Source organism: Lichenostomus cassidix, chromosome 13 (genome assembly GCF_008360975.1).
Source record: "Lichenostomus cassidix isolate B80296 chromosome 13, HeHo_3.0, whole genome shotgun sequence".
In the NCBI taxonomy this organism is placed as follows: domain Eukaryota; kingdom Metazoa; phylum Chordata; class Aves; order Passeriformes; family Meliphagidae; genus Lichenostomus; species Lichenostomus cassidix.
Genome location: NC_139494.1, coordinates 10,889,854 through 11,113,686, shown reverse-complemented (window position 1 = coordinate 11,113,686; position 223,833 = coordinate 10,889,854). Strand labels below are relative to the sequence as shown.

Below are 223,833 nucleotides of genomic sequence, written 5' to 3'. Positions count from 1 at the left end.
TTGTCAGCAAATGCTGTGTATGGATTTGCCTGGTTTAACTGCTTTCGAAATAGTAGCCTGTGTACATCCAGCATGGCGCTCTCCCTGCACACATATGTGTGTTTTATTAACAAACTTAATTAGAATCTGACATTGGTAATGTTACTGACATCGCAGCATTTCCTAACTCTGTTCTTCAATCATCTATTCTAGAAGTAAGAATTACTCCTCGAAGGGCAGGGTCTGTGTCCAGGAGGCAAAGGGTACATTGAAAGTTATATACTGTGTCCTTAGAATCTAAACAGGCATTAGTTACAGGAGGGTGTTTTGTAGGTAAGTTAAGAGTTGTGATGCTCCGTGTAACAGCAAGAAAAGGTCACAACAGCATCTGTGGGTGCTCGGTGCTTATCTGTGAGCAGTTTTCTCTTATTCAAAGGCTCACCAAAGTGGATGGAGCACTTTAGTGAGATAACAGTGCGTTACAGTGCGTGCTGGTGTGCTAGGTAAGGTCTCTAAAACAGTTCGCGGTCCAGACAGACTGTAGCGCAGAAGGTACAAAGCTCCCGGCCGGGTGACACCTCCCGCCGGTCGCACTCTCCAGGGGCGCCGGGCCGGGCTCAGCCGCCGCTCTCCGGCTGGGGGGAGCCCGCTGGAGGGCGCCCGGTCCGCGCCCGCCGCCCCCGCCGCGGGCAGCGCTGCTGCCGGCACCGGAGCGGGACCGGAGCGGGACCGGAGCGGGGCCGCCCCGTCTGCGCAGCACCGCCGGCACCCCCGAGGGGCGCGGGGTCCGCGGGCGGGCGGCGATGGGGCCGGGGCAGCGCTCCCCGCGGGGGGCCGGGCAGCGGGGGTGGGATCTGCTCCGCGTAATCCCCCACGGGGAGCGGCGGCCGCGCTCGGAGCATCCCCCCTTCCCCAGCGCGGGGGGAGGCGGCGGGGGAGCCGCCACCCCCCGCTTCCTCCGTTTAAGACCCGGGCTGGCGGGGCGAGCGCAGGAGAGCGGCCGCTCCGCAGCTCCGGCCCCACGCCCGCGGCGCGCACGGGGCGGCGCTGGATGCGCCGGCGGCGGGAGGCGGGCGGCAGCCGAGCGGGACCCCGCGGAGCGGCGCGGAGCGCGGCGCGATGAGCGCGGGCAGCGGCAGCGGCGCCGCCGGCGCGGCGGGCACCGCCACCTCCGCGCTGTGCCTGCTGCTCTCGCTCACCGCCGTGGCCGTGTGCCTGCTGCTGGGCGCCAAGACGGCGGAGCTGCAGGGCCGGCTGGCCGCGCTGGAGGAGCGGGGCGCCGCCGGCCACGGGCCGCTGCTGGACGCGCTGCAGCCCCGCGTGGAGCAGCTTTTCCGCGAGGTGAGTGAGAGGCGGCGCGGGCGGCTCCGCGCTCGGGACTGCTCGCACCGCGGCGGGCGAAAGGCTCGGGGAACGCGCTCCGGCGCGGGGTTCGCTCCGTGTGTCACCGGCTTCTCCTCCTTTTGGAAAAACTTCCTCCCTTTTACCAGACTTTCACCTTTTTGCTGCCTTTTCCATGAATCAGGCGTAGGGCGAGGCGTGGCAGAGCCCACCTGGTTTGGAAGAGAAAATGCCCCAGGTGAAAGGCTGGTAGTCCGATGTTTGAGGACATGCGACTTTCCCCCTTATTCTATTCACTGACACAGGTAACCCGAGTACTCAAGTAACTATTTATCTTGGGATTTAATGGACCATAATTTCCTTGTTAGAAATTATGAACATGATCCCCGCTATCTGGACTGTCTGTCACAGAGTATTGTGGTCTGGCAGTGCAGACCTGATTTATGGCAGGCAGAGGAGCCCCGCCACTAGTTACTTCACTTTCAGTCCTGGGGTTTTCTGAAATTATTCAATAAATATTTCTGTGCTGAACAATTTCCCCTGCTTGGAGAACTATTATCCACACTGATGTCCTTCTCAGTAACTAAACCAAATTTCTGGGAGAAGTTACACTTTATCCCAGGGTTATCTTTTTCCTGATTCTGATGTTTAGGTTTGGGGCTTTTTACAGGCAAGGGGGACGTGAAGGGCTCCATCACTCATAGGAAATGCTTGAAGATCCCACAGTTGGTTTGCTGGATTTGTATAAACAGTAGTTCATAAAGTTCAGCAAGATTCAACACGGCTTATGGAGCTGCTGAAGGGCACCCCAGAGTGATCCATTCTGACATCTGGGGAAGGTTTTACACTGGGATTTTATTAATGGCCTGACTGGGGTGCAAAACACGGAGCTGCATTAAAATCATGACAGCCATGAAGCCTAAATCATGCAAAAATGTATTTGTATGCAGAGCTCTGTGAAAGCTCTGGGGTTGTGAGCAGGGATGGAGGCAGTGCTGGGGGCATGGACAGGCAATTCCTCATGCTGTGTGTTGCTGTCAGAGCTGGGGTGAGGGTATTGCTGGCACCACAACAGCGTGTCCTTTTGCCTGGAAACTTGGTTGCATTGATGTGCCTCGATAAAAGTGAAATGTTAAAATATTTTTGTGAAAACCCTGAATACCAGACCAGGGGGGGTGCCTGTGAGGCGTAATCACAGACTCTAGTTAATGTCTTTTCTCCAGGCAGGAATTAGCCTGCCAGTTGTGGCAGTGGTTCTGTTCCAATTACTCCAATAAATGTGCTTAGCAATGGAAATGGTTTCTGTGGCACTGCCTAAGATCATGTGCAACCTCTTGCTGAGATTTAGTTAAGTGTGGAAAGCTTGTTTTGTACTGGGAATGCTCAGATGGAGTTTGTACAGGGGAAAATAAAGTAAAACCACATAATTGGGTTTCTAATGGAAGAGTGAGCTTGTTGAAATATTTAGTATGACCGAACTCTTGTCAATACTAAAGCAAACTTTGAATCAAGCAACAAATTTGAGGAATCCATAGTAGTGATTGCACTATTACTTAATGGTCATTTTAAATGAACCTCTTAATTGATGGTAAAGTTTCAGAAAGTGTTTCTTGCCCAAACTGTTACATAAGACCACTCTCTTGTCAAGCAACTCCTGCCCTCTCTGTGCTTGTGAGTTTCTGGAGAGTGAGAGAGTATTTCCATCGTCATGAACATCAACTGATGCCTGGGGTCAGTTTTTTTGTTAAATTCTGTGTTGGTCCTCCTTTGAAGTTTACCACAGTATTTCAGAAGTGAAACCAAAGCTCCATACGCTCTCTGTGCATGACCCAGCATCCTTTGTTCTCTGCCACGACCCAAAAAGCTTTACTCCATGTACCAGTCGAGGGTCTGCTGGCATAATTTATGGCAGAGCTGTGTATAGAGAGCAGCAAATACAACAACACCACACTGGCTCTGTTCCTTTTAATGTTATTTAAATGTTTGGCAAGTAAAAGAGGATAGGAAATAATAAAGGAAGGGTAAGTGTGTAGTTAAGGTAATGAAAGCCAATTTGGACAACTCGGATTTGGTTTCTGGCTCTGTGACAGGCATTCGTGTAACTCTGGAGAAATTGCTGATTTGACTGTGGCAGGACCTTGCCCTCCCCTTGGTTTGTCCCATGATGGGACATGCTGCAGGCTCCTGCTTTGATGCCCTCTGAAACATTGCCAACAGCAGTCCGGACGTGGCAGCATCTCCACTTGCTCTGTGTCAAAAGCCCCAGCTCCGGGTGTGTAGTTTTCACACTGGAGGGAAAATATTAACGGGAGGATTATAGAAACATCCAGTTGTTGTAAACAAAGCTGGACCGTTTTGTTCACAAAGGATTTATTGTCTGCAGTGTCCAGATTAATCAGTTTCATGACAAGAACAATTCAATGGGAGAACAGAGGACTCACTCCAGGATTCAGATCTCCTCTGCTGTTCCCAGTGATGCCTGCTGAACTAAAAGGGTGGGAGAGCTCATTTTCATTTCCTCAAGCATCTTCATAATCCAAATTACTTTAAAAGTAAACAGAGAAAACTTGAGCAACTCTGTAACATTCAGACTGCAGGTGGCTGTCAGAAAAAAATCTTCTTAGATTTTTTTTTGCCACATTTTCTCAAGGAAAGTGCCTGTTTTGCAGAAGGCAGCTGAATCATTCTGGTATTTATACTTCCCTTAGGACAACACCTCTATCAGGTGCTGTGAAACCAGGTTGATACTTTCAGGACCTCAGCCTCACATCCAAGCAGATAGAGGAAGCATAGGGTTTCAACAACAGATAAAACTATTTAATCCTCAAAATAAAAAGAAAATAACCTAATTCACAAGTAGCCTAATTCCTGAATAGTCCCCAGTGTTCAAATGTTTGATCAGGGACTGGGTCATCAGCTGTATGTCAAGTCTTAACACCTTAAACTGAGTAAGTACTTTGAATTTTCTCTCTTTGAAATGTAGGGACTCCAGTTATCAGATTATTGGTTTGCCTTTTGGCAAGTACTTTAGGTAGGACAGGGCATTCCTGGAGGGCTGAGAGAGTGAAGATTGCGGGTGAAGATGAGCTGTTCCCACCCTTGCTGGGCTGTCCCAGGCAGGGACTATGCCTGAGCTAATGTAAGGTACCTGTCATCAGGCTCATTAACTTGGGCTTGGCACTGTCCTAAATGCAGGCACGAACAGTCTCGTTGGCTTAGGGAGCAGGCAGAGTGTGCTCACATCTGCCTGCAATATGCCACGTAGACATTGCTCTAGTTTTGTGAATTTTTATGTGTTCTAGTTGTCCCATGGATGAGTTTTTCGCTTTGGAGATGAAAACACTGGGCTTTGGGTAGGCCTGGGGGTGGGTGAACACTTCAGGCTTCACTGTCCTTCACCTCATCCCTTTCCTAAAGAAACCTCTAACACTCCACAGAGCAAGAATTTTAAGTACAAAATCAACCAAATCAGGTCGCATCTGAACATGGGACTTGTAAAGGAGCTCAGGATGAATGCTGCCAATGGAGCTTGCCTCAAGAGACTTTGGGATGTGCAGGAGGAGTGTCTGCCTGCTCCATGTGAGGGCTGCAGGCTGCCACTTGCTCAGAAACATTTAATATTTATGAGCTACTATAGCATGAGGTATTATCCAAGGAGGCTGACCAGCACAGGATGAAACCATTACCTCTCCCTGGAAGGAAGCTGGATGGCTGGGATGTTGGCATGCATGCACAGTCCGTGTTTAGGTGTAACATACTCTCTAAAGGGCTGTTTTCATTCCCCCTCCAAACAGAAACTCGGCGAAGGACTTGCGAAGCTGCGGACGGCGCGAGAGGCTCCGTCAGACTGCGTGTGCCCCCCAGGTAGGTGCCAACGCCAGAGCACCCTGGAGATGCCTGATCGCTGGACCCTCTCCAGTGAACTCCTCCTCTCCAGCTTGATATGTTCCTTTTCATCCAGGAAAATGGGTTAAGAAGTGCTTTTTCCCGAGCTGAAGCATTCTGTTGTGCTAACTTCTCCCAGTGCCTTGCTTTGGCCTGTTTACAGATGAAGGAGTTTGAGGTTTGGACAAAAGCGACGTTTGGCTATAAGAATAAAAGAGCAAAGAGCTTGACTGGGTTGTGAGCCCTGGGTGTTGGGCCAAAGCAATTTAGAAGTAGTAACAAAATCATTGGGGCTTAATGCAAGTGTGATAATTAAAAGCTGCAGCCTCTCAGCCTTTTTGGAGGGCAGCGACTTCTTTTGCTGTAGGAAAGCTGTCACCGATTGTTTAAATTTCCTCCCAGAGTTTAATGAACTTCTAAAACCGTCAAAACTTCCTGTTCTGCTGTGGAAGTGCATGCTCCTTGGAAACAATAAACAGCTTAGATTAGTTTGTAAAGGAACCTCATTTATAGAAATGCTCTGTGAAGTGCTCTGCTGTCACACTGAACGGCACGAGTGACTTTGAGCTGGAGCACTTTGAGCCTTTCTTTTCTTTTTTTCTTTTCACAAAAGTAGCAAAAGATGGGTGAAAGATGTGCAGTGCTTTGATGCAGGAGAATGTACAGGCATGTTACAAGGACTTCCAAGCAGCAGAGAGTTCCATTCTAGTTTTAAACAAAATAAACAAACTGTAAGTGCTACATGGGGATGGCAGAATAGGCAAAGGGGCAGGGTCAGTTTTTCCTGCCATCCTGGATATGAGCCCTATCAAAACACACAGCATAAGTCCATACTCACAGGACCAAAAAAAAAAAAGGTCTTTTTTTTAAATAATCTCAGAAACATTTCACTAATGATGCTCTTAAACATACTCGCTGCTTTTCCAGTGGAAGGCTCCTGTGGGTTCTCTGTGTTACTCGCTGCCTAGTGACAAAACCCATCAGCTGAGAAACAAATCCTGCATATTTTCAGCTCTTTGCAAGGTGGTCAGATCAGATTTCTCTCTTATGATGCACAGACCCAACTAGTCCACCGACCTCACAGGACTCTGGGGCTGCGTGTTTCTCTGGTCAGGGCAAACAGGGTGCTGCTGGTGTGCTTAAGTGGCCAAGAGGCTTTTCCTTTGCTGTGCGGAAAGCAATTGGGATTGAAGAGGCTCCTTTTGTCCAGGAAAGTCCCAATCCTGTTCTGGGTCACTGGGTTTGCTGGTTGCTGTGTTTGGGAGATGAGGGGAAGAGAGGAAGGGGAAGGTTTTCCCACGTGCTGCTGAAATGCTCGTTACAGTCATTAGTAACAAATGTCAAACTAATTTGTGAGCCCAGGGAAGGAGAAGTGATTGCCTGGAGGGTAGGAAATATCCCATCGGTGGCTGCTCCTGGTCACCACTGCAGGGTGGTGAGCACTGTGCTATGGTGAGGATGTGCTGCTGGGTTGTCCTAAAGCCCTTCAGCTGCTTTTGAACAAATCAAGACATCTTTAGATGTGTTTCACTTTTTTTCCTCTCTCCTGCAAAAGGCTGAATTGCCTTCTTCTCCGTAGTTAAAGAGCTTGGTTTGGAAACATCTGAGAGCTTGTGGCCCTCACTGGCATTCTCTGCTGAGCTATGCCAGGTTGCAAGCTAACAGCTAAACTTCAGTTTGCTTCTGCACTGACAAAGCAGCCCGTAGTGAAAGAATTTCCTGGTGGAGGGGAGGGGAAGATGCTGCCAGCCTCACTCCTGCATCCCACGGGCAGCTGGTGGGTGTCCTGAACACATGGGCTGGGGAGTTTTCCTCTGCCAATAACCCTGCCAAGCTTAAGAATTCTTTCTTATGACTGGATTTTAAGCAATCTGGAAAGCTGCTGGAGAGCCGTGGGTGAGGATGCTGTCTGCACTGTCATGCCAGGATGGTCCCTCCCTCGGTGCCTCTTTGGGAAAACAGGGTCTCGCTGGCCCCAGACCCAGCCGTGGGCAGGGGCAGCAGCAAACATGCTCAGAGCTGACCCTGCCAGCTGGGCTTGTTCTAAACAAGACCCGATTTTTTCTAGAAGTGAGTCAATTTGGGGTTTGTTTGGATTTGAGGGGGTGGGGGGTTGTTTTTAGGGCACTATTTTAATACAATTGACTTGCCACACATTCACAGCAGTGTGGAACAAGATCACTACCATCCCCTTAAAAGTTAAATGAAGGTGAAGTTATTCTGACTGCAGCGAAATCCTAAATCTCTGATTGTAAAACACGCCAAAACCAAACGGGCTTCCCTCCCAGAAGAACCCCAGCCCAAAGTGACCCAATTTGTGCTGTGTGCTCTGCACAAATCTGGCTCTAGGGCACAGCTGGGTTGGCTTGAACGGGGCTTTCTGTGGCTGTGGGGCTGGAGAGGGGCTGGTGGCCGGCAGAGGGGGCCAGGCTGATTCACCAGGGCCACGGAGAGATCGCAATCATCAGGAGAAATCATAGAAGGGATCTTTTAAAATCATCTAGTCCAACTGCCCTGCAGTAAGCAGGGACATCTCCAGCTAGAGCAGGTTTCTCGGAGCCCCATCCAGCCTGACCTTGACAGTAATAACAATTTGGAAAAAAAAAAAGATAGTTAATAGAATATATTTTAAAAAGCTTAAAAAATAACTTTTCTGGCTCTAATGCTGAGCATGCTGCAAAAAGCTGCCTCTGCAGTTGCTCTGAGCATCTGTGTGCTGCTTTGAGTTTTGCTTTATTCATTCAACCAAGGCGATGCGGGGGATGATGACAACAACTTTGTGTCACTTTGAGTCCTTTGTGGTTTGGGCATTTTTGTGGCTGAGGGAGAGGAGAGTATCCTTGGGGGGTTGAGGCAGCTGGACTGAGTGTGGGTCAGGCTCAGGAACGCTGTGACAGGCTGGTGACCCCAGTGTGGGGACGAGCATGGCCTTTGAGTCCCCTCAGCTATCTGGGATAGCTGGGCAGGGCAAGGACAGGCTGTCCCCATATGTTGTCTCACAGGGAAACAGCAGCTTAATACTTGTATTATTGCCATTCCCTAAGCCAGGCCTGTAATACTTCACAGAGAGGCCCCTGAACCCCTCGTGCTCAGGCTCTTTCTCTGGTGGTCTCCTCCAAAGCCTTTGCTGCAGGATGAGATGCAGCAGGTGCAGCAACACTTGTGTAGATGGCATTTGGGACAGCCTTCAGCTGATGGGCACTTGGAGGTGGGTTGAAGGCAAGACTAAAACTTCACGCTTGTAAACACTTTGTTTATCAGTTGTGTGGGCTCTGGCTGCTTTTTCTTTCTTTTTTTTTTTAAGGATTATTTTTCATCTTTCCCACCTTGTGTTTTTAACAGTCTTTTAAAACCTCAGGTGCAAAAGGCTCTTGTTAAAGGAGGTATTTGCCATGCCAAAACTCTTCAAGCTCTGTGAGAACAGGTCCCTCAAGAGCTCATGGTGCTGGATGCACCATGCTGGAGGCTGAGAGCAAATGTTTCCATAAATCCAGTTAAAAAAGGCTTAAAGCAGTCCCAGTCCACAGAGCGTGCCTTGCCCAGCAGCTGATCCTTGCTGAATTGAGGACTGAGGGTGTGAAAAGCTCCAGCTCTGTTGGCTGCTCTTGCACTGCATATTCCAACGTCAGCATTGTGTTTCCATGTGCCTTTTTATTTCATAGTACCTCTGGAGCCTTAACTCCAAATTTCCTGGCTGCTGGATGATGCCTATCCCTGTTTTCATCTTGAATTCACGCTGAGACGGTGTCATGTGCTTTTGAACGTATGGATATATTACAAAACAGCGTTAAATGTTCAGTGTAGTAATCTGATGTTCCAGCTAATATGTGACAAATATTTCCCAATAATGGCTTGGCAGCAGCAGGAGTGCAGTGGTGCTGCAGCCGGCAGGACGGCGGATTGCTCCATTTCTCGGCAATTCAAACCATGTGTATTGGGGCAGCCCAGCATTTCAAACCCTCCCTACCTCTGCAGACTCAGCAGCTCCAGAGGCTCTCTTGCTTAGATTATTCATATAATTTTTGTTTTATTATTATTACTTTTGTAATGTTTACCCTAACTTTATGCCCAGAGATTACTGCTCTCCAGCTCACCCTGGGAGGCTGGTGCAGCACTTTTTGTGGTTTCCAGTGCTTTGAAATATCTGCCTAATTTTTACTGGTGTAAATGTTGCCTTCAAGTGTCACTCGCTATCTGCCTTCTCCCCGTGTTGTCTCCCCAGGTAATTAGCACAACAGAATTTCCCTAATTGCTGGAGATCAAGGGGGAGAGGGCTCTGCTGGCTTTGTAGTCCTGACAAACGGCAGATGTTTTCCAGAGGCCAAATGGGATGCACCAAGCTCTGCTAATGCTGGCTCTTTGTTTTGTGCTCTGCTGTGATACCAGCTCTGTTGTTTATTGCATCTTCAGGGTCTGGGCCTGTAGTGCCACATTTCTGAGTCCTTCAGGATAGTTCAACAGACACTGAAAAATGTAAAATGAAAGCAAGTTGTTTGTTTGTTTGTTTGTTTTTTAATTAGCAGTGATCTCTGCTTTTCTGATTTGCTTTGCGTCTACTGAGCTTAAACCTCTGAGGTATTCCTTCCCTCAAGATACCCTTTTCTGCCTACTGAATCCACTAGAACTCAGTATTTTTCTGTAATTTCTATGATTTATAGTGAGACGAGGATCTTTACAAAATCTTCAAGTTTTAAATGTCTTTTGAATTCTCTTTTGCCTCAGTTTTCCATACCCTGCCAGTCACTTTGCTTCAGCAGAGTTTACTTTCTCCATCTGCCTCTGCCCGCAGGAGGCTGGGACATTGGAATTATGGATTAGTATAAACAGGATTTTTTTATACTAAACTTACAAATGCAATCAGAATTCTCTCCTGCACAGAAAAAGCTGTGCCAGGATTTTAAAAAACGAGCCAGAAGCCAACTGTTAAAGTATCTAAATAACAAAGAACAACTGGCTAGGAAGGACTTTTGACAAATGGTGCCATTTAAATGCACGCACTTACTTTGTTTCACGTGTTTTCAAATGTTACCCCTTCAAAAATCCAATCTGCAGACCTTAGCAACTTTTAGAAAAATGCTCTTTGAGCATAGAAATGACTGCTGGCTACCTTCCATCAGCTCCTTCCTGGCGACCATTCCCCAGTCCCTTTTGGATATTTGTGGAAGGCCCCAAGGACATCTGGAGCTGTGTCTGCATGCCACATGTGCAGGAGCTGCCAGCTCCTTCTCCCAGGAGCTACGTGGGATGGGCACAGCACCCTCCATCACCTTACTGCCACAGAATGGCTGGGTCTCCACCTCATCCTTGGGACCTCAAAGCTTTGGATTCAGGATTCTTAGTTGATGGAAACCTTTAGGTCAGGGGTTGTTTTCTTGAGTGTTTGCAATAAATGGAAATAAATGGAGGAGAGGGAGTCTTGCTTGGTTTGGCATCTCCTCCCAGCCATGTGTTGTGTGCTGCAGGGTGCCAGCCAGCAGTGGGGAAGGAGCCCAGAGTCCCCCTGGAAAGAGGAATGATTTTCTGGAGGTCCTGTGGGTTGCTGTGTGTCCAGAGGGCGTTGCTGGAGTGGTGGCAGCAGCCAGGTGTGTCGTGGGAGTGTAGGGGGGACTCTGCTCACAATTTTGGCACTGCTCTGCACCCCTGCTGAGGAGCTCATGGTGGTGGGAGCAGGAGGTGACAGCCAGGTGTGCAGCCAAGGGGAAGTTTGGGTCTGGGGACTTGGGGACTGCTCTGGGACTGAGCCCCCAGTGTGCTGGCATGTGAGGGAGGGCACATCCTCTGTTCCACACCCATCCCAGCTGTACCCTCCAGATCAGCTGCTGTGTCAGCCAGCAGTGACATTTAACGTCCCACCGAGGTGTCTTTAAATGCTGGATGTGGTTGGGACTTTCTGAGGCAGGAAATAGCACAGCACCAGTGTTATTCCCAGAGCTGACGGCGCCTCTGACACAGAGGCAGAGCATGAGCTAAAAGGCAGTCTGGTCTCAAAACCACTGTCGCAGGGAAATGGGCTGGAGGCATCTTCCAGTGAGGCTCAGGCAGGATTTATCCTGGTGGTGTTTGGTGCAGCCCCAGCATTTGAACACGGAGGCCTGGAGCACTGCACCAGGAACCAGCCCATTTGCCTTTAGACCACTTCAGCAAAAATTAATTAAAACTGGTGACATCAATAGGAGAAGGCTTTGAAAATTTATTTTTTCTAAGTCTGCCAAAGTTATTTTGAGTGTAATGAAAACTACAAAAATAAACCTGATGACCATGTCCTCCGCGAGAGGCTCTGTGTAACTTTATCTTTGTCTCGACATATGAAGTCATTTATCCAGGCACGGATATTTTTTGCTGCCAGCCCCTTCAGCTCTGCCTTTCCAGAGAGAAGGCTCTGGAGCAGATTGGTTCAGTGCTCATGGGAAGTGCTCACCTGGGAAGTTCCTGTTGCTTTCTGGTTGTTTTCCTTCTTTTTTTTGTTCAAAGGATGGGTCAGTGTCACCCATGTGAGCAGTGATTTGGCTGTGAAGAGCTGATTATTGAAAATAGAGTGCTGGCATGGTACCTGCTGTATCTCCGTGCCTCCTCATCGACTCAGTAGTGCTGTCATCTCTGTCCACACTGGATGTGACAGGGTGGGAATGTGTCTCACACCAGCAGGCTTTAGGTTGAATTTATCATTTGTGCAGTGTTGATAGAAGCAGGTTTTAGCACAGAAATTATTTTGGGGACAGTGAGCTACCACTGATGGACTCCTGAAGCAAGAGCCACCTTACTTCTCTGGTATGAGAAGCTCCAGACTGATGTTTCATGAGTTGCATTGCCCAAACACATTCTGCACAGGAAGCACCATTGCCTGTGGCTGGGAGAGTGTAGGTGACAACAGCCAAGACCAAACCTGAGCAGAGGGGCTGTAGAACTGTTTTTAATCTGCTGTGGCTGCACTGGGTGGGTACCACATCATTCACCAACAGGTACTGATAATCAACTTTCCCTCTGGCCTCTCAGGGAGTGCCAGCTGGGCAAACAGCCCCATCTGCCCCACCAGCTTCTTCCCTTGTCTTCCCACTTGAGAAATCCTAAATTACCTATAAACCTGGTGTTACCTTCTGAATTCCATGATCAGAAACACTGCTCTTCCCCTGGTGCTGTATGTTTGCTCCTGTTTTGTTGCTCTAAGACATGGTCATTTGTTTGACTGTGGGGCTGCAGGGGCAGTAGGTGTAGTGCCCTTTAAAGGATCCAAATATAACTCCTGACACTCCAATAAAGGCTGCAGCAGTGAATGGCTGAGTGGCACTTAGTTGCCAGCTGGGGTCAAAACATGAACAAATCAGTAGCTTTTTTTTGTTATTTGGCACACTTCTGGGTAAGACAGTCCCTTTCCACACTTGTTAAATAGAGTTTCCTTAAAGGAAAGTGTTCTGAGCTCCAGCCCCTGAACAGTGATCCCTTTACATTGAAAATTTGCTCATGATTCGACCACCACATCTTCATGTGAGGGAGGAAGGTAAACTGGAGAGTGATACCGATAGCTGGCTGCTGCTGAGAGTCCTAACAGGATTTTAACCAAGTAATTATGTTGCAACAGTTGCTCGCTGAGAAGTGTGGCTTGCCTGGATTACAGAGCCCCGGGTGTGAATCCAAACACCAGCCGCAGGCGTGGATCACTTACCCTTCCACCACCAACCCAAAACTGCACAAGCCAAGCACTGATCATGCCAGCTGGGAGTGTGCTTAAGACTCCAGGTGTTATTTCAGACATAAAAGCAGAGAGATATCAGGAAACTTTTGTCTGTTATCTTTATTGCAGTATCTGTCCGTCTAGATGAGCAGAAATTATTTAACTTTTCAAGTGTGATACCCAGAGCACCCAGACCTTGCTCCACGGGAAGGTGGTGTGACAACAGCAGGTTTGTCCCCACATGTGCAAAGGGACAGGCAGTTCTGACCCTGTGGAATGGGGTACTCCTACACCTTGATTTCATGGAGCCAAGCTGGCTGCAGGAAATCACTGAACAGCTATCTTAAAAGCAGCCAGCATGAAGAATTTGGCCACAGGTTTGTCTGTCCATGGCTGGGGGGAGTCTGGAAACAGCACTGCTGCAGTGGTGTCCCTGGGGGTGCTGGTGGGGTGGCAGGGGGTGCACGGGGTGGCTGTACCTGGCTGGGGTCAGTGCTGGGTGTGCAGGAACCATGGAATGAACTCACCACACCTGTGCACAGGGTACACCAGAGCGAGGGACAGATCCTGCTGCTGACACTGCAAGGAGACACATTCACTCACTGATTTTTTCTCATTGCACCTGTCCCGCCCTGATAAACTAGACTGTAAAAAGGCTGGATTTCTTTCTGCTTTTCTAAATCAGACCCAGCAGGCAGCAATTCCCATCACTGCCTAGCATGACCCCGGGATGATCCCAGCCAGCATCCAGTATAGGGGGAGGCAATGGTCTCTGCAGACTGTGCCTTCCCACCCCAGCACGGTCTGATGGGTATGAGCACTCGGGTTAATGCAGCTTTACAGGATGCCCTCACGTGGTTAATGGCCTAATTAAGCCTCCACCTGTTCTTTGTGTCACCATCAGTCTCTGTTTTATCATGTGGCAGAAGAGCTGCTGGTGCCAAGCTGCCCCCAAGCCCCCAGATTTGGCAGCCTGTGCAGCACAATGTGCTTCTTGGGTTTCATCCCTGCGGCAGAGGGATCCAGCTCAGGGCCTTTTGTGGGAGCAAAGCACAGAGCTGCTGGCAATGCAGGGAATGACAGGACCCCAATGTTCCCCTGCCCACCCAGCGTGTGCTTGATTGCTTTTTAAATGTGATGGTGTAGGGCAAGAAGGAGAAAAGCTTCATGTGCAGGAGAAATTGAGTGTAGCCAAGGGACTGACAGAAGGGGGCTCTGGAGAGCCCTTCACTGCCTCAAATGCTGATTTGGTGGCAGCAATCCACGGTTTTTTCCCACAAATTTGAGTTGGGGATGTGTTTGTGACAGACCTCACATTCATCTTGCACACCATACAGAGTCTTGGTTGGGATGGGGATTTGGGGCTGTGTTGGTTGCATTTGAAGCTGTTGTTCATGTTTCTGGCTCACTTTTAAATTGGGTCTATTTATGTAATTACATATTGAAGGCATTAAGACAACTTGGCTTTCTGCTGAATGGGGGCTGCCCTTGATGGTTTATTTTTTCACAATGATTGCAATCATGGCAAGACATGAAGGCCAAGAAAAGCCAGTCTTTACCTGATTGTGTGACGCAAATTACTTTTTAACCCACCTGAGCAACCCTATGGCAAGAGCCACTGACTTTGGGGCTTTGTTCATCAGAAGGTTCCCTTCAGTGCAAGTTGACTGGGACCATTTATGTCACAACAACTCCACTGGTGAACTTGGCTCCAGCCCATGTGTGATATTTCCTGTACATTGCAAGAAATCCCACGTTTTTCCCTTTGCTTCTGGCTCTTAGTGGCACAACTGTGGATGTTGGCTGTACAAGCAATACATAGAGGCCATTTGCCCCTGGGTGGACCTATTAAACTCTGTGTACCACATAAAAATTTTATCCCTCATGTCCCAGGCTCTTGGGTGGCTTCCCAGCAAGTGTGACATGATGGAGAGAGAAGTATTTACAAAGAAAAATTAAATAGGTTCGGTGATGTTCCCAACCATCTGTGTGTTTGTGGTCAGACTTCTAAAAAAATACTGGTAGAGATGAGATCTGTCAGCGCAGTACATCTGGAAATGTTTCTTTCTGGCTCGAGTTTGTCTGGGTTTTCTCCCCATTTTGTGCTGTCTCTGAGCCGTCCCTGTTCGTGCTATTCCAGTGCACTCAGTGCAGGAGGATCGAGCAGGTTTGTGCTGCTTCACTGCTCAGAGAGATTGAAGAACTTGGAGGAGATGTTGAACAGATTTTTCTTTTTCTTTTTTTTTTTCTTTTTCCCCAGCAGATCTGTCTGGAGGATGAGAACAGTTGGTATTGATATGATCTGCTTCATATTTTGGGAAGCCTTGGCAGTAACTACTACCAAATAATGATGCTTCTGGGGCCCTATTGTGCAAACATTTAAATATGTTCAACCGTGTTGCGCAGAAACCCTGTCAAGAGACTGACACGCCATCCCAGAGGGACTCAAAGGCATGGCTGGTGGCAAAAATGGGCCCTGGTAGGGAACTGGGAATGTATGTTCCCATATCTTTAGAGAAATCCTGGCTTTTTGGCTACAGGCAGCTGCTTGCCTGAAGGCTGCTGGGTATTTATTGGAGATGGATCTGATGGGAAGCTGTTGCTGGGGGCAGTGGTGCCCATCTGAACCACGGGTGCAGGGACTTGTGTTCATTTGCTTCTTTCAATTTTTCTCAAAAGCTTTTTAGTTTGTCCAGCTTGTCCACGTCTTTACTGGGGTAATCACTGTGTGTGGGTCTGCCCATCCCTCATCCTGGGCAGGGAGTGTGGGGGGAAGACAGATTTCCTGACCCCTGCCAGAAGTTGCACATGCTTTTCTTTTTACTCTTTTTATGTTAAAATTTTTTTTACTATATCCATTTTGTAGATCAGGACCCTGTAAAAGTGTTTTATTTTAATCCCAAAGACGTGGTTAAATTCCCCAAGAAGTGCTGTTCAGCTCCACTCAGGAGCTTATGCAGACCAGTTGACTTTAAGGATAAAAGTGCTGCATACGAGCTCCTCGAGGGTTGCTTTAATGTGAATTAAGCCAGACTTTCAGGAGCTCTGCTTCATTTTCAGAGTGACAAGGTTCCCAGTCTTTAAACTCTTTCTTCACACAGACGTGGGGTCAGAGTGCAGCAGTGCCTCACAGCATCCCTGGCGCTCGGCGTGCCCCGGTGAGGGACAGGAGGCTGTGCTGGAGATGATCACACACACAAGCTCTGCACTCTCTGGAGGAGCACAGTACAGCCACCCCCTGCTTTGGTTCCTTTGGTGGCAGTGGCAAAAAGACACATTCAGGCCTTTGATAAAAGCCAGGCTTGGTTGCTTTTACACTCACACACACACACACACAAAACAGAAAAACAGCAGAGAAGGGGAGGCTGTGTTTTGTTAAAGTGGGGACCTGGGATTTAGCAAGGAAAGAAAACCCAGACCCCCACTTCCTTCTGAATTAACAAGGAGATCTGAAGCTGGAAGCACCCCTTCTCCATCCCTCCCACCCTGTCAAGTCAGTGGACATTTCCAACCCTCTCCCTGGGAACATCCTCTTCAGCCCCATGGTGGCATTTATATGGAAGAAAGAGTTTTATAGAAACACCTCTCTCTCTCTCTCTCTGTATATATATATATCCCCCTTCCTATTTATAATCCCATATATATTTATAGTTAGTGCTTGTTAAATGGCAAAGCAAAATGCAATGAAAACCAGCAAGTAACAAACACATTCCTACTCCTTGGTAATTAAATGCTTACCCTCTTTTACTGGGGTTCATTCTGGGCTTTGCTGATTGCAGGTTTTAGCTCCTCTTTGCTCCAGACTGACCCTGACTGCTGGCTCAGTGCCGAGAGCTCATCCCCAGGGAATTTCACTGGTGGGAATGGGTGAAATTAGGTGGCTCCATCCTGGTTTGGTTTAAGATAGTAATTATGTGTTGCTTGAACCCAGAAGTCTGTTGAACTGTTTTGCTTTAAAATTGATTTAATACCTCATTTTGAAAGTTTTGCCTGCTGTGGTTGGGTGTTCCCTATGTCTGTTCCACAGCCATGTGTCTATATTCCATTACTACCCTGAATTCCAGCCCCTCTACAGAGTGAATTTGGGAATTCCCTGAATTCCTGCTGGCAGGAATTCCCCGGTGCAGAGCCACCTAATGAACTGGCAATGTCAAACCTTACACTGATGCCCTGAGGAGTTTGGCCTTTGCCACCAAATGCTGAAAATGTTTCCTTTTTCCGGGGTTGAAACTGCACATTGAAGGCAGAGGGAACACACACATTGAAGTTGTGTCACTCAGGATGTGACAGCTCATCTGAAAGTGTGGTGAGGCCCTGGCAAAGGCTGCCCAGAGAAGCTGTGGCTGTCCAAACCCTGGAAGTGTCCAAGGCCAGGTTGGACAGGGCTTGGAGCAGCCTGGGGTGGTGGAAGGTGTTCCTGCCCATGGCAGCTGGGTGGAGCAAGATGAGCTTTCAGGTCCTTTCCAAGCCAAACCATTCTGTGATTCTACAAAAACTCTTCTTTGCTGAGTGCCCCGAGGGAAGGTGTGGCACTGCAGCTCTGAGGGGCTGAACCCATAACAGTGAACATGAATTGGCAGATTCTTCCCACAGCCACATTCCCTCTGCTCCGCAGAATGACCCTAAAACTGGCCTCTGCCTCACTGCCTGAGGAGCCAGGAAGGATACCAGGAACATCTCTCCCTGTTCTGAATACGTTAGGGAGGGGAACAGAAAAGGCAAAAGGGCTGTTCCCCTCTCCTTTCTGAGGGGAGCATTGCTTGGTTCATGCTCTCTGTCCTTGTGGACACAGCTGGGAAGAATCAGAGCTGCCAAGTGCCTTTAACTGGGCACAGCTGGTGCTCCACCTCACCACAGGTGTGTCTGTGGGGCTCCTCCTCCTATAAAGCCTGGCCCAAGGAGTGCTCTAAGCTTGGTCCCTAAGCCCTTGTGGGGTGTCTTGGCAGTATGGATGGAGCTCCAGGCTGGTGGGATGCAGCTCTGTGCTCTCTGTGGCTGAAGTGAGTCTCATGGGCTTTGTTGTTTCTTGGTTCACTGCAAGTTGCAGCAAACAATTTGGAAGCATGTGTTTGTGCTGGTGTGAGGTGGGATTGCTGGTTGGCCTGGAGGTAAGAGTTATGTGCAGGTGACTTGAAAATATCAGAATTGTTTTTTGAGCTCTAGGGCAGGGATTAAGATGTCCTGGAGTGAAGCAGACAAGCAGAGGTGTGTGTGTATTTCTGCACACGTGTGTGGGAGAGCTTGTGTAAGGTCTGTCTGGGGTGGCTGTGGAGGCAGCCTGGGTGCTCTCTTGAGAAGTCCTTTATGATTTTATTGTTGGAGCTGTGGGGCTCTAGCAGAACATGTTGTGCAGTCTTTGTTTGAGGAGGTGGTGTAATGCTCCAGGGGTCTTTTGGTCTGACCAGGGATACAATGGTATTGTTTTGAACTCTGTTTTAACTCATTTGCCCAGAACTGTAGCTTGACCATGCTGTAATTGGTGAACGTGGGAAATGCCTAACAAATGTGCACCTTAAGGAGAAATTCTGTGCTGAAGGGTGAAGTGGCCCAGCTTCAGGATGTGAAATCACAGGATGCTTCTGAAGGGTCCTAACCTTTCTAGCTGTTATTCTTACTGCTTTTCTTGCATAAAGCACTGCTTTAGCACACAGGCTGTGTAGCTATTCCAGTGCAATCAAAGTTTGGTGGGAGCAGGGTGGCTGCTGGCCCTGAAGGGACACCAGCATGGGGTTGTGTGAGAATGGCAGGTGACATTCTGGGATGTAATCCCAAAAAGGTGACTCCTTGAGATGAAAAGGCTCAGCAGGCAGTGGGGGGAAGGTTAGTAATGATGCTAATTGGCTTCTGTTGGAGGAGTCTTTCCAGTTCAATTTTTTGACGTTATCTTTAGTACTTTTTTCCCTGTGGTGTGTGTGTGTGTTTTTTTATTTTTGTGGAATGCCTGTATTGGGGCAGGGTGGAGACTGACCTTTATGGATGAAGGGAATGTTGTCTTGGGTAGGTGTTACAGAAGGCAAAAGGAGAGGAACCCCAAAATCCCTCAAAGCAAGCCCCAGTTTGAACAGGCATCTTGCCTTGTTCTGGGCAATGACTGCAGATGGTTCTGCTGCGCAGCCCTGCTGAGAAACACGAGCTGGTGGCTCTTGGGGCTGGGGAGTGCTGAGGTCACTGCTGATGGGCCCCAGCTTTTGTGGGGTTGGTGCCAAATTCTGTGTTTAGACCTCAGTGCTTGGTAGAATTTAGCAATAGCCTGGCTCAGTGTGAAATGGGGCTCTGGGTTTGAGCTATTCATCTCTCCTGCTTGGGGCTGTGCCCATGCCAAGGAGTCACCAACAGCCTGGGGAGAGAGGCCAGCTGGGACATGACCTTCAGCTGGGTGGTGGAGGGGACATCTCTCATCAAAGCTACTTGCTGAAGCTGTTTCCACTCAAATTAGGACATCCCAATAGCACCTGGGATGCTGAATAATAATGCCTGTTACAGGCAATTTGTCCTTATCTGATAGCCTGAAGTGCAAAAGCTGGAACAAGGAAGATGAAGGGACACAGGCTCAGCACAGGACCAGAGGGTTTGATTTCCCTCTCCTGGCTGCCAGCATTTTGATGGGGAGCCAGGAATGCTGTGGGCTGTGAAATGTTTTTGTTTCACTTCATCGGGTTGGTGCAGCCAAGTCCTAATCGAGGCTGTCATTTCCAGAGAGGGAAAATAGGAGGTCTGTGTTTGGAACACCTCTGTGGGATTGTTGTAGGGGAAGGGTCCTTCCTGGCAGTTTTAAGAAAACTAAAATTTGCTTCATGCTTGATGGGGTTGTTTTTGTTGTTGTTTTTTGGCTTAGTTTTGTTTTCCTTCTTAAAAAGTTTTTTAAACTTTTTAAAAAAACTTTTAAATAACACTGATTTGCTGGTTAGAGCCTACGTGGTACAAAATGGGACTGAACTGAAGCCTTCCAGGGCTAAGCATCACACACAGCTCTGATCAGCTGGAGAGCTGCAGCCACAACTTGCTCTTTTCAGCTCAGCCAGGTAAAAACACATCACTGATCAACATGACTCACTGCCTGCATCCTTTTTAGGGACTAGCCTAGACTATGAACATCACTAATGTGTTATCATTTAAGTCTCTAATTTCTGTTCACATGCAACTCTTCAGCTCTCATCTGTGAATAATTCATCTGAAATTTGGAATAGCAAACTGACTTTGTTTGCAGATATTCTTGGAGGAGCCCTCCTTGATTTGCTTGTCTTCCTTACCAGTTTATGTATCTTGACATGTCATTTCCTTCGTGGTCTTCTCCCCTCCCAAAATGATTTGCATATGAATAATTAAAAACAAAAGGAGAAATCCCTGTCATAAATGTCTTTCACATTGGGTTAGGCACGATTTTTGGGGAAAGGTGACTGATGTAGCTTGTAATTCAAACATCACAAGCAACCTACCTGTGCATGAAAGGGAACCTGCTCCTCTCAGCTCCTGTCTCTCTCTTCCATCTCATCCTCTGTTGCTAAATGCTCTGCTGCCCTTTATTGAATCCTCTCTCAAAAGACCAGGCAGGAACCATAATGATTAAATTAGGCAGGAATACATATTTTTGAGCAGGTTACTTAAGGACACTGACTTAGCCAAGCTCATCCTCCTCCCTCATTTTTCAGTGCAGCCCCTGCTTGCTAAGCCCTTGCCTTTCCCTGCACTGCCGAGTGAATCCCTGCTGTCTTTGCTGTGTGCAACAACACAACGTAATTTTAAGGTAGCTCTTAAAGGGAATGTAACTTTAAATCCTTGGGTTGCAGTCAGCTCTAGTTCTAGTTTTTGTTGGTCAGTATTTTGGTTATTACTAACAGATTTTTTTTCTTTAGTATGATTGAAAGGTTTTTATTAGGACATAGCGGTTTTTATTAGGCTTGTGTATGGATTGATTTGCCCAATATTCCAAACAGATCATCCAGAAGATGATCATATTTCCTGCAGGTGGTTTAACTGTAGATTCTGTAGTGTTGTGGTACCACTCCTTAAATAGATTGACCTTTCAGTTTCAGTTCTGCTCAATTCTGCCAAAATAATTTCCTCCTTACTCTGGTTCACATTATCAAATTGCAAAGCCATTAGTTCTAGCTCTTGGTAAGGATGCTGCTGTCCAAATCTGGCCTTCACTGAGGCTGAGTGAAACTCGTGATTATTTATTCAGCCTGTGGCGAAGTACTGGGAAAACGAGATACAGGATTGGATTGAAAAAGTCCCATCAGTAAGAAATTAGTATATTTTAAAATTTTTTTTTTGTTTTATTTGAGCTACAGCAATGTGTGCTGCAGAGCTTAAAATGTGGTGCCCACAGAGACAAAAGTAAGGCAGCTTGTGAATCCTCTTTATGAAGCTGCAGTGGTGCTGGCTGTCACTGGTTGCTCCTATGGGGGGCTGGAGGGCATCTACTGTGTCCCTGTCCAGTGTGGGGACAGCAATGATTTGCTTTTCAGGAGGAAAAAAACTGATTGCATTTGGCAGAAATTGAGGTGAGTGAAATAGATGTTTGTTTGGTGCTTTGTTTTTGTTTTTTGGTTTTTTTTTTCCCCAGAGTTACTGGATAAAAACTCTACCTGAAAACTTAGAAGTTTTATTTCAAACATTGATGTAAGAAAACTTTTCTTAAGCTTGAATTCATCACTCCCCTACTCCTTCACATAACACAGCCAAAATGAACAAATGGCCCTGCAGGAACCCAGCCTGCTCTGGTGCTCTGGGTTCTTCTGGCCCTGCAGGTCACTGAGTCACATCACTGGAGCAGAGGTGCTGCTGCTGTGACCTAACATTGCACCTCCTCTGTAGCTCATGGAAGAGCCTGTGGAAACCATGAGCCTGCTGGGATCTGAGGTGTCCCTGTGATTGAATGATATAGTTAAAAAAACCCCAAACATACATACCCACAAAAGAACTCTCCCCCAATCCCACACTTGTGAGTATTTGTTTTCTTGGGCTTTGAGTGCATTATCCTGATTCTGTCAGCATCCTCCTGCAAGTGTGTGATCTGCAAAATGTGGGTGAGAAGCTGCTGCACTGAACAGCTGCACTTGTTTCTTCTGCATAGCAATAGCTCTGATCTAAAATTGTTACTGAGAGTTCAAGAAACAACGTGATCCAAGTGTGAATAACATAGATGTACTTCTCCAGCTGATGTCAGACCCTCAGGCACCAGACTTTTTGTAGGCATTCACCTCCTGAATCCCAATTTCTCACCCAACGGGGTCAGAGATGTGTGCTGGTGGCAGCCTTGGTGGCACTGTGTGTCATGCTGAGGGATGCTCGAGGCATTGCTGCAGATGGGGCTGAGGAAGAAATCTGGGATGGGAAGGGAGCAAAGTGGCAAGAAGAGTTTAAAAGCTGGCTAGATCCTGGTAATAGTTGTAACAGTACATGAAATATTGGCTCACAGTGAACAAGGAGATAGTCTTGGCATAATTCAGCAACAAATGACTCTTAAAAATGTGTGGCTTTTCTTTAGATTTACTCTTAATACACTAAATAATCTCCAGCTTTGACGTTTTAATTGTACACAGCAGATGTGAAAACTTTCCACCAGGTCCTGGCAGGAATCCCAGCAAATTGCTTCAACTAGAAAAGTTTAAGGGGGGGGAAATTGTTTCTTGCACTTGTAAATCCTATTGTTTCAGAATTTATCAGGTAATATTGACCTCTCCAGGCTTTATAAAAAGCAGAATAAAAATATTGCAAGTGATGGTGTGAAGGAGATGTGATGGAGGCACTTCTTGAACACAAAGTAGTGTATTTGGTGCTGAGGAAATAGGAAGCTTTTGACATTTATTTGGTTTTTGTAAGATCAGAGGGAGGCAGAGATCCAGTCACTGGTGCTCAATAGTGGCGTAGATGTTACAGGTTTAGCACTGCTGCTTTGAATTTTATTCAGTGGTGCTTTCTTGCAGGGGACAGACTTTTCCCATCTGTTTATCAAGTAATACTGGGCCTGATTCCTTTTGTATCCACTCCTCTGCCAGGAAAGATCGGAAATATGCATAAAATCAATTATGTAGGGTTTGGGGATGCTTTAGAGTCTGTCTGCTGTAATGGACAAGCTCCTTGAGAGGAGCCAGTGCAGCCCCAGAGCTCTCCTCCTTGTGTCTGGAGCATGTCTGGGGAGCTGGAGGGAGATCCTGCATCTGCTGCTTCCCTTAATCACCTTAATATCACTCAGCTGTGATTACAGGAGTGTGGCATGGCCTTCCCTGGCTCTTGAGGAGATGCTTGTGTTGGGCTGAGCCAAGCAAGATTTTGCCTCTAGTGTGATGCCTTTCAAGTCCTGGGTCAAATCAGTTCAGCAGCTCCTTGGGGGAATTTCAGGCGCCCACAGACTGAGCCTTTGTTGTCCAAGTGTCTCCCCTGTCCCAGTGGAAAATCACTACAGAAAGGCAGAGAACATGGAATCCTTGCAATTGGGCTCAGAGAGGATCCAAACTCATTCAGATGTCTTCCCCTTATCACACAGAGTTTGAACTGATGAATTAAGTCCACAGAAGAGGGGTGGGTGAGCACAGGGGGACCACAGAGGGGCTGTAAATTAAATTCCCATGTGGGAATGTGAATGCAGGAATGAACTGGCGGGGAGGATTGGTGCACACATGGCCACTGCTGTAGGTGAGGCGGTCTGGAGCTGTGAGAGCTCAAGTAATGAAGCAAAGAAATGTTTCTGGGAGTTCAGTGCTGCTGCAGCAGGAAAGGGAACCAGGATAAATAAATTTGAATTGTCACATCTCCAGTGGCATAGCCAGCTCACTCAGGATGGTTCTCCATTGTCATTCCAGCACACTGGAGCTCATCACATCCCTTTGAGGGCCCTTGGGCCAGCAGCACTGTTCATGGAGGCAGAAGCACCAGCAGTGCCCTTTGGGTTGTCTGTCTCTGCTCTACACCATGTGGCTTGCCTTTGATGCCAGTTAAATATTTTTCTAAAATTTGGTGGGTTTTTTATGGCTGCTGGGCTCTTCCACAAAGGTCCAACATATGAAATTACAGCAAAGCATCTCTGGCGCTTTGCTGATGTCTCAGAATTTCATTAGCTTGGAATTGCTGTTAGTGCACTAATTGTATTTCCCCCTACACTTTTTTTCCCTTTTTGCCTGCAGGAAAACGTATGGTTTTTACCAACACTGTTTGTTATTTATCTCTGGCTTCACAGAATGCTTGTGAAGATTGGTCTCCATGAGAATCAATTGCAGATAATTTTCACTGCAAACAGGATCCTACAGTACATACATGTGCAGCTGGGTTGGCTTCTCCTTGGAGCATATGTAATGGTTTCTAGATGGAAAGGAAAGTCTGAGATGAAATAGATCATGACATGACATTTTGAAAGTTTATGAAACAATAAAACACAATAATCATGGTTAAAATTTGATAAATGCGTGGTGGTGTTTTTCTAGCACAGAATACAGTTCTGCAATAAACTCTAATTAATACAGTCTGGGGTAAACAGATTAATTCCTGTTAAAATCAAACTTTCCATGCCCTGAACTGAGACAAGCATGCATTTTAGCAGCCAGTGTCTAAACCAGGGAGTAAAAATATTTCTGTTCCTTTTTTTTTTAATTGTTATTATATTCATTGTATGCCTTGAGCAAGGCCAAAAAAAAAGCAACTCTGAAACTGCCCTGGGTGACATTGGGCTCTGGTTGTGTGTGCACAAACCCATCTCCCTTGCTGTGAAACACTTACAGCTTCATGTCTGTGCTGGATTGTGTGGGTTTATTTTCTCAGGGAAGGAGTGATTTCTTTACCAGTTTGGATACATTTTCCCCAGTGGGCACAATTTTTACCTCAGGCTGAAGCATGTGGAGACTGCAGCAAAGAGCACAAATGTCCTCAGAAAGCAACACCTCAAGTGGGGAAGTGCTGGCATACTTTGAACTGAATTTAATGTTGAATTCAGCTGGGAAGATGTGTACTTGTTTTAGTTAGAATTAATGAACTTGTAGAGTCATCCTCTGGTCAGTGAGGATTTGGGAATCTGAGATGCACTCAGTGTCAGTGTGTGGTGGTGCCTGGATGACGGGACTCCTTTTTTGAGAGCAGGAGAACGTTTGCCTCCCTAAGTTTCCAAAGCTACTTGTATATCAACATAATGATTCCTGGATGACTGCATTTGAAATTAGTGTTGTGGTAGCAAGCCTTTAATTTGTTGAAAAGTGGAACGTGGCCTAAGTTTTTCCAATTTGATAAAACAAACTTCATCCTTGCTGCAGAGGATCTGCACTGAAAATGCACCTTTTCACCTCTATCCAGCTGTGGTTTTCCTAATGTGTTTCTGAAACAGACCTGACTGCCAAGGAAAACATCAACTATTACACTTGCTGGGAAGAGAGGATTAAATTCTGCTTCCTGATGGCTGGATTTCACACAGGTAGTTGAGGTCTAATAAAATTGCATTCTGGTGTTTACAAAAAATGAGAGATTTTTATATTGGCACTGACTTGTGGCTTGGAGAGTGTGTACTTTGGCCCTGATCATGTGGATTCTGTTTCACTGGAGCAGGGATGCCCAACCTCCTACACCTCCAGCACAAGGAGCCTCTCAAAGCCTCTCATGCAGCTCCTGCTTTGGCCTCCAGAGAGGATGCTCTGCTGGGAAATTCATCCAACAGTGTTGGTTTTTAAAATTTAAAAAAAAAAATTAAAATCACTGGTGTGAATGAAAACTGGACAGAACTAGGGTGTATTTTTCTAAGTTTTATACTCACACAGTTTTATTGTGATTACAGAAAGAAGCAATAGCAAATTGTGGCATGTCTTCCATGTGGCAGCAGTGCCTGGCGAGTGACTCTTGGAAAAAGCCAGACCAGAGAGTAGGGTTGGGCATGATGGGGTCTTCCCCCAGTTGAGGAATTTTAGTGGAGCTGAATAATGCCCTGGCTCTGGGGGCTGTGGCACAGCAGCACTGCCTGACGGGCAGCTGACGCCTGCGATGGAAAGCCAAAGGCAAGGTTCCTGCTGGGAGCAGGGATTGGAAATAACGATTTAAATGAATGTTCCTGTGAAGTTCAGCTTACTGAGCTGGCTCTGGGCTGCCTCTGCTCCACAGGCTTCATTAAGAAATTGTCCCAAGAGCATGGGATTTGCTGCAGAGGAATTCCGGGTAGCTGTGAGGTTAAAGAGGAGGGTGTGAATCTTTACATGCAGAAACATCTTTGTTAATGTAGGATATGTGACTCAAAACCTGATAATGTGCCACTGAATGTTCCCTAAGTGAATATATCAGTGACTTGTTTACTGAACTAATTGAGTTTATCACATCCACAGTGTTTATGGCTGTCCCTGGAATCTTTCTGGCAGACATATTAATGTGTTTTCACATACCTTAAATTTGTAAAACCGAATGTTTATTGTCCACTTGAACATAAACAGTTGTGCCAGACTGACTTTTCAAGCTGATGTTTGTAGACACCATGAGCACTTCTGTAAATACCTTCTCTGTTGCAGCACTCCTTATCCTGGACTGATTTCTCTGCCTTTAAAATGCAGTGACTTCCTCTCATGACTCCCTGCACAGAATTGCCTTTGAATGGGGTGTGTGTAATGCACATGTGTGAGCATATAGGTGTGCACAGTCCTACTAAAAAAATAAGAAATATATGCTTTTCCTTCTAGAGAGAGTGATGCTTGAGTCAGGCTGTTTCAAAAATGGGAGAGAATCCACACCTGGGTAGGTGCATAAGATGTGTATTTCAATAGTGAGATAAAGTAGACCTGGATGCCTATGCACTGCATTTACAGGATGTTACATAAAAAATAAAAGAGGGCAGTATGGAAGCAAGACCTACTTGCTGAGTTTGTGTTACCATTAAATAATCCAGTCTGAAATGTTTGGGAATGTTTTAGGAACTGGTATGCATTGGTATTTGTAACTGGGGGGGAAGAGATCAAATGTTAAATATCTGCACAATCAAGTTCCGAGCCCTGGGTGAGCTGTGTGCATGCTCAGCTTTGGGAGGGCACAGTAAGGTCTATGGCCAGGAGGAGTTTGCTGAGTTAGGATCTCTGTGTGTATGATAATCTCCTGAACCACTGAGGCTGAGGAAAAATCAGTTACCTGGGCTGCCGTGGGAACTGCAGAAATGTGCCAAGATGTGTGAGTCTCAAGACCGTTTATGAGCAGTTATCCCCAGGAAGCAACAGGTAGTGAGAGACCCAGTGACTGAATAATTCCTCTGTTTAGGATGGTTTCCAGTTTTCTCTTTCCTCTGAGCACCAGAAGGCCTTCAACTAATTCTGACCTGAGTTAAATGAGTGTTTTAATTAATCTGTGTGTCTGTTGCTTAACCATGAGGAAAATCAGTTTGAAAAAGGTTTGGAGTTGTTTGGAAAACTCTAAATGGTCTGAATAGTTTCAGCCTGAAAACATCCTTGTTCACGTTATCACAGCTCTTATTTCCCCAGCCCTGTTTCTTTTCCTCAGGCAGTGCAGAACTAGAGAGGGAATTTAGAAATTAAATGGGTGACAATACAGGCCTTTTACCTGTTGGGACAAAACACAGCCCTGAATTTCTTGATGATGATGATGTGGGGCTGCACTGGGTCAGATGTTCATCTGTCTGTCCCTGCACATTGTGAGCAGTGCAGAGTTGCTGGAGACTTGTGAATCCACATAATGAGGCTGCAAACCCTCACCACGTGGCAGAACTCCTGCCAGGAGGGTCACACCTCACTCCCGGAGTCCCTTTAGGAGGTTTCACACATTCAGCTGCAAAGCAGGTGGAGTTGTTTTAAATGCATGAGAGCGCCTTTGATCACCAGGAAGGTGAATGTGGTAAAGGTTCCTTCTGTCCCTCAGTGGTCAGTTACTGCAAATTTGAAAAGCAAGTGATTTATCCCTTCAAATACCTCCTCTTCGTGGGGTGAGTTTGAAAAGGAGGGGGGAAGTCTCACCATCACACCATCGTATGCCTTGAACTTGCCCTCCCGAACTGAAATTTCTGCAAGTGTTTAATGGTTATTCTACTTGAGGGACTTTGCCCTGATTGTATGGATGGGACCACTATAAGTCTCCAACCAAAGTCCTTTTTCTCCATATATTTCTGTAATTAACAAAATTACTTTATGCATGAAAAAGGGTTACTCCTTTTGAGTAATTTTTACTGAAGAGCAGATTGTTTAAGTAACTGTTTATGGTGATTAGTTGTGAGTTTCAGACTGAATCAATAGCAGATGTTACTTTCGAATGACCTTTATGAAACGTGGATGTGTTTTCATGCTAGGTTGACTCTTCAGGGTACCCTTGAAGTAAATCAGATGTCTTAAAAAACCCTAACCTGTGCTGTGCCAGAATGCCATGCACTTAGGAAATAAATGACAACTCTGCTGGCCAGAGCACCTTGGGATCTACAAGAAGTGATTTTATGCTCTTGCAGCCAACAAACATCAGGATGTGGTTTTCCTACAGGTTTCCATGCTAATTGAGTTATACATGGAAAAAACATGATACAGAATCAACTTAATTTTCTTAGATAACCTCTGGCCAAGTTTGTTTTTTGGTTGTGGTTTTGTTTGGTTTTTTGGGGTTTTTCTCCTAATGCAGTTATCTCTGTAGTTCATTTTAGAAACTGCTAATTTACAAAATAGGAAGGTTCTATGCATACATTCTAATGTATGCAGTTGCTGCTCATTAACAGATTTATAATTTTTTTGGCAGTGCAATTAGCAGGCATCCATGTAAATGGAAAGAACAGATCTTTATTTAGATTAAAACCTAAAAATCTGTTCTTTGTCAAAAGTATGACTCTGATTTATGTGGTTATTCTTCAGGGTTTTTTTGATGGCCCTGAAAAGCAATGCCAATTTGGCTGCTCTGAAACACAAAATCAGCATCATTTACACCAGAAATATAATGCTGGAGTTGGGTTAGCCTGCCTTGAAAAAAGCATGTTTGAAGGTGGATAATCAGTGAATAAGCATCTCAAAATTCTCCCACTTGGTGTGTAAATACCTTGTGTGTTGGGGACTGGGGTGAGACAGAGCACTCTGAGAGACTTTGTTTTGCTTGCAAGCAGCAGATACAACACTGGGCTCTTCATTTACATGGGAGACCTCTTGGCATGTTGCACTTAATCAGCAGTGACCTGAGTTTCTGGCAGGCTGCAGTGACTTTCACCTTTGTTTGTGCCCCATCCCTGTTCCCCCCTGTGGAGTTCTGTCTCAAATCAGAGAAGAAATTACATTTTGAAATTGATAGTGATTTTTCTGAATTAATTGTTTTGCTTTGTTTTGATTTGATTGCAAGATTTATTTCCAGTTTCAGATACTTACTATCTTCTTTTGAATAATATAAAAGTTTTGGTTGTATCTTTGTTTATACATTGGTTTTTTTCTCCTGTCTATAACGCTTTTGAACAAAAAATGTTCATAATCCTTAGCAGGAGAAGATGTTTCCTGACCAGTACTTTTTTTTTCTGGAAGGAAAATATCCAGACCAACAGTAAAACATGGATAAAATCACAGGTGCACTTCCTCTGGATTGACCCTCTTTTATGATCAGCACTGAACGTATTTGCAGTGTGGTACCAACTGGCTCCCATTTGCAGAGCACATCCATGCCTGGGCATGGTTCACTTCCAGTGAGAAATTCTCCAGACATATTTTTTCCTTGGCTGTGTCATACATTAAAGTGCTCAGCAAAACCCCTCCATAGTATTTGAGGTTAGAGAGCACAGGGGATATCCTCAGATTGCCCATGAGGCACTTAAATCTCAGCTGGGGTGGAGAAAAGGAATAAAGGGAAAATACAGATAAATCCCATAGAATGATTTCTCTGTGAAGGTTTTGGTCTCAGTTTGATGGGCTGGGCTGCTGTGTCTGAATGAAGAAATGCAGAAGCCCTCAGAGCTCACTGGGGTATTTATGAACCTGAAGAGAAAGACAATAGAGTAATTTTAACTGTTACAGAAGCTTTTGGCGAGGTCAGTAATTGAAGTGAATCATCTTGAAGCTCTGGAATTTTTCTGTAGAGTGTGGGTGTGTTTTGAGAGAAGCAAGGTATGCATTGTTATTTCTTCTTTGGTAGCAGTTATTGCAAATCTAATGTTATATATGTAGCACCCAGAAACCTCAATTAAGGACCATTATTATCATCAGCCTGGAAATGAAGTGCCCGGAGGGCTTCTAACTCACCTGACTGTTGCTGAGGCAGATTAAAAAAAAAAAAAGTGTGAGCAATAGTTCCTGATTTTTTTGGTTGTGTGACATAGCAATATAGAAAGCACTTGACAAACTCGTTTCTGACATAAACGGTGGAAGAAGATAATGAGATCTGTCAGCTGCACGTGTGGCTGTTTCACTCCTGTCTGTCCTAAGCATGTACATTTCAGTTGACAGTGTAGTTATGTGTAAGAACAAGATGTTTAAGTGCACTTTTTCCCTGCCAGTCTGGCCCATCCTCTCGGCCTGGGTGGACAGCAGGGAAGGAAATCCATCTGGGTGTTGTTTAGAAGGTGCTGCAGTCCTTGGCTGCCTCTCACCAGAACAGGCATCTTGTGCTGCCCTGGGCAGTCTCCTGGCTGGCTATTCCTTGGTCTCTCACTGTGTACAGTGAATTTATAATGTTAAAATCCCTTTCTAAAAGCTCAGTTTTAGCCCACTGTCTAGAAAGAAATAATGGTGCTACAAGTGGGACTAGGTGAAAAATGGATTTTTAAAGCACAGTGAATTCTGATGTTGTTTCAGTCTCAGTTCCTCTCTGTTCTAGTTGTGAACCATGGAGAAAGTTGTGCTTGCAAGATTTGGAAATCAATGAGATGCACAAAATACATGGTTTGGTTCTCTTAGAGTTTTATATTGAATTTTATACGTAATTGGGAAAAAACAATTGTTGTCACATTTTTCGTGTCACATTTTTCTTTGAAGAAACACAGCAGTGTGACTTTCACATCTATTTGGGGTGACTTGCTGAACCCCTGCCCTGTGATTTAAGGCTTGCTTCACATAATTTAAAGTGAATGCAGGTGTATTTGAGTATTTTGGATTTTTTTAAGAATTGTTTTCTTAAGAATAGATGAAATTAGTTAAGTGGAAGATGGATTTTTTGTGTGTGTGTTTTTTGGTTGGTTGGTTTTTTGGCGGGGTTTTTTTGTTTTTGTTTGGTTTTTTTAGGGGCTCATGTACCATTGGCAGGGTTTTCTCATCCTGTAGGAAGGCTCTAACTTGGCTTCATGATCTTGGGGGACTGGGTGTTCAATCACTTTTTTTTTTCCTTGATATCTGTAGTTCTGCAATTGAGTCAAGCCCCCACATATCCCTTTAAGTATCTCCTCTTCATGCACTTCAGTAAAACTGAGAGATAACAGAGAAGCTTCTAAAGCCTTGCTGATATGAACAATTCAGTTTGCCCAGTTCTAATCGAGAGATACAGGCATAGAAATCATCCCATTCTGGCTTGGCAAAGTCAGAATATTTAGAATTTTAGAATAAATTCTCCAAAATGAGCCACAGGAGGCCATCCTGAACGAGATAGCAGTTCACCCTGCTGTAGTGTTGTGGTAACAGCTGCACCATCCAGATTGTCACACTTGGGCAGAGTGATGAGCATCCCCAAAGTGCTGTTAAATGTTCTTTTATTGGTTTGGTTAAAGCCCTGGTAGTTGTAATAGAGTGACAAAAAACACTTCAAAAGTGAACAATCACTTTATGGCAATAAAATCTGGGAGCAGGCCCACCCCTCTGCCAGGGCACAGGCTGCACGCTTGCTACAGGGCAGGCGCTTTGAAGTGCCTTAAATGAGTCTGTTAAGGAAACTGCAGAATTGTTTGTCACCGCAGGAAAAATCTTGGTTTACTCTTTGAAACGCTATTGTTTCTTCTAAAGAGAACGTTGGATTGTAGAAACATTGGTGGGAAGGGGTTGATGAGGGACTCCTGTCTGGTGCAGAAGGGTTTGATCAACATCCCCCTTGATTTGGGTGCCCAAAGCTGGGTTCAGCCCCCATCTGCAGCTGTGCCAGCCTCAGCAGAGGGGGACAGTGCTGCCTTCAATCCATTACCCACTCAGTGCTATTGAGCAATGCAAACCAATAAATCCATGGTGGATATGGCTCCTCCAGCCAGCCCCACCCCATGCCCCCCTGGGTTGGGATATTGGTTTGTCAGGCTAAGCCTTGCTGTCGAAGGATGTGACATTTAGCAGTCTGCCTTGTAAAATCCATCATTTGTGTTTGGACATCCTCAAATGCCTGTGGGAGAACACGAGGTCACCCATTAGGTTCACAGTTGTGCTTGTACATCTCCAGCTGCTGGCAGGAATTTTTTTTTCCCCTTTTTGCATAACACAAACCGTTGCAGTTCTGTGGACCCCCCAACAGAGCTACTGGCTTTTATATCATGATAAGCCACAGCAGTTTAATTCTCTTGTGAAAAGCATTGTTTCAGTGTATTTAGGCTGACGGAGCATTTATAACTGTTTCATGTGGTCTGATTATGAATTTAATGTGTTGAAAACATAGACTACTTTTTTTCCTGGTAAACACACAACACATGGTGTGGAAGGTGGAAAGATTTTGTCTTCCACGGTCCCACCCTAGTATACAAGGGAAAAACTTAGTCTGGTGCTGGTGATGCCTCTGGAAGTTCACTTTAGGTAGCTGTTCAGAGGTTTCCTTCTCACTGGCTTGTTTTTAAAAGAGCCTTCAGGGAAAAACTGGATGCAGCTTCATGAAACTGCACGCATGAACCCTTAAAATGGAACAAATGGGAAAAGGAGTACCAGTCATTCTATTAAATTTGGGCTTTGAAGTGGATATTTGCTATATGGAAACATACACGTTTTGTCAAGCTGTCATCTCTGCTTTTGTCAAACCCCATGTTCTGTGTCTCTGCCCATTTTCCCCACAGTACCATCTCTGTTTCCCTCTTTCCAGAGGGAAGGTTAGTGTCTTGTGTCACTGGGGTAGGGCACTGTGTAATGGTCACCACTTGCTGCAAATTATGAAATTTCTTATTGAAAATATGCATTTTTGGAAGAGATTAGGATGAGGGAATAAACAGACAGGGAGCCGTGTCTCCAGGAGTTCAGCTTGTGGAAAGATGGCAACTGACCCAGATGAGCTGGAGCACCTTGGCAGAGCTGGGACAGGACACTGACCCTGAGGGCTGATGGGGCTTGGTTTAATGCAATATTGCTGTGATTTACAGCCACATAAACCCACTGTGACTCATTCAAAACCTGTGAATTTTTTGCAGGCGAGGCCACACCTCAAATCCTGTGTTCATTTTTGGGCCCCTTGCCACTGTAAAGACATTGAGGTGCTGGAGTGAGCTGACAGGAAATGGCCTCAAGTTGTTCCAGTAGAGGTTTAGATTGGGCACTAGGAAACATTTCTGCCCTGAAAGGGTTGTCATGCCCAGGGAATGGTGGAGTCCCCATCTCTGGAGGTTCTCCAAAGACGTGGATGTGGAGACCTGGTTTAATGGTGGAATCTGGCAGCGTAGGGGTAACAGTTGGGATCAATGAACTTAGAGGACTTTTCAAAGCTTAATTATAATGGTTCTAAGTATAATTATGAGAAAAGTTGGATCTTCTCTACTGAATCTGTAACCATAACACTAGAAGAATAGCCATGGGAAACACTGGTACTGCTAAGCTAGTCCAAAGTTTTGGTATGTGCTTATGATATTTTATTCACTTAAAAATCACCTTACTAATAAGAAAAAATTTCCGCCAAAACAAACACATCAGCAAATTCCATGGAAGAATTGGTAGGTAATTCAAGAGTCTGGCCTTACTTTTGGTTGTGGAAGCGTAAACCCTAACCCTAGCTAATTACCGCAAAGAACTAGCTGGGTATCCCAGCTCAGAAAGATGCAGGAGCAGCAATGTCAGTGCCCTGCTGCAGTGGCCCCAGAAGGCCCTTTCCAGCCCCACTGTGCCTGGAGCTCCAGGTTCTTTAGATCTTTCCAGCCTGACCCAGGCTCCTGATGGAGCTTGGCTGTGGGGCTGGTCCCCATCAGAAATGTGTGAGAGCAGCAAGGTTGGGGCTTTGCTGCATTTGCCTTTGCAGGCCAGTGTCCCTGGAGCTCCAGGCCCTTTAGATTTCTCAACCCTAACCCTAGTTAATTACCCCAACCTAGTACCTGGGTTCTCCCTGTCAGAAAGATGCCAGAGCAGCAATGTTAGGGCCCTGCTGTGATGGCCCCGGCAGGCCCTTTCCAGCCCCACTGTGCCTGCAGCTCCAGGTTCTTTAGATCTTTCCAGCCTGACCCTGGCCCCTGGTGGAGCTCGGCCCTGGGATGAGGTGCTCACCCCTGTGGCTGGTCCCCATCAGAAAAGTGTGGGAGCAGCAAGGTTGGGGCTTTCCTGTGTTTGCCTTTGCAGGCCCTATGCAGTGCCACAGTGCCTGGAGCTCCAGGCTCTTTAGATTTCTAAACCCTAACCCCAGGTGTAACCATATCCTCAACCTCTTCTAATTGTATCAAAACATTTTAATTAACACAATCTCTGATTTTGTGATTGTTTTGGAAGGTAGCAGGCTTCTGTGGGAAGTGAGCTCTTTTACGCTGCCTGAGCATACCAGATAACAATGTGAATGGGTATTCTCTGAAAAAAGACTTATGATTCACTCAGATTCTGTAAACTTACGTAGGAAAGGCTTTGTCTTCCTAATCCAGAGCTGTAACACATGGTTTTAGTTTTTAATCGATCTCGTTGCCTATGCTGCTCTATCAGCAGAGCATGACATTTTCCATTACTTTAGGCACGAGTTTTAACATGTTTGTTTAACAGATGTACTACTGTGAGTTTTTTCCAGTTTCTAAAAATACAAATATTCTGTTTTCTAGTAGGAGGGGACCAATTACACTCTACTTTTTGCCTTATCGTTCAGTAGTGTGTACACATTCTTTTTCCAAGGAAAACCCAGAGCCTAAGTATCAAGGAAAAAGGCCTAAGTATGAAGTACAAATTGTCACAAGTACAAATTGCTGCTGTTCTGCTGAATATTCCCACTCTGCACACATGGAGAGACTTATGCCCACTTTTGTAATTATGACCTGGTCCCTAGAATCTGCCTTAACCTATATATTACACTTAATTATATCTTTTCTTTTTAAACTTACAAACATCTGAAATAACTCACCATTAGACTTTGCATAGGATTTGAGAGGACTCACCAAATCCAGAGACTGAATGCTGACAGCAGGAATCAATTATGAAACCTAATATGAGATTAAAAGGTTCCTGAGCATATCTGTAATTGAATTGTACAAAATGCCTGATTTGTGCACTGGACACAGTGCACAAGAGACCACAAGCCTAAATGAAGCAAATTATAATTCAATTATATAAATGCTTCCAGAGCAGTTCAAATCCCATCTCTAAGACCACTTAATGTGGAGAAAATGCTTTTGCTCTTTTCTGTTAGGGTATAAAAAATAAACCCTTATCTGAAGGGTGTTCTCTGTACCACTTCTGGCAGCAAACTGGAGTGTGTAGCCACTCTGGCTACAGTGATGATGTTGGTCTCTAGAAGAGAAAGAAAATACATGTTCTGTAGAGAATTACGAGAAAATTATGATAATTTGTAGTGGTGAAAAACAGTCCACTGGAGCTGTCTTGCATGCGCGGCTCAGATATTCTTATTTTCATGAGGCATTTATGAATTCAGTCCCCTTGCAGAGGCTGTCACCAAGTAGGTCCAGGCTGACTTAAGTTTAATTCAATCCAACTTGTGCTTATCTTGGGATATCTCTTTGTTTCTTCCCTTACAATCTATGCATGCTAGAGAGTTTGAGCCTGGTAATGTTTAATTAATTCTCTCAGCTGCTTTGCTTAATTGCAGGAGAAATTTAATCCTCACTAGATGCCCATGTCTACACCTTACAATACGAAAGCAAAACTCCCTAATTTTTAACAGAACTAAGAGCCTAAAATGCTAGAAATTTGTATATCACGAAGATTTCAAGTCACTTCTGCCTCTTTTTTTTTTTCGCATTTTTCCAGAAGGTGATATTGGAGTCAAATATTTCCACCCCTGTAAAAGCAAGGGTATGGCTGTGTTCAAAAATTTGCAGAGAAATTATGGATAAGGTACGAAATAAATTGCGTTGGTGATTGCAGGAGTCCAAAAAGCTTAGTTTATCCAACTAAGGATCAACACTTGTACATTTGGCAAATATCAGGGAAAACAGGAGTTAGATTGTTTGCTTGATTCTCACTGTTTTCTAACAGATTTCTTTTCATATGGATTTTTAAATTTTTTTTTTTTTTTTTTTTTTGTAGCGGGGAATATGAGTGTAGCATTCCATTAGACTTCTGTAGAGCCAGCAGCAGGAATAACTCTGGCAACAGTCAGGTTGTGCTTTCTTGGCCAGACTTCTCAGCTGTTTGGGCATCACTGTTAGTCACTAAAACCCCATTAATAATATAATATTAATAATAATAGGCACCTTGAAAAACTTGGGGGGCTGGGAGGGGTCTGGCTGCCAGGCATGCTGGCAGACTGTAGCCACTCAGTAAATACCACAGGAAATTGCTTAATGAGAGCAGATATAAGAATATCTCTGCCTCTAAAAAATTTTTGGCTTGGCTGCTCCCGGATAATGTGAATTAGGCTGTGTGCTTTGTGAGGCCCAGAGGGCAAAATTGGCATGACTTCCCTGCCTGTATTAGGAAATAATTGCTGCCTAGATAAGGGAGGGCAAGGTTGCCTGTTAATTTTAAGTGGAAGCAGTGAATTGGCTTGCTGGTTACTTCAGTGTATCCTATGGAAAACCCTCTGTTCCTCCATCAGTGGTAGCAAAAAGAAGATTTATGCAGTGGTCTGCCACATCTTATCCTGTCTGGACAAGATGGCTTGGGATGCTCCTGGGGCTTTCCTGGTCCAGAGGACACCTTGTCAGCGATGACCCCAATTGTCCCAGGTGAAAATCACTGAATGAAACCTCTATTTCTGTACAAAAAATTGCTGTGTAAGCAAAGAGCAGGCTCAGAAATAGATCCCATGTGTACATATTTCCTACAAATCCTCAGTGTTGTCCAACAGAGTAGTGATGAACACAAGCAGTCACATTAATCCTTGTGCAGGTTTTGGGTAGCTGGGATTTACCCAACAAGTTTAAATTGCTCTGTCACCTGCAGTCTTTAAGTATTTTCATTAAAAATCCCCTTCTGTAGAATTCTGTTGACTTTTAAGATGTGATGATATAAATACTATTCCACAGATGTGTTCAGAGCAGCAGGCCAGATTTGCCTGTGTCAAAGTCGGGACAGTTGTGCCAGAGATGAGTTGAGCTTGGTGCATTTAAGGCAAATTTCCTGATGTTTGATAGTTCTGGTGTTTGTGGGAGGCACTTCTCAATGTTGAATGTCTTGCTCATTTTAGTTTCCTCTTTGAAAAAGCTGTAGTCTGAAACACTGTGTGATGAATTGCCAAAGTTCACATTTCAAATTACATTCCTTCTGGGCTATATAAAAAAATAAATGAGCATCATGCTGCTTGTGTATTTCTTGTTCACTTTATTATTTTCTGGTTTCAAAAGAAGTGCCTTTTTTTTTATAAACTTGTGAAACAAAATGTGCTTTTTTTCTGAAATAATGCACTTTCAGATTTACTGGAGAGCAAAATTCAGCTCTGGGTTTCCAGTACATCTATTTGGACAGGCTAATGGAGGTATTAAAACACCACAACTCATCCTCCCCCAACTTCAGTTGAAGGTACCATCCATGGAAGCTAATTTAAAAAGTAGATTTAGACCCATCCAAATGCTCCTATAATTACCTTTTCCCTTAAATTCTTTCCGGCTGGATTCTCATCCTTCAAGCAGACAGTTTCTTCCTCAGCCTGTGCCCTCAGCTCTCTGCTTGTCTTCTCTGCCAACAGCTGCATGAATTAGTGAAGCTCTTTGGTTGTCCCCTGACCTGTCATGGCCCATGCACCTTTCTCTTGTTCACTCCAAGGTGATATCAGCAGAGGAGATGCTCTGAGGACTCTCAGACCATGCGAGTTCATTTTGGTCCCCAACCTTGTGTTTCCTCCTGATGCACACTTGTGGGTGGATGGTGGGAAGACCCATGGGATTTAGGTTTATTAATGCATCCTGCACCAATGTGGGCAACACCAGTGTGTTTAAAGTGGTTTAAAGGTACATTTACCAGACATTAATTTTGGTGGTCAAGCTGCAGGAGTCATGCCGTTCTTGAATGCACTCTAACGCCAAATCTCCCAGTTTGCTGTAGCTACCAGCAGCATCTCTACAGAGAGCAGGAGCTGCCCTGGGTGCTGGGGTCTCTAAAAGGCTGGTGGGCAGCAGCTTCCTGCAAAACCTCCCTTTTGGAGTTAAGATCTGCCACGAGCTGAGCTCAATCCTGCGCGCCACAAAAATGTTTCATGGTCCAGCAGGGAAAAACTATAAGCGCCTTCTGGTCTGAAAAAGACTTGCTTCTAAACTGCTCTATTACTCTTGGCCCACTCTTCCACAGAAATAATCCTGTAATAAAACCAGAAAGAAATAGAGCTCTAAGAAATAAAGATACTGCTTTCCTGAATTTCTTATCTTCCCCTCCTGATATGGTCCAACCAGGCAACAGGCTCTATATAAATCCACTAAAGTCAAGCTTTTCTTGTTTCCTTTTAAAGCTCTTCTCACCTTTCTATGCTGAAACTGCCCCAGTTAAACTATTTATGACAATAGGTGCAGATTCATAGGCTTTGTTTTCATAGCTTGAATTTGTTTTCTTTTGAGTATTATGTTTTCTCAGCTCTGCTGAACTGAACATCATCTCTAACCATCAATAAAACTCCCAGAGCAAAACATCATGAATACTTCTTGTTACAGGAATTTCAGTTATTGATTGGGTTGTTTTTTGTTTTGGGTTGGGGGTTTTTTTGTCTAAAATTAAGTATTTTGCTAGCTCCCTTTCAGTGGTTAATTAAAAACCAAAACAAAACAACCCCCAACTCAAAAGCCAAAAGAAATAACAAAACTATGAATGAGCAAATTTAGGAAATGGCCCTAAAATACCTTTTGGCAAACTTTTCCAGGAATGGGCAGCTTGCCATACTTGTCTTTGGAAATGCAGGAAGTTTAATCCTCTAGAGCTGATCAAATTTGCAGAACTTTGAGCTTTTAGCAGCTTGTTTGTTATGGTAAATAACTGGGTTGAAACAAACTGTGTGTCTCCTTGGCCCTTTTTGGGCTTAAAAGAAGCAAATTCATCCAACACAGAATGAATGCTGCTGCTTGGCTGCCCCAGCTGTGTATTGTAGGGCTGCTTTGGGGTGATTTTACAGCTATTTATTGAAATCTTGACTTGTAACTTGTAAGGGTGTGTGGTTTAGTGTGACATAGCAGTAGGGAGGGTTGAGCTGGGTGACTGTGGGTGTGATGGGGTGTGAAGGCACAGGACACAGGTGCTCCCTGCATCAGGATCAGCCCTTGTGGGAGGGGTCTGAGGACTGGGAAGGCGATGGTGGATGGGGTTTGGTTCTTTTTCCCAAAACCCTGCCCTGTGCAGGCTGAGTTCATACAGAGCTGGGTGTTTTGGGGAGGTAAAGGCTGGGATAAGCATCAAGGTTTAGCTCAGTGGTGAGGCTGCACTCTGCATTGGTGGCTTTCATTTAAATAAAAATGTCTGAGTAATTCAACATAGATATTTTTGTTTCTATGGCAGACCACCTATTCCCAGTGCTGGCTCTCTGAAATCTTCCCCACTGCAGCTTCAGTCATTTCAGAGCAGGGAAAGCACTACTTCCTTTTCTTTAGAGCATATGAGGAAGGCAGAAGGGGACAGAAGAATTGTCACTACCTGTGTGGTGAACTTCTTGGTAGAAGAGCTTCCCTTTCTTTCTTTCTTTCTTTCTTTCTTTCTTTCTTTCTTTCTTTCTTTCTTTCTTTTTTTTTTTTTTTAATTATTATTTTCAGAAAAAAAGTAAGCTATAAAAAAATGATGCTGTTGAATGCTGACTTCAGCTGTTAATTTTCTTCCAGAAGGTAATTATTTTATTTTTAAAAAATGGTATTTTTATGTAAGTGAGCAATAGTTCCTCCCAGAGGCCTGTCTGTAGCAGGATAAGAGGATGTGTAAGAAAATGAGGCAAACCAGACCCTGACCTGCTTCTTTTTATCTGGTTGCTGTCAACTCAACTCATCTTGATTGTCAGCTTCTGCATTCCTGAAGTTTACTTGTTTATCTGAGCAGAGGCCAAATCAAACAGCCACAAAATGTGCCTTTAATCTCCAGCGATAAAGAATACCTTGGAGAGGAAATTACATTGTAATGTTGGGAGAAGAGGAATAACTGGAGAGAAATTCATGTGAAAGCATTGCTCTGCTTTCCTTGGAAATATTTTTTTTTTTTCCCATCACATTTTTCTCCCTTAAGGGGCTGGGGAGGGAAGGGGAGCTGTGGGGAATGGCAGGTTCCTGCTTGCTCTTTCGGAAGGAAATTGCAAAATATTCATTACAAAGATAAAATTTGAAAATTAAGAGTTTTTAATTAAGAATTAAGAGTTGTTATTTTGAGACATTAGTTTCTTTCCTAAATGCTTTGATGACATTGCTGTGATAGTGTCTTTCTTTAATAAGAATCTTTCTTTGTCTTTACTTGATATGCTATATGTTAATTATCTTAATATTTTCTTCCATATCTCGAAATCTGGGCTGGGAGTGAATTATTTTGAGTTGTTCTGGCCTCCCTGGGTCTCTGGACTTAGCCCTGATTGTCAGGCCTTTGAGGAAAGGATCGTATTTCATTATGTGTGGACTATCTAGCCCAGAGGTTTCCCCTCTCCCAGTTGGAATTGCAGATGCCCATATGTTCAGAAGTATTCTGGTTTTTAAGTAAAAATAATTGTGAATAACTTTTCCCATGGTTTGTTTCCCCTTCGTTCAACCAGTAGGTCTGCTAAAACCTGGTTTTTGTTTTCTTATTTTCTGGTGCTCATACCTCCGACTTAACGTTGCTTAAAGTTTTACAAGGAAAACTGCCTTTGGGCTTAGACAGTGCGTGGAAAACTTTAGTCCTTTGCAAAATTTGTTTAATAAAGCTATTTTCAGCTGAAAGAGGGGATTAAATTGGAAATGCCATCCAGTCCTAATGCTCTCTGCTGTAACCTCTGCCTGCACACATGTAATACCTCATATCTTTACCATAACCTCCTGCCTTACTGAGTGGCTTATCTCTGTGTGAGATTCCTGCTTAAATATTTTCAGTGAACAAGTTTAAATAAACTGATGGATAATTGCTTTCCCTCATTCCTTATAGTTTTTGGCACTTCTAGACTTTGCAGTCTTTATGAGGCGTTTTACCCTCATGCTTTAAATTGGTAACCTGAGAAGAAAGCTGGTATATGCTTCATTTAAGTGAAATCAGCGTATTTTAATTAAGCCATTTCTCGGGCTGTGATGGGGACTGACAGATGCAGAGCACAGCCAGCCATTGGTAAAGCCAATTATGCAGATCTTTGCTTTGCCAGCCTCTCCTTTGCACTGTACATTAGCCCAGTGTTGATGCTGGTAGTATGTCCCCCAATTCTGACTTGTTTCTGTTTTAGTTTCAGTGAATTTTTCAGTATTTTTGGTCTGTACAGACTAATTGATGCGTTAATCTGGTCTTTTGGGTTCACATGCAGCCTAGAAATCTGAGGAAAGTAGCTGTTCCCTAAAAAAACCCCTCATATTATGTTACCAAGTGCTGTGAACCAAAGCTGGTCTTGGGAACAGACCACAAACCAGCACTGGTGACTCTAATCCCTGGTTTAGGATGGGGTGGAAACTGGTTTCCTGTGCTGTGCTGGGCAGTGCTTTCACTGGGGAGCTTATTGGATGACTAAGAAGATAATTTGGTATTTCAAACCTGTTCAGCTAATTTTGGTTGATATTTCACTCTCCCTGGGAGTTTGCCACATGGAGCCAGAGCTGTGTATCACTGCCCCAAACTTCTGTGGGGGTCTGAGAGGAGAACATTATCCCTCTCCTTGTTGCTTTTGAGTAATAAATTCCCATAGTGACTTATATATTTCATCTCTGATTCCTCAGAGAGAATGAGTTGCATGTTTAGTGGTATTTTGTAGCCAGGAAAGGGAAAGAGACACACAGATTCCCTAATTTGTTGCCTTTGGTATATTTTTGTTGAGTTTTTGGAGGATTGGAAATGAATATGCAGTTGTCCTCTTTAATCTAGATCTTGTGACACATTGCAGATTAAATACCATAACTCAAAGCTTAATGTTGCCTGAACATGACAGTTTCAGCCATAAGAAATCAATCATCTTGCAATACAGCCTTGCAGCACATAAAGTGCCCCAGCAATTACATTCACATGCATTGCTTGGACTCACGTATTTTAAAAAGCTATTTCTGTGCTCTGTTGGAAATGGAGGTATCAGAAAGGAGGAACTGGTTACACCAGTACTTTAACACAAAAAATGTATTAATACTTGATAAGTACAAAGTCCCTCGCATCTGGCTTTGAGATGTGCTTTTGACTGATCAGTATGTGTTAATTTTTTTAAATTAAATTGGGAGTGAAACGTAATTAAATCTAGGGAGATGTACAAGGAAATTATTTTCATTAAAATAGTGAAAAGTAGTCTTGCAAAGTTACTATGATTAGTAATGATATAAAATTATGGCATTTAAGGTACTTGCACTCTGAATGGACTGCCCACACTGGACTTTGTAAATGTTCTTTTTTTTAATCCACAGTGGTGAGAGTTGTCTGTAAACAAGCAGGGAAATAAAAATATAAAAGATTCTCTTCTTACACAAGAATAGTTGAGGATTGAGGACAAAGCCATGTAAAAAGCTGTTTTTCTCAGTCTTGTAGCTCTTTTTTTTTTTTTTTTTGTTTTGGTCAGTAAAAAGACCACAACTGCACTATTGATAGCTCAGAGTGAACATGGAAGAATGGATACTGTTCTCTGGACTGGCACCATCAGTGAAGTTTCCATGATGTCTTCTCAGGCAGAGGGAGGGTTGCAATAAAAACCTGTGGCTATGCTCTCTTGGTACACACTGAGAAAGAGAGGAACCACATCTACAGCTTGAAAAAAAGAAATACAGAAAAGCTTTTTGTGTTCTAGTTCATAGATTATTACAGGATTTAGTACTTTAAGGTCTGAGTCCATGTCTCTTGCCCTGTTGATTAAAAGGCAGTTTTAAAGTGTATGGGTTCAGATGGTGCTATTGCTGCTGTGCTTTCCTAAAGAAATTTTTCTTGTTGAGAAACTTAAAATTTAATAGTTTGAGCAAGTAAATATTTTTGAACTTGACAGCTGTGGTTTTGTCCAAATCTAAAATGACAGTTTACAACTTGATAAGCACAAGTGAAACCATTGTGTCCCTCAACAGCTTCTTTTTCTGCCAAAGTCACTTTGACCCAACCTTTTCTTCTATTTTGGGAATTAGTTGTTGCATCTTTCTGTTTTTAATCAACCTAATTGGTGAGAGAAGAAAATTAAAGAAAAGCTGAGACTGGTACCATTCAATTTGCTGATCCCAATTGTGGTGTACAGTTTGACGTAGGTACTTAGCTGTTGCTACTGGTTGTCTCTGGAGTAGTTCTTTTAATGTTAAAGAGAGGGTTTTATTTGATTGTAAGCACTTTCCAAACCAACTAAAAATGGCATTACACCCCAGTTTCTCTGCCTGGTGGTGATCAGGACTGGATTCGACTGTCATGGCAGGCTGAAACTCTGGCATTTGGCAGAACTTTAAAGGGGGGATGAATGTCCAGCTCATTGCTGGTGGCAAAGGCTTGGGCTGTAATCAAGACCATTAAACACTTCCCTTACTCACTTAGCTGGATGCTTGCCATTAATAATATTTTGGTGCAATACGTGCTGAATTCTGACATGTGGGCAGTGGCTGTGGTGCCATCAGTCACAGAGCCTCTTGGGAGACACAGGCAGTGGTGTTGGGCTGCATTTATATCTCTTTAATCAGATTGGGTGGTGTAAAATCATTTTGGGCAACCAGAAGAGCTCAAGTTCCCAAGAGGGTCCCTGAGGGGGTTCTTCTTGGTCAGCTGTCAGCTTAAATTCACTGCATTTTGTGTTTGTCATTACCAGGACAGCCTAATTACTGCACTGGTGACAGCCAAAGTCTGCTGGAAGAAATAGCAGATGCCAAACCCAGCCTGAGCCGCTGGGCTGACTGTGGCTGCCTGACCAAAGTGGCTTGGCCAGAAAGGAAAAAACCGTGTGGTTAAAACCCTACAGGTCTGTGTTTAGAGCCCACCTGTGAGGTAGTGCATGCTCCATCCCTGGAAATACTCAAGGCCAGGTTGGGTGGGGCTCTGAACAACTTGGTCGAGTGGAAAATGTCCCTGCCCAAGGCAGGGGGTTGGACTAGGTGACCTTTAATAGTCCTTTCCAACCCCAGCCATTCAGTGATTCCATGTCCAGCTTGTGCCTTGGCAACACTGATCAGGGCTTTTTGGTAACAAATGACTTCCACAGAGCTAATTATCACTGTGCTTGCACAGACTTTTTTGAGTGGAGAATTTGTCCTGTGCTCCTGGGGACAGATGTGCTGTGTGGCTCATGAGACACAGGCATATCCACAGTACACCAGGATTGTGTTTGCTGGGCACAGGCAGTGTCTTTCCATTGCTTTAGTAGATATGTTTATGAAAGATAGACCTGCTCCTGAACATTCACATTTCCATTCCGTGGAGAACTTCCCTCTGTAATCCCACAGTCACTGTTGTAGCCATGCTGCTGCTTGTGCCACCAGCTCTTCACTCAAGTGGTTGAATATCCTGACTCCAAAGTGATTTTTCTTTGCAGCCTCAGTGTTTTGGGTTGAACAGTTGATGGGATGTTGAGCAGTCAGTGCTCTGGGTGGCCATAAAGTGCTGTGTCTGTTCTGTGAGAGCAGTGCAATAACACATCCTATAAAGCACGGAAAGAAGGTGTGAGAAATGCAGCTCTGCCAGCTGTAATGCTGAATGAAAGGCTGGAGTGGTTTTAGATTCAGGTTAGCAAATAACTGGTGAGCCAGTATAGCTGCTGTATTTTCACTGCTGGAAATTCCCTCAGAACCTCATGGAATTGCTGAAAAAAAGTATCAGAAATGAGCAAATTCCCCAGGTGTGATGTGGGGCTATGGCAAGGAGATCCTTGAAGAGAAGGAAGATGTTGGGGAGGATTGATTCCACAAAATTTTTCGGGTTTTTTTGTTTGGTTGGTTGGGTTTTTAAAGATAAAAGAAAAAAAAAGCATATGTGTCGCTGTTGAGCCGCTGGCAGAGAAGGAAAACCCAGATTCTCAGCGTAGCATAGAAAAAGGCCCTTTATTATTTGAATCCAACATATATATAGACTTTTCAGAGGTCGCCCAGATTGGTCAGCCAGAAACCTCCCCCTAGGCCTGATTGGCCAGGCCTGAACTGTCCAAATCTCGAGACACTGTTTAAAAGACATCCAAACGTTATCTTTGTTTATAAAACACAACGGTATGTTCTCACGAGAGACCTGTGCTAGCCACACATGAGTTTCAAAGATGCTACAGATGTACAGTACAGATGTGCAGTACAATGTTTTGAGCTATGATAAAGCTTAGAGCTGCAATAGCAAATGTAGTTTTAAGCAAAAGGATTCCTCTGCCACACAGAAGGGGGGCTTCAGTGCCTGCTGACCAGGAGAGTGGCTGAGCTCTGCAGAGTGAGATGGAGAGGAGAGCAAATGGCTGTGGGGGAGAATTAATGGCAGTTGTTTACAGCTCACATCTGAGCTCTCAAGATGAAAGATCAACTTTCCTTGGAGGAAGATGATGCTTACTGCTGGCATCCCTTTCAAGCCTGAGGAGAAGTCAGAGGGCTGATAATTGGACTTTATTCTTATTTTTAACTCAGTGTAGGTGGGTGACAGGTGGCAGTTGGTGTCCCTGGTATCTCTACCTCTCATGGCACTCTGCTTCGTGGGAGACCCAGCTGTATGGCTCAGGACAGCTACAAGAAGACTTTGTGATTTAGAGCAAACTATCCCAAAAATTAAAAGATAAGTCCAATGGCACACAGTGTTCTCAAAGTGTGTAACTTAAAACATTTCTGAAAAGAGTAGCTCTTACTCTTGGACTGCAAGAATAAGAGTTCCTCTTGGAATATGGAGGGCTCATAAAAATCAGAAAAACCTCTGGATTTCCAGAACTGTGGAAATGTGTTCCTGATAAAAACCTGGCTTTGTGCTGCCTGGTATCTCTGTGGAAGCTCCTCTTGTATTTAATAGATTTTCAATGATAGCATCACTCACGGTGGCTTTGCTGTTGTTTAAAATATGACAATTGGAACCATTGGTGATTAGTGAATTTGGAAATTAGATACTTTACCTTATCAGTGGGCTGGAACAAGTGTGAGGCTACCACTCTTACTGGGAAGTGGTTCCCACCTCCACTTTCTGCAGAGGAATGAGTAGTGTTATTTAATAGCCAAAGAAGTATTTTAATAAAAAGAGCAAATATCTCTGTTTGTGATGTGATGGCTGGGTGCAGCTCACAAAAAGGGCATGGACTCACTTTTCCTTTATGGCTGGCTGTGGTGTGTAGCTGGGTCAGCCCAAGACATTTGCAGACCCTTTTTCAGGTGCTCTCAGCCTTTGGAGCAGCTTGGTGCCCTGAGCACCACGGAGACATGGGGGGATGTTTGCTGTTGCTATGTCATGGGAGGACAGAATATGATTGGAAAAAGTTTCCCTTGTGCACTCAGACTGATTGGGAAAATACCTCCAAGTAACAGGAGTTCAAAAATGGTCCATTCTTGCCCTTTCCTAAATGGAGTGGAAAAAAGATGAGAGCAGATGCTGAGCAGTGAGCAAGGAGAATAAGGTAAGCGTGGGTGTTTGGTGTTTATTGTCTTTTCTTCAGCAGCTGCTGGTTCTTCAGGCTGTTTCGCATCCATGCGTGAGACGTGGTTTACTAGTGCTTTTAATTAGGAGATACTTCTAAGCTGAGTGGCCTCAGTTAGTTTACAGGGGATTTCAGAAGTCCATTCTGTTATGTAAACTGAAAATGTCCTTGTTCTCATGAAACACTGCGGCTTTCCTGGAAGTTTGCAGTTCTCATTGATAAATTTTGTATGGGACACTGAGGCAGCAGGAGCCTCTGCTGTTAGTATTTAATGCTTGCTCAAGCTGGGGACAAAGCAGATGCCTCAGCAAATGCTGTTCCACAGCTTTGGGCTGGCATAGCCCTGGCAGGGACTGAGCTGGCTGTTTGTAGGCATGTGGAGGTTGTTTGATTGTAGGGTATCTGTTCTGACCTTGGCTGCAGTTAAAAAATGCCCTATTTTAAAGCACAGCTGGTCTCTTAGAGCTCTGTGTGTTCCAGGTCTTTGTGGGGAGGAAAGGCAAGGAGGAGCATCCTGCTCAGATTTGGTGTGTAGGAAGCTTCCAAGGAGACCTGCTCTGAGGCTTCTGCCAGATTCAAGTTTTATGTGTTTATTTTTCTGCAGATGTGTTTACACATACAAACATGTGTACAGATGTATGGGGTCATGCATGAAGGCACCTCAGCCCTGAGTGCAAGGGAGAGCCTCCAGTCTGGATTCACACTGCAGCAAACTGATGAAAAATAAGCTGTCAACAGAAGATCCCTCTGTCCATGGCAGTGCACTTTGGTGTTGGGGGTCTTTGTGTTGATCTCTGCCCAGGTCCCATGACAGGGAAAAAGGGCTACTCTTGGAGAAATCCTGCTCCTAGATCTATTTAGACACATCATGAAACCTCGGTAACACATTTCCTCAGGCAACACGAACCAGATCTACTCATGTTGCGACCAAAGAGTTTTTGACCCTGTGCTGGCTCTTGTCCCTCTACCATCTCTTCCCCTTTGTTGGCATGAACTGTTAAGGATTCAACCCCACTTTGTTCTCTCACTGTGTCCACAGTAGTCTCTGCTGTGGCTCTGTTCTGGCTCACCCTGCAGTCACACTGGCAGTGGGTCAGCACAGGGCTGGATGGGGCTGGAGTTGGGAGCGAGCAGCAGAGCCTCTTCCAAGGACAGTGCTGGATTAAACCCCTCTCACGATGGTGGCAGTAAGTTAAATAATGTGTTGAAACATCCACAGGGGAAGAAATTGAAACTACTGCATATCCAAGGACTTGTGCCTGGCATTAAACATCGTTCCTGATGAGTTGTACACAGTTTTTTGTGCACATTTTGTTACTGAAGAAATTGTAAATATTTATAACCTACAACTTGGAGAAAACATGCTTGCCAGCACAATGTGCAACTTAAATCTGCATTAAATTGATTGGGATGGGCTTAATCCAAAGCACTGTTACTGGGTTTTTTTCTCCTTAAGTTTGTGTACATTAGTGTAAAATTCTGGGAAAAGCCTCTCTGCACTATGAGGGTGAGAGGATGCTCAAAATTTACTGGCAACTCACATCTGGTTTTGACCTGGTCCCCTGTCTCTCGAATTGGTGGAAGATCTTCCAATTACTTGTAAATCTTATCTTTAAGTTGCTTTTCCTCTGGTCTTTAAATTTTTGGGTCTCTGCCAAGCCCAGCTAGGGCAAGCACAGGACACATCCCACTTCCCCCCTCTCCTTTGCCACTGAAGGATGATGTGTGGGTTGAGGTTACAGAAGCTGCAGAGTCAAAGATCTCAGCCCTTTCTGGGGGACCCTGTGCAGGGTGTCCCCTTGCCCCCTCCCTTTATTTTGTGAGGGAAGTGCCTTCTCTTGTCTATTGATTTGCCTGCAAAGCAAGAGGCTTATTCCCTTTTTTGATGCTGTGAGAGTCAGGGTGTAGCAGGGGCTCTTGCAGGGGGTGCAGCTGGGATGAAATGGGTGTTTCAACTTCTGGCAAATCTGAGCTCTTGGCCTCTGGGCCGTTCCTTGGTGGACCTCCTGTCCTTCCACCAGCGCTGGCATAGAAGAATGTGGTCCTGCTGCAGCCCATGGAGAGCAGCAGTGCTGCTGGGCTCTGCTCTGCCCAGGTGTGTTGGTGTTTCCCCATCCTGCCCTCCATCTGCAATGGTTTTCCAGTGTGAAATGCAGAGCGGTGGCTGTGCTGGTGGGCAGGCAGGGCTTTGGTGTGGATAACATCAGAGCCAAACTGGGTTGTATCTTGTGCTGCTGCACTGCCACCCCATGTTTCTGGCTGGAGGGGGAGCTTGTCCTTCCTTGTACCTCTCTCCTAGGTTGTCTGAACCTTGAAGATTTTCTGTTTAGTTCTGTTTTTTCTTCCACAGTTGTAGGAGGATCAGTCATTCTTATTCATATTCCAATGAAAACAAACCAGAAAATTCCCATATGCTAAATACACTCTCAGCCACCTCTGGCTTAGCTCAGGAAGCCTGCTTGGGCAAAGTTTTGCAGAGGCAAGCAACTGCTTTGTTTTATGAAATCTGCATTTAAAGGCTATGTGTGCCATTTGGTCACCAGCTGACTGAGCTTGAAAACCAAAGGCCTCCTTTGACTTCAGAAGCTTTCAACTCATGTGTGGCACCTACAGAGACTGACTTAGCAGAGAGAAGTTTTCCAGTAATAATAATTTCATTGTAAGAATAAGGGTATGAGTCACATAGGATTGAACACATGGGGAGAATGTCAGCTTTTCAACTACGTGGATTATTTGGAAACTGATGGATGATTTTTCATAACACGCTCATGTTCTCTTGTAGGTAAAAAAGGGGACAGGCCGTTGATTAAAATAGGAGGCATCCACTGTATTGAACTTGAAACTAATTCATTTTGAGTAAATTGCCTTTCCTTCAGCATATCATGAGAAAAATGTGGATCTTCTGAAGACATCCAAAATCATACTTGAGGTATGAAGTTCATATTTGCAAGAGATGAATCACCTGTGTTTGCATTTTGTTTTGCCATTTCTTGCTTATATCAAATCAAACTTGCAATTGCCACAAAGATTTGTAAAACAAGTTGTGATAATACTGTCCCAGGATAACAGGGAGTCCTCAGTTCCCAATCCCAAGCTGGAAGAGGCTGTGCCCTTTGAATGAGTGATGGTTGTTCATAACAGGAGAGTGATGAAGAAGTGAGGCAGCATCTGCCTGCCCTGTACAGTAGTTGAGGCTGGGGAGGCATGAGAGATCAGGGCTCTGGTTTCTTTTTGCTGAACACTGATACCTGTTGTTCATGTGAATGAATTCCTACCTTCCAGTTGATATTTTTTAATGCCTATTTCTTATGTATTTTTGTTAACTGGGAGACATCAAAGCTGTTCTACCCTGGAAAAACAAGAGAGATAGGGAATAGCAATTGTTTCAAATTAGGTTGTAATGATGTGCAGATGTTGAGCTGTGCTTGCTAGAATTTCTTTGAAACTACAGATGGTCTGGTAGTTCAGGGGTAAGAGAAGGGCTGGGAGATTTTTTGGTTTCATTTTCCCTCCTGTGCCATTTGCATGACATGTTAGATTAGGGCTGAATGTAAATGAAGAGCTAATACCCTGCTTGGGTCTCTGGTCTTGCAAAAGCCGCGTGTGTAATTTTGTTAGCGGAGCAGATTTTGTTAAGCAGTTTGGGCTTATGTATAATACATCTCTCTGCTTTCCCTTGGCATTTAGTATTGCTGAGGGCCTGAGGTGAATGGAGCAGAGCAGAGGGGCTCTGAAATATGCAGAGACATCCCAACTATCTAGAAATGCTTTAGACCTTTTCTGTTCTGAAATGTAGGATTGTATTTTAACAGAACTGGTGCAAATGATGTTTTAAATGCACATGGCTTTCTCTGCTCTGTTAAACTTGGTAAAATGTAAAAACTGCCTTCTCCCACTAGATCTTACATTTTACTGCTCTCTGGGGTGAATCTCAATAAATAACTGGGAACCAGATCAAAGGCCCATCTTTAAAAGACTGACTGTTTATAAATGCTCATGTTCTCTAGAAGAGATGATTGTGCACATTGGAGGACAGGGTTTGGTCTGAACAAAACATGCATGATATGTGTAAGGCCTGCTTTAAAATACATAATGTTTTGGTGGCTTTTTTCCTCATCCCAAAGGTGCTGAACTTCAGAGCTTGGCTGAACTCAATGGGGTTTTCAGGCTCTTTAGCACATTTGGAAGCCACACTTATCCATGCTTATTGAGCTAAGTAGGAAGCCACGAGGAGTGTTTTGAAGCTGCTTCCACCCTTGGTGAATAGAGGGATGTGGTTGCTGGTGTCTGTCTCCTGCCCTGCTGGGTGCTCCCAGCAGATTTGTCTCCTCTGGTTACACTGCTGAGCCCCAAAGCTCTCAGTGTCTGCTGTGAAAGAGGGATTTCACCCCAAAGGAGGGCAATGTTCACAGTGTTTGTGCTGTAACACCTTGTGCAGCCCTGTATCTCCACCGTGAATTTCTCCGGTGCTCTTTGCACGTTCGGCGTTAGTGCTCCTGCTAATAAATGTGAAACAAAGCCCTTGCAGTCCCTTTGATGTGGTCTCCTGCCTTTCTTCCTCCTCCATGTAATGTTAAGCCTTTTAAATCTAGATGGATAAATGCACTATCTATGGCTGGAAAAGCACTAACGTAATTAAACCTTCAGCAATGGGGCTCCACTTTGTTAGCTCAGAGTCAGAGCTGTGAAGTAACAAGTGACCTTCAGCATCTCTGTGCCTTCTCCCTGTTCAACAGGGGTCAAGGTAGGTGTGATGTGGCTCATCTGCTGCCCAGAGCCTCCCTGCAGTGTGAAATTGCATTTCTGGTAGTGGGTTAAAGTTGTTGGACTTGGGCTGGCAGTGGGTGTGATTGAGTGAATGAAATGGTTGAGGGAAAGAAATGGGTTTTGTGTAGATATTGAGGCACCTAATGTGATCCCACATTGGGTGATTAGATTCAGCCCACAAACTGGAAGATATCTGACCAGTTAAGGACAGAGGTTCTGCAGCATCATGCAGTCTTTGCTGAGTTTGGCTGGCTCCAAGAGGAACTTTTTGATCCAGTTTGTAGAGTCACAGAATAGTTTGGGATGCAGAGGTACCTTAAAGATCATCTCATTACACCCCCTTTGCCATGGGCAGGGACACCTTCCACTATCCCAAGGCCCATCCAACCTCAGTTTGCCTAAAGTTCTGTTGGTGCAAAGGTGACTTTGGGGAAATGCAAGTCCAAGCAGTCATGTGTACTCTTGATTTTTAATTTGTCTTTAGCTGGTGTTAGTAATTTTTACTAGGTAAAATTCATGGGAGTCTTGCACAGCTCCTCTTTGGAGGGAAGGCAATAGGGAATATCTAATGTTTGAGAAAGTGGTGTCATCTTCAAATGAAGGCCAGCATGTCCTTGGTATGTTGGGTAGGAGTGTCAATTGCCCCAAGCTGTGTAGGGGAAGAGCTGTAAGGATTCCCTGACCCCACCAGTGGGTGCTCAGGGATGGAGTTCTGGGGCCACCTGAGGCATTGGGCCACATGGTGCAGATCTGTGGTGGCTGCTTAGTTAAGGTTTGTCTGGCTTTCTGGAAGAAAAGAGCTCCAGATGCATTGTAGTTTGCAGTGGCCATGTGTTCACCAGCAAGTCAGTAGTTATTAAGCATTTCATATTTATCTCCTCTTTTCCTTTGTGAAATTTTTATGTAGGTTTATGTGATTGCAAAGGAGCAGCATGGTTGTAATCTCAGCTCTGGATAACAGATACTCCCAGATTACAGATTAGGGGTTTTTTTAAGGCCAGAAAGAATTATTAGGGTGGTTAAATCTGTTTGATACCTCCCAGAGCAGGATTTCTTCCAGAAACCAGATTAAAACCTCTCATTTTGGAGAGGTATCTAATCTCCTCTGTAAGACTCCAAGTAGTGGCAAGTCATCCATCACAGGCTGAAATAGTCAAGCAGTGATGGGCCAGCAGCGGGGACTTCAGATTTGGGTTTGGAGGAGCACCCAGGCTTCACATTCTTGCTCAGAGCTTATCTGGCAAACCCAGACCGCTGGAGCCTGCTGGATTCAGCGTGGGAGCTGAAGTGAGCAGCCTTCTTGCTTGTGGGGCTGCACAGGAGCTGCTTTGTCATTTTCTCTGTGTGTATTTGAGTGCAGAGCAATATACCTGGGATTTTGGGAAGGATTGAGCGCAGGTGCTGATGTTTCACACCACGTGTTACAGCTCTACTTGATCCATCCCTTTCCCATGTGCACATCCCAAATAATGGTGAAAGCATGACCAGGAACAAAATGTGCCTGAAAGCATCTTCTGTCCTTTCTTTTGGATTTAATCTGTGCCAGAGACATGTAGGTTTAAATTTTGCTACTTTCTCCATTAATCCATTTGTTACTCTTAAGGAGATGAGGTGAAGAAGCAGATTTACTGAACTGAGTGAATGCATGAGAGTCTCAGCTCGTGTCAGCAGCTGCTTTTGAGTTTCCTGAGTGAGAAGTGAGATGCTGTGGTGACATAACAACCTGTCACCACCACAGTATGTCACAGTGCCTATGGGAGAGTAGTTTGGTAAGGCAGGGAGAGGGACTAAAATGAGAAGAGGAAGGATAAATCCAACAAGCTTGACTTAATGCTTTTCATTGAAAGTTCAATTTACCCATGGAGAAATAGAGCAGTTTAAAGGGGAAAGGCTGCATTGTTCATTGACAGATAAACTGCATCTGTGCTATTTTTTAAATATTAGGTATTTTATAGGGATTTGGAAGATACCTGATTGCAAATAGTAAACTTCAGCCTTCAGTGGGACATGAGTGGCTGTCATTTGAAGACAAGGAAGGCTTACATGGTCTGGAGCTGTATTTGAAACGTGGCAATATTGACAGACAGCTTATATAGACAGTGCAGAGGTTGAAGTTGCAACGTCTACTGACAAGGCTGGGCAAGATTAGAAAAATCAGGTGCTGGTAAAATACAATCATTATGTAGACATTAACTGTTAATGAGGTGTTTTCTGACTGGTGAAAAGCTGGAGAAAGAGGTTTAGTGACACAAGAATCTTTATTCTCTGCTCTTTGCACAAAGAACTTTTCTTCATAGGAATTTCTGTCATTAGGAGCTGACTTTGGGTTGAGTTTCCCTTTTGTATAAAGTTCTCTGAACCTTTTGTAAGTGACTACTAATGATTTCTTCTTTTTTTTTGCCTTTGCTTTTGTTTCAAATAAATCTTTGCGGCAGTGGCCTTTAGAGCCTTTTCTCAGTCTCGCTGGCTGACAGCAGCCCCATGCCTCAGCCTCTTGTTTAGGTTTCTGCTTACTTTGTTCCAGGCACTGGCATGCTGGCATGGAAAATGGTCAAATTTTCAAAAATGCTAAAATCCTGACTGTCTAGTATTGTGGTGAGAGGAACATTCCAGTTACGAATGGCTGCTTCATGCCCTTGCCATCCTGGGAATCAAGAGAGTGCTGGCTCCAGAAAGGATGTCCTGAGATGCAGGTCAGTGCTGGACCTTGGAGAGGTCACTCTCAATGGTGCAGCGGTGGCGTGAGCCTGGACAGTTCATTGTGAAAGAGCCTCACGCTGGGGGTCCTTGTTGGAGCCTCCAGCACAGATTGCAGGGCTGGGATGGACTCACTGTCGTGTTTGCTCTCAATGCAATGCCACTGGGGAGGATTGTGTTGGCTGCCCACAGACATTCCTGGAGCAGGAGTGCCAGCAGGACCCACAGTGTTGTTTTCTCCCCATAACTACTCAGCTCTGGGCTGAGAAGGAACTTTGGGAGAAACAAGTTATGTTTGGCTTGCATGGTCTGGGCTTGGAGTGAAACAGTTTTGTTCTCAAAACACAGCAAGTGAGGATTCTGCACAGCAGAAGTCTTTCTGGAAAAGGCAGTGTGGATGGCATGGATTTCTCTGGTTGTGTCACTGGTGCAAACAGGCAGCAAACTCAGTAAAACTTGGAGAAGCCATACACAAGGTAAAGATCTCACTCAGCGTTATCAGCTCTGGTGGATTGGCAGACTTGTCCTTGCTGACCCTGATGTCTTGAGGGGCTAATCACAAAATCAATTGCAGAGTGAAAACAAGCAGTTAATTTGGAAAGGATGAGACAAGAGTCTCATCAAAGTCCCACAGGGTGTTAGGACTGGAAGTGCCTTGTATCATGTCAGCAGCATTGGCCAGGCAATGTTTCTTGGCCTGTAGCTGGTTATTAAGCTGACTACAACCTACGCAGTGGCTGGTCAGCAGCCTGGGGCTTGCATGACACCCCAGAATTGTTTCTAGCAATTCAAATAATTAACATTTCATTGCAAAATAAACAAACAAACAAAACCCTAAACCATAATGCCAGGAGCTGTAATGATTGTCTCTTTTTTAGGTTTTGTGTAAGTCTTACATGCTAGAGACTTAATCAGGTTGGAGCTTTACCTTTGTTGGGCATACTGAATATAACCTATTTATGTTTTGTTCTGAAATTCTGCAATTCCAGTTGGTGGTGAGGATGAGCTGTAAGCTTTAAATGAAAGAAATAGTTTGTCTTGACCATGAAGCTTATGTGGGGCTTAATGCATCTGTGTGTCTGTAGTGGGTTGGTAGTTGTGTCAGGGGTCTGTCCCTGCTGCTGGCAGAGGTTCAGTGTCCCCAGGAGTGGCACTGTCCATGTTTGTAGCACCCTGCAGTTGTTCCCTGGGACTCTCTGCTGTCCCATCATGGTTCTTTTCCATATCACAGCACTCTCTTCCCATAGTGCTAGAGGAACTCTGCTCTTCAGCCCTCTCTGCCTTCAGGGTGCAGCCCTGTGGTCCCTGGCTGTTTCTCCCTTGGGCTCAGTGCTCCTTTGAAGGCTCACCAGCATGGGACACGTCAGCATTCCATGTGGGGAATTTGGGCAGGTCGGGTGCTGCAGGGCAGAGAAACAGCAACAAGCAATTCTTGTCATAGTTTTAATCTCCATGCCAAGGGTGGAAAAATTATTTTCCTTTTGCCTTCAAGTAAAGATTCCTGTCTCTTCTTCAGCTAGGGTGAGTTTGGTGGTTGTGTGGCATTTCCTGCCCTTCCCTGTGTTTGGGTTAAAGGATGGAAAACTGTTATGATTTTGATGTGACAGAAAAAGGGTCTGATCTGTGCTGGGTATGGGAATGTTCTGCTGCAAAGGAAGCTCTTTATAGCCCTTTGTGGTGACTGTCCATCTTCATCTGGAGTAGGTTGGCATAGGGCACAGATATGAAGTTGGATGTTCAGGCTCCATCTCCCAATGGGAATTATTAAACTGAACCTCACTGCCCCAGCAGTTCTGCTCCACAGCTCAGTAACAGCACTGGATGAAGTGATGTTCTGATGGTGCCTTGCACTTCATGGTGCTGTGGTGCTAAGGAAATGTGCCTTATGTACCTTTTCCTGGAGATAATGTTTAAAGGAATAGAAAAAAGAAATTTAATTTTTCTATTGAACAGAAGGTTAGGAAATGATGGAATGGGTGGTATGTTCGTATTGCCTCCTGGGAGATCGCTGAACTTTTCTGCTGTCCTGTGATGCATTCCCTCCAGTCCCCTGAGATTCCCCTGTGCACCAAACCATAGCTCTTTCCACCAGTGTCTGGGGAGTGGCAGTCATGGCTGTGACTGATTTTCCAAGCTGAGTCTGTGTTTCCCACGACAGTAATTGGTGGGTGATCATTCCCTGCCCTTATCTCAGCCCAGAGCCTTTAGCTGTATCTTGTCCAGCTGAGGAGAGGAGTAATGGAGTGGCTTTGGTGGCCACCCAGGAACCAGCCAGAAACCAGCCCACCACAAGGAGATGTGATGCACAAGGGTTGCAGGACAGAATTCGTATTTATTATGTATTAAAAGAGTATTTGTACACTTGTATTTGAATTTTAACTTGTTGAAGAAGGACTTTGATTTTCAGCCATGGAATTGGTAATCATGCAATTTTAAATTCATGGGCTTTCACCATAGTTCAAGTGCATCTTTGAAATATTTTCAAGTTGTTCAGCCACTGTTGCATTCAGGTCCTCCTTTTCCCAGCCTTGGCCATGGGGATGGGAATCTTCTCTGGTGGAAAGTAGAATTTTTATGCAATGCCTTACTTCCAGGAACTGCTGTCTGTGGGGAAAAATGCGTGTTCTCAAACAAGATTTTGAAAAGCAGCAGTGATTGCTAATGTTGATAAAACTAAAACCCTGTTAGTGTTTGACTGGGACTGTAGAGCTTCTCGTTAGTGGTGACGCCTTTGGTTTGGTCCCCTGGTGCTGCCAGAGCTGAGCAGACATCAGTGGTGGTGCTGTGGCACCAGATGGGGCAAGCACAAGAGATGACTTTCCCCATGCTTTGTGCTCATGGAAAAAACCATAAAACCCCTTTACAGCTTTCTTTTACAGTGTTTAAAGGAGTGGGGCTGGGGTGCCTCATAGCAGTGCAAATACCAGAGATAATGGGGATGTGTGTTTTCCTTTTTAACCATCCAGGACAGCAGGAATCCTCTGTCAAGCTGCCTCGTGTGTTTGTGGGGTTTTCACTTGCAGTGGTACATGTCAGCTGGAATGGAGGATCTTTGAGTGCTCTCCTAATGAACAGGAGAGGGGAAAAGATGTGCACAACCATCCCATACACTTTTTGATGGGGAGAGGGAGTAGGACACGGGTTTTACAAATTGCTACACATCCTTTGTTAGTGTGTGGCTGATGCTGCCCTGGCAGTTTAGTTTTTTACCTCTTCAGTTTTGCCCAAGAACTAACAGACACCAACTCAAAGACCCTCACCATTTTTTTTTTTACATTATATTTTCCTCTGTGAAGCAGCTTCCCAGTGAGCCCAAGCCATGTGCTGGGGGTTCCCAGGCAGCAAGGAGAGGGAGGCCCAGCTTTGGGAATCTCATTTTATTTATTTTTCCCCTGTCCTGCTGCTTTCTCAAGCCAGCAATCTCTGAAGTCAGGGCAGGAAATGAAAGGGCTGAGAGGTCAGGGGTGCCTGGGGAGTGCTAAGGACCTTCCTGCCGAAAGCCTGCGGTGACTCTCCAGACTTGGACACAAAAGCAGAAGGCTGCATACACTTAGAAGTATTTCTAGCTTGATTCTGTTAATAGCCAAGCTAAAAAAATAAATGTGCAGCCCTTCCAGAAGGGGAATATAACTTTGTGTTGAACTGGGTGCTGTATTTGGAGTGCAGAGCTGTGTTTTGTGTAGGAACAGTGTGGCTGCTGCAGGAAATTCTGTGTGATGCTCATTAAAGGTCTACAGGGATTACCTTTGCAGCTGTGTCCTTGTTGCTGTCTTTAATTTGCCCATCAGCTGTCATCGAAAACTGCAAGATGCTGTTGAGAACTTGAGTCTTAAACTTCAGGTGTCCTATTGTAGTTTCCTGGTGAAATTCAGTGTATGAGAGGATATTTTTTAACATATAAATATTCAGGGATTGGGCAGCAGAGATCACAGCATGAGTAGAGAGCTTCTCAAAGGATTCCCAGTTCATCAGGGCATCAATCAGTTAAATGAGATGGTGGACAAAGCAAAGGGGAAGGATGTGCTGTGCCAGGCAAGAGGGGATTGAAAAACAGGAAAGGCTGTTTTTCTGTAGCACCCTGCTCCCGAGTTGGCCTTGCTGATGTGCTGCAGCTGTTTTGCCCCAGGAGGAGCTGAGGCTTCCCTCTCATCCCCACCTCGCAGGGATGTGAGTTTAACAAAATGCTCTGAAGGATGGTCCTCAGGGTTTTTGCTTTTTTAGTGTAAGTATTTGCAAATAGCGATTGTTTATTTTGCACCCCTGCTCCCAAGCTGTGGTGGTGCACCTGCCCTGTGGGTGCTGACAGATTGAAGCTTGGAGAGTTTTACCTTACAAGGATGTTTTCCCAAGTGCTGATGAAGCTTTTTGGCCATGTACTTAGTGATCTTGTGAGAACTCCAGTGAACTACCAGAAAAAAAAACATTTGGAAGTTAATATTTATATTCTTTGCATCACCTCCTCATGGTTTGAAATAATAGGGAATTGGGCATTTCAATTAGAATTTTGGTTAGTTCTCTTGTATGAGTAATAAATTAGGTATCTGCTGTGCAGGTTTCTCTCATGGCTTGAATTATTTAACTTAGTTCCACATATTTTTTGCCTGAAACATCTCAGGCTTCTTTATTTTGCAAGAAGTTTTTTCCTTTCTTTTCCCTTCTGTTATGATTTTTGTATTGTATGACTTTGAAAAAAAAATTGCACGTAGTGTGCTTTTTTGGACATTGCTAATGAGCAGACATTTGTAAGCCATTAGCTAAAGAATTAATAAGAACAGATAAGAACAGTTTTGGCGATTCTGTCAAATTAGACATTTTCTTTATCTTAGTAGAAGACTTTCCAAGTCACAAGCAGATCAGCTGCCAAACTGTCATTGACTTTTTGGAGGAATAAGTTGCATTTCTGCCTTACACAGCATCCTTTTAATGGGATGCACCTTCTTGACCTTTTGTGTTTATGGGATTTTTATTATTTAATGATGATGTTCCAAAGGAGTGGTTAGTAGTCACTGGTATTCCTCCAATATCTCTGAAGATGAGCTCTCCTGTGGCCTTGTACTGAAAGCTTTTTTAAGAAGATTGTGTGTAAACCACTCCACAGTCTTGGTTTTTTTGTTCTTTTGGTTTCTTAAACACAGAATCCCATGTTAGGTTACAACTGATTGTCAGCATTTGTAAAAGCTTATTTCTATTTGTGTAATTTGTATAAATTTGTATTTCGAAACAAATTTATGTGCAGTTTTCAGATGCAGTGCTTTAAAATCATCTCATAGAGCGAACATACATTTAGCATTACCTCAGTTTGTGTTGCAACTCCATAGAAAAACAAATGATCTTTGTCAAAAATAACACAGAGCTGGTGCCAGTGCTTCTATTGCTCAATTCTCACATTTATTTCCAACAAGCACCTTCATGCTTGGGAGCAGCTGCATGTAGGCATCTGCAAAACCATCTCATCATCCCCATCTGCATCCCACTCGTAAATGTCTTAAGGTTTTAAAAAAACAAAGGAAAAGGTTTGGCTGGTAGGATGATTTTACTACATTGAGTATTAAGGGGGTTTGTACTTCTGTCCTGGTTTTGTTGGGCTGTTACTTTGTGAATTGAAAGCTTTTTGGGTAAGGGCTTGCCTTTGCCCTGTGTTTGTGCAGTACTTGCTGTGGGTTTTGTGTTACTGGGGCAGGGTAGCACTGGAGTACCAAAAAATGAGTGCTTCTTATAAGGGTAGAATTTGCCTGGCAGGGCTATAAGCTCCCTGCTTTCCAGAGAGAGTAATGGATTTCCTTTATGGATGGTACTGACATGCTCACTTCCCAAAGCTGTTGAATTGCTTTTCTCCTCTCAAAACATTGCTTTGTTCTGGAAAAACCACCAAAGGAGAACAGGACTTCTCTCCGTTTGTTGCTGGGTTTTGAGGATACGTGCAACACACAACCAGGGCTGAGCTGGAGATAAAGCCATTGGCATAGCTGCTGTGGCTGTTTTTGCTGCTCTGTGATGCCACAGCAGGTCTTGCAGACCCCACTGTTGCTGAAGCTCCTCTCTCTCTTGAGGACACTCATAGTTGAGGAGTGAGTTGTCATTCCTCAAGGGTCAGAGAGGAAACAGTTTGTCTTCTTTGAGTCCAGTGATACTTCCTTTTCATTAATGGATCTCCTGGTGCTGAGCATCAGAATGAGTTTTTAAGAATGAAACGAGCAGTCAGGGCTGTTCTTTGCTTTAGAAGATATTTTAAGTGTTTGTAATATAATCCTTGGTTCGTGGTCTTAGCAGTAGTTTACCAGAGTAGCAAAGAGTCAATGGAGGGGTCAATTACACATGCATGGAGAGGAGGAGTTGGGAGAATAAACACAAGAGAAAAACACTGTGTGTTGCAATAAAAATAAGCAAAGATCTTCTCATGGGCTCTTGAACTCTGTGCTGGGTTTGACGGGCAGCATGAGGTTTGCAGCTGTCATTCTCCAGCCTCTTGATGGGGACAGCTTCGTAACCTGGGAGGTCTTTAAATACAAGCAGCAGATCAAAACCATAGAGGAGAAAATCAAGCTCTGGGCTTGACTCTGCCCATTAGGTTGCGTTCCTCATTTAAACCCACTTTTTTTTCATTTGGAAGCGTGTGAGGGAACTGTGTGCTGCTAGCACCACAACTGTTTCTGCGGTTTGCAGATGTAAATGCAGCACTCAGTGCTAACAACACTAACTAAAAGGCTCTGGCTGTGATTTATGGCTGGTACATATGGCAATGAAACAATATCCCCCCCGTGAGCACGCTGGAATGAGCGGGATGTGTGATGAGTCTGCCCAAGGAACAGGTGGTAACGTATTATTTGGGGGCTCCAAATCTCCTGCACTGTGTATTTTGTATAAGATGAAACCTAATGTTCAGCTGCTGGCTGCCTTTGATGGCCCTGCTGGTTTGCAGAGGAGAAGTGGCTGGTGCTGGGAAGGCACAAGGATTCTGCTTCTGCAGCTGTACTGGCAGTTTTCCTCTCCACAGTCTGAACCAATTTTATCTTGTGCAGCTTTTCAGTAGTAGCTGTTTTGCCCTGCCGACAAGACAGAGAAGGATCAGTGACTGCTCTAATAGTTATCCTTAGGTTTATGTACAGTCCTTTTTTTCTAAAAGGGTTAGTGGATTTTATTACCAGTGTGCAGCAGAAACTTTTTGACTAGTACCATCAAACACCAAAACATTTCTATTCTGCAGCGAACTTCAAAGGGGGAAAAGCAGAACAAAGCTAGGAAGAAGATAAAAACAAACTTGCCAACTATCCAGGATGCTGTAAAGCCTTTATTGATCTCCTTGGAAGATCTTCATAATTCTACCAGACTTTGACTCAAAGTAATAAAATCTTTAAAGGAATCCGTCCAATCATATGTTCTCTCTATCCTTGAATTTCATAAGCAGTGTAAACATGGAATTTTACCAGGCTTTAGTCCCAAGAGGAGGCTCTTACATACACAAATAAGAGCAAGAATATGAGTGCTTTTCCCATTTTTCTTTTCTCCCTTTGCATGTTGTTTACCGTTTAGATTTCATGGACTCGTATATTTTCCTGATTATTATCCAAAAGGAAACCACAGTAATTAGGGAGGTTTTGGTATATACAACATCCTAGTATGTCTCCATAAAAGAAAATTATGATGATTAGACTTAGGGTCAAATAATTGTAAGCCTCCATCTGACAGTCCCTCCCTTGGAGCTGTGCTCTTCATGGCAGCCCTGTAGTAGCACACTGGGAGTGGGGAAGCTCTCAGACTTGTGTCTCCATGATGAATATCACCAGGATGTCAGGGTATTGTTAGTTATTTCAAGATTAGGGAGTCGGGAAAATTGTTTGGGGAGGGTTTAGTTTTAGGGTTTTTTTAAAGAAAAAGGTAGAAACATTTTGAGATGTGTGTTTATTGATACAGGACTCTATTTCCTATTGAGAACATGATCCAACTGCATGATTTAAAGTCTTCTGCAAATATTCCTGTGTTAGGTTTTGGAGCAGGAATGTTGTTGCTCTGAAGTGCACTTTCATGTCCACATTGAGAAATGAGGTCTGTGGACTTGCATTGAAAGTGAGCTGGTTTTAGATCTTGTGATGATAAACTGAAAAATGGAGCTTAGAAATCTTTCTATAGTATGAACCAATGTAATCCTGTGGTGTGAAGCAGTGAAATAGTGTGGGGTATGAAAGAAAGATGAGTGTGCTTTTCTTGGAAATAGGAACGGGAAAGAGACTCAAACTTCTTGGAGAATGTATTGGTTGGATGTAATCCAGTTGTGGACTTTGAAGAAAGTGAGATGTGCCATGATGTGCTTTATTCTCATGATGTTTATGCATCCAGGAGTTAACTTTTGTGTAGACAACTTTTAACGCCCCAAATAATAATCTCATGTGGTTTTTGCAAAGAATTTCTCTGAAATGCATTGGTCTGGTCAATCTTGGCCCTTCCTTTGTCTCTTCCTAACCAGTCTTCCTCCAACTCCTGAAGATACAGCTGTCAAAGTAACTTGAAAGGTGTGGTGGGATGTTTGACTAAGCAGTTTCTATAAAAGCAGGACAAGCCTGCAGGACACATCTGTTCAGAGCTCTCCAGGGAGCTTTCGTTGAGGTTAAAGCTGAACATGTGTTGTGAAGAGCTTGGGTGTGGTTGGGTTGGGGTTTTGCTCCACTCTGTGGGGTTTTTGGGGGTTGTTTTCTAATGACAAGATACATGTGGTGTGTCCATGTTGTAATTACCCAACAGCTGCTGGAGTGCCAGGCGATAAAATGACAGACAAAATGTGGTGCAGAGAAATAAAATAGTCCTGTGTGTGGGAGATGAATGAGTAATTATTGGGAAAGATGAGAGACATCTTGGGCTCACCTACATCTTGAGACGGCATGTGTGCCTCCTCCCTTTTCCAAAAGGAGACAGGGGACCTTCAAAGTGTGCAGAGGAGGGTGAAAAGGGTGATGAAATTCATGGGACAGCAAAGAACCACTGAATAGACAGTTCTTGCATGTTTTTGAGTACCTGCCCAAGAGCAGGAGGAGTCCCCTGGCTGTTTTTGTTGGCATGATTTGGGTTTTTATCCAGGAAAGAGTGCAAATGCAGTTCCTCTCACACAGTTCCTGCAGTTATTTCCTGCCCCTAGGGTAATCACAGGAGCTGATGCAAGTGCCCAGGAGATGATCTTCTCAACCCAGGAAAAGCATTTTCCCTATTCCCCCTGTTGGACATGGGTTAATAATAAAGAGGAGAGTCATCCCACACATGTTCATGTCTCAACTTCTTGCTAATGCTGTCATGTGCGTCAGCAGAACTGCTGACAGCAGAGCCATGTAACACCCTCTTCCCCCAGCCCTGCACCCCTCGTGCAGTGCAGAGTCCTGCTCAGAGCCCTGGCATGCCATAGAAACCACCGTGGAGAAAGCTGGGTTTGTGGGTTTGGCAGCTCCTGTGCTGTGATGGCATGTGAGCATTTGCCCAGGCAAATCAGTGCACGGCTGGGGAGCAGCTTAAAGCAGCACCCTGCTCCCACCAGGTACCTACACAGGTAGGCAGCACTCAAACAGTAGCTGTCCTCTAATAAAAACCTTTTCTCAGTGAATTTTGAGGTGGTTGTTTTGGGTATTCACTGGATTTTCTATTTTCATTTAAATAATCCAGCAGTGCTTTTCTAATTAGAATTAAGCTTTTTTTTTCCCCTGAAATATGGCTATAAGCTGAGTTTCATTTAAGCTATTTTTTGTGTGGCTGTGCCACTCAAAGGAGGTAAATATTAAAGTTCTCCAATTCATTTCACTAGAACTCTGATGGTTTCTGAAGTTGTATGAGGGCTTGTTTGGTTGGTTGATTTTTTTAAAAAACCCTGGTTTTCTCCTAGAGAATAAAAAGGTATCATCTCAAATTCAGTCAGCTGCAGGTGTGATTTCCTGCTCTTAATAAAATATCATGTAGCAGGACAAATGGTTGTCTGTTATGTTGACCCAGGATCTGGTCTTGCTTGTCTGCTTGTGAAGGGAAGTCTTTTTGTATCAAAATAAGGGAAGAATTTCCAAATGTTAGAACCACTGATGTAAGACACCTGGACACATATAAGACATTTAAGGTTTCTGGACTCCTAAAATCATGCTTGTATCTTGGGATCAAAACCCCCCTTGTTTATAAATAGTCCTAGGTCAGTGATTGGCTCAGAATAATTTGCAGTGTGTGTTTTATTGGTGGTGTTCAATAACAACACAATGCCTTTGGTCCTTTTATGAGCTACATTTATCTTTCTAGTTAATGTTGTCCAGTTAAACAGGCAGAGATGGGCAGACACTGAGCTGAATTCATCTGCCTCTTCCCTGGGTCTCAGTCCACAAGGCAGAGCTGGTTAAAAGTCCCTGGTGAGAAGCAGCTCTCCTGGGGACAGGGGACCTCTCTAGACATTGTCATCAACCCTCTGTTTGGGCTGTAAAGGGCTTGGGATGAACAACCCTCATGGAAAACTTTCCTTCAAAGTCAAGGCAGGTGAGAGAAATCCCACTCTCAAATCCTTATCAAACATGCTGGAATAATTTTGCTTTGCTTTGAGGGTTTTTCTCATAATGTGGTGCCAAAAATAGGGAACTATCTTCAATTTACTCAAGAATTTATTTTTTATAACTCCTTTCAGACGGAAACATGTGAACACGTTTCGTAATTTCCTTTACAATTGTGTGCATCCATCTATGCAAATAAACAGGCTGCTTGAATTATTTAATGTTGGAGTGCTTTGAAAATGTAATGTACTGTGTAAATGCAAAGTATCAACGATAGAGTCCTACGATTAATAAGGCCTTTTATTAAATAAATGCCGGTTCTTGCCAAAATTCCAGAGAGACTTGTGGTAGAGCATGTGTACTTAACAGGTCAGAATGTGAAAGTAATAACACACATTCTCAAATAGAAAACACATGTATTTGTTTTTAAACTTGGATATATTATTTTAAATTCTTAATACCCTCACCCTTCTTTGATTAAAGGGCCATAGACTAAGTGGGGTTTTGTAAGAGATTTTCTAACAGATGTTCACTGCTGAGAACATTTCAAACTGAAGACAGAACAGATGAAAATCCGTACAGGAAAATAATATAAAATTGATCTTTAAACATGGAAGTCTGTGGGAAATAATGAGCATAGCTTTCCTTCTCTTAGCAGTTGGTGCTTCAAACTGACTGGGCAGTTGCAGAAATCCATGTACAGCAGTAGCAAGAGGTAAAAATGAAGTGAGGAAAAATGGGAAAACTGGTCTGAGTATTAAATAGTACTCTGATCATATGAAGAAATTAAGCTGTTTGTGTAAATGCCCATGAATGCCACTTAAGTGAGCAGGTATTTGAAGGTATACTGAGGCTTAGGTCTCTGTCCTATCTCAGCTGCATCATCTTAAGTGGAAACATTGCTCAAATTGATGGAGCTTGTGTTATCAAGCACTCCTTTATTAGTGTTAGGCTCAATTCTTGTTTCTGTTCAATTTATCAGGTCTTACTACAAACAGATTAGAAGCAATGGAAGCTTTATCTGACCTGAAAGCCTCAAGATTTGGCCACAAATAACACTGTTTTGTTATACAGATCACTGGGCAAAAATTGAACTAATCAAGGAAATAAATTGCATGGACACTTACAAGTTTGGGCTTTTGAAGAGAGATTACATTTGCTATTCAGCAGGATGTGTTGTGTTAAATTACTCTGTAGTGCTTTGGAGGGAGGGAGGTGGGGCTGTGGGGTGGCTTCAGTGTCCTGAGGTATTTGTTAAGATTCCAAGCGTGATGTGAAAGTGCCAAACAGCCTCCCTCGCTGCCTGCTTCAAAGTGGGTGTTTTGACAATTGCAAAGGAATCTGAGATCAAAATCTGTGGAAGCACAGCTACAGATAACATCAGTAAGCAAACAGAAAAGCATCAGTAAGCAAACATTAAAAATAAAAAGGGAAAACCTCAAACAACAACAAAAAACTAAACAAAAAATGGACCAGACCAAAGAGCCCTAAAAGTAGGGAATGTGTGAACTTCAGTGTTCCAGGCTCCCTTCTCTCTTTGTAGTAAAAAAAAAAAGAAATGAGGAGAGAAGGGTAGAAAACCACTTGGAGGGAGAGCTTTGCTACATTTTCCTGGTTCAAGACTGTGGGGTTTCAGCTCGCTCCTTATCAGGGAGGCAGGGTAGCCAAAAGGGACAGGGCTGGCACAGCTGGCTGCTGTGTGTCCCCAGGGGCACTGCTGGGAGCACTGTCGTTGCAGTGTAGGCTGGAGCAGCATATTGATTTGGAAATCTACTGCAGATGACTGTTTAGGGAACAAATCGATGGGGATAGCTCCTATCTGTTTCGATGGATGCAAGATAATAAGTTTTGCCCGTCTTGAGCTCTTTTCTGCATTGCTGTGTGAGAGCATGAATGGAGCAGCTGGCAGTGTTCATTGTTCTTTAACCATGACAGAGCACAAGGACACTGATATTTTGTGGCAACCCAACTTTTCTCTTTTTTCAAGTTCAGTTTGCATATTTAACTGCTGAGCAGTTGCTAAAAATGGTTAGCAAAGGATACAGGTGTTCTCACTGTACAATGTATCTCTTAATTAGTTTCTAATTTAGCTGCTTTTATTCTTCCTTTTGTTTATCATATGGATTATGTTTATCTATGGATTTAAATAGCAAATTAAGGAGGTTAGAAGAGTTTTGTCTCTGCCAACCTCCTATACTTTTCCAGTTGTCTTTAGACTTAGATTTTACTGTATAGTCTGGTGCAAGTATAAAACTGGGTTCTGATTCTGGAAAACTTTGGCATATCTTCTTTAAAGAAAAATTTGCTCTGCTTATTATCTTGATACTGTGATTCAGTTATATCTCTTTATGTTCTTTTTCCTTCCCCTATTTTTGTTGCTATTAAATATTAATAGGCAATATGTTTGGGGGAAGGCTTTTTCCTGTGCTGAATTTTTGGATCAGCAGAACTGGAGCTCTGTGGTGCAGAACCAGTGCTTCTGCCCATTTTGATATGGGCAGAGTCTGGCTTTGGTTTCCACACAAGAATTTGTTAAAAGCAGGAGGATCATCTTTCATTTCATTTACTGAGGGAAGCATTTTTCACTACAAACCAAGCCTGGAAATAGGAGAATGTCATTTGTGGAGAAGGAAAATTATCAGGTTTGGGATAGAAAGGGCTTTCTGCTTGGGAGGCAGTGGCCCTGCTGCTCACTCGCTGCTGAAAAATGGTGACATCTATCAATCCATCAAAGGGCAGAGCAGTAAGGTAAACACCAGCCCTAAACAGGGACATCTGGCTCCCATAAATTAATTGGCCATTTACACAGTGAGGTCTGTTTGCATGTAAAAGAAGGCCTTCCTGCTAACACTGTCATACGCTTTTGATTCTCCTGGTTCATCCATGAATTAGGACGGCTTGTTTTAGTCAGCTGGGTTTAATTTATTTTACTTTGTCACTCTTGAAATGAAGAGGAACTGGGCGGTCATGAATCATCTGACACTGACACTTTGGCTTTTGATCCTCTGGGATCTTGCTTATATTTTTCTCTTATAATAAGAAACCCAAGAAAAGGGGATGATGAGTCTGTCTGCACGAACGTGAGTTGACTCCTCTTCCCCTGAGAAATCTATTTTCCCCCCCCGCTGCCACTGCTGTTGAGTGTAATTGATGGTGTCATGGGCTGAAGAGGTTTCCTTCTTGCTAAGAATGCTCTGAACAGTCCCCAGATGTGAGAGCAGCCCAGGTTCCCTGGATTGATGTTGGCAATGCCTCGTGAGTTACTAACTGGGCATGACAAGCTCTGAGGTCTGCACTTACTCTGGGGCAATCAGGAAGTTTTAGTTGACCAGACTCTTAAAAACCACGAGGATGGATGGAGGGATGTGGAGATGCTGCTGTTGGGATGGACAGGGCTTTGGAATGCATCCAGTGGAAAGACTGAAGCAAACTCAATCCAGTGTAAGGAATGGATTTATGTTCCTGGGCCTGCGGCCAGGACATGCTGAATGCATCCCAGAAGTGTTGTACTACTTAACATGCCTTTTCCACGGTTAAGAGAAGTTTGCCCTTCAGGGTTGCTCTCCTTGGTTTATCCATTAAGTAATATTGCAGTGGAGGGGGGGAAAGGCTCCTAACATGTTGTTTTAGCTTGAATGAAGTAACCCTTGCTGCCATATGTGGCATTGAGGATTGTCATCCAAATTTTTGAGTCTGTTAAATAGCTGAGGCTTCCTCTCTTCTTCACCCTGAGGTGAAGAACACATGGTCTGGCTTTTCCAGGAGTGCTGTTGAACTGAAATGTTGGGGGTTTTGGGTTTGGGTTGATTGGTTGTTGGTTTTTTTTTTTTTTCAGGCATCTGTCTGCAGTGCTGTGGGTTGGGTGGATGACCCTTTCTGAATTTCTCAAGGAGGAGATAATTGATTTTAATCACTCCTGGCATAGTTGCTGGAACATGTTATCTAGAGGAGAAAAAAAAAAAAGAAAAACCAAAAAGGTATTATAAAGTGGGGGAAAGAGCCATTTAAAGCCTTGTTCTCGTGTTTATATTTGTCTGTGTTTTAATGGCAATTATTATTGGCTTCAGTATCCTCTCCTGTGCATCTTGCACCCCACCACTGTGCTGCATTATTAGATGTCTTGCACGACCCACGTCCCTCCTGCTCCTTTCTGGCTCCAGCTGTCTCAGGGCTAGTCAGCTTTCTAGGGACTGGGACCTTGTGGGGCTTTTTCCTGCAGCAAGAGGCTTTCAGCCAGCCCAGGGAGCTCCAAACACCTCCCCAAACTGCAGCCATGTGAGGGGAAAAGTTCTCTCTCACATAAGGTACCAGGTTAGTTATGGCTGCGCAGGTTAAAATGATGCACCTATAAACCATGTGTTTCTGTCAAACTTATCAATGAATTCAGGTTTGAGTTTCTTTTTTAATTTGTTGTTCAGCAGAGGCAATTGACAGGATAAAAGAATAAGTGCTGCGATATGATTAACAACAAAATGCACCCTGGAGGGGAAGAAGCACTGCTGGAATTTCAGACAAGATGGTCTAGAACTGAGAGGTCTGAGGCGATATACTTTGCTGCTGCTTTTTCCTTTTGAGACTATGCAAAGATGTATTTTTTTTTTTCCCTTCTGTTTGACAATCTCTGCCCCAAGGTACCAGGATTTTAAACACTCAGCTGGGTAGTGGTTTGGCTGAGTAGATGGACTCTCTGCAAACCTGTGAGTCTGGTTGATGTTGGTTTCAGGATCAGGAACATGTGGAGTGCAATGAAAAGAAATCTGCCATTGCATCCAACCAGTGTATCCAGCTTTTCTTGAAAAAGCACTATGAGATTTTTCTTGAGCCAGTCTGTTAAGCCACTTGAGAGAATACTAAGTAAATATGTACAGTTGGATCAGGCAGGCTTTGTACTAAAGAGGGAATTTATTAGAAAGTATTCAGAGAATAATAAACATCACTGAGAATTCCTGGGTCCCTGCCCATGGATTTATGAGTTTATGCTTTAGCTGGATAAATCTCTGTGCCTTAGTTTTCCCATTAGGATGCAGTGTCATCCCCAGCCTCCTTTCCCTGCTCTTATGGAAGTAAAAAATGACATAACCACTGTTCCTGTAAGCCTTCCATCATATGTCACTTCATGGGTTTTCTGACTCCTGTTGGAAGTGGTGTTGATTGATAAGTGGCTGCTACCATCAGGGTGGAGATTTAGGGAGATCCCTGCAGGGTTTGGGATCTCTGTTTGGAGGTGTTCCCCATGCAGTAGCTATTCTGCCTGGATTTGTTTCCCTGAGCTGTAGGTTCTTGTGGTTGCTTTTGAGCACCTGCAGCACTGAGAACAGGGGAGGCACATTTTCAATGCAGGCTTGTGAAAAAGAATTAGTCTGAAAGCACTGGCACTGTTTGAATGCCATCAGAGAAACCAAAGCCTTTTCTTCAGCTTTGTGAATTACCCTGGTTTTAAATGCTGGTTCTGGCACCTTGGTTGTAAAAGTCACTGATTTTTAATATGACTAATTGAGGTCTGCAGCACTGACCCTGGCTACCTCCCAGGAGCTTCTCCTCTCCACCAAGGCTTCCCTGCCGGAATGAAAAGCCACCAACTCTTTTGTACCAAAACAAACCTCTTTCAGTGGATGTTTTCTGAGGAAAAATGTTCTTTCTCCACCTGCCAAATACAGCTCAAGAGGTTGTTTGTGGCTTCCTGACCAGTGACAGTTTGAGGTATGGGGATGTGCCAACCATGGGAAAGTAGGAGCTGTCATAGAGCACCTCACTAGGTGAGGCTTGGAGGAGATTTAAAAAAGAAGGGCATTATGGGAAGCCTGGGTTTGTTTTGTTTTCTTTTTTTTAAGCCAAGATGAAGCTAAGTGGAGATAGGAACTCTTCTCCCTAATTCCCACTAAGCAGAAAAGTTTGTCAGTGTCTGAGCATGCCAGACTTCACACTGTGCTGGTGGTGATGAAAAGTCAGGGGTGAATTCTCTGCTCCTTTCATCTGGTTCAGGTAAAGCCTTCTGTGGTGCAAGGTCACCAGGGTCCAAGCCAGAAACATGTGATGGGACTCCAGGCATGAGATCTCCAGGATCTGGGAGATGCTCCTTGCAGCATGGCCTGTCTGTTTCTCCCCTTCCTCCCTCTCCAGCAAGAAACTGCCCTAAAAACTGCTGCATTTCTGAGGTTTTGATGAAACCTCTTGTTGCCAGGCCACCATGATGGTAAATGGAGCAGTGTGTGATTCAGGGAGTGGTGTTGAAGGAGGCTTTCCTCTTGTTTTCTTCTCAAGGGGGTCCAGGTTGAACCCACTTATCTCCTTTCCTGTGGATTATCAGGAATTTGTTTTTGTGCTCCCAAGCTCTGTCTCTTGGGCTTCATCTGCTTTCCCTAAAATCTAGCAGGCTTTTGAAAGCTGTGAGGCATTGATGACAAAGCACAGGAGAGCTGTATTTGGGTTTTGATGGGAAAGATACAAGCATCAGGATATTTTTTATATTTGGGTTACTTCTGAAGCTGAGACTATTGAAGAGTTTTCATTTATGCTTTCAGAAGTTAATTCCAGAAAGACACACAAAGACCTACATTGTTCTATGTATCAATTCCCTCAGTGTGTTTCTACTCATATTTCATCAATAAAAGAAATGTATTCTGATAATGCTTTTCTAGTGGCATTAAATAATGCATTTTCTTCTGAACAAGTTGAAATTTATCCATAAATTTTAAGTAGGCTCTTTGTTGCTCAGGGTTGGCTTGAATATTTCAACCTCTGTCCAGTGCTGTAAAATGTAACAAGCATTTTGAATGAGTAGTTTGGGGCTATTTTTTTAGTTCAGTGTGGATGGAGTCTTTTAGTACCTCTAATTTAAAGAATCAAATTGATACTGCTTGCATTTCCTAAGCAGAAACTTAGTTTTGATGGATAGCATGCTTTGATAGGAGGAGATTAAAGTATCAAATGCTTACTTTAATGATGTAATGAGATGCAGTTTGCAGATATTCCTTATAATTTAGGATTTGATAAAAGTCTTTCCAGGTTTATAGTACATCCTTATAGTCTCATTTCCCATTATCTTGTTTTGGTAGAGAGGCTATAACTTACTAAATGAGGAGCTGGAGTTTAATTTATTATGGGTAACTCTCCTAAAATCTACTTTTATGTACAGATGGGCTGCAGCACTTTTAAGTGACTGTTGGGCAGAATGATCTATTTATTTTTGTTACTGGTAGATAGAGAAGAATTTTTCCCCAGGGATGTAGTACTGCACAACTGACCTATTGCATTAAATAAATTCTCTGCTTTCCTTTGGAGTAAGCAAACCAGTCTATTCCCAGAGCAATTAGGGATGTGTGCCCCTTCCCCTTGCTGTGATTCATACCACATTGGTACAAAGTCTGTAAACAAACAGAGCTGAATTCTTACCTAACTGTTTTACATGGGAATGGTGTGTGTTGGGCTGGCTGGGGGTGATATGATCCTTTTGAACTGTGCATGAGAATTGCCTTGACACATTAGCCTCGTGGAAAAGGTTTGGGGATGAGCATTGCAGGCTTTGGGGGCTGGAGAGGTGGTCCCAGCCTTGAGGGGTTGTTAAAAAAAAAAAAAAAGTCAAGAAATAACCATGGCATGATGGCTTTGAGGAAGAGACACGGATCATTTCAGTCAGTCTGGAGCTGTCATCACTGGGAAGCTGAGGACAGAAATAAAACACAGCTCCATCTCAATGGCAGTGCTGAGCTGTCTGTTGTACCGTGGTGGCACAGGAATGGGTGAAAATAGAGCAGGATTTGCTCTGTAGCTGAGATGATTAAAGAAGCTCTAACGCTAATTCTCAGCCCTGTTCCAGATTTCCTTTCTAGATTTTACAAACTGCTGTTTGCGGGAAAGCCCAGTTTATCTTGATATCATCTGAGTGCTTGTCATGAGCACAGATGTTGTCGACAGAAACTCCCTAAGAATTGGCACCAGATCTGCTGCTTTGCCTTTTCATTGTGCCTCCATTCCCCTCAGGAACAGACTCAGGCTGCAAGGAGCAGTCTGTCCTTCTGTGTCCAGCACACCTGACTCATCTGCTCCATGTTTCTTTAGGGATGGTTTTCCCCAAACACACTTTTGTTCTCATCACTGGAGTTTTCCTTTGTTTTAATTCCCTTTGACTTCCCACCTTCTGAGACGTATTTAAAGCAAAGGATTATGCAATAGAGACTTGAACAACCTAAGCCCTGTTCCCAACATGTTTTAATGAAGAACAGAAAATGAGAAGGAAGTAAGGCTACTGCCAAACCCTAATGTATGACATAAGTTTCAGAGAACATCACAAACTCGTACATGTAGTCTGAGTCCTCACACTCAGGCTTAGGGTTTTATGGGAAATTCTACCTCTGCATCAGCATTTTTAACGGATGATGTCAGAGCAGTCTAAAGTGGTCATGAAATTGTGCTCCTTTTGCTTCAGATGGTGACAAAATTACTCTTAAAGGGAGAAACTGTTAAACTTGGATCTGAAATTGGGTATAGTTACACGTAATGTCTGTGTTCAGCCTATTAAGGCTTGCCTATGGTCACTGGGAGTATATGTGGAAAAACTCTGGAAAAAAAATATTTGCACCTTGGTTTTGATTACCAAAACCCACCCTCTTTTCTTATAGCTTTAGGTCTTGCTTATATTGCATAGTAGTTACACTTCATAACAAGTTTATAATACACAAAATTGATTTGGCATAAGTACTTTGCTTATAAAAAGAGCACTTCAGCCTGTAAGTATTGGTGTTCCTGAGCCTCAGGGATATTGGTTATTCCAAAACATGAAATGATTTGTCATTCAGTTTTAAACTTATGTACAGAAAGAAAATCCTTTCCTAAATGTATTTTCATGTCTTTTCTGTGAAATGAAAATGTTGCTCCTTGTTCCCAAAAGGGATTCTTTGAAAATGCTTTCATATGCAGAACCCTCTAATAGCTGGGATTTGAAGGTAAGTGTGAGGGAAATCCTCCACAAAAGGTTATGGTTATGAAGCTGGAGATCACAAAAAAGTACTGTGCATTTTTATCTGATGGATCACTGCTGTAGACAAGTCTAAAGCCTCCAATGAAATGTAACAGCATTAAGATGGGGCTTTTGTTGTTGAAAAACCAGGCTTTGATTCCAAAACAGACACCTCCCTGTCCTGTCCCATGCAGGCCAATAGAAATCCCGTCAGAACCACAGAATCTATTTTCTGTGTATCAAAATCTGGTATCATCAGAGTTCTTTAGTTTTATTTCTGTGAGAAAATAAGACTCATGTCTTTGGAGTATTGGAACGACATGGAGTAATTTGCAGTGATTATTTTCAAAATTAATTCTTTATTGTTTTTATAGTAAAGGATGACAGCTTGAAAGAAACTTGTGCCTTGTCCAGGGATAGATGAGTCTTTCTCAGTTGCATGTACAGCCTCGAGTTTTCTGCAATTACTAGAAGCAGCTAAAAGGGCAACTGAGGGAGGAGTAAATTAAGTCCATTCCTTTTGCCTATATCCTTTCATTAGCAGCAGCAGCATTTAATTAAGAACTGCAGAGCCTGACATAGTAACCTGAACTATAGGAAGATATGCCTTGTCCTAAACAAATTAGTATTTACGTATTTAAAAACACTCCTAGGAAAGTGTAAGCACAAAAAGAAATGTCTTGGTGAAGGCTGCAGCATTGTAACCTTGAACAAGGTGCTACTGAAGGGCAGCAGTGAGTAAGCCCAAATCTCCTGGGACATGTCAGCTCTTCTGCCCCATAGGTTAGGCTCAAAATCTTATAATATTCTGAGTTGGAAATGACCCATAAGGATCATGAAGTCCCATTCCTGGCTCACCACAAGATGACCCCAAAAATCATACCATGTGTCTGAGAGTGCTGTCCACAAGCTTCTCGAACTCTGTCAAGTGATTGCTCTTTGTTTCAGACCCCTCCCAAGGGCTTTCTTTATTTCTGTCTCTTTGGAATTCTGATTTTGATGACCTTCTCCTCATATACATTGCTTAAAAGTGATAACTGTGCTGTGCTGAAACATTTCTGAACTGTGCAGGAATTGATTAATCTGAGCGCTGGAATGGTGCCATTGACAGAAGAATATGTGTTGCATGTGTCTGTTTTCATCAGTATAGAAAAATAGTCATTAGTCATTGTTGGTTTTTTTTCAATAAAGATTTTATTTTAAGAGATGTTGAGTATCTCTTGGAGCCAAGGAGAGGTTTTTTCTGAGTCAGCTGAAAAATAAGATCCTAAATACCAGTAGGAGATTTTTCTAATCAGATTTTCTGATCGTATGTGATTGTAGCACGCTAAAATGGAGCTCTATGAAACATAGGCTGTTTCTTGAATTATGGCAATTACAGAGCAGAGAAAGACTTAAGCTAGTGGAAAAATAAATTTATACTTGACAATTTACATACTGATGTCCAGAAACAATAAGATGTACTTGATGTGCAAATAAACAGATTCTCCCCTCTGATGAATTTGAGTGGCATAGCTCCAAGCACAATAGTTTTCCAACGAGAACATTTTCAGGGGAAAAAGCCTGGGTGTACTATTTATTTTCCTTTTCATCCATAGAGAATGTACAATTGGGGGAATTACAAGGGTCTTTCTAGGAACTGTGCCAATAAATGGCCCTTGGTGGTGGTGGTGTCTTTGGCAGCTCACCAGGGAATAATTCTGAATTAGTTTTGAAGGCCCTGTTTCTAAGAAGTCCAGCAGACCAAGGTCAGGGTTGAAACGACCTAGCAAGGCAGGATACAAAAGACATTTTGTATCTGAAACTATGCCTATTTTAGCATTTTAATCTTACTTTGTGTGGAGCTCTGCTGGCTGTGCCCAGGCACCTGTGTGAGCAAGATAGTGCTTGTGTGGGTTGGTGGAAGAGGAGGCAGCAGAAGTCCTTGGCACAATTACTTTTAAGGAAAAAGTGATAGCTCGTGTGGTATTGTTAAAAGATTGTTGGAGAACACTAAATTTTTTGTGGCTTGAATGTCTTGTATATAATATTCTGATTTAAAGAATAAATGGTCTGGTTGAAGAATTAATCGACAGGAAAAGTTGGTTGGCGTAAACTGTGTTTATTTCTTCTTTGGCCATGTAAGTTGTTGGGCACAAAACCACTCCAGGAATGCTCTGCTCCTGACTGTCCAGATAGAGGACGGGAGCTGGAGCAGCAGCCTTGGCTGCTCAGCAGCAGCAGAGCATCCTGAGGGACACTGATGGGTTCCTGGAGGTTTAGCATCTTCTTTTTATCCCTCTGGTTTCTCAGGGTCTAACCCTGTAAAAATGCCCATGGGGAGTAGAGGGCAGGAAGCTGTGGAAGGGAGAGAACCCTACAGTGGGTTTTCGGGGCTCAGCAGGAAGAGCTTCTGGTGGAAAACTACACAAGTTTTGAGTTCTCTATCACTGGGTGTTGGGGGAGGTGATTTCCCCCCCGGCCAAGTTCCATGAAAGGGAAGGAAGGAATAACACAGGTTAAAGCTTTGAATTCATGGCTGAAAAATTGAGTTACTATTTTTATCAGTAAGTTGAAAATGTTTTCAATTCACTACCATCCTCCACTCTGAGTAGATCTGCATTGTATTGCAAAATGTTTCTCTTGCATATGTGGCTTTTTTAATACAGAGGGGATACAATTTACCTAGGTGTGTGCAGATGACTTGCATCCTTACATTAAAAATATGAATACCCTTCCATAAACTAAAACCACTATTTTCCTGCTTTTTTGCTGCTTATTTAGTGGCAAACAGGTGAGAAAGGTGTAATGCAGGTGTGTGTAGGGGAGTGCTGGGCACAGCCACAGCTCCACGTGCTCCATCGTGCAAGGAAACTCCACATTCCTCATGACCCTCCCTGCAGCTGGGGATGCTCCGTGCACATCCTGGGGCTGTGGATCTGCTTGCGTGATCCCAGCCCACGTTTCATGTTTGGGACGACTGTAAATTCTGCAATGTGACAAATATTTTCCTTTTTTTTTAAGAAACAAAAAAAAAACATCTTCCATGGAATACTGTGCTGCTCAAATGCTGAAGTAATTTTGATTTACTGCATAATGAAGTTATATGTGGCTTTGAAATGCTGTGTGCGTAGTTTACCAAGAGGTCCTTCCAGGCTTATTTTAATCTCACCACAAAGTATCACGACTGCAGAATGGCTTGTGTTTGGTCTGTGGTTTTGCAAATAGGCTCTGAGATTGGGGCATGAAAGACAACAACAACGAAAACCTCAGAACTCCGAAACATATCCCCAGCTCTATTTTAGGATCCAGAGCTACAAAGGAGCAGGGAGAAGCAGGAGCCAAGGTCTGCTCTTGGTTACCCTGCTGGAGTAGGAGCTTTTTCAAGCTGTCATCCAACCAAAGCATCTCACAGCAGCAATACCAGCACAAGTAGCGTCTGCAGCTCTGCGTGGTGAAATGGGCTGGGAGCTGACTTGGTTACTGAAAATAGCACGTGGAAATGGCTCTGCTGAGCCTGGGCCAGGTCCTGGTTGGGGACCAGCGCCGCTGTCACCCAAGGAAATGCTTCTTGTCTTGCATGCCGCAGTAATTGCAGCAGCCCTTTTACCACACAGAGTAACCAAGGCTGTATGTGGCCAAATGTTTGTTTTCTAGACAAAAAACATCTGAGAACCTCCAGCCTGCTGCTATGGAAAGAAGGCCAAGGGTATACATTTTGTAGAGAGAGAGGCTTGTTGGCGTGGGCTCTTGGTCCAGTTCTGCCCACAGATGCTCAGTCCTGGGCTGATGTTCAGCTGTGCCAATGTGACTGAAGTTCTTGCACTTGATTTATCCAGGAGAGGTCAGTTCAGAAGTAGCATCTGGTTTTCAGCTGAATTTTACTTGGGTTTTCAAGATGACAAAGGCACGGGGAAGATCACCACAATCTGCCTTGGGTCATGTGGTGAATCAATGGCTTATTTTAATTATCAGGTGATCACAGGCCCTTCTAGTTTGTGGTCCCAGTAGTCATTGCTAGAGCTGTATTAACTTTGTTAAAATACACAAATGTTGTTCACCTTAAGTCAATAATTCCCATATTGTTTGGAAATGCAGAGTCGAATCCAGCTGAATTTCAATGTTGTTGGAGTATTGAAATTATAATTACTAAATTTGATCTCCTTAAAGCACAAAGTGTTTGTGTTTCATGTGTTACATGAAATATTGCCTGGACTGTGAAACCCAATGACCCAAAGGATGAACTTTTCCTTATCTGCTGTACCTAAGGCAAGTTTATCTCAAACACCCTCTGAATGCAGAGCTGACTCTTGCATGGGGGATTTGGTTGCTGTTTTTTTTTTTTTTTTAAATTGATAAAAGCTTATTGTTAGCACTGGGGTATCCTGTGTTGAGAGGCACGCTTTTTGTGGTTTTCCTTTTGGAAGTGTTCCCATGTTGACTGAAAGCACAGACACACTGCAGTCAATTTGGGCCTCTTCAGCTCATGGAGCAGGAGGCTGTGCCATGGTGCTGCCACTTCTCTTGCTGCAGCTCTGGAAAAAGGATCTGAACACCCCAGATATGCAAATAGAATCACAGAATGGTTTGGGTTGGAAGGGGCCATAGAAATTATCCCATTTCAATCCCCCAGCTATGGGCAGGGACACCTTCTGCTAGACCAGGTTCTCCAAGCTCCATCCAACCTGGCCTTGGACACTTGCAGGGATGGGGCAGCCACAACTTCTCTGAACAATTTCTTCCAGTGACTCACCATCTTCACAGTAAACAATTTCTTTCTAGTATCTCACCTAACCCTGCCCTCTCAGTTTGAAGCCCTTTCCTCTTATTCTCTGACTCCAGGCCTGTGTCCAAAGTCCCTCTCCATCTCTCTTGGAATCCCTTTAGGCACTGGATGGGGCTCTAAGGCCTCTCTGCAGCCTTCTGGCTGAACAGCCCCAGTGCTCTCAGCCTGTCCCACAGCAGAGCTGCTCCAGCCTTCTGAGCATCCCCATTACCTGCTCTGGTCTCTCTCTGACTGCTCCATGTCCTTTTTATGTTGGTGGCCTCAGCTGCGGGTGCAGTGCTCCACACTGCTTCAGTGCAACGTGGCAAACAGAGGTGTCTGAGCTCTGTCAGATCTCACAGGAAAGGGGAGTTTTGCCAAGGCAAGCTGTGGATGTTCACCCCAGCTGGGCTGGGACTCTCAGCCAGCCAAAGGGTGCCATTGCAGATGGGGAACCACATCTCATGTAATGTCCAGAAATAAAGTGACCAGTGGCAGGGGGAGAAAACCCAAGCAGTAGTGTTTTCTGCAGCCTGTGGCAGTTTGGGGTCAGGGTGCAGGGCTGTACCTGTCTCTGGTGAGGGTACTGCTGCATGGTAAAGCCAGAGCTGAGCCATGTTTTGCCTCTCCCCCAACTCACAGAATTTAGGTCAGCCACACATGGGTGTTTAGGTTGCTCTGCAGCTGGTTTATTGCTTTCACATGCTGCTTTCATTATACCTTACAGCCTTATTCCTTTCCTTTTTTTTTTTTCTTTCTAGGGAAAGGGAAAAAAAAGATGAACAAATCCAAAACTAAAATTAGTCATTTTAGAGTCCAAGTTTGGTTTTCATTTGTTTTCAGATAGGATGAGTTTGAGTTGGGAGAGGTTTGCTGAGGGGAGGGGACTGCAAAGATGAGTTGTGGGGCTGAGGCATTGCTGTCTCTTCTTCCCTCAAAGTCAGCATAGTCCTTCTGCACTCACACACAAATGTAACACCAAGGTCTTGGTGTTTTGTTCTTGTTTTCCTCCCCTGGTTCTTCTCTCTTGTGGTATTTACATGTTGGAGATGGGTTATGGCCAAGCCACCCTCATCAGCACTCACAAGTGCCTCGATGCTTGGTGCTGGGGTGGCTGATTTCTCATGAGGTTCCTGCTGCTCCATCATCACTTTGTGCTGGAGTGACTGGTGGGACAGACTGCAAGAAAAATTAGAACAAGTCAGATGTGACCCAGCTGTCATCCCCCATTGCCTCTCTGGTGCTGGTGTGTTTTGTGGGGTATTTCTGGTCTTTAGTCACTGGCACGGCTGTCATCGCTGCCCTGCTGGCACTCAGGAGTCACATGCTCTCCAGTCTCCTGGGACTGACATGGAAATGCTGCTGCTCTTGGGTGAGACAGTGATGGTTTGGTGTGTGCCAGGGCTGTTTCTGTGTGTTCCAGCTTGAGCTGCAGCCCTGTCTTTGATGGGGTTCCCACTCCCAGGCACCCTTTCCTGCCACCATGCCACAAACCCTCATCCTGACTCAAAACCAATGCCTTTTATTTTAACCTTCTCACAAAGTTTTTTCTGCAATTAAAAGACTGGCTGTTTCCCAGGGCCAGGCTTCTCCTACATCTCTTCTACTGCTGGGCATGTTGGCCAGACTGATTGACATCTCCTCCCTGGCAGTGGGCTCAGGGCCAGGCACTCATTAACAAGTACTTCAATCTCTATTGAATAATAAAAAAAATACAGTTGTTTCCAGCGTGTTCTGGCCCCCTACCAATCACCTGGAGGTAAAATGCATGGTGCCTATTGCTATTCTTTAATACTGTGCTTCCCCCACTGTTCCTCTCACAGTCTCCATGTGAGGATGGCTCCATCCAGCATCCCCCTGCTGCGCTGGGCTGCACAGGGCACTCTGCCCATGGTTCCTGCTGGGGGATAGCTCTGCTTGAGAGGTTTCACAAAGTTGGGTCTTGGTCCTGCCATGGTCTAAGCAAACCTGCTGGTGGTGCCTAGTAATAAATCTCCCAGATCACCCTAATCTTGCCTCATTCTGGTTTCTCCTGTGCAGGACCATGCCCTCCCACGGTGCCCTTTAGGTGATTTTAAAAGCAGTAAGAAACTGCTTTACTGTTTCTCCTCATGGGAGCTTCTGCGGTGATCCTGTACATATTCCTGATGGGATATTTCTCCTGGCTGCCAACCTGAGCTTTATCTTTTCTATTTTCCTAGGGCTCAGCTAGCAGCATGCACTGGATCATGGCTATCCTCTTTGTGCCTCTTCTTGGTCAGCTTACTAGAAGGCCTTTTTAAGGTTTTATTTAGCTACCTCATTTTTTAATTTTTTTTTTTTTCTGTATGAACACAATATTGTGGTTGTAAAGAAATGAAGAGTAACCCCTTGCCACCCTGGTTTCTGGTGGGAGCACACCAGATTGAGAGAGCTTTCATCATTGTTTTCAGCCTTGTTACGCTGCAACCTTTGTCTAATATATAGAAGTTTTTATTCACATTTTCCTTGTGGAGTTACTGCTTCTCTGATTTCCTTCTGCCTTTGAAGAAGTTGCTAGGAATGATGGTGCTGGTCCTACCTGGCAATAAGCATAGCACAGGGCTGTGATGTGTTAACTTGCGTCCTGTCTGTGATAGAAACTCATCCTGCTGCGCTTTTATGGTGTATCAATTCAAGCATCAGCTATGTTCATATTTTCTTTTAAACCTTGATAAATCTCCTTGTATAAAATCTAATTTGAGATTTATAAGGAGAGATTTAAAACAGGAAAAACATCTGAGTGTAAGCTGAGCAAAAATCCCATTAATGATGTGTTATTGAATTTGACGTCAGTCAAGTGGCTGTAAAACACGTTATAATAGAAGTGTGCTGAGAACAAAATTGCTCACTACTTTTTGGCTCCAGTGATTTAGTTCTTCATTGTGAACATAACTTCATAATATTGGGTTTGTACATATTTTTATAGAATTTTTTTCCTTTTAAGTGCTGTGGAACACCTTACAGGATCCTTACTGATCACTTTTAACCCTTTCAGTAATGTTCCTGATAGAAATTTCAGAACAGGCTGTTGTGTTTGCTGTATGTTGTTTCTGATGATATTTTGAGATATAGAACACATGTCCAAGAGCTGTATGAGTGCCCTTTGGGTGGAAACTGGCTCCACTGTGAGTTTACAAAAATTGATCGTGCCTGGGCAGAAAGAGGAGGGAGAAAACACACAACATATCCTCCTTTCTCCCACCCCCTTTTCTTTGGCATCAAATGAAACGATGTTTCATATGGTAGAGTACACTGTTCCTGATGAGTTTACTGTCTCCATACCACCCAGGATGGGTCTGGTTCTTATTGTGTGTACTTGCACACACAGTGTGGAAAACCAGACTCCTTTGCTGAAAAACAAGGATTTCAAAGCATAGTTAATTGGCAATTATTCACCTATTTATTACCTCAGGGTAGGAGCCTGCAGGTTGGATGTAATTTTCTTCAAGCTGGGTTCATGCAGATTGGGATGGAAAAGGAGATGGTGAATTTTTTTCCTTGTTCAGTGAACAGTCCAGCTAGAGGAACTGAGAGCATTTATATTTGGTTTCTACCCCAAGCCCAGCATGAACAAAGCTTGACAAATTGTTGTCTCTTTTTCTTCTATCTATAAAGTGCAGAAATTCTTTGGCAGCCTCGGGGTATTACTGAAATGTGGGGTGTTAGTTCATGGCTCTGGTCTGACTCCTGTATATGATCCTCCTAAATCAAAGGGAAAGACCTTTGCATGAGGTATCTTCATAAAGAAAGAAATTGCTTCATCCTGAGCCCTGCTGGTTCTACATAAGTGGCAAAGAAGAGCAGAGAAGTCAGGCATTTCACCTCTAGCAAGCTGGAAACTGTGTCATTTGTTAGTGTTTTCCTCCAGGCTCAGAAGCCCAACAATAACAGCTCTAGATTGGCTCTGGTTCAGCCTGAAAGCACTGGCCAAGTTGTGACAGCACATTGCCTCCTCAAAGGCAAGTATGATGGATGTGTGTGGAAAACGACCCAGCTGTGGGCTTGCTTGGCATAGTTCACCAGAAATCACCTAAAGTAAATTCTGTGTTTAAAAAAGAGTAATTTTTTTTCCTCTTGTGCACTTCTGGATGACAGTTTTGAGACTCAGGAGAGGCAGAACAGGTCTGTGATGGACTGGACAGCTTGGTAGGGCTTTTATCTGCCTTTGAATCTAAGATGTTGTAACACTGAAGAGTCAAAGTGTGCTGTAAATAACTGGAATGAGGGAAAGAGCAGCATTTGAGCTTTTTCCTCTGAAGAAACTTTAACTTTTGCTTAGAGCAGCTGACATAGGAACACAATCCTATCTGTGCAAAATATTACAGCTGTGTAATATTCACTTTCAGGGAACTTGTTGCCCAGAAACTCTATTCCAGATAATGCTAAAATTGTTTGAAGGTGTAAGTAACCCATCTGTACCTGAGATTGGCTGTTGTACTTGTGAGAACATGAATCACAGCAGGTATCTGTGGGATTTATAGGGATCTTTTACAATGGGTTTTATTACTAGTTCTAGATTTGTGTTTGGCACAAAGTGCTGGGAGAGTCTCACCATGAGACTTGCAACAATCGGATAAAACATTAATCCCATGTTAAGTGTTTTTTTTCCAGCTAAATTAAAGATTGTTGTGGCATACTTTCAGAAGACAGGGAAGCACCCCTCCATCCTGTTTTCACATTGGGTGATCTCACCCCCCTCCACAGCATGCTGTGAGCTCCAAGGCTGGCCATGATCCCTTGCAAAGCCCATAATAACAGCTCTGTCTGCCCACGCCGCCAGGGAGAGCCGGCGCTGGCACCGCTCGCGTGCGAGGGGAAGCACAACTATGCAGGACAAAACAGCTGAACAGCCCACAGAAACCTTGCAGACGCCAATGCACTTCATCAGCCAATGTTTTCATGAGGATTAGGTCAGGTTGTTTGATAAAGCACATACAAGAGCCATTGTGTGCTATCGCCTGGCACAGCCGGGCTGGTTTGCAGAAGCACTGATGTGCTGATGTGCAGTGAAAGGCAGCTGCAGGGACTCTTCAGATGCCTGAGGATCTGATGACAAGTGTGCTCACTCAGACCCCTCCAATGAAGTCACTCGTGGGCTGTGGTATTCCCTCTGTGGGCAGTGCAGTTGGATGGGGCTGCGTCTGGCAGAAGGACCAGCCACAGCTGATGGGAAACCCTGCAAGGGCTCCAGTGTGGAGTGGAGAAGAAATGAGAGACATGGGCAGAAACCATTAAATAAACACAGATTATGCTTAAGATATTTTTCTTACATTTTGATTTATGGCAGCTGCACAGCTAAATCTACAAAAGTTAATCTTGCCTAATACAAACAGAGTTGTTTATCCTGCAAGAGAAGGTGGTGCTGGGGAAGGGATGGGGTGTGACAGCAGCAGGGGGGACTCCAGGCTGGGAATGTTTCTTGCTTTTCGTGAGCTTGGGGTGTTTGCTCCACTGTTGAGGATGGTGGTGTAAAATATTTGCTGTTTGAAGCATGGAAGCCCTGTCCCAAATCTGTAAGTGCTGCCTTGGGAAGGATGAGGGAGGAAAGAGCTTGATGTGAGCAACACACTCCCTGCTGTAGCTGCTTGTGTTGGGTGCACCCAAGGCTGTTAGTGGCTTTTCATATTAGCCTGGTCAGACATTTTCTGTGGGTTTTAACACCAGTTCCTGGCCCAATACAAGGATTTGTAGGTATGTTGCAAAAGGAAAAACTAAAAATAATTTTCCCTTGCTGCAGATTAAACCAAAAAATTTTGGGTTTTGGTCAGAGCAAAATCAGAGCTTCAGCTGTACATCTCTGATACGTCTCATGTGCTGAACGCCTTCCTCTCGGGCTGAGCAGAGTAAATCCAGACTGACATCTACAAGCAGGTCTCCCAGGGTTGTCCTTTCCCAGCCAGGTGTTTTCAGTGTAGCGGAAATGAGGAGCTGGAGTGTTGGGAAGCAGCTGTAGGAATTAGCTCTCCCAAGCAGTAAATCCATAGCCCTGCTACTTATGAGTACTGCAGGGAGGATTTTCACTCTGCTTTGAGCCACTGGCTTTGCTAGGCAGGGAAATAAAGCTTAGCAGCTCTCTCCATCTGTGGTTTAAACTCTCAAATGAAAAAATAGCTTATTTGAATTTGTGTTTTAATACTGCTCTTAACATACCCTTTCCAAGAACAAAAATCTGCCTCCTTTGAAAATGACACTGGGGTATTGCATCTGCTGCACAAACACAGTAATAAATTCCATGTTTAGGTCTCAGCACAAACCCCTGGGCTGTCGTGTTTTCTTCTTTCCTGTGTTTCAAATATCTGCGTGCTCCACCATGGTGTTTCTAGTCCCACTTAAAAGCTTTAATGGTGTCTCTGGGAGAAATGTGGAATGGTTTTTGCTTTGTAATGAGGTTTAAACCCATGCACACAAATTATTTAGCGTTAAATATTGAAGAGGAAGGTAATACTACTTGAAGAAGGACCAAAACTTGTGCTACAGGGAAAGAGGGAAGGTGTTACTGGTTAAAAAGAAAAGGGTGGAACTTTGATCTTTCCAAACAGTTCCTGATGGTGCAAATCATCAGGGCTACTGAGTTACACACACACATTCCCCAGCCCCGAGTTATGGGGAGTGTGATGGGCGATGTGTGCAGGCAGCTGAGCGGCACAGCCTGTGAAATGAGACCCGAGCTCTGAGAGGCATCTGGAGGCTTGAAAAATCAGATGGGTGAAACTGGACCCCTGGCAGTGTCACACTGAGGCTGCAGGGTCTGGGTAGCACTGCCTCTGCAGCTTCTTGGCTCAGCACTAAACAGCAAAGCAGCCTCTGAAGGGAAAATACTCAGGGGATGCTCATACTGATTTTGAAAGTATTAGTCACTATGAGAAAGGGAGCAACTTCCACACTGAGATAAATGCTATGCAGACGGGAAGTTCTGTGTTGACAGCAGATAATTTTATCTCTTCAGATTACTTTCTAGCTGACTCTTTCAATCACTGCAATGCTCTTTTTAAACTGAGCAGTTACAAACTCCAAATTATTGTTCCTTTATAGGATTCTTCACTCTAATGTGCCATTTCCTAGGGCTTGGAAAGTTTTTTTTCTTTAAACTCAGCAGTAGGAGGCAATAGGGATTTTTGAGAAGAAAGGATTGTGGTGGATCCCCTGATAATAAGGGTTTGCTGCCAGTAACTTGCTGCTTCTGAGCTCCTTTGACTTGGGACAGAAGTTCATTTCTGGTCTGGCTGGGAAACCAGGCAGGTCATTCCCACATGTGTGAGCACTCTTTTTGGGTATGGTGTCTGTCATTGACATGACTGATGGGGAATTTTCTCTATTTCCTGTTAAGAGCAGGTAGAAAACCTCCCCTTCCTTTGGAAGTGGATTTGGGGGAGCACATGGCAGCACAGTGGGCTGGGGGCAATGGTAGGGTCCCATGTGTGGGACATGGAGCTGGAGGTTTGTGGAGATGGGTTCACATCTCACTATGTCATCAGGCACAGAGTGTAGGTTATAATATCTCTGTGAATCCATTACTGTTTGAGGGGAAAAAAAAAAAGATCACATATATGCTCCATTGTGAGAGCTTCACTTCCACAAGGGCATGTGGAGATCCTCATTAGTGTTACAAGTGGTAATTAGTGCTTAAATTCACCACTCACCTGGAGTTGCAATTACCTACCAATGTTGCAGGTGACCTTTCCCTGCTTTTGAGCAACTTGTGCTATAAAGTCTAAACCAGAATATGCTAAAGCAGTATCATTCCCAATCTGTTCTTAATCCTAACCTAGGGCAAGTGAACCTCTGCTGGAAATGGATCTTCAAGTAATTGTGGTAGTTTGGCAAAAGAGGGAGAGCGTGTTAAATCTTGTATTACACAACCTACCATTCTACTTACTGAATCATCTACTACTTCGGTCACTTCTTGGAAGAGAAGCTGCTATTTTTCTTCACTGGATGCTTAGCAGAGGTTCAAATACTCCCAATATTATGGAAACTATTTTTTCCTGTATGACTCCTGGTATTGCACAAGCAGCACCAGTTCGCTCATGAAACTACTCTTATTAGGGCTGTTACCTTGGATAATAATGAATGTTTTGGGTTCCTTGGGTTGTAAATGGATGTTAGTGTAGTTACAGGACTGAATTCCTTGTTTGTTTTTATTTAGGAACAACTGAATCTGTTAAACTTCACTGGTCCCAAAGTACAGGATTAGTACCCAGGTTAAGTACAACATCTTGTAAAGGAAGTTTGGCTTTATGGTGTCATTTGAAACTTGCAAGAGACTGAAAGACTCTTCAAAACTGGCAGTTCAAAACCCAAAGGAAAGCATAACTACAGTGATTTATTCCCACCAGGGCACTGAGATATTTCATGTCTGACCTGTGCACTTATTTTTATTTTACAGACACCAGGGTATCAACCACAATCAATATGTAAGGCTGGAAGAGTGGTAAAAGGCTGAAGGATTAGCTCTTCCTTTCCCCTTTTGAAGCCTTAGAGATTGGAATATTGCAGTGAATGCACAGAAAATAGCATCTTGTAGGACAGTGTGGGGAGTTGGTTAGTCTTTCTAGGGATGAAAGGTCAAAAGCTGGTGTTCAGAGGCACAGGACCAGAGTAAGTGTCCTGCAGACATTCTTAAGAAGCCTCCACAACTTCAAAGCCCAGACAGCTGGGTGTTCGTGCCAGAGGGTCACTTCCTCTATGAATTGCTAAGATGCACTAAGAAACCCTTTGGAGAAATTCATGGTACTGTGCCAAAGGTTTAATACTCATAGGGTCATCTTTGTTGTTTGGTTTGGTTTTTTCCCCTCCTTATAAAAATATTTTGGGAAGAGAAATACTGCTTTTCAGGATCTTGTTTTTACTTGAGTTTTTGCAACCCCTGGTAATACCTTGCAAGTCTTTATTCTTTCATGCAGAGATAACCTTAGATTTGTTTGTTTTATAATCACATCTCATTGGAATGTTTTATTCCCCCTTTGTAATTAAATCTTGCATTTGTTTCTCAGCTCTTTGCTTACCCTGGTGTCCGTGCACAGGAGTGTGTGGTTGGGAACAGCAGGCTGGGAGGAGGGAAGGAAGGGCAGAAATAGGTAATTTTCTCATCTGGCCTCTGCCATGGTTCTGGAATGGGTCTGGGAGGAGCCTTGCCTTGGATGTACCAATATCACAGATATTTGGGTGGGTTTTCCACCGACTTTGCCTTGTGCTCTCTATGCCAGGGACAGCCCAGCCAATGTCACTACCGAAGATATTCCCTGTTTGATTATTGCTTGAACAGCAGCAGCTATTTGAATTTCCAGCCTGGAAGTAAAGAGAATAGAACCTGTTCTTATTTCTCAGTAAGTGGGAGTTGGGAGCAATAAAACCAGGCCTGTTGATTAAGGGCTTCTCTTAGCCCAACTGGCATTTATGACTGCAGACAACAATGGGGTCACTTGTTGAGGGTGCTTATTTTAGACTAACATTTTTGTGGGGATAAATTGTCTTTGTCCCTTCTGCCCCCGCTCAGATGCTTGCTGATAATGTGATTTTAATAGCTGAGATGCCACAGCATGGCCTGTGGAAAGCACTCACCCCTGCTGTTCCTGTGGTACCTGCATTTCTGGAGTGGGAAAAAACAACTTGAAAATACACTGTCACTGAGGAGAAAGCCCAATCCCTCCCATCCCATTCTAACCTTGAAAGTTTTCTGCTTTTGCCAGCTACTGGGCTTGTTTTATGAGTACTACTTAGATCTGATGGAATTCCTTTTAGAAATCTCACATTCATCTGCACTTGTGCAGCTTTCCAAGAACTGTCATGTTGGCTGATTTTTTGAGAGCTGTTCAGATTCAAGCTAGACCAAGCTTGCAGGAGGATATTTTTTTCCTGCAAGAGCTGTGCAAGCAGATTTGAAGATAGTTTAAATTTTAAAAAAAGTTTAAAAAATCCACCTGTCCTTGGAAAAGGGAAAATATAAACCCCTTTGCCAGTAACCTCCTTATTTGGTGTTTTGCTCTTCCCTGTGGTCAAATTTGAAGCAGCAAATGCTTTCTTTGTAGGGCAAACAGTTCCTGATGTGATTTTGGTTAAGTGTCTTGCAGCTCACCAGGGTGCAGCCACTGAAACACATCAAAGAGCTGCAGTGGGTTTCTGTGGGGGGAAAATTGGTTGTCTTCTCTTTTCCCCATTGCAGTGGGTCGATGTGACCTCCCTCACAGGGCCTGTCAGCAGTGAGCCACAGGATCAGCTCTCCAGCCTTTTAGAGGGTGGTGGCATTGCTGTAACCCTGATTGCTGAGATGTTTGCTCTTTGTCTTCCAGAGACTCTTTCAGCACTGCTCAGGTCTGTGTAAGAGCAGAAAAACTGAAGCTGCTGTGCTGCCATGCAGTCTGGGAGAGGATCTGCCCTCCATTGCTTTCTTTAAACTGGAACTTAGCTGAGTTATATGGTTTTCTGAAACTACTTCTAAATTTAAGAGCAGCTCTAGAGTGCACAGCATTTCAGTAGCTTCATGAGAGAGAAATCAAGTGTTTGGGAAATAAGGCAAAACCTTTTGTGTGTGGTGTGGATTCTGTTCTGTCTTAAATGGGCCATTTTAAGTCTGTTGGTGTGATAGAAATAATTTCAAGATTGATGGTAAATCTTGCCCCTGCAGGGAGTATCAGAAGCAGTTAGCATTTTACATACAGTGTAAACAAAAGGATGATCATTAGCCTTAATTAGATTTTTATGGGTTTGTAAGATGACTCATGCCCCCTGGAACTTTTGCACAGCGAGCTAAAGACATGCCAAGGTTTAGAAAAGCGTGATTGCTCTTTGGCTTGTAAAAATACCAAGCTTGGATGTACAGCTGTTGTGTGTCCTTAGTAATAATAAGACAACTATGTTGTAACCTTTACTCATCCCTTCTTCCAGAAAACTTTCCATGGGATTGAGTAAGAGCTGCAGGATATAGTTTGTGGATGCTGGCTGTTAATGTTAGATTGGAAAGCCAGCAGCAAAAATAGCCAAAATCTGATATTTCCTCAATTTTGGGGGATGCCAAAGATAGCAGGCTTCTGAGAGGGCAGAGAATCTCAGTCCAAGCTTCAAAGTGATGAAAAATATCAACTGTAACAGCAAGTCTTGGCCTTTTGGAAGACCTAAACTATATGGTATGTTGTGGTTCAGGAGTAAGACATGCTGTAGGGCACTCCCAAAGATCTTGAAAGAACTGTGGACAAGTTCCCTCTGAAATTCAACAGGTGGCTGACTCCTGGGTGTGCCTTGTGAGTCTGTGTTATCTACCTGTAAGGCTTTTACAGCTTCTCACATCTGTCTGTTGGCACAGAGCACACTGGATTAGATAATTCTTCTGATCTGCAAGTCTGTGGACATGCATTTCTACCTTAAACACCATTCACAGAAGATATCTTCTTGAAGTGCATCTTGCCCTTGAGGTGGTCCCTGAGGCCACTGGCTGTCACTGAGCCCTTCTGGCTCCCTTGGAATCACAAATTCAGTCTGGCACCAAAGCTCCCCAGGAGGAATGTTCTGTGCAGGATTCAGGGACTGTACTGATGTCCCTTCTTCCTGTGCTGATTGTGGTGTTCTGTCATCACTCTCCCTCTGTCATCACAGCTGTGCCTGGGTGAGGCAGTGCTTGACCCTGGGCTGTGACTGCCCAGTGACTGCTGTGTGGGGGTGGAGGGTTTGGGCAGTGTTTTCCCTTGCCAATATATGCACCTCACACCTTGCTCAGCTTCTCATGTCTCTATCCAACACATTAAATTGCATATGCAAGAGAGAGGAAAGTTTTCTTAATGGTTGACAAAATTATTGCATATTTTTTCTGAATAAACCCAGAAAAAGTATCAATAAGGAAACACCATCCTTTAAAATTGCTGCTCCCTCTGGTGTTTTTTTAGCATATGGGGACTGTTTCCTGCACAGTTATGGAATATTGAGATGGTTTAAATGAAGGTGTGCATATCCTCTAAGGACTGGGCACATGGATGTGTGTAAACAGGGAAATAGGCAGACTGGTTTCACAGTGTTATCTTATTATTATAAGGTGCAGGGGCTGCAAAGCACAGAGCTGTGACATGGTGCATGAACTGGCCTAAGAGGCTGAAGTACTGAGTCTGTTCATGCTGAAATCATAGATGCTGCTCACTCAAAAGAAGGAGTCTGATTTACCCCACTGTTAAAGCATATTCATAATACAGCAGCACAAAGCATATTTTATTTAGCCCTGTTGGTAATGCTGCCTGGAACTTTAAACTTGGCAAAGCATCTCCTAAGAGAGCATGGGAAGAAAATGATCCCGTGTTATTTGGTGTGTGGGGGGGAAATACACAATAAAATTGACTAGCATTTGTATGCTTCTAAAACATGTCATTCTGGAAACCCTGAATGAGAAACAGGAGCTTTGAGGTGTACAGGGTCTGAATTTTTGGCCATTTACCTGTCCCTCCTCACCCCTCTGCCCAGTGATTCCAGGCAATGCTGAAAGTTGGGAGCCAGATTCCTGAGAAGGGCTTGTGGCTGTTTGCAAGTTTGCTGCTGACTTCAGGAGTGGCTGCTGTGCTACCTCGATGGAGCCTTTTTTTTATTATTTTTCTTAACATCTGTTGCTCGTTTGTCCATGGCAAGAATTACAATCCCCGAAGGAATTGTTGGCTGATGTATAGATGATGCCAGATGAGGAAAAGCACCGTTTGGCACATTCCAAATGAAGCAGCTCTCCGTGTATGACACTGTCATTTGGAGATGATTTACACAGCCGTGTTTGCCATCAGGATGTCATCTGCCCTCTCTGCACTGTTGAGCTGTAAGGCTTGGATGCAGCCTGACTACTTAAACACACTGCTGTGATTGGAAACACACTGAGGGAAACACAGGCATGCCTTTTGTTGCAAACCGTTTTATTTCAATGGAAAGCAGAAAGAGTGGAGTTGTTTCCCTCCCCCCAGCCCAATGTTGATGTCAGGATTTCAAGCCTGACTGCCTGGATGATGAGAGCCGTGGTATTTCCACAGCACAGAGCCATTGTCAGGTTTCAATGTGTTCCCACTAATGTGGAGGGAGAAAACTTCAGTCTCCTTCCCATCTTGGCCAGATGTTTCCACACATTAGCATGGGTATCGTGAATGTTCTTCCAGCTGCATTTTGTCCTTAGGATGTTTTGTTTTCCATCCTTTCATCTTCATTTTGCATGATGTGAAAATAAGCATGGGCAGGTTGTGATGATTAGTCCAGATCTTGTGCTGGTGTAAATCAACAGAGCTCTGACTTCTGCAAGATGACCAAGTCCATCTCCTCACTGCCTTTTGACCATATGTGTTGCTGTAGGGGGGTTTTGGGTGGATGTGGTGGTGGCTGGACCAGCAGCTCCTCTTCCCTCCAGCCCTCACCTGAGCAGCTCACAGTGATGTTACTCAGGTTCAGTTAAAATGGGTTTTAACTGTTTTAGAAGCAACAAAATCTCTGATGCTTATTTAACATTGTGGAAACAACAAAAGAACATCCAAAAATTCTTATCCTCTGTCCACAAGTTGGGGCAGAATTGAAGCCTGTGTAGTGACACAGCTGTCCTCTCTAGGAGTTGGCTTGTACCACTGAACTCCATCTGAGGACAGTTCTTTACTTTCAGCTGTGTATTTTGTGTGTTTAAAATTGTATAAGTCCAGAAGACAAATATTTCATTCTGTACTTAATTCTAATGGTCTTTCCAAGACGATGAAGTTACTTAATCAGTAATCCTTGCCTAGAAATGCTGCTTTTCCACACCAAAACCTTCCAACTGAGATAAATCCAGTTCTGCAATTTTGTCAGTAAAGTCCCCTTCTCCCAGTGTACATCTGCCCTTGCTGGCTTAATAAAGTGTTTGCTGGAGTGAAGCCTGTAGCTCTGAGAGGGTGGTGTTGGTGACTTTTCTGAATGACAAGAAAATACAGGCAAACGTAACTCAAAGCCAGAATTTTGTCTCTGAGAGTGTGTACTGATTTTAAGCTGAAATTTGGACAGCTTAGAAATCTGTTGAAAACTTTCTGTGTTTAGTCTGTGGAAGCTAAAATCACTATTTTGAAATGGATAAAGCAAAAATTATGTTCTATTCTGCTCTTGGCACTGTATCAACATTTATGTAGCAATGTAAAAGTTTTAAACTGTGAAAGAAATAATCGCCTGCTCTAATCAGCATTTTCAGGGGAAGGCTTATTAAAGCACTGATACATTATCTTAAACTTTTGTGTACTGTTCCTTCCATTTACAAGAACTTGAACTTTCCATAGCTGCTTCGATAAACTTTTCAACAGGGTTCAAAAAACTAACAAACGATCCCATTACACCATACGTTAAAAATCTATTCGTCTTATACTAATGAGTTAGTGGACATGCATAAAATAAAAATATCTGTTCCTTTTACTTTGTTTAAATCGCTACTGTCATGTACTTCAGCTCCAAATGATAACACGTGCTTAAAAAAACAAATACGTTACTGTTTCATGTTATTTTAAAACGTCTCTGACTTTTTCAAGTGATTTATATTGTGTTTGTGATTCAAGCCTGAAAGTATGCTAAGAGGCCCGGGGAGAGAAAAGTTGCTTTAGAATCAGAGTATTTTGCATACTATTACCCCCAGTGAAATAGTGACATACCATAAAGAAATTGGAAAAGATTGCTGGTCTTATCTTTAGCAAGTTTATTTAAAAGACAATATTTTATAAAATAGCAAATCAATTTAGTGAGGAGACTTAGAATATGGGATGCCTGAGTAATCCTTCTGTATTACACCTCATTTGCTTCCCCTCGTGGTTTGTTTTTGAGACATGCAATTGTAATCTCCTGGAAAAATCAGCTGTGTGTTGTTGTAGGCACGTCTCTCAAGCGGAGGCAAATCCTCTGCTTGACAGGCATCTCTGACATTAAACTGCAGTGCAAAAAGAGCACTGACCTTTAGGAAACTCTTCATGGGCACATGCACTGAATGGAAAGGGCTTTAGGTACAAAAAGCCCTTTGGGCTGGAGCTGTAAGGGAGAGAACAAGAAGCTCCTATAGAGATCTCTCTAAATATCCTTTGTTTCTCTCCCTGCTTTCCTCAAGCTGTGTCAGCATCCTGTCAGCATCCTCCTGCTGCAGTAGCTGTGTGTTGATGCATTCTGGTTGCCTTCAATGCTCTGATGGGAGCAGGTTTGGAGACCACTCCAATAGCTGATGTCAGCTAACACTTCAACCAGATATCCAGCAAAAGCTGTGGCTGAAGAGCCAGCCAGTTCCTGTGCTGGAACAGCAGCACATGAGAGGTGTAAATTACCAGAGGAGTTGGGTCTCTGGTACAGCTCAGAGCTGGTGACTGTTTGGTTGCCAAGCTTGTCCCAAGAGATTCTCTGCAGATAACTTGGTGATTCAGCTCCCTCTGTGTCATTCAGAGATGCTCTAGGAAGGTGGGAACTGCTCAGGGGTGATTGAACTCCTGAGAACACTTCCCAGCGAGCAATAACATTTGTTTAATCCTTGCTTTAAATCAGTGAAGCTCTGTTTTAAAACCGCTTTTTTTTGTCTGGACTCATCTGTCCAAAAACTACTCCAGATCCTCTGTTGCTTGCAAAACTCCTAATTTTTAACATCATCTAATTCCTGGTCAGTTTAATATTCTCATGCCAACATTGCTCTATAGTTTAAACAACTTTTTGGGAACAAAACTGGGCGTATCTCCCTTATGCTGTGTTTGTAGATGGCAATCTGTCCCATCTGTCTTGGTTTGTCGAGGCTAAGCCTCTTCTGCTCCCTTGACCAAGGCTGACCCTCCAGTCCTGCTCCTCTCTGGCTCCCACTGGGTAAGGAGTAACAGCAGGAACACAAGTTTCAGCTAAAAGCAACCTTCAGAAGGCAACTCCAGGCCAGACTTCTCTCTGGACCTTAATTGGCTTAGTTTTATTGTTTCCTGATAACAATTTAAAAGGCACATGTGAGAAATGTGAGAAAGCAGTTGTGGATCCAAAGGGCTCTCCTGGAAACAAAGCTGGGGGGTGTGTGCCATGTCCAGCACTGATGAAGATGCTGTGGTGTTTCCATATCCCTCAGGCAGTGATTGTGCTGATGTTAATTTGTAGAGAACAAAAGCAAAGTCAGATGTGTGTTTATTTCTTCAGCTCTTTGCATTTTCGGTGTTATGCAAGATAACTTGGAATAACTCAGTAATTCTGAATTATTTTATTTTGATACCTTCGCAGTTAACAACTCATACTGATGTTTTTTTTAAAAGGAGTAACTTTTTTTGAAATTTGTTTGGTATCTTGAGGAAGATGTGCAAAAATAATTTGAAGCAACCTGTAGACACGTTCTTTCCAGAAAATACCTGTAAACATTAGGTTTATAAGAGTGTTGTGTCTTCCTGAAGACACCTGGGTTTGAAACAGGGTTAGCAAAGTCACATATGGCCCAACTTTAGTTAGCTGATTTCTGTCACAGCAGTGGAAATGCTGCTTATGGATTAAGTCTATTTTTTTATCTATGTGGCTGAAAAACAGCCCATCTTAAGAGCACTGTCTTGAAAAACCAGCTGTGTAAATACTTCAGTACATTTTTCCCTCCTGATTTGTTATTCTTCCCCCACCCCCAGCCCCCTTTGTGATACCAGATTATTCACTTTTCCTTTGGAAAAGGATCTTTGCAGTTTGAAGTTTCCCGGCATCAAACTCCACAGGGGACCTGCACTCTCCTCTGCAGCAGAGCTGAGCCCTCGCCGTCACGTTGGTCAGAATTAAAACTAAATTATGATCCCTGGTATTTCCTTACCAGATGTCACACACAGCAACCAGGGCATGGCAGGCAAGCCCAGCACCTGACCACCCAAATCTCTGGGGTATCATTCCCATTTTCCATAATGAACCTGGGAATTTTACTGTAGGTCTTGCAGATGGAGTTGTCCGAACCTGGGTGTTTGTTTTAGTTTCTATTTTGTTGTTAGCTATACTGGTATCTGTTTTTCAATCTGCTGGAATAATTTGCAGGAAATCAGTGTGACTTTCTCTAAACCAAGATAAGCAGGAAGACTTTGCTTTCCTGTTTTCCAAAGGATTTCATTCTGCAGCTTGAGAAATCCAGTGGGTGATTCTGAGCCTGTAATAAACTCTTGTCAGTAAAGATTTATTCCACTTCAGTTATCATCTCAGAAAGAAGTGTCCATCTAAAAGTGTTCTCCAAAAATGGAGCTGCTCTTCCAGAATGGACCAAATGATCTTGGTTTACCTGGTTTACTCTTCCAGCCATGGGAGAGTGAGTGATGCTCCTGAGGAATTGTTCTGGAGACAAGTCTGGTCCCTGGCAGGTGATTTACTCATGTCCTTTGGTAAGTTTTTTGGGTTGGTTATTTTTGGTTTTGATTGTGGTTTTTTTTTTTTTTTTGTTGGTTGGTTTGGTTTGTTTTTTATATGGACCTGTGTGGACTTAAATTCATGTGTGGACTTTAGAGTTGGAAGTGCTGGGAGCAGCCCTCCTCCCTCACTAGCTCTGGGACATCCATTCTCCTTACAACTCCAGCTCAGATTTTTCTTTATTTGACACCTGATACATGCTAATAAGCTTTGGGTTTGTGGCTTTTGTAGTTTTCCTTTGCAATGTTGTATTACAGTTTCTATTCAGGGATGCCATCAGAGCTGTGCTAATAATACGCCCTGTGGACTATGTGGTTTGTTCTCAACTTCTATTAAATTTTGAATTAGAAAGCCTGCAGGAGCTGGACACTGATAGCCTTATAACAGAGTGATTTCATATAACTGTATCCTAAATGGATAAATCCCTACCCAAACAGCCCCTTCCTATGCAGTACCCTAAAGAATGTGTAGTCTCTCTGATATATAGGTTAATGCTCTGAAATTAAACACAGAAATTCTTGTAGACGGTGGGCCAAAGAATTATATTCACATCTCTCTGCAAGCACTAGCCACTTAATTTACATGCCAGACTTTAAAAGCAGAATCTTTGGTTGGGAAGCACTGATTCCAGGCTGGGCAATTGCCAGCTGTGCACATCTGGCTCAGGGTTTTTTTTTGTGCAAATAGGGCAGCTACTGCTTAGAAAATGCTGGGGTGCAAGGGGAAAGAGTGGGTCTAATGTGAGCTGTAGATGTTCTACCTCAGCATGTGCTGGTTTTAAACATCAGCCTATGTAGGAACTTGAGCAAGGAGGTCTGTGGGGTCAGATTACAGCCACTGAGGTGCTCCCTGTAGCTCTGCTCTCCACCCCAACATGCTGTGCAGGCTGAGTGAGCAGCATGGAAGTCGTTGGGTTGCTACTGAAATACAACTTGGGACTATTTAAGTCTGTGTTGACTTAGAATAGAAAATAAATGCATAAACGGTGTCCAGCTGAGGTTGCAGGGGACTCTTTAAATGGGCTGAAGGAAATTCCTCTGGCCAGAATTTAGAGAAGCTATTCCCAACCACACATGTGAGTTTTCCCATCTGCCACTTACAGGAGATTCATCATCCCATGTATCACTTGCACATTCAATATTCTGCTCAAGGTAGCCACTAAAAAACGTTTTAGAAGGGAAAGAAATCAATTTATTACAGCAGGAAAATGGGACTGAGCCCCACAGCATGGCTTGCTGAAGGCTGGAGAAGGGCAGAGCTGAATGGGGGCAGTTGTGTCCAGCAGGATCACTTGGAAGGTTCCTAGTGATGGGTTTGGACTCCCCTTATTTTAACTTTAGCTTCTTCCCTCCCTTCCACTAACTTTTCATTTCTGTATTGAAGTCGGGAGGGAAGTGAACCTCCAGGCTTGTGTCCAAAGGCAGGATTTGTGTAAGCACTGCTCTGGAGGAGACTCAGGATGTGTTTTTCCTCCTTAGAGTGAAGGAGCTGAGTGACCTGGCCTGTGCTGAGCTCCTCATCCCTGCAGGTTTGCAGGATCTGGATTCCCCTGTATGTCTGCATGGCACAAATTGCTGGGGGTGGTACAACTGCAGCCAAACAAAAAGGTGTTGTTTGGGATTAGGCTGATACTCTTCCATCAATAGTGGTCTGACACACTTTTGCATTACTACCTTGGACCTTTTTCTTATTTATTTTAGTGATCATTAGGCATCTTAGAAGGTTTTCTTCAATAGGTGGATCCTAAGGAGATGGTAGGAAAAATATTCATGTGTTGTTCACATTCTACTTACAAGTAAGGACTGGACATGTTAACTCTTGCCAAAAATAACCAAAACTACTCTGTTTTGGAGATGGATGTCAAGTCTGTATTTGAACTGGCACTCTGCATGCTGTGTCCCCCACTGAGGGACAATATGCCCTCTGATTTTTTTTTTTTTAACGAGTAGAATTTAATTAAGTGGGGTTTTTTTTCAGAAAGACAGTGACTTTTATAATCACAAATGAAATAATAGCCTGTAACCACTATCATTCCCTAAGCATAATTTGCAAAAAATACTTACATCAACTAAGTAAATGTGATCTGAATCAGAAAATTATTCCGAGAGACTGTTTTAGCTTAGCTTTGACCAAATTAATGTCAGTCTGGTTAGTGGCTTGATAATAAACATGCTTCTGCTTTCTGAAGCCACTACTGTATAATCTGATTACAGCTGATGTGGCTGGCAGGCAGCCAGCCCCAGCTTGCAGCAGCCTCCTTCCCCACTGGAATGTTCCAATAAAAAGCACAGAATTTGCTCTGGAAGGCACTGGCCAGTGCAGGATTCCATCCCAGCCAGTGGCTCTGCTCCCCTTGCTCCTGCAAGGTGATGTCTCTGCTTTAAAGGGTTTTTCTCCCTGCAGGGGCAGAGCACAGGGTAGCAGTGATGTGGGATTGTTCTGAAGGTTACCTGAAGCCAAGGTGCTCAGGTTGGAGGTTCTCCTGCCCCAGGTTTGTGTTTCTTGTCCTTCTGGGAAGGGATGCTCCATTGCCAACTGCTGCAGAGGGAATAGAAGATGGTCAATGCAGTGGAGAAACCTGCAGCATTACTAGAATGTGAATTTTTCTTGTGATAAGCTTCTTTGGAAGGGTTTTATTTCTGTTTCTAGAATACAGTTTTACAGGGTTTCTTTTAGTGCTTTACTCCTTTTCTCTGCGAGGTTCTGCAAAGTGAGATGAATACCACAAGAGTGGTTTCCTGGGCAAAGCATCATAAATCTTATCTTCCAGATAAGAATTATTTTACTTCTTGGCAGCTGGATTGTTTTTAGTGCCTAAACATCTTCAAAGACTATAAAAATGGAGACTTGTTATTGTTGTTTCAGAGGCTTTGTCCAAGATGTTTCTCCCTGGATGCTATATATACACACAAGATCTGTTTTTTATATTTTCAAAGCTGCTGGCATGAAGGTTAATGTAGGAAATCAGAAATAACATCTTCTGAAGTGGAATAAACTAGAAATACCTTCACCTGAAGGTAGCCAGTGATAAGTAAAAGAATTTAAAAGAAAAAAAAAAAAAACTTAGTAAAGTTATTCCATGCCACTAATAAAATGAATGAGCTATTTTTGTACATTAGTGACTATGAGCTTTTCTTCCACTGATGGCTTCCCCAACCCTTCTGGAAAAGTTCATGAGAGGTGCAGGGCTGGCCAAGCTCACATGCAGTGAAATTCTCCTGGGGCATTGCCCAAGAGCCAGAGCCAGACTTAAAAAGTGGCAGCTTGTGTGTGGTGGTGGGTGGTGGGTTTGTCAGGGGGCAGCTTTTGTTTGGGGTTTGTTTGGGTTTTTTTTTAGTTAGGGTTGTGGATAATATGGACACAGATGTGTGTTGTTGGTCCAGGCTCAAAATTCTTTGAAACTTTTGTCAGTGCCTTAGAAGTGGAGGTGCCCATGGGTGACAGAAGAGCCTGTGGCTCTCTGCTTGTTCACATGTCCTGCACAGTGTAAAAGTGTCACCTCTTTCAATTCATACAGTCATTTCTATGTGTGCAGGGGGGTGAACTCTATCCCTCTATTATATATTATGTTGGCTAATAGGAAACAACTGTGCTCTGTTTGCTTGCATTCATTACACTAAAATAGATAAAATTTTCATATTCCATCTGAAAGGAATTATACATAGATGATTGACATGCAAAATGGGGGAAGATTGGGATGAAAAAGAAAATTATGTTGACTTTCAAAAGGACTAATTCTAAAATTGCATTTAATTTTGTTTAATGGATTGCTAAGAAAAGCACCTGAAACAATAATTTCACATAAACTGTGAATCATTCCTGGGTTTTTAATAACGGAGAAAGAACAGGAACCTGAAAGAATTTCGGGAAAGATAAACTGACTTGTAAATGGGATATGAAATAAGGTACCTCATTTTCTGACAAGATTCATCTCAAAATTTTTCAAATGTTTTAAGTGTTCTCTGAAGTGCTGCAGATACTGAAATCTGGGGAGTGTGCTGGTGTTCTGATAAGTTGAAACTAAATGGGGAGTCTTTCTGCAGCTTCAGAGAGGCCCTTTACATTTATTTTGTATGATATAGACTACAGTCTGCACCAAAGAGGTCTGGGTTGTGGAGATATTAACTATTTCTCTAACAAGATGAGGCAATCTGCCACCAAATTTAGTGGAAAGTCTCTGCTTTGCCATTCTGTTCTCTGCTTCACATGAGATAGAAGAACTGAAAGCAGCTGCTGTCCAAGGCTTTTCAATTCATCAAGTGATTTGTTGAGATTTCCAATACCCAACTGCAGAAGGGGGGAGACACACAGACCCTTGAAAAATACAGACTTTTGGGTAATTTGTATTTTTTTTGCCAAGAGGACAGTTAATGTTTCAGTAAATTCTTTAATTCTTTCAGTTGAAATGCTTGGTTAGCTAAGAAGAAAATGGAACATTAGAACTCTTCCTTCTTCAATTTTTTTTTTATGCTTCTGAAAAGGTTTTACAGATTTTTTTTTAAAAACTGGAACCTTTATGGGACCATAAATCATGGTTTCATTGTGTTTCTTCTTTTTTGTTTTCATTAATACATATCATGCTAAAAGCAGACAAACAGCTTCAAGGTTAGGAAAAGCAGAGGGGATGCAGGCTGTTCCAGCACCATGAATGTTTTTAGTTTATTTGTTACTCTTGAATTTGAACTTACTTTTCAATAAAACTGGAAAGGAAATGCTATTATTTTCCTTCAAAATGGTGCCAGGAAATGAATTTGCTGTGATTCTGTTTTATCTCTGGGGCTTTTCTGGAGCTTGGGCTCCAAGTCCTGAAGTGTGCTGCTGTCCTGTGCATCATGTCTGCCTCCAGGTCTCACCTCAATCTGTGCTTTCCTGCTTTGCCTAAAGGCAATGCTGGGTCTCACTTATTTCTCAGGGGGTGTTATGGCATGGATGAGTACAGAAAAATGCAGAGACTGGCATATCTTCTTAATCTATAAATTATTTTTTGAGGTGTGATGTGTAAAGCTCCATGTACACATGTGAGTAGGAGCCACTTGTGTGTGCAAGTGCTTGTGCAACAGATCTGCACTGCCCAAACCCATGAGGATTTTAATGTATGATGAGTTTCTGCTCATCATCTAGGCAGTGCTGTGCCTCCACAGTAATTTCTGTGTGCCCAATAGATTGAAAACACTATTTAAAATGGTGATGTGGATGTCTTTCTCCTGTGGACTAAACTACTGTAGCTACAAACTCTGCCTGGAGTAAAGCATAAAACTTCTTGTAACAAAAGATGTGCACGTGTGTGGTGTGTTTGTGTATGCAACTTCTCTTTTGTGTTTCTTTCTTTTCTTTTTATTTCATTTCGCTTAAATAAAAGCACAATCTGGTTTTTTCTGGTTTTCTTTCATTTCCTCCCCAGCAGGCCAGGTCTCTGCAGCACTCCTGCCTGCAGCTCAGCTGTGCAGGATCAATGCAGGAGACCATGGGGGAGGTATCAGACTCTTTTCTATGAAACCAGCACTGAAGAACATAACTGTAATGCACCTGGAGACACAGGCTCCCCTTGCTTTTCTAAAATGCATTTGGCAACTGCAAAGCCAGAGGGTTTCCAGATCAAACACAGGGTGTGTGTTCTTGCTCAGGAGGTACCAGCAGTTCCCCTGCCTGTCCCCAGACCTCATCCTTTTCCACTGGGGCATCTCCACACACTTGCAAAAAGCAAAATTCTTGAATTGAGGCTGGAAGCAATGAAAACAACTTAATTAGCTCCTGGTCTTGACCCTCTTGTCCATTCTGCTCAGTTTCTCCCTGCTCCCTGATGGGATGAAGTTCCAGGCAGTCTGGCTGCTGAATGGCCTTGTGTCTGAGAAGGAATTTCTCTGCATAGAGACTCTGCAAAGGCCAAGTGCTTGGCCCTGGCTGCATTGCTCTCCACCCCAGGCTGACTGAGCTCTGATTTTGCAAGTGCTTTGCTGTAATGATTTGAGAAATCACAGCAATGGAGTTAATGTTATCTACCCTGCTTGGAAGAGAGACCTCCCTGCTGCAGTTAATCCCAAGGACGAGACCACCCTTTTTCTTTTGTTTAAAATCTTCGAGCTGGGAGGTGAATGCAGTGGCATCTTCAGCTCCTGAATCCCTGGCTGTGCTCTCCCAGGGAGTCACATGAGAAGTCAGGACCTGTGGCAATAACTGCATCAGAAATCATGGTGGAGCTGCTGGAAAAGCTCTTCCCCATGACAGGAGTCCCAAGGCACTGGCAGTTTCCTGCATAAATAATCCACTCTCACTTGGTTCTAATGAGAGTTTGGGTTTGCATGTCTTTTAAAATAGAGGAGGAAGGGCTGCTTTCCTCTCCTTTTGCATGGATCACCTGTGAAACAAGGAGCTGTAGCACTTGGGGGTGAAGACTGAGTTTTGGTTCTGGGTTCCTATAGCATCACAGGTGTCCCAATGCTCTGAGCTGAGGCTGTTGCTCTTAGGATACACCTACCAAAAAAAAAAATAAATAAATAAAAAAGCCATCCTTCTTCTGAGCATGGAGTGGAGAGGTTTTGTCATTTTGTGCCTCTTTCTGTCGCTGGAGGTGACTGTGCACATCCCAGTTCCCCGGGTCCTGTTGCTACACATCAGTTGCACGTCAGCGCAAAGGGGAGTGTGGCTGTGCTGGTGGTATTGACTGGAGCTTTTCCACCACTGTGATTTTCCTTTTTTTTCAAGCCAGCTGTTGCTGGGGGGGCTTTGCATGCGTGTCTGCATGTTTTGGAATTGCAGAGGATTTTGGGTTCTGTTTTTTAGCAGACTCATAAAATTCTAGCAGGGTCTTTAACGTGGTGTGTACTCGTAGCACTGCTGCTCCACAGCTGTATGGTTATTGAAATGTTTTATTATTTCAATAACATTTTGAAAGGGATGTTTCCCTCCCAGCTTGAGGGAAGAAAATTTAATCCCCTTTCTGTTGCCTCATGGCCATGGGACTAAAACTGATGTGCTCAGACCTCATCTGAAAAGGGTTCAGTGCCTGTGACTGGTGATTTAGGAAAGGACAGGACATGTGTCTCACAGCAGATATCCTTTGGAAAGGCCAGTTCTGTGGGTCTGTTTTGCTCAATGTGAGATGATACTTGTGAATATAAAAGCTTTCTTACAAGAAATCTTAGAAGATTTGTGCTGCCTGGTTCTGTGCTGATATGTGTGCTAGCAGGAAGTAGCAGCAGGTAATGTATTCATACTACAAAATCTAAGAATAGTTTTCTCCTAGAGGTCTTCTGGCTTATGAAATTATAAATTAGAGATTAATTTGTACCAGCAGATGGAGGGGAAGAAAAAAAGACTGAGCTTCTCTGCCTCCTATTGATCATGAGGATATGCACAAAATCTTTTTTGTTTTCCTTGTCACCTCCTCGTGCTGCTAGCCTTGTCCCAGGCAGGGCTTTCCAGACTCCCTGCTCCCAGCCTGGGCATCTCAGAGCACTGGGATGGTGTCACTTGGGATTTTCTGAGTCATCACAGCATTGGTTGGGCTCTGCTGGTGTTGTGTAAGGAGGGTTTTGCTTTGAAGTCCCTCCTGGCTTATGTTCTGTTGAGCAAACTTGTAGCAGGACCTTGTTTTGTTGCTGTCCCTCTGTGTTGGATTAGTTCATTCCTGGCTTTGTGTGTCAGAGTGGTGGTTGATGGTTGACATTAAGACCAGGTTTTCCTGTGTGCAGCATTTCCTGTTTGATGGGAATGGGCACCAAGGCGAAAGCAAGATCAGTTTTCAGTGGTTTATCCACTATTTTTGTCCTTCTGAAAGGAGGAGTTCCCACATATGTGAGAAGAGTTTGTACCTTGGAGGTTAGGCTGAGAATTTTCTTCGATCCTGTGCTAAAGCTGGATGTTCTGCTTAAATTCGTTTCCAAAGGCAACACATCCTTCTGGATTAATACTTGGTGGTGAGGAGTGTAAGAGGGCTGAGCCAGCAGCCACAGCAAAACAGCCTTGAGCTGCTCAGCCTTTCAGCCCAGCTCTTCAGGTTGGTCCTCAGGGCCTGAGGGGTATCGAAGGAAAATAGAAACTGAGTGCATTTATTGAGTTTTGTACTCTGGAAATGAATTAATTGTCTTAAAACAATAGTAAAGAGGTGGCTCCACCACACTGGTCTCCAGCAGGGTGAGCTAGGCTGGTGAGTTTGGCAGGGAGGGATAGCTGTGCTGCTCTCCAGGACAGAAAGACAAGGACAAGGTGTGTTCCCTGAGGATGGATGGTCCACTGTGTTTGATTTTCAAGTTTTAAGTACAAGTTAAGTATAAAACCTCAGGAACAGCAGAGGGACACTTGTTTACAAAATCTAGTTGAGTGGAAAATCCCTGAATGAGGATGGCTGAGGTGGTGTGAGCCTCAGAACCTTCTCAGTGCCCAGCCAGGACCCACTTAGTGTTCTAGCTCCTGCCCAGCATGGACATAACGAGAGGGAATACTCCCTTTTGTAAGGCTCAGTTGTATGGTGAGCACATGTCCACATTCATGTCTCTCACTGCGGCTAATATGAGCATATTTATCACTATTTAATATTAAGCAGTTGTCATTTGCATTACTCTCGTGCCTCCAAGCTTTGCCAAAAGCTGTGCCCTGTTTTTCCCTGGCTCAGCAGAAGGAGCTGCCAAGGAGTCCATCCCACTGCCCTTGTGCACTGAACCTTTCCCAAACTGCACCAAATAAACCCTTAGCAGAGGCAGGGCTGCTGATAGCATGGAAACGTGCAGTTCTGCAATTATGGAGTGCAGATCGTGGAATAAACTGTTTGAGAGGGCTCCAGAAATGTTCCCTTATCTTTTAGTAACAGATTACAGCTTTGTTTTCTGAAATAGATTCTGAGAGGGATGGTTAAAGAACAGGGTGAATTTAAAAACATATGTGTTACTCCCTTGTCCCCCTCCCAAAAAAAAACCCCAACTCAAACCCACTCAAAAAACAAGCCAAAAAAACCCCCATAAAAACTCCAAGCCCAATAAACAGAACCCCAACCCTCATTAGGTTATTGATGACGCAGAGCACAGACCAAGGTGAGGCTGAAGACTTGCTTTGGTTGATTTTAGGTGTTCCCTTGCTTGATTCCTTCCCTCACTCCACCATCTCCAGCAACACATGAGGAAAAAAATGCCCAAGGTGTGGACTTGATGACAGAATTTGGGTCCTTTTGTTTGGTGCTGAGCATGGGGTTTTGTGAGTGAGCCAAAGGATTAATGAACTAAGTTCTTATAGACACAATGAAAAATGACTTGATTGCCAAGAAACTGTCGTCCTAATGAACTTGGGTAGTCTGTTTGTTGGAGACACCAGAAAATGGAAATGGGCTTGCATAGCTTTATGATATTCAAAAATAGACTTTAACTAGAACATTCTGTATTCTTTCCTGTTTGAGTAAAAACAGGGGCTGATAGAAGTTGAAAGCAGCAGATAAACTGATGTGGAGACACATATGGCTTGAAGCTAGTGTTTGAAAAGCAAGGAAACCATAATCAGTCGAAGGTAAAAAGAAAAATGTTCATAGTAAAGAGCCCTGTTCTCAAGGCATTGCTTCATGTTAGTATGAAGACAAGTTTCGATTAAGTCCAGATAAATTCTTTTTTTTTTAATGTGTACCTCATGCAGAATGGATGTTTGTCACTGTCCGTCCTCGTTACTAGGGAGGAAGGAATGTGGAAGCATGTTGCTGCTCAAGCTTTTGGGGCCTTAATGCCAGAAATCAATTCAATGTGGTCATCTTATGAAAATGCTCTAAGTAGCCCATGTGCTGCTTGGATTTTTTTAGTCAAAATGGATTCGTTTCCTTCAGAATCAGTACTGTAAGATGGGAGAGAAAATTCAGTTTTTTTCTTTGAAGACTGCTTTTTCCAGGGGTGTTCAATGGAACTGGGAAAGGGCTCAATAAAGTATCTTAGATTTGCTGGAGGAGGGAAGACCCATGGTGATGGGTAAATATGTTATTTATCACATCTTCCTTGGTCTTTCCTTCTCCCACAAATCTAAATCATCCAGCACAAAGACTTGGCTAGATCTCTGCTAGTAGGATGTTGTACTGTGGTCACTTGTGGCTCATATCTCTCCTGGGATATTTTTGATATTGCTGAGATCTTTCACATCCACACAGGGAAAAGCAGGATGTCTTCATAAATGTTGTCTGCCTTGGATCCTTTCTGTTTTCAAAGAAAAGAGGGAAAACTTCTTTTACAAAATTGAGAACACTGTCAACTTTAATGCTGTTTTTGACTGGAAAACGCGAATGCCTGTGTTGAATTCTTGGCTCTTAAGTTCAAAACATTCACAGGGAAATATCCCTCCTTTCTGTCTGGTATCTGGGCCTTGATGCTTTGGACAAGGCAATGGTTGTGGTCTCAGTTTCCTGTGACAGAAGTGCCACCTAAAACAATATTGGCCTTTTATGGATGCCTTGAATGTCAGGAGCAGTGCCATGACACTGACAAATCAGCAGAATGATAGTTATTTCACATACAAGAGTGAAAAATAAAAACACTGCGTGGTTTTGGGGTTTTTTCATAAATCGCTGCTCTTAGTTTTCAGCAATCAGATCAGAGTATAAAAAGCAAAGGTAGTTGCAGAAAATTGACTTCAAAGGACTAATTTTCTTGCTTTCAAGTTTTTTTGTGTCCAGAATTTAGTTGGTAGGGAATAGATTAGTTAAATAGCTGATTGTTAAAGTTACCCAGCAATAGAGCATGTAGATGGGTGAACAAGCATTCCAGCTGGTCCCCAGGATCAGAGTTGTCTTTTGAAGTGAAACTCAAAAAACTTGACATTATTTCTGGCCATAACTGCTATTATTAGGTAAACATCTCATGTTTAGGAGTTGCATTCCCTATATGTAAAATATGAATTACAATATTGTGTAAATGTTCTTTGATCTCTTCCCATGACAAGGTCTATGGAAATTCCAAGAATTTGATATTAAATGCTAGATTTAACCTTAGAAAATTGAGTCTGTTATTTATAAATATTTTTTTAATGCAAAATATTTATTTGGCACAGTTAATACTTTCTACTGTGGTCAAATATGAGTGGCTAACAATAAAGCAAGTTCTGTAAGTAGCAGTGATTAAACAGTGAATTAATCTCTGCATTCTACAGTATGTTCTGAGGCAGATTTAAAATGCCATTATCCAAGGAACAATGCAATAATGTGGTCTTGGTGAATGTTCTGGAGTAACTCTGAGGTGGGATTAGGGGTTGAGATTGTACAGCACTGGAAGAGAGAGCTGTCCCAACATGAGAAAGGAATTGAAATGGTAATTCTCCAAGTCAAACAAAGAATTGATTGGTTATTGCTGGTTTAACTGTCATAAAATGTAAGTCAAGAGGGATACTGCAATTCAGGCTTTGGCACCTAATCTTGTCTCATTTGAACTCATGTGCTCCTTGATTCCCTGCCATCAATCTCTTCTTTAGGAACTGCAAGCTGAAGCTAATGGCTTTCATCAGAACAGCAATGAAAATACCATTTACCTATTTAAAATGCTCAGCAGGGAAATACTCAAGAATGATGCCTTGTGCTCCAGGCTATTCATCCAGTTTGATGAAATCTCAATTTTTCGTTATGGCTGTGTGTACGCAGACATTCTGCAAGGCTTTGAGCTGTCCATTTTAGGGTGTGATTAATTTGTGTCCACACCAGACAGCTTGTTGTGCATTAAGCCCTGCCAGCCAACAGATAATTTTTCTAGCATTTAAACCAATTTATGATCTAGCTGACGTGCTCATTGTTTCCCTAAACCTGGCCAGTCAGCACCGTCTCCACCACAGAGCAGGAAATTAATCTTTGCAGTTATTTGACTCCACCAGCTTTACCTGCTGCATGCAATTGTGGAGGAATCTGGCAAACTTTAAGAGCTACATCCTCAAACTGTGTGTGATAGCTTCCAGTATTCCTCCCTTCCCTCTCCTGGGCCATGCCCTGAGGCATCCTCTGCTCTCCCACCCAGCTGGATGGAACCACAACACCCAAAGCCCATGGAGAGGGTTTGGCTGTCATTTGTTCAACCCAGGAGGGAATATCTGAGGTTGCTGACACTCATCCCTTGAGGAGACAGCAAATACATGACTGTGATCTGCAGACTCATCTTCAATTTCCTACTGTTGACTTTATCAGCTTGGGGCTATTAAATATGGGAAATACTTGGAAGGTACCAGTTTAGCTCCTTGGTTGTGTCCCTGGTTTAGGACATGGCCATGCCTGTAATTAGTTTCAAACTTCATCAGAGTGAAGAGAAAAATTGCAAATCATCCAAAATGTGCACTTTTGCCTACCTCTTCATACGGATGCTTTACAAAAGATGGATCTGAAGCTCCTGTGTGGATTATGGTGTGCTGTTGCAGTAGTTGCTCTTTAAAGAGATGAAAAAACAAGTAGGAATTGGGAAGGAAACTCAGTTTAAGTTTTCCTTAAGAAAGAGGGCAGTAAGATTGGCAGAAAACCAGCTCTGTACCCAAACTCCCTTTAAGTTAAACCCCCATTTGCACAGGGAAGGTGGAGCTGAGCCTTGTGTGTAGCCCTAAAGGGTCAAGAGGTGCTGCTCTGCCAAAGCCTCCCTGGGACTCTGATTTCTATATTCCAAATATCTACCTGTGTCCTTGCCCTGGAAGGAGTCCTGGAACTGATACATGGTTTGAGCTAGTGATAATTTTATGACAACTCTTTGCTTAAAATGAAAGTTTGGAATTCAAGTTATTTGGCTTATACTTTGCAAGACTGAGAAAAGGCAGTTTGATTTGTTTTTTTAATTCTCGAGGATTGTGGAGACAGAGCTATCGTGTGGAGAGATTCACAGTAGAAAATGGGATGAATCAAAAAGATGTAGGGAGATAAATTTCAAGCAAACTAAAATTAATTCAGCAATCCCAAGGATTTCTCACTAAGTGACCAGTATTTTGCTGAAATGCCAGCATCGTTTTTCTTTCCAATTTTGTTTTCTCTCTGAGCCATATCTATTGCCTTTGAAGTAGCTACAGCTGAGGCCAGAATTTGTGAATGCTGGGAAACCAGCAGTTCTGAGCAAGGAAAAACCTTTGTAGTCTGCTCACAGGCAGAGCAACAGAGTAGGCAATGTTTTTTTATATTAATATTTTATTTCCAAGCCTCCAGCATTCGACCCTGAGCTTCAGTCTTGTTGCATTAAAATGCGTGGTGCAATCTTAAAAGTCAGCTGGCCATGGAGCAAAGACCTTCCTGGTCAAGGAGACCTGGCAGGGAGAGTGTCCTCCATGCTCCTGTACTGCAAAATGGTTTAGGTTAAAGATAAATTATGGACTAAATTATACTGGCTTTAAGATCCCACCTATTATCTCTTCTGGGAGTTGTGTTGGTTAATTTGAGCCGTGGTTGTTAGGAAATCAAGCCTTGGTTCAAATGTGTGCAGCACTTCCATGGACTGGCTTAGAGGTCTAAAATGAGGAATTGTGAGCATTAAGGGTATAAGCAATATAACTTGTGCTCTTTGGGATTGCCATTGGTGTGTTGTAGCTCCTGAGTGTCCCTAGTTCTTAACCTCCTGGCCACAACTGCTAAACTGGAAAAACCTTTGGATATGACTGATACAATTCTTATTACTATATGATTTTCAGCCAGTGGAACAATAAGAACTAGTGAGTATTGTGAGACATTGAAAAATAAAGATAAAGCCAACATTAAATCTCATATAAGAGAAGCTGGTATTAGGTAGCACAGATCCTGCCATGACAGTGCTGCTGCTGCAAGCACAAGGTGAAAGCCCAGGGATTTAGAGATCATTGCATTTTCCTGCGATCTTTACATGTTCCTTTCCATGAATTTCAAAAGAAAAGACAAAAAAATTCAAATGCAGAAGAGTCTGGATGTCATCTGGAATTTATTTGACCTCTTACATTGACTCTAAAAGAAATCATAAACAAATAAACAAATAAAACCTTTTTTTCTAAGATAAAAAAGACACTTAATTTAATAACTAGATTAAAAAACCATTTGAGACTTAGTGGGAGAGGTTGCGTGTGGCACAAAAAAAAGGAGAACATTCCATTTTAATGGAGATGCTGCCAGTTCTTTCAGTATGAACCCTTTGTCCAGGGCATGAAGCAATTCCTGTTGAGATGAGCACTCCACAGCTGCAGTGACCTGTGCCCCTCAAGTTAGTGAAGCTGGCATTGTTATATGGAGGGTTGGGATGTTTGAATTAGAAAACAGTAATTTTATTTTGGAGGGAGTTAGGAAAGGACATCTTTTTTGACCAGGTAACCCCCATGCCCCACCCTCCAGTACATTAAATCTATGTGATGATCATCAGGGTTTGTTTTTTAATTAATAACTAGTCTTCTCCTCCTTTAAGAAGTTTTATTTAGAGCCAAAAGCACAATTTGAGGCACAGAGGAGCTACTGCTTTTTTCAGTAGGACATTGTCCCAGCTCTCTCCCAATCTCCCCCAACACTACTCCTCCCTCCCAGAAGTCACCACTGTAGATCTCTTGGATAAAATGTGCTGCTAGACATAAAACAAGAAAAATATTTGTTTATTCTATGGCAGACAGCTGTTTAGGATGCTGTGGAGGTCTAAATCCTATAGTAGTTTTGCAGATGTTGTTTGTACGTGACTTTTTCTTGGAAACCATCTGTGTTAGGAAGCACAGAGGGAATCTGTGCATCCCTTGGCAAAAAGAGTTGGGCTCTTTTCCTTCAGCATCTTTGTCCAAGGAGTTGGAAGGAGGAGAGAACAGAGGAGTGTTACCAATGTTAGGTCAAAATGAGGACCCATTTGGAATTGAGCTACAAAAAAGTTTTTCTAGGCATGTACTGGGACACTCAGTGTGTCCAAAGCCCAACTGGGCAGAAAAAATCATCTTTCTACAAAAATGTAGAGCAAACTTCAAGTGACCTGTGTGGAAGTGGTGGATCACATCTAGAAACAGGTCTTGAGTTTTATGCAGAAAAGCTGTTTTGAATGCTCTGTGCTGTGAGGTTGAGAAGGTCTGGTTTGGTGAGATTAACCTGCAAATCTGCAGTGCACCAGGAGGAAAAGGGCCACCCTGGGGTGTGATGGCTGCAGGGCAAAGCAGGTTTCTCTCCAGAGGTAGGGATAAACCTGCACTCACATTCGAGTCCTCACATATTTCTATTAACATAATTCAGCCAACAAAGCATATAGCCAAGGGTGATAGAAATTGAGGAATGTGGACTTTTTCTTGGCAGTTCAAATCTGGCTTGGAAGCATTTCAGGGGAGGATTAAATCTCACTGCTTGGCCAGTCAGGGTTGGGGTAATTGGCAAAGGCAGAGGTTGGGGATGGCTGAAGGGGGGATTAGTGTGGCACCACGGCCAGTCTGGGGCTGCTGAAAATGGGGATGCAGATGAAAATATGTCAAGCATCTTTCATACTGGGCATTTTCAAATGGGTTGTGGTATTTTCAGGAATTTTGAGCCGGCGGAGTGGGGAGGGATGGATGACAGAACTGCTACCTGTGCTCAGCACAGGTTTCTATCTGGGATTAGCTGGGAAGTGAGTGAGTGCTCTAGGCTTGTTTGATCCTGTTTTGTTTGCTTTGTGGGGACTCAAAAACCTGAAGTCTTATGATGAAAAACTAAATTTTGTGCCCTGACATTGTTTGCTTTGTGAAATTATCCACTCTGTCATTAGTTCACCCAATTTTGTGCAAGATGTGCATTGTATGCAAATTAATATGGTTAAACCAATGTCAAACAGGCTTACATTTGAGAACAGTTAATATTTCTCTTGGCAGTCCTGATATCCTTTGTTCCTCATGTGCTGAATTAATTTCTTCTGCTGGCTCTTGCTCTGTGCACATGGCCAGAGAGTCCGAGGGACTTGCTGAAAGGGCTCTGCCTTTCGCTGGACAAGGTGGAAATTCCTTTGTTTTGCGTATCTGAGACACAACAGCTCCTACAAATCTTCCAGAACAAGACAGCAGACCAAAAACACAGAGTAAAATTAAGCAGTTTGTGGTGTGAAGTTCCCACAAGCAAAACACAGCCAGCCTTGGCCCCGTGTTGGGGTTAGTGTGGATTCCCAGCCAGACTGTGCCAGGAGGCTCCGTGCTGGGATGTGGGATGAGTCCAGGCTGGTGGCTCGGTGCTCATGTCCCCTGTGCCACACTGCCATACATTCCCCCAGCAGGGTTTCCACCAAATACAGGGTGTTGTTGCCCTGGCTCCAAATGCAAATTGCAGTTTCTGGATGCGCAGCTCCGAATCTGGATTTCATCCACTGTCAACAGGAGCTAAAACCAGAGACAATGCTGGTCTGTGCTGCACTCAGCACGAGTGTTTGTCACCTCCTTAACTCTGGGCAGGAGCTGCTGCCATGGTGCAGAAGCACTTCAGGAATAAAGTGTCTCTCAGCCATTCCTCAGGTTGTCACAGTGGTTCTGCTTAAAATTTCCATTAAAACAGGTTCAGGTTTGTTTTTCAGGAGTAAATGAAGCCCTCAGGATTTGTGCAAGTTGATTCAGGGGCAGTGTGAGCTGCAGGTTTTTGTGGCCCCATTAAATGAGTTATTTCAATGTATATAAACATAAGGGTATATAAGTATCTGAAAGGAGAGTGTCAGGAGGATGGAGCCAGGCTCTTCTTGGTGGTGCTAAGAAGCAGAATGAGAGGCAATGAGCAGACACTGATGCACAGCAAGGGCCACCTGAACATGAGGAAGAGCTTCAGCGAGCACTGGAACAGGTTGTCTAGAGAGGGTGTGGAGTCTCCCTCATTGGGGATATTCAAGAACTGTCTGAACTTGATCCTGTGCCATGTGCTCTGGGATCACCCTGCTGGGGCAGGAGGGTTGGACCAGGTGAGCCACAGAGGTCCCTTCTCACCTGACCCATTCTGTGATTCCTCAGCCCCATAGGTGCAGCCACATGGAAATTACAAAGCAGCACTAGGTTTGCAGTTGCTTAAAATTGAGACTCTATGGACATAAAAATGCTTATAATTTTCATAATATTGTTCAGGGGAGTCAAGCTCCTGCAGTGTCCTCATGAGCTGCTTCTCTCTCATGGGCTCTCATCACCTCCTCCAATGAGCAAATGCTTTAGAGTCAGGGAATCATAGGATTTTTATGGTTAGGAGAGACCTGTGAGATTGAGTCCAACCATTAACCCATCACTAAACCATGTTCCCAGGTGCCACATTCACACACTTTCTCGACACTTCTAAGGATGGCAATTCCACTGCTTCCCCTGGCAGCTGTTTCAATGCCTGACCACCCTTTCAGTGAAGAAATTATTCTTACTATCTAATCTAAACTTCCCGTGGGGCAACTTGGGGCCAAACTTTGAGGTTTACAATGGCTTAAATGAAGGCACTCACATTTCCCAGGGTATGTCTGCGGAGGAGTCTGTTGGGGAGGACCAGGGAGATGGGGATGCAGGAGCAGCACTGGAGAAGGAAGGACTGCTCCACATATGTGCACAGAGGTTTTGGGCTGAACCCATCCATTATTCTTGTGTTTATTTCTCATTCCATCAACTTAAGTTGTGTTTCTGGCATTTGTTTGTTTCCTTTGAGCAGTTATAGTTATATTAGTGTAAATATTTTCTAGTGATTGTCAAGTGTCCAGTTTACTTTAGTTGGTTGCAATTTCCTGCTGTAGCTTAAAATATTTCCTTTTTGTAAAGGCATAAAATTACCCTTCCCATAAGCATCAAACTCTGCTTTTACAGGCAAAACTCATACCCTTGAAATTTCAAAGGCACCTTTTCATGGTTTGAGAACTGAAAAAAGAGGTGGCATCTACACAACTGAGTCAATTCTCCTTCATGGTTGTAAAATGGTGCCATAAAATCCGAGTGAGTCACTACTGCTAGAGTTAAGTGACCATGGGAAATTTATGGTCATACTTGAGTTGTTGTTTATCCTTTTCTTTTTACCATCCATTTCCTATTGGAACTCATTTTTGTTGTCCTGTAGGTATATCCAATAGCAGTGTCTGGAATGGGAGCCTTGTATGCCTGTCCTCTGCAAAACTGATAAAGTCTCCTGGTTGCTGTAACTGTAATAGCACAATAAATGCTCAGAGTGAACTGTGATGAATATCTGTAATCTGGGACTCTATTTTTCTTTTACTTTTCTGTTTTTCTCCTTGTGAAGGTACTTTCTTCTAACTGCTTTTTGCAGTTTCCCACTCAGTTTGAGGACAAGTGAGAGCTGGCTCCTGCCCTGGGCTGCCCTACTTCTGCAAAATTAATTTTTCATGCGGCAATATGAGCAAAGGCTGGATCTTATTTATTTTACCAAAGTAAAATTTTCAATATGAGAACAATTAATAAATTATTATGGAAAAGATATTCAGCATTTGTTCCCCAACTCCTATAAATAAGGTAATTGCCTTCTCCAGAGGGAACAGAGCTGGCAGTAGTTTCACAGGGAACAGTTGAACTGTTTGACATATTTTAAATGGTTTACCAAGCAAAATCAGTTTTAAAAGGGAAGGGGCTTGTCAGTCAGTCAGCTTGTGTTGGGTTGTTGATGTCCCCCAGTCAGTCAGAGCAAAAACAGCTTTCAGAGGTGGCTGAGGAGCTGCTGGAGGGAGGGGGGAAGCAGCTGCTATAATTTGGGGGGTTTTTTAAACATTCCAGTTTTATACAAGTGACACATAGTTTCTTGGAGGATCTGATTTATTATTATATGGATTCAGGCAGAGTGTTTGCAAAATTTACTCTGCTCTATGGTACTGCAGTAAATGTAAACACATATAATTCAACAGTGCTAGAAGAAAATGAAGGTGGGAAATAATCTTTGTCAGCAGCAGGAGGGCTTTAGAGAGAGCTGGGAAAAGGAGAGAAGTGGCAGAGTTGTGACTGAGAGTAAGGTTTTCCTTTTTGTATCTCCAAGAGGAAGACTATGGGTCACTTTTGAGGAAATAGAGATGAAGGGAGGCTTGTGGCACACTGGGTGGTGCCCAGCACTGGGCTGGCCATGGGGAAAGTGCCCTGATGGGTTCCCTGCCTGGGGACTGACCCCTGCAGCAGCCAGCTCCTCCACTCAGCTGGAACTCGTTTGAGCTCCAAACACAAGCAAGAAGATAAGAAACAGAAACATCAGCAAGAGAGAGGTTTGACAGCCAAGTTGTGCAGAAACCAGATGTCATTCTTCATAGCTTGCTTTCACCCAGGAAACTTGGGTTATTGCACCTCTGTCTCGGGGTGAGGGAACATCTCCCTCCCAGGCAAAAGCTTGGTTTAGGACAAACTGTAGCCCTGGTTTTAGTGGGATTCCTGGCTATGGGTCTGTGCAGCCACTCCCATGTGTGTGGCAGTGATGTACAACACAACTTAAGAACCCCATGAGGTTCCTTTGTGGCTGGAGATGCTTCCTGGGGACACAGGGCTGCCCAGGAGGTCCCTGCTGGGGACAGGACCTCTTGCTCACCAGTTCAGCAGATGTCATTGGTCTGCAACAGGTTAATTTAGGGTCATTTTTTCCCAAAGGCTGTGTGGTGTGAAATACCTGCTGCCCAGGCTGCTGGTGGGGCTGGGATTTGCAGGGAATGCACAGCTGGGGATGGAGCTGACTGGGAGTAGAACTAAGATAATGTGGATACATGGTTGGAAAGCAAAATGTACTTTGGGAATTTACTCTGGCTTTCTGGTTGTTCTAATCATCTGGAAAATCCAAACCCAGAGTGGATTCTCAGACTTTTTAACAATTTGGGAGGTGAGGAGGGGGAATGGGAAATGCCATTTTTTGTTATTCTAAGTTCTTTCTTTCGTTCTACAGAACCATATTTAGTTTCTATAAAACTCTGTTGGATCTATAGGTATTTCTCTTCTTAGGGTGGGAATTTTTGGAATGTTTTCTGAAGCCTACAATGTGTGGAAATGCTGGGATTTGGTTTCAGCTTCAGACTGAGCTTCATGGCTCAGTACTCTCTAAATCCCTCGAAGTCCTGGCCTGCAACACAAAGGGGCTCTGCATTATTCAGCTATGGATGCAGTAAATGCTGAAAGGCTGATTATGAATATTGATGAATAATCACATTACACAACACAGTTCTTGGAGGAGTGAGCCAGATGTCCTAGAAAATTTTCATCTGTTGGGAGAAAAAGCACCATCTGAAGCAGTGGTTTGAAAACACTGTAATCCTGTGACTCCTACCAGCATGCTTTTTCCTTTTTTCCTACTTTCAGTGTTAATTTCCATCTGCTACACTTCAATATGTGGTTAACTGTCCTTTCAAAGGCTTCATTTAACTCCATTTCAGAATTCAGTGGCAATATATCTATATTTGTGCAAGACTCTCAAGGTTTCTTCTTGGAATACTCTTACATCCTCAGGTGAAATTACATCCAGGATATCAATAGTGTAAAAGTGTATCCTGGAATCCAGCAAGCAAAATTGAAAGCAGGATTTGACTTATTGTGTTGCATTTAAAATCCAGGTCTGATTTTGGTTAAAATCTTGGAAAGATCCAGCAATAGGCATCGTATATTAATCAGTGTAAGATGAAGGCCAATCCTGCTGCTTCACTTTGAGGAGAAATCTGCCATTTCTTATTGTCTTTCAAGAACAAGGTAGACTTGGAGAGCTGGCAAAAAGTCTTTGTATAGTACCTAGAGCACATGACTGGGAAAGTAGTGGTCTGGGGGGAAAAAAGGCTTATAAAATGATAAATTGCTTCTATGAAGTCTCACACTAACATATTTGGGAAGTGAAGTCCTACTCATTGATTCTGTTTTGTCCCTTACTGTGCCAGGAGGTCCTGCTGTCCCTCCTGGGTCTGTATGGTCACACCACTGCACTTGTCCTTAACACCAAACCAAAAGAAAGTCAGATGCTTCTTGTCTTTCCCTTTCATATTTTTCTGGCTTGGTTTCCTTCTTCCACCATGTTTTGCACAGTTTTTCTCAAACTTGGACTCTTTAAAATGCAAGTGGAAACTGATGGTCATATCCAAACTTAGTAACATATTGGATAGCTTTGCTCAGAATAATTGCCTCCTTCTTTTCATCTCATCTCAGTGTTTAAAGAGCAGCAATACCTCATCTCTGCTAAACCTTTGAACCTTTCCTGGATATCGTTTGGGGAGTTAAATTGGTGATCCAGCATTTGTTTAGCTGATCTCTAAAAAACACAGATGACAGAATTCAAGTATCCACAGGTAAAAATTTGCACCTTGAGATTGTCAGAAATAATATGAATTTTCCATTTGATCCTCAAGATGCTTTTTGCTACTAAAAAAGAAATATGTTGTACACCTCCCACACTGCTGCCTTTCTGTCCTATTGGTCCTGATATTTTATTTAAAATGGGAAAAAATAGGTTTATCTGTCACATAAAATTTATAGACCTATTGCTTTATAGACAACTGGAACTCTGGAGCTGCAAATGGTCTAAGTACCTCTGAGAGATGCATTTGGGTAATTGGTAATGAATTAAGCATCTGGAAGAAGCAGCTGAGCAAAGTCAGTCACTTCATTACGGCTTTTTGAGCTGTTTGCCAGACTGGTGAGCTCAGATAAACCAGGCTGGTCATCAAATAGGATGCACTGAGTAGGCAAATTACCTGATTAAGCAAATTACAGTGTTCCTTTTGGTAATCTGAGGGTTTAATGTGCACTTGCAGAGCTCCACACTGTACCTGTGTCTCGGAAAGGCATCGGCCGAGGCTTGTGCTTGGGAGCAACTTGTGGTGCAACACGTTGGCCCAGAAGACTTTGGTCTAAAATGAACTTGTTACTGAAACATTTCCCAGATGTGTGAGCAATAAATCATCTCCGCTTTGCACTTCAATAGAAACAGCCATTGCCACTGAATTCTGGGCCAGAGCAGGCTCTGAACACGGCAGAAAGGGCTATAACAGAGCTTGCCTTTGCAAAATTGAGTGTTGGCTCATCCCATTTCACTAATTGCACCTGTTCCCCACCTCCAGCCAACCACCCCCGAGGCATGGCATGTGCCAGAGAAGTGTCAGCAGGCTCTCTGCTATCTTAACTCTGTTTTTATATGTGCTGATACATCTCTTTTTTTAATTCTGATTTTCCTACAGCTGTTTTAAACTCATCTCATTGCTAACCAAAACCTTTAGCATTCACATTCCCAGCCTGGAGTGATTGCTCCTTCAGCCTCTGGTCTCTGCAGCCTGCTCATGCAGGGCTGGGCATGGCCAAAGGGAGGTTTCACATGGCCAGGTATCTTAGGTTGGGGCTGTCTTGCTTTCTGGTGGAAGTTGTAATTAAATTCTGGCATACTTTTATATTTCATGGGGTTGCCCAGAGGCTTGTGCAATGATTGCCTGTACCCAGCCTGAAAGTGCACTTTGATTTTATTCTGGTTTTTTCTTTTTTTTTTCCAATCAGTTCCTTTGTATTAGCCATCCTGTTCCTGCTTGTTAATTGAATTCAGACTTGACATGGATTAGCATTATGGCTGGAAGCCTAATTCTTTAAATGCAGACACAAATGCTGCTCTTAAGTTAGTAATTAATTGCTTTTATTTATTAAAGCTTATAAGTGTGGCCATTTAGGCCTCATCTGGCAATTTTAACTGTGACTGCCTCAGCTTAATTCTGCTGGAAGCTGTGCAATGTAGGTCAGGTACACGGCAGTAAAAGGGATTATATTGTTTTGATCATTCACACTTGCTACAGGAAACACAGTGTTTTTCCTAGGGAGTGAATATGGCTGTAGCATGTGCTGGTCCTGCCTATAGAATGGAAAGTGTATTTTTCATTAAACTTCATGTATTCCTTTGTTGGAAGGATCTCATATGGGTGGGAAAGCAAATTGTTTACACATAGTCTGGTGTTTGCCTAAGGTCAGCAGGGAGAGAAGACATTTTTAATTATATGCTCAGTTAAAAAAAGAAGTAGCTCATTTTAACAAACAACAAGACCCAAACATTTTTAAAGAAATGCTTTTTTTTGCTATTTTTTTCTTCTGCATCTCTTCTGCAAAAAATTTTTCATCACTGATTTCATTGCATTATCAGGACTCAAATGAGAAACACTGCTTATGAGCAAATATAGCATCTGAATGTGGGCCAGGAATTCCTTTTACAGTATAAGCTTTTGTGTGAAATAAAAGCCAAACAGCTGCTCACAACTTAAGTCTGAGTAAGTGATCTAATGCTATTGCTCTGGTCTCAAATTTGAGGCTAAATTGTTTCTTTGCCAAAGACCTTGTGCCAACCTACCTGGTCCCAATTTGTGAGAACAAAGTATATTGTTTCTGCTGCTCTGGACTGGAATCACTTCATTTGCCTTTTTTTTTTTCCTAATATAATTTCAACCCTGACATGGGAAGCTTCCCCAAGGTTAAGAGTAGACTTCTCACCTCCAGTCCTCCAGGAGGTATCTCAAGTAGGAAGGTCCCTCCTTGCAAGGCTGGTCCAACATGATGTGTAGAGATATTTTATTGCACTTGAAGACTCTTTTTGCCTTTTGATTTACTTTGCTCTTTTTTCCCCTCAGATCTTCTCAGTCTTTTTCTTCTACTTTTGCTGTGCTCTTCATCAGCTGCTCTCCAGGCTTTCCCTGCCTGGAAATTCTGCAAAGGAGAGAACTTTTCTAGTTATGAAAGACACAATATCCCACACCGTTAGGCAGAGACTATATCCCTGAAATATACAGTTATGCACTTGCCCTTTCACAAAAGGTTATAATTTCCAAAGAATTTGAGTTGTGCTCTAAATGGACAGCTAGAGCTTAAGTCCCTGTAAGATTTATTGCAAACATATTAGCAGATGGGAGAAGAAAAATCCATAGGCCAAGAAATGTCATGTCCTCTCCCACGATGGTGACAGCCTTAGCTCTACCCAGAGAAATCTCAGGGTGACCCCAGCCTTATTCATCTCAGGGCAAAATGAGATTTACATTCTTGTTCTAAAAATTCCTTATTTTAATAGAAGCTGAAAATGAGGACATTTGAGGCATGTATATTTTGTATTTACAAGTTTGCATTGTTACTGAATTCTTTTCTACTTAAAAGACAGAAGATTTTATTTTCTCTTTTTTTAAATTTTTTTTTCCTTGGGTCAGCAACTCTCTGCTTGCAGATGGTCTGCTTTCTTTTTATGGTATTTAGGGGACATGGTTTAGGGACTTAGCAGTGCTGGGTAAATAGTGGGATTTAATGATCTTAGCTGTCTTTTCCAACCTAAATGAGTCTGATTCTTAGATTAACTGCTGGTTGGATAATTCAGGGCAGAGTGAATTCACACATCAATTTAATTTTGACTGTCTGGGAGGAGGATCACCTGTGTCTATCTTCCATCACTTAACCCTGTTGAAAACAGTGGGAATTTCACTGGATGTTTTATATTGGGTAAAATTATTTTGAAACAGACAACTTTGTTAGTATCTGTAACTTGCAGCTGTTTATTTGTGTGACACTGCTATCATTGTGATCAAATAATGTGATTTTTAGTTTTGTTTTCTACAGCTTTTACCTGTGTTTTACAAGGCTTCATCCACATGGAGGGGATTTTGCTGTTTGCATTTTGCTTGGGTTTTCTGTTTCACTGAGATGTGCTTTTTCCCTGTCTTTTGAAGCATATGGCATCATATAGCCCTGGTCAAGGGTTAATGCAGATAATGGAAGTAGAAACAGCTCCAGAAGCTGACTTCATATTTGCTTGACAGGCTATCCCTGATCTCTCATTTTAAAGATGATGATGCTTGTGGAATAAGGTGTAGAAAACAAGATAGTTCTTACAAAGATGGAGAAAATGCCTTCTGCATGCAGGAGATTTGGGGTGCAGAGAGGGTTACACAGGAGACAAATGTTTCTTTTTGAAGACCACAGGAGGAAGAGTTTAGCAGATTTTTTAGAGATGCTGAAATAGTCACATGTAAGTGCAGTGTTGGATGAGTCTGGAAACAGGAAAACTTTGATTTTTATGTTGAATTTGATTTGTAACATGGAAGCAAATTCTGTTGGTGATACGAGTGTGATGGTTGTGGGAGTGTTCTTAGGATGTGCTTGGCCCCATCCCTTGGATGCTTTATGGTTTGCACATGGCAGCTTGTGCTCCTCTTCTGAGGAAACTGGGAAACAATGAGGGTGGAAAATCCTGCCAGAAGGGGCATTATCCATGGACTATGTCTGCAAGTGTGAGAATAACGTTTAAATAGTTATTTTTTGCTTAAAGTCTCCAATATATACACTTCTCTATAGTTAGTGGGTTCTTCTCTAGATATCATGTTATTCAGCTGCTCTCAAAGTCTTGACTTGCTGGTTTCTCTTCTAATTTTTCATGTATTGAAAATGACAAAGAGTATTTTATTTTATTTTTTTTTCTCTGTGGGATCTTGGCTCTGGAATGGCTAATTCTGATTGCAGATAAGACGCATTAGCTTTGAGTACTTCCGTGCTCCAAAGATGCAATTCATCAAAACCCAAGTACTTTGTGTCAGATCTGAACGTTTCACAAGAGATTTTGTAATCCAGCATGTCAAACTTGTTTAAATGTGAGATTGCAACTGAAAGCTGAAGGAAGAAATAAGTGCTTCGTTGTCTTCCTTACCTTACAGAAGTGTCTTGCAGTTCATAATAAAAAAGAAAATTGTCTTGTTTCTGCAAGAAATACTCAACTACCTCATGCTGTAGAGGTGCTCCTGAGATGTGCATCTGCTCCTTGTGTTGGTAAACAGGTTGGTGTTTCATCAGGCAGATTTAGTGATTCAAGTAGAGCAATTATCATCTTCATCTGCTGAATCAATCTATTGCTGATGACTTCTTGATTCTTCTCAGAGGTGACTTTGTGTCAGAAATTTGGACAGGAAAAAGACCTAGAGAGTGTCTCTTTGCTCATCTGTTCTGGGCAGTGCTGCTTTCAGTTAAGTGCTGAAGGTAATATAAGGATCATGAATTTCAGTCAAATGCAGTGTGAGTTTGGCATCATTTCTTTTCCCCAGCTCTGTCACTACATGGATTTTTCTAGGCTGTATCCATAGAAGAAAATCAGTCTGTGTTCATTTTTCAGATTCACGTGGACACAACTATGTCTGACTTGCCTAACCAGTGAAATGAAGAGATTGTGACCTGAATGTTTTTTTAAATCTTTCTAAGTGTTTTAAGTGTGTAGGAGCATATGGGGACAATGAACAGAGCTGGTCACTGTTCTAGTAAAGAAACATGAAACCAAGTAAGTGTGCGTGTTTGTGCATAGACATTTTCTGAAAGATGTTCAAAGTTCCCATCTCTGTCCAGGACTTGAAGCAGCTGTCTCAGTGCAGATGTGGAAAACTGAAATCTGCCATGAAAACTTTTTTACCTTGCATATAGCAACCCGCACAGCTGCCAAAATATGCATCCTCTTGTTTTAAAAATAGAGAGGGGTATGCTGAAAACATCTGCTCCTGCCCTGCACTGCAGCTGTGCCAGTGTATTATCTGGAAATGGCCTGAGTAAGACCAGCCATAACAAGAGAAGAAAAATCCCATGTTTGATGTGAGTGCAATCGTGGCTTTATTCCAGTCACTTCTTAATTTATATCTCAGATTCAGTTTATCTTCGTGCCCTGATGACTAAACAAAAGAGCTGTATGCACTTGACTGTTTGAAGAAACTGTCTCTGGGTGTGGGAAAAAAAGAAAAAAATAGTTTAGAGGTGGTGGTGGGGAATCCAGACTATGGAGCGAGAGGCAACATCTTGGTTGTTTTAAATGGAGCATAATTAGAGCTTTGGTTTCAGTGGGTGTTCGTGTATAATTTCACACTTTGAGTGAGCTTGAATTTTATTTTTATTTCTTTTGCAATGAGCATCTGCTCAGGATAAGAGGGAACTTCTCTGACTGCAGTTAAAAACCACCTAAATTTCTCCCTGCTCTTGAAACATTTTGTTGTCTCAAGCTACTACACCTTGTGTGCAGGTTTTATGGGTGCTGCTGAATGTTAGATTTGGGGCTTGGATTTTCTCTGCTACATCTTGTTTTTCATTTAAAACTGCACCTCATGCCCTCCTGGATATGCCTCATTTTGGGGATATCCTCCATTTTAGCTTAGCTCTAGGTAAAGAAGAGTTTGAGGCTGTAAACCTTTAGTGCTGAGGTCCTGAGGTGCATTAGTAAAAACATTTTAAAAATTGCCCTTTATTATTCCCATAGAAACAATATTCCAGTTTGGCTCCTGGAGTGATGTTTTTTCCCTGAGGTTGAGCACAGCTCCCCGGTGCATTGTGAGGAAGATGCTTTTGAAGGTCTAAGGAGGAAAACAATTTCTTGCTTCTTTTGTACCTTGAAAGCAACTGGATCACCTGTGGAACTGCAAGGAGCTCTCCCAGCTAACAACTAGAGGTTGCTTTCTGGGTGGTTTTTCCTAGCATAAAACGTAGCCCAGGATTTCAGACAGCTTTTGGGGCACTTGGGCCAAATTTGAAATGAATCTAGATATTACCTTTTTTTTTGTTGTTTTATTTGTACAACTTCTGCAGACTGTAGGTGCTGCATGTTTCCAATCTGCGTCTGGTATTTGCTTTGAGTCTTTGGGTCTGTTGGAATCCGAAGCCAAAAAAGGTTCACACAAAGTGTTGTGACCCAAAACTGTTTAATCTCAGATCTGTTGTCTCGGAGCTGCAGCCTGACTTGAATACCTGATGAGTATCAGCTGAGCAAGCATCGCAGCATCTGACTTCTGCCCATGAACCAGAAACCTTTTCCTCAGGGAACAGGAAAGAAAATTGGCCTTTGTGCAGGAACAGCCAGCTAAGCCAGAGCCACGATTTCCTCGTGCTTGATACCAGACCCCACAGTGCTCTGCTGCAGAGTTCTCCTTCCTTCTAAGTGAAGCCATATGAAAAAAAAAAAATCTGCTTTTTGAGAGTGGCTGAACCAACCAATTTGTTCAAGCCATTCTTCTGGTTGATTCTTTTTTAACTGAAAAAAATGCTGAGCTATTGAAAGCAACTTGAAAAATGCCAAAAGGGAAGAAGGGGAAACAAGTTAAACCATTTGAAGCTCATAAAAGAAGAAAAAAAAAAGAATTTAAGTGCAACCACATGAGTGGTGTAAAATTGGTGTAATACTTAATACCATGTTAGAGCACAATGTGTTGGATATGAGCTCCTCCAGAAAATAGGGCCCTAAAAGTAACCTTAATATTTATGATTGAGAGTTCACAACATGCTTAGCTCACTGCATCAAGCATGCAAGGGGAAAACCCTCTGGTTTAAAGATCTACTAAGATAGGTCTTCACTTCACTTGGCCAAGGTTTTTACTTGAAAAAAACCTTGAAAAAAAAATGCTGTTCCCAACTACGTCTTTGGATCAACATTAAAAAAAAATGTCCCTGAGAGCCTCAGCAGCACATGACTTGAAGGAAGAGATGGACCTAGATTTAGGGAACACATCTGTGTAAATGTTCTCAGGAGAAAAGGGTTATGTGTAGGGGAAGGGCACAAATTGGTGCTGCAAGTTCTTGGGTAAAATGTGCTTCACTGGCATAACATTTAAAAAAATATTGGTATTCAGCGAGATTTTGCTGGACTCTCTTCCTTGCTAACATTTTAAACTCACTTTGTCCTCTACAAACATTGATTTTACTTTATGCCAAACAGTAATTTTCCCAGACAGAAGTTTACTCACCCAGCTGAAGGGATGGGAGGCACCAACACAGCCTCCCAGCCATGGAACATGGGTCAGGAACCAGGCTTGGTTTAACTAGGAGGGGTAAAATGACATTAAACACACACAGTGCCATAGACCTGTTCTCCTGGTGTTGATGGATTATGGTGTTCATTGAGCAGCCCAATTTGCAATGGGTAAATTAGCTCAAAGAAAGGTTATTTACTGTACTGTGGACAAGTACATGGGTTTGGCTTTTCACATTTTATGAGAACTATGAAGTGATGTTGATTTTCATATTTCATTTACTTGCCCACAGTAGATGACATAAGTGGCTGCTGCACAGCAATTGTGAGTGTTTACTGTGAACTTTTTACCTTGTTTCTGAGGAGCTATTCTTTAGGTACATCCATCATCTCTTCCTCATAATATTTTCAAAAAGCAATGTATTTCATTCTCTTTCTTTGTCTTTGGGTTACTAAATCTATCATCTTCCTGGGAAACATAGAGTGTTGTCAGAAATTGCATATTATGCTCTGGATTACGGCTGTTTAGCTTGAACGTGACAAGTTGTTTAAAAATAGACTGTTATGCTTAGTATTCATTCTTCTCTCCAAAACTCTTTCATAACAATGTAAATAAAGGACTCCCAGGACTGATACAGTGGGGCTGGCACAGTTAGAAGAACAGACTCGGCTATTGCCCAATTTACTTTAATGCAACATAAATCTTAATTATATTGAACAAGCATCAGACTGCGAGGTCTTGGGAGAGGGAGTCATTAGGTAACAGTTTACAGGGAACATTTATCTCCAAGCAAATTCCCAGGCCTCCCTGATTTCCTTTGTAGTTTCTTAAAGGGGTTGAAAATGAGAGGCATAAGGTGGATTAGCTTCATGCCCAGTTCATTAAGCAGTATCCAAAGCTGAGCCCCCAGAGTAGGCTAAAAATTGCTAAAAGAATAATTTCCAATTGTGCAGACCACAGACTTTATCACATCTGCAGAGTCTGAGGCTGCAGATGGCATTAATGACTGCTGGGTTGCTCCCACGTGCTGCCCTGTGGGAGCCAGGAGGTCTCAGTCCTGCTCACCCACATCTGCATCACAGGATTGACACTTGAAGCTCTTGTCCAAAGTAAATACTGGGTTTGATATTTTTCCTTTTAATTACCACCAAAATTTTCTCTCCTCAGAGACATTTCCTAACCCAGCTACTGAATGGCAGCAGGGTTCTAAATGTGGTTTCCAAAATGCTACTTTTTTTTTTTTTTCTTGAAACCAAATTGCTTTCAGATAAAAACAGTGAGGAAAACAGATGAGAATGGATTTTTAATTTTTTCCCCTCTGAATTTTGGTTTATCTCATGCTTGCCACATGCAATATCTATCAAATATATTTGTAATTCCAAATGCTGCACCTACTTTACAGATTTCCTGGAAGGCTGGAGGGAAAGGATTTTAAGATCACTAAATGGTTTGGGTTGGATGGGGCCTTTAAATAATATTGAGTCCAATGCCCCTGCAGTGAGCATGGACATCTTCAGTTGGATCAGGTCAGTCAAAGCTCCATCCCATCTGACTTTGAATGTTTCCAGGGATGGGATATCTACCATCTCTCTGGACAGCCTGTGTTGGTGTAGGCAAGAGTCAATTTTTCCCCATGTGGTGTGAAGTATTAGGAAATCCCTTAAACCCAAAAAACCCCAAAACCTGATATTAAGTTCCCTTTTTATACAAAATCTTTGGTTTCTTGCAGGTTTTTCCTGTTCTCAGCTGAATGGCTCCAGCCTAAGCTTTCTGTGAGAGCTCTGTGCATTCAGCCTTGGATATCAACCCTCCTTTAAGCTGCCTAAAACCATCACTACCAACTCATTACTCCCTTGCTTAAATACTTGGCCTCCCTCTCCACACCATCATTAGGACATTTCCTCCTCCCTAAGAAGCACCCTGTGCTTTCTGCCTACCGCCAGCAGCAGATAAAGCAAAATGGTTACTGAGAGAGCCACTTTAACCAACCCAGAGGGGAGCCAGTGGAAAGGCAGGGAAGGATGGAGCAAGGCTGGTGTTTAAAGCACCCCCTGCACCCTGAGGGAAAGTTAAAGCTGCTGGGGTTCAGCTCTGCCTGGGGGTCAGACCCCCAAAATTAGCCAAGAGCGTGGGGCAGGTAGAGAGGCTTTAATTGCTCATTCAGAACTGATCTCCAAGGCTGAAAAAGGTGTTCATCAGAGCTGTGGTTCCTCTCCAAAGCAGCTTGACTTGGGGATGGAGGGAGTAAAACTTTCTCCTGGCTCTAATGTGCTTTCAAGAATTAAGGAGACTGAAAATGTTTATTTGTTGGGTTATATTATCTCTTCCCTTGAGACTTGTGAGCGAGTTGTTTAGGGAGTTGGGAGAGACATTTCTTACCAATCCTTGTGAGGGTCTCTGGGGTTCTGTCTACAGGTTGCCAATCCCATAGCTAGGGAACAAGTGGGATTTGGGGCTCTGGAGCCCCAGTGAAGGCAGGGGTTCTGCTGCAGCTCTCTGGTGGGCTGGGCAGGGGGAGTGCTGGACAGTGTATCCAAACTTCAAAGAGGACAACTCCACGCTGTGGCTGAAATTCTGGAGATGAGTTGCACATTTGAGCACAGAAATGTTTATGCAACAGGAGAAATTGTGATAGGAGTGCAGAAATATTTAATGATCTTTGTTTATCATCCTTTTCCAGCAGAAATGAGAGGGAGCAGTGTTGTTTCACAGATAAAAAACGAGTTCTTGCTTTTTGTTAATGTTGCTGTCACTCAGTAAATGCTCCACCAGAGCTGGCTGACCTGCTGCAGAAGGCTGCAAAAAGGGAATTTTTCTTCCAGCCTGGCTGTGCAGATGTTGTGGGAGAAGTGATGCTCTCAGTTGCCAGGCAGGAATTCCTGACTGCAACACACTGGCATGAAGGACATGGTGTTATAGCTTTGCCAGGGACGTGGATGCTCTACCTGTGCTGGAGCATTGTTCTGCATCTGTGTTTGTCTGAGTGCTCTTTTTTCATTTGTTAAGGGTATTTTGTAATTTTTATCACTTTACTGATCCCTTAGCCTTTGCTGCCTAGTAGGGTAAGAATACAAACAAGCTTTAAGACTGAAACCATAAATGCATGACCAGATCTAGGCTGTGTTAGCAGTCTGTGCAGAAGAAGCTCTGAGCTAGATAATGATTAGTACCAAGAGGTTTGTGTTCCTCACTTTAATACTTCCAATATTGTGATTTGCAAGCCTGTAACAGTCATTTTCAGCATGCAGGGACTGAGCAGCAATGCCACCCACTCAGCAAAGGTTCTTTTCCAGAATTTTGGCTCATATTAGACCTGGGGTTCTCTACTATGTAAGCAATACTAATAACTTCAAAACCTGCTTCCCAGCTTGCCTAGGAGTCTGATCTTATTGTTTTTCACCAAAATTATGTTGTGGGGGAAAAGTGTGGTATTTCAGATGTGCAGCATGCTAATTGTTTTGGTATTTGGGAAAAGGGGGAAGGCATGAGATGGGTTCAAAGGGAAGGACAGGGGTAGATACTCTCCTGAACTTGCTGCCCATGGGCATCACTAACTCTGTGCTCTCTGCTTCCCACAGGGCCCCCGGGGAGGCGAGGGAAGCCTGGCCGGCGAGGAGAGCCTGGTAAGCATCACCCACCCCGATGGCACTCAGGGCCCTGGGGGTGTCACTGGGACCCTCTGGGTAATGGCACCAGTCCATCTTACAGGCTGTGGAACAGGGGATTCCTACATCCTTTGTGCTGGATATGAAGGGTTTTATTAAAAAGAAAAATAAAAAAACAAGCAAACAAAAAACCCCAAAAACAAAAACAAAAAAAACCCCGATCAAACAAAAAAACCAAACAAAAAAACAACAAAAACACCTAAAAAACCCACCACCCCCCTAAACTGTAAAACTCAAAGACAAATAAAAAATTAAAGGAAAAAACCATGCAACCAACCAAAACAAAAAAAAGCCACAAGAAAATCCCACTCAAAACACCCATTGCTGTCACAAGTTTTATCCATCCCTCCATTTCTCCTTGCAAAACTCAGCCCTTTCACTGCCCCATCCAGCACTGGAGAGGCACAGTGAATTACACAGAAATAGGGAATCCCCAGCCATGTGAGATGGGAGGTGTGCACTGGCTGTGCTCTGCACGTGGAAGTGTCCATCCATTGCCTGCCAGCCATAGGGTGGTGATACCTGCATTTGGGATTCAGGGATCACCAACCCTTGGGCACAACCTAATCATCACTGTGCCCTCAGCCTGGGTGAAACCACAGAGCAGCCTTGCTGGGGCTTTTCATTGGAGCTGACTGTAATTCTGTTTCTGTCATTGGGGTGTGTCTAGTGAGGTTTGGCGTTTCTGCCCCGGCTTTGAATATGAAAGGACAGACCCTGTTTCAGCTGGACAGAGGTGCTGTTAGCATTCTGCTGTTGGCTCTGAGTGCTGCTGGAGAAGGGAGAGATGCAGCTGGAATGGCTCTTTCTGAGGAAAACAGACAGGGATGTACCCAGAAAGCCATGCAGGTTTTGGGATTGCCTCAGTGTACCAGAAAGCAGTGTATGAGATTTTAAATCTCACTCTTGGGTTCTTGAACATTGAGAGAATGAACAGGAGCCAGGTGGATTTTCATTTAGTGAGGAGGCTGAATTCTGTTCTCTGTTGCCTCTTGCTATAGAAAATTCACTGTGAATTTTAAAAGGGCCACATAACTTTCGGGTCACCAATATTTTAAACAATTTTTTTTAACTCTGAAGAAAGGAAATTGAGGGGATATGTGCTGCACACCACCAGCAGCAGCACATGAACTGATGGACAAAAAAGGCAGGCAGGCATTTCTCTTCCACTGATGGTATTCCAGAGTGCATTAGGTGTTTTCTGTGATATTTTTGTTCCTGAAGCATCAGGGATTTACTCCTGGCCACGGAATAGGTGCTGATGGGGTGGTGGTGGATCCCAGCCAGCTTTGCTAATTTGTTTCATTTTCCCAGAAGTTGGGGCTGTAGGAATAGCCACCAGAGAGCTTTGATTCTTTTTTTTTGGTTGTTTTTTAAATATCACCTAAGGGCTTTAAGGAGCACAGTGGAATACAGCATTCAAGCAAGGGCAGCTGGAGAGGTCAGCCAATGGAGCTGATTTGATATGCAGGCATTTATGTAAACACTGTGCAAGATGTGTCTCTGGCCCACACAAAAATCTGGGAGGTTGCTCTGAGCCCTTAAATCTCTTCTCCCTGCTTCATGCAAAACTTTGGAAAAGCAGCGTTTGGCCTCGTGCTGTGACACATCTGCAAATGCCACTTGAGCATCCCTCTGATGAAGCAGAAAGCTGCCAGAGAATCAGTGCAGAACCAGCAAGAAGCATTATAAAAGACAAAAAGAAATTTAAAAATTAATTATTGATTAAAAAATTCAAACCTTAGAAACACTTTTTTTGAAATTTCTTTGATTGTGGAGGAGAATAGAGAAGAGTGCAGCTGCCACTCATTGCACACAGCCACACACTTGGGCTGGAAGGGGCACAGCAGTGAAACCCAAGGAATGCAGTGCAGAGCCTGTGGATTGTCCCACTGCAGATAGACACACAGGGAGCAGGCATCCTGCTGTGTATTGCTTTTGGCTGAGCTGCCAGATGTTTGTTTTTCCAGATAACTTGAATATATATTTCTATATTTGTTTGAGAGCCTGACCACACATAAACCAGGTCCTTGTTCCTTCGCTGCAGCTGATAAATGTGAATAAAACTTTGTTTGTGTAGCATGCTGGTGTCCATCCCTGGGGACCCTGCCTGGTTAGAGCTTCACAGCCTCCAGACAAAGGCTGTTGGAGAGCCAGAAGGCTCAGCCCTGCCAAGGGAAGTATTTTTCTCTGGCATTTGTTGAAATGGTCGTGTTGAAAAACCTTTTCAGATTCATAGTGAGACTTCAAATGTATATATCTAAGAAACAAGCAGAGAAACTGTTAAGAGATACTCTTGTCCCTTTTAATCACACCCTCCTCTTGATTTAAACCAAGACTGGATTTTGCTTTTTTCTTCTGCCATGATGGATTCAGATAAATTAATCCAACAGCTCTGTTTCTCTAAACTAAGAATTCATCATCATGAAAACACATTGGGACAACTGCTCTCTTCCACAGATATATGCCATACTATAAAATATTAATTTTTAAACCATTTCTGGAGGATAAAAAATTTACTATTTAAACTGTTTGGAAGTGGGACAAGCCTGGCTGCACATGCTTCAAAAAATTCCTGTTAAACCAGTGAGGTTAAACCAATGGGGTGAACTCCCCCTGTCCCAAGGGCAGGCAGTGGGTCCTGCTGGGACTCTGTCTCTGGGCTTGGTAGTTTATTTTGCTGTAGAGAAGCATAAAGGCAACAAGTTTTATCCCTGGAGGGCAGCGAGGGCTGCACTAAACCCCAGCCTTGCCTTGGGCTTCCCATCTCTGGTGGCAGCTTGAGCTCCCATGGTGGCATTGTCCCCACTGCCATACCTTCCTGACCTCAGACCAAGGATCAAGTACCTGGGGAGTGTTCTTGCCACCCTCAGCCCAGCTGAACAAACCAGGCAGGAATTGAGTCAAAGGGCTCCATCCAACCCATTTTATTTACCTTCTCCATCACCTAGCCCCATGGGAATCCCTGCTGCAGCACCAGAGCTCATGTCCTGGAGCTGCAACTGCAGTGACACTCCTGGGTGCTACTACTGCCAAAGATGCTACTTTTAAAAACCAATTTATCCCACTGTTGCTGCCATGAGGCCAGGAGATTCACTCCAGCAGCCTGCCTGGGGAGCTGTCATTTGGCTGTTGTTCTGGTCCAGCATGTCCCAAGCTCCATCCCATCCTGCCAGCACAGACACAAGGCTCCCAGCACCCTTATTCCTGCACATAAGCATCAGCAGCTTCTTTCCCAGCTGGAAAACAAGCACAGCCTTGAAAAGCCATGTGCACCCACCCATGGGAATGGTGTTTAAAAAGAAAATAGCACATATTAATACAATTTTATATGGGATTTTCAGCCTTCTCTGACTGGGGTGGAAGAAAGGGTTTGCAGCACTTGCTGTCATGGTTGGTCCTGACAGCCAGGCTGCTCATCTCAGATGCAGTTCTTTTTCCTTGCCAAAGGCAAAATCAGGTTTAATGTCATGTTAGCTTATTTTTTCAATGTGATATGTCCCAGTGAGGACACAGTTCAACTGCTGGAGTGAGCGTTTGTGAAATAACACGGATTTTTGCCAGGGATCTGGGAGGTTTTGCTTCCCCTCTTGCTGCCAGCTGGTGCTGTGTGAGTGAGATGGGGTATGGATGCACAGCCCTCCCCGGGCTTTGTGTTTATTTCTTTTAAAGATTGATCTGTGCTGGGGTGTTTTTTAAAGATTGATCCATGCAGGATTTGGGAGTTTAGTTGAAGTGTTGGTTCAAAGTCTTGGCACAACTGGATGGTGGGAGATGATGTCCCTGTCTCTTGTAATATCATTCTGCTTTCTTCCCCTGGCTTGAAGATTGGTCCAAAAACTGATCTGAAGCTCAAAATCCCTCAAGATAAACCAGGAGAAAATCCACATGAAATGTTCCATTTGGGAAATCTCTGCATAAGGCTCTGCTCTGCTCACATGGAGCAAGAGCTGCCTGCAGACATTGACACCCCAAGCTGATGGCTGTGCTGTTGGGTAGCACCTGTGTGCATCAGCTGTGCACAGCTACAGCCCAGGGGATAAACACTGGCTGGTTTAGGCACAAAATCTCCTTTACAGGTGGGCCTGAGAGGGTGGTTTTTTGATGAAGTGTTATTTCATTGGAAAATCCTGACTTGGCATAATTTCTGGGTTTGGCAGAAAAAGTTTTGTTTACAAAATGTTTTCATTTCAAAAGCAGTTTTTGGGGAAATGTGTTGAAATTGTTGAATTGGGATAAAAGTCTTCTGCCAACCACCCATGACTTTTTCTTTCCAAATTTACATTATGCTACGAGTGTTGCCTTAACTTGAACTTCTAAAAAAAATTTAATTCAAAAGGTTGTTTTTGTTTGTTTGGGTGGGCTTTTTTCTTACAACTATTCTCTTTATGCAAATATCCTGATTAGGAACAAAAAAGGATCTAAAGCTTTTTAAAGAGGAAAACAGCAATGTGATTTGTATGCAGAGAAGTGTTATTTCTCTCCCAGCCCTACATGTAGTTAAAATCCCATATTTTACAAATCAAGATTTACACTTTCAAACCATTGACCGTGTGATTGAGTGGCAAGTGTAAATATACAGTTGTTATTCAGTAAGTACCTGTGTGGCTGCATGTGGGTAAATCACACAGGAAATTTTTTTTTTTGGGATTTATTTATTTGGGGATTTTTCCTGTTCCCTGTATTCCTCACTATGAACTGCCTGCAGCAACCTCATACCCAAGGACTCCTTTTTCTGCTGAACTTCAGGAAAAATCTAATCTGTGCCACATTTTCTATCAGTAATGAGTCTTTGCTAGGAGAGCATATTCCCTGTGTGCCCCAGCACTGAGGCATAGAGAGGAGTTAGAGGTCAACACACACTAAAAAATAGTTTTTTCCCAGATTTTGTGATTTCTTATGACTGTAGCAGTTGTCCTCCTCTGTTGTCACCCATGACTCAGTTACTCCCCCTTACAGCATCCTGAATTAATAACTCTGTGTGGATGCATACACATGCTGTGTGTTTAAATACATATAATCATGCATTAATATAGATTCTTTATTATAATTTTTTTGTGTCTTCAAGTGGCCACAGATGCATGTTTGCTACCTTGGGGAAGGGCTATTTGCCCTTTAGAATTGCAACCAAGTCCCCTCTGACTCTTCCAGAGCTGCTGGAAATGCTTGGCTGGTTTTGTTTCCCCTGCTTGGCTCTCTCCTCTCATGGTGGGAGAGCTTGCATGATAAATGATTTGCAGATTTAACAGAAATATCATCTTATCCCAAAACTTCCAAGCTGAAAAAATACTTGGAAATAAATGACAGTGACCTGTCATTTCCCATATGTTTGTGTACTGCTGGGGATGATGCCACTGTGACCCACTAGGGCTTTGGATATACAAAATAACATTAATGTTGGTCAATCAGGAAATCTGGGTCATTAATTTTTAATGAGTTTTGATTTTCACCTCCTGCTAGCACAGCTGTCCATGTTCTTAAGGAATCTTTTGGTGTTTCTAAGTATCTCCATGCCCTTGCAGGCTTGAGTACAAGGTGTTCAGCCCTGGTTACAGCAGCATCATCCCTGGTCAGGGTAAATCAATCACAGGCCAAAATCTGTGCATTTGCAGATTATTAGTGTCTTTCTGCTCTTCCTTTTAAAATCAGCCCCCAAGTTAATTTGTTACAGAGTTTTAAATACACAAAGGTTGTTTCCGACTTTTACTTGTTATAAAAAGAATTTTCAAGTTGTTTTGTTCTTCTTTTCAGCCTCTCAAACTGATCCTCGCTAGTCAAAATTATTAGCAGTAAATTCTGGCAAATTTCTTTGAAAAGAGCATATCTCTTGTGCAATGAGATGGCAGGCCCTGGGTGCAGGATCAGCTTCTTTATTTATTGTTGAATTGCAAAATATCAGACTTTCTTCCATAGGGAACAAGTGTCTTGTGGCTAGGCTGTTGAAAAACATCTTCAGCAAACCAGAAAGTGATGCTGTTCCTAGGAGGAGAAAAGATCAGTTTGATATGTTTAACTTTATGCCTCAAGGAAGATTTCTCTAGCCTCAATTGTCCAACAGCACAGAAAGATTGGTGTAGCAGTGAAAGATGGGGCTGGAGAACATCCAAAGGTGCACATTCAGACCCCCCATTTGACTGATTCTTGGATTTAGGAGGAGGAAACACTTTAAAAGGGATCTTGCCTGCACATGTTGGGGGTGAAAACAGTAGCTGAGAAAAGGAAAGTAGGCAACAAATTCCAAAGAGATTATAATTGGTACATGATTGAAATCCCATATTAAAATAATTTCCTGCCTGCTTCTTGAGACTTAGTCTTGACTTTTCCACAAAAGGGCTTTTGTGGGTAGCCTGGTGAGAGTGAGTTAATAAATCAGGTTTATGATTCTCAGTTAATAAATTGGCATAGAGCCATTGACTTCTGTATTCAGAAGAAATTAAACAAAGGAGAGTCAGCTAAAGCCCCTGTGCTCCTGGCCTGCAGGGAGGTGTGGAGGTTGTCCCTGGCCAGGCTGGGCACTCACTGTGGTTGTGTGTGGCTCTGACCTCTCCAGGTGACAGACAAGGTCACTGGGGTGGTTCTTGGGGCACTGCCAGTCATTTCTTGCTGCCATTCCTCATTCTTAGGCTTTTCTTGTTTGGTTGGGTTTTTTTTAATTCAATTTAGCAATGTTTTTAATTTTAAAACAATTTTTTAAATCCTTGAAAAGGCTTGAAATATGTTTCTTGAATAATATGGTTGAATAACATAAGATGAACAAAGCTTTTTGTTTTTTTCTCCTCCATTTTAAGCTTTCCCACATTTTTTTTCCCCTTTGCTAATTGTGCCTAGTTTCTGGTTTTGATCAGGCAAGAATTAGAGCATGAGGAATTCCCAAAATGGGCTATAGGCTGCCTTGTGAACAGGACTGAAATATGGATTAGGTTCACCTCAGTTTGGGCAAGCAGTGGGAAAACTGCAGGAATTGGTGTGGCTGGTGGGAAACACCCTGCACTGCTGGGGGATATGGGGAGATACTTGTTTTTTTACTGCTGTTCATCTCCACTGTACTGCTCCTCTGGCTTTTGTGAGCTCATCTCCTGCTCCTCTTGCATTACCTGAAGGATAAATAAGGTCCATGGTGAAAATACAGGTTTTTTTCGTAAAAATGGACACATTTTTCTGGCCACGTCTGTCTGCTTTTGCTCTGCAGCTGTAGGTGATGCCCCACCCTGCATGGGGACACTGCCCTGTGAGATGCTCAGGGTCTTGTGGGGAGAGAGGGAACAGAGTCCTACTGTGGAAAAGATGGGAAAAGAGCGAATTTACAGCCCTGTCAGCACTGCTTTGCCAGCAGCACAGGCGAGATTGTCCTGTAACAGGAGGATGTGGATGGTGCTGAGTGTGTCTGGAAAGTCATCACCATGAGAATTGGACTGAAAAGTCCCAAATCAATCTGATGTTGTTTCCTGCAATGTGCTGTTTTGTCAGATTATATTTTTTTTCTTTGTCATTGACACTTTTTTCCTTTGTTTTTCTTTTGTTTTCCAGGACCTGCAGTAAGTATCGTGGATTTTACTGTTGGATCAACAAAGTTAAGGCTTCCCCTTCCCCTGCCTTTCAGTGTCCTTGCAAAAGCACAGCATTTTTTGGTAGAGGTGTGTCTGGAAACAAAATCGGTACCAGATGCTGCTGTATTTCTTTTTCATGATTGTAGACCAATGCTGGGGGGGGGTGGATTTTAAAATGTTTAACTTGCTGCCCTGAGGGACTTCCAGTAATTTTAAACTCAGAAAATATTCAGTAAAAAGGAGTTTTCCCTTTAAAGAGTTCTTTAGTCTGCCTCTATTTAACAGAAAGAGTGCTGTACTAATATTTTAACATGTTAGTGGGTTTATTGGTTCTAAAGCTCTGTCTTGCTTTCCTTATCTTTTGTGTTTCTAGCATTTAATACGGGTTTGGTCACCTCACAAGGGGGGCTAGAGGGAAAACCATAGCTTGCTCGCTTCTTTCTTTGAAGTCTTGGGTAGAATAATGAGCCTTCCTAGCAATGCAACCAGAAAATTTATGGGGAAATAGTTGTTTGAAGGGGTAATAGTTGAAAATGTGTCAACTCCTCCTTTCAAATGTTCAGACGTGCCTTTGGCTGTGTCACCACATCCAAATCTGCTGTTCTCCTGCTGGTTTTGGAGTGAGAATTCATTTTGTTTGTGCCCTCCAAGTTGCTGAGGGATTGTTTAAAAGCTAAACTGTGGGCATTAGGTGCTTCTGGTTTTCTACCTTTCTCCCCCCAAAGGCTGTTTGCAGCCACATTGCCTTGTCTGCCGTTGCACTAACAGAAACATTTCTCCATGGTGCTCTCTTCCTATGGAGCTTCACTAGGTTGAAAAAGACTAATTTTAGGGAAAATAAATTCTAAAGTATTCCTGGGTTAATTAATTTCCAGTTGTGTTTTGGTGACGAGGAGTGCACATGAAGCATGGGGGTTGTCCCAGCACCATGGCTTTGGTTCTCCTGGGATTGGCAGCACTGCCTGTGGGTTTGGTTAGGGATTTTCAGCCCTTTGCATTTTTACTTCTATTTCAAGTTCATTTTTTAATGTAACGACTGAAGACGGGGTTGAGCGAAATGATTATTGGGATTACAAAAAAGAGGATATTGGGATACTACCTATTTAAAAATGCCATTTATACACCTTTAAGGGATACCTGCCCCTTGAGTGAAGTACTTTGGCTTATTTGCCGTGGGTTTGTGGAGCTGTTTGGTGCTCTCAGCCCACCCAGCCGGGTGCAGTGCAGCCTCACGTGTGCTGTCTGCTCACGTTTATCATGGCGATCCAGCATAGGCAACATATGGTGCACTATTAATTTTTCTTTGTCTCTAGTTGGTTTCATTTCCTGGTTCCCACGGCACTATTGAATTGCAAAAGGAGCACAGGGGAGATTTAACACAAACAAGACCTTTTTTTCCTTTCCTCTCCCCTTGCCCTTGTTTGAAAGAGAACTCCTGGTTTAGTTAATTTTTGGTGTGGGTGGGGTTATTTGGTTGTTTGGTTGATTTTGGTTTTTTTTAATCCTGCTTTTTAGCATAAGTAGCATTTGCCAGAGACTTTTTAAGTATAATATAAAATAAGTCCTAGAACCCACAGAACCACAATATTATTTTATTTCAACAGTACTGCATTTATTAGTTTCTTCTGTTTCTTCATTTAGGCCAGAAGGAATTGATTACTTCTTACATGTACAGCATCACACTGCTCTAACTGTATCCTCGATTCTGTTGTTCCCTAGTAGCAGTTGTTCTGGTATTTTGTTCTTTTGGCTGTCATAAGTTAGTTATGCATACAGAATTATTGGAATTTGTGGTACAGGATTTGTGGCTGATGGATGATTGATTGTCCTGTCTGTGAGTAAGGGGTATTCTGCTCAGATATGCTATAAACCCTCTGTTTCGGAGAGTATTAAAATCACATGCTGGGTAGGAAATTTCTACAATTGAAAAATAGACTTACCACAGACTGTAATTAAACATTTACAGTCACAGATATTAGCAAACACATTATGTGTTAGTGTGCTGGCTGGGGAGCTCCCCAGCAAGCGAGGGCAGGGCGTTCCAAGTGTTTCCTATTTATCTCTGTGTGCTCCAGTGCCATAAACATCTCCCTGTACACTTTATCCCCAGACTGTAATTGGTTAAATCGGCTGTTGAAGTAAGTCAGTGTTGTTTCTGATGAATCAGGAGTGCTGCAGGAGGCATTAAAGCTGCAGGGGTGCTTGGGGAAAGGGAGAACCCCTGTGTGTGGTGTGGAGGGACTGCAAGAGCTGTTCCATGCCATGGGGAAAGCCTCACTCTGGCTCTGTACCTTCAGCACACTGACACAAACCTGTGTTTATGGGAGCAGATGCCATTGCTGTACCAGATCCTCACCTCCTTGTGCACCAGCTAACCCTTAACAGCTCCTTCTCCAAAATCTGCCCTGGCTCTGGCTTGCAGCAGGCTCTGCTCTAGCTCAGGGCATGGCAACTGCAGCTCAGGCTGTAAATGCCTCTGGGAACCTCCCGAGGAGAGCACAGAAGGGGAAAAATCCTGAATGGGTTGTGTTTTATTCTGCCCATCCTGCAGGTGTTATTAGGAACTTAAATAGGGTCTTTCCCCGCAGCAGCAGCTGTGCTTTCTGCTTCATTGCAAAGTAAAGCAAAGCTTAGATGTGAGCTGGGAGAGCTGCACCCTGCAAGGAAGTTAATGGATCTGAAAGGGGTAAACCTTCACTGAATCAAGCCCTGGATCAGGAGTTGAAGCCCAGTGATTGCTGTCCTGGCTGCTGGTTCAGCAGCTGCAGCCTCCACCACCTCTCCCCAACCCCCAGGTGTTTCCTTTCCTCTTGGTGCCCTCATGCCAGGGCAGGTTTATGGATCACACCAGGATCTGGCGTGTGCCATACAAATCCATGGCTTCAGGGGCAGCAGGGGCTGGGCACAGGCAGCAGGGCTGGGTGCAAGTTGGCAAAACCCTCGGTAAGTAGCCGAAGCGGGGAGCACGAGATCAAAATCCAGGGGAAAATACACTGTAGGTGTGACTTTTCTGCTGGGAAAGCTGCCCCGAGGGGTTTCCCTGGAGCTTAGTGCCAGGGCTGGCTGCAGAGCTGATGGCCCCATGTCCTGCCTGCTGCTGTGTGATGCCAAGCTGCTCCAGGTGCATTGACTGACTTATCTCCCTTGTTACCCCACAGGGGCAGTCAGGACGCGATGGTTACCCGGTAACTCCACTATTCCTTTTATTTTTATTCTTTTCTAATCTGTGCTCTGTGGTCCTCTCCAGCTTTTCCCATGATGCTTGATTTTCTTTGCCTGTTTTAAGCTTCTTTTTTTCCCCTCTTCTTGCCTCTTTCTTCATTAGCAATAGCTTTGGAGAAAGTTAGCCCTAATTTCAAAAGCCTGAGCAATATTTTCCATTAATGCTTATAGGGATGAAACACTTGGGCCCTTTCCTGGTTCTTGCCTAAGAATTCTCTTGACTGCAAAGTGAATGAAGGCTTTGGGTTTGTCCCACTCAGAGCTGTAAGAGGCCAAATCTGAGGGCACTGGTGAAAGAGCCTCAGGTGTTGCGATAGATCCTCATTTGCTCATATCCAAATTTTTTTCCCTGGAAGAAGACATGTCCTGCTGGATATGCAGGAGGAGGGAGTCCTTGCCCTGGCCACATCCCAAACCTGAGCCCCCAGGCTGGCTCCCCTTATCCTCATCAATGCTCTTGAATAGCCACAGTGCTGCAGTTCCTCAGGGAGCAACTCCCCAGCACACTCTTGGTGTAAGGGGGTGGTAAAAAACTCTATGTAAATTCTCCATGTTCACAGCATGGAGAGTTTCCATCTATGCTCCTGCTTTTTTAATGGGGGCAGTGAGTCCTGCACTGCCTGTTTTTCTGGAAGGGGTTTCTTGGCTGTTCTTAGCCTTCCCCTTCCTGTGGGTGATGCCCTTTTTTTTCCTTTTTTTTTTCCCCATTTTTTTGTCTTTTTTGTCTTTTTTTTTTTTTTCCCTTTTTTTTTTTTTCCTGAATGACTGCATTGGAAAACTCCCTGCTTGTCTCTGCCACCACACACCCTGTCCTGGTTCCCTTTGAGTGCCCAGAAACCATAGAAACAACTATTGAGTTTTATGTGTGTCAGGGAGCTCAAGAGAGGAGGATTGGAAGGGAATTCCAATTTGCAATTTTTTCCCTTCCCCTTGGACCCCTGTGATCCTCCCTGGAGAGGACAGTGCTGTTCCCCAGAAAGGGAAAGGTTGGGTTAATTTTACAGAGCCAGCCAGTGCTGCTGTCACATCCCTGTCGTGAAAGCACGTGGGGCTGCACCAGCTGATGAGGATAGATGGAGTTAATTGTGAGGGGAATGCAGGGAGGCAGTGGGAGATTCCCTCTGGTCCAGGGAAGGGCTTTGTCTCCCTCAGGCGGCACCTGCCAGCAGCAGCCTGGAGATGCTGGAGCCAGGAGCTTGTACAGATGCCTCAGGGATCTGCTGGAAATTAAGGGTTTAATGTATTAGAAGTTAAGATGTGATGTTTCACTCTAATGGGCTGTTTAATGTCAGTTTTAGGGTGGCTTTTTGCCCTTGTGGGCTGTGGCAGACAATGCTGGATCAGCAGTGCCCATGGCAGGTTTGTCCTTTCTCATGTCTCTGCCATGTGGTTTAGTGGCAAAGCTCTGAAAACCACAAACTCTGTGAGGAAATAGGGATTGTTCCCTAGGACAGAGCATCACCCATGGGCAGCCCAGCACCTTGCCTGTCCCAGTTCCTGCAGAGGGATTTTGGTGATGCTCCAGCTCTCCTGGATGGTGTCAGGGACTGGCAGTGACCTCAACTCTGCTGCCATATCTGCCCTGGGAAAATGGCATTAACATTACCTCAAGGCTTTTTCTCCTCTCTCTTACCCCCAGGACCTGCACTCCAGGTGAGCTGTGGGGTTGGTCTTATTCCTGACTTTGAAACTAGAAAACGCTAAATTACTGCATCCACATGGCTTTGGCTGCACTAATTAGCTTTATCCAATAAACAGGTGAGGATAATTGTATTTCTAAAGCAAGATGTATACCTGAAGAAGGAGGAAACTAAACATAAAGCAGGCTTGGGAGTATTATTCAGCAGAAGCATATGGACAGATTTTATTAAATCCAGTTGCATATTCAAATGAATTTAATTATTTAGTTCCCTTCAGGGTGATCAAATAAATTCCAAGCTGTTTCGGGGGGTGGATGTGGTGAAAATGCAGAGGTAGAAGGTGGATATTAATTGGTCTGTGGTGGCACATGCATCCCTTGGCCAGCAGTGCTTTGAGCTGCTCGTTTGTAACTGAGCTGCAAGCAAAGGAAGCTTTAAAGGGATAAAGTGATCCAGAGCTCTGGAAATGGGGCTGAAAGAGAAAACAGCTTCTATAAGATGATTTCAATATTTTTATACTTAACATCGTAAGAGGAGAGGTTTGGGCCTTACAATAAAACTTTATAGCAGAAACAGTTGTTTTTTCTTTATGAAGTTCTGTAGGTTTATTATTATATTTGAAACCCCATAGAGGATTTAGATTCCATTTTTAGCCCTATGGCATATCCTACTAACATTGTCATAATAGCTATGAAGGATGTTGGGATTTGTTGCTTTTCTGCTCTTGTTTGATTTGCCTTTGAAATCCTACTGATCATGGATTACAGCACTTACCTCAGCCTGAATTTCAGTGTGAGGGCTGTATATGGGTCTGTCGTCTCCCCTCTTTCCCCATTTGAACTTGGCTCATTTCAGCCAGATTTGACAGAAGGATAAAGACTTTGTAGACAACAGTTTACCTTTTGATACTGGGGGCAGGCTAAGGGGAAAAGCCTTTCTGATGCCCATGGTGAGGCAGGAGCCCTGCTGCCACACAGCTGCCTTGAGCTCAGGTTTGCACAAGGGCAGCAGAAGAAAAGCAGATGTGCTTCCATCACAATGATGGAAATGTGGTTTTTATTGAGCAGGAGCAGACACTGGGACTGGGATCCCCTGGGATGTGTCCCGAGCTGTGCTTCCTGAGGCAGGGAGCTGTGCTGCCGAGGGCTCCCCTCGACGGGATGTGCTGGCAGTGTGTCAGGGTCATTTGTCCCCGTGAAGCTGGCAGGGGAGGGAGGAGCTGGCTCTGCAGAGGGCTGGGGCAGCAGGGCTGGGGCTGCTTTCATGAGCAGGGCAGGCAGCTGCATCTGGGCAGGAGGAAAAGGAGAAAATGAAGAGCAGATGGGAGAGCCGAACTGCGAGTAGGCTTTGAGCTGACCTTTCAGAGCAGGAGGATCTCTGCATTGCTCAGCTGTTTAATTGGGTATTAGGAAACATTTCTTCACCAAAAGGGTTGTGAAGCATTGGGCTGGACTGCCCAGGGAAGTGGTGGAGTTACTGTCCCTGGAGGGATTTAGAAGATGTGTGGAGGTGGCTCTTGGTTTAGTGGTGGGCTTGGCAGTGCTGGGGTAATGATTGGATTTGATGATCTTACAGGTCATATCCAACCTGAATGATTCTGTGACTCTAAGCAATGGCTGTACAGTGATTTTAGCAGCTTGCCCCATCTCTTTCCCTGCCCCATGCAGGGATGATTCTATACTTGCCTTCAAACTACTCAGTTGTTCTCCTACATGATATATCTCCTCTTTCCCAGTGAGATGCAGCCTTTGTGGTTCACCAGAACCCATTCCTTTCTCTCTCTCCATTTACTGGAGAAGCCTTTTGAAGCCAAAGTCTCTGTTTCTTGAGAGTTTCAACTGCCTCTGCTACTCATCCCTAAAATCAGTCTCAGCTATACTGCTACGTGACATCCCAAATGGAGGGTTGTCACTTCAAGTGGGAAGAAACCAAAAGAAAGAAGTTGATTAATGAGGGGAATTACTTCATGTGCATGTCTTCATTAATAGAAAGCAGAGCAGGGAAGAGGCTTTGCAGAAGAAAAGTATGATATGAAACAGAGTTGTCTCCTATTTTATATGTTTCCCTTAGAATACTAGGATTTATTTTTAGTTGAGCAGGGTGTTACTCATTTTGCTCCTTAAGTGTATAATGTTCACCTTCTGAATTTCCTTAATTACTCATGTGTTTCCTGGAAGAACCCAAGCATCATCCTGCCCATCTCTTGCAGCAGTGGGAACTTTTTGGGAAGGCAGGGAGAAGAAACTTCATGTTCTGCCTGCTCAGCAGTAATGCAGCTGGTTACTCAAAATAATTCAGCATTGAGTGTCCAGCTCTGGGGTCCCCAGCACAGGAAGGACATTGAGGTGTTGGAGTGAATCTAGAGGAGGCCACCAGCATAATCAGAGGGATGGAGCAGCTCTGCTGTGAGGAAAGGCTGAGAGAATTGGGATTTCTCAGCCTGAAAAAGAAAAGGCTTTGGGGCATCCCAATTGCAGCCTTGCAGTACTGAAGGAGCTACAAGAGAGCTGGAGAGAGACTGTTTACAAGGGCCTGGAGTGACAGGACAAGGGAGAATGAGTTCAAATTGATAGAAGGCAGGGTTAGATTAGATATTGGGAAGAAATTATTTATTGTGAGGGTGGTGAGACACTGGAAAAAGTTGACCAGAGAAGCTGTGGCTGCCCCATCCCTGGAAGTGTGCAAGGCCAGGTTGGATGGGGCTTGGAGCAACCTGGGATAGTGGAAGATGTCCCTGACCAGGGCAGAGGAGTTGGACCTGGGTAGTCTGTAAGTTTCCTTCCCACCCAACCCATTCCATGATTCTATCACTAATAGTGTCCTTTGCTAATAACAGGTCACTACACCAATATAATCAATTAATAGACTTAAGGTAAAAGACAATCACAATACAGGCATTGCTCAATGCTGGCATTTCATTTTGGGGAATAATTTGCTCAGTTGGAATTGAAATACCCCTGTACAGGCCATTCTCATGTATTTATAGTCCAAATCACGCTAAGGAGCTGTTGGAGATAAGCAGGTCAGCATCTTCAGAAACTTTTATTTTGGGAGCCTTGGACAGTGAGCTAATATCTTCCTTTGGCTGCAGTGTTGTAAATCCAGAATTATCCACTGAAGTCAGCTGTAATGTATAAGCCAGAAATCAACTGGTAAGGATGGTAAAACTCTGGTTTTAATTAATTTTCAAGACATAAAGTGAAGCCAAATGTGTTTTTCTAGGCTGATGTCTGTGAGAGGGGTTGAAGAAGCACATGCAGAAGGCAAGATGGTTCCCTGACTTATAAAAACCCAGCACAGTGGAGCACTGGAACAGTGACTTTGGTTACAGCTCTAGACCTTGACCATAAACAGTGGAGTTTGGAATTTTCTGCCCTCAGCAATTAAGAATTTCAGTCAGTAGACAACTTAGGGAAAGTCTGTGCAAGCTTTTTGTGTGTGACCCATAAGTGTACTATGAATGCAGACAGGATGATGTGTGGGAAATGAGGAACACATGCCCAAGCCTGCTCCTGATGGCAGCTCCTCCGTGCCATTGTGGTTCCTCTTTTACCAGAAAGCTCCAAGACATGCACTTAACCAGGCATTTGGAAATGGCAACACCATAAAACCAGATGTGGCATTAGCAACAAACTACTTTTACAAGAGAACTGTAGGAGTAACTCAGAATTGAGCTGCCTGATGTCTTGATGAGTTGCCTCCACCTCTGCAATCACCTCTGAGTGCTGCTTGGGTGTCCTCAGGGTGCAGCCAGGAGAGTGGCTGAAGGAGTCCTGTGGGATTGCTCTGTGCCCAAACAGAGCTGCAGGCAGTGTTTTAACTTCTCAGGAGGGCTGCCAGAAATCCCACATGAGGCATGGGTAGCCATGCTACATGGTCAGATCTCATGGGCTGTGTGGATCCCAAATTTTCTTGGTTTTTTGCAGTAGGTAAATGCTTTCCTTGGGTGGTAGCTCATGCATGGACACAGCTGCCTGTACATCTCATGGGTATTTTGGCTGGTTGTGCACTGCTAGACTTAGATATTTTTAAACACTGCGTGGTGTGATGAAGGCTTCTGTTGGTGAGGTATTTCGTTTTCTTAGGCTAATCAAGGTCATAAATGTAATTTAGGGTCCTGTGTTTGTTCTCATGTTTTACTCATAAATTTTCAGACTTCAAGGAGAGTCTCCTGTGCATGAAGCCATTTGCACACATACCTCTCCCAGTAAGAGCCCAAAAGACAGAAGTAACAAACATTCATTTTACAAGGCAAACTTTGTAGTTCCAGTATTTTTCATTTTATTTTAATATCAGTTTTGTGGCCAATTCACGTAATTATTTGCCTAGAGGGAAAACCCTCTTTAAACAGGGAAAGCAGATCCAGCGTGTTTTCCTGCTACATCCATTTGCTGGCTCTCTGATGTGGAAACAACAGTGATTTTGTGAAGACTAGTTCTTCATGGCAGCAGTTTATTTTCCTTTTGATTTAGAGGTAATTCTTCCACAGGGATAATAAAAAGTTGTCTCATGTCCCACCCAGTAGAGGAATTGCAGATGCATTTGTTTATCCTCTGTGCTTCCAGTGGTTCTGGAAAGGGAGAGGAGAGGGTCTGGTGAAGGTGCTGACAGCAATGGCAAGGGGAGAACTTTGCAGCCCAAATTGCACTGGCAGGGCAGAGGTTTGGTTTCTGGCTTCTCGTGCTGCTTTTCCTCTGGTTCCCTGCTTTGAGTGTTGAGTGCAGCTGGTGGATCTGCAGCTCTGTTTCCAGTGCATTCAGGTCCAGCCCTGTGGTGCAGAGGCTTGGTGTCTAGGCAGAGGAAAACTGAGAAAACCAAGAAGTTTTCTCATTAACCACTAAAGAGAGGTGATCCAAACAGAAGCTGTCAACCAGGAATGACACTGATGAGGGAAAAATATAAAGGCAGCAAGTTGCTGAAGTGTTTGCTTGAAATGCCAACATTCTTCCAAAACAATTGCTTACCTACTTAAAAATTGCATCCCCACCTCAGAGGCCATCATCCTCTTTCATTGGTGGACATTAAAAAAAATACATCCAAAGCCCAACTGGACATCAAATGCTTGAAGAAAGCAGTTGCACAGAACACATGGAACTCATTTAAACCTCAGAAATTTGGGGGAAGTCGGGGGACTCTTTTTTCCATAAAAGCACTTTGCTGTTTTGGAAGAAAACTGGTGCAATGTGATGCACAGATGAGCGAGTTCTTGCCTCTGAAATGATGATCTGGCACGTCTGCCCAGGAAGCACAGCACTCTGTGGTGGGAGAAGTGAGCAAACTGGCTCTGTTTTGACATCTCCAAGTGACCTTCCTCAAAAACCCAAGCAGTGCCCTATGCAGCTCCAGCCCAGTGTTTATTTTCCACCCCTTTGGACCAGTCAGCGTTAGATTTCATTCCAGATGTTTTTCCTGAGCATCTTTGTGAAGACATCCAAAACAAAGAGGAAGCTCTGTGCACAGACAGAAGAAGGCACATCTTGTGGTTAAAGAAGAGGCAGCTCCTGCAGGGAAAGAGGTCCCTTATCTCCATTTGAAACCCTGCAGAATGTGGTTGACATGTCTGGAAGACAGCTGGGAGCTGAAGCGCTCTGGTGAGTTCAGGCTAGTGATGCAAAGGAGGGGCTGAACCGGCGGCAGAGCTGCTGCCCCAAAAACTTTCTAAGGATAGGGCTTGGGATTGGTTTTTCTGGTTTTGTGTGTTTGTATGTTTCTTTCCCAAGGATTTCAGAAACACTGGGAGTGTTGGTGCCCTGTGGAAGGAGATGGGCTCTCCCTGGCGAGGCTGGCTCTGCGCGATGCCCGGCAGGGACCAGCCCAGCCTCCGAGGTGGCTGCTCCCTTGCAGAGCCGTCTGGTTTGCATTATGGGCGAAGTTTTTAGCAAATTACTGCTCCTTTCTGCTCTGTTTCCATCAAAGAATGGGCAGAGGCCTCCCAGCAGTCTGTGGACAGATCTTTTCTTTGGAACAGAGCACAGATTTGTGGGGTTTTTTGGTTGCCTTGTTAACACACGCTTGGCTCTTATCAGGCTGCTCTGCATCGTTTACCTGACACCTCTGTTGGGGGATTTATTGCTGGCAGCCTGGGCTGTGGGACACAGTTCCCTCTGAAAAATTTCAGTTTCAGAGGAGCCTTTGAGGGTTTGGTGCTGCTGAGCCCCAGCAGATTCTGTGGGCAATGCCCAGGGTGTGTGCTCAGGTGGCCTTTTTGGAAAGAAATGTGGGAGAGGGTTGAGAGTTGCTGCAGCTGGGGTCTCTCTGGGTGAGGGGAACTCAGCTCATCCCACTGCCCAGAGCAGCCCCATCTTTTGGGATCTCCCACCAGACTGGGGTTGGATGTTACATGCAGGGAGATGAGATTTTGGGGATCCCCTAAATACCCTTCCTCGTAAAAAGAATTGGTGTTTCCTAGCTGAGCAAGGAGAGCCTGGCTCAGTGGCCATGCAGGATGTAGCCTGCATGTGTAAATTGTTTCCAAATGGAAACAATTAGTCTTGCAAACTTTAAAAAGTAATCATGTCTCATCAACGTTGCTGTTTAGTGCTTGTTAGAAAATTGTAGAAGCTGTTTGGTTTTGGTTTTTGGTTTTTTTTTGTAACAATGCAAAAGCTATCATCTAGTAATGGAAAACTGAGTTTCCGGTTTGTAGTCGTGGAGCAAAGGAGAATTTATGTTGGACAGTACTGAAATAGTTTTTTTGCAAACAAAGAAACAGGGAAAATTGTTAGCAAAGGTTTGTTGATAATCATGTTCATGCTTAAAAAATATTTATTTTTAAGTGTAGTGCTGTCCCCTGTGCATCAACCCCATCCCATTGAGTTTGCCTTCCATGCTATAAAACATTAAACGTGAAACTATCACGATATAAATGACCTTAATGCTTCAACATGACAGCTCCTGGTAGGAATGTTTCCAATGTTGTGTCATGCTGCAGACTGACATGACTTTGGGGTCTTACACCAGGGACTCAGAAGTCAGGGCAGATGAGGGAGCAACCTCCCACCCAGGACCTCTCCAGGCTCACAGCAGTGAGTGGTGTGTGCTTGGGTAATTACTTATATCACCAAATTCATGCTCTTCACAAGTTTTTAAATGAAGTAATAAATTTATTTAGCATTATAAATAATAAACAATAAGACCAAATGAATTAAATAATGTATTTAAATGCATTGGAAAGGGTAAATTAATAGTGCAGCAGAGGTGGTATTGGATGGAGTAGAAATTTATTATTTTATAAGGGTTTCTGATCCTTCTGCACTGAGGTCTTCAGGGAGGGCAGAGGGATAGCAGCAGCTGGGCATGAGGAGACATCCCAGAGCAAGTCTCTTGGACTCAGTTTATTCACAGCTAATGCTAGTGATTCTCAGCTGTTGTTTAGAGGACTCACATTCATTTTTTATTTCTCAGTCCCTTTTCTCCCCTTTCCCTTCAACTAGGAAGCTGGGAGCAGCCACAGCAACCTGGCTGCCTTCCTCCACTTTCCTTGTGACAGGCCTGGCAGGACAAGCTTGGCCACAGCTTTTGCCAGAGCTTTCTTCTCACACAAAAATGTGCTGAGGAACCGCATGGCCAGCAGACTCTGTCCTGCCCACGAGGATTTACTGCATGGCTATACGAGGGGATGGCCTCTGTTCCCTGGCTGTGCTGCAGGTGACCCAGGGCCCTTTGCAGGGACACTAAAATATTGCCATGCTCTTTTGTTCATCCCTTAAAATATAAGATTCTACCCGTTTTTGAAACCACAGAGACAGACATGGAGAGGCAGCCCTTTGAATTTGTCAAAATTTGGCTGCAGGGTTCCTTCCGACCCCTGTGCTAATTTTTAGCAGAGCAGGAAACATTAAAAATAACCATGAGAGAAGATTTCACAACTCAGAGGGATTGTCCTCGTAATAATCTCTGGCTTTGTTTTCACTATTTCCCCCCCTTAAAACTCCTTTAGCACTGGTAGAGTGAGGCCATCCCTGCCAGCAGCAGGGAGGGCACTGCAGGGAGGGCAGAGGGCCAGGTAGCCAGGCTGGCACCTCGGCTTGCTCTGAGCCAGAGGTGAGTGATGGACGTGGGAAATGCTCGTTATTTATTTATTTATTTGTTGGAAGAGCTTTTATGTGTGAACCAGAGCTTCCACATCTTCCCTGTTTGGTGAGCTCAAAACTGTTCTCAAGCCTTCAGCTGATCTCAGCAATGGGTGAATCTCACTTTTGGAATGAGAGGTGGCATTTTTGGTGCTGTATCTCAAGGCTTCTGAGCTTCTACTGTGAAACAAAATGAAAAATATATCGGAACTTGTTTTAAAATGTATCTGAATATCCCCCCTTACTCTGAAGTTGAAATGTTGTGTGGCAAAACCAAGGCATGCATCAACACTATATGATGTAGTAAAAAGCTCTGCTCCAGCTTCAACATCTTATCTGACCCATGTCTGCATTCTAGCATCAAGGTGTAACTATATAATATATAATTAATATATACCATAAAATATATATCATTATCTCAATAATGTCCTCAGCCAGGTGATGTCAGGGAGATGCACACTGGCTCCCCATGGATCATTATTCCTACAGGAACACCTGTGCCTGTGTTGCTCTTTGTGAGGGGTGAAACCATCTCTCACCTCTGCTCTGTGTCACCAGCTCTCCCACTAACCCAGCTCCTCCTGCCACAGCAACCTGAGGGCTCCAGACAGATGTTGCAGATGTATTTCTTTTATGAAACTGACAACAACCATTTTTCTTTTCTAATGGGGAGGGTATCCCAAATGGGGTGGGGAGAACTGGTTTGGGCAGGTGCTGAGCACAGCTGGTCCTGACTGGTGTGAGGTCAGAAAATGAGATGTGAGTTGGTTACCAGCAAGGATTCCAACTGTGTTGTCTTCTTTGAAGCACCCATGATGGATGCATTTTGTCCCACTTGGCCAGTGCAGGGATGGTTTTGGCCAGAGCTATGTTTTGGGGGAAGCTGATTGAATTTTCCCTCTACCTTGTCTTAAAGCATCAGGTTTGTCCTAGGCAGAAATTTCATCCCCCCTTGATGCAGTGAGCAGTGGGCTGTGTGAAGTGTGATCACTGTGTGTGTGATTTAGAGCAAAGGACTCTGATCAAGAGTGGGTGAGACGCAAGTGAAATTTCTCCCTGAACAAAAAGCACAGCCTAAAGCCACTGTGATGCTTTCTACTGCTTGGGATGTCCAGAAAACTCTCATTGATTGATTGATTGATTGATTCAGTGGGAGTGATTTTTATCCCTTCAAAGTGATAACTTCCATCAATATGATTTTTGAGTGGGGTAATAGAGGGTTACTTGTTGTTTTCCTGTTCCTTGTTTATCAAATAAATTAGAGATTGCTTCATCTCTAATTAAAATGACATGGAGGAGAATTCAAATAAAAGACAATGACGATCTCAACAGTACTGAGAGTTGCAGACAGTCAAGTCAGGCAGCCCAGATTTCAGATACTCTCTCCTACTCTACCCATGAAATCCCCCGGCTGCTCTTGGGAACCCTGCCTTGCTCACACAGACATTTGGCTGGGCAGGTAGAGCAGAGTGAATTAAATCCCCAGCCCAGACCAACAAGACATTTAAAAGCCTGTGTTAGTCTTGTCCATTCAGTGCTGTGGCTGGCCAAGAGCCCCTTTGGAGCCCTGATGGATATTGTTTCTCTTGAGCATTAAATGCTTTCCCTCAAACATCTTTTGAATAGGCCATTGTTTTTCCTTCTGGATGTCTCTTTGTGGACTGATACAAGAATAGCTAAAAGCTGAAGAACTGGCATTTTATATTTAAACAAAAAAAAAAAAATTCTGGGACTTCTACTCCTCTGAGAAGTTGAATGTGCTGCCAGTTCTCTGCTCAGATCCCACGTCTTGTCCTCTGGAAGTCAGGGACTTGCATCAGGAGCTTCAGACAAATCACCTCAAACAATCATAGTTTCAGGAAGGAAGCTTCATGAACTTGATTCTGTTCCCAGGTTTTAGAATCTAAGTAACAGAGGTGAGATAAAGTATGGGGGAGGTGTCAGGGTAGTTTGATTGTGACCTGCAATTAACACACACTACTGTTTTATTTATATTTTTCATTACCACAGTGTTGCTGTGGTGCACTGATGGTTCCTTATGAGAAAAAAATACACATCAGGTGAAGAATATAATCTGTGTTTGATCACTTCGGATCTCTCATGTGTGTAAAGAAATCCCCATTTATTTTCAAGTGAACTCTTGTACAGGTCCCCGAGCCTTTATAACCCAGGTACTGCTGACCTGCCCAGGGTTCAATCATCTGGGTTTACCTCTTTTTCCTCACAGAGCTGTGCTCCCCAGAGTTTCATATTCCAGGCCCCAGTGGCATAGCCACGATTTATTCCTTATCAAAGGCTGTGAGCTGGAAGGATTCCCTTTTTAATGCAGCCATTGGCCTCCTCTTGCTCCATCTTTATCTCTTTTGCTCGATTTCCCCATCACAGTTGTAAGGTAAACTCAAAAAGACTCCCTCTAATCAGTTCCCTGAGAAATACAGAGAGCTTTGGTGTTTTAGAATTGTGTCATACCATGTCCAAACTCCATCTGCTTTGGCTGTAATGTGGGAGGTGTTTATCCCACCACGCTGGGAGGAGGATGTGCACATTGCCCTGGCTGTGCAGGGCAGGTGGAGCAGGGAGCAGGGCTGATGATCCCAAGGCACAGCTTTGCAGGTGGAGCCCTTGAATGTTCCACAGGCAGTGACAAGAGCAGGGCTGGGGTGGGGTTGGGCTCACCAGAGCAGCAGCTGGCTGTGCTGTGGTGCTGGGCCAGGCTTTGCCACAGGGATGGCCACCAGAGAGAATCCTCACCCCACAGAGCACACGCTGGAAATCTGGGGGTGACTGCAGGTCACTGAGGGCTTTGCTGACTCACAGCCATCGTGCTGTGCCTCCTCAGAAGGGCTGAGCCTTCTTTGGGCTTCAGTGAGGAAAGTTCTTAATTTCGTGGGTGGGAAATGCAGTTTTTCTGGGATTCACAGTAACTCACATGTGTCTTCATTCCCAAGCTCCAGCAGGTGACAGGGCAGCTTTGGCCTCAGAGCACCTGTGCTTCCTCCCTCCACACATCCCTTATCAAAAGCAAGGTTTCCTTTGGCCCAACACACTCACTGGTTTGGTGTTAATTAAGGGCTTAAATGCCAGAAATGCTAGGGGATTAACCATTTTCCATATCAATGCAGCAACCCTAGAAACAGAAGAGCCAGGGAAGAACTGGGATAACCAAGTGCTTTAGCAAAAATAAATGGTTCAGATCCAAGGTCGATGTGAATCGCTCGTGGATCTGCTCAGTTTAACCAAATCAGGCATGTTTTGCTGCTGCTGTTTTTGGCTTTAAAAACCTCAGGGAGTCCCAAGAGAAGTGCCAGAGCAGTGTCACCTTATCCCTGTCACTAATCCTGTCGCTTCCTTTCACACTCTGCAAATGTTTGATGCCTCTTACTGTACCTCTGTGAAACCTTCCTGCTGGATTGCATGGATGAAGGATTAGGTAAATCATAGAATCATAGCCAAAGGTTGTACTTTAAGTAGAGTCTCTTTCAGAGTATGCTTGATATTGCTATATTTGTAAATTAATTTTATTTTTTTACTAATGCTCTCTTTTCCTTCCTTTTCCAGGGGCCTCTTGGCTTGGATGGCAAACCAGTAAGTAGCACTAAGTGCCAAGTATAACATGTCTTTGTTCATGCTGCTCCACAATAAACAGGCAATATCTCAACTATTGCTCATTTATCGCTACATATGTTTAGGAGAGAAAATTCTGCTTGGGAAAATTATTCCATGCAAGTTTGAATTCTGAGCCAGGGCTGTCCAGCACAGCTGGAGGTGAAATTTTCTTTACCTGTCAGTTCATCTCAGCTGCTTCTTCCCCTCTTGCGCCAGCTCAGCAAGCACAGACTGCAGATGGGCATCAGGCCAAATTTGGGGAATAAACTCCAGTAGCACACTCAAAGAGCAAAGTCTGATCTTGGTTGTGTGCTCCTGGCACTACAGAGTGATACCATAAAAATAATTGATCCCAAAGCGGGTTCCATTTTCCTCCAAAGAACCTGAGCTGGGAACTGCTTGAGGGTGCCCAGCATCCGTGCAATGGTTTTTGGAACAGATTGGATTAATTTATGAGCTGTGTTCTTGACTTCATTCTTGCTTGGAAGCCCTTTGGATATTCAGGTGCTTCATTCTTTCCTCTATTTTACAGAAACCCAGACTTTATTTTTATGCTAATTGAATCCTAGCCAGCTCTGATTCCTTCCACTGAATGGTTCCTTCAGAAGGTCACAGCTCCATATTTTGTCTCCAAACACCATTCTCTTCCACCACCTTCACTTCACCCCACATGAAATCTTTTTTAAATTCTGATCCTAAACCAAGAGGGATTTCAAAGTGGGTAGAAATCATTCCATGTTTGCAATTGAAAAGCTACTCCAGAAACTCATTTCTATCCAGTCAGGGAGTGTGTTGTGATAGCTGTACATTGCTGTGGTTGGTTTTTATCCTAACCCTGAGGATAACAAATGTGAATAAAATCTAGAAATAAAGCATTAGACAAGAAAAGAAGGAAGGGCCAGCTCCCAGTCTGGTGCCCAGGGCTTGGCTTTCATCAGCAAAAGCTCCTGCTGGGAGTGCAGTCAGACCCCAGAGAGCAGCCCTGCAGCCCAGGCTGGGGTGCTACTGCCAGGCAGGGGAAATCTCAGTGACAAAGCAAACTTATCACACAGCCAGGCTCAAACCAGAGTGTTCATGATCTCTTCCATGGCAGGAAGGGCCCAGCAGCCTTGCTCAGAGACAAGCAGGGGAGGGAGGCAGTGTGGGGATGCAGATCCTGCTGCCACCAAGCCTCTCTGCTGACCTTCCCCACTGCATCCCACTGGTCCCACTCCAGCACACTCTGAATTGGCACCAAGGTTTGGTGCTGGGAGGCAAAGGCACAGCAGACACATCAAAGTGCTGCTCTCAGGCTCTCTCTGGGCTGCAGTGTCTCTGCCTGCCTGTTACAGACAGCTGCTCAGAGGGAAGATGAATGATGCCTTCAGCAAAGAGGCCAAAGAAAGCAGCCCGTCCTCCTTGTTTATTTCAAACAGATGTATAATTGTTGTAATGATATGCTGAGCATGTGTTTTTTTAGAAGTGATTTAGTACCTCGAGATATCTTTTGCATCTATTTAGAGTCACGTGCTGGAGAGCTGCTGTCACACTGCCTGCCCTGCTCTGGTCCTTCTCCATACTCTGTCCTGGCAGGAGCAGGCAGGACCTCAGGGGTGCTTTTGGGAGAGTGTTGCTCATGTCAAGCACTGCACAACTTAAAATAGTACCATGTATTCCTTAAAATAATAGAGAATGTGGCTTAGGTGTGTGAATTGCTGAACACAATCTCCTTGTTTTTAATATCGTGTGCATTGATGATTCTGCTGTTCCTTAACTTGGATCTTTCTTATGTGTTTCCAGGGACCTCCAGGACCAAAAGGGGAAAAGGTAAAGGCTGCATTAACATGTGGCTTTTAGGGAAGCCATTGTACATCCTGGGTTACCCCAATATCCCAGCAGGGTTTTGTTGGGATGTGGAGAGTGGGTTCTCACATTGCTCTTGGAAAAGCCCCAGGAAGAGGAGGGCAGGAAGACTTGCAGAAAAGTGGGAGGAACAAGTATGGTGTTAAAGCTCACCCATGCTGTAGGGCTCTGGTAACCCCCTAAGGGTCATGAGAGTGCCATGAAACTCTATTCATTCCTCCAAGAGATCTGGGCTCCATCGCTCTGTGTTTGCATGACACCCGTGAAATCAGAGCAGCCAAAGAAGGTCATTACTGAAAGTGAAGTTAATTTTCACATGTGAAGGACATAAGCAGTTGCTAGGGGAGCCTTAGAGTTGGAAACAAACTGCTATTTCTGATTTATTGTCTGATTTATCGCCTGCCAGGGCAGAATCTTTCCCTATTGTGTTGTCTTGAAATCTTCTCCTCCTTCATTTTAGATACATTAAGCAATAGGGCTCTTGCCACTTCCCTTGTGGGCTGTACCCATGTCCAGCTGACCCTGTGCTCAGTCCTTGAGGGCTGGCATTTGAACTCTAACCCTTTCCTGTTTTTCCTGATTTGCAGGGGGAAGCAGGAGACATTGGCCCAAGGGTAAGTAGTGACACATCAGGTTGATTTATTTAAAATTCTGGTTGGGTTTAGTCACTTCTCAAAACAAAGCTTTGTGCAGCCTTGCTGCAAACAATATGGTAACAGTTGTGGAAGTGTTTAATTTTGCCTTTGGAGCTCTTTGTGGCTGTGGTTTTCCTAAATTTGGCCATAAAGAAAAAGGAATTGAAGACCTTTGGCTGTCCCATGAAGGGTTTTACTTCTGTGAAGTTCCTTCTTCTCCCTGATTTCCTCCTCCAGTGTCACAGACAGACTCCATGTCTCTCTTGAAGTTTCTCTTGAGGCTGTGCTCCTTATTTGTTGGGATTGGAGCACCAGGATGTGGGGTAGGACCTGGTGTCCCAAGGAGAGATCCAGCACAGTGCTATGCAGGGTGGAATGTTCCTCCTCCCTTGCTGAACTCCCCACCTGCGAGCAGGATGGCATGTGGGTGATATCCAGGCTGCCTTTGGAAAGAAAGGCTTTAAAGTAACTGTATGTTGAGGGAAAACTCTTGGCTATAGCATGCAGAAATTAACAGTTTTGCAGAAATGGCTCTCGTGGAGCTACATGAAGTTGAGATTTACTGAAGTCATCAAGACAGTTGTCCATGGGACACAAGGGGAATGTGGCCACGTTGGGGACGAGGTGGGAGGTTTCACCACGAGGTGTGGGCTCTGTCACAGAGGTGTTTCTGAGGTGTGGCTGGCTGTGGGTTTTGGGCACCTGCTGGAAACCCCATTGTGGGGATGTGTTGGAATCCTGGTGCACAGGTCCCTGTAGGAGACAGATTTGGAGCTGACACCCCAGAGCTGGCTGGTGGGGTCAGGGGGCATTGCTGGAAACATAACCAGGACACAAGTGGTTAATGTCAGGCAGAGATGCCTCAGAGACATTCGTTCTTCTTTCCCCTGGAGGTTGTAAAATCACTTTATGAAGCTGGTGTCATATTCTGAAGCAGTTCCCAAATGCCTTGGGTGTGTTTGGAATTGTCACCCCGGGGCTCAGAGAGCCCCTAAAATTTTTCAGATCGATTTACAGCTAAGGAGGGGCTCAGAGTAAGGTCTCACTTTGTCTAAGAACCCACCCATGTACTCAGAAGAGGCTTTAAGAGGTGATTCAGCAGCACAGGGACATGAGTTTTCACTCCTTGGCTGGGGCTGTGGATGACTTTGGGGCTGGTGGCTCAGGAGATGCTGCTCAGAGGAGGTGCTGCTCAGGCTCCAAAGGCTCTGTGCTGCTGGATACTGCAGAACTCACCTCCTGCTGCAGGACATGCTCTGGGACAAGCTCTGTCTGGACTTGCAGGTGATAGCTCTCAAGGTAACTCTTGTCCTGTGTTTTCATCTACCAAGAAAAATGTTCTGGCTTTTTGGGTTTGTGGTCTTTTTGGTTTTTTTTTTTGTTTGTTTGTTTGTTTTTTGTTGGTTTTTTTTTTTTTTTTGTCCTGATGTGCACTTGTCCGGATTTTGCTATAGTTTTTGATTTATTTATGACTTTTTGCACAATGGTGAGAAATTTTGCACATTTGAGAGGCTCAAATGGTTTTGAGCCTTTGTGTAAGGCTCAAAAACAATTTGGGAGAGAAAAGAGAAACGAGCCTGGCAGAACCATGCACAAGTAGACCTAAAAACAGGTGCCTGACTTTGAAAATAGCTTCCTTTGTGTCTCCAGACACTCAGGGTTGTGAATAGGAGGCAAAACTTCTTGATACCATCTGGTCCAAATAACTGAATTTAATCTATCTTATTCCTCAAGTTTCAGTGGTGGCTTAGTTTAGCTAATTTTGAAAAATGTGTCAATGCAACTCACTGCCTCAATGGGAAGATAAATAACTAGGATTATATCCAGTGCCTTCTTCCTTGTAAATGTTCACATCCATGGGTGGTGGAGAGGGGATAGAGTGTGTCAGTGACCACTGAAACACTGCCATTAGGAAAGATGGATTTTAAGAGAACAATCCTTGGGGTGGCTGAGGAGGGGCTGTCTGTGGTGGGAAGGAGGTGTTGGCAATTAGGGATTAGCTGCTGAATAAGTTCATCTCTGCACTGCTTCTCTGTTTGCAATAAACACCTGCCGCCATTGTGGATGAAAATAGAGATTATTAAACGTGTGAGTGTGCCTGGTGGGAGATGCTGGAGGGTGATTTTGGAAAGCTGAGGAAGGAGATCACATTGGGTTGTCTTAATCACTGAATGCTCATTCTTGTACCAGCATGAGGGAGAATGCTGTGCTGCCTCACCTGCTCAGGATAGAGAATGAATGTGCCCAAATATACTGACAGAATGCATGCAAGTGTATTTAGAGGGATAAATCAATAAGAGATCCCCTGTGCTCTGGGGAGGATAGAGCTGAAGCAGGATGCTGCCAAGGCTGGGGGTGCTGTGCCCTGATATTTGTGCTTCTCTCTCCCAATCCAATCCATTGCTGCACCCTGGAAAGGACTGGCTTGGTGAGCCTGACTTGCTCCTGAGCCAGCCTGGGCTGACTGCTCTGGATTTATGAACAGAGCTGGGTGATCTTGTTCTCACTGACAGATGGGATGTTCAGACAAACGATGGGGTTGGGGAATCTCAGCACATCTGGATGCACAGATCCTGTGGCAGCAACACAGGGTTTGCTTTCCAGAGGGAGAAAATGAGCCTCAGCTGCTGAGAGAAATGCTCTGCCTGCAGTGGCCACGTGGCATGTGCTTGCCCATGGCCAGTGCTGATGGAGATGGCTCCAGCATCTCCTGCAGCCTGAGCTGCTGGCAACCAAAATGCTGCTGTGGCTGAACCAGCTCTGCAGACACAGTGCAGGCATGAAAGGAACTTTTTCTCTCTTGCTGTCTGCAAAATTATAGCTGCTTGCCAAGCTCACTCTGCAGATGAAACCTCAGCAGAGGAAGCAACCTGCAGGGCTCTCTGTGACAGTCAGCAGACACCTATGGATACTTTCATTTCATTATTTGCTTACTTCGGAGTGTTATGCTGAAATGGCTACATTGAGGACTCTAAAGCTGGAAATTAGCAATGCTCAGGGTTTCTGTGCTGCAATATTCCATTGCTACATGAGGTCAGACCCAATGGCCAGTCAGCCCAGTGCCTTGCAACCAGATGCTTTGGGAAGTGTGGAGCAGAAACATGTTACTCCATCATACTTATCCTCTCTCCTGGAGCCTGGCTCTCTATGGCCTGGATGTTTCTTGAACCAAGGATGAAGACAAGGAAGGTGTCTCTCTATTGAATATCCCTCAGGGCTGTTCACCTTTCATGGGCCCATCTGTAACAGGGGCTGTTTAAAATTAAACATGTGATGGCTGGATTTGGGGGGGATATGGTGTGTTTGGCCCTGGAGCAAATGCAGATTGTTATTTTACATTAAAACAGATAGGGCTGGGCTTGGAATGTGCTTATTTGGATGATGCTCACCAGTCTGAGGGATGAGGAAAAAAATTCAGTTCATGTTTTGCTCTGTGGGCTTTTATGAAAATCCCACTTTATGCTCTTGTGTATTTTTATGCACATAATGAGCCATAAAACTGTGTCCCTTCTGTCTACCACAAAACCCTTTGCTCTCACTAGAGTCTTTTTGGTGGTTTCTGTAGTATTTGGAGGACCTGGCCAAGTGCAAGTGTTCTGTGTCCCCATTAATTTCAATTTCTCAGTATTTCAGTGCTGCTCTTCCCAAAATTGGCTGCATTTAACTGAGTGTGGAGCTTAAAACTTCTCCCTTCATCTTGGTAGGGTTTTTTTTTTCTAGGGTTGATTAGTTTTGTCTATCTGACTTTACTTTTCCCATCTTCTTGGCATAAGGATGTTAAAACATCTGTGCTGGGAGGCTGGGCAGGAGGTGGCTTTGCCAGTGGATTATTTACCCCAGAATTGAGGTTTGGGGTTATTTGTTATTATAATAAATATATCATCAAGCTCCTTGGCAATTTGGGCAAGAGGTTTGTTCCTTAGGAACTTCCAAAAATCCTCATGGAGGATTTGCTGTGTGTTCCCACAGGGCTTCTTGTGGCTTCACTCCACCCTCTTGATTCTCCTGTGGATGTGCACAGGGATGGGTGGATGGGGAAAGGGAGATGCACATGGTGTCCTGAGAAAAGGAAATGTCTTGCTGCTTCTCCCTGGATAGATGAGTGGAAAGGCTAAAAGACAATAGCAATGACTACTGACACAGTCTAAATACATTGTTTTTGCATCATATAAATCTGGGAGATTTATCTGCAAGTTGCAGGCTGGGAATACATCAGTATTCATTTGAGCCTCTGAAAAGAAATACAATATTTGTTCTCAGGAAAGTGCTGGGATATATCATCCCCTATGGGGTTTACTGGAATAATGTTCTTTATTCTGCAGCAGGGCAATCCTTGCCCCATCTGCTTTGAATGTCCTATTGTGCAGTAAACTAGTGAAAAAATACTTTTTCCCTCAGTCTGTGTCCTGCTCACAAAGCTCCAGTGTATCCAGAACCTTAAAACCACCACTGTTGGCTATTACTTTCTACCATATCAACTAGATATTTTTAAAAATTGTTATATATTTCTACAGCCTTTAAAACTCTTCTGCTGTGCTTTCATCTTAAACTGCTGCTCTTTCTTTTTCTGCCTTCCACTTTCCCTGGATATAGATGGTTTTTCCCCACCTCAATCATGGATTTCTGGCTAATGATCAGCTTGTCTTTAGCCGGCGAGTGCTCAAGGTAGACACCAAATCTGCTGCCACTGCTTTGTTGTGATTTTCTGAGCTGCTTTTGTTTTTTCTTTCTAGCTGATAGTGCATTGTTCCTATTTTAAATTGCTACTATCATGGCTGTGTTCAGAGATGCTTGTTGGGAGTGTCTTTGAGTGAAAGCTCATTGGAATTTAGGGGGCAAGTGTTGTCAAAATAGGGATGTAAAATGAATAGATTTTAGCATTTGGTTCTCTGTGAGATTTGGGAACCAAGCAGCAAAGTCCTATAAATGTTGATATGGACAGTGTTGGTATTGTAAAATAAAACGGATTAAAACTAAAGTAATCTAAATGCTTGAACTCTAAATGTGACATTGTCATTAGGAAAAATTCAGTGGGAGACTCAACTTCCCATAATTGGTTGCAGTGTTCAGCATTTGCAATTGGGTTTTTTTTAAAAACAATGCAAGTGATTTAGGAGCCCAGATCTCGTTGAAAGGCCATGGGACTTGTGCTGCTAAGTCACTTAAGGACTTCTGAAAAATCCCACACTTGTCCCTGATCCGAGAGTGGACTGCATATTAAACCCAGCCCTCTCACTGCCTCGCTGGTGACTCTGCCAGATGTTGCTCGAAGATTTATGAGGTCCTTTCCATGAGGCTTTCCCATTGTGCAGCCGCATGGATGGGCTGAACCACTGCCCCAGGGCTGGGCTGGGGTGGCTGCTGGGGAGCTGATAGCCAGCCTGGAGCCCCATGGGATGCTCCCCTTGGGAATGGCACCCCAAACCTGCCCAGCCCGGGGACACAGCTTGTTCTCTGTCCCCAAAACGCAGCTTGGGATGTTCATGTGTGACCTTGGCTGTGTGTACAGGATGAGACCAAGCACTGCCCCTTTTTTGGTGTGGTTTTGTGGTGTGGTGCACTGAGCTGTGGCAGTGTGTGCATGCTCCTGCCAGCATGTTGTGGGCCTGACTTAGTAATTCCATGCAGATTCACTGGGTAAGGGCTTAAAGAGATTAAATCTCATTGGAAGGCTTTGAGCACAATTCTGGTTGAGGAACCAGACCCAAATGGCATAAATTGGCCACTTGGGCTCACTTTCAGCTTTCCCAGTTGAAAGCTGCAGTTAAATTCCTCTGGGACAGCAGAGTCAGGGTGCTGGTGGCCAGGAATGCAGTGCATGTGTTGTGGACACCCTGAGACCACCAGCCAACAGTGCTTCACCTCACCATGTCTGTGTGAACTTCTTCCAGGGTGACCAAGGTCGAGATGGAGCCAGGGGTCCCCCTGGTCTGCCAGGACCCCCAGGTGCCCGGGGGCCTCCTGGTGACACGGGAAAGGATGGCCCAAGAGGACCTCCAGGCTCCCCTGTAAGGATGGGAGAGGCACAGTGAGCACATGCCAGGCAGTTCCACCCCACGGGGGACAGCAGGGTGAAGGGTGTCCCCTTCCCTGGTGTCCCCTCCCCTGGTGCCACCACAGCCCCTGGGTCCTCAGCCTGAGCCACAGCTTTGCTCCTGTTCATGGAGCAAAGCCTGGGCTGTGGGTTGAAGGGAGCAGGAGAAGATTTTCCATGTCAGGTTTTGGAGCGAAGAGCTGGACCTGGGGCATGTATTTGCAGGTGCTGTTGTAACTCAAAGGGCCAGGAGATCTCTTCCCCAGTCTGCACCCCCTGGACATCCTGTTGCAAATCTGAAGACCACTAGCAATTTATTGAATAAAAAAAATAGACTAAAGCATAATGAAGTGGAATATGCAAATTATTGCTGAGCATTTTGGAGAGAGAGTAATGGTTTCAGTGTTGGTCTTCTTTATTTTTTGCAGGGTTTCAAAGGCGAGCCAGGAGAGGATGGAGCCATGGTCAGTATTGCCCAGAAGCATCTGTGTGTGCCTCACCCTCACTGCACAGCACCCTGCAGCTCACTGCAGCCAGCGTGTTTGTGTCATTGCTTATGGAGGCCAAAAAAGCCCTGCATGAAATGATAGTGCCCTAAAATGGGTGTTTGTCCAGGGCCACCTGTGCCCTGGGGAGAAAGGAGGCTGAGTTGCTTTGTGCCCTGGGCTCTGCCAGAGGGATGTGGTGCTCCTCTATCCTGACTTCTGCCTCTCTGAGGCCACCTGGCATTGTAACTCCAATTTGCTAAGGTCTGCATTGGATAAAAAGGTGCTTGTTATACATAAAATACATGAGCCATAAAAGAATATTATTTACTGGAGCACAGAGAACAAATACAGCTGTATTTGTAAGGGAAGAAGTTGACATCTGTGTCTTTTTTTTTTTTAAATGGAATTAATGTACTCTTATAATGTTTTTATCCTGTTGTCAAACAAATCAACCAAACACTCTTATATTCAACAGGGTGCCAGAGGACCTCCAGGACCAAAGGTGAGTAATAATCTGTCTAATTTTAGCATGAATTTTTGAAATAATGCTCTGCAGTAAGAGGGGTGGGGATGAAAATAAGCATTTTGCAGTTGGCTTGCACTTATCTTTAATATCAGATATAAAATTCCAAGGCATTGACTGGGGCTGTAAGTGTCTGAATGTGTCAGTGCCTCAATATCACATCCACTGCCCCTGTTCAAACCTGGAAATGGGGGTGGAGGGAGCTGCAGGGGGCTGGATTCTGCTGTGCTGTGGGAATGTGCTTTCTCGCATTTCAGGGGGAAAAATATGATCAGCACAAGTATTTTAATTTTACAATTAATTTTACAACTAATTTGGACTATCCACTTAATTGGCCTTATTTTTGCTTATGTCTCTAAACTTCTTTCTCTTCTGTTGACATTGCTGCTGAAGGGTGAACCTGGTGTCCAAGGGAAAAAGGTAAAATGGTGACTCATTTTTAAATTATTATTTTTTAATTTTTTTTTCTTTGTTTGGCTGGGGAAGCCATTTCCAGAGACTGGTGTAGAAGCTGTGGTCGGGGCTGTCCACACCAACCCTTCCCTTGTTTTCCCTCAGTTTCTCACCCACGCTATCCTGGAGCTGGGCATGGCTGTGCCTGCAGCCTGGCTTTCATTGCCACAAGTGAGCCACAAGCTGCAGCCACATCTGCCCAAAAGAATGAAACAGCAAATGCCAAGCAAAGCAGTAGGTCCTGAGCCCTTTCTCTCTAGCAATTCAATGCACCGAGATGTGCCTGGAGGATGTGCTCTGCCCAGGGGTTCTGGGGTGGGTTTGAAATTCCTGGGATGGCCATCACCATGCAGCCCCGTGGGAAATGCCCCCTCTGAGGCCAGGAATGCTGCTTGGGTGTGGCATTAAGGATTGTGAGAGATTCACATGTCCAAGCTCTCCACATTTCCTCCCAGTGGTGCCATTGAAAAGTGGATAAATCACTGCTTGTAAATGAAGTCAAAGCCCTGACAGGGCCCAGCCTTTCCCTCTTATTGATTTGCCTCAAAACAGGTGTGGCCATGGGTGTTTGTCAGGCCAGAATTTAGCTTTAAAATGTCATAACTGGCTGGTAAAATGAATCTCTTCAGCACCTATGAAGTGGTTTTACTCCAGGAGAACAACAAAGCAGAGCGAGCCAAACCAGAAAATTCCCTCCTGGCAGAGGGTGTTGGTGACTTGAGAACAAGTCCATGAGGGTGGGTGGCAGCTTACAGCAGGTCTTGGGGACCCAAAAAGCCTAAAGGGATTTAATGTTTAGTTTCTATTGAAGGGGGGAGCAGACCTTTGCCTGCTGTAAGCAAAGTCTGGAAGATGCTCATCCACCTCACCAGGAGCAGGGGAGGGGGAGGCAGGGCTGGGTGGGAGCAAAGGACCATACTGGAGCCTCCTGGGCTCCTTGCTGCAGCTCTCCCCTGGTCTCCTGCAGACCTGAGTGGTCTGTGCAACACTCACTGAGGCCAAATGATGTGTTGGAATGTACTAAGTGTGTACAACCTCTGCGTATTTCACTTTTTATATTTTATTTCATCAGGGTGACGATGGAATCCCTGGGGAACCAGGACCTGTGGGCCCTAAGGTACCTTCTGCTCTGTGTCCATCTAATGCATGTGTTGGGCAGCATCTTTGGCTGTCTGGTTCCTTGGCACCACATCCCAGCTGGGACAGGCTGAGAAACACATTTCTCCCCTGGTGTGGAAAAAGATCAAGAAACTGTGAGGGTGCAGAGGCACTGGCACAGGTTTCCCAGAGCAGCTGTGGATGCCTCATCTCTGGAAGTGTCCAAGGCCAGGTTGGATGGGGCTTGGAGCAACCTGGGATAGTGGAAGGTGTCCCTGCCCATGGCAGGAGGTTGGTGCTGGATGATCTTCAAGACCCCTTCCAACACAAAACATTGTGATTTTATTATTCTGTGCTCTGGTTTTGGGATAAACACACCACCTGCAGCCAAACTGTTGAATCCAAAAGCTTCATTTTTATCTCAAAAACTCCCCATTTGCACCTGGGCAAGGTGATGTGTTTTGTGGCTAAAAGCAGAGCTTTGCTCACTCACGTTTGTAAAATGAAGATAAATCAAGAGAATGATAACCTGAAGAAATCTGTTCTCCATCCGTCCTGTATAGCATTTGTCTGAATTGCTTTGTTTTCAGGGAGAAAAGGGAAGCCTGGGTCCCAAGGGAGAGAATGGCACAGATGGCTTCCCAGGGCTAAAGGTAAAGAAAGGCTGGAGCTCTGGGCACAGCATTGCTGAGGCAGAGGGTTCCAGCTGAGGAGGTGTTTCAGGCCTTTGCCTTCTAAAAGGCTCATAAAATACCAAAACTGGCACAAAAGAAGGGATGTTAAGAGTATTTTGCCTTTTCCTGGTGATTTGCTGAAAGCTGGCTTCAAGCAGAGATCAGTCTAAGAGTTTTTAAGTCATCTGCTTGCACATTTTCCATTGAACTGCTTTTTTCCTCAAAAGAGGTAGAGTTCTGATCACACTTTGATCCCGTGTTATTGATGGCTGTGGCATTGCTTCAGAGCCCCAAGACTTGTCCTGTCCTGCTGACCTCCAAAACTGCTGAGAGATGCAATTAGACAGTCTGAGTTTGTTAAAGGGTGATGAGAGACCTGGGCAGCATCCATGGGCTGTTATTTACCCCCTCAGCTGCTTTGTATTTAATAGGATCTGGATGCAGTAATATTTTCTGTATCAAAGAGTCGTGGTTCTTTATTGGGCAAGAAAGTGTGTGTGAGGAAGAAAGTGGGTTCTGGTGAACCTTAGTAATGTTTTTCTAGAATCATAGTAGCAGTTCTGGTTGGATTTAGGGGTTTTTTCTATACATTTTTACCATTTTTTAGTTTTTGGAGAGCTTTAGTTTGGTCAGCAAGGGGTTTAACATGGGTGTAACAAATAGGACATCTTTTGAATCCTGAACTGAATTTCAGGTCACTGCAGTGAGAGTACTATGGCTTTTTAAAATTCTCCCACTTTAAAAAAAAAAAAAAAAGTGAAAGTTATGAGAAGGAGGGGAAGGGGAGGACGTAAAAAAGAAGAGGGGAAAAAAGGAACAATTTGGCACAGACGTTTTCCTTAAGCTCACCCTTGAAAATGGTTTAAACGTCTTGGCTGAAACTTTCCACATGCAAAACTGAGCCTAAAGCAAAGGGAGCCATGTGGAAGCAGCACAAAGAGCTGGAGCTCAGCAGCTCAGAGCAGGGAGAAGAGCTGGAGAGCAGCACAGACCAGAGCTGGCCACTCCACTCCCCTTGCAACGAGACCTTCTCTTGTTGTTACGACAACATTGTTCTTTGCAAAATATATTTGCCCTCAGGTGAAATCTATTTTGTGCTGGGAAAAAGCAGTCCCTTGTTGGTGTCATACTTTTTCTGAATCCAAAGCACATCTTTGTAGGTGAATATAGTATTTTTAAGATAAATATTCTATGTTTTCCTCGGTCTCTTTGAACCAAAAATGTGATTTTTGATTTTCAGGGTGAACCTGGTGAGAAGGGAGGAATTGGCTCCATTGGACCCCGGGTATGGATGTTGAGGATTTCAGTTTGGAGTTGTATATTTGGCTCAACCCGAGCTGTTCCCCACCACCTCTGTCTGCTTAGTATGTGAATGAATCACTTCAGGATGAGTTCAGTGTGAGAAAATAGAGGTGGTGCACATTTAAACAAATGATTTTGCAGGTACAGAATGCTGACATGGGAAATCAGTCGAGTCCAATTTTCTTATCCACATGACCATCCTGTGACCCTTTCTTTTGTGAGAGGGAAGCTGGGAAAAGGGGTAATCAAGGGAGGATCTTTGTGCACTTCTCCATTACACACATTGATGGCCTTTGGAGGTTTGGCAGTTCCAGCTGTCAGGCTAAGGACCAATTGAACCCATGGTGTCTGTAAGGTGATAGCCCCCAAATGCTGCATGTCAGGTCTTAGCTTTCCTATCTGCCAGCTCTCAGTGCTGTAACATTAAATAGGATTCATCCCTGGATTGCAGGGTCCCCCTGGGCTGAAAGGGGAGCAAGGAGACACTGTGGTGATTGACTACGACGGGCGAATCCTGGATGCTCTCAAGGTAAGCCCTGCACTTCATGGGAAAGGATTGAACATCTGCCAGGCTCTGCCAGGCTCTGCCAGGGTGACACTGTGACAGTGTGTCCACCCTTGTCCTGTGTTTCCTCCCGAGATTTCTGTCTTGGCACAGGGCTGGCTGGGAGGGAAGAGCTTTTTGCACCTGGGTGCTGAGGATATTTAGGATGTAGCAGCAAAAGCAGTGGTGGAACTCAATGGCAGCAGTCAGGATGTGGGAGGAAGGGGAATGACACCCAGACCTTAACCTGCCCAGCTGAACAGTGCCCTGAACTCTTCATTAGGATGAAACAAGCTGAATAGAATAAATACTTAATTTCAGACGTATTTGAGAACCATCCTGATTGTTTTCTAACAGGCTGCAGGGATACACAAAGTGCTGGTAATTTCCGTTTGCCAGGTGCCTGCATGGCACGCAGCTTTGGGAGTGGAGTTTGTGGAGTGCAGTGCTTAGAGAGGCTTCATTTGCTGCACCCAGACCCTGTCCCATGTTCTGCATGCAGAGATTGCTGAGGGGCACATCACTGAACCCCACTAATTTTGCTGTTTTCCTGCTTAACTGCTGTTTGCAGTGTTTGTGCACTGATCTGTCTCATGGGCAAGGCTCTGGAAAGGCTGCCAGTGTGACTAAAAGTAACAGCATTTGAGTGTGCAGGCATGGAAAAAGGTGCTTGAGGATGTGATATTGGTTTGTCTTTCATCTGGGCAGGACCACAAATTTTACTGCTTGAAATAATTTGCAAGTTGGAAAACATTTGTTCATCTCAAGGTGGTTTGTGGTCTTTGCATCCAGCAGTGCCCAGGAAAAAAGACTTCTTCAGGTGTGCAAGGTTTTGCTGTTGTTTAGTGCTCACACAAACTCCTTTGTTTCCCCTCTTTGATTGCATCTTGCTGGCTGGCTGACACTCTTCAGCAGGATGCTTCTTCCCAGGCTCACTGGAGTGGGCAGGATGAAAAAAGAGACCACCAGGTTTGGGGTCCCACCTCCAGCTAAAGGCATTTTGCCTCTTAACCCTTATCTTTGCAGCTGTACATCTGACTTGCTCCCTCTGTGTTTTCTCTTGCATGAACACCCCTGTGGCACAGGGAGCTCAGGTCACTTGGTGTCAGCTGAGCTCATCTCAGTGTTTGGGCAGTTCTGCTCTCCTGAGTGTCCCTTGCAGATGGTGGCTGGAGCTGCTCATCCCCACAGCACGAGGACACTGTGCCATGTTCATGTTAGTCATCATCAAGCCTGTTTTGTTTGCTGTGTTTCAGGGTCCACCAGGTCCCCAAGGGCCGCCAGGTCCCCAAGGCACTCCAGGACCTAAGGTGAGCCTGACCCCTGCCTAGTGACACAGACATTAGTAGCTCTCTATGTAGAGTCTCCCAAGCCAAAGTAAGGGAATTGAAGCTGCCTGCAGAGGAATTTGAGGCTATGTGTGCTATTTAACCCTTTCTCTGGCTGGAAAAAGGAGGCTTTCACACAAAAGCCAAAGTTTTGTTGACCTGTCTCTGACCTTCAGCCAATGCTGTCCCAGAAACAAATCCACTCCCAGTCCTATAGATGAAATCCCAGCTGCTCTGAGACCTCCTCAGTGCTTGTGGCAGGAGGCAGAAGTGGCAGAAGCAGCTGTGAGAGGGGCTGGCAGTGCCATGGCTGTGCTGAGCCACCCTCAGTCCCACCCGCCCTGTGTGCTGTTCACTGCCCCAGGACCTGCTGTCCTCCTGCTTCACAAGCAATAGTTTGTAGCCTGCAGCCAGCTGTAGTGTCTTAAAAATGTAATTTACAGAGAAATATCTCTTGAAAGAAATGGGATGGGGCAGGATTTTGATGCTTTTGAGGTCTCTGTCAATATTCAGATCAGCTGGTGATGCTGTTGCATCACTGACACCTCCTTGGTCCTGAGCCTGGCAGAGGCAAACCCATAACCACAACAGTTGTGTGTGAATAACTCATTTCCTTGCTTTTCTGAGATGAATTCCTGATTTAATTTACCATGGGCTCCCCTTTCTTTGTGTCCCTTCAGGGAGAGCTGGGCTTGCCAGGTCCACGTGGAATGGACGGCGAAAAGGTGAGTGGGGCACGGCTGGATTGAGGGAAACCTTGCCAGGAGCCAAATGAAGTTTCCTGTGTGTCTGTGAAAAGCAAATCCAGCCTGCCAGGAGTGAGCTCTGCCCTGCACTGTCAGCTGTGTCTCCCTGAATTGATGGCCCTTTGCCTGCTCTGCTCTGAGCTGCTCGTGCTGTGTCTGCCGAGCTAAAGGGGCTCCTTTCACAGGCAGTTCATCAGATGCTGCCTCCAATTTTTTTTTGTAAACCTTCCCAACCCCAAATGGCTGCAATCCCTCCTGCAGCTCAGCCAAATTCTGCTGCACCCCCAAAATTGGCATCTGCGAGTTTGAATGTTAAAACGTGTTCTCGTGAGCTCATGCTGCAGCGCGGAGGGAAAAGGCAGAAAGGCAGAAGTGGCTGTTGTGGGGGATTTATTTTAACAGTTTTCTCCTAAACATGTTGTTTTCTCTCAACTTGCAGGGTCCCAAAGGAGCAAAGGGTGACCAGGGCAGCATGGGGATCACGGGGCAGAAAGGAGAGACAGGAGAAATGGGCTCAGCAGGTCCCCCGGTATGTCCCTTTGTCTGTCCTGTGCATCTGCTCTTGGCTCTCTAATGCACTGATTTCTGCAAATATTCAGAATGGGGTTGGGTTGGCTGATTGAAGCAATGAGCTCTCCACAGCACCTTACTGTGGAGCTGGTGGATACAGGAGCTTTGAATTTCCATTTCTAATCAGCTTATTCAGGATGTATCAAGGAGAAGAAATATTTCTTCAAAGTCCTCTGGAGATGAACATGAGTTTTGCTTGAGCCAAGGCTGTTGTTCACAGGAAGAAAAACATATTTTTCTCTCATTTCTGCTTTTCTGGAAGATGCAGCACATCAGTGTTACATTTTTACCTTTCAGGGAGCAGAAGGGCCAAGAGGAGACAAAGGAGAAAAAGGAGACACCGGGTCACCATGTCTGCAGAATAATCATGTAAGATCTTGATCACATAAAGCCTCTTCCATGATGCAGGGTCAGGCAAAGTCAGGGGTGCAGGATGGACCCACCAGTCCTGCATCCATCTGCAAAACCCAACTGTTCTCTACAAGAACTTTCAGAAGTGTCTAGATGGGGTTTGTTCATTAGGGAACAGCAGTTCACACACTTGGCGCTACAAAGTTACTTTAAATTTTGCATTGGTTGTTGAGATATTGGATGCTGCTGTTGTAATTAATTGGGCATTAAATCATGATTGTGGGCTTGGTGATATTTCCACTCCTGAACCATCTTCTCTCTTGCCCAGCCTTGTTAAATGTGCTGTTTAATTCCCTTCTGCAGATCATACCTGAGCCTGGACCCCCTGGATTACCTGGCCCTATGGTAGGACTCTGGAAGTCATTCCTGCAGATTTGTTATTGCATGAGATTAGACAAAACAAGAGTGGTTTGTTCTGTTTAATCATTGTGAGCTGCCTTGAATCTGGCGAAAAAATGAGGCAAGTGCTACAGTCTGATCTGTCTTTGAAGAGATGAAAGCACCTGATGTAGGAGGGTAGATCACAGTTTGAGGCTCATTTTGCAAAACCCAAATTGCTCCTTGGGATGGAGAAAAGATAAAATCTTGTGGGATGGGAAAACTTGTTCCCCATAATGACTATGCCTCTCTTCCCCTAAATTCCCCCAAATCATTAAGATTTCTGTCATCAGCTGCATTGGGAGAGGATGCAGGCAGTGATGAAAGCCCAGTGCACTTTTGATGCAGAAATTGAAGGGGTTTGGTGCCTACAGTGCTCCAAAAGGAGCTGTCAGGGACATTGGGAAGGCTGGGATACCTCTGCTGGGTCCAAGAGTCACCTCAAGAGCCCATGCTTCAAAAGCAGGTGGCTTTCACAGCCTGGGAGGCATCCAAGCCCTGCCCAGCTGTGGAGGGCTGTGGTGGCATAATGCCACTCCACAGAGCTTCCTGTCACTTCCTTCAGCAAAGCTTTTGGGGGCTCTCACTCCCCAGAGCTTGTGTTGCAGAGCTTTATTGTCCTGTGTTACACAGAGAGCTCATGTTCAATTCCCCTGTCCCCTGATTTGATATTGGAGAACCAAATAAACTGCCATCTGCCTTGGAAAGAAATATTTGGCCATTGTCAGCCCATAATTTGAGCAAGAATTTTTTGGGAAGGAAAGTTTAAGGTATGTTTTTAAATTATGGGTTTTTTTCAAATGCATCACTGTCTTTCCCACAGGGTCCTCCAGGAATCCAGGGGCCTAAAGTAAGTCAATAAATTAAATGTCACCCAGATTCCCAGCTGCCAGTGCATTATTTACAGGCTCACAAAGGCCTGTCAGCTCTGGAGGCTGAGTTTTTTGTCACTGTTGTCACAACACATCCCTTGGTTACACTGTTCAGCAGTTGGCATTTTAGAAAACAAACCATTTTTCCTTCCAAACATTTAGAATTTAAACCCCTCCTCAGAGTCCTGAGGGCTGGTGAGAGTCAGGGTTTCCACACCAAAAGGCTTAAACCTGTATTTTGAGCTATTTTCTTATCTGATGTGGTAAAGAGCAAAACATCAGCAGCGGTGTGGGTGTGAGCAACCCAGAGAAGGGTAGGAGGTGGTGGGTGGGCAGAGCTGCCAGCTCTCCTTGGCTGATCCTTTTCATTCCTGCAGGGTCAGGATGGTGCAAAGGGAGAAAAAGGTGACAGTGGTGAGAAGGGGGACCACGGTGACACCGGACCTGCTGTGAGTTGTTTTCCCAAACCTCATTTCTAGCTGTTGACAGAAATCTGTCTCACGGGAAACAATCCCAATGCCTTGTTTTGTTTAAATTTCAGGGTCTCCCAGGTGCTCCAGGGCTCATCGGTTTACCTGGTACCAAGGGAGAGAAGGTAATGCTGGGTATGGGAGGGGAGCAGGGACTCTGGGGTGGAATCCCAAAATAGGGGCTGTAAAATCCTGCTGTGCTGAGCCCAGCCAGAACTGCAGAGCTGGACCAGCACTGCCCTGGTGGGTGGCAAAGGAGCAACCTCCAACCCCAGAGGCTCCTGTGCTCTCACTGCTGTGTTAAACCAACTGTATCTAAGTCTGTCTGCAACGCCAAACTCAACACAGCACATCTTAACTTTTATTTTTATATCTGCAGGGAAAGCCAGGGGAGCCAGGATTGGATGTGAGTATGGAAACCATTAATTATTCATGTAGAAACACAAATAACACACATGTAACTTGAGATTGTTGGGAAAATATGTAGCTAACACTGTATAGACTGCTCTGCCTTGAACACAATGCCCATGGAATGATGGCTGTAGGGAAGGGCTGAATTCAGGCCAGTTGCTGGGCTACTTCCACTGCACAATGGTACTGTTCAGCTAAAGGAGCTGCCAGGGCTTCCCTTTCCAATTGAGGATATTTGTATTGGATTTAGTGAAATGAAAATTTCTAATAGCTGTAATGTTAGTGGGGTGTGGTGCAGCACTCCAGTTTTCCCAAGAAATTGCTGGCATTCCAAGTCAATGGGAAGAAAATGTCATTCTTCACCATGGCAGGATGGGCTGATGGCTGGAGTTGGCTCATGTTGAACTGAGATGTCAGGACATTCACATGCTAAACTTACATAATTTTTTTTTTTCTTTTTCCCACCTAAAAATTGTGGTGACAGGGTTTCCCAGGTCTCAGAGGAGAGAAAGGAGAGAGAAGTGAAAGAGGCGAGAAGGTGAGTGGATTATTGCTGTATTTATGCCCATGGGGCAGGACAGGCTGCTCTTTTTGGCACAGTGCTGCTTGCCCTGGGAGCCAGTGCTGAAAGGTCTTCTCTGTAGCCCAAGGACTTGCACAGTCCCAGGGCAGGGCAGGACAGGCAGTTAATTCCTACCCAATTGGAAGGACTTTTGGCAAGCATGCCCCCACCCTAGCACAACCATTGTGGGGAAATGGAGCAGCCTGACAGCTCCAGGTTGCAAAGAATTGCTGGTCTTGGTTTATAGACCTTGAAAATGGATCCAAGTCGAAGGTTTTGTTCCAGGGACACCCAGCTGGAGCCAGGAGCCCAGCTGAGCACAGGGTTCCCACTCACTGTCAGACATCAGCCTGGGTTCCAGCAGACACTGGGCATTCAGTCAGTCTGTTAAAATTATCTATTACAATATTTCCACCCCAGCTTTAACTGAGGTTTTCACAGTGATTTCATTACTCAGCTGAGGTCACAGTAGTGTAAATGTCCCTACTCTGGGTGAGGACTGGGCCTCTGCACATGCTGAGACATAAAGCAAAGGTGTTTCTTCCCCTTGTTGCTGATATTTTGCTGTTGCGCTGACAGGGTGAACGAGGAATACCAGGGAGAAAAGGGGCCAAAGGCCAGAAGGGGGAACCAGGCCCTCCCGGACTGGATCAGCCTTGTCCTGTGGTATGTCTTTCATTTCACTCATCCTAAGCATGGGTTGCTGGGCTGAAAAGGAGCCACAGCTTTGCAGAAAGGGAAAAGGAGGGAGGATTTGGGAGTTCTCTCTTCTGCAGTAAATCAGAGCAGATGGTTATTGTTTTCTCACTTTTTGTACTGGTTTATCTGCACTGCTGGAAGTTCGCTGCTCACTGTAAGGGCTCCTCACTGGCCAGATGGGAGCAAGCCACAGCAGTAAAAATGAAGCATCTTTGTGTAAAGACCTTCTTATTGTAGTCAGGAACAATGGACCTCAGTAGAGCTCTTCAGGAGATAGTGTAAAGCTGCTGGCCTGGCTTCTGAGTATGTTGGAAACCAGGGAGTAACTGGGTGCAGTGGATGGGGAGGTGTTTTGAAAACAAGTTCAGCTCCATCCCTCCATCCCTGCAAACTGAGTGAGGGATGAGCCTGGGGAAGCATGCTGGAGCTGATAGCACCACAGTTCTGCCAAGGATCAGTGATGTATGAGCTGGAGCTCCCCAGGCTGCCCAGAAGTGCCTCTGGGAGAAGAGACCTCCCCTGGTTTTCTCTGCCTGTGGCTCAGAGCTGTCCCTTCTCAGACACACCCCAGGCCACCGCCTGGTTGTCTGAGCCTGGGGAAGCTGCATCTCCCAAGGCCACTTCCAGAATCCCTCATTCATTAGATAGAGCTCACAAAAAAAAAAGTCTAGACTGGTTTATAAAAAGTTGTATGAGCTGGTAAAATACACCTCCTTTTTACTGTTTTTCATATAATAACTAAAACTAGATAGATCCTTTCCCTGAAGTGCTTTGAAGCTAAAAATCAAATCTTGAACTGAAACTACTTAAATGTAACTGTTTAGACATTGGTTCAGAGGCATCTAATAGTGCCAGGTACTTGCTCTAACATGATTCAAAAACTTATTTCTTCTCCAAATGTGTGACTTTTCTTCACCCTCTGGACATAGCTTTGGCAGCCAAAGCTGTCATGTGGCTCCACTGTATCAGCAAACAGCTCCTTTAGTCAATATGCTTTATTTTGCCTGGATATTTAATGTGAACTGCAATTAATTTTTTCCTCTCTCAACATGTTGGGTGATTTACCTCTTATCTCTTTAACTGCCCTTTTACAAATGTGAATCTCCGGTTTTTGTAGAGAAGATCTTTCCCAGATGACAGACTTTACATGTCTGTGAATTCCTTACCATAAAACCTCTCTGCTGACTTGCTGTGTCATCAGAAATGGAGCTGTGAAGCTCTAGCCCTGTCCTCCTCCTCCACTGCTGAACCATGGATGTCTGTCTATGTAACTCCTACGTCCTTTACCATTCTCAACAAGCAGTTATTTTTCCAAACAGGGAGATCATAGCATTGCAGGCAGCAAAAGGGAGCCAGGTTTGCCAGGCCTGGATGGGGTGAGCGTGCCCTGCCCTTTGGTACAGTATCTGCTCTGTGTTTCTTGCATGGCTTGTGTGTGTTCTGCTGTGGCCAAGCCCTCTCCCGAGGAGCAAAGCCCTCCAGGGAGAGGAAGGACACAAGGCAGCAGAGCTGGAACGAGATGTTTCACTCTGGCACTCAGGGAAAGAGGCCAAAGTGTTATGCCTTCTTCTTCCCATTTAAAATGACTTTAGATAAAGAGTGTAAAACATGGGAGATCACGCTGGGGATGCCAGTCCCTTTATGGTTACAGATGCTCAAAATTAGTTATGGTTTCTCTTAGTACCCAGGGCCCAGTTTGGTTGCCCTCATGCCTGTGCTGCTGCAGCCCTGTGAGTCTCATTCCCAGCTGGGATTTGAAAAGCTCTCCTCAAATGAGCAGCCAGTCCTGCAGAGCAGGGCCACTGGCACTCTGGGCATCAGAAGGGTTTTGCTGTGTGAGCACAGAGCTCAGGTTGGGTCCAGTGGTTATGCAGGAAGGTTCATGCTCTGCTCCCCAAAAGAGCTCTGCATGACTAGCTAAGAGAGGTCATTGTTTTATTTTCATTTTTTTAACCATAGAAAATGCTGCGTGTTAGATGATTTGCAGTTGTCCTCAGAGAAACAAAAGGGCAGTAAGCTGTTTCTCTTTCAAAAAGTTAAATTACTTTCAGATGTATCCAAGAAACCAATTCCTAACAGCAGGCCCACTCCAACTTCTTCATATTTACTCCCCAGAGATGTTCTATTCACCAAGCATCTCCCATCTTAACTATACAGAAAACACAGGGCCCATCTCTGTTGAAGGCATTGTAAACTGCAGTAGGTGATTTCTCCAATTAACTACAACATAACCAGTTAGTAAAGCACTTGTGAATCTTCCTGGGTAGTTGCAGGTTGGTTGGAATGTTGACTTTGTTCTGCAGCCCAGGGTGCAGTGGAGGCTTGCTAGGCTTTCAGTCCAGGGGCATCAGCATGAGCCTCACAGACAAGCTGCAAAGAGTCATTTTGGAATCACTCAGGTGAAACATAGAAAGGTGTGGAGTTTTATGATGGCCAAAATAAATATTCTGAGTGCTCAAGAAGGAGAAAAACCCCAGGGCAGAAATCAACCCCCTGACCATCAGTGTTAGGGTGCACTTTAACAGCAGGTCAGGATGTTTTAGATCAAACAACTGCTCTGCACCTTCTCCCTGTCCCCATCACCCCTGGACAACTCTGGCAAACATACAAGTTTTACCTTTTTTTTTTATAGTTATGGAACAAAATATTACTGTGTCTGCAGAAAAACGTGTGTTTTCTAACTAAGGTTACAGGAAAATATGACTTGTTACACTATGAATAGCTGGAGAGTTACCTTACTTCACTGCATCTGTTTTATTGGGCATAGGCTATTTTACATATAAAATCAATACAGAATACAAAAAATGTGATGACTGACATTTACAGTAAAAAATGTAAAATTGCATTTTGACCTGTATTTGCACTAGCAGTTCTCTCTGCTGCATACACATCTTCCCACCCCAGTGAGTCTGGAGGTGGCTCTGAGGGAAGGATCAGTGCCTGTGTGCTCTCTGTGGCTCTACATGCAGAAATTCATGTAATCGGAGATCCAAGAGCCTTAAAAAAATCCAGCATCAAAAAAGGCAGCTGAAGTCAGCTATTTCTTCTAAAGAGTCTTGAGAGCTGGTCACACATAGCTTGTTCCTCTTCCTTCCTTTCCAGTGTTCTCCTCCTGGTCAGTGAGAGCTCTTCTGGCTTTCTGATTTTTGTATGTTTCTTGTATCTCCAGCAGAACAAGACAAATATTTTCACTCCCTTTGCATAGTCCACAATTCATCCTATTCTCAGTTCAGCAACTCAAGATTTCTTAAAGAAACTAAGTACTGCAGGATCAAATGTAACACAATTAGGATACCATCTAGGAAAAAAAATACCTAATCACCTCCCCCAAACAGAAAAGCACATTTTAACAAAAAATACATTTCCACATCATGCGTTCCATATATATGTCTGATTGCAAAAAACACTACCTTATAAAGCAGATTATGAAGTTAATGAACCGTGATTTTAAATCTTTGTATTTGTACACATATTCTTGTTTAAAGGAAAAAAGAAAGTGGAGATTTCTGATTTTTTTTTTTTTTTTTTACCCTGAGGTGTATTCAATTTTGTGTTGTGCATGACACATGGATTACATTGCCTGCATATTCATTTTTGTGCATATACAGTGAATGGGTTTTGCATGGTAATTAACAGTGCTGCTAAACCTTTCATCGTGACGAGTGAGCTTCAGGTTTTTGGATCTGACATTTAAGTGACTGTCAGGAAAACTGAATCTGTAATTTCAATTTTGCAGGGACCAGACGGACTGCCAGTAGCAGGATGTTGGCATAAGGTACAGTAACATTAATAACTGCATATCCTTGAACAGATCCTGAGTAATTTAGCTCCCTGCACGGTGATTGTTTGCACTGCTGCACACGCTTTAAGCAACAGGTCACAGGGCTGGCAGACATGACATTATGCCTTGGGACAGCAGGATTCCAGCAGCTTCAGGTCTTGTTCCCCCCAGCTCTAGACTGGTGCTGGGAACACCAAAAACTTGCTAAGCGTGAAAAATGATTGTAACACTGACAGTAGAATGCCTTTTTCCAGGCTTGCTCAGGCTTTTATTATGGCCAAGGCAGCTTAGGAACCACCCATGGAAAGGCTGCACCACTGGCTCGTGTGACTTACTCAGCCCATACCCTCCAGCTGAGAAGTTAACAGTGGGTTGTCTCTTTGTTGCAGAGTTCTAAACATTTCTTTTCTAACAAAGACTCTTCTGCTATTGTAATTATAACCCACAGCCACTGCACTGCTTCAGTGCATGCTGAAGTGCTGGGTGCAGGTGGTCAGGTAATTTGTAGCATCTCATGCACCCAGAGCAGCCAGAGAGAATGAGGAGAGTGATGTCCCCCTGTGAGATGAGGGTTTGATCCAGACTTGAAAGAGAATCCTCATTCCCCCACAAGGGTATGACACTGAAGCTGAGTGGAATTACTAACCTAGCTGTGAACATGTGGTATGTGGACACAGTTAGAGTTAACATGTCACTAACTGGTTGCAAACCCTCACTTGGAATGTGAGCACACCCTTAGTATAGCAAAAGTTTTAATTCTGTGTAATTTATTTGGATGTACTGTTCATATTAAAAGAAATCTGAATGCTAATCCTTTGTAAGTATTAACAATAAGGTTAATAAGTGTAATGAATGGAGCATTTCTCTGATTAAAATGTTTGTCTGTGTGTTCTTTTTCAGTGATTTCTAAGCATGAAGCACAATATGTAAATAATGTGATATATTTTGATCTTTTTAATTTTTGTATAAAAAAAGGAAAAAAAAACTTTTTACAGTAATATATTGACCTTTTTTTATACTGGATTCTGACATTTATGGACTTGGAAAATAATGTAAAGCTCCCAAACCCATAAAATGTGCATGGTAACAACAGGATTTGATCAAGGTACCAATGACAGTAGCTGGGGATGAACAGTGTTCACTGCTCATGCTGCAGTGTGAACTAACAGTACTGAGCCAGCCTCGTGTGCCTTACTGCATGAAGGAGGGCAAATCCCTAATCCTGTCTTAATTTGGCTCTCAACTCCCTATTTGCATTGCACATGCACATTAAAAGGGTGAAAAAACCTGGCTGAAAACAAAGAAAAGAAGGGTGCAGCCCTAAAAATGGAAGAAGCTGCTGTCTCACTGTCTGGTCAAACAGGAGAAGGATTTGCAACCTGCAGAGGAAACAAAGCCAAGCTCCGTTCGTCACTACCTGCTGTTGGTGTGATGGAAACAGTAACTCTGCAGCTTGACAGAACAACCTTGACTACCTGTGCTTATTTCCTCTACAATCAAGAGAAACCTTTTTCCTCAGGAGGAAGCACCTCTGGGTCCTGTTCTGGGGTCTGTGCCTGAAGATGTGCAAGCACTTTGTTGCTGTGGAACACAAATTCCCCAGGAAGCTTCTGCTGCAGAATTTCAAAACACAAAAACCTGGCAATACTTTCAGTGCAGGGAGTTGCAGGACAGGGAAGGCTCTGCTTAAGTCTCTTCTTAAACAACAGAGCACATTATGTTGCTGTTGGGATTCCCAGAAATTGGGAGTTTGGAGTATTTAATTGTCTTAGTTTGTGGGGTTCATTTGCTTTTTATTTCTTCTTGGTTTACATGGTTTTAACTGCAAACTAACTCTGCACACTCTTGTTTTTTTCCTTCTCTTCACCTTTTCTTTCTCTTTTGTTAAATTATCTCATCTCAGGCACATCCCATGCAGAGTAGGGTAATGAACAAAAGGATTATTATTTTGGTATCTGCATATGCCACTGTGGGATCAATTAAAAATTGCAAACTATTCCACAGTTCACATTTTTAAGATGTTGAAAAAGCAGCAATTGTGCAGCAGAGAGCCATTAAAAATATTTCAAAGAGGAAGAAGATGGCTTACAGCTGAGTCTGTTCAGTTTACAATGAAGATGAAGAAGCAACCAGATTCCTTTACAGGGAGGAGATACTTCATATTGACAAGTTTTTTAACTGAACAGAGAAAGATATACAAATATTCATCCAACGGGTAGAAGTTGAAGCTACACAAACTCAAATAAGTGAACTGTGGATTTTTATGCATAAGACTGGTTAATCTCAAGCAGATATAATTGCTATCACTTTACTGCCTTTCCAATTTAACAGATCATTTCTGGAGGAAATACTTAGCTCAACACAAGTTGCTGTGTTCTGTCTTAGGTGAAATTAAGAGCCTTACCATAATATCAAACATGATGATTAAGGCTCTTTGTGGCCTTGATCTTAGAGAATACAGAAGGGAGGCATTTTTGGTGCACTGAGTAGATCCAAAAGCTCTGTTAAGATTCTTGCTTCACTGCTACTTACTGCAGCTACTGCCAGAGAGGGATGTGCCCATCCTAGTACAAGCTGATCTAGTGTGCTGAAGGTCTTGCTCCAATATTCTGAACAACAGTGGGAATGTCTTTGTGCTCCACACAGAGAGGGTGATGTCTGCTGTCTGTGGGTTCTCGTTTCTGACCAGGCTCTGGGTGTCCTTGAGCTTATCCCCGAGGTCAGGGGGAGCCTGTGCTCTGTGCTGGTCAGTGCTGGAATGGCCACCAAGCTCGGGAGAGGTGACACAGCCTCAGGGCTGCTGGCAGTGAATTTGTTACCCAGCGTTGGCTGCTCAGGAGCTACACCCACACATCTCTGGCTTTGTGGCTCTGCTTGGCATCTCTACCAGTTACTCACCGTTTCCTTGGTCACCATATAGATTAAATCCATGTAAATTCAGATTAACTAACAAATCAAGAAACAACAATTATGTAACTCAAAACAGCAATGAAAATGCATTTTATTTACTTCCATTTCATGTTCTCAGCTATCACTTTTGGTGTAGGGGTTTTTAAAGGCATAAGGAGCAGCTAACAAGCTTCCACTGGCCTTTAGTGCTTTTGAAAAACCCCTTTAATATCCCAAATTAAAGCTAAAAAAATTTTTCTGTGAAAGGTTGAAGGCAAATCTCTCATTGATGTCACCAGGAAGATCTGTAATTGTTCCCTTAATGTACAGTTGCTCTTCCCATCTCCCCCTGTCATCTCCAAACTAAAAGCAGTTCACTACTCCAAACCATGCTGTGGGCTTCTACGCTCAAATTCCTGCACATGTCCTGTTCATGGAACCTCTTTCAGTATCAATGAGAGTTCAGTCCCCAGAATGACTGCAGAAAGCACAAGAATCTGGAAGTGTCCACAAACAATCTACAATGCAGATAGAAAAGTCTTGTTTTACATACGCTGGCAAAAACTAAACAGCTTTCTATCTAGCTCCTACTTGAAGAAGTTTGATATCACTGAAGCTACAAGACAAGCTAACCTCCAAAGCTTATGAAATTATATTAAAATTTATATTTTCTCTGAGGAAATACCCCGAAGTCCTATTATCTTCAGGTAAACAAGTCAGTATTCCGTCTTCAACTTGTGGAATATCCAGTGCTTGTAGGCATCAACTGTGACCACTGCCAGGCCTGCAAAACATTGATACAGAATACCAGAATAGTGCTTTACCCTCTCACCACTCTGCAAGGCCACCATCCCCCTCCCAGCACAAAGCCTCTGCTGCCACAGCACCCAAGACATTTGTTTGTAATGGAGAAATGCTGGAATTATCATCCTAGCACAGGAGTGCAGCTGTATCAACCCCCATCAGTGCCACAGCTCAGCTACCAAACCTTTTAGTGATCCTCTTTGGAAATTCCCAGGAAAGGCCTTTGGTTGGTTCTGCACATACAAAGATCATCTGTGCACCTGCAGGCAGTCAGGAATGTTCAGGACATTGGACTCACTGCCCATGTGCAGTGGCTTCTCCTGAATCCTGCTGCTGCCTTTCCCATCAGGAATGCTGGCAAGTTGGGATTGTTGTATACTGTTGTATACTGCTGTCACTTCACTTTGGCTCTGAGGAGCTAACCAGCAGGTCCTCCAAGGCTGTAGCTGGGGGTGGTACAGCTACTCTACCAACCCCTCCATCAAAGGAGCAGAGTCCTGTGGAGAGCAGAGCTCCCAGGAGCAGAGCAGGGAATGGATCCCCCAGCAGGGCTGTCACTGGCACCTCCAGTGCTTCCCGGTCCTCAGCGGACATTGGTGCATTTGGCCTTTATGTTCTGAACTGGCTGTACCTGGTTTCCTGTCCATGGCAGGGAGTTGGACCTAGATGATCTTTAAAGACCCTTCCAACCCCAGCCATTCTGTGGTTATCAAATCATATTATTCAGATCAACAGACTTGATTAGAGGAGCTGTTGGATTTTGTACCAATTACACAGAGTCTAAGAGGAAAGCTGTTTAGACTTCCATGTGCCTTTCACACAAACATATTTAGAAGAGCAGTTGTTAAATAAGGAGCAGTCATGATCTTAATGCAATGAGTTAAAAAGATGTGCTTTGCTCTGCAAATTCATGCCAGATCAGTTGATTATTTTCTCCTTCCATCTGAAAATGTTTATGTGGGTCTTTCTGAATACTTTGCAAATAGCTCACGAAGACAAATTTTATTTTTAGGTAGTACTAGCAAGTCTTGCTCAAAACTCAGTCATGATCTCAGCCTTTCACAAAGCTTAGGGCATTTTTTTCCCCAAGAAATCTCTCTTGTTATTCCCTCTGGTTTGAAAGAATCTGAGACTGCTTTACAGCAATTCCAGAATGCAGCTGAATTTTACCACTACATGTCAGCAGCAATGAAGATGATTGACGGGGAGGCTGCTAACGCTTATGAAATGTGGGTCAGTATGAGACTAAGCCACTGATTTTTCTTGAAATATTAGGTGTAACTTCACAGATTCATCAACAGACATTCAGGGTAACACACTGAAGTTGCGGATATTGGGGGAACTGGAACTCCGACAAATGTATTTTTGTTTAGTTTACAAAGCAAAATTCCTTCCTCTAATTTAACAGTCTGTAAAAGCATGGTGGTTTCCATTAGGTTAAGCTAACTATGGCTGCTGCTGCCCAGGAGCAAAGGACACATAACTTTCTTTAAGGCTTGATCCATTTAAAACTAGCTAATTACCATCTTTCCAGTCACTACCAACATCCTCTCTGTAACAGCCCAATCGGTTTTGGAAGCAAAATTCCCAAACTGAATCCCAAGGGCACAAGAACTCACTCACTCACTCACCCCTATAAGGTTTTTCAGCCACAAAGCTCTGCAGGCAGGGCTGCCTTGCCATGAGACACAGCAAGAGCACTCTGTGACTGAGGCTGGAGCTGCTGCTGCCTGTGGTTGTGTCAGTGCTGGTGCTCCAGGAGTGGTGATGCTGCACCCAACTGTGAGTATGGGGAGCACTCCCTAAAGCTTCTGGGAAAGATGGATTTGGGGAAGAAGGAAATAAGGCAAAAACCCCATGTGTGTAGCTCCACAGTGCTAGCAGCTTGAGAGGAACCTTGCCAGAGCGTGAACCTGATGATTTGGCCTTCTCTGATGGAGACAAATGAGATTAATTAAGAGTTTTGTAGCTCAGTCGTGGCTTGGCCAGTGAGCTCAGGAATATTTCTCTGGATTATGAAAGAGATGGCAGAGAAATCCTGATCTGACCCCAAACTGAAACTGTTTCCAAGTGTCAATATTTTAGTTTAAAAAAAATCATAATCAAGACATTGCCACCTGCTTTGTTTTATTCCCATGGGGAGTTGCCTCTCCTGTATGCACTGCTTCTGACACTTCCTGTATATATATAATGATAATGAATTTATTTCTGTATGAATTTTTCTTCTGTGTATTTAAAAATAAGAATGTTTCTTTTAATGGTAAGCAACTTTCTGATGTGTTTTCCTTTTAGAAAACCAATAGATAAAATATTTAGATGAGCTTTTGTCTTCTGTAATTTCATAAATTCAGCATTTGAAATCCTTAAGCAAACCAGCAAACCACGTGGGAGGTTTCAGCAGTTTAAGACATCCTATGGTGCAAAGTAATCCATGGAGATGATGGAGGATTAATGATTAGTCTTAAACCTGTGTTTTTGAGACTGTTACAGTAACCACTACCCAGGGTAAAGTTTTATATGTATGGCTGTGTTGGTTTTGAATTGGTTTTGCACTCAGCCAAACATAGCAGGCTCTTGGGCAAGAATGCTAGAACTAACACATTGTAATGCACAAATGATTCCAGTAAATAATAAAAATTAATTAAAATATTAAGCCGGAAAGATTCCAGCTCTATCACAACGGTAAGTAACTCCCCTGGCCTGTCAGTGTAATGTGCATTATAAAGCTTTCCCTGGTCAGTGACTGCTGGTTCAATGCTGCCCTCTAGAGCAGACTTTTATTTTAAATAGAAGCAAATTTTCTGCAAATTTTCTGCTGTGACAGTGTGCTTTAATTGACAGCACCCATAGAGATGGGCATGACTTTTGTGTAACTCTATGGTTTGAATAGATATCTGTAAAACTAGGAGTGCGTGGATAGAAACTTTAATTTCTTTTTCCAAAGCTGGTATTTCTTTCTTGGGAAATACCATAATTTTTTTCAGCATTTTTTCAGTGCCGTTGTTGCCCAGATAATTTAAAGCATTACATAAATATAATCTACCTGTAGTAGGTTTTCTGACACATTTGTATTTTTAAAATTTTGAGCATGGAAGCTCTGAATTATTTTTTTACAGGCAACAAATTTATCTTTAAAATATGCAAAAATATTCATAACAACAAATGATAAAAATGTAAAAAATTCCATGTCCCCAAACCACTCATCCTAGACAAACAGTGCAGGTATGTGGCTGAATTCAGATCAGTGAATTTGGTTCTAATGCACTCTAGCATAGGAAGAAGTGTCCTCAGCAGTGTCCAGGGGTGGAAAGAACCTCAGTATTGCTTTGTTTATTTTGAAACTCCTGGTTTTTACCTGTTCAGGACAGGCTGACATGCTGAGCAGCACAGCCAGCCTTCCAGGGGCTTAACAAGATTTTCAAATGAGAAGTGAAATATATGGATAATTTCAAGAGGCCTGTGACACTTTAGCTCGCCAAGACAATCACTGTGGCACACACTGAACTTGGCAACTTCACAGGACAGCTTTTATGTAAGCATATTTCTTGACTCTTTTGCAATAGTGTTTATTTTTTTTTTAACAAAAAGGAGGGGGTAGAGAGAAACATCTGGTCACCCTAGTTAGCCAGTCTCAGTGCCATTTACTGGAGTCACCTGACTTTTTACTGTGTCCCTGGCACTGCACTGGACCTGGCCATAATTAGTTCAGTTTGAAATACTCCACAGGTCCACTTCAGGAAATCTATTGCAGACTGAAGAAAATCAGTGAGTAAAAAATCCATTCCCTAAACTTTCTTTTCCCTGGTGATCATTTATATTTGTAAGCTAGAAATTACTTTTAGTATTTTGACATCCCCAGGTGAACTCCTGCAACTTTTCCATGTGCTTGTGTCCCATTTGGTGGCACAACACAAGGGATGTGTGACTGTTGTATAACCTGCAGCTAAAGTAAGTGCTGAAAATCTGTCACTTAGAAATGAATGGAGGAAGGGCTTAATAGATTATATTATTGTATATTACTGTAGAGAGCCTGGGGGAAACCACACGAAAGCTGGGAAACACAAGTTTTCCATGCATAAGAAGTTGAATTATTGACAAGAGTGGAGTAAGAAATACATTAGTAACATTTGTGGTTTTCCTATGTCTTAGGACAAACAATTAATTCCTGTCTGGTAGAAGTTGCCTCATAATTGTGTGGTTTCATGGAGCAGTCAGTTCACTTCTGTGTCAGCTCACTTGTGTGGTTTCTTATATAACATAAGTATTAATCAACACAAACTTAAAATGGAGGTGACCCAAGTATCTGTAAATGACACTAATATCATCTGCTGCTTTGTATTATACTGTTAAACACTGTATTTGAAAAGTTAATTTTACATGAGTTTTTTAAGTGTAGACGAGTGCTTATCAAACTTTCATTTCTGTAATTACATTAAAAAATTAGGATCTGGTTTTGTAAAGCAAAAGCATTCATGATATTCACTGAATTTGTGAATTTAGCAGGAAAGGTGGTAAGTTACCATCAGTGCAAATGAGAGCTGAAGCCTATTGTGTTTGCTGGTTTGTTTCACTGAGTGCAGTTTTATAAACAATTTCATAACAGCTTTTTGTATTTCAATTTGGGTTTCTTTTTCTGCTATCTTAAAAAACAATCAAAAATGTTAAATATTAAGAACGTTCAGCACAAATACCACAATCAATAGTGAAAGCCCCCTGTATTGTTTTACATTACTTTGGACACAGAAATATTACAAAACTAGCATGTACATTAGCATTTGAGAAACTGTACCTGCTGGTAATTTAAAATCTAACTGAAAATCTTGATTATTTGTACACAGTTTAGAAAAATACAACAGGTGCCTTATCTGTCCATATTTGTTTTGAAAATATGCCGATAGAGCTTAATCCTCTACCACGTTATGCAAGTGTCCCTTATTTATGTGAGTGGTTGCATCACCCCAGGGAGGCTGTTCAGAGGAGAAAGGGCTGTTTGTGTGTTTGCAGTTTGCCAAAAATGAGTTTTGTTCTGAATGTATTTACATGGTATTTTATACAAAGTTGGCTAAATCTCTGTAAAATGTATCACCTTTGAAAAGAAATATATAGATATTAAAATGAGGGAAAATGTACTTAACATCTCTATTTACAAACTTTTTGTGATTTTTGATCATGTATGTGCCATGAAAAGTATTCTATTTACTCTTCCTTGGGGAACAACTACTTTAAAAATGAAGGCATTAATAACAGTATTTCTTATCCATTGTTTTAACATGTTAAAATGGTATTAATTAGTACTTCATCATGTATTTCTAGTTTAAAGCTGTAATGGACAATACATTACCTTGAGACCTAAAAAAAATAATTTTCTTGTGCTTTTTTTAATAAAAGCAAAGACTAGATTTTAAAAAAGGTCTCTCTGTACAGATTACTTTTACAATTGTGTGAATATGTATAATGAACTCTGCATTTGTAACCAAGAGTAAACTTTCCAAATTGTAAATGTTCAGGTTGTTATTATAAATAGCTAGTAAATATCTTAACCAGACAAGAGTTCAAATAAAGATTAACAGCCATTATTAACTTTTTCTCCAGTCTTTTGTTACTTGAGACCTGACTTTTATTAAACAACAGAGTTCGCCTTTCTAAGTTCAATCCAACTTTAAATGCATAGCAATTTGGTTTTGCATTCTCCATATTGCACAAAATTTAAACGGTTCCTGTGTGTATGCAGTAATTGAAAATACAGATAATTATTAGTGGCTATATCTAGTCAGAAAAGTCTGCCAAGAGTAGTTTTTAAAGGATCTATTCTGTTATTCCAGAGTTTTAAGACCTGTTTGTCACTTTAAACCAAAAGAATGTGAATGTGTATTTGGAAGGGGAAAAAAAATGTGGCATTGTCTTGAATTGAGCTGGACAAGTTGATAAACCTGATTATGGGATACAACACCTGCACTTGCAGAACTCAACCCATTGCAGAACTCCTTTCTGGCTCTTTATCTTCCTATTTTCTTTAGGTCATTCCAGTCAAAGAGGAATGGAAGAAAGATCATTCTAATCTGATTGACAGTATTTCCTCTTTTAATGCCAACTATTACCTGTCCTAGGATTGGCTCTGAAGGAGTCAGTCACATCTACCTATCTGCCACCGACCAAAGACAGGGGTACAACATAGGAAAGGTTGGGTTTATTTCTGCTAAAACAATGAAGTACACACAAAAGAATTATTTGAGTTCTACCACCTAGGCTACCCCCTCAAATAATTTCCAACTGTAAAAGAAACTCCCTCCATGTGTATTTCCAAAGGAGAATGCTATAGCTGTACTAATGATCCGGAAGAGCCTGTTCCTCCCTCCGAGGTGAGTGGGGTGTGGGGCTGGATGGACTGAGCGGTGTAAAGCCCTGGGCTGTTAGGTTTAAGGGTGAGCTGCCGGCAGCCCCGCCGGCCCGCAGCCTGTCCCCAGCGTGTCCCAGTGCTGCCGCTGAGGTAAGCGCCGCCCGGCCGGCTCAGTCCCTGGTGTGTCCCTGCCCTGCTCCGGGGCACGCAGGGCCCGAGCCGCGCTGCCGTGCCGCCGGGGCTGCGCCGGGCGCTGCGGGCGGGCAGTAGGCAGTACCGTGTCTGCCTCGGAGCTGCCGCCGCTGCCGCCCCTCCCCTCCCGGCCCAGCCCCCGCGGGAGGCGGCCGCTCCCTCCTTCCCTCCCTCCCTCCCTTCCTCCTTCCCTCCCTCCCTCCCCCCGTTCCGCCTGGCCTCGCCGCCCGCCGCTCCGGCCCCGCGGGTGGCCATGCGGGCGGCACAGCCGCGCTCCCGGCAGCAGACGCTGGCCCTGCGGCGGCAGCTCATCGGGTGAGTGCGGCGGGGCAGCGGGCGCGGGTCGGCGCTGGGGCAGGGCTGGGCCGGGCGGCGCTGCCGCCTGACGTGGCCGGAGCGGGCCGAGCCCGGGCAGCGCCATCGCCATCGCGCCCGGGCGGGAACCAGCGACAGCGCCGAGCGCCGCATGGCCCGGCTGCGCGGCTGTAATTAACAGTAATTAGCCTTTCTTACGGAGGGGGATTACGAAACTGCACTGTAAAACCCGTATGATACCGAGCGCGCCTGTTTGGAGTCTAAACTGCTTAGAAAGCGTTTCCCGAAAGCCCAGCGGAGGCACGGCTGGGGCTGGAGGCCGTGCTGAGCCAGGCGAGATTCGAGCTCACCAACTATAGCCCGCCTTTCGGGAAATTAATTATATCAAAACCGGATGGAATTGAAAACAAACGTCTGCCCACTTGGACAGAATAAAGTATAAAACTTAGTTCTAAACTTCCCATTAACCGGTGGTGTTTTAACCAACCTAAAAAAGTCTTAATTCTGTAGGCCATCACCAAGAATGGCAGCACTATTCTTTTATTTAACTGTCAGAATAGTTTCATATCATATATATCCAAATCCAAGGCTACTTTTATGTGTTTTATAAATACAAAAGTTGGGCTGAAAGTAAATGCTGAAATTAGACTTATGCCAGTTACACACACCTGAAAAATACCGTTCTGGGTATTAAATCTTTTTCTAACTTCTTTGCCCTGTCCCTGGCAATTAAGACCTAACCTCTGCAGGCACTTTCTTAGCATATTTTGAACAGTGAGGAGAAGCTTACAAAAACCCCAAACTGTTTTGCCAGCTCACACAGAAAGTGTCAAGATTCCTGGTGGGGAGGGATAATGAAGCACTTTCTCACTTTACCATTGTCCTTTGTCATCCATTTGACAATGGCTTTGTATTTATAGTCAAATTATTTCTGTATAAGCCATCTTTCACTAAATGAAGTACAGGGAAAGTTTGGCATTGCCCTTCAGAGTCAAATCTCTGAAACTATGACTTAGGCAGATGTGTTTCAATTTTACTTTTTGTCAATTCATTTAAAAAGCTAAACAAATGCACTCAAGTAAACCCAGCCGTATAAAACCACTCCGTGTTTTAGCTACAGTTAGTGAAAATGCAACAATCACCTGCACCAAACTATCTGGAAAATCAGAACACTGGCAAGAACAGAAGAACACAATAAAAAGAACACAGCAAGCACAATCACAAGGTAAGAGACACCAAAGAACAAAAAGGGCAGAAAGTGTAGACAGTTAAGGAATTGCAGTTAAAATGGGATGAAACCATAGAGGGTAACTCCTGGTGCTGTGGCTAGATCCTAGAGGATTGTCAGGTTTGCAGTGGTTTTTTCCCTGAAAATCTAACAAGGGGCCAAAAGCAGGATGACTGCCAGCAAACAAGGGAAATGTCTTTCCCTTGATTACCTGACTGGACTGAAAATATTACCAGCAAGATAGAATAAACTCACTAAGATTTATTTTACTTTCTGATGCTCGTCATAGCTCTTCTTGCAAGCTGTTTTTTTCTAATGATCCAGTGAAGATCGTGAAGGCAAAGGGCCAGTATATGTATGATGAGGATGGGAGACAATACTTAGACTGCATAAACAACGTCGCTCACGGTAAGTAAAGTCATGTTATTGGATGTTATTTGATGCTGTTTTTCTAAGCAGAACACAGAACTATCAGTACTTTTACTACAGTGGCACTGTGCTGGGGGATGGGGTGTTTAATTGGAAAAGTGGAAGGAAACTTTCTTGAGTCTGTAGTTTAGGGAATTATGGTTGTTTGAATTTGTATGTGTGAATGAATGTGCTTTCCAGACTTGCTTCCTGTTCTGGCTTCATAGAAATGTGTCTAAAATATGCACATTTTTTCCCATGGAAACTCAAGTAAAGCATCTCACTGTAAAACTAACAAATGGCATTTTGGTGTTTTTGTAAAAGTTACTGCTAAGTGTAGTCACAGAACCACTGCTCAGTGTGCTGCTTCAATTGTGTATGATTAAGTAACTGCTTCTTTCTTACAGGATTTGAAATCTAACCTAGTAATTCTTTGATGGTAACGCTTCCCTGCACCTTCCCTAACTTCTAAACTATGTAAATGCCTAAATCAAGCATCAAATCAGACACTATTTGCTTTAGTATATCTATTTCCAGTACTAACTACAAACCTTTAAGTACAGTAGCAGACAACTTCAAACTTTTTAAGGAGCAAAAAAATGTTTTTACAAGGTGTACCATTCAGGCCCCACTGATAACATCTCTGTACTATTAGAGAAATTTAAGTGTTAAGCTGGCATGTAAATGAACACCATGGGTAATAGGAAAAACGCTCAAACCATTCTCCACGTTCTCTTGCAGTTGGGCACTGTCACCCTGATATAGTAAAGGCAGCCCATGAACAGAATCAATTATTAAATACAAATTCTCGCTACCTTCATGACAACTTGGTTGATTATGCAGAGAGACTTTCAAAAACGCTACCTGAGAAATTATGCATCTTCTATTTTTTGAATTCTGGGTAAGTTGGGTACATTACAATTAATGTTGGGGCTTTACTATGTATATACAGACAAGTACACACTTGCGTATTAAAAGCCATTTTCAGTCTGGTGTGGATGACAAGATACTGACAAAAACATGGGTTTGGTTTTGCAAGCTCTCTGCCTGGAAACTAAACTAGTGCTTTATTTAAGAAGGGTTTTATTCTATTTGTAAGACCTTGGACTACAAAACAGTAACGTAAATATTTGCTGTATTAGTTTCTTGTCTGAGTATGTCTTTTGACTTGGGAATTATTCTCAAATGTACCAATGCATTACTTCTGCTGGGGGAGGGGGGGGACATATCCCTAAGCAAGCTCTATCTGGAAGAGAAAAAAGAAAAGCAAAAATTGTTTCTAAAGTAGTTCTGTTCTAGTGAACAGTTCTACCTAGGGAGTGCTGATTACTAAGGAATTTGTGCGTAACATGTATTGAGTTCTGTCTGTTCTCTGCAGACACAAAGAGCAGTTCAAGGGAGGTTAGATTTCAAAAGTCAAAGACATCCACAATGAAGCCATTACTGCATTTTTCCATTGTAGGTCTGAATCCAATGATCTTGCCCTGAGATTGGCACGGCAGTACACAAAACATGAGGATGTTATCGTTTTAGACCAGTGAGTACATTGGCAATTTTGGGGGTACAAGGCTTGGTTTTGGCCCACAGTCAGAGCATTTCTGAAATCCTGCTATGGTAGACAGACTGTAACCAGGAAGCTGAGGGAAGTAATTTTTCCCTCTGTTCAGTATTTGTCAGCCCAGCCCCGAGAGCTGTGGTTGGGCTCTCCTGTACATGACAGCTGTTGACACACTGGAAGGAGGCCAGCAGTGGCCTGTCATGATGGGAAGGGAGCCACAGCACTGAGAGGTACTGGGTTTGTTCAGCTGCAGGAGACAGCCAGACAGATCTCACTCAACAACCATCTCATGGGAAGAAGCAAAAAATATGGCAGCCAGGTGTGAAGATGTATGGTGACACAAAAAAGGACCTCAGACATTGGTTCAAACCTGAGGAATTTGATGAGATGTAGAAAAAAAACCTTTTTTGCCATGAAGGGGGTCAAATACTAGAACAAGATGTCTACAGTCACTGGAAACTCCATTGTTGAAGGATATTCAGAAATAGGCCCTTCCAGTTTTCCTGCAGTCTTGTGATACTGCTCAGGTGTTCCCTGCTGTGATTCCAGTCACTGGTGCAGGCAAACCAGTGACAAGTCCTATCCCTCTGCATCCCTTATATTCAGATACACCAAAAGAAATCCAAATAGTACTGAGCTTATTGTTAGAAATTGCAGAACTGTTCTCATGTAAGTAACACAATTTCCTACCAAGTGATAGCACCTGTCTAGTCTTTACTCTTTGGAATGCTACTACTAAAGAACTCTTGATGCTAAGGAGATTACTGTTTAGTTCTGCCAATTGTTTTTTAAGTGCTTACCATGGACATCTGACATCTTTGATTGACATAAGCCCATATAAATTCAGAAATCTAGGAGGACAAAAGGAGTGGGTCCATGTGGTATGTACATCAGCCTATACCTATCAATTATTTGTCAATTTAATTAAGTTGTTTTTATGATGTACTGAATATAGGATACTCTTCCTTTGCATAGGCTCCTGTTCCAGACACATACAGAGGACTTTATAGAGAAGACCATGAGGATTCAGTAACAGCCTATGCTGATGAAGTGAAAAATATTATTGAACATGCACATAAGAGAGGCAGAAAGGTAAAAAGTTATTTCATTAACTGTTTGTCTTAGAAATGAATGTGCCTGACTGTCAGTGCAATTCAGTTACTAAGCTAAGTGGTATGGACTTGTCAGAAATAAAGGATCACATTAATAATGCAAAAACCATGTAGGGAAAAAGAGTTTGCTCCAAAATTTTCTGTATTGTGTTCAAACATTGTATGCTGTGTTTCAGATTGCTGCATTTTTTGTTGAATCTCTACCAAGTGTGGGTGGTCAAATCATTCCCCCAGCAGGCTATTTTCAGAAGGTTGCAGAGTAAGTGGTCATTCATTATATTTTTTAACATATTTGGTAAATAGATACATTTCTCTGCCTGCTGTAGCATGGAGCTTGATAAGCAGGAAATCACCCAAGCCTTCATGTTAGAATGTGATCTTTGTATATGGCTAAGACCTGCTTATTAACACTTGGTATAGAACATAGGCCTGTACACAGTTGTTTCCTCAAAGTTTGCAAAGTAACACTTTCTGCATGTTCTTAATGGTAACTGCTATCTTCTCTTTCCTTTTAAGAGACAATAAATTCTGTTATGTTGCAGGCATGTGCACAAGGCAGGAGGTGTATTTATTGCTGATGAAATTCAAGTTGGCTTTGGCAGGGTTGGCAAGCACTTTTGGGCATTCCAGCTTCAGGGAGAAGATTTTATACCTGATATTGTCACAATGGGAAAACCAATAGGAAATGGGCACCCACTTGCTTGTGTAGCAGCAACAAAAGAAATTGCAGAAGCATTTGCGGCCACAGGAGTAGAATATTTTAATACAGTAAGTAAACAGTTGCCCACCTCTGTAAAGGAATCTAAGGATTAAAATTAGATAATCACGTTGTGGGTTTAGTTTCTAGTCTGTGACTATTTATTTGCCTCATCTGATAAAAGTGATAATATGCTCCTTGTACCACTGAGGCTATACTTTCACTGACATGATTACATCTTTTTTCCCTTTCCATGGCTCTGTGTGTTCCTGAGTTCAGTTTGGTGGGAACCCTGTTTCATGTGCCATTGGATTAGCTGTGTTAGATGTGATTGAGAAGGAACACCTTCAGGCTCATGCCACAGAGGTAGGCAACTTCTTGATGAAGCTACTCAAGGAACAGCAAATCAAGCATCCCATCATTGGTGATGTCAGGTATCAGTGCCTTGTTTACATTTTTTAGCTGCTTTCTGTTTGGTTCAGTCAGTCAAACTACTCAATCCAACAGATGCTGTTTTGAGAAATTCATTAAGTTTTGTGTTTTCAGCAAAAATAAATAACCTACTATACATTAAATTAAAACAAACTTGAGCTTATTAGGAGTCTCATATACTTCACCATTCTGGGCCAGTACTGTTTTATCAATTTATTAGGTGCTAAAGGAACTCACTTTCCTGTTTGAACTGAAAGTTCAAATGTGCAAGGTAAAGAAGTGATGAGCTAGATGGAAAACATGCTTACATCCTGTCCTGCACAGCCACTGTGAGCAGACTTCTGTCTGTCCTGTATTACTGTATTTCTTCAAAACAGCTAAACCTTTTTGAGTCATAGCCAAACATCAGGTAATTCTCATGCAGTTAAGGTCTGGTCTTACAGGAACCTCCGTTTTTTAGTTCACTTTTAGTTCCTTTCTCTGACACAGACTTACTGGTTTATTTCTTTTACAGGGGTTGTGGCTTATTCATTGGAGTGGACTTAATCAAGGACCAAGCAGAAAGGACTCCAGCCACAGCAGAAGCAGAGTGTTTAATAACCAGGTACATGGGACAGTCGTGGAGCTCCTCAGTGTGGGAGGCAAAGATGCAATTCCAGCCTACCCTTGCCACTGAGAAATTGTTAAAATACAACCAACTGGCCACAACTGAAACCAGTCAGTGTAGAAAGGCACTGTGTGACAACCTGCAGCCTGGTGCTTGCAAGTTTTTCTGAACTGCCTGCGGATGTAAACAATTCCTTGTTATTGCTCTTTCCAGACTTAAAGAAAAATATATTCTACTGAGTACAGATGGACCAGGAAGAAATGTGCTGAAATTCAAGCCCCCAATGTGCTTCAATATGGAAGATGCAAAATTTGTTGTGGAGACCATTGACAAGATACTAACAGGTAAAAAATGATCAAACCCTTTAAAAATAGAGGATGGTTTCTGAACTGCCTCAAAGGCAATGCTGAGCTACTGAGCCTGTTTTTCAGAAGTGCTAAAATGGAGCCAAGATGGTAAATGCTGAGCACACAGCCTTCCCTTTGAAATGATGCTCTTCTGAAGTTCTCTAACAAAACTACTTCCTCTACAGATGCATATGCCTTTTAAAATTGCTTTGCTCTGGCTGGGGTTGGAGTGTTTAGTTTATCTGAACAAGCACAACTTGTAAAAGCTGTTCACATATTCCTGAAAGCCATAATCTATGTGCTTTTGCCACCTAGCTTTTTATACAACTTCTACACACTTAGCGTTAAGAAAGTTAGAGTAAAAAACATCTCAAAGTTGTGACTTTGCTAAATTGTTTCTTATTCTCTCTCCAGATATGGAAAAAGAATGTCTGAACCAACAGAAAACATCTATTTGTTCTACCTGAGCAGGTATTTTACCGATAGTCACCCAGTACTATTTAAAAGCCAAGGTTCCTAAATATAACTTCACAAGCACTATGAGAATAAAGCTTCTTCAGAGATGCTTTTACTCAGTTTGCAGGAATTTCTGGGAGCCTCCAAGCATGGACCACACTTGTGTACATCATCTAACATTCACAACTACCTTCGATTAGTCTGACACTCCCAGCAACACTGTGTGTATCACTTGTTTGTAAGCAAGGGCCAACATGTCCCAGACATGACTCCTCTTGAATATGCAAATGACTGCACATCAACACAAACACAGAGCTTTTCTGCTTGCTGCACAGTGCCTTAAGGCTCCAGCCAGAAGCTGGTCTAACTGCATAACCACTTCTCAGCAGATCTCCCCTTAAGTGTAATTTCAGGTTCACAGCACGTGTCTTATCCTATCCTAGACTCAGGAGTTTATGGGTATCAGAGTAAGACTGGTCCTGTTAAGTCTTCAAAGCCTTGTCATGTCTTTAGCTGTTGAGGTCTCTCCATAGGTTGCTGAGAAGATCTAGCTGTAACTCAGTTTGCTGCACACTTATGTGCAGTGTACACTTACATAACATCCTTGGGTACACTTAGTACTTCTTCAGACTACTCTGACTAAAAGACAGCCACATGTTTACTAGAACTCTGGATAGCTGGGCAGGAATACACCTCATGTGATCATTGTGAGCAGTGTAATCATTGGTGACCTTAGTGAGGTTCACAGTGCTATGGCCCTGAGCTAAGGAGAAATGGGTTTTTAGTTCAGTGTAATATTAGTATAGCAGGCACAAGAAAAATGTGTTAATATTTTATTTAGCAAGTTAATGGAAAGACATACAGCTGTTTATACTACTTATTCTTAGGAACAGAAAGATTACTTAACAGTGCCAGTGCAACTTAGAGGCCTAATGACTTAATGTGCTTGTCTGTAATCTAAACTAAGCAAGAAAAATGCCTTTATTTTCTACAGGAAACCAAGAATGCAAAAAGCCTCTTACTAAGTACAGTACTAGTAAGACACTTACATATAATGTAAGCGAAAATGAGGCAATGAAGTAGATTTCTTTTAATGATACTTTTACAAAAAAACCGTAACATTATTTTCTTTCCATAGGTTTCAAACAATGTTCAAGATCTACTACTAAGAAACATTATTCTACTATAATAATGCACATTTAATCTTCATCCTAACATGTCTTAGACCAGATACATCACCTTTGATTTTTTTTTGTTTTCATTTATCTTGTTTTTAGTAAAAGCTTTAGGAGAAATAAATTTTACAAGAGCTTGTTTTAACTCTGGCAGTGTGGAATTGGCTTTTATTTAAAACAGCATATCTAAAACTGATTATAAAGGAGGATCTTTCTAGTGGCCACTACAAACTACATTTTCTAAATTTATGCACTTTCAGGTTGTGACTTTTTCAAATTAGGATGAGCCAATGGGTGTTCTGATTTTTAAAGTCTTCAGCTACCTATGCAAACACCATTCCAGGTGCCAGTACACCCAGTCTTTCCCAGGCTCCTCTGACTAGTTTCAGCAGCCAGTGTCAGAACAAGGTCCCTAAGTAGCACTGTATTCAACAAACACTCTCAGCCACCAGGTTAAGTCAAAAACTTCAGTTCCAAATTCCTAACATCAAACGCATCAGGGACAGACAGCTGAAGGCCATGGCTCCCAAACCACTTCTTACTAACACAATCTGTCCTCAAGAAATATCCAAGTAGGATTAGTAAATTAAGAGTAGATTACAGCCATAAGCAACAAACTTGTGTACAAGCCTTTACTTTCACCAGGCAGTTCTTTGTGTCACAAACTTCTCATGCAAAGAAGAAAAGGAAAAGCCAGCTCTGCATTCAAGTACCAGTATCCTCAGTTTCTGCCAAAGGCCACATCACCTGTCAAGGAAGCATTACCTGAGCACCTACTTACAAAAACCACAATAACACCAGCTGACAAACTCTTGCTAGGACACTACTAGCCGGAAGGACTGCAGCACAACGGTCCTGGTACCATGCAATTTTCCTACTGGAGGGCCAAGTGTTTGCTAGAAAAATATTCTGCTACCCCTTATTTCACAGAAACACCAGTGAAAGTATTTAAATTTTAAATCTTGAGACAGTAATACTTTTAAGTACTGTACTCACTTCAGTGATCTGCTGGTTTTTTATTTGCAAGTTGGGCTGGAGTTTACATGGTCCAGCTGTAAAATTGTCAACTATAAGATTTAAAATTTCATTGTTTAATACCCAAGATTTCCACTTAACATCAGAAGAGTCTTACAGGCTTCTAAATTTACAAGCAAGTTTTTCTTTTCAAGGACAGCCAGCAGGGAGCAGCAGATTGTAGTCCATGCAGATACAGCTGCATCCCTTGTTAAAAAAAAATAGGAAAGGTCACTAGTAACATATGTTTGTTTCTTGTCTTAGTTACTTGGTTTGATTCCACTTCTCAGTGGTTACTTAAAGAGAAATTGTTACAAGAAAAAAAAAATGCCGCATTTTAGCTTTAAAAGCAAATTAAAAATCAAATTGATCACTGCAACAAAGATTAGTTTACTTTGTGCAGTAGAGCTTGCTACTTATATTCTGCAACAAGACAGGCAAATCACATGACAGTTATTGCCTTAAAATAGCAGTAAACTAACAGTAAAGTCAAAAAAGGAGTGTATTTCTAGCTGGTCACTCATCTCTAGAGAAAGAGATGTTTTTTCCACTCACTGTAGTGGAAGTTCTTATAGCCTTTTCTGTTATACAAAAAGGCTGCCAAAATTCAGACTTTGCATTGGTAATTTCATGTCTGTCCAACCTGCCTTTCAAGGCAGATATTAACAACTTGCAGACAAGTCACAGACTCAAGACAGTGAAATATGAAGGAAGTGCAGCCCAGCTTCTTGCACACCTCTTGGCTCCCTCCTGCAATGCTGTCTAGACTCCCAAGCCCTACCTGAAACCTACAGCTCTGGCTCCTCCTAGCAGAGCCCAATGCAGACACTACAGTTACTCTGAGCCTCTGTGCTTGCCTAGGGCATGAGCCACCAGCTCACCAGCACAGCCCCACCACAGCTGGGGCTTCTCCCCTGAGCTCTCCTGCACAACCTCCAGGCAGAAGTAACAGCAGGTTTGAGCTGCCACTTCACTGCAAGTGAGCACAACCACCAACATAGCCTTCTAGTTTTAAGGTTAAAAACATTAAAGCACAACTCCTCATCTATCAAGGTACTGCCATGAACTAAATTCTGGGAAAAGGATCCTGGTGTTTTACTAACACATGGGCTGAAGAATGGCACAAGACACTAGATTACGCCTTTTTTATTTCAAAAGCTAGGATAGCTTCAATATCCATGTCATGGTGAATCAGAACACATGTAAAATACCTTACAATACATTAGATTCCAAAAAGGTACCAAAAAGTACAGTAAAATTAACACTTCCATTACAGGAAATGTATGACACAAAAACAATACAAAATAAAAAGGTGGAAAGTGACACTGGTTCCCTAAGATGCATCTCATTCTGTACAACTGGAGTAATGCAGAGTCCATAGTTAACTCCAAGAGGCAGTCCCTAGATGCAGAGCTGCAGCTTTAAGCAGACCCTCAAAATCAGTTTCAGTTTAACCTATTAATAAAATCATTAATTAATATCTTCAGCAATGCTGAAATTTACACACCACACTGTCTAGACAACTAGTTATCGGTAAGTATTAAACATGTAAAACATTTCCAGGGAGCTCTTCCAAGTAAGATGCACATTTAACAGGCCATAGAAATTTATTGTAAAGTTAAATTTGGTACAGAACTGAAGTATCCATCTACAGCATTGTATACAAAACCTATGCAGTCATTTTCCAAAAGAGACCATGCCACTGCATACCTGAATAAGTTTGATCAATATGGCTTGTAGTTATTCTGATGACCACCACGTCTTGGTGTCTTCCCATAATTTGCACTGCCTTGACCTATGAACAAGAGAACAAATGCATTAAACTGCTAATTAGTTACGCTTGCTTATACCCAATACAGTTCTCTTTACTTACTGTAATCATAGCCTGGTCCATATCCATAATACCCATATCCTGAATAATCATAGCCTCCATAGCCACCATAACCTTGCTGATAGCCGTATCCTTGATTCCCATAACCCTGGTTCCAGTAATTGCCATAACCTTGATTCCAATTTTGACTTTGAGCTATAGAAGGGAAAACCATCCACAAAATCCCATTTTAGTACACACAACTTATTTAGAATGTGTCCATACTAAAGTAGTGTGTGTGGTACTTACCGCCGCCTCTTCCACCTCTGCCTCTTCCTCCATAGCTACCTCTTCCTCCACCACTACTGAACTGTTGTTGCTGGTACACTTCTTTTGGCTGTGCTACTTTAATCTCACACTGCAAATAGAAAACAAGGAAGAGTATGTAAAGTGTCACAGAGCAGCACTGCGCAACCCGAGCACCTGGAAAAGCCAGAGGTTCCTCTGGAGGCAAACGAGGTGTACGTGCTGTGCTGCTGTCAGGTGAGCAGCACTAGTGCATATCCAGGGGTATTGATTTATTGTGCCACCTGGGCAAAGGTAAGTCACTGCCAGCCTTTCCAAGAGGCCTCTGCTTTCACAGCATTTTATCTTGCCTGTTCCCTACCATCAGTTTCCCCATGGAGGAGGTGCTGAGGCCAGCTCTCCTGCAGGAGCCACAAGGCTGCCCTCTCACCTGGCATAACCTCCAGGACAAGGCTGTTGCTATCAGACTGCTTCACCCAACCTGCACTGAATGAAAAAGGAAATGCACCAGAACAAGTTTTCCTGGCAACCACTGCAAACCCCGCACACTGTGCACATAGCTGAACTGTACCATACCCCTACCAACACCTGAAATCATCATTTGTAAAATACTAACAGGTAAAACCAACCAGAACTGGCATTTCCAAGACAGGTTCCCAGGCTGCAGTTCAAGCTGTCAGCCAGCTGCCTGGTTCCTGGATCTGTGCACAGTCCAAGATTAAAGCTACTGCTGCTGCAAAAGGAACACCACCACCTGAGCAAGTCTGGCTTGGAGTTCTTCACCACAGGACCTTTAAATTAATCTGCTCTTTATTAACTATGGCTACAAAACAAAACCACAGTTTTGAGATACAGAAATTTCTCAGCTCCCTTGGCATGTAGGCATTCATCTCTCCTGAAAACACTTCAATGCTAACCAGTGACCTTCCCAGTGCATTAGGTCTGCCAAAATTTATTCTGTACTGTGTCAAGACCAGTCTTAAACCAAATGGAATTGAAGTCAATGTCAGACTACATGACGCAATGTAATAAGGCTCTGAAGTTATGTGGACAGTCAGCACTGGCCCAAGAGCAAGGCAACAGGGACAGCTCCAGCCAGTACACATCATTTACCTTCAGTCCTCTCCTCATTTGTTGATACATCAGCCTCTCTCCACTAGCTATTCCCTCAGATGAACAGTCAGTTGGTCAGAGCATCTCACACCACTCTTAAGAACCAGCTAACCAGGTACAAGCTGCCATAAGTTCACATTCACTCTCTGGATCCTTGTAGTGGGTTTACTACCCACATGACATAGTTTTGGCAGCAGGGGGGCTGCAGGAAGGCACTTCATAGAGAAGAAAGCAGAAACTGCCCCCCAGCAGACAGAGCCAGTTTCAGCCAGATGCTTACAAAGTTAAGTGTCTGCAAGGCTTGCATTTATACAACTGCCCTATGATTAAAATAGGGATCTACCTGTGGAATGGCTTACACTACTACACTGATACGTAAGCTGATTTCTCCACATATGTTTAATGAATACAGTTAGATACTTTACATACAAAATGCCCTAAAACTCACCAATTATTAACCACAAAGGCAAGGAAAAGAGCCTTGACACAAGAGGTCTACAAAAACCTTTTTAGGGTCTAGATGCAGAGGTATTGTGCTTAGAAAGAGATGTAAGTCAGAGTTTCTACCTTGCTTCCACTGACGTTGTGGAATTTCTTCTCCAAAACCTTCTTCACTGGATCCTCTTCCTTGAAAGTGATGAACACAAAACCCCTCCTTTTGTTGGTCTTTGGATCCATAGGCAGTTCAATTGCTTCAATCTGAAGACATGAAATACTATTTTCAGACTCATTTTAGATGAACAGTTAAACGCACAGAGACAGTAAAACTGTTTTCTCTCTCTGCATATTATGCAACACCAAGTTGCAAGCCTTTCCATGCTAACACTGACTTTCAGATCAGAGACTTCCATTTTACAACTCTTCAAACCAATTTTAACATCAGTTAAAATGCTTTAAAGGGTATCTAACTAGAAATGGAAGCACCTAGTGCAGTAAGTGCACCTTTGCTCTCAAAATGGGAAACATGCTTGATACATCTGAAGTTAACTTACTTTGAAACTTGCAAGTTATTAGTAAATTCAGCAGCAACTGGAGACTATACTTTCAGAGCTTACTAAGATAACATTACACACCTCTCCAAACTCTCCAAAGTATTCCCTGATTTTCTCTTCTGTGGCTTCTGGGTTTAGTCCACCAACAAATATTTTCTTCACTGGATCCTTTTTCATTGCCATGGCTTTCTTGGGATCAATTAGTCGTCCATCTAGTCTGTGTTCTTTCTGTTCCAGAACCTGAAAGACAGTTTGGTATGATTAACTCAAACTGCAAAGTTTCCCCTAGAAGTTAAGGATCTAAAATACGAAGCTTAAATTCACCTTTTCAACACTCCCAGGTTCTTTGAAGAGAATAAATCCAAAGCCTCTGGATCTTCCTGTGTTAGGGTCCATCTTTATCGTACAGTCGGTTACCTCACCAAATTTGGTGAAGTAATCTTTCAAGTCTTTTTTGCTTGTATCCCAGCTGAGGCCACCAACAAACATCTTCCTGAAATTTCAAGGAGATAAAAGCTATTTAAATTCAGGAAGCACTGCAGAAAAGCAGATGCAGTAAGATGCTCAGTGGTACACACCTCAGCAGTATTGTCAGAACAGGACCAACTGTTCAGAGCTCAACGCTTGCATCTTGTTAAAAGCTGCTGATACTACAGGAGTGCACAAGGGTGGGTTTCTCTCCCCCCCCCCTTTTTGAGAGAATGCCACAATGCACCCCGACATTTATTAGGGGATATAAGAAATAATAAGAATTGCTTAAAATATTCCTTGCCAGTAACTTATGTTCTTACAAAAGTATTCTGTATTTTGCAACAAAGCAGTGTTGATTATCAAATGCTGCCAACTCAGTTTTTGCAAAGAACCTAGCATCATTCCTACTCCTCTGAAAGCATTCAGCAAAGAAAAAGCATCAAAAGCAAAGTATTTGAGCTTTCTTAGGTTTCAGTTAAATGGCTGTGAAAATTTTAGTCCAGGTATCTGTGACCTCCAATAACAGTCACATACAACAGATGGGACTTTGGACCTGCCTTAACTACTCTGTTGTGCACTTCTTCCTGCTTAGTTACTGACTCTAGTTCTAGCTTCGCCAGTACTACAGGAGTCGCGCCATTCTTAGTCTTCAATTTCAAGTAGGTGGATACAGTTCTTCCCTGCCCACTTTCCCATACAAAATATCCTCTGAAGGAGGATATCTATCTCAAAGTCCTAAATTCAAGAAACAATACAGAAGTGAAGCTAACAAACAAAACAGTGGTATCAGGCAATAAGGCATTTTTCAAATGCTTCCCTTCAAATGAAAACATTAATAACATGGCTGTATTCTCTATTTTCAGAGTTTCCAAGGTAACAAACTAAGCTTTTAAAAGCATCCAAGCCTTTTTATCTAACTATAGACTGAAACAGTTTAAGTTGTCATTATTCTGTTTGGAGGCAACCTAGATTGACACTAGAAGCTAGCAGCCCTTCAGAAACTGAACTATGCTTAAATAAAATTGGCTTTTGGTGTTTATGTGTAACTTTGATTTGCTAGAATTGGCATCTGTTTATGTTCAAAATGTAACAAGGGGGGGAACCTTATGGTGTTTTTGCCCTTTTCTCTTAACTGGATGAAACCATATCCTTTGTCGGCTGAACTCGAGTTTTTTCAGCAGACCAAGCTGTGCACTCCTAACTGATGAGTGCAGCAGGAAGCACAAAGCCCAAGTAAAGCGTGTGCTTCCTGCAGCCATTACAGCAGAGCCTCAGACAACCAGCCTTACCAATTTTACTAAGTCTTTCAAGGCCACGGGAAATAAAGGGGTTTGGTGGATTCTCTCCCATCCCAACAGCTGACTGTGGCTGCTACAACCTGTACAGACTGACAATGGCTTTCCACAGCACACCCTGTCACCACTGACCACACTTACAGAATGATCAAGAGAAGCTCCGTGGTTGGGGATGACAGGAATTTGTCTGGAGGAAGCTTTGGCTGCTTTAGGGCGTCAGGTTGGGGTTGTGGCATTGCCACATGCTAAACTCTTACCACAGCAGTGTTTATTACACTTTGCAATCTGCAGTGCTTTGTTTTGTAACTGGAAAAGCTGATATCTAATTTAAGTAACACAATATAGAACCTTGGAAACTAAAACAAAAATCCCAGTATTTGGCTTTGCCTTCAGAGGCCACACAAACTGGACAACTGCACCCTTAACATGTAGTCTTTTCTTCCCCTCCTGAGTGTTTATTAGTGGAGCAAAATTGAAGCTTATTTCAGCTCCTAACAAAACACTGTAAAGTCAGTGCCTTGGACAGCTCTCATTTGAGCACAGCACTGTATTTTTCACATAGGTCAATCACCCTGAATAACTGCTTTTCTTACAAGTTTCATGCCATATCAATTTGGGACTGGAGTTTGTCACCTGCCCATGAAAAGAAAAGACTATCACCCTTTTTTCAGCACAGAATAGTAGAAACAGTAAAAAAAAAAAGCACAGCTAAAAGCCCTGGCTCTCCATCCTTCTAGTGTCTGCAAAAGGTACATCCGGCCCCAGTCTGTGGGAAGCTTGTGCAAGTGTTATTCGTTCCTTTATAGTCAAAATCTATTTCACTGGCTTCAGCTCTCTGTTTAACCTGAGGGATCTGACCCTCCGGTTCAGAGCTCAGCAATAACAAAGGGAGTTCCAATTAAATACATGGGGTAGCCTGCATAACAAAGACCTGCTCGAGAAATAGGTAGGTAATGTTCATGTCAAATTCGTGTATTTATGAACAGTCCATCTATCGTAAGAAAGAAATTCCTCTTGTGTACACAAGGATTCTGCTGCCAAAGCACAGAGAAACTACACTGACTCCTCCAGAAATCCCTTACAAGACATAAGGCATTTTCTGACAATGCTGCAAAGTAGCACACCAAAATCGCTCTTACCGACTTAAACACACCATGCATCGTCTCAATCGTGCTGATTTTCCCCTTAGTTCCTTTAAAAATTACTCATCTTACCTCTACTGCCTTCTAAGGCCGCGATTATTTTTTTATGTGCTTTGCACAAAACACATTCGCATCTACATCGACGCCGGTGGCGATGGGCCATGCGATCCCTAGAAAGTTTCAACCAGCCCCCCTCCCCCAACAGAAAGCAACTCCTTCCATCCGCCCCTTTCGCTAAAGAGGAAAAGGATGAAGAAAACGCGGGAGAGGTAAATCCCCTTCCATTTTACAGCGTGAGACGGCAACAGCCCCGCTCGGCGCCCCTCCCCCAGCCGCCACATGGCGCCAACAAAAGGCAGCGCCAGAACAAAGGAAGCGCTGGTGCTGCAGGGCCCCGGCTCGGCGGGGCCGCTCCCGCCGCTCTCCCCGCCGGGCCGAGCGGGGCCGGGGGCGCTGCCGCCGCCGCAGGGCCGCGCCGGGCCCGGCGCTCCGCACATGGCGCCCGCGCTTACCCCGCGTCCTCCTCATTCTTGCTGGCGTTGATCTGGTCGCCCTCGGCCCCATTCTGACTGGCGGCCGTGCCCGCTGTTCCCGCCGCCGGGCCAGCTCCCGCCGCCGCTGCCGCCGCCGCTCCCGCTGCTCCTGCCGCTCCCGCCGCCGCCGGAGCCCCGCCGCTCTCGGCCTGCTGCTCCCCGGCGCTCTCGGCCGCTTCGTGCCCGTTCTGGGTGGCGCCGGCCGCCAGCTGCTGCTCCGTTTCCGACATGGTGCCCCGTCCGCAGAGGGAGAGGGACGAGAGGCGCCTGCGAGAGACGAGCGCGGGTCAGCGCGGCGGCTCCTCCCCGGCCGGGCCGGTCTGATCCGGTCCGCTCACACCCCTCCCCCTTCCCGCCGCCGCCATCCCGCTCGTACTCACTTTAAAATCCGCTCCCAATAAAACCCGGGCCGACCGGAGTCTAAGTAAAACCGCCCCGGCGCTGGTGCTGGAGCCGATCCCGCTCCCCGCGGCTGCTCCGCACCGGCCGCGCCGCCACCGCCGCCTCCCCCTCAGACACGTACGCGGGCCCGCGCCCGCGACGCGTGGCGCCTTTATACCGCCGGAGCCTGCGCCACACCGCAACAAGGCGCGTTCTGGCTGGTCGTCGCCGCCTGTCACTCAGCGGGTTCCGCTCTCGCTGTTGGCTGCCCTGCCGGGGCGGGCGGGGCCGCGCGGGGAGAGGCGGCCGAGGCGGGACCGGGAGCCGCCGCCGGGCCGGGATAGCCTCGGGCGGGATCGGGATCGGGATCGGGATCGGGATCGGGATCGGGATCGGGGCTGCGCTCCCAGCACGGCCCGTGGCTCGGCCCGGCGGACCCGGCCCCGCGAATTCCGCACGGGAAGGTCCGTGTGGGGCTGGAGCGCTCTATTTACTTACAGTGCCGCCCTGGTTCAGCTCGAGGTGTGCTGCGGGCACTGAGTCAGTTACTCCAGGACGAGAGGTTTGCTTAATGTTTCCAGCTCTGCTGGTTTTGCAACCGAGAGAGGCCAGAGTTTGTTGTTTTTAAACTTAGGTTTGGATATTACATAACTCGGGGAGCTGGAGCGCTGAGCACGTGCCCAGGCCTTAATTCCTTTTGCCGAAGGATATGTCAGCCTCGTTGGCAAAGTTGTGGGTGAGAAGTCCAGAAGACAACTTTTCCTTGTAACTATTCATTGTTGTACAGTATACAGCTCCTAATGTCCTATGTGTCCATGCCAAAGGGGCAGATTTTCGCCTCCAGATACACATCTTAAAAAAAAAAAAAGTTAGGCCCTTTGCTTGTGGGCAAAAAGTAACAATTGTTACCTAACTTACTGTAGTAATGAGTGCACACGTCATGGCTCCACCCTCTGTCAAATACGGCTTGTGGCTCAACTTTCATGTGCTGTTAAAACTCGGGAGTGCCCACAGCTACTTTGAATAGAAATTGTAGTGATACATTTTGTTAAGGGATCTGGTCTGGTATCTGGGCTGTCCTTCAGTGAACTGCTTTTAGAACACTTCTTATCCTAAATACAGTAGGTTGGAATTCATTTTTAGGGATGTCTATCTCAACATAGGCTGGTGACATGGTAGGGTACTCTTTACACATTTGCAACTCTCAACCAGAACTTTGGGCCAAACTTTGTAAAACTATGTTCTATGAAGTCAGGGCAGTAAAGACAATAGAAAGAGCACCTAAACCAGTACATTTGAAAATCGTAATATCCTCAGGACAGGTTGTAGATGTTGGCTGATAGAGATGCTCTTCTTTATAAGAATATATTTTTAGATTGTATTTTTTGTATTGAACTTTAAACAGAATGTTAGAAGCAAAGATTTTTTTATAAGATATCATAATTTATACCACGTCAGAGGAGCTTACCCACATCCAGCAAGGCGGCTTCTTGTGATTTTTCAAGTAGCTTTGGCTTAGGTTTTAAACCTCTCAGGTCTGTACCAAAAAGTTTGTGGTTTGTGATTACAATCAGCTAAGCCACTGTCTGTCAGCTAAGTGCATTCACTTACACGGAGCTGATAGCTTGTGTAATTGGAAAATACCACACGTTTGCTTAAGTGACAGGGAGTTAAGGCCACACTGAGGTTTGCATGGCTGAAGTGGTGAACACCACTGCCCTGGTTCCCTGTGCACCTTCCTTTTGCAGGTTCTTGTGTATGCAGCAGGAACTGCAGAAATGCATCTGTGCTGAAGTTACAAGTTTACAGACCAGCTCCTGAGAGTGAACTGAAATTTGCAGCAGTTTACATGGGTCTGTCAGGCTCAGCTGATGGACATAACCTGAGTGTTTTGGATTCTATATTTATTGCTTCATGTTCTTGCAAGATTCAGTGCTCATAACATCTGTTTTGTATTTCATCAAGTCTTGCTAAGAACGTGAATGATTGTTGTCCCATTAGGACTTCTCCATACATTTCCCTTTACTTTCTCTTCTCCTTTTATTTCCCCAGTTCTCTTTTTGCTTTGCTGAACCTGTCTCATCCTTCCCTACCACTGGCACTTTGTCAGGTGTTTTCCTGTTCCTGCCTAGCAGTGCTTTCTTTGAAGCTGTGCTGGTTTCCAACTGCCCATTTCTCCAGGTCAGGTCCCTCTCAATCTCTCATCCTAGCAATTCCAAACAGCAAGCCCCAACTGGCAGGGCTCTCTGTGATTCCCAGTTGCCCCATGTTAATAGCTGTTTGATTAAACCTTTTGTGTCCCATATCCAAGAGCAGGATAACAGTGTGGTTGTAGACTGAATAAGCAGCCTGGTTTGAGAACTGTGACTGGCTTGACTAACAAAGTCATTCTTTACACATCTAGACATCAAGGACTGAGAAACTTGAGAATATGGGTTGTTGTGATTATTTTTTGTCTCACCAGGCCCCATCATGCCATGGGTAATTTTAAAGAATTCCTCTGGGCTGTGACTTGGTCTTGCTTTTCACTCCCCACTCAAAGGCTGTGGTTAATCAAAAAAAGTACACACATACCTTCTTGGGTGGTAATTCCCCTACATGACACATTTACTGCTGAGAAAAATACCTATCACTGTTTGCCATTTTTTGATCTTGTAATTGCTACGATTATTCATGGTGTTGACTGAAATTCCACTGAATTTTACTTGCATATGGGCTTTCTGATCTTGGGTCTAATTCTGCTGTTCTATCAAACTTGCAGTTTATGCCAAGCCCCACCCTTGCTGTCTCTTCGTACCAATTTTGTGCCATATCTGTCCTCATTGCCTCCCTTTCTTGGTCATCCTCTCAATTTCCTTATGATTTGCCTTGTGTTGATTTTTCTATCTTCTGGAAAAAAAAAAAAAGAAAGACAGAGAGAGAAACAACATATTACTCAGTGCCTTGAAGTTTAATGTAATTTATCTGTGTCCCACATCCCATGCCTGTCTTGTCCAAGTTGATTTTAAGCATCTCAGGTCACAGACTGTCTATTCTATGCCAAACACCATGCTATAAGAAGCTTCTGTCCAACTTAGTCTTTACACACAGCATAAATAAATACATTTTATTAATAATGACTATGCAAATAATCCCATCAATTTGAATGAACATAAGGGCACAAAATAAGAATTGCAAAAAGGATGCCTTGTGCTACATGGAATTAAGCTGGATAGAAGATGCCTTTAAGGAACCATTGACAATATATCTTAGAAAAACCAATTCCCTCTTTTAATTTTTTATATAAAAGATTTTTATTGGTTTATTCATACATTCATTTCTTCATTGTGGTAGGATCACAGTGACTACTTATCTCTGAGCTTGGTGGCCTCAGGGATAATCCAAGCCAGTATTATGTTAAACATTGTGTAGAACTGTGAAGCAGCAAACACATGCAAGTGTTTCTGCTCTAAAGTTTAGGTGAAAGCCTCATATCTGTATGCAGTATTTATATAAATGTCTGTATATAGATGAGGAGGAGCTTTATAGGACAGAATAGTAGAAACAGTAAAAGAAAAAAAAGCCCCAACCTCTGCAGGTGTTCAACAGGAGCTCATCCTGAGCAACAAGGTGGGATAAAGCAGGAAGGTGTTTATCTGAAAGGGAGTAGTGGAATTCAGTTCTAGGGCTGGCAGGAAACAGGAGATGACTTTACAGAGTGAAACAAAAGGTACATCGGGATGTTGAGCTGCGAGCTTGGCGAGAAGGGAGCAGAGTCAAGGGCAGTGCTCACCACTGCTCCTGCAGAAAAAGGAAAGAAACACAAGGGAAGGGACTGACAAGCCAAGCGGAAACAGTGACTGGAGAAGCAAAAAGTAAGAATAACTGCAAAAACTAAGATAGGACACGAGCTGGATATGCTAAATGTGACTGAAAGGCAAACAAGAGATTGGTTTAAGATTGATTGAGAAGCTTTCAGATGATGAGAGGAAGCAAAACCAAGTTTGAAGGGGATTTAGGGTAGAAGCTGGCAAGAGATGTGAGTGTAAGAACTTGCGAGGTGACAAGAGGCATTTATACCAAAGGCTTCTTTTTTGCTTTTTTTTATGGTAAAAAAGACAAGCATATCTCTGGGTGCTAGGAATCAGAGCAGACTGAACGACTAAAGCTGTGAACAAATGAAGGAGTGAGTGTTAGGAAGATCAGGAAATGAAATGGGGTGAAGTTATCAGGGCAAGTGATGGAGTTACAGAAGACATGTCGATAAGCTTTTTGTTATTGCCACTTAAGAGACTTGTAGACAGAGGAAGCATGAAGAGAATATTTTATCACATTTATCTTTAAAGAAAATGGTGAGATAACAAGTAGAGGAAAACAGGAAAGCTTGACAAGGGTTAAGCAGCAGCAATGAAAAGCTCACTGGGATTACAGGCATGCAGAGGAGCTGCAGAAGGAGAATTGTTTAGTTGTAAGAAGGCAGAAATGGAGGAGAGAGCAGGCGTGTGGGAGAGGAAGTTGGCTTGATCACAGGATTTCCGTCAGAGACACTTTGCACTGCAAGAGCGAGCATGGATGGAGCAAGCAGTGAAGGTAAGCTGGTGCTGTGGGTAGGTATGACAGTTCATCATGAAAAGAAAGAAAGAAGAAGAAAAAGAGCCCGTGGTGAATGAAAGTTGTATGTGTGGTAAATGTATAGTCAGAACATTGCTACTGAAGCAAACACATTTTTCTCTAGTTAACATCAAAATGCAAATGAAGCTAAAAGTTGTGCAAGCTTCATTTTTAATCAATGCTACTACTTGGTATTATTTCTTTAGCTTTCTTTCACTTACTTTCATCATTGTTTTTCTTTCCTTCCTTTTTTACAGTCTACTAGACATTAGTTTCTGAATCTTCTTGCACTATCAGAGTACAAAGCTCTGAAATAAAATTTTTCCTTTAAAAGTTACTTATCTGGTGTTGCTAGGATGTAAATGCACCTGCAGCCACAATCTTTTGGTGTTGTTATATTCCATGCCAGCTAAAAATAAGTGAGACAACTAAGGCTTGTTAAACCGCTTAACAGATAAGATACAGCAGCCAGGCTATACCCTGAGAAATGTTCAGAACCACAATGGTTCATTGCATTGTAATTATAATTTTGCTTTTTTTCTCTTTCTTTTCATAAAAGCCCATCCCTGGCCTACAGAAGTTAGGGGAGATGCTTCAGACCAGCCTTTTAGTTATCAGGAATGTTATTTCAAGGACTATAAAGATAATAAACATAATATAATGATATTAACACATTGTTTTAAGGTCAGGTTCATGGAATCCAAGGCTTTAGAAGAAACCTTTGAGATTCTACTACTGTAGAATGACTTTGTAAGGGAGCACATAGTGTTATTTTCTCTTAACATGTGGGGCCACTTTAAATTGGTGCGTCTGCATTATTAAACCATCGTGGGAAGTGCAGCAGGAGGAAACCCGGGTAATTGGCTGCAGCTCCAGATGCAGCCGCTCGCTCATTGGAGAGCACAGGATTCTCCCAGTGCTAAAATTAGACCATCTCCGCCCTCCAGAAATGCTTCTGGAAACAGCGAGCAGGAGGAATTGTGACACAGCCCCGGGGCCCTGGTGGGCAGGGAGGTGCACAGGGCGCTGCTCCCGGCCAAACTGCAGCCTCTGGCGGGCACAGAAAGGTGGTTTGGGGGTTTTGTCCTTGGTAGCTAGAAAAAAGAATGCACACAATAAAGAAATTGCAAGAGATTCAGGTTAACAGTGTTTTACACAGATATTAAATTCAACATTTCTTATGTAATATATATTTTGAAGTGTTCATGCAGGCAGAGGAAGCCTTTGAACTGCTAAATTTAAGCAAGGGCTGTCAGACTTGTGCTCATTGACTTTGAAAAGAAATGACTTGCTGAATTAACTCTGCCCTAAACTAAAAAAAAAAAAAAACAAACCCAAAACCAAAAATTAAAAACTGGTGAACTCTTTCTATCAGCATTTTTTTTAAAAATAAAACATGTTTATCTATTTTCTCTGTGAAGTTGCAGTGCTTACAGTGTCTTCAAATGAAATACTGGATAAGGTATTTTTGTTAAAGAAACAAATGCCCTGTGCCTGTGTTGGTAAAGGAAAGCCTGTGTCTGAGTTTGTCTTGTGCACTTGGAACCTTTATTTTTAAGGTATATAAGTAAAATCTTCAGTCTTTGATTTTTAAATATATTTCAAGCTGGTTGCAAGGAGATAATTGCATAGTTTTGTTTCTTATTTCTATTTTTATATTATTCACATTACTCATGAAAAAGGTTAAGGTAAAATGGATTTTTTTTTACACTAAAACCAGCTTTTGCTGTGAATTTGCTATTTCCTCAGCTAACCAGAGCACACAGTGTCAGCACTTCTGGCTACAAACTGTTGGGGGGTTTTTTTAGTGGTTTTTTTTTCCCTTTGCATTTGCTTTCAGTCTGACACCATTAAAATTTAAAGTTTAATTTAAAATTAAACACCTCTCTTTTCGCTCTGTCCCTTTGACAGCGTCACCTGAAGGGCTGGAGTGCCATGGCCCGTTTTGGCTGCAGTCACCAGCAGGCCGCAGGTGTCGCAGCGCTCGGCTCGCGGTTTGTGAGACCACACGGTGACAGGAGGGAGAGCAGGGAGAGCAGCAGGGCGGCGGAGGCAGTGCGGTTATCGGGGCTGCTCACCAGCCCACACCCCGATAGCGCGGGGCCAGCTGGCCGCGGGCCATCGGGAGCGCCGGTAAACAAGGCCGGGAGGTGACACCGGGGCAGCCCTGCCTCGGCACTGCGGAGCGTGTCCGATGGACAATGGCTGTGCTAAGGTTCCTGCCGGCCTCGAGAGACGGGGAAACGGCATGTGCGGGGAGCAAACACACTGGCACCGTGAGGGGGAAATGCGGGGAAAGTCCCCAGAGAATGCGCTCCGCTTAAGGCCCAGCTTATTATTGTGTTTAATACACAAAACAGTGAAGGTTTCCTACTCGTTACACCCTTCTGTCGTAAAAGTGGCGTGGGGTAGTGTTTGCAATTCCCTGGCAGGGCTGAGAACCACCATTAGACAGCTGTAGGTTCGGATCAGTGCACCGCAGAGCTGCCGGCCCGCCGCCGCTGCTCGGGCATCTGCAGGAAACCTCCTCACAAACACTGAGAAATAACCGGGGTAGAAGTGCTGTGTTTGCTTTTTTTTTTTTTTTTTTTTTTTTTTTTACCCCGCCAATAAATCGCGTTGCCTCGCTTCGTGAGCGTTTGCTGAGAGCGCACGGCTCCCTCAGCAGCTGTGTTCGTGAGGTGAAACCGACATAAAGCTTTTATTGGGAGGGAGGAATAAGGTTTTTGAGATGAGCCACCGAGATCACACCGCTCCCCCCTTGACTCCCTCACACGCGGGGCCCATCCCGGGGTAGGTTCCCCCGCTGTGAGCGCGCAGCCCGCCGCCGGCCCGGGCCGTGAGGGGCGCTCCGCCTCCGCCGCCATCACCGCGCCTCTCTCGGCCGCCATCTTCGTCCCGCCCCGCCGAGGCCCGCGGGCGCCATCTTGTGCCCGGGGCCAGCCCCGCCATCGCCCGGCAACGGCGGCGCGTCCGGCCGAGTCCCGCAGGCCGCGGTAGAAAAGCCGCTCCGTTCCCAAGGCAGGCGGAGTGGTTTACCAGCGGACTGTGCAGCAGGGAGCAGGTGTTTGCGGCCAGGCAGGGTCTGCGTGTCTGGGTGTGGTCCAGGGCGGATGGAGAGAGCCTGGGCTGGCAACGTGGGGACACGGCGGGCAGTGGACGAGGGAAGAGCTGCAGGTGCCATTGTGTGGAATTCTGTGAGGCTCTGACACGATCCCCCGCAGCATCCTGCTCTCGCAGTTCTCTCTAAAAGGTTGAGAAAGTGGGGGTGTTAAGCCTTGAGAAGAGAAGGCTCCATGGATACCTTAGACCCCCTCCAAGTGCCTAAAGGGGCTACAGAAGAGCGGGAGAAGGACTTTGGACAAGGACAGGGAGTGGCAGGAAAAAGGGGAATGGCTTCCCCGGTCAGAGGGCCGGGTTAGATGGGATATTGGGAAGCAGTTCTTGGCTGTGAGGGTGGTGAGGCCCTGGCACAGGTTTCCCAGAGAGGCTGTGGGTGCCCCATCCCTGGAAATACGCAAGGCCAGGTTTGGATGGGGCTTGGAGTAACCTCGGATAGTAGAAGGTGTCCCTGCCCATGGCAGGGTGGAACTGGATGGTCTTTAGGGTCCTTCCCAACCCAAACTGTACTGTGATAAAAGTCACGAGTGGTCACAGGTCCATAGGAAACCTCCTCACTGGTTCCACCACTGACAGCATAGTTCATCTGGCATGCTCTTGCTGGTGCATCTGCTTGGTCAGAAAACCGGCACTTTGTCTGGAGCCCATAAATACAGGAATTAAATAACTATGGAGAAATACTCCAAGGCTTACAGGTGGACCAGTTGCAGGTTGTAAGTTCCACACTACAATCTTCACGTGTGAGGATACAGATTTGGGCTTTGAAGGAGCTCACGGTTGGTGGATGGAGGGTGTGGGAGTACAGGGGGCCCACATCAAGGCGTGTGATAATGCCTCTCTTTCCTCATACATTGTCCAACTTAGTGAGTAACTGCATTAAAATTTTGGCTTATTTTCCAGGAAGTGCCACTGCACTGAAAATGGGAGTGTGAACTACAAAGTGCTAATGAGTGCAGAGAACATCTCACATGGATTTCGTGAGGTTGGGGGTGACCCTCTCTGTTCCTGGAGTACATGGTGAGTGTCACCACAGGAGACTGTGCAGTAGACAAACTCCAAATGTCATGTGCTGGTGTCATTGCAGTGTGAAAGGGACACCTGAATTCTAATTTAGAAGCCAGGATGGAGGTCTTAATGCCTGAACCTCAGATTTTTGTGGAAAGAACTCTGGCTATCATCAAACCAGATATCATTGATAAAGAAGAAGAAATAGAGGATCTCATTCTCCGATCAGGATTCCACATCATTCAGGTAACAGGCTGTGCTCCAGAGGAAATAACTCTAGTTTATAAGTCAGAAGAATATTTAACTTTCAGCAATCAAGCCAGTAATTAAAAGCTTGTGTGTCCGAAAATCGATTCGTGTTTTTCATATGTAATCAAACATTGCTGCCAGATTCTGTAAGGAGATGCTTTTTCATGCATGGAATGGAGCACAGCACACCTACTACTTTGCTAACCACAGGAAAACACCGACTTTGTTAATAAACACAGATTTACCAAATGCATGGAGCAGATGTGTGAACTTTCCAAAACAACTCTGTGGAGTTCAGATCTCACAAGATTTTGTGCAGTGTGAAAGGATATTAGAGATTTGATTGAGCTCGATACCTGGCCGGTTGCAGCCTGACTAATTTTTTGTTTCACTGTTTTTGCAGTAAATTGACCTTATGAATATTTAAATCAATTAATGAATATTTAAATATACCTGGGTGGGCGGCCGCTGGGGGGCGCTGCGCCCTCGCGCCTGCGGGCGGCGGGAGCCCTTCCCCCTGCTCCCCCTCCGCCCCGCATTGTTTTGTTTTGTTTTTTTATTTCCTCACTTACCTTCCTGGCTGTTTTATTTATTTGTATTTATTATTTGCATTTATTTCTTTACGGATCCCTTGGAGCTACTCAGAGGAGGTCATGAAGATGCTCCGCGGGCTGCAGCCGTTCTGCTCTGGAGCCGGGCTGGGAGAGCTGGGGTTGTTCAGCCTGTAGAAGAAAAGGCTCCAGGGTGACCTCAGAGCCCCATCCAGTGCCTAAAAGGGCTCCAGGAGATTTGGAGAGGGACTTTGAACAAGGGAATGGAGTGACAGGACAAGGGGGAGTGGCTTCCCACTGACAGCAGGCAGGGTTAGATTGGATATTGGGATGAAAGTCTTCATCATGAAGGTGGTGAGGCCCTGGCACAGAATGTGGCTGCCCCATCCCTGGCAGTGTTCAAGGCTGGGTTTGGGGTTTGAGCAACCTGGTATAGTGGAAGGTGTGTCTGCCGGTAGCAGGATGATTTTTGAGGCACCTTTCAACCCAAACAATTCCATGTCTGTATTGATTCAATACGTATCAGAAGATGAGACAAAATAGATTATTTATTTAGTTGCAATATGTTAGTAGAACCTTCTGATGTCTGCAGTGACTTTGACACCCGAGTTATTAGGACTCTGAGTATGTGGTAGTCCTGTGTTGTATAAGTTTGAGGTCAAAGAATGCACTTCAAATTTTTTTTCTTATCTGCCCTATGGTTTCTGATAACCTCCCAGAGTTGTCCTGATCCTGTCCACCTGCAGGCTAGGTAACTATTGGGAGAGTCACAGAGCACTGAATGAAAATAGAGCAATTGCATAATTAACAGTGTGGGCTGGAGATAAACTTGCTTAAAAGTAGAACATTATGCTGTAGCAGCTGAGTAATAAAATCCTGCCCTTGTAATGCTCTCCACTTTTTCTGTACAGTGCTCTGTCATCCAGCAGTTAGAAAATGTTGTAGTTTGCCTGGGCTAAAATCACATCTTAATTAAATAGGTTGTTTTCTTAATAAAGTTGGAAAACTGTTGCTCTTTATTACTCTGTATCTCAAAGAGGATCCAATCTGTGAGAATCAGATCAGTTTCAGAACTTACTCTGTGTTCTGCACATAGAGATATGACTGCAGCAGAGGACTGTATCCTGCCTTTTAATCCTGCTCTAAGCTGTTTCAATGTATCAAGCTATTTTACTTCTTTTTTTTTGTCATTTATGCTTTATAGAAACGGAAGCTCCAGTTAAGCCCAGAGCAATGTAGCAACTTCTACGCAGACCAATTTGGAAAAGTGTTTTTTCCTAATTTAACAGCCTATATGAGTTCTGGCCCTATAGTTGCTATGGTTCTTGCTAGAAAGCATGCAATCTCGTACTGGAAGGAATTGCTTGGACCATCCAACAGCCTAAAAGCTAGGATAACTCATCCTCACAGGTAACTCACTGACTGGCTTTGGGCAAGGATTTTGTCATTTTCTTGATTGAGACCAGAATTTCCCTTTTTTTTTTTTTTTTTTGTGGTTTGTTTGTTTGTACAGTACAGACACAAGCTTCTTATCTCTTCAGTTTTGTGTAACAGCTTTTCACCATTGTTTTTTGGTATGCAAAGTTAATCTATTTTATGATGAATGTTGAGTGCATGAACATAAGTTTTAGGTAGCTACTGCTTATGTTTAAAAGAAAATCAAGCCAATATCTTGTTACTTAGTCTGTGTCTATTGCTTTTCTATGCTCTCAGGCTGCAGAGACTTGAAAGGGGCTTGCAGTTGCCATCTAAACAGTTATTTCCCTTGTTTTTAGCTTAAGAGCACTCTATGGGACTGATGAGCTAAGGAATGGGCTTCACGGCAGCCTCAGCATGTCCTCAGCAGAGAGAGAAATTCGATTCATATTTCCAGAAGGTAAAATGGTACAGTTGGTTCATTGCCAGTCTTGGGGAGGATCGAGTTCTTCCCTGTCCTTTGCTGGTATTACTTGTCTGTGCCCTGACTCGAGATACAATTGATCTAAAAGAGTTTGGGTTTGTTTGCTTTATAGGATTGTGTGTCTCTAGGTATAAGCTGACATTTTCTGCTAGGAAAGGCTTACCAAAAACCTATCTGAAGAGCCAGTGTAGTTACAGGGATTGCTTTTGTTTTTCAAACTTCCTCTGGGAACTGGAGCAGACAAAGCTGGTAAGTGAGAGGAAATAGGAAACTATTACACTCCAGCAAGTGTTTCTGGCACTATCAGCCCTGGAGACTCCTGCTGACTTGAGAAGACTGACTCTCTTCATGGATTTAGGCTGAGTAAATCCTATTCAAAAGCAGCTGGATGCTCACATGATAGTGCAATTCCAAAATAAAGTGCCAGAGAAAAGGGCCTTAGAACCTGGAAAGGCTGCAAGAGGATCTCTGATTTGTAATGTAACAGGATTTGCTCTTTGACATAAAGGATCAAGTGACACTGTTAGAAAAACGTGTGTACTGATACTTTTTGTTAGCTGTATCAGTGAGTTTAATAGGAGATGTTGCACTTCCTTACCGACCTTACCCATTGTAAACCATGTCTCCTCACATTGTCTCCTCACCCTAACAACAAAGCAAGACTAAAGGTGAGATTTTTAGGGTCTTCAGAAACCAGCTTTACAGTGCAAGAAGAAAGTGGGATATATTGTTTCTCTTCTGCCCCAAATGCATCTTCAGGAATAAAAGTTTTCCCCAGATGATCTGATTTCCTCCCTTTTCCTAACAGACTATAATTAGTAAAATTACCTCAGGGACATTGTAAAGAAGTTTAGGGAGTTTCTTTGCAGTTTGTTGTAGGAGAAGCTATAAAAACCAATGATGTATTATTAACTTATTAAGGAAAAGAGCAGCTCACATACAAACAACCTTTGAAAGAATGCTGGGTTTAATCACTACACACTGCTTTCTAACATCTGTGGTTCCTCCTCACAGCAATCTTGGAGCCTGTTCCCACTGGGCAAAGAGCAAGGGATTACCTGAACCTGTATGTGAAGCCCACACTGCTGGCTGGGCTCACTGCCCTGTACAAAGAGAAGCCAGCAGATCCCATGGTATGTGCATTGTCCCAGCGCTGCTGTCAGCTTTGGGATGCAGTTACTTAGTAAAGTCTCTTTTTGTAGAATAACTACTCTGTTGTTGAAGAGCTGTGATGTTTTAGCTGTCAGCTAATGAGCTACTCAAATAACATTTGGTTTCAAGAAGTTGATTTGTTTGTTAGAGATGAAACAAGGGTGTGGTTTCAGTCCCTAAACAAAATCAATTTTCTTACATCTGAAAAAACATGGTGAATGTGTCTCTGTGTTCTTAAAGTTCCTGTCATTCACACTAGTACTTCTTTAAGCATGCAGATAATTAATCCATGTGACAACTTGCTGGCAGTTATGGATTTTACATCATTATCAGGTTTATAATCAACATTGCATTTTTCTAAAGGACACGTTTCAGGAAAAAAAAGCCTTAAAAATCACTTGGAGTGTTCCTGTGAACTGTGTGATATACATGAGGTCACATTTAATGTACTTTGATTGTTCCAGCTTTATAACCTGTTTACTTTATCTGTATGTCTGGCATTGTTACCACAGAAATCTAGAAAACAGAGATGAAGTCCATTCCTTTGCCCAAAGGCCAAACCAATTGTATCTATTCCTAACCAATGTGTGTCTGGCCTGTGGTTTAGCCCTCCAAATGATGGAGAATCTGCAGTCTCCCCAGGCAATCTGTTTCAATGCTTAATTATACTTGTTAAAAGCTTTCACTAAAAGATAGCCTAAATCTCCTGGCTCCAATTTTAAGCCCATTACCTTTTTTTTCCCCTTTTACTATCCCCAGAAGACATTGGAGACAATGTAATATCTCATTTTTTTGCAGCAACCTATCACATATTTGAAGAGTATTCCCATCTTCTTTCCCTTCAGTAATCTCTTTACTATATGAAATACTGATTTTAAATTTATTTTTTTTTTGTTACAAGTCCCATTTCTCTTAACTCATTGTTTTGGCTTCCAGTTAATCTGCATTCTTAGAACAATTTTCTAGTAAATGATGAAGTATATAATAGTAAGTTCATTGAGACAATTCCTTCCTTCCTTGCTTGTAAGAAAGCTGTATGAAGCAATGTCAGTAGCTTTGCTAAAAACGTTATATTTGCACCACCTTCGTTGTCCATAATGTATGTGACCTTGTAACGGAAGGAAAATAATGTTGATTTGATACTGCTTCAGAAATGGATATTGTTGGAATGTTTTGGGTTTTTTCCAGTATATTTTTCTTCTTTCCTTTCCTTTTGGAGATGGCATCAGAAAATGTCTATGCACTCAGAAATACTTGCTGTCAGCACAGAGGTTGTCTCAGCCAATTCCTTAAGTAATGCAGGATAAATTTATTTGGGTTCAAAGGATTTGAGGATTTCTTTTTTTCAGAGTAGTTTTTCTAAGGATTTTTGTGTTTTATTTTGTTTGTTTGTCTTGGATTTCTGTCTTGGATTCTTACTACTGTTCTGCTGTTGCTTACTTTACCTGTCGTGATGTTCTGCTTGGCTCTCCCTTTGCAAACCAACCCTTTTTGTATGTGGTAGTAAAAGGACAGTGTTGCTTACCTTCCCTGTCTGCTGTTTTGTCAGTTCTTCACTTCACAGCGTGGTATGAAGTTTGTTGTACTCAGCATTCCAGAAACTAATCGTCAACAGCCTTGTGAAGTAAATAAGGATGTGTTAAAAACTTTGCTTTACAAGTGAAGAAATCGAGGCGAAAGGTTAATTTGCCTAAGGCCAGGCCCAGACTGGCAGATGGAATTAGGACTCAAGGCATTCCTGCCTCCCACATTCTCATTTAAGTACAACGTGCTGGAAGACTTACAAGATGAATTTCAAAAAGTAGCCATGTGTTGATTTTAAGTTTTAGGTACTGTAAGGTGATTTCAGTGCAGAAGGTTGGCACTTCTAATGAATGATTACTAGATTAAATATCTCTAAGTGTTGTCAGCACTAAGATTTCATTAAGCAGTTTCATGCGTATTGTGCAGCCTCATTCCAAAACAGAGCTGGCTGAATTATTTGAAGTATGGCTCAAATGTTCTTATACTTTCACAAAGATAAACATTGCCAGGACAAGTTGTCTTCTAAAGGTCAGTGTGAATTGTTCAAAAGCAATATAAGCTGTGAAGATTTAAGAGAAGATTTTTAAAAAACAAGTCATCTGTATGTCCATTTTTCTTTTTAAAGATCCTAATTTTGCAGCACAGTTGGAGTGTATCTTTAGCAGAGATTTCAAATAATGCTTTTAATATTCTCCTGTACACTTAATAGAAAACAACAGAAAACTGGAAGCATTTGGGTCTTTTGCTTACAGATTTGGCTTGCTGACTGGCTGATTGAGCACAATCCTAATAAACCTAAACTCCGATATCGTGTCTCTGAGGAAGGGCATCAGCGGTGAGAACTCGGTGGAAACCATCTCCAGCATTCCAGGTTACAGATGTGTATTGTCATTTTCTGTGTGTCCTTTGGCTGTATAACTAGTACTATCTGAAGTAAATGCATTTGTCATAACTACTTGTGTCTTTATGGGATAAATAACCTTACACTTAACCAGGATGTAGTGGTTCTAGTACCTTCTCTCCTGGCAAAGTGAATGTAGAGTTACATGCTACATTTATGGCATTGGGTGATTAGAAAAAGACAGTGTTCTGATTGGGTGTGACTTACTGCTATTTTCCCTATTTTTCTTGGTTTGGCTGTGTGGGAGAACAAAGTCATTTACGGCAGTGTGGATTCCCAAATGACATCCACCTGGCCTGTGCTTTGTGAAGCCAAGAGTTAAGTTTCAGCAATTTTTTGACAGACAGAAATTCATTTGTATAGGGAGCTACTTGGATATAATGTAGAAAACAATTACTGGAGGCATATTAGCAAGTTTGGAATTTTAGTTGCTGATTACATCACAGAGGCACTCTTGAAGAGGATTCACTTAAGTCTGATGTATTTTGTCAGAATGTAATTTGAAGGACTTATTTGAAGGTACATTGAATGCACCTTCCCATCTTGGTGGCAAAAGGCTCAGTGGCTATAAATCATAAGAAGGTGGATTTTAGTCAAGGACCAAGGTTGTCGTCCAATATGTTTGCAAGAAAGGTGCTTAATTGGAGCAGCTCACCTTAAGAATGTTTTCTATGTTCTGCTCCTAAAGGTACACAAATTTCTGTTGTTTTCCTCAAACTTTCATGTGTTCTGTTGAGGAATTTCAGGAGAGAGCTCTTCCACAGGCAGCAGGTTACTCCCACACTACTGCCTTTTATGTAGTAACTAAACTGTTTCTTGGGTATGTGGGGCTTTTTAATTTTCTTCAGAGAGCTGTACTTATGCTGTTAACTTCAAGCTTTGTATCTTATGGTTTGATGGGCTAGAATGAAGAAAACAGTGTAATTTTCATAACTCTGAAATACAAGTATGCTTGACTAATGCTAAACAAACAAGCAATTTCATAATTTGTTTCATGAAAAAACTTGCTTCCCCAATTTGAGTAATTATGAGAAACATAAGTCATTTGTCTGTAACATCAAACCTTGTTTAAGTGAATTGTTTATCCTCTCAGTGGAACAAACCATTATTGCCAGCCGAGATAATAAACATTTAGAAACTGGTCCCTACAGTACCAAGAGCTAAAAATCTTGGGACTTCTAAGATAAGGAAAAAAAGAAAGCCCAAACACTCAAATAATAAAGAATAAAAATATGAGGTGGTAAGAAATACAGTAAACAGAACTGTTTACAACCAGTTTACTTTGCCTGTAATTATTGTCCCCATATGTCTCTGATTGCTCCAATTACAGGACAGTTGTGCTTTGTGGTTTCCTGTCAGCCAGATAAAAAAATCCATTTTCTGAAGATGCCAGAAACTAAAATCCGGTGAATTCACAAGGCATTCCCCTGTATTTTGTTAGTTACTATGACAGTTGCTTGCTTATTTTGATGTGATACTGCTTGACAATAAATACATCTTTAATGTTACTGATGGAGTTTTCAGTTTGCTTTTGTGCCAGAGCTGTGTTATGTTGGATGAGAGTAGGTGGGTCCTTACCCAGGGGGTGGGAGAAAGGACAAAGGCAGCTGCTGTTGCAAATACCACCTTTATAACTCACACAATATAAACTCAGTCATTCAGGTGTTCATCTATCGTGGAATTATTTTCTGATGTTGGAGCTAACACCTTCAATTGCTGACTGGTGTTTGCTTCCATTTCCCAAGGAAAAGGTGGAAAGAGAAGTTGCCTTCATTCCATGGGTGCCATCCTGACTCAGTGTACCTGAACACAGGACAAGTATTGATCCAGCAGCTTTCACAGCTGAGATCCTGAGGAGCCTGCATTAATAAGTAGAATGTGGGCAGAGGGTCAGTCCTGAGAATGTGAAATGGCCAAGCAGCCTGGTCCCATGGGGGAGCTGTGATACCACGGGAGAGGCTGCTGGGGCACGTGCTGCTACATTTCTTATAGTCATCGGGTTTTCATTTAGCCCAGAGTGGTACAGGCTTGGCCAGGGTTATAAATCCATAGCACAGAAAATGTAGCTTTAGGAAAAAAAACATTAACTTAGAGATGTCTTTCCATTCGATGTCAGCAAGGTGAGATATTCTCTGTGGGAATGAGTAATCTCTCCTCTCTGTCAAGTCAAAATAATTACCTTGCCTATTGAGTTTTATTGGGCATTTTTAACTTGGAGGGAGTTCATTTTAGTTTTACTGCCTGAGTGCTGGAATAGAGCTATGTCCATAAAGTGAGCAGTTCAGTCTGTTTCCCATAGTTCTGGTTTTTCAAAACACTTCCTCCTGGAACTTTGCTTATCATCTGCTTGCTATCACCTGCACTGGAAGTTGTTCTTGGAACTATACTGATTGAGCTATTCTTGAAGTATATGATTGTTCAGCCTTCCTGTCTCATAAGGGATTTATTATCTTCAGGAACAGTTAGCTTCCAGGAACCTTGGACATACTTTAAACATGGCAGAAGCTTCAGTCAAAGGCAGTTTCCCATTGCCTGCATCTGTCAGAGTATTCCAGCATGCCAAGCTTCAGAAATGAGTCAGAGCTTGGGGCTGTCATTCAGGAGTTTTAATTTTTCTCATGTAGGAAAAGATGAGAAGATTCATGGCTCTTCCTTCATTTAAGCTATTAATTTTGACCATCCTTTAAAAAACTGATGAGGGTCAGTGTTCTTTCATTCAGAGTAGTCAGATCAAGATAATTTGTGTTGTTCTGCACAAAAAATGTTGTCCCTCTTTGGTGCTACCCAACAACAACTCATCCTCTGAAAATATTGTGGTTCTTCAATTTCCTTTAAAAAACCAAATTGGGAGAGAAATTATTTCTATTTTGTTGGAAAGACTCTTTGCACATCATAAAAAGATAACTTGCAATGTTTTTGCAGTACTATTTCCTTGTAGTAGATTTGTCCTTGGACTTCAGGACTTCAATCCTCTCTACTCATTACCTGCTGCATTGCTTTACTCATGCAGACTTGGTTCAAACCAGTGTGAAGATGCCACCAGGCCCATCACAGCAAATAGGTACTTTCTGGTTCTGCTGTTAGTGAAACAGGAACACCTGCTGCTTTAGGATGGTCAATCAAGAGCCGCTGCCTTCACCTAGAAATCTCCCCTGGTGTGGATGAGCTCCTCTGGGTGTGGAGTGTGTCAGCAGCATGACTGATGTGTGGAGTCTCCTTGGGAGGATGCCTGTCAAATCATTGTCATGCTGCCTTCTGCCAAGTGATCATGGGGACACTGCCAAAGCTCAGGGGAGAGCTTTTTGTTGGTCTTCTGAGCCAGAAAAGAGGTATTGTTGTGAGATGAAGCAGTTGGTGGGAGAAGAAAGCAGTTTGCAGACAAGTGGGTGAATGATACTCTAATAATGGTAACACTGAAGGATTGAGAATTCAGTTCACTGCCTGTGAGCGTTTTAGGGCTGAGGGAGGTGATGCTTTCGCACAAAGATCTTCATGTAGTGCCTTGCTGGGTGTGCTTATATTTGTCTTGTATGGAATTGGTTTTTGTCCCCTGAGAACCCCTTCCTGGCTCATCTTGCTTAGCTGTGGTGCTATTCTGAAGCATGATGATTGAAAGAACAAAACACAGCTCTGGTACCATGTCTGCAACTTTGTTACCATAACAGTTAATTTATTGAAAAATCTTTTCACCTGGGATCTGAGTCAGCCTGGACAGATCTTCTGTTTGGCCAGAGAGAAAAGGCAGTTGGGTGCAGTTTGTCAGCTGCAGAGTGCCTGAGGAAGGAATCACATATGAACTCGCCCTAAATTCCAGGGAATTTTTAATGTGCAAGAACCTAATTTGGCTATAAGTATTTTTGGCTATAGTACACTACTCTACAAAGCACCCATGCTTCTTTCTCATCTCTTTATAATCAATGCTTAAGCTCTCATTTCCTTGCAAAGGGATAGTTGTGTTTTTGTCGTCTTTCCAGCATCTGCACTGATTGTCAGGTTAGGAAATTCTGCATTTCCAGAAGCAACATCTTATTGCTATGCTGGCTGGTGATTCTCATCTCTCTTAGGTATTGTAAAGTGTTTTCTTACTGGGTGGCATTCCTGGTGTCTTGTGAATGAGGCAATGTTTTGTCCACGTTTAGCTGTGTGTCAGGCCTTGTCTCTGTGTGTGTGAGAAAATTCCCAGGAGTGTTTAGCGGACGCGTGCGGACAAATCTCCTGCACGCCCCATAAAGCACTTTACTATGGGCCACTATAAAGCAGTCATTACAGAGCAGTGTTTAAACTTCTGAGATTAACACAGTCTCTCAATTGCACTTACTTATTTTTATAATGTGTAATTTAGCAACTGAACTGTGAAAAGTTATGGCATAGCAAGGTCTTCTTAAAAACAGTCGTTCCAACTGTGCTTTTAGGATGCCTCATTGTAAATGTGGAGCAATTCCATTCTGTTAGTTAAAAGAAAGAAGGAAAATGGGATCGTTTCTGGGAGCTGCTCAGATGGTGTATGTGCATCTGAAATGTACTGTCGGGTGTTGGCATGGCACATTTTGCACTCCTATGAAAAGCAAAGATCTTGTGTCTGATTTCTCAGGAGCCAGACTTGGACATTGCTGTTCCCTGCATGCAGAACACTTTGGCATTTGCCATTTTGCTCAGGGAGTTGTGCAATAGTATTTTTGCCTGGATGAAGAAGGTTTGATAAAGCCTCTGTTTGAAAACCAGATGCTTTTTCTGTGGCCACCACACATCTTGATAGCCATGAGATCCTGCCCTGCTACTTACCACTTCTAACTGACCTATCCCATGAGGCTATTTCAGAATACTTGTTTTCTTCCCAGCTCTTCCATGTAAATATACTGAATTGACCAGCAAAGTTTTGACCATGACTGTCTTTGTTTTGCAAAGTTCACTTGTAAACAGGCACGGTGGGGCTTCCCCAAATAGCCCCATCAGTGCAACTGAATGGGAGCAACAAAGGCATAGGAAATGAAATGTCCATTCCTTTTCTTATTCATGTAAATGCTAGTTTATCATACTGTTTATTAGCTTCATGTAGTCAGGATCTGTGGTGGTTCTTAAGCCTTTTATAGCGTTTTTTTTTCCTTTAATGAGCTGCAATAAAACATTGTCTTACCTGAGTGCTGACTCAGTGCTGAGGCGTTCTTCAAACTTAGCGTTATTATTGATATTAATTAGTCATTACCTATGGCAAAGGTTGTCACCACAGCAGAAAGCAACCATGACATATCTTTACCAATAGTACTTTCTCTCTGCAAAATACTCCTTTTTAAGACTATGTGGGATTCCTGGAACGAACAATTTCATGTCATGGTTTTAATAATGATACTTGGTTTCTTTATAATGTCTCTCCTTAGTGGATGGGCAATGATGCACAAAGGAACTGGCAGTAC

At 43.6% G+C, this 223,833-nt stretch overlaps 4 protein-coding genes across 21 annotated transcripts; 3 read left to right on the top strand and 1 right to left on the bottom strand.

The window, feature by feature from the left end:
• Positions 1 to 924: 924 nt before the first annotated feature.
• Positions 925 to 185,089, top strand: COL23A1 (collagen type XXIII alpha 1 chain). The gene is made up of 28 exons (XM_085073631.1): positions 925 to 1,320; positions 5,115 to 5,184; positions 127,822 to 127,866; positions 135,436 to 135,443; positions 138,614 to 138,640; positions 151,948 to 151,974; positions 153,775 to 153,801; positions 154,425 to 154,451; positions 160,364 to 160,480; positions 160,935 to 160,970; positions 161,470 to 161,496; positions 161,911 to 161,937; positions 163,043 to 163,087; positions 163,659 to 163,721; positions 164,983 to 165,027; positions 165,496 to 165,573; positions 166,845 to 166,898; positions 167,597 to 167,641; positions 168,102 to 168,191; positions 168,530 to 168,601; positions 168,947 to 168,988; positions 169,845 to 169,871; positions 170,271 to 170,342; positions 170,435 to 170,488; positions 170,743 to 170,769; positions 171,259 to 171,312; positions 171,916 to 172,002; positions 175,772 to 185,089. Exons 1-28 carry the CDS (start codon positions 1,099 to 1,101, stop codon positions 175,817 to 175,819), a joined length of 1,563 nt encoding a protein of 520 aa, XP_084929757.1. The 5' UTR covers positions 925 to 1,098; the 3' UTR covers positions 175,820 to 185,089.
• HNRNPAB (heterogeneous nuclear ribonucleoprotein A/B) lies at positions 178,785 to 203,947 on the bottom strand. 7 transcript variants are annotated; one of them, XM_085073621.1, is made up of 9 exons: positions 203,929 to 203,947; positions 203,029 to 203,316; positions 199,933 to 200,101; positions 199,690 to 199,848; positions 199,184 to 199,315; positions 197,507 to 197,615; positions 197,261 to 197,413; positions 197,098 to 197,182; positions 178,785 to 179,489 (listed from the first exon to the last, which is right to left on the bottom strand). In XM_085073621.1, exons 2-8 carry the CDS (start codon positions 203,277 to 203,279, stop codon positions 197,112 to 197,114), a joined length of 1,044 nt encoding a protein of 347 aa, XP_084929747.1. In that variant the 5' UTR covers positions 203,280 to 203,316; positions 203,929 to 203,947; the 3' UTR covers positions 178,785 to 179,489; positions 197,098 to 197,111. The 7 variants fall into 7 exon arrangements, with proteins under 7 accessions (XP_084929747.1, XP_084929744.1, XP_084929748.1 ...); XM_085073618.1 differs by lacking the exon at positions 203,929 to 203,947 and adding an exon at positions 203,430 to 203,590; XM_085073620.1 differs by lacking the exons at positions 178,785 to 179,489; positions 203,929 to 203,947 and adding exons at positions 194,019 to 195,120; positions 203,430 to 203,591.
• On the top strand, positions 180,874 to 194,518 carry PHYKPL (5-phosphohydroxy-L-lysine phospho-lyase). 7 transcript variants are annotated; one of them, XM_085073612.1, is made up of 15 exons: positions 180,874 to 183,457; positions 185,617 to 185,868; positions 187,468 to 187,578; positions 187,871 to 187,989; positions 188,731 to 188,890; positions 189,452 to 189,526; positions 190,341 to 190,428; positions 190,523 to 190,639; positions 190,836 to 190,918; positions 191,202 to 191,427; positions 191,636 to 191,790; positions 192,303 to 192,392; positions 192,609 to 192,739; positions 193,157 to 193,213; positions 194,337 to 194,518. In XM_085073612.1, exons 4-14 carry the CDS (start codon positions 187,935 to 187,937, stop codon positions 193,207 to 193,209), a joined length of 1,233 nt encoding a protein of 410 aa, XP_084929738.1. In that variant the 5' UTR covers positions 180,874 to 183,457; positions 185,617 to 185,868; positions 187,468 to 187,578; positions 187,871 to 187,934; the 3' UTR covers positions 193,210 to 193,213; positions 194,337 to 194,518. The 7 variants fall into 7 exon arrangements, with proteins under 7 accessions (XP_084929738.1, XP_084929736.1, XP_084929737.1 ...); XM_085073610.1 differs by lacking the exon at positions 187,468 to 187,578; XM_085073611.1 differs by having other exon boundaries at positions 187,468 to 187,989.
• A 6,742-nt stretch (positions 203,948 to 210,689) lies between the features above and the next one.
• NME5 (NME/NM23 family member 5) lies at positions 210,690 to 219,930 on the top strand. Of its 6 annotated transcripts, none has more exons than XM_085073628.1 (6): positions 210,690 to 211,050; positions 212,233 to 212,391; positions 214,150 to 214,355; positions 214,721 to 214,821; positions 215,860 to 215,978; positions 218,274 to 219,930. In XM_085073628.1, the coding sequence occupies exons 2-6, from the start codon at positions 212,263 to 212,265 to the stop codon at positions 218,358 to 218,360; spliced, it is 642 nt and encodes a 213-aa protein (XP_084929754.1). In that variant the 5' UTR covers positions 210,690 to 211,050; positions 212,233 to 212,262; the 3' UTR covers positions 218,361 to 219,930. The 6 variants fall into 6 exon arrangements, 5 of the variants coding, with proteins under 5 accessions (XP_084929754.1, XP_084929753.1, XP_084929752.1 ...); XM_085073627.1 differs by having other exon boundaries at positions 210,691 to 211,084; positions 212,225 to 212,391; XM_085073626.1 differs by having other exon boundaries at positions 210,691 to 211,197; positions 212,225 to 212,391.
• The last annotated feature ends 3,903 nt before the right edge of the window (positions 219,931 to 223,833 follow it).

Coding starts and splice junctions, on each gene's coding strand:
- HNRNPAB (XM_085073621.1), bottom strand. CDS start 203,279: ATGTCGGAAACGGAGCAGCAGCTGGCGGCCGGCGCCACCCAGAACGGG. Junction 200,102..203,028: donor AAGAATGAGGAGGACGCGGG/GTAAGCGCGGGC, acceptor TTGAAATTTCAG/GAAGATGTTTGTTGGTGGCC. Junction 199,849..199,932: donor AACCTGGGAGTGTTGAAAAG/GTGAATTTAAGC, acceptor ACTGTCTTTCAG/GTTCTGGAACAGAAAGAACA.
- COL23A1 (XM_085073631.1), top strand. CDS start 1,099: ATGAGCGCGGGCAGCGGCAGCGGCGCCGCCGGCGCGGCGGGCACCGCC. Junction 165,028..165,495: donor TTGGCTCCATTGGACCCCGG/GTATGGATGTTG, acceptor CCTGGATTGCAG/GGTCCCCCTGGGCTGAAAGG. Junction 168,989..169,844: donor CTGGATTACCTGGCCCTATG/GTAGGACTCTGG, acceptor TCTTTCCCACAG/GGTCCTCCAGGAATCCAGGG.
- PHYKPL (XM_085073617.1), top strand. CDS start 186,292: ATGCGGGCGGCACAGCCGCGCTCCCGGCAGCAGACGCTGGCCCTGCGG. Junction 190,640..190,835: donor CACATAAGAGAGGCAGAAAG/GTAAAAAGTTAT, acceptor GCTGTGTTTCAG/ATTGCTGCATTTTTTGTTGA. Junction 192,740..193,156: donor CATTGACAAGATACTAACAG/GTAAAAAATGAT, acceptor TTCTCTCTCCAG/ATATGGAAAAAGAATGTCTG.
- NME5 (XM_085073628.1), top strand. CDS start 212,263: ATGGAGGTCTTAATGCCTGAACCTCAGATTTTTGTGGAAAGAACTCTG. Junction 212,392..214,149: donor CAGGATTCCACATCATTCAG/GTAACAGGCTGT, acceptor TATGCTTTATAG/AAACGGAAGCTCCAGTTAAG. Junction 214,822..215,859: donor TCGATTCATATTTCCAGAAG/GTAAAATGGTAC, acceptor TCCTCCTCACAG/CAATCTTGGAGCCTGTTCCC.